The 205982-nt window shown below is 37.2% G+C and overlaps 12 protein-coding genes and 1 long non-coding RNA gene across 17 annotated transcripts in view; 4 read left to right on the top strand and 9 right to left on the bottom strand.

The window, feature by feature from the left end:
• The window catches only part of LOC135470985 (membrane-associated guanylate kinase, WW and PDZ domain-containing protein 1-like), a 77346-nt gene extending 76858 nt beyond the window's left edge, over positions 1-488 (bottom strand). The window contains exon 1 of the mRNA XM_064750034.1: positions 460-488. Coding sequence (XP_064606104.1) covers positions 460-488 — 29 coding nt within the window. The remainder of the gene's footprint in view (positions 1-459) is intronic.
• A 5353-nt stretch (positions 489-5841) lies between these two features.
• LOC135471802 (L-threonine ammonia-lyase-like) lies at positions 5842-11674 on the bottom strand. Of its 2 annotated transcripts, XM_064751153.1 has the most exons (7): positions 11570-11674; positions 10403-10634; positions 8845-9041; positions 8474-8604; positions 7661-7806; positions 6605-6697; positions 5842-6204 (listed from the first exon to the last, which is right to left on the bottom strand). In XM_064751153.1, the coding sequence occupies exons 2-7, from the start codon at positions 10584-10586 to the stop codon at positions 5963-5965; spliced, it is 993 nt and encodes a 330-aa protein (XP_064607223.1). In that variant the 5' UTR covers positions 10587-10634; positions 11570-11674; the 3' UTR covers positions 5842-5962. The 2 variants fall into 2 exon arrangements, with proteins under 2 accessions (XP_064607223.1, XP_064607224.1); XM_064751154.1 differs by lacking the exon at positions 11570-11674 and having other exon boundaries at positions 10403-10675.
• A 2447-nt stretch (positions 11675-14121) lies between these two features.
• Positions 14122-16916, bottom strand: LOC135471465 (phospholipid-transporting ATPase ABCA3-like). Its single transcript, XM_064750711.1, has 4 exons — positions 16785-16916; positions 16068-16255; positions 15518-15688; positions 14122-15029 (listed from the first exon to the last, which is right to left on the bottom strand). The coding sequence occupies exons 2-4, from the start codon at positions 16178-16180 to the stop codon at positions 14597-14599; spliced, it is 717 nt and encodes a 238-aa protein (XP_064606781.1). The 5' UTR covers positions 16181-16255; positions 16785-16916; the 3' UTR covers positions 14122-14596.
• A 1261-nt stretch (positions 16917-18177) lies between these two features.
• Positions 18178-29611, bottom strand: LOC135471464 (phospholipid-transporting ATPase ABCA3-like). Its single transcript, XM_064750710.1, has 16 exons — positions 29163-29611; positions 27906-28261; positions 26529-26780; positions 25938-26191; positions 25538-25778; positions 24991-25164; positions 24582-24763; positions 24083-24223; positions 23593-23722; positions 22789-22943; positions 22448-22603; positions 21872-22082; positions 21156-21405; positions 20365-20585; positions 18557-19574; positions 18178-18311 (listed from the first exon to the last, which is right to left on the bottom strand). Exons 2-15 carry the CDS (start codon positions 28195-28197, stop codon positions 19195-19197), a joined length of 3039 nt encoding a protein of 1012 aa, XP_064606780.1. The 5' UTR covers positions 28198-28261; positions 29163-29611; the 3' UTR covers positions 18178-18311; positions 18557-19194.
• A 4753-nt stretch (positions 29612-34364) lies between these two features.
• Positions 34365-40436, bottom strand: LOC135470984 (kelch-like protein 10). The gene is made up of 5 exons (XM_064750033.1): positions 39179-40436; positions 38350-38541; positions 37125-37244; positions 36796-36869; positions 34365-34391 (listed from the first exon to the last, which is right to left on the bottom strand). The coding sequence occupies exons 1-5, from the start codon at positions 40434-40436 to the stop codon at positions 34365-34367; spliced, it is 1671 nt and encodes a 556-aa protein (XP_064606103.1).
• A 3170-nt stretch (positions 40437-43606) lies between these two features.
• On the bottom strand, positions 43607-49065 carry LOC135470357 (protein CLN8-like). Its single transcript, XM_064749241.1, has 2 exons — positions 48781-49065; positions 43607-47608 (listed from the first exon to the last, which is right to left on the bottom strand). The coding sequence occupies exons 1-2, from the start codon at positions 48877-48879 to the stop codon at positions 46748-46750; spliced, it is 960 nt and encodes a 319-aa protein (XP_064605311.1). The 5' UTR covers positions 48880-49065; the 3' UTR covers positions 43607-46747.
• Positions 49066-49200: 135 nt separating this feature from the next.
• On the top strand, positions 49201-78507 carry LOC135470111 (WASH complex subunit 4-like). Its single transcript, XM_064748868.1, is given in 36 exon segments — positions 49201-49256; positions 51774-51913; positions 52136-52267; positions 52269-52302; positions 53193-53260; positions 54167-54249; positions 54586-54628; positions 55233-55336; positions 55736-55856; positions 56150-56258; positions 56862-56989; positions 57273-57433; positions 59708-59825; positions 60400-60525; positions 60857-60964; positions 61356-61446; positions 61847-61902; positions 62084-62163; positions 62484-62589; positions 63389-63505; positions 65385-65553; positions 67012-67166; positions 67463-67537; positions 67814-67918; positions 68446-68535; positions 68880-68924; positions 69447-69555; positions 69931-70084; positions 70432-70495; positions 71007-71090; positions 71471-71567; positions 71773-71867; positions 72266-72358; positions 72833-72932; positions 73549-73605; positions 76785-78507. Coding segments are annotated over 36 exon segments (3594 nt in total). The 5' UTR covers positions 49201-49204; the 3' UTR covers positions 76910-78507.
• A 4167-nt stretch (positions 78508-82674) lies between these two features.
• On the bottom strand, positions 82675-103584 carry LOC135471227 (phospholipid-transporting ATPase ABCA3-like). The gene is made up of 19 exons (XM_064750354.1): positions 103100-103584; positions 95967-96218; positions 95078-95328; positions 94401-94638; positions 93407-93580; positions 92401-92582; positions 92057-92203; positions 91307-91436; positions 90439-90593; positions 89926-90081; positions 89221-89431; positions 88477-88726; positions 87441-87610; positions 86106-87128; positions 85548-85730; positions 84234-84733; positions 83751-83938; positions 83433-83603; positions 82675-83280 (listed from the first exon to the last, which is right to left on the bottom strand). Exons 1-19 carry the CDS (start codon positions 103395-103397, stop codon positions 82848-82850), a joined length of 5112 nt encoding a protein of 1703 aa, XP_064606424.1. The 5' UTR covers positions 103398-103584; the 3' UTR covers positions 82675-82847.
• A 7918-nt stretch (positions 103585-111502) lies between these two features.
• On the top strand, positions 111503-167193 carry LOC135470983 (sorting nexin-5-like). The gene is made up of 15 exons (XM_064750032.1): positions 111503-111590; positions 113589-113717; positions 115588-115686; positions 116461-116591; positions 116857-116932; positions 117436-117452; positions 118787-118871; positions 120167-120241; positions 120698-120728; positions 121146-121230; positions 125091-125130; positions 125254-125340; positions 131543-131632; positions 161258-161323; positions 162826-167193. The coding sequence occupies exons 1-15, from the start codon at positions 111588-111590 to the stop codon at positions 162964-162966; spliced, it is 1155 nt and encodes a 384-aa protein (XP_064606102.1). The 5' UTR covers positions 111503-111587; the 3' UTR covers positions 162967-167193.
• Positions 167194-168382: 1189 nt separating this feature from the next.
• Positions 168383-177341, bottom strand: LOC135471470 (uncharacterized). Its single transcript, XM_064750716.1, has 10 exons — positions 177267-177341; positions 176970-177025; positions 176496-176729; positions 175219-175452; positions 174223-174456; positions 173219-173452; positions 172223-172456; positions 171210-171443; positions 170225-170458; positions 168383-169238 (listed from the first exon to the last, which is right to left on the bottom strand). Exons 2-10 carry the CDS (start codon positions 177022-177024, stop codon positions 169225-169227), a joined length of 1707 nt encoding a protein of 568 aa, XP_064606786.1. The 5' UTR covers position 177025; positions 177267-177341; the 3' UTR covers positions 168383-169224.
• A 4297-nt stretch (positions 177342-181638) lies between these two features.
• On the top strand, positions 181639-182952 carry LOC135470982 (uncharacterized). Its single transcript, XM_064750030.1, has one exon. The coding sequence runs from the start codon at positions 181639-181641 to the stop codon at positions 182950-182952; it is 1314 nt and encodes a 437-aa protein (XP_064606100.1).
• Positions 182953-183745: 793 nt separating this feature from the next.
• Positions 183746-184930, bottom strand: LOC135471931 (uncharacterized). Its single transcript, XR_010444483.1, has 2 exons — positions 184790-184930; positions 183746-184149 (listed from the first exon to the last, which is right to left on the bottom strand). It is a non-coding gene; the product is annotated as an uncharacterized LOC135471931 (long non-coding RNA).
• Positions 184931-189440: 4510 nt separating this feature from the next.
• Positions 189441-198979, top strand: LOC135470194 (centrosomal protein of 41 kDa-like). 4 transcript variants are annotated; one of them, XM_064749000.1, is made up of 13 exons: positions 189441-189483; positions 189584-189647; positions 191086-191133; positions 191399-191460; positions 191993-192041; positions 192456-192600; positions 192824-192963; positions 193236-193303; positions 193575-193689; positions 194035-194214; positions 194963-194980; positions 196412-196526; positions 196910-198979. In XM_064749000.1, exons 1-12 carry the CDS (start codon positions 189445-189447, stop codon positions 196510-196512), a joined length of 1029 nt encoding a protein of 342 aa, XP_064605070.1. In that variant the 5' UTR covers positions 189441-189444; the 3' UTR covers positions 196513-196526; positions 196910-198979. The 4 variants fall into 4 exon arrangements, with proteins under 4 accessions (XP_064605070.1, XP_064605071.1, XP_064605072.1 ...); XM_064749001.1 differs by having other exon boundaries at positions 196412-196535; XM_064749002.1 differs by lacking the exon at positions 194963-194980.
• Positions 198980-205982: the final 7003 nt, after the last annotated feature.

The following is a 205982-nucleotide window of genomic DNA, read 5'->3' as shown; positions in this document are numbered from 1 at the left end:
AGTGCTGACTTGGTTTTTCCACATCATGATACATATACATTTTCAGCTCAGTTCTCATGTATTTCATCATATATAGGCCTATTGTCCAACAGCAACTGGGTTGAAGATCATCATACTATCACAGAGTTTCAGCCCTTTAAAGTGAACTCTATTCCCATACATTTCTCTATATGAACTCTATTCACATGTACATGTGTCAAATGTACATTTCGAAAAGAGTATCAAAAGAGGATCACATACTGTCCAGTACTTAATTCAAGGTAAATCAGGCGGATAGACATGGTGGTATATTCAACGAGAAGGAGGGATATGAAAGACAGTACATTCCCTGCGCATGAATGAATGGACACCAGACAGTTTTTATGCTGTATTATTTTGGACATTTATCAGTGCTAATAAATATAATATAATAAGTAGGGATAATTTCAGTTATCTCTCTCAATCCACCACATTACCAACCCTTCATCCACCTGGATCTCTAGGTCCATGGAGCAGGGAATTGTCAATAAACATATGGTATTAACTTTTAAGTGAATATATATGTATATAGTGACATATTTGAGCAAGTAAAGCTAGTGTCATTTCCGAAGGTAAGCATGGGTATATATAAACCCACATAAGGAGGACATATGGGCCTAATGCACACATTGTTTGTTCTCAGTGGGCGTTCGATAAATGTAATTGCCCATTCCTTCAACATACAAATATCATGGACCTTTAACTGCAGATCAATTCTTATCTGATCTGAATACACATGGTAATAATTGTATCATCAGTTGTGAATTTGGCAGGTTGTGTTATTAGTAGGCCTATATAGCACCTGTTTCTTATCTTCATATATATATATTCAGTCTAATATATAAGGAATGTAAAATACAATTACATGAGCCACAGGCCAGCCAAGCAGTTCTTCCCACTATAAACTGGATCACCATTATAAGTCAAATATTCTACAGTATATATTATAGCTAAACGCCAATCCTACTAATTGCTTTGCATGTTCTTGGATCCTTGCATGCACTAATTTATAGCCAAAATTTTAAATCATAGTGTCTCATTTCCAACCTTTTGTCCTTTTTTCCCCTGTCTCTCCAATGTTTACTTTGTCATGGCGTCTCCAAGACACAAAGACACCCACCTGGATAAACCTATAAGATCGCATGCAAGGTGGCAAGAAACTGTCGACGTCGCTCCTTGTGAGGTCGGTCTTACAACTGGCTGTAGGTCATCATCCCATTAAGACACTATCCCAGGACCATCATCCCAGCAGGACACTATCCCAGGGCCATTATCCCAGTAGGACACTATCCCAGGGCCATTATCCAGTAGGACACTATCCAGGACCATCATCCCAGTAGGACACTATCCCAGGGCCATTATCCCAGTAGGACACTATCACAAGACCATCATCCCAGTAGGACACTATCCCAGGACCATTATCCCAGTAGGACACTATCCCAGGACAATCATCCCAGTAGGACACTATCCCAGGGCCATCATCCCAGTAGGACACTATCCAGGGCCATTATCCCAGTAGGACACTATCCCAGGGCCATTATCCCAGTAGGACACTATCCCAGGACCATCATCCAGTAGGACACTATCCCAGGACCATCATCCCAGAAGGACACTATCCCAGGACAATCATCCCAGTAGGACACTATCCCAGTACCATCATCCCAGTAGGACACTATCTCAGGGCCATTATCCCAGTAGGACACTATCCCAGGACCATCATCCCAGTAGGACACTATCCCAGGACCATCATCCCAGTAGGACACTATCTCAGGGCCATCATCCCAGTAGGACACTATCCCAGGACCATCATCCCAGTAGGACACTATCCAGGGCCATCATCCCAGTAGGACACTATCCCAGGGCCATCATCCCAGTAGGGACACTATCCCAGGGCCATTATTCCAGTAGGACATAATCTCATGAGGACATTAACCCAGAGGGTCACTATCCCTGTCCAGTGTTCTAACAAACGTACATGTAGGAAATTGTCCTCCTCGGATATCCACATACACCCATATAAACGGATAAAAGAACAAAAATAAGACAAAGATATACAGTTGTTTTACTATTACTCTGGTCTTGTAAAAATCAGTGTGAAGAGAAAATCAGCACATATTTTGATGAATATTATCGTCATGATACATCATAAAAGAAAGCACTGTTAAAAGAAATATCGATAGAATGTCAATGTTTTCATGTCAATACAAATTCCAATCTAAGTCCATCGCCTGTTGTTAGATACAGCATTTAGTGTTTCAGCAATGGTCCACGTCCCATCTCGGTGTTCGGAACAAGTCCGATCATTTTACTCTTTTTCTGAGCAACTGTCCTACAAAGAGTTGCATGGTCGCATAGTCAGAGCCACTTCCTTCCTCAGGGAAAATATTGAATTCCAAATGGCGGGATGGGCATGTCCTACGTGCTGTGAAAATGCAAGATTCCTGACTTCACACAGATTGTTCGTCCGGTACTTTTTATCCAATGTTCTATCACTGACATTCCAAACGTGGGGGAAACATCAGGGAGACGTCCTCTAAATTCATCACAGCCAGGTGCTCAACAATGTTGCATGAGCCAGTTACATATGTGGTATCAAAGCTGGTAACCAATTCTTCAAGACCTGGTGGAACATTATCTCTTAGCTGTTCGATTCATTGTTGAACGTCATTGAGAGGAAGGAAGGCCAGGCCATCCAACTTGCCCCAGAAACACTTCACATCGTTGTCGGTTCCATCGTCGTTCTGTTAGCCCAAGCTGCTGGATCTTCCTCCATAAAATTTGGGTCAGATGAAAGAAACAACCCTGTGTTTGATGTCTTAAGATAGAGATAGTAGTTAGATCGAAGCTTACTCAAAGTCAGTGACTACAGTTGTTGGGTCTGGTGTAAATCCTAGATTTTCTTATCTGTTGACAACAGCTTGGAGCATTTCCTCATAACAGACTCTGATTTTGTGCGATAAAGGAGCACAGGTACAAGAAACTGCATTGTCTCCAAGAGGGGCTTGGATAACATATATCTGCATAAATATGTTAGGGGCCATGGCATAATTGCCATCCATATACCACATATCTGAGAACCCAAGCTGAAAAAGTGCTTCCTGAGGTTTCTGGCTAAGAACACTATAAGAGAATATCATCTGAGAACATATACATATATACATATAAAGCCAAAAGCTCACAAAAGATTGGCAAGATATTTGCACATGCAGGGTATACACTTTTACACATGTTTATACTTAATTCCACATGCACAGATGATATATTCGTCAGACTCTTCAGCAGCAAACGCTATGACACTGTGATTAGCAAGATCTGGCCCACTGTCATGGATGATGAACTAATCGAGTCATACACATTTAACAGACATTTAAATATGAAATATTGAAAAAAAATATATTTATACAAACTATAAAAGTATCCCATTATTATGAAATGTCTAACAATACCTATATTGTTAAATCAGATCAGAAATAAACGATGATTTGAAAAAATTATTTTTAGAAGTATAACCTTGAGCAATATCCAATTATTATGAAATGTCTAAATACACCTACATGTATAAAAATTCATATAGCTAAAATTAAGTTGAAAAGTTGACAATATTTCATTTCCTGTAACTAAGTTTCAATGTGAAATAAAATGAATTTTTATGTTTTATTATAAAATGATGTATTGGGAAGATGTCTGCCTGGTATACTGACCTACTGGAATAATGGCCACTGGGTTAATGGCCACTGGGATAATGGTCACTGGGATAATGGCCTACTGGGATAATGGCCTACTGGGACAATGGTGCTGGGATAATGGACTACTGGGATAATGACAACTGTAATAATGGCCCTGGGATAGTGACCTACTGGGAAACTGTCCTCTGGGATAATGGTCGTACCCCCTAACAGCTATTCATTGGAAGTCTGCTGCACCGAGACTGCTCTGCATTTCATGCAGCATGCAATACGACTTACATTGCGCGTAGGAAAGTTATCCAGTTACCTGCCACAGATCAGTGAATTACTCTAATTTACCCCACCGATAAGACCTATGAAACCATGAATAAAATGAAGCCAATTAAGCAAAACATCCTTGGGTATGTTGACAAGCCATAATCAAATGTAGAAATAAATAAACGCTTCTTTACTTTTATAAGAGGTTAATCAATTTATACCACATCATTCATTACACTATCTCTTTATATATCCTCTGTTTTTTGGAATTAAGAATAAACATGTGTAACAGGGTATGTCTTGCAAATATGCCAATATCTTGCCATTCTTTTGTGAGCTTTTGGCTTTATATATATATATATATATATATATATATATAGGGCTATCTCTGTTTGTAGAGGAATGTGAGGTTCTGGCTACAAACAGAGATAGACCTATATATATATAGGTCTATCTCTGTTTGTAGCCAGAAACCTCACATTCCTGTATATGATATCCAATAATATATCTATCAGGCCCCTACATACAGAAGTCTGAAACTTGCACTGGCATACACACATCGGTACCATTGGTGCATCGGTACCAAATTGGCCAATATACGAATATACCAGTGCATTCTAGTTTCATGCATCATTTTCCAAGACAGAGGTGATCTAAAAATATCACATGCTCTTGGGCCTGATACTTTTCAATTTATAAACTGTACACATTTCTGCAGAAGACATCCATATATAACTGCACTCCATATCATCCATATTCAACGTTTTCAGAATAAATGACTGATTGGACGATTTATGGTGGAAAAGTTGACTATATAGTTTCTACATATTTATTCAAGCCATCTAACTACAAGTGGTTGTACAGTATATACGTGTGCGATTGATTCCATGCAGTCCACACATGAATTTAAGAGACAAGTTTGAAAAAATAAAATAAGATTTGCTCGATGTACTATATCTAAATACATGTATCTTTTTCTGTCGTCACTCTCACTGTTTATCTACAATATAGACATCCGATTTATCTTATATATTTGTTGTTCCACTCCATACTCAAGAATTTTAGACATACACACATCATGACAGTCAGTTTTGTGGGAGGTGGAAACCATGAGTGCCTGGGGTACATATAAAGCACCGTTAAACGTATACTTACTGTACACAGATCACACAAGACACGCTATACATTATAAAACACTATAATGCCACCGGGATCAATCAGTCCTCATTCATCTGTAAATTGTAATAGAAAGTCTGTTGTCTGAGTGATGCTAAATGTATTCTGTTATTATAACACAATATTCTGCCATACTCAAAACAGTATCCTTCTAGTCTAACAGAATCAACATGTTGACTTAATAGAATATGTGTGCTACATTTAACATAACAATCTGCAGTAATAACAGAATGCATTCAAGAATCACTCAGACAACAGACTTTCTGTTACAAGTAACAGATGAATGAGAACTGACTGGCCCTGGCAGCTTTGTAGTGTCTTTAACACACTAATTTTTTGAGACCACACTGTAATTCACTCTTTTGGCATGTATGAGATATTATACAAATCAGACAAATGAAATAATGTATGTCCTGATATTACAAAACCTTACTCGTCAATTTCTTTTATTTTTCAGGACTTTAAGGAAAGGCTAAATAAGCTTTTAAATTTCTGCAATATAAAGCAATTCTCTCAATGACTGTCTTAATATATACATGTTCCATATACATATTTATCTATTTAATCAGCGTTTTACATCCTACTCAAGAGTATTTCACTTATACATTTATATATATATATATATTTACATAAATATATATATATATATATATATATATATATATATATATATATATATATATATATATTCAAACAAGTTCTGTTATTTGGGTGTGTCATACTATTACTGTAATGTGTACATAAATAATAGTTATATGGATTATCACATAAGTTGTCCTGCCATTAGTAGTAATTAGGGGTCAATAGACAACATAAGGCAAATGTCACTCACACAGTTTCACCAATTCATCTGGCGTAACGTTACCACCAGTAATAACTATAACAACGTTTTTGCCGTTGACATCTGGGATTTTATCAAACAACATGGCAGCCATTGCAGCACTACCCGATGCCTCAACCACCAACCCAGCATGGTAGAGTCTTTTAACTGCCGCTCTGATTTCATCATCAGAAACCAGCAAGATGTCATCTACATACTTCCGACAGTGGTTGTAAGTAATTTTTCCTGAAATGATATAAGAACTGTCATCAGCCAAGCACGTTTACTCAAATTAATACATCTATAGATAACATTATACCTTTTGTGCAATATGGATCCCACGCTGGAAGAACTGTTGTGGCCAGCAAGGGTCCTGTACTAATATAACATTCAATAACAGTCTGCATTTTCAATTTACGCCCTAGCTAATAGAAATTTACAGCTTTGAAAGACAGCATTCTATTTTAGAAATCAAAATCAAAGTTCAGTATATTATATAGACATTTCTATTAAGTATAAAGTACGACCTCTTTCAAACATTCATAAATCTGTGTGTATCGTACAAAATAACATATCATATTTAAAATATAGCATATGAAACGTGTGCAACAATTTTTTTTTTTTGTATCACATGTATGATTTATACCTGCAAAAGGTGGAGACAATCCGGAAGCAATGGATTTCACGGATGGCATAGTTACCGCATGGCCCGCCTTAAAACTTTCAAACATTGTTGGCGCTGAAGCAAAATTATATTAATACTTATGATTGTGACATCTCCAGCCGTAAGCGGCAAGGTCTGCCAGCAACCTAAGACACTAATCAAACAAATAAATAAGTAATTGATTGTGACATAACCCTTGACATTTAAAGGTGTAACAAAGGGCCGATATCACAAATGTAGTCACCCTGAAACAATTATTCATGATAAGGCCTTCTAGCAAGATGAATCACTAATCAGGCAAACGTGAACCTCAATCTCTGATCCAGCAGTTGTTAGCCTGAATTATTAATCCATCACTGGTCACCCTGAAACACTGATCTGGCAGACGTCAACCTGTATCACTGATCCAGAAGTAGTCAACCTGAATCACTGATCCAGCAGGCATAATCATGAATCACTGATACAGCACTCATCGCGCTGAATCAATCATCCAATGTTCGTCACCCCGATCACTGACCCAGCAGTGGTCACCCTCAATAACTGATCCAGCAATGTTCGTCACCCTCAATCACTGATCCAGCAGTGGTCACCCTCAATCACTGATCCAGCAGTGGTCACCCTCAATCACTGATCCAGCAGTGGTCACCCTCAATCACTGATCCAGCAGTTGTCACCCTCAATCACTGATCCAGAAGTGGTCACCCTCAATCACTGATCCAGCAATGTTCGTCACCCTCAATCACTGATCCAGCAGTGGTCACCCTCAATCACTGATCCAGCAGTGGTCACCCTCAATCACTGATTCATGATGTGTTTATTCCATAATTTCGCTCAAAAAAGTTCTGTATCTACATGTTCGCATTATCCCTATGGACATGCCAAGTTTCAGCTTCATTCACTTTGTATACATCTTTTTTGCACATATGACAAATTTACAACATCTCCAGTGGTCATCAAATATTTTACGAAATCTGTTTTAGCTTCCTAACATTTTTTGTTAATTTGTTGATCTGAAGTGCGCTTTAGAGAACACATTACCTCTCTCGGGTTCGACGCCATATACCTTACATTCGGGTCGTCTCAGTTTGATTGCGGTGGCCACCCCAGCAAGAACACCCCCTCCACCACAACAGACAACAACAACATCTGGCAGAGGCCTGGATTCCAATATCTCAGATCCGAGGCTGAACAGAAAACACATAATGATCCAGGGCAATGGCGTGCGACAAGGGCGGTACATTATACAAACCCCAAGCTATCGAATTTGACAAAGCTGTTTATACAGGACAGCCAATCCGTTAATAGAGTGGTGGTTAGTAAACTGATTATAACTATGTGTTAGAGTCATCAACTGTAGAGACCTGTTTGAATCAGAGGACTAATGTGACATTTATATGAAAGACAGCATAGCCTGAAGCGTGGGTTTGAAAGTTCATCTTTGCAGTTTCTAATCACATCCTTAAATCAATGTTACATCAATCATCTGTCCAAGTCTATATGCAGACAAGCATGTATATTTAAGATGTAAGAAAAGCAATAAGACCATATTTCCTGAGACAAAATTAAGAGAAACACTTTGAATACATTTAAATGCATTGTTTTCAATGCAAATCATTAAGGTACAGGTACATTACCACTATACAAACAATAGTTATTTATACACACAAATGTTAATTAGAACTGTTGAAATCAATAAATGGATCATGTTACAGAAATACAGAAACAGCCTGCAATGATGCATGGACATATAAGTTAATTGTACTTAATAAAGCCAGTTTCGACAACGTTACAGTGAGCAGATTAGATGGGCCTCTGATCCTGTATCATGGACCTTCTGGCAGATCATCTTACCTGCTGTATCCAGCGATGAGGTGTAAATCATCAAAAGGGTGAGTATACACATATCCCATCTCTTGGACATACCTGTCCACCGTCGGCTGAAGTTCCTCATTAGGGGTGGGTATGATTTCCACGCCATAGCCCTTCCAACACACATTGGCAAAAACTATCACAAATGCAAATAGTGTTTTCCTTCGTTAGACCAAATTAAGAGAGGACAAGTTAAAATGCTAAGAAAGTTTAAAGCTATGTTGTTTGAAAAACCTGAATTGATATACATTCCTCTTGACCATTTGTTTACACATGGGCCTATGTACTATTTCTGAATTGGTTACTACTCAGCTTTACTACAGCAACTGCATCAAAGAAAGAATTAACTATACCTTTATTACATCCACTCTGTTGGCAGGTGCGAATTTGGGGATCAAACACAAACCCTTGAGACCCAATTCCTTGGTCACGTGTCCAAATGCTTTGCCGTAGTTTCCTGCCGACATTGTAATTAGCTTCTTTTCTCCTGACTTTACTTCAGGTGGAATAAAACGAATTTGGTTCATGATTCCCCTAAATTTGAAGGAACCTGCCAATAAATAAAGCCAGAGAATGAGTTGTGACTGAGCTCGGAACTTTGATTAGTCACATCTTCCGTTTCGCTACTAGTTTATTACCAGTATTCAGCCATGTACTATCAAATCATTGTCTGAAAATCTAATAATCATATTATTGCACCTTTCTTTTATTGAACACGTGATAATTCTATATGGAAATTCATAAACTCATTGAGCTTCATTTTTCATTACCAGAACCAACATTGAAAGAAACACAAAACATTTTCAGATGTGATGCACTACATAATAAGGAAGTTTGTTCTGCACTACACAAGAAGTAATTCTCCTAACTATTTTATGTAGTGTAGGACAGTGGCAGCATACATATACAATAAACATAAAGGCTCTTTAGAGATGCACTTGTATGGTGCTGGAGGGCACGTCATTTAGAACGACCATCTTACAGTAAAAGAAATAAGGAAGGAAAACCCTGCCCAGCCATTCAGATCCAACCTTCCCCCAGAGCCCATCATGAGTAAGCTTCCTTGTTTACCACTGGATAGTGAGGTTTTCCTTATGATTGCTTCCAGCCACAATAAGTACACCTGTCCACTGCATAGAAGCTGCAACACTCCACCACTGCATAGGCAACAAGTATGACTTCCACTGCAACATGGCTAGTAGGGGTCATCTTGCAGCCGGAGATGGTGTACTTGTTTCAGACAGCTGTCATCAGTGCCCGTGAGCATACATGTTGCGTCCTGCGGGTGATGGTCATGTTGCAGTTGACTGGCGTCATATTGTTGCTAACAGGAGTATAGTTTTTACAGCCGGCAAGCATCATATTGCGACAGGCGGGCGGGCGTGCATACATGTTGGGTCCTGCGGGTGATGGTCATGTTGCAGTTGACTGGCGTCATATTGTTGCGAACAGGAGTATAGTTTTTACAGCCTGCAAGCATCACATTGCGACTGGCGAGATCCTTGCAGTTGAGAGACCCGGGAACAAACCCACGCTGGGTCATACCAAGGACAAAATTGTACTTGTTACTGCCTGGCTTGACGCTTAACACTGAGAGTTTAGACCAACAAAACAGAACTGGTTTGACTGGTGTCAGTATGATGTGACTGGGTGAGGTGTCATGTTTGGTGTCTTTGGCATGACACTTCATTGGCTGCAGCAATTTGGCATCATGGACTTACCCTGCCACAATAAGAGTCCGCATATGTACACACATCTAATGACTCCTTGTCTTCATATGTTCAGTACAACGTTAAACCCTAAGCATTTGTTCGTTCATTCATTCATTCATTATTTTGAAAAAAAAAAGATTCATGTTTTCTTTATAAATAAATGGTATTTACACTATTTAGAAAGTGATGTAGTGTTTACCTGTGGTTTGCATAGACTCAAGCTTCAGGCTTAAGTTAACATGTTTGTCCTCTACTTCTGGGAACAGTGTCTGGACGTTGGAGAGCAATGGCGTTCGTCTTACTTCCGGACTGCGATGTTCCTCAGCATCTCTTATTTGCTCTTCTGTTATTAGCTCATACACGTCATCTTTTGTGTCAGACATGTTGTTCAGGTATCAGATGGTGTATACTTACACTTTTAAACTTATCACCTGAAAAGGGAACATAAGCCGAATATATGTGACCAATCCATGGGTTCTCTCAGGCTCACTCTATATCCTGCCATCTCGCTATACAATTACATGCTGTATGTGCAAGACAAAGGCCTAGGCAGATTTTCTGCTGTTCCACAGCCTTGAAATCACTGAAGACTTCTCTTCTCTTTCTAAATTTCGCAATTTATATACTTTCTTGTCCGGTGGTTTCTGTTAAATATTTTTGGGGTATTGAACTGTAAACAATACATCTATATCTACGATGTTACTTGACTCCTTTATCTCAATCTATAAGATTGATATATTAATTTTTGTTAAGAAATAATAACTGTGTGAATCTAGAGTTGTCGACGACTGCGCCCTTGCTCTTACAAACTTATAGACACTGCTATAGTGTTATAGATGCCAAATTGCAGAACCAAAAGCACTATGACTATATAAACCAAAGATCCAACGTTTAGTGTCTATAAAGAATTTGGAGATAATTAAAGTGACAAACTTTCTGATGCAAAAGCCAAAGCAAGGCAATGCCTGGATTTGAAAATGCGGTCTTATTGACAAAGAACAAGACTCAACTCTGGCAGACCAGAATGCATGGTTATATCTTTAAGCAGCCTTTGTTATATACATTGAGCACTGTAACATTTATATATACCGGTATAATTTATATATATACATTTTTTTTTTTTTTTTCGGCTCTCGACCACGATTTTATATTTGTAACCCTTATAATTTCTCAAGAGCAGTAAGACGTAAGGGAGTTATCTCCCGTTCACAGGCTGAAGTTGTCCTACATTTTACAGCCGGAAGGATTGTTCATGTGTCTTGTGACAACATACAAAGTGCTGATGACACTACTTTTGCCGGATGAAACTTTTGCTGGATGAAACATTGCACGCATCTTGTAAATCACTTACCAAACAGTACCTTACCTGAAATGCAGTGGGGTTGTAATTTGCCTATAAAACACGCTGTAAAAAGCGTTTGAAATAAGATCCACCCACTGTTCTCCGAACAGGTTCGTCAGTGCATGAAACCGTATGCAGTCTACAATATTCGTATTGAGTTACCTCCCTTTTTGTTGGGAAACACGTGCGCGGCGATGTATTCCTGAGGTGCCTGAGAATATATGTCCATTGCTTTAGTCTATAGGCCTATCTCAAGGTACGAAGGAGACAAGTTTTAGACAAGTGTATAAAATTGCAATTGTATAAAATTTGGAATCTGGCTTAATAAGGCCTGTAGGCCTACATGCCTAATTTAATCATAGACACATGAAATGAACATAGGCCTATGGACTACTGAAATGTGCCGTGAAGCAACGAGCATAAAACTCATTGGCGCAATCTCGGAAGAATGACACGAGAACGTAGACAAAAAATACTGCACTCACAGTTCACCCGTGCACGTGGATTGACACACGAGTGATCTAGAAGGTTGGCACTTTTGCGTAATTGTTTTCGATAAAATATGCCGTTTCCGATATCCGAATTTTATTAAAGACTAGAAGGACTTCGGGTGTTTGTAAAGGATACTCCAACAAACGCCTTTAACTTTCTTAAATCCTGCAGTGAGTTCTGGCTGACAGAGTGTTCGGGATCTCTAGCGAGCTTGGAATATGAATTGGATGCTGTAGGCCTATCCAGAATACCGACTGTTCATCGATAATCATATCCTACATCACTGACAACTGCAACTGATTCTCTCTTACATAAGCGTTAACGGCTTTTTTTATTGTGTATATAATGCTTCTTACATATTCCTTGAAGAACTGGTAGTTATGGTTGTCTGGAAACGAGCCTTGGGATTATTGGCGTGGAACGCCCGTCCATGGTTTTCTACTGGCATATATATAGGCCTGCGAAAGTCAACCTTTCCACTTCCGAGTGAATAAAAGTGTTGGGATTTTGGCGTATGTTTGAAGTGGTTTACATGTATGTACAGTTGCAGCTTTGCGCCAAGAAGTTTGTCAACTACATATATAGGTACTTAGTATGCAGATATCAGCTGTTTTACTGGGGCTCTCTCTGTTCCATTAAATTATGGCGTTAAACAAAAATGAAATAAATAGCATAAATAAATAATGTTTGAACTTATCCTGTGTGCCGAGATATTTGTCCATACTTCATGAATACATTTAATGTTGTTTTAGTTGTACAGGAAGATCAGTTGCCATGCGAGTTATAACAATGTCAGTCCGTGTACGCTCCTACTTTTTATATAAGCATATGTACATACATGGTCAGTCGGAATTAAACCCTGAGTAAATCTAATGTCAATTTACTCCGGTAAATTGAAAAGTGGCGGGATTTTAACGGTGTTACGTGTGGCCATTTACGAACTATTACACTGTCGTCGCTGGGCTGGTTTTACTCTCTACGCTATAGCCTATAATCTTTCATACTATAATATGTTCTAATCCTGGCGTTAGAATCTCGTTGTTCCCAACTGGACCTTTGAATGGCCAATAAATCAAGTGATTATGCAGTCAGTCAAGCAACTTATCACTCACCAAAGAATATTCCATTTGATATCTACTCATGAAGCTTTGTCGCTGAATTCGTTCTATGCTGTATACCTGCAGTTAGATTTATGTGTATACATGAACACGCATAACTATTGCAATAATTCACTTGGCTAGCTATACACAAAACATTTAAGTGAAATCAGAAGTGGTTTAGAAAACAGCAGTTGTTGAAAGCTGCACGTGAATAAATTATAAAACAAAAGAAACTTAGACAGCTACTTGGTACTTGGCAGTTAGATTATTGTAACTTGAATGAATTGACCCACGCCGCTTCAAAAGACTATACATGGAAAAGTCAAGGTTCTAATCGTCAACAACTGAAAAAATACGCGCGAGTTACAAATGCCTCTATAAACAACTAAATAAACACTTCGAGCAACTGATGTAATAGCTGTTGGATCTGATCTCGAATCTATATTGTATAGCAGATATTCCCGTAACTTTGGAAGCACTCAGTCGCATTATCAAGTAGATCCGCTGATAAGTTTTAGTAATACACTGTGGTGTAATTCCGAGAAACGAAAACGAATATTTCAGCATTTTATTTTGCATGATTGGGAGTAAATTCCTGAAAATGGAAAATACAGCATACTGAAATATTGAGTCAAAATAAAATTGTTGTGCTTTTAGCTACACATCCTGTGTAACACGGTCACATGCATGGTTTGAAAGGGTTATGAGGTGTTTTGACGTATTCATACGTTATATGAACTACACACATTTCTGGACTTCCGTGAACAGACCTCAGGAAATAGCAACATTAGTTTCACACAGCTGTAAGTATTCATCCGTGTGTAGTAGAACAGGTTTGCAACGAAACGACTTGTAAACATAGCAAATCATATATTTTAATGAAATTTTGAACATGTATATTGTTTACATTGTAGACTTAGTGAAACATATATGTATACCAGAATATGGATACAGTGAAATACAAAACCTATGAAACAAACAAGATATGACTGGTGTATTTTTATTTAGCAAATAATAGGCCTACACATTTAAATAAGATAGATGAAGATTAAGTTGAAAGTTTGTTTTATTATTAAATTTTACGAATAAATATATTTCTTCAATTTAAATAGACAGAGGGTCTTCGTGGCCGAGCTGCTTAGCGTACCAACGCGGCATAATGACCCACGAGTCTCTCATCAGTGTGGTCGTGTTCAAAAGAAACCAGATCAAATGGATAAAAAAATATATACGAAAGAAAGTATGCACAGACACGTAAAAATAAATTTACAAAGTGATAAAAATAGAAAGGCGAATGGATATAAGCCTATGCAACGTACATGTATAAGCATAACAATAAATGAACAGTACGAAGAATCTATACAAGAGAAAACTCAGACTTATAAATTCGACAAGTAATGCAGCGTGGATCATGAACATAAAACTAGGTTAATGGAACGGTCCATGTCTGTCAGATGTGTTAACTCGAACAGCAACAGCAAACACGTTTACAAAAACCAGACTTGTCTTCCCTTGGTGGAACTTGTTTTCTCGCGAAATCCACAAAAACCTGCTGAAGTGTTGTCTGGCTAACCGAATAATCCTCGATATTGTACTTTGTCCTAACTCTTTCCATTGTTCCAAATATAAAGGCTAATGGTATGGAAGGGTCCTTCAAATGGTAGTTGACGTAACCATTTCCACTGTCCACTTTTTCGTTCTCTGGAAAAGTGGCTTCGACAAACCTTAGAAAGTCTTGCAGAAGGAGATCATTGGTCGAATCCGCTATCCGAGCTATGAGAGAATATCCCTTACCAAACTTGTTTTTAAGATGCTGAGGGCTTCCAAGACACAAGAACCGACCATTGACCATGATGGCGATCCGAGTACACAAAGCGTCACACTCTTCCATGCTGTGAGGAAGGGAATAATAGATAAATATATATCTTTAAAAATTACTCTCTGGGTTGATTCGTCTTTCGTCCATGAAAGACAGATTTATATAATGTATGAAACAGTTATTAAGAAATAATGTAATTGGAATTTGAGAAAAGAAAAAAATATTTAAGTATAATACTAACGATCATAAGTACAGGCACATAATTTCAACAAATGAATTCAATGTATTTTCCTGCTGATCTAATCATCGTCCACACACACTTTACGAATATTTAAATCTAATAAAGTAACTGGATTTCACCGACATACAAGTATACACAGTGTTCGAATGCAACTACTGTTTATATTGAATTAACTATGTGGTTATTTTAGCCAAAGCAAAAATATTTCATGAACTTACGCGGATATACATATATACTCTGTTTGTAAAACTTTAAAATTTAAAAACTTAAACTGTCTTGAATATGGCTTTAAACAGCAAACACGAAATTTATTTACGTACCTGTGTGACGTTAGAACGAGGGTTCTGCCTGACGCCCGTATTTCGGATAAAACGTTCCACAGTTGACGACGAGCAGCCGGGTCAACGCCAGTCGTTGGCTCATCCAGAAAAATGACTGGTGGATCTCCGATCAAAGAAATGGCTGTACTCAGCTTCCGCTTGTTCCCGCCACTGTCGATAACGCAGGTGTTAACAGAGATAAAATATCAGAGGTCGACTGAGCAAAGGAACGAACAGTTCTTAATTCAAATATTAAGATCTAATTTACATTTCTGATCTAATTTACGTGCTTAGACTAACATGAAAATTTCTGAATCTATGAGTCGAAAGAGATATTTGTATACCCGACGTCAACGACAGTGGAGGACTTTCGAGTAGTATAATTAAGAGTGAAACTTTAATCTAAAGCTGTTCAGAGAAATCAACTCCTGGACATTTGTCATGAGGTATAATTCATATTATTATATGTTCTTATGAAACAATTTATTCTGCCATATTTTGTGTTGCATACATGACACATGACGTCAGTCATATAAGCATGCATGTTTACCTGTAATTCCCTACAAGGGTGTCAGCATACTGTTCCAATGTTAGCAATTTCATCAGTTCAGTTATTACAGTTGAGATACGCTTCTCTGTTATTCCCTTGAGTCTTGCGAACATAGAGAGAGTTTCCCGGCCAGTCAGTTGATCGATGAGGGCATCGAACTGTGGGCAGTACCCCAGATTTGCTTGGACCTGAAAATGAAGCAAGATACTTTTGGACTTCGTTTGCTGTAAAAATGATAACAGCGTAAGGTTATATCTGTCAAAATAAACCATGACCACTGAATATCAAAGGAAGTACGACGTTAAACCCAAGCACTCACTCGCTCAATGAATATCAAAGCAATTCTGAGGTCATGCTCAGATTAATAGGGCTTTCAGTTTAATTATATGGAACGGCCAAAACTAAAATCTTCATCATGTGAAGCTTATTTGTCATTTAAAAGAAAAAGACAACACTACAGATCAAATGTACACATGTGTCGATAAAGTATTCCATATTAAGAATAAGAAGCATACGTTTTAAATTTAAAGAAATTGCTTTCAAAGAAAACAAAATCGTGCACGATGTGAAAATCGAAAGCGTCGCCACTTTTTCAATTTTAACAAATCAGACGAGAGATCTTCTACAACCCGAGATAGCAACCAAACCAAAGCACTCCATTACATTGCTATAAAGTTATACCAGTCTACTCAGAACAGATTCACAAACGGATCCTACCGAAGTGACATCTGTTTTAACATCATGTCCATTCAACCGAGCGTTTCCATCGGAATAAATTCGTCTCCTGTTAGCATCTTAAACGTAGATGTCTTCCCAGCACCGTTGACACCCAGAAGGCCGAAGCATTCATTTTGCGGAATTCCCACGCTAATCCTCTCTACAGCGACGTAGCCGTTGTAGGACTTCGTCACATCTTGCAACACCAAACTTTCCTTCCTGGAGAGCTCAACAATGCCGTTGTGACTGACCCTCTCCCTCTCGTCTGCTACATCCGAGTCCTCGGATGTTATTGACGAAAGTTCTGAGGAGAACGCGGTAGGTGGCCGTATGAGGTACCTCACTCTTCGGATAACCCCATATTCTACCAAGAACACCAGTCCCCATACAAAAGTCCTTGTATCCCAAGAAACAGAAGATATCTTCCGATTCCAGGAACGTCCCATGCCAAGTAGTTCTCTTCGAACGGAAAGCAAATTGTTGTACATGTGCCTGCCAAAAAAAAAAGAGAGAGAATATTAAAGATAATACACAAAAATGAATGAAGAGAAGACACTTTGCGATTTATTTTCCAGCTGCTGACTGAGACAAATTGTATTGCAGGTGACAGACGCGTCGTTCACCTATAGTGGCATGACGATACACTGATATTATAATTAGCGATATTAAAGATAATACACAAAAGTGAAAGAAGAGAAGACACTTTTTTCCCAGCTGCCGACTGACTCAAATTGTATTGCAGCTTACAGGCACAATGTTCACCTATAGTAGCATGACGATACACTGATATTATAATTAGGTGCAAGGCCCCTAAGTTATCATCAAACCAAAGTAAATCCAATGAGATATAGGACAGCAAATCAATCAGTTCAACTGAATAAAAATGCAAAAAAGGGCTTCATGCTTATTGTAATATTTATTTAAAGGAAAACATGCATATGAAATTTATTTGCATGGAGCACAAGCTTTACTTCAGTATATTAAATCCAGTAAAATCTCATTCTGTTTACCAATTTCGTATGTATCATAACTGGTTATTGATATCTTGGTGCATAGAGTTATATATGTAACATGTAGTGGCTATTTAAAGAAAAATGTCTCGTGTTTAAGTAATTTTTAGATTTCATTTTTTCTAGATGTCATAAGCAAAATTTACATGCTAGTGATACACCGCTAGTGATACACCGCGTTAAAATACACAATCGTGCTCAAGAATACATATATAGGCCAATTAACAAAACCCACCCTGAGCAAATCTTCAAAATATAGTTGTAAAAGCGAAAAGATATTTAAAACTGTCTCACCTTTGCAACACGGTAACAGTGGGATCAAATAAACAGGTTACTTTGTAGTTGGCCTTCTCGCAAACAGAAATGTACAGATTGTTTATGAAGAGACCCCAGAAGCTCTGGCCCAGGCAGTAATGTGGAAGAAGCACGCTGAAAACCCAGTCGAGTACATCGGCAATGTCTTCGGTTCCAAGTGTTGGAATTTTCATGATAATCACTGCGAGCAATGTGGCAAGACCTACGAGACAAATGAAATATAAAATATTTTAATGAAATTGTACTTCATAAATACATAGATACGAATTAATAACTGCATCCGAATTAGTGTACCTCACAAATGTAGTTATTGAGTCGTTAGTGAGATCTATAGTGTCCGACACTAGTAAATGGTATAATCTATACTTTCAAAAAGTCTGGCTTATAGACCCAGCGATTAATGTGGTCATTACTGAATAGTCCATTACCAAGTGTTACTTAACTTACCTGTTATAATACTCAGCACTGTTAGAGCGACCATTCCGCTTGCAGGTGTCTTAAATAAGAAATGAAAAGCATAGACGAACGGAAGCATTGCCCATCCATGAAGACACAAGGCGAGGAACACATAACCCAACCGCTCTTCCGTATATGCCTCAGTCTTGAAAGCGGCAAAGACGACCAGAATAAAGAGACACGGAATTAGGTAATTCACAAAATCCCAAGCAAAATTACCGAGCCAGAATAAGAAACGCCTCAGTCCGCAGACGATTTGAATGTGTTTGGATTGCGAACTCTTCTCTTTTATGATGAACATAACAAAACTGCTGGACAAGAAAGCCATGCCGAAGAGAATGCAAAAGGCGATGATGAAACCGAGGAAAGAGTTATCTGTGAGAGTCTTTGTGATATTACTGTCATACATTTTAGGTAATGGGTGATTTATTATTTTGACTGAAGATGAGGGATCCGTGTGAAACTTCAGGAGTGTATTCAATATGTAAGTCAGGGAAATAGCTACGGAGTGAAACAGTTGTCCGTTGAAAAACCCGGTCAACTTCATAAACGAAGAAGTATCTGCATCGAACGTGGCCCCAATGATGTATTCTCTGTTGTAAAGCGATACACCTACTTCCTTACCCAAGTCAGTAAAATACAAGTTCATGGATTCGCCATATTCCGATATCTTCACCTTTGAGGTCACTGAGCGTTGTCCCTTTCAATGTTTCGTTAAATAAGAATATCAGCTCATGATTATTCACGGACGTATTAGAGCCTGATGCGTACTGTACGTAGTTGCGTCGAAAATGAGACATGTCAAGAGTTAGTGGAGGGTCTTCTGCAAATATCTTAGATGTCTTGTCCACGACAAGCGCAATGATGGTGAAGATAATGGGCAGAAGTAGTTGAACAATGGTGATAACGCGGTTCCTCCAGGTATGCAACATCTTCTTCACAAAGGCTGCTCTTAACTGTTGAACCCAAAGCACGACTCCAGTATTTTTCTTCAGGTTTTGGTTGAAGTCTGAAACATTAAAAACACTGAATATTCACTTTATTGCAATAACACTTTAAATTAAATCCATTCCTTACCCTATCTGTAGTCCAAGAATGTAGGAAGTCGACATAAAGAAATCAAATTCGGCAAATTATTCTTACAAACCCCACCTTCTCGTCACCAATACTGCCCCTTTCCACACCACAGTGCCGATTCCACAGTGTACGAAATTCGTTTTAATAAGGCATACTGATTGTTTTAAAAGAATGTGCATGTCCTGTCTTAATGACTATATACGTTTTGTCAACACGTGCAGGTATATTAACTGTATGTGTACAATATTGTAGTGCTGCCTTTGTATCAGATGCGAGCCAAATATGCATACTGAAACAATATCATGGTATCACAGTATCCTCCCCGATAATTTTGAAACATAATCATTTGGGTTTATTAATTCCACGCAGGAACTCTCGAAAATAATTTGCTAAGAAAAGAACATGTTTCGAATAGGCAGAAACTGAACAGATTGTTTTTCTTATAAAGAGATTGTCAACTGCAAAAATGTTTTATTACACACTGAAATATAGGCATCAATCCATGCAGTTGTAAAATGAAACATCCGCAAACGTATACCAGTTTACCATGTGTACCATCTGTACAAAATATAAAGTAATAAGCCAATACATGCAACTTTGTTTCTTTATAATAGAATATAATGATAATGTTTATCATCAACTATTCTTCTCATTTCCTAGTACCATCGGAATAAATCATTTAATTAATTATGAACTTGAGTTTTCGTATATGATATACATACTCAGAAGTCCTCTGGGCTGAGTGTACAGGCCGGTTTCTCTTGTTTTCCCGGTCGAAGTTTCGAATTGTTCATAGAAAGCCTCATTTTCGTAGACTGCACCATTGTAGGTTGTACCGTTTCTCTCTGTTGCTTTAGGTCCATTGTCTGAGGCAGTTGCCTTCACAGCGTGATTATTTGGCTTGCAGAACACTTCCGGGTCGTCTGTCGCACCTTCTCCAACTCTTTTATTTGCCCCCAAAAGGAAATTATGAATCAATAATTGACTAATTGTTAACAAAATTGCAAATGGTTAGAGGGGGTCTTTTTTTTTTAAACCTGAAGCACTAATAAAGTTAGCATGATAGCATGATCCATACAGGGTATATACTATGTTGCAAATATCGCAAAAAAAGAAAACTTTAAAGGAAATAATAATCGACGCTATCACAGGTTGAATGTTCCATTTTGGTCAATTTTGAGTGCAATCATATGTGATTTACAGCATGATTCAGCTTACCTTGAACCTGTCTGTCCCACACAGCAGTGAATTCCCTTAGACTATCTTCCTCTTTAATATTGCTTTCCGCAATAATTATGTGTATTCCTTAACAGGCATATAGTTCAGGTAAATGGAAAAGTCCTGGTAAATTCATATAGTCGATTTCATTTTCAGTACACCAGAGAAACATCATCTACATAGCTGTTCTAGACGCTCCAAACTAGTGAAAATATCTTAGAAACATCTTCTCCATAGCTGTACGCCTTCAAACTGGTTGTAAACTCGAATCTTTAATTTCATTTTACAGCCATACCTTAGAAACACCTCTTCCATAGTTGTAACAGACACCCCGAAACTAGTGATACCAAGAGTTTTCATATTGTTCTGTATATCGGTGAAAAGCTGTTCAAACTTGGATGATTCGTCGGTCGGCAGGATATATGTCAGTTCTGCGCCAACATCACAGTCGACAGCCGCGGTTGGAATATGGCTAGTTATTAGTTCTTGTATACCATGGACGTCGCACCCATCCTTCTTTACCAGAGTTAAGTGATATCCACTACCTGTAAGTGCATGGAGGCACGGATATTTAATTTTAAGAATAAGCCAGCTTTAGATATATTGATCGAAATCAAGTGTAATGTACGCTGGTGAAATTGTATGACGACCAAGTTTCAAGTTCTAGATGACAAGGTAATGAAGTACATGTACAACGTGGTTAATACCAATACGGTAATTACTATACACATATATAATACGTATCAGTCATGTATACAGCTCTTTCCGAAGTCGTTGGAAACTTAAAAACTTCTTTGTAACAGTCTTCCGTTAAAATTTTATATACATAATTTATGATATTGTGATACTAATTTTATCAACGAAACTTGTCATTGAGAATTTGATTTCGGATATAGTGTTTCCGGTTGGGTGCCTGAAGGGTTAAACACGGCAACATTCATCAGTGCTATAGTAAATACATTTTGTTCACGTTAACCTGATCATATATTAATAACACGTATATATACTCACCGTATTTGTTCTTTAGAAAGAGTGATGTACCACAGCACTTGATGACACCTTCTGCCATGATAGCTATGCGGTCGCCCAAGATGTCTGCCTCGTCCATAAAGTGGGTGGTCAGAAGAATCGTTCGGTCTTTTTTAAAACGCTGAAGGATAGTCCAAACTTCTCGACGGGCCTGTGGATCCATACCGGATGTCGGCTCGTCAAGGAATATCACCTAGAAAAGAAAAGCCCATCACAAACGAGAAAAACACGATAAAATTCCAGTTCTTGAACAATTATAGGCGCATCCAACGAGAAGGGGCTAAAATCTCATGTTCAGAGTAAATAAGTTGAGTAAGTTGGTCCCATATACTCAATACATGAAACACTCAATTTGGGCAACGGTCCGGGAGATTAAAAGATAAGGGCAACATGACAGAACTTCAGTATGAAAGAGACAAGTGGTTACATCCAGTATTGAGACTGACCTTCTCAATAATAGTATCACCAATCCAGTAACAACTGAGCTCGTTACATATACTAACTTAAGCTTTGCCTGGAATCCTATCTATTCTAAAATGCATTCAATATAAAACTTGCCTTTGACCCTGCCACTAGGGCTATGCCAACTGACAGCTTCCGTTTTTGACCGCCAGAGAGCGTGGATGCATGGGCATTCCCCTTCTCTTGTAGTCCCACAATGCTCATTATATCGTTCACTTCATCTTGTACCAAGTTATCAGGATGGCCTTTTAACTGAGATAAGAAATGTAAAACACGCTTTCTAATATATTTAGGCCATGATATTTGATGGAATTTTAATAAAATTTCATTCTGAAAACGAAATGTTATGTTAAACTTGTACTGAACTGAAGAACAATGGTCTACCTACATGTGTGCCATCTAACAGTAGTATATTTTCACTGTGTATTCCTTCTCACCGTAGCAAAGAACTGCAGGTGTTCCTTAACGGTCAAGGAATCAAAAAGAATATCATGCTGTGGGCACAGTCCCAGTGTTTCTCTCACTTTTGCGATGTCTGTCCTAATATCAAATCCGTTTACAAGTGCAGTCCCACTTGTCGGTGGAACGAATCCTATGCAATGAGAATTAAACATGCATATTTATAACAAAAAATTGTCAGGACATAAACTTCCGATTTGCTAATTGCAAGACTGGTAGAATAAATACACAAACTTCTTTTAAGACTGTTATTATTAATCAAATTCACATATTTTTTCCTTACCCAACTATATTTTTAGAGTTAATAATGTATATAGGCCTAAACCAGGTATCAAGTCTAGCACTGGTCCACACTGTTAAAATTACAACGCAAGGCTGAAGCACAGTGTTAAGCTTTTCCCAATGCATGAACATGGAAGCTAACACGTGTTGCATGTATTCTGAGACTTATATGATGCCTGTAAAACGATAATTATTGCAATTCTTTTTAAAAATATGACAGACATGACATTTATTTCTATATCTGTTTTCTACGACTGTACATATGATAAACATTTGAAATGTTCCAAAAAATCAAGGGACGCAAAGGACATCCATAGAATTCAATATAAAAAGATGACTGGAGTAATTGAACAATTCTTGCAAAATCTATGTTAAGTTGTTATTAGATATAGTGACTGTATGTAAAGTTCAACTTAGTTTTCTTAAGAAATGATGCAGTTATGATTCTTAAAATGTCTTAAGATGACTACATCAACATCTGTAAATCTGGATTTTGATACCTGTTAACATGGACATAGTGGTTGTTTTCCCAGCTCCGTTGTGACCAAGTAAAACGGTGATATGTCCTTGATACATATTCAAGTTCGTGCCCGCTACAGCTATCTTTTTTCCAGTACCAGAGTCAAACACCTTTCAAATAAAATTAAAGCCAATGAAAGCACTGCTATGCCACAGCACTGATATTAGCATCTGGCCTAATGTACACGTTTGCTCTGTCTTTTATACGTTTCTACATAAGAGTAAGATGTTCATTATCATTTTCATTAAGTCCTTTAAGTTAATCAAATTTGATCTTGAGTTTTGGCCAGGCGGTTGACACAAGGATTGTGCCAGCAGTACAATGAGATCCCAGTTTTGTGAATGTGAAACATGACAAGCACACAAAAGTCTTCGCGCAGATTTAAGATGCAAGTTTTAGTGATACATACGCCCCTCAAATTCGCTAAAACAATAGTGAAGAGGTGTTTGAATATTGTTGATAAATCTTACTTTCCGCAAACTCTTTATCTGAACTCCAACCACAAGCCCTGTGGGCTCCTTCTCAAAGAATTCAGATTCGTTGCTTTTATCTTGGCCTATTTCGTGTTCCAAATCCACGGTGTTTGGCCCGGCGCCACACCAGTACGTTTTCTAACAAGACATAAAAAATCAATGAATCAAAATGTTTCATAGAAATTGTACATATATCTAATGGCACTACTTGATGTTAGTATTCCTATTCCGACCTACACTTTCTTGCACGTTATCAATGTCTGTGGAATCGTGGTAACGATCGTTTGGCCATATTCTCAGTCTAACATTCATTGAAGACCACTTTCCTCTTACAAATATGGTGCATGCCTGTAAGTCACACGTGGACAAGTTCATCAGTACCTTGTCAAAGGCCGACAGTTTATCCCGGGCACTCAGGTTGTACAAACAGAAAATCCTTGGTTGACGAACAATAAAATAATAAGAAATTATACGCTGGACTGTATAATGCACTTACAAGCACTGGAAAGTACCAAGGCTGTGGCACACCAAACTCTCCGGGAAATACAGCATCAATGTACCAGGTAATCAGCAAAAGGACTGCAATATCCACCAACAGCATTACCATCACCAGAAGTAGAGAGAAATTGTCATCGACTGTTGCTGGCCGATGGAAGTTTGACCAAAGTGCTCCCTCACCTGCCAACCCGAAGTTATTGTTACGGATGTGGATGTGGCAATATACAACAGGAGCAGTTCCCTTTTTCTACATTATAAATCAGAGTTAAGAAGTTCTAAGAATCAGATTCACGCGTTAATTTTTTTTTCACTAAATTTTATTTCGATAAGGGTTTTTGACATTGGAAGGTCATTCATTTTTTGTAATTGATAGTTGCCTAACATTGGGTTGCTTTCCTTTGGCTTACCTGTCCCTTCATACAGCCCTATGATATTGGATCCAAATGCCATGGCTATATTCGGCAAAATGCACGCTGCAATTTTCTGAGATGTTGTCATGTACTCGTACCGCATTTGCAGGAAGAAGTAAGGAACGTATGTCAAGAAAAACAAAATGCCGGCTGTTGCAGCTCCTGCAATAGCTGGATGCAATACAGACAAAAAACCAGAATCAGTACATACTTATGTTATCTACAATTTTTACTAATAGTTAATGAAGATTAGCTTTACCCTCAAACGTCATTTTCTTTTTAATGAACGTGACAAAATGGTCTTAAACATCTCACTATATACTTCTTACTATTTAAATATTTACTTTCTTAAAAATTGTGTCAATTGTAATTTTCTTAAGATTTAATGGGCACGAACATGTACTTATAATAAGGTATGTTGTCATTCATGAAGTACTGTGAAACTAACTTTCACTCCATGTTTAGACATTGCAAACTGTATTGGCCGCCAGTATGGATTAATATGACGTTATTGTTTTTATATTTGGCTAATTTAGCTCATTACCTTTAGAGAAAAATGTGCTAATGGCGAAGCAAAATGCTACAACAGATAGGGCGTAGATCACAAGGAAGACGAAGAAGAGGGATGGGTCGGTATGTCCGAGAACACTGATATTCAGGGGTCCCACGGGGATCATGCTGAGCAACGTGAACAGGATTGTAGCTGCTAACAGGTATAGGAAACATTTGGCAAACCAAGCACTCCAGTGAGCAAAGTTACTCAAACCCATCATCTTCATAGATTCCTTGGGTGTAAAAAGGGTAAGAGTGAGAAGTTATATACGTATGGTAAGCATTGCATCCTTGAGGACATTTAATACAGAAATGTACTAGTTTTACAATCAAATTTATAGTTTAAGTGGCAAAAAAACCCCAAAACGAACGTATATATAAACATTACTTACTTTCAGTTTTCTTTCCTTTTCATATACAATGTTTTTGGTGTTTTGAAGAGCGTTCAGTATGAAACTAAGCACAAGGAACAGAGGGAAGTAAGTCTGAAGAACGAGGAGGTAAGGATCGTTGTGGTACGGTGGATATGGCATCATGTTTAGGTAGACGTTTGAGTATCTATCTATGTTCACGGATCCATTAAACGCCTCTATCATCGCATATACTAAGGATAACTGCATTGAAAGAAACCCTCGTCTCTCGTAGTCTGGAAAACGTAAACACAGTATAAAAATACTTGATTAGAATATTTGGGCAACGTGAAAATGCATGTATCGATGTCTAGTTCGTTGAACACATAAAGGACTATATGAACTTTAAACATTTAGAAAACTAGCGTGACAAATTATCAGCCTAAATGAATTTACCTAATTCCATGTGATCACCAAAATACACATGTTCAACCAAAAAAGCAACGGCATTGAGATATTATTCACGCCATTGAAAACGACCACTTAAAATTATTTAAATAAATACCTATTTTACCAAATTGCTCCATATGCTTTAATAAACATTAAAGCTTTAATTCGGTTATCACAACTTACACGGGCTCCCTCCATCAAATTCATTCGTTCTGGGGTCATTCGTCGGTAAGAAAGGATACATGAGCCTTGTATCCCATCGGTCGTCGCTGTTGGAGGTTGGTCGAATTCTCAGGCTGAGCTGACGTGGCAAACTTCCATTTTCAGGGAAGTCGCCATCTACGATCACAGCACCAAAAAAACCACTCCCGGTTGATTCTTGACTCATGTTTTGAAAGTATGTCATAAGAGCACTTTCGTCTTCAAACGGTATGGCTGAAAAGGACATATTCGTACACATTTGTATCCCATTAACAGGGTCTTTAACTTTGGATTCCTCTATATTATTACTCTCACTGGAGCTCCATACGACTTTCATATGCATACAACTGTAGCCTACTAAAGAACGTCCTGTCATTAAATACGGCAAGTTTTCGAAGCACGCAGATTGTCGTTCGTTTGGTGTATGACATCACTTTTTTGACCTTGTAACTGGATCTCCTGTTTCCAAGAATTCAGGAAAAACAAAAGTTTTAATTTCAACGTCAATATATACATTAATGGTTTTCAATTCCACATCGGGTTGGGACATTTCAGATCTTGGATATCGTTCTTGCTCTCTTGCCGCCAAGAACTGGGGAATAGTATGTAGTAAAATGTCATTCGTATGTTCTTTGGAAATGCATTCAAGTGAGTCAGCACAACAAAAACGTCGTATCGGTACCAGGATTCTGCTGGTGGACTAAGAATCCCAGAGGCATGATTGTATTGTTATCATGTTATTGTATATTAAATGTGATGACAACACATCACATTGAGTAATTCTAACCGTCCAGTAATATATTGCATTTTTTTTTACCTATATCTGCTTAGGCCATGGTGCTCTACAGGAGGGGTGTACATTGTTCCCTTCTTAGGCATATGCGTGAACCGTTGGGATAAATCCCTGATTTTGGTAAAATAACAGGAGGTCGGATTTCACAGGTACTACCTGTGACCATTGTCGTCCCTGCTCTGGTATTACTCTCCATGCTGTGCGTCTTGCAACGACTTGTTGCAATGCTGCAACTTGTTGATACCGTTGAGATTTAATCGAAATATAATGTCAAAATCCTTGCTGTGTTTATGTAGCCATTTTGGTGAGAGCATCTTCTAATGTACATGCATATCTGCCACGATTAGCATGTGAAAAATTTATAAATCTGGCTGCTCTTCAAGGATATTTTTAAGTGAAATGTTTTTGAGTATGGCGTAAAACACCAATCAAATAAATAAATAAATCAAGGATATTTATGTAAAAAAAATCTCGCAAAAATTTTAAGTACATCAGGCTATAACCAACAATGTATTCAGTAAAGTTTATGCATTGAAGAATTTGTGCATGACGAAAAGTTAACATACCTGTCGCCATTGAAATATCTGACACGTTCCTCATAAAGTTTATAACTGCAGGACTGTTTGGTGCAAAGAGGAAGGACATTTCTTGGGAGAAAGATAGCCGAGGGAATACTAGAAAATTTGGGTATTTGCTTGTATTAGGTACATCCTTCGTTTTAATCACTTCTCGAAGGATCACTAAAAGACCGGCAAATACCACTGGGAGTAAGACCTCAAATACTGTCACACATGGCTTTCTCTTTTGCAAGATGAAATTTTTCCAAAATATTAAACGGAATTGCCTGAAGAAAGACATCGTTGTTCATCTATAAATGACTGGCCATATGAAATAAGACTTGATTACATCTGGTTAGGACGATCTGAAACAGATTTTCATACACAGAAGATATACATGAACTCTGTTCCCATACACATATAAAATATATACTAGTATCTATGATGTCAGTTGAAATTTTCATTTACTATCAACAGGACCATGTATGCACTGACCTTATTTTGTTGTGTATAGGCCTAGATCCATTAGCAAACCAATTGAAAGTACCTAGGATATTATTCAACAGATTGCGAAGTGTATACTCTAAAAATATCTTTTATCTGCTTAAAAGAGAAATTGTTTTCGAATCACGATATATTGAAGTTTTATCTCTTCGACAGTAATACAGATTTCATTTTCGCTACCTTCAACATAAAACTTGACCACTGTCAAGTAAGGTAGGTACAGTAATTCTTATTTTCATACAAACTTATCCACAGCGATTATAAGGGACTACCGGTATTAATCTGCTTGTGGAATCATCAGTTTATCATGCATGGTAAAATAAAACTTGAGAGATTATTTACAGCGACACACAACAACGACGCGCATTTTTTTTCTGCAGTGAGACTGCATATAGGTCAAGTTGACAAGCCTGCTAAATGTCGGATCTATATATCCTCATCTGTATTTGCCAAGCAAAAGCAATGTTCATATTAACTATTGTTCATCAGCTTTCAGACTCCTTTTAGAGCAGTCATTTAACAGTAAGCTGAATAATCTGTTTTCAAATACAGATCTGACATTTACAAGATTATATATATATATATATATATATATATATATATATATATATATATATATATTTCGGCAGATCAAATCAATGTATATATATATATATATATATTGATTTCATCTGCCGATACAATATATATTAAATATATATCGTATTTAATTTCTCCTAATGCACATAGGTGGTGTCAAATTACCCCTGGCTTAATACCTACCTGTAACTCTCCTCATTGCCAGTGGTAGGCTGGGTTTCATATTTTGCAATTAGACAGAACCATGGACGCCGACACACTTGACCTCTGCTTGAAATTACCAAAACATCCTAGGAATACACTTGACGTGTACTACTGCCAGAAGTCTGAAGACGGTGTTGAAATCAGTTTCAATCAGTGACGTATGAATCGGTATGTCGCAATTGCACTGTTGACATATTATATTTAAGATAAGGTACAAGAAGATTTGGTATGGTTGAGGCCAACGACCTACATTAACATAAAACTACAGCCCAAGCCTAGATCCCATGACACATGACACATACTACGGACCTATCAAATATCCTGCTTGAACCGTCATATGCCGTCAGTTTCTCGTGTCATTTTGCATTTGACCCATGCTGTCTATGATAACTTAAATTTTGAAATTTTCAAAAAATTTACGCAAAAGCCGCTATGGCTGAGGCATGTTTGTCATTCGGTCATATCACGTGGTAACCTGATAATCACTATGGATACATAGTTATAAAAAACTGACCCAAATGATAAGAGGCAGTGTACATTGATCTCTAGCAAAGGCTATCTTGAAATTCGCGACAGGTGAGAGCGAGCACAGTTATACTGAACAGGGGCGTTACCAATGTCATTGCAAGATGCTGTTTAGTCTTGAATTTTCATATCATGCATGTAGTCTTAATCTTATACAACGTGGATGACGATTTAGTCTAGACTAAAGTTAACACCTGCCCGAAGGATCACTAAGCTGTCTTAGACTTAAGTCAGATTTAGTCAACATTTTACTGCGATAAAAATGGGACTTCCCTCAGGAGTCATTATTGCAATACTTAGACGTTCATGACAAATTTGAAAATTTGCGTTTATGTTCACATGTAGGGTTCAGGAATAACACTGCAAGTTAAGACTAAGTCGCGCTGAAGTCTAAAACAGCTTCACGATTCCTGATGCTTGATACCCTTTAGAAAAACCAAGCCCAGCTGACAAACATCCCATGTTAATATTTCAACCGCGAGTGAGTGGGAACTGTGAGCGGGACGGGACATCTTTATTAGTATTACTCTTTTAAAGACGTTATATGACAACACAGCACTTGTGTAATTCTAGTCTATGGTCTGTTGTAATTATTGCAATTGTAATCATTGCAGTGATAATGGGGAAGTAAGTTGTCATAGCGTTGCCACTGCTCTGATTTTACTCTCTCTATATAAGCTATATTATTATGAAATAAAATTATATTATTATGAAATTATCCAGAATTATATTCATCATTTAATGCAATTGCTTTTTACACATCATACACATACAAAACACAACAAAAGGTCTTCGAGTTTTGTTTTCTTTCACTCACTTAACCTAAACCACTGCTTTCTAACACATGAACCCCTTTACAGTGGTATAACTTTGCGGGCATGTTATAGGCTTGGGCCGGGGCCTCCGTGGCTCAGTCGGTTAGCGCGCTAGCACAGCGTAATGACCCAGGAGTCTCTCACCAATGCGGTCGCTGTGAGGTCAAGTCCAGCTCATGCTGGCCTCCTCCCCGGCCGTACGTGGGAAGGTCTGCCAGCAACCTGCGGATTTTTAACGTCAAATCCGTTGCTATAACGAGAAGATGAAATTTGTGGCGTGCACCGTTTACCAAGGAACATTGCTCCGAAAAATTCAAACAAACGTATAGTTACCGGTTGTCCATCTTTTGATCGCAATAGGTTGACTACAGTTCAGTTAAACTAAACCTGGAGGTCTGTTTTCAACAATTTCTCATACTCAATTCGTAATGTAGGCACTTGCAAAATGAAGCTGGCCGTGAAATCCACTCCAAAACAGCGGCACACGCCGATTTCTGGTATGGACTGAGAAGAGATGCATCGTTTCGATCACTCCTGTAAGTTTTAATCAATTTCAGACTAGTTATATGCAGAAAAATTGATAAAGTGTTGACTTTTTTTCTTTTCAATACCGCGGTGTGCACGCGCGACGCATAGGGTGCATCCAAAATCCGAATTTTATCTCAGGCCACAGGCCTTCTAAAATAGAGATGTACCTGCTGCCTCCATTAAGATTACATCTCTAATAGACGTGGGCGCCTTACTTTTTAGAACAGCGACGTCGAAAGCGAGGCTCGTACATTACCTGATCTGAGATGGCTAGTTTCGCCTTATGTAAACAACTGCACGCGATGGTCAACGTATCGAACTGTTGAGCAGTGCGCTATTTACAGGCTTCGTGGGTATTATTAACATCGCCGTCCGTGCTCAAATTGAACCATGGCAATTTAAATATATTTACACACTTAATTACCACTTGATATTAATGACACTTCATAAGAGAATTAACAATAGTTATCACGAGTTCTTCACTGTGTTCTCAACTCTGGATGACTCAAGGCTTAAGTTGATATACAAGATGTTTACCATACCCAATCGATTAGACAGCAATGACATCTCTTTTCTCGCATGCTGCAAGAAGAGCAGTGACCTGCTTTACAGAAACGCCACGGCTGGCCTTGGCATACGCGATTTCTTCTTCGAACATTCTTTTCATGCCGTCTATCGTGAGCGCCGTCATGTTGAATAACTTAATATATATTAGCTAATACGTGAGTAAATTGTTCATTACCGTAGGATCACATGGAAAGGCGCGTGATCTCGAATGACGCCACAGGCAGAAAACTTGAATAAAGAAGCAGGTGTGCACATGATGTCCACAAGTCTTGACTGGAACCTTTAGAATCGACACCGCAAATTGTTCTTCCTATTCTACACCCATAATGACCGGTGAAATCATCGCTATGTGTCATTTAGGATTGTGCTTGTGGTCTTGTCTTGTTAGGTTGATTTCGCACGCGTGGTGTGGTAGTAAAGGCCCTATTCTCTTTAATGCACACCAGAAATTGGCGTGTGCTGCCGTTTCAGAGTGGGTTTAAATGCCCACTTCGTTCCGCAGAGTGCCTTGCGGAATGGACCTACCAGGCTTTTTAATTCAATGATTAAACGTTGAGGCAGGTAAATATTAGAAATTGTTGAAGAACTCAGCGTTTAATTTAACTGAACTAGTATGACCATGACAGGAGAATGATCAATTTATATAATATATGTTATGCTTGTGCTTCATTGTGTCATCCATTCCGTCGAAGGCATTTTAGTCGGTTATGTCGAACATTGGCTGTGGGCATGTAGATTAAGGCTATTACCTGCCATGAAGGCAGGCCCTTTTCAGTGAGGGCAGGCTGACTTGAGGTGCAGGCTGCCCTAATGGCAGGCACTAAAATTAGGTTACACCACTGCTTCATGAACTATGAAATTTTTTTCATTTGAAAAATTATAAAAATCTTTTATAATCCCAGTATACCAAGATTGCCACAACTGAAGTTTTGCAGTCATGATCCGATTCAAAACTAACTACAATTTCAACTGACTAGGCAACATTGTCCATAAATATTATCCTCAGAACACCGTGTTAAAGGAACGGTAGAATCAAAAAATGGCTATACCCCGAGGGCGCACTCAACAGATCAACTTCCAGTGTACTCTAAGCTAATATCAATATTGTCAATAAAACAACTCATCATGCAATATTTAGGAACACCGCAGCTTCACACAAGAATGTCCTGCAAAATCAGATGTTACCGAGTATTTCCGAGTTAGGTTTACACGTACACGTATATCATACAACAACGAAGATGCATCATGCTTATTTTGCAACCAGTTGTAAATTTGTTTTCACAATACACACATACACAACGAAAAACCATCATTTTTAGGCTTGATCGGATTTATTGTACATGATAGCACAAATAAATATATAAATAATGCATGCAGTTGTACACAGATATTGTAAGAACTACCTTTGTGGAAACATGCAGTTGGGGCTCAGAATAAATATGACATGTACAGACTTTTCTCACATACACTAATAAAGCCTTTGAACTCTGTAATATTCTATTTTAATTGTAATACAGGGTTCGTACAGGTGTAAGAAAATGAAATTCAAGGGTTATTCCAGGATTTTTTTTTTGTCATTTTCAGGGCTAGTTTAAACATACCATAGTGCAAATTATAGACTATATTTTAAGTCTGAATTATAGATGCTTTAATTTGCGTGCATGTATATTGAATAGTACGTTTGCTTTGGCAAGAAATATCTGCCCTTCACCTCTGTAATGCGACGCATTCTTTGACCCGGCCTTGGCCCAGTAAAAAAAATGAACGCCATATTTCATTATGCAGGGCTTAATTTTTTAGCCAGTCACTTTAGCCACTCATCAGATTTTGCAATAAATACTAGGCCTATTTTCCTTTAGCCAAACTTCCTTGGCGGCCATGGCTCTTGTAGGTCTACTTCTGTAATTCGTTTTTATCTGCCTTGGTGTAGCTGCTAGAATCAGTTTGGTCTCTTCCAGCTATATCTGGAGTTATCAAACGTTACATTTAGAATAATTGCCCTCAAAATAATGGACCAATGCTTGGCAGCAGGTTTTTTTTTTTTTTTTCTTTTTTAAATCAATCCTTTTTTCAACCTATCTGTAGGATCCTAGTAAAATGTAATTTCCTCCATCAGAAAAATTTGTTACGAAATTAATTTGTAAATTCATTATATTTAAATGCAACATTATGATCAGTACATTGGAATAACACAGTCTGAAAGGAGAAATCCAGACGCGTACACATTTATGTAACGGCACCTATTCTGAAACATTTAATTTACTTCGGATCGTTATTTAATGTAAGTCAACTTGCAACAATGCTGACCCTCCTTCGTAGATTTCTGTCAAGTAATCGAAATACAACTGTGTTGTTGTTGTTTCGCCGAGATGAGGCCTTTTGAAATGAAGTGGATCATTTCACAAAAAAATTGCGAAAATCTGCTCCAAAAAACCCAGAAAACTCTAATGGTAGATTTGTATAACGTTTGTATCTTTTTCTTAAGTACATAAATTTGTCGCCAAAAAACATTCGCATTTTTTCAAATTTTATCGCTATTTCAAAAAAACTGTTCTAAATTTGCGACAATGGCGAGTGCCAGCGGAAGCCCTGATTATGGGAGAATTATCAGCGAACTCCCGATATACAGACTGGGGGGTCAGCAGACAACATTTAAGTTCCGGACAAACTCAGACTTTCAAGGAGTTTCCAGGAGTATTTGTCTTTTTTAAGGACTTTCAAGTACTTGAAAATGAAATTGTGTTTTTCAAGGAGTTTCAAGGACAGTGCCACCCTGTAATACAAACAGAGCTATAAAACAGTTATAACAGTTGCAATAAGGCATTTGTAATGAGTAACAAACCGATCCTCTAAAGGTGAATTGCAATGCTTTCATTTTTCGCAAAAAAAAAAACTGTATCAACAGCCTCCTACTGTTATTGCACAATATTATGGAAGTTTTCTCTGCGAAAATATTTCAGTTATCATTCTTAATGATTGTATTAAATATTCAATGTAACGTTGTAGGGAAAATGTGTACGGCATATCTCTCTTCATTTTAATAACGTTGCGACGCCCGTCATTCATGTTCACAAAACCATAAACTCTCAGATAAATGAACCAGACCCCGGGATCACGAGGCAATCTTAAACTTACGTAAAAATTTCAGTCATTAACCTTGGTATGTTCCTTTCTGTTATTTTGTCTGAAATTTGTTCCAATAATCTCACCAGAGATGGGGCTCCCTGCATGGGTTAAACCTAGCAGCCTTGGTCACGCTTGAATAAATGTACCGTATCCAAAATTCAGCATGGACTAGGCATAGCCTGGGCTCGCCTATCTCTGAACCAAGCCAATCAGAATCGATTCTGTATTCCTTTAAGTCTAAGATCGCATCGTTATCCCGAGGCCTGCATGGTGCATCATATTGTACCAAATTCCAAAGGGGACAATTCATGGAGTTTTGAGCAAATGGGTGGCTCGGTTCGGGTTGTCAAAGAGTATTGCACTATGGTGTTGTGGCACGGCCGTACTGGGGAGCCCGGTTCTGTGGCACTGTGCAACACGATAACGGGTGTTACCGTAGTTGACGACAGGCACAGCCAGGCATCGTGGTGCACAATACCGAACGACAGCAAGCTGTGCAGTTCGGTACAGGGCAATGCGCAGATAACATGCAGTACCACAAAAGTTTAAAACTACGTACAGAGTATATGTAGTTAGGCGTAGATCACAGCCGAGGAGTCATCCAGGTTAAAATAGTGGTAGGCCTATGTAAGAACAGCCTAGCGCGGAAAAACTATGCGCTACAAAAATCCATGCAAATCGAACCAATACGTGCATTAACAGGGCAAAACTCCATTGAATTATGTTCACCGAGTCCTCTGTTTCTCTGCCAAGTTTTTCCACATTCTGTAGCCTTTACGACCATTACATCCAAGACAATTCACGGTTGTGACTTGCGCTCACATGTCGTGTCGACATTCTGACTAACTGAACCGTGTTATTGCTCCCCGCGCCTGCGCATCCGTGGTTGACCTTATATTACGTCACTATGTTTTGATCAGCTGGCTGCCAGTTTTGACAAGACAGAAAGCCATGTGACTGCGGAGGCGCGAATTTGACAGAAGGCGTAGGTCATAGCCGAGGAGTCCTCCAGATTAAAACAGTGGTATTTCAAAACAGCTTAGCGCGTAGAAACTCCGCGCTACGAAAATCCGTGCAAAATGAACCAATCCATGCATTTACTGAGCAAAACTCCAATAAATTATTTTCACAAAGACATTCTCTGTTCCTCTGCCAATTTTTGGTACATTCTTTAGCCTTTAAGGCCCGTAAATCCAAGATAATTTACTTGCCGTGTCGACGTCGTGACCGAATAAATCGGGTTGTTGCTTTACGCGCATACGTGGATGACCTTTCACCACGTTTCCTTGTTTTGATCAGCCGGCTGTAAGTTCTGACAGACAGAAGGCCATGTTACTGCGGAGGCGCGAATTTGCAATTGTGTAAGGAATATGGCACAGAATGACAGACCCCACAATTTGTACGAAATGTCATATTAAGTTTGCAGAAAAAAAGGGGCGTTCTCTTCGGCAACCGTTCTATTCTAAATTTTACGGAAAGGTCAACCGCTGCTGCGCATGCGACCCTAGTTGAACCAGCCTTGAAAAGCTAAATACTGCTAAATTTAAATAATACTGTCTAAGATTTACAGGAGAATGGTGATGTAAAGGCAAGTAGCGATTGTGGCAAAATGTGCGTAAATATTTTAGCTGTCAGAATTGCCGTGCTTCATGTGTATTCTGGACGAATCTAACGGGCATGCATAGGCATTGAATGAGGGGGTAGTTCTTTGTAAGCATTATACCGGAATCGTGTCCTCATAACTCTCGGGCTAAGGGTGGCCAGCGGTCCCTGAATTTGAGTATATATAAGCCACCCTTAGACTGATGTATCGGGCTAACGGTACACAATACTGAAAAAAGTTTTGCACTGTGAACTAGATAATACATTCTCTTGAGTCCTATTGATCATGATTTAAGGATGTAAAGATGATTTTGTCAGCCGATTTAGTCTTTAGGGCTGCATTTTAGCTATTTTCGTCTCACTCTGGTTTCGGTTTGGCCATAAAAGCTGTAAGTCCTCTTGTTGGGAAGGTTAGAAACGACACTCGCCCTTGTTGCACTGCGACTTACGTTCAGACAGCTGGCGTCGTACCAAGTCTGGGTTTTGACATCATAACACTCAACTAATGAAGTGATAGAATTACCTGAAAAGATCAAAGTCGTCATCCACAGCTTAATATTGTAGACCCACCAGGTCTGTTGCTTATATTACGCTACAAAACCATGATTTCATTCGGCACCTCAACTGTTCAAAAGTGTATTACTATTGCGACTTACGCCGTTATTTACAGGTATGAAGTCTGGATTAATTTCCTTTGTTTTCGTTTGTAGAATAATATTCAAACTGGTAATAAACTTTCCACATGATGGATGCGGATGTACCGATCCAAACGTCTTACCATCATATCCTCCAATAATAAACATCATGTCGTCGATGACCTCAAACGCAAAGTTGCTTCTGCCTACGGACATTTCTGTCTCAATAGCCCAAGAATTTGTCGACCTGTTGTACTTCTCCACTGAAACATTCATACAAATCAGTCCGCATCGTACATTGACGGCCATTAACAGAAAATAAACTTGCATATTGCAGAATTTCATTCTGTTCTGAATTCAGTCTCATCCTATAGTCTTTGGGAGTTACAGATACTCATATACCAACATTTAAAGCTAAGGAGCCCATATACATTTGTCCAGGTCCCGGTTGTTCGAAAGTGTATCAGCTAATGCTACTATTAAGTCATATTTTATGTTCATGATTTAAGCCAAATTGAGCAGCCAATGCAGTTGTCCGTGGTCAAAGTATATTCAAGAGCAGCAGATTTATTTCATATTTAATACACTGTCATGCAAAATAGGGTCTAAGTACAAAAATGAGTACTTTGCTAAATCTGGTATTAAGTCTATAAACAGTTTTGCCCATGTGCCTCTCAGCAATGTTGTCGCTGTGAGTTCAACTACAGCTGATGCTGGTTTCATCTCCGGCCGTACGTAGGTCTGTCAGCAACCTGCGGATTGTCGTGGGTTTCCATCGGGCTCTGTTCGGCTTCCTTCCACCATAATGCTGGCCGTCATCGCATAAGTGAAATATTCTTGAGTACGGCGTAAAACACAAATCAAGTAAATAAATAAATAGATAAATAAATAAATAAATAAATAAATAAAATAGTTCTGAACAACAGGGCCCAGGCTCCAAGTGGACGTTATATTTACTTCTGGCACTCTACGATGCAAAATGACTGCCGTCATGTAAGCGAAAAATGATCGAGAACGCCGTTAAATCGTTAAAGGTAATGTTTTGCTTATTATAATTTTATACCTCAAAGAGTTTTGGATTTGTTATACTTGGTTCATGTAAATTAGTGGGTGATGGGGTCAGGTATATACGATAAAGAAATGACATCGAAACTATGATAATATGGGAGGAATGCACGCTTCGATGTTGTTAAATAAATTAGCCTCCTGGAATTATTGTTAACCCATGATAAAGGTATTTAACATAGCGTTCAACTAAAGAAACAGAAAATACGGCATGTGAAAAGTCCGCAATAGACACTGAACCTTGTGCAGACAGATTTCTAAGAGTTTCATGAGCATTGGCAAATGACATGTTCATGCATGTACCCGATTCCAAACGGTCTGTGCCGTCATATCCACCGGCTGCATAGACCTCGCCTTTGTATGTGAGAACGCCTAGTCCACTCCGTCGCTTAGACATTGCCTCTATCGTCGTCCATTGGTCCGTTTTGGGGTTATACGTCTCGGCTGTTTCCAAACAGTTGTGACCATCAAACCCACCTACCACGAACAGCAAACCTATCCCAGAGAAAAACAGCCTTACTCATATATTCAACAACTATACAATCGGTATATATAATCTATTGCAAAACATGCATGTTCAGAGGAGTGTACACAACACTGCCTTACCACTCTATCAACCTTATTTAAGCTTTATATGGATTCTTTTCTGCACAGGGGCTAGCCTAATGAATTAAACCTTGTATGCTAGCGAGAACATACAAGGTCTAATTTATTAGGCTACATAGATGCCATAAAAAGTATTTCGTTTTGGATTCTGTTTCTGCATGGTATCTTCAGTGTTTACACTAAATAGCTTACAGATATATCATAAATCAGTATATACGTATGGCTTATAGTTTGTATTGTTGTACAAGGCGTATGGAACAACTTAATTCCACTGAGAGCAATGATACCCAAATCTGTCAAAGCAGAATAATATTGGTACATGGCCACCACAGATATGGTTACATGCTTGATTTCGTGTTAGGTATACTGGAGCGTTTTCATCAAGCATAGTTGGCTCAGAGAGCAGAATATACTGGTGTCGCCAGTTTTTACAAATGCCTATTGGTCTATAGGCCTACATACATTGAGATACAGGTGACGCATATTTTACACTATTATATGTATGTTATTATATGTAATCACTTACCATTCAGAGAGCTACCACTAGCATCGCTTCTTTTGGTTCCCATTGGGGCAATCATCAGCCACTGATTTGAAGTGGGGTCGTATCTCTCTGCGGAATTTTGTCGATGTCGCCCGTCGTATCCCCCGCAGGCGTAGATGTGCCCATCTAACGTCGCAACAGTCACATAGCATCTTGGTATGTACATTGGTGCGGATTCACACCACTGTTCTTGAACACAATCGAAGTACTGCATTCCGTTGTGGTATTTGATACCATCGTATCCACCAATAACGTATATCCTAGAATCAATGGTCACAACGCCGTGGTAAGCCCTCGGCGTTGGCAGACTCTCGCTCACACGGTACCACCTATCAGCTCGCGTGTCGTATGTCTCCACGGATGTCGTCGTGCCATGGGACGACCATCCTCCAACGACAAACAGTATATCATTGGGAACACGTGGCCTGACGTAAGCATTCCCAACTTCGATGAAAGAGATACCGTCAGTTTGAATAACTTGAATGATATCCCAAGCTCCTTTTAAAATACTCTGGCAGTCTTCCCGACCAACTACAAAGGGGTGTTTACTGATGTGTTCAAGAAAAAATTCCATGGGAATGTAACCAAAGCGGATGCACGGAAGAAGACCACATAAATATTGACGCCGAAGCCCGCCATCAAAGGCAACCCATCGAAATATGGCCTTTGCAACATCTTCTTCCTGCCTCACATTTACTTCGTCATCTGAGCATATTCCTTTCAATTCGCTTGCTTGCAAATGCAGAAACTCTGTACTTGATTGAGCTACGTCCACAAAATATTTCAGGATATAGTGTCTTGTATGTGATGCTAGTTTAGTAGAATTATAGAATGTAGCGAATTTATAAATTCCAATGCAGTTTTCTACCGATAAATTAGCCATAAGAAAGTCACTGCAAGCTCTCAGCACACCCATGACATGAAGCATATCTGCTGCCGACAACAACGATTCCACGTTTTGTTCGTCAACCCGAACTTTACCGGTATATGCAAATTCGACGATTTCTTTTAATATCCGATCCGAAATTCCTGGTATCTTGATGATCGTCTTTTTCTCATGAGACTTGGTGTATGTAAAAAGAGCACGAAAATAGGGGCTGCAACCGGCCATGACAGCCCGGTGAATTGGAAACGTCAAACCTTCTTCTTTTATCTCACAACAGAGCTCCACATCACACAATAATCCCTTCCTTCGCAAGTCGTCCAGTTGTTTGCTGTGGTCATCAAAATAGCTGTCCATTTTCGTACACAATACGTTTGATATGCACTTAAAATAATGTGTTCGTTTAAATACACTGTCAGTTACGACCCAAAATATGAAGACGTCGTAGACAACTTGTTCTCGAAAACGCTTCGGAAGCCATACAGAGATGACGTCATTCGCCTAATGTGACGTCAAGTAATCGATACAATGTAGCCGGGTAGTTTTGGCAAATAACGTCATTTTTACACAGCGTATACAGCAAGGTTACTAACTCATAGAGGGTCAGTATTTACACAAAACTCCTCTTCTGTTATGATTATGGTGATATGATTGTGAAAGTTTTCTTAATTCATAAATGTATTTTTCAGATACGAAAAATGTCAATCGCCTTATCTTTCTTATTTTGAAAGTCTGACGTCATAGTAGTCATTCGTATTTTAAAACTGTCTTTGTGACCTCATTAAATTAAACCAAGGTCATTTTGACGTCACGACGTTACAAAAATACCTCTGCACTTTTAAACTCCACCTGATTGCAAACACGAGATGTATATGCACTATAATCAGTATGTGGTACACCTGAATTCGCCCCATATAATGTATCAATAAAGAAATGCGAATAAAGCACAGGGGACACTTGCACAAAACTTCGTGCGGCATATATCGCGCATATATCGCGCAACTATATCGTCATTGGAGAGAAAAGTCACGGAAAATGGCTGATTTACGTAATTTTGTTAATGTTAATCGTGGTGTGGTGTGGGAGAGGATGGTGGAAGGTTTTCTGTAGCCCTAGAGTACTTTTAAAATTTGACTTCAAAATAGTGAATACATATATACCAAGCAAAAAGTCCGTTGAAGGCAATGGCCCTATGACAAATTTGCATCTCGAATAGGTTCAACGGGCCAGAACTAGCTTAGAGTTGTCAATAAAGTTGCTGTGGATAATACAGAACTTCAAGCCAATGCATGGGGCACAAAAATGTCGACAATAAAAAAAATACCATTTTCCTTGTTTGCCTTTTTATTTATTCCACTGATCCCATTGTGGCTTGTTACGTACAAGGAACAGCCCTTGTAGGCCTTTACCAAGGTTACCAAGCAGTGAGTTCATGACAGCGACACGTGATTTAAGGTCTCCACTCAACTTGACCTCACACGATCAGGTGATAGCTGGGGTCGAACCCACGACTGCATACAGTATAGTTAAACGTGTTGCACTTCTTGCCTTTTCTTGTATATCTTATAATCCTATATAATATGACTATATTTATGGCGCCATGATGTAGATCAGAGATTAGTCGTTGCATTTTTTTTTCTGTGGTGGTGATAAAAAATAGTAAAATATGGTAGGGCCAAAACAAGATGCAGGAACCTACGCAAGGTACCCGTACATACATTCAGATTCCTCTGCCGATGAATACACGACCACTAGGATGCATATGCATGGTTATAATTATTATATCAATTCTGACAGCCTGTCGTGAAAAAGTTAATACAAACCTATGTATATACATGACCTTTGTTTTTTCAAATACAAGTATTATTTGTTTCATATTAATTCTGTTTCAGTGCATAAGGTAAAATTGGTGTGCATATGTTTTACACTACATCCTGCCGTTTCTGCACCCAGGCCCAGATTAAACGTATATGTATATATTTTTTATTTTCGATCGAAAGAAATCTGAATTATCTGGTACAACAGTGTGAAACAAAACGGCTCATTTATATCTATAATGGAATCAATAATCGGTTAGTATTGATTGGTGGGGGGGGGGGGGGGGCGCTTTAGGATAGAGGTGCTTGTTCATGCGAACGTAGGTTTATCGGGAATACTATGTGGATGAAAATTGAGTGTCAATTTTAGCATTTTTTTCATCTTTATGTAGGCCTGTTCATTTATATGAGTGTTAAATAGAGCTAAAGTACCGTATGTAGCAAGTAGTAACAGAGCAATTTTAATTCCTGTTATAATGTCCAATTTGGTGAAGTTTAAGCCATTTGAATTACAAGGAATACATCCAATACACGCGTCCGTTAGGGCACAATGAGATACCCAAGGGTCATCCAAATACATTTCAACAACATGTAGTTACAACTGATACCTTATACAATGCTAGATTACATAAGAATGCATGTTCATATGATTGAATAGTGCAGTAGTAGAATCCGACCGAGTTAGGGCGAAATAAATAAAGTTACTTATAAATATTAGTAAAGACCTAATAAAGTAACTTACCTGCTTTGTACATTATAGATTGCTGTCAATATATGTCCCTTGTTTTACATTTACATTATCTTAAGTAAACAAAATTTCAACATGCAGCAGACAGCAGTACAACTTTGCACTGCGGTATGTTTGATCCGGAAGAAAGTCCTATGACGGGATTTCTAAGGTGGTGAAAATTGTCGCCGATTTATCGAAGTAGTTCCATTTTTAGGGTATGCTGTTGCGGTGTGTTTATCGTCTCCGCGAGGTTTCTTCTATTTGGATATGTAAAACTGCCTAGAGAATCGTTATTATGAAGCACAATACTTATTTCATGGTTTTACCATAAAATTTCAGTATTGTCTGTTCACCCTCTTTGGATGCATGATACAAGATGGTCAAATTTCCAGTGATTCGGTTTAATTGATTTGATTTAAATTTAAAAAAAAAAAAAAAAAAAAAAAAAAAAAATGCTAGCATTTCTTTCGACAGGAGACAAACATTGCCGATCACAAACCACTGTACTGTGCCGATTTATCAAAACTCGGTTCAGTATTACAGGTTTGCTTTCGCCGATGTCAGAAGAAAATTCATTTCATCCACTACGTTACAGTACACTCATTTCCATACCATGAATGTAGGTACTAAAAACCCGACAATGACATCGCTTAAAATCCATTGTTTTGCAGCCAATTGTCACTGATTTGTTGGACCTACCATTTAATTCCAGTAGTCAGTGTGGATCAGAACTGCTTGGCGCGTTAGTGCATCGTTGGATCAGTTGATCCACATTCGTGCAGCTATAAATGCCTTATAACCCTGCGATTTCACTGCACAATATCCAGACTTCTTTTAAACTCAGGGTTATATATATATATATATATATATATATATATATATATATCTATATATATATATATATATATATATATATTTACTTACTGCTAAGAAATCCATTAAACAATTAAATTCAATGTTACACAGCAATCAAACTTCTGATAACTGAACTTTATTGTAACGATGATACCAAATTTCTCAAGGGAATAAGGCATATGGAGTTTCCAGCAATTCCATGCAACATGTCACATATACAGTCCATATAGTATTATAGGAACATCACATTAATGAATTATTATGGCTCTGGTAATCAATCAACTGCCAAATCATGTCTAATGCATGACGTACTGAAATGTGTTAAAATTCAGAAATGCACCACCTTTTCAAATAAGCTATAAAACACTGATAAACTTAGGCAAAAAAAAAAAAAAGTTTTTGTGTCTCTCTAAACTGAGAGTGAAGTTCTTTAGTACAACCGTTAATGATCTGTTCATTCTGAATTTCTTTAATCTAAGCTTGCTAATAGCTGATAACTGCACAAATATGAGTATTTATTGGACATGCCAGGCAATGTCAGATTCATCTACATGATCATTTTAGGAACAAAAATCTCTACACAAAATGTAGGTAAAACTGAGTACTTCATCATAATAGCTGAGGAAATCAATAAATTCACAAAAGATGTTTGTATAAGCCTTGGGGCTTTTAAATAAAGCTCTGTGTGTATCCTCTATGCATATAGGGCATTCCACATAATATGTGCAGTTCAACCCCACAAGTAAATCATATGCTTCCATGGTGGAACAAAGATGGTAATGGATATACAACACTACACACCTAGTACATCTATATCCTTCTGAACAAATATGTGCAATCCATGCCTTAGGCACTTGCATGGAATTTGTACAGTTGAGTCACCTGTTCTCAATGTTCGTATATCTGCCTTGGTGTCAATATGCAGTCGCATAGTTTGCACAGAGGCAGTCTTACATTTGTTGAAGACCACGATTTTCACCTACATGAGTGGAGCATCACACATAGGGAAAGTTTATCAGTAACTTGACAAAGGTCTATGGTTTTACACAGGCATTTTGGTGTTCTCTATTCAAACATAAAATATCACATCAGGGAACAATTCTTGAGTGAACTGGTAAAGCACAGTCAAATAAATATACCTACATCCAAGAGATCAATAAATATGCCTTGGATATAATCAGGTTCGCAGACAATAAAGCGTTCTATGAATTAATGTAGCTGACTGATCAACATTCCTACCATTATTATTTAGATGAATAAGTGTCAACAGCAACATTAGAAACCCTTTTTCTGTTCACATTACTAAGTCTGAGAAGGCTGACTGTGTTACTAAGTTTGAGCAGGTAGTCTACATGGTTAAATTAACAAGCATTATACATGGATGATCAATATAAAGGTGTCATGATGATCATCAACAGGGGAACGTAAGTCCTCGTCAAAAATATTCCAGTCAAACCAATGCATTCCCCTTAAAGCATTCATGATTCATTAAATTAAACTTGGGCTTCTATGCACAATGAAATAAAATATTTCCTTAACAAATAAAATGCCCATCACTACATGCCTATTCAAAAATAATTACACTGAGATCTTTAATTCGATCAATTTAAATCAGAACTATGCCTAATACTTCACTTGGAATACTTAGTTGATAAGAAAGCACAATGAAATAAGACATGTTTCTACATATAGATTACACAACATATTGCGGGAAGCATTACTTGTCAATAATACACCTTTAACAATTTGAGTAATGTGGTATGTGTATGTTAAAATAAAGAAAAGAATAAAAATGTAAGAAAACTTACCAAATGTCACTATAGAGATTTCAAAATCTCCTAAGGCAGGTTAGGTGACCCCAATTTCATTTGGCCATGCAGCTGACCATAAAAAAATCCGCAAATGAAATAAGTATAAAACTGATATCCATCTTTTTACTTTGCTTGATCTTGAGGGCTATTTCTAATTTGTTTTTCAAGGCTTCAAAGACTTATTCTGCCCATAAAGCAACAATTTAAATTGGTGTGAACTTAATAGCCTTGTTGTCTAAGGCAAATATTTCCTGCGATACAGTCTACATTAAACTAGCTACATATGAATGTTCTATATACATTTAACACTGTAACACCAAGGAAACCAAAAGCACAACTAAAAATATGTATTTAAATGATACATCTATAATATGAATCTAAAAAAACCTATCTGAAGCAGTGAATCCAACTTCTTCAATACAAAGACATATTAAATTGATACCAAATTAAGAACAGGTTAAGCCTACAGACATAGAAATTGTTCACAATCGGAATTAACTGTAAACTACCAACCAATTCATGTTGTTCAAATTGTATGTGACAAGCTTCGATTAGCATGGATCCACATCAGAACCAGAGAGCCAAATAATTAGGTCTAGGTCCAAACTACACAGATAACAACCTGCCTGGGTGTCAAACCTATTTCAGACAAAAAACTGGGTTAATAAACTGTGACAACGCAAAGCTGCTAGTAGAGAAATTACCATATTAGTTAGATTAGCAGTACATTAATAACACCTCTCACAAGTACACTGATTAGTTTACAGACTGACAGACCATATGCATAACTTATTTTTAAAATACCTTCGAATAAAACTGAATAAAAAGCATGTGCAAATGAATTGGATGATCTTCTACACTGAACATGCTCCATTAGCATCATACCAAAAAGAGTATAGTTCTCGTTCTGCTACTTCTTATGTAACTGTCCATGATTACGTATATCAAAATTACTAACACATATTCATGTTTGACCATAGATGCAAAAGGAAACATTATAAAAAAGTTCTTTGTTTATTCTAGCTTTTCGCTGACAGTGAAAATTATTTTCACATACATATAACAAATGACATTCGATATGTAGATGATCTACATGCTGGTTAAAGCTTAAATGTTTGTGAACTTTAAATACACGCGCAAGAATATCTTTCAACAAAAATATACATTTCTGATCACAGAATGCATTACCATTAATAAATATGCAAATATTACAGAGTATTATCTTTTAGCTTCATGCACAAAAAATAAATTAAAAATAGGCCATGTTGTAAGATTTTCCTCTTATAAACTACATTAGTTTAATCAATACCCTTGCAAATATAGACACACAATTCTATAAAGCAAAAATCTTACATTAGCGCATGGAAGCAATATCAATGGTATTTTGTATCGTTTTCTTAGCATTCATTAAAATGATGTTTGTAAATTCATCAATAGGTTATCCAATTGAAATTATCAAGCTCTCTTCTTTGCTTCTCCATTTTTGGCTTTATTGCTATCAGCATCTTCAAAGTTCCAGTCCACTGGGTTAAACATTTGGGCTGTTTTCTTGTATGTCCAGTACGGCGTCATAAGGAATGTAATAAGGGTCAGTTGAACATATAGAGACAGGAAAACAGACATGGGCATTGCCTCCCAAATTCGCGCCCAGTGTTTATATGTCATGTACCACAGAAAGCACTCCACCACTGAGCGACAATGGAAAGTGTGCACCAGTAAGAATTGGTTCATTTTCCAGATTAGAGTTTTTGCCTGACCACACTTCAACAGCGTCCAGCAGACAGCTGAAAAGGGTGTGCTCATTTCCAGAATCAATCCCTTTGCCCCAAAAAAGTGAGTGCTCTCCATCGTAAGGACAAGGGAATACCCTATTAGAGAAAGCCAGTGGTGAATATTGAGTAGCCAATTGGCTGATCGGAAAACAATATCTGAAATTAAGATGGCACAACATTCAAATAGGAAGAAACCAACCGTCGATGAGAGGGCAAAGTAAGTTGTGGGTGTTGTAGCAAAGACAGGGTCTTTTTCCAGTTCAGTGTCCACAAATATAGAATGAAGCCCAAAGATTGTGGCAAAAATTCCAAAGACTGCCCTAACTACTGCTAAATTCCAGAAAACCTTTTCTTTTGTCCTCAAGTTTCTGTAGGTCCATGTAAAAGATGCTAGTAAGGCCGACAAGGCATAGATGGTTGAAAATATTCCAAAAGAGGCCATAATTACTGCCAGCTTGACATCACGGTTTTTGTAGTCCAGGTCAGCTAGATGAGGGTGGATATACTTGACAAGACCCATGTCTGGAGGTTTGGTCAAATTAACCTGTAACAAATCAGAAATTAACAAATCAGTACGCATACAGTTCCATTCTCTTAGAATGTCATTGTGATTACATTCAAGAAAAAAGAAAATTATGCTCATTATTCACATGAAATCAACTGTATCCTTGTTCTATATTCTTGAGATGATCATATATCGCCTACCGTACTTGGTAACCCTTTAACAATTGACACGAGGATCAAACTATACACATGTATGGTATCTATTAATCTGGGTCAACCACACAATCGCACAAACTACTGATTTCTGTTGAACATTGACACTTGCCATGTGACAGCTCATTCTCATTGTTCAAGACTTATAAATAAACCACAAATAAAATATACACTTGACAAAGTAACTGTATCAAACACACAAATGACACGTCAGTTGCTTTATCTAGAAATCCGACTCATTTTATCCATACTGGAATCTAAAATATCAAAGAACCTAATAAAGCTAGTGGCCTCTTTGGCCCAGATGGTACTTGAACTAAAGCACTGGCTAGTTCCAACCATAACACCCTAGACCAATTTTTGAGACTGAGGCTTTAAATTGGGAGGGTTGTCAGGTACCTGTTAACCAGTGTATGGCAAAGTTTATTACATGCATACATATACAAGTCAAGTACCATGATCAGGCTTAACAGTAGGGGAAACCAGAATACACTGAGAGTTTATGTATTTTATAATTGCATAGACAATTTGATATTTGCCAACTTTACTCTGTGTTAGAAAACATCTATAGTTTAGAAAAGTAGCTACAAATATGTATATCTGTCAGGTACCAATGACTCCAATATATTAGATTTTCATAACAGTAAACTATAAAAAAATTACTGCACCAAACCAACAGCCAATGAAAACCTATACTTCATTGATTATGCAAGACAGACAAATGAGCAGACGGACAGATGGACGGGCAGGCAGACAAACACCATGACAAGGACAAGAATACATGTAGGAAGACCGACGGACCACAATTAATATCCCTCACTATCTCTGAAAAATGGGGTAATAAATCTGCTCGCCAGTCTTACAAACTAATAAGCTGAAACATAGAATAAAAGTCATAAAATCATCATATCTTCAAGTTGCCCTGTTATGCTGATCTTTTTAAAACAGATATTTAGGCTGTCGTTGTTGCAGTTTCATAAGGAAGTTGAAAACACTCACGTATATGGATTCTGTTGACTGCGCTTCTATCCAAACTAACACAAGTTCTGGATCTTTACAGAGTAAAAAATTTGCTATTTGCTGCTGGTCCACATTCATCTAAGCTATCATTTCCGAACTGAAGCAGTCATGAACTTTCGACTTTTCAATATTCGATCACAAATCTCCATGCACTGATGCAGTCCCACCACGTGATTATGAAGCTGATGTCAACAAACTAACTTCCGGTTTCTTTTTGCTGTATATTTCGGCTAAAATAAACCAGAAGCTAATTTTTTGTGGCTTTGGAAGAGGCTATTGCAAGTTTCTTTCACGTTTTTCTCGCTGTCTAAAAATCAAGTAAATCGTCAAGCAGCAGAAGGGATTAGCGTCTGACTGTCGTCTGTCAGTGTCACATGACTGTCACAGATTCAACATGGACTCCATGCCAGACGACCCTGGCTGGGAGTTCGACAAATTTGATGATGGATCGAGAAGTAAGTAACAGAAATCAGCATCGACAGTTTGTGCTGTGCAAAATTTGACAGAAAGTAGCAATGATTCACCAGTTACCGCAAGTCAGATCGTGATAAATAATTTCTAGATCCATTCAGGAATATGATACCGTCCGGCGGCCCTCCCCTTTTTTAACAACAACAACAACGTGATAATAGTAGATGGCATTTCATCCCTTAAGGATGATAATGGCCTTTGTTAAGCAATAATTTAGGGACCCTATTCACGTTTCGTTATGTCATCTACATTCCAGTTTGCGATATCCAACTTCATTTAACTGAATGTATGGCTAAGACATTAAAACTCTCGTTTACTTTGTTGTTCGATCATGTGACATTTATTGAAGTTCTTCTTTATGTTAGCGATTGCCGTGCTGGGTCAGCCACAGTTGTGTTCTTGACTCTGCAATAGCCGCAACTGCCCCCAACGGTTACTAAACTAACGTAAGTACCATCATCGCAAATGCTACACTGTTCAGATCCTGAAGTTCGTCCCCGAACCATTCAGTTTAGTCCAGACCTTGCTACAACTGAGCTCCGTGTGAAGCAGAGAAACTGAGGAAGCCCACCACCTAATCATATTTTCCCCACATTGCCGCTGTACCTCAGTAGAAACAAAATAGCTACCATTCACTCACCTGAACTAGTCACTGGCCACCATGGTGTCACTTACACAAATAAACTTCCCTTCACAGTACAGGATACACCAACTGCAAAAGTGACATGGTACACGTCTACTATCACACGAAATTTGGTGATTCGTGAATTGAGATGATGACAACATGGTGGCTGATGACCTATTCAGGTGAGTGAGAGGGAGGTATTTCGTTTCTACTGAGGTATAGCAACGATGTGGGCGGAATACAGATTAGGTTTAGTCAGTGTTTCTGCTTCACACGGAGCTCAGTTGTAGCGACGTATGGCCCAATCTGAACAGTGCAGGGACGAACTTCAGGCTTTGAACTGGGTAGCATTTGCGACGATGGTACATGCTTTAGTTCAGTAACCGTTGGGGCAGTTGCGGCTAACTCTGCAGCATCCATTAACATGACAAGCAACATGTCGGCCTTAAATAACCTGTACATGTTGAAGTAGCATTTGCTATAAAATGTACAGATTTGTTAAAGAGATGTCAGCCACTAAAGCTGAATAATGTAGTATTCCAGAAATGTTCTAAAAATATTTTAAAAATTCTATACTACTTATCAACAAAATGAATAGCAAACAATAGTCAGTACCTAGTATGTTATGGCTATCTGCAGTGACGTCACAAAGCTTAGAAGGTATTCTGTACCATCAGTATTAAACAATGTGATAATGAGAAAATACAAACAAAAATGCCTGACACCCAACCAAAGAGTATCAGCTCTGTTCTGTGTTCAAGGGGCCAATGCTTTTTTTAGTTTGGTCAGGGTGAGGTTTGTGGACACAAGCAGTGTGTGTTAGTGGTCCGACTCGTCTTCGACCTGCATGGGTGGAAGCATTTTGCCTAGCTGGCTATACCAACTTCAGGGAATTTACCGAACATAGCAGAGCCTTCTGATTGATAACAGACTCTTTCATTCAGACCATCGGCAGATATTTTCGTAATAAATCTGACTTTGCTAAGGTAAAATAATGCAAAGTGACAACATTTTTTCTTCAAGCAATGACTCTCGCAAGGGTTTTTTTTTTTGCCAGCTCACCTTGAGAAGTTATTGCAGTATCCTACCCAGCATATGAGCAGTGTGACACAGGCAGCCGTTCTCTGTTCCCTGCTCATAAATGTGTGGTTCAAAATGCTTAAGATAACTGCAAAATCCAATTTATTGCACAGATTTCTGCCTATCAGCTATAAGAAACCACACTGACAATCGAATGCTAATAGGTTTTTTAATGTGATAGCCAATTACCACGTAATGCTTTCAGCGCTAGTGATTGGCCAAGTTTATAAGGGCTTCTGCAACATGGCTACCCAGATTGAATTGCCTGTCAGTGCTATATCCCCAGTGCTGAATTTCATCTTCTTGGCTTTCAAAACATTATAGACTTTTTTTACATATTTTTCTATGATAACTGTGTCCTTTATCATTTTTTTTATGTTCACTTTAAGGAATTTTTGTTTCTCTCATGGTGTAATGGTCACAGTTTGTGTTCTGAAAGTAACAGTAAAATGCATGGTAGGGCACATGCACATGACTTTCAATTCCACAGTAATTGCAAGGGGAATGTGGAGTTTAATTTCGTTAAATAGCTTCTGGCAATGTGTTTTATCACTATACTTTCTGTAGGCACTTATGATATAAAAAACTCAAAACAGAAAACATTAGGAGTAAAAAGCAGTATGTCTTCCATTAAGCCTGAGACTAATATAACAGATTTAAACCCAGAGTTGGATTTAGATGCAATGCTACAGTAAGCCTGAACATTGAATATTGTGGGGAGCTGACAGCATTGTCTTCAAAAATTTCAGTAGATTGTCAGTCATAACATTTTATGTTTTCACTTCATTATTACCAGAAATTGTGGGTGAGGTTCAGCTTAGGAAGTATGGAACGTTCCTGGAAGAATATGCATCACAACTGAAAGAAATTGAAGATGCTTTGGATGACTCTATTGGGGATTCATGGGACTTAACATTGGATCCTATTGCTTTACAGGTAATATAACTTCAACAGTGATCAAAGTTAATTTAAATTATCATTGACTATTAAATAAAGGTGTTATGAAAAGTAGCACTGTTTAATATTAATAAAACAATAGATTTGTTGTCCTTGCAAAACTCATAGTTGTATGTATATTGCATTTATTTGTAATACACTGTTTGCACATGTGACTTAAATGAATTAGTAATGACGGAAGTCACCTATTTTCATTTCCAGTTTCTACCCTATGAACAAACAACTCTCCTTCAGTTAGTGAAAACTGACAATAAGATCTTCAATAAGGTGATCACAGTTTTGGCTGCCCTTTGCTGTGAGCTGAGAGCACTCAGACATGAGGCTGAGACAAAGTTTTTTCAATGCTTTACTGTTCTATGGAGAAGGAGGTGAGTTTAATTAGGCAGCGAAAGGCTAAAAATGTTCTTATTTGCAATATTATTGACCACTATTACATATAATCCTTAAAATTTATTTATTTGATGTTGTTTAGCACCTTACCAAAGAAGTTTACACTTACACGATGGCAGTCATTTCTTTGGAAAGAGGTATGCAGAATACCCTTAGTAAAACACAATCCTCTGATGGCAATTTTCTGATGAACTTCTCCACTTGTTACACACATGTGTGAACAAGTTATATGAATGCGTGGAAGACAAGTGGTCTTCTGTTAGATCTTAGAGTGACGAAGAAAAAATTTCGCTGTTATTTTAAACATCATCTGGATAAAGTTAAGACTTTCAGATGTCTACTGACATGTATCTGACTTTGAGTGAACAAAGAAATATCCAGTTTTATACAGGGTTTCTCTTCAACCATCCACTCAATCAAGTCACTATAGTTAGAAACATGGGCGATGACTGACTTTTTGTGAGTGGATTACCACACCTTTTTGTCTAGACGACGGGAAATGATCAGCGAACTTTGAAATATAGGACGCAGTATTATGTTGTAATTATGCGGCCAACTATGTAACTTGAGTTCTACTTTATACTATGAATACTTTATAATATATTTTGGGTGGAAAGGAAGATCGTATTTGGTTTACTTGACTTATTATTCACTTTCAAACAAACATTAAGAGTGGGAAAATTTACAGTTCTATGTCTCAAGCAGGGATACCAAGGGATTGGAAGGTAAGAATCACCAACACCATATTAAAGCCTGCAGGAAATCATGTCCATGGTGGTTTTCAGGATTCAATGACCATCATACTTACAAGCCATTTTGTTGAACAAAAATAGGACATGTTGGATCTATGTGTTCCTGAATGTTACAGAACCAGAGAATGGGCTGGAGGAGGGTGAAGCTCAGATACAAATGGGTCGTATGATGCCCCTGTTACAGGTGAGAGAGGGCATGTATGTAGCGGCTTGTAAGGAAACATCATACTTGTATTACGTATTATTATTAAGTATATGTACTTAATGTGCAAACTATAAAACTGAATAGTATGGAGATGGGAAATTTTAGTCGGCTTTATGGCCTTGGTACAAGCCCAGATACAAATGGGTCGTATGATGCCCCTGTTACAGGTAAGAGTGGGCATGTATGTAGCAGCTTGTAAGGAAACATCATACTTGTATTACGTATTATTATTAAGTACATGTACTTAATGTGCAAACTATAAAAATGAATAGTATGGAGATGGGAAATTTTAGTCAGCTTTATGTTCTTGGTGACAATTAAGAGCAGTTTACTTTATTTGCTTTACTTAGCTACAAATAAGCTTAGCAAGATGCATTTAGCTAGCAAGATGTAAACAAACACCTACAGAGCTACGCAGCAAAGTGGCTTAAAATGAAAACCTTTTTATTAAGGTAACATTGTACAACTGTGTGACTGTCATGAAAAGACAACTTCATAAGCACTTTTTGTTTCCTGCAAACCACTTATGACTAAACGACAAGTTAGCCTGAAACTGACATAGGTGTCAAATTTGTTGGAATTTCTCCTCTGTGGTCGGTCTTGTCACATCAGTTTCTTCAAAGAGTCACAAACAAATGAAAAATGCATATAAACTCTCCAACAAAGTAATAACTGTTTTCTCTGTTTTGAATACTCGTAATTGATGTATGCTCAGAATCGGTTTGTTTTTTTACTGTGACACATTGAACTGAAATCACTACTTATTTTTATTTCATGCCACTCACCAAAATTTTCTGGCCTGAATACTTTTTGAAGTAGGTTTGAATTGACAGTGTTTTAATGTGTTGCATACACATGCCATAATCATTCGTATTTTTTTACCAGGACCTATCCTGTTTCATTACTCGGTCTTACGAAGTTGTTAAAAATCTGATGTACCAGTTATCAGCCCTATATTCACCATCCAGGTAAAAATTCTGATGCATAAATCAAATTGTATGACTATAAATACTTTTTTTGCAATAATTTAAGAACATACATGTGCATAATTTTGTTAATTATGCTCAATTATGAAAAAACATTTATAGATTTGAAGTTTTGAGTGTGTTTCATGTTTTTAGTAATAAAGTGTCCCATAATAAAGCTTGAATTAGGTTCTCAGCTGTATGAATTTTATTCAGATAAATTCCAAAGCTGGTTTTAGGTTTTTATACTGAAGATTTTCAATACTTCAACCAGCAGTAATTTTCAAATCTACTAATTTGTGAAATACATGCAACTCATATTCATTACTTGTATTGTAGAAGTGGGCAGAAACTTATTGATGTCACTGATGTTCACTTCCAGGTAGGTACAAAAAACATACAAATGTTTGTTATGATGTGATAAAGTTGTGTCGGTGACAAAGTTCTGTTTGACTTAAGCTTGGGTTGGGTGTGTACTATACATGTGCATGTAAATGTAGTGGATGGTTGTAATTATTGTAATTTGTTGTGTTCATAAGCCTGCTGGTATATCATCAGGGCTAGGATAGCCATTGGCGTTAATCAGCGTCTGAACTGGTTAGTTCTAACCATTGTAAATGGTGAGCAACCCAAAAATTCTGGTAAACTTTGCTGTCTCTTGTGTAAGGTCATGCTTGCTGTTCCATCTGTATGGTTAATTATTAAACTGCACACCACAGTTGTTTTCTTGCTTTCCATAAACTTTTATTTTATCATCCAGCTTTTCTAAATAATCATTGATACCTGGATGTAGTCTTCAAATTGTCTTTTTTTTTTCTCAAAAAATCTGACAGTGCTTATAAATCTGTGCATTTACATTATTTTCAGTTCAAGATTTTTGCAGAACGTTGCACCTATTTTGTATTGTTTGACATTATGAAGACTATATATTTTGTCATTGTTGAATAATGTAATTAATGTGAAGAGTCCAACGTCCTATTTTCCAGACTGTGTATGAACATCTGGGTGATTTGTTAGGGGTCCTGATTACATTGGATGAAATTGTGGACAACCAAGGGACGCTTAAAGATCATTGGACATTATACAAAAGGTATTGAAGTGAGAATTTCTGGTGATTATATAAAAGAATGAGATAACAAATTGTAATTTAGTTACTCTAATTCTTCAAAATTTTCACATGTTTGCAAGGTGTTTATTCAAACATATTTTCTGAACATTATTATGTGTACAGTGATAAAATTATACTTTTTGTGAGGTCTTGAAATAAGTCAAATTAAAAGGTGCATACATGTACATCTCACTGAAATTTGCTCTTTCATATGTAAAAAGGAATTAGGGGAGTGCAAATATATGTAGCTTACCTTATTATAAAACACGCTCTCAGTATTTGACCTCCTTTGTCAGTGGTACCAGTATACATGCTATTTTAAGAATACATTTTGCCTTCATGTGCTTTGTATTCAATTTATGTTTCTCTTAAATTTTTCAGAATGTTGAAGTCTGTGAGGCATAATCCTGGAAAGTTTGGAGTCCCAGAAAACAAGTTGAGGCCTTTTGAGAAGTTGCTGATAACTCTAGAGGGCCAAGCTTTGGACGGAATGATTTTTCAGGTATATATGTATATATATATTGGTGTATGAATATACAACAGAATAAAATTTTTGTTTGTAAGGAATACATATTTACTCTCAAATGCTGTTAATGTATATATTGAAGGAATCTATGTACCTAGTGTGCCTGTTTCTTAAAACTTTTTGATTTTCTATAACTGTATGCTTTTCTTTAAAATCTTGAGTCATGGGATTGTAATTTAATTGAGTGACATTATGCTCATTTTAACCATTTTTACCCAGAAAACTTAACTGAACCATATGTGTAAAGATTTTCTTTTATCAATTTTCAGAATTGTGTTGAACAACCCTTTGAAGTTTTTGTGACAAAAAATCCTGCTTTTGCAGAGGAGTTTGCATTAAATGTGAGAAATTACATACAGGATTTGGATGCAAGAATAGGTAATAATTGATTGTGTGGAAGCAATTCGTTTTGTTGCCTTGTTTTGTGTACAAGGTGAAAAGAAAAGACGACAAATAATATAACCTGAGTTATTTAGGAAGCGGTTTGGAAACAGACCTTAATGGACACAACCATTTTTTTCATATGTACTTGGTAACTCAAAAAATTCAGTTTAATCTGGAATTCTTATGGTGCGCTATGTTAAAGCATCCAGAAACATGACGTCGCATCACTTATTTCCCACTCACATATGGTTAAAAGGCAAACCAGGTTTCAGGAGACTTAAGCAGATATATCAGCGTTCTCGACTTAGAGATAGCTTGCTCCTAATTGATCAAAATTGATAATCAATTATCAGTTTTGATCAATCAGGATTATTTATGTAACATAACTAAGACCAAAAGTTATACTTTTTAAATTCCATGTGAGATATTTGTTGATGCATATACTTTTAATCTGGTGTATATTTTTTTATATTAACTGTGAGAAATATAATTTGATGAAACTACATGTAGGTTTCATATGTACATACTTTGTAACACTACCTGTACAGTTTCATAGTAACATTTGATGAAGTGAATCTTTTCTATTCTTCTGTGAAGGTGACTCAAATGAGATGGAGCAGAGATACAAGTTTGTGGGTGCCTGTGGACTGTATATTCTGCACTTTCAAATGTTCAGAATCATAGACAAGAAAGTTTTCAAAACACTCTGGGATACTCACAAAAAGGTGGGAGAAATTTTAAACATTCATTAATTGCCCAATTTGTTATTGGGGACTAATTGAACATAGATGCACATGTGGATGAATGATATTAAAATGATTGTTATTTATTATGTTTAGCTCTCAGACTGTGTAGTGACAGTATCTCTTAAAATTTTATTGAAAATATACATGTACATATTGCTCAATGATTAAACAAAAGACCTGATTGCTAACAGATGTGCATGTAGTGGCTACAACCTCTCTCCATTGATTTTTTGGAAGTAAAAATTTTATCTGTATTTTATAGGTACCAGCAATTAACCTGGTGGGGAATGTGGTGTGGTTTCCCACAGACTTCCTAATGACCAAACTGCCACACATGGCTAAGGCCCTAGATAAGAAAGCACAAGCCTCTGCCACAGCCTCAAGAGTGGCATGGCTGACTCAGCAAACACAGAGCTTAACAAGGTTGGTACTGAGGGAGGGATTGCTTGTACATGCAATTCTTATATTTAAACCCTAATCTTTAAGACATTCCCGGTTTGTGCATGTCGCTGCTCTGTGATACATCACCAAATTAAATAAGCTGTTTTGGTCTGTCTCTTATACATACATCTGTCCAGTTGGATGATTTCAGTTTTGGCTAGCAAGAAATGCTGATAATTTCTTTCTTTTCTTAAATAGACCTTAAACCTTTCAGAAGCATGTATCTAGATCTGAAGAGGAGAACTATTCAAGTAAATAAAAACAAAAATATGAGATGAATTTTGTGTTCATAGTGATAGTTGATTATACTTTGTTCGTACTTAATATCAAGAGTTTTATTTTGTCATGTGCTGCTTTTGTAATTTACTAGAGATCTTCAGAACATTATTAAACTGAGAGCGAGATTTCTTTTCAAAATAAGATTGTCTGTGGTAGGTTGTAACTTTTTTAAGGAAAGACTGAGATGTTGATAACCCCTGTTTACCTTTTCCTTCCCTTCCTTCATCCCCTTCTGCAGGAAAAGGTATGTTTGCTTCCAGTTGGTAACTTCTCTAAATGGGATTGCAGTGAGCATGGCTGATAAATGTGGATCTATTAATATACCTGTTTTCTTTAGCCTCAGTGAATAGCATGACCTGTATAAGATAGCAACAGGTGCAGAATCCAGAAGATTCAGATTAAAACCTGTCCTGATAACATAGTAAATAATTTGGAATATTGTGTCAAAAAATTACAACCATACATTCATAATAACATTATTGAGGCTCTTGGAAAGTGTGTATATTATTAACTTTCACCTGTACAAAAGGCTTTTAATCTTTTAACTTAGTTTAATTTCTTAAAATTTTTTAGTTTTTTTCTTTGTTTTCTTGGGTGCTGGGCTCTTTTTACTTATGGCTTTGTAACATTTTGTGTGCAATATGGGAGTTTTGAGATTCAGTGTTACAACATCCTGTTGGCGTCCCCTCTTGCGATCCATTATTAGTGACTTTTAATTCCTGAAAAATCTAGATTAGTAAATTTTTTAGTTAATTCAATAAATGACAGTCATCTTTTGTGTATCCTTCTAAGTAATGTATATACCAGCGATGACATCGCAACACAGAGGAATGTTACCAAGATGTTGAAACTCCCATGTTATAGGCAGTCTTTTTTCTGTTTTAATATATAATGCAATCAAGGCACTGACATTTCCTTTTTATTTTGCCTTTTATACTAATAATTTAAACATCCTGTTTTGTGAATTCACCATAGGGCGAAGGAGTCTGAAAGGGTGAAGTTTTCAGTTCTTTACATTTTCTCTGTGTGATTTCAACATCATTTGCATGTCTTTTTTAAATGTTACCATTTTTTGTAGCTTTATACGCTTATAAGGTAGACAAATTAAAAGCACCTTTTGCACTTCATTAAAAGAAAAGACAACAAGTATATGTGGAAGTACGCATCGATAAAGTATTCCACATAAAGTTTAAAAAGCACACATTTGTATTTTTCGTGATGTTGCATGTGCATTGCCAAGATATTGCAGTTCAAAGAAAGCAAAATTGCACACTTTGAGAAAATTAAGTGTGCTACCCTGTTATCAGTTTTAGTCAGTCAGGTTATCCCTGTAACCTGACGACTCAGCACTTCCTACTTACAACACCTGAAAACTTTTGTGCCTTTTAACCTTGTGTGCATGGGTTATTGGTTGTTCCAATATGGAACATCCTATGGCCTCATAAAAATTCGAGATTAGAAGTTGATTTATAGAGTAAGGTCAGAAAAAAATGGCTTGGTAAAAAATGTTTACCGATAAGTCTGTTTTCACGCCTGTTTCTGGCTTATCTTTTGTTTTGATCACATTTTAATACTTACATTTGCATATATAATAGTGAACAATACAGGTGTTAGGGTTTTGTATATTTGTTTTGCTTGTGCTTGTCGTGTCAGTTAATATTATTACCAAACGTACATTCACACATAAAGGTATTATGTAGTTAAACCCCGTGAACTTAATATTAAATCTATGAAGTACATGTGTTTTATAAACATATTTCTCTACTACAATATCATTGAACATTGATAACCCATCCTTCCATATATGCTGGTGAAAATATCTATGACCTAGCATTTTAATTTACATTTTAATTTCACACTTTTATAATTAAAATAATTCTGTGCTGATATATAAAATGTACATGTTGGCAAACAACTGTCTAGTTCACAACCAAGGTTTTTTTCAGTGATGTGATGTCACATTGTAATGTGTTACAGGGAAGTACAGGCATTTTACTTGCAAGTTTGCTCATGGATGGTAAAGATGGAGTCTAATCTGTCCAGAGGCAACACTTTAATGGAGGACCTAAATGCCAGGTGTAACCTTTTTATTCAGGTATGTACAACAGGCCAATGTTTCTGTGCAGTGGACTTTACAATTTCCCTGACTTATCTACAGAACCTTTTGATAATATATGGTTATTTTCTATGAAACCATCTCTAACAAACTGATCATTTTATAACTTACAATGGATTTTTGGCACTCAAAACACTGTGTAAAACTCTCTCTAAACATTGGTCTCAAGAACCCACCTGAGAAAATATTACTTCTGTTTAATTTCTTCCTGAGGAAAAGAACATAATCTCTGGACATACATGTCCATTTACATGTATTTGAAGTACACATTATAATCAACTCTATGTTTAACTTATGTAATATTGTACTGTTAATACCCCAATCTTACACACCTACATATATATTACATACAGGTCTCATATGACAAATCCATATACTATCTATCCATGTATTACCTAGTACCATAGATTTAACCACATTTTGAAATCAGGTTGTCTCCTGTTTTCCCTTTCACTTGTGTGTTACCTTTGTCAAAATAGGGTGTCTAGGCACTGAAACACGGTGTACACTGTATATGTGGAACGTAAGCCTCATTTTTTACATGGCACTGCAGGGTCTTCTGTATGCATACAGCATCAGCCACCTGGTGAGGTCTGTGATGAACCTTCATGTGGCACTGCAGAAGCCGATGACCAAGACGGCGGTGCTCAGTCTTTGTAGACTTATAGAACTCCTTAAGGTGGGTGTATCTGTAATTGGTCGTCATGGGTTAGGTGTTTTGACAAGAGAACCTGTCCCAAACAACTGATGTGGAAATGTACAATGCACATGTATTTTGTAAAGCTTTGGCAGTTGTTAAACAGTTCAAGTTATTTTACTGTGCTTTAAGGATGAATTAAGAAGACTTAAAATTAAGCTGCAGCTGAAAATATGCTTCTGCAACAATTTGTATCATTGCTATGTTGAATGAGTAGTCTGTTACAGATAAAAGTACAGAAATGTAATATGGTATATGTACAGTGTATCATTATTGTTGATAGTTATTGCATTAATTTTTTCCATTATAACAGGCAATAGAGCACACCTTCCACAGACGAACCATGCTCGTGGCTGAGTCTGTCAACCATATTATACAACACCTGAGCTTTCTTGCACTCAGTGCAGTTAGCGTTGCCAAGGTAAGCTGTAAATTATTGCAGGAAACTTGATGGCTCTATTGGCAGGCTAGGGTATGTGACTTGCTACATGTACTTCACTTGCAGCTTAATGTCAGTAAGTTTGTCACTTACCTGGTGAAGGGCAGTGATTTACTCTGGGCACTCCAGTCCACCCAGAAATTTGACAGTCACCAGAAAAGTGAAAGGAGACTTGAATTTGACATTAAAACTCTTTATGTAAGGATAAGTGTATCGTACACCCTATCATCAGTTTAGAATTAAAACCTCTTTATGATATCACAAAATCATGATCAGATCATGACACAGTTTGGTATAGGATAAGACAAAAATTAAACCTTTGATCCCTAAAGATCATTAAAACATTGACAAAACTTTCTTGTATTATTTGTAGAAAAGAATTGTGTCAGAAAAGAGATACAGTGAGAAAAGACTGGATGTTTTATCAGCCTTGGTCCTTGCTGAGACATCTCTTCATGGGCCAGGTGAGTTCTTTGTACTGTACCTGGTTTGTACATGTTATTGTCACATGAGCTGGTCTAGTAATGAAATCCACAATTATCCATTCATCAGTAGATTACAGAATTTTAGCAATTACAGGTATACTTTATGTTTTGTCACTTTACATTGCTGAGTGTACATCAACATGCATTTGTTCTTTTGACACTTCCTTTAATGGTATATGTACCAATAGAAACTCGATTGTTTGTGTGTTTGTGGTATTCTGTACACTTATTTCGAACATATGTGGAACATTAAAAATAATAAATTATCCCCCAAATACTTCTGGCATTTCTTGACCTGTAAATCTGTTCTACAAATGAAAGCCATGTTTAAATAAACATGACAAACTTAGTCTCAAGATGAATATGATATATGTTTTAGGAACCAAAGAACGGCGTCTTGTTGCTCAACTTGCCTTGGCTGTTGGAACAATGATGGCAAGTAGTCTCCTTTCTCTGGATAAAATAACAGAATTTTGCTTCCATGAAAATCATATATAAATCAAGTCATGTTCTGGAAATTATGCATCGTTCATATGGTCTACTTAGAAGTTCAGTGAATGAGAATTGATTTATGTTTTTATACTTTGTCAAATGTAATTCTTTTTCCTGTATACAGGGGTGTTTCAAGGCAGATGAGCTTGCAAACTTCCATGCTACCCTGAGAAAATTAGAAGCAATATGTGATTTTAGGGAAAGGTGTGTATAATAAATCCTCCGAAACACAGTCTACCTTCATACATGTACATGGTCTGATATCAGAATTATAACTGATTCTCAACAAAAATTTTGAGAACCTTGAACCTCAAAACTTGTAGGTGTGCTTTTTTATTGTGTTTAAACTGACATGTTATTTTTATAATTTATTGCATTTCACGTTTAAATGTACATTTACAGTGTACATTGATTCACTTGTAGTAAACATGTCATAGAATATAAATCCTGGTTATGTCTAGTAATTTTTTTTTGTTTTATTGGTTTATTTCTTATATGTACTTTTTAATGTGTTTCTGTCACAGGTTGAGGTCAGCAACAGACTGTGCCTTCATATACTGGCATAGAGTTATTTTTCCTATCTACTTACAAGACTTGTTTGAGAGTATATCCGACTCTCATCGAATACATGTGAGTGAAGCTATCTGTAATGTCAAAGACTAAAAGTTCTTATGCCCTTACTGAAAGCATTAGTCTCTTTTCACTCAAAGAATTTTACAATATAAGTTCAGTTTTCTTAGCACTTGTCTCTGCTCAAACTTTTAAAGTGAATTCATCCAAGTCTTTGAAACACTTGTATTGTGAACTGTTGGAAGGACCAGGTTTCTCAGTAGTGCAGTATGAGACAGGATTTGCTGGAGACTCTTTGTAATACTTGACCATGAAAACATCATGTGTTCATAACCAGCTTTGACTGCCACTCATCTGTAATTTTATAAAAGAATGCTGGTGACATATTACAGGTGTAGTGCAATGTATGCTATCATACATCATGTCATTAAAGTGTTTTTTTATATAGAGATAAACTACATGTACAACTCAAATTTACAAAAATCATCAAATGAATGAATGTTAACATCAAATGCATGCATTAAAGGAGGATATAAGCATAGTGTCATGTAGTTCTACATGTACTGTAATTCTTTAACCTTTTAGCATATTTGCAAGGTGTTTATTCAAGCATATGCTGAGGGCATTATTATGTCCAGACTGATAAAGCCATACTTGTTGTGAAGTCCTGAAATTTGCCAACCCAACCAATGCAGATATGCTTTAAAACTCAAATTGAAAAGGCGCATAAATCACAGTAAAACTTACTCTCTCATATGTGAAAAGTTTAAAAGAAATTCGGGTACTTCATACTTTTCAACAGCTGACGGGTAAGAAGACGTGTCAAACAAACTTTGATTTTCTGGCTTTGTGTTTTCAGTACATGGTGGGGGCACTACGAGACTGTGTCTTGCCTATGCAGGTTGTGGGACATCTTCCCTCACCACAAGTCCTCTTAGACTGTTTCTACAAAGAAGTTATGGGTCAGCTGAAAGAGGTAAAACTAAAGTAGGCCCCAGTTAAAATTAGGGTTTCATTTTTTTTCTTTTTCATATTTTCGGATTTCCAATTATAAATGTACAGTAAATGACCTGAAGTTTTGCCTTGTGAGTTACTGTCACACAATCTGAGCTGGCGGCAAGATGAAGAGAGTGATTATCCCCTCGTCCATTTTATTTCTGTTCATGGCACTTAGCAGCTCTGATTGCTAATCCTCGCCACATGGGATCAAGTCACTGACAGTGAGGTGTGCAGGCCTCCAGACTGGTAGGTCTGCATGTGCATCGCTGCATATACCCATGAATGAAATCGAAGAAAGTATCAAGTCAGGCGATGTCTATTACAAACCTTTAAATTCCAAACACTGTCTCAAAGCATGACAAACAAGGAATTTACATGCACATTGCACACTGCAGACGAACCAATTCTTTGGGTTAGGTCTACGTGGAAGTCATCTCACACCGTTATCTTGTGAACAGTTGTCTGCTGTGAGCCCTCATTATGCAGTAAATATGCGAACTAGTTATGTCAGCTAAAAACAAATTTCGCTGAGAAATATCTGTCATCATCTACCCGTATCCATGTAAATCCAATTTAGTATGTCAGTGTACATGCATATTTTGTTTCTTTACAGTCAGGAATGTCCTCCTATTGCAAAAGATTTCTTTTTTTCTGCCTTTTTATATCATGAACTTCCCATTAAACACAGAAACATATTCCACGCAAGGTTTCCAAAAACTACCACGATTTACTTTTTCCCCTTTTTGGTAGCACTGTGAGACTGGCATATCGGGAGAAAGGATTTGTTTGAGTTGTTATCACATCAGGAGTTTGCACAATACCATCTCTGGCTTTATATCAAAACAAAGTACATGTTTTATGATTTCCTATGTACAGTTTTGCCCACACGTGATTTAAGTGTCGCCAGCAACAGATAAGTTATTGTTTTGCCTTTCGCCAGCAAAAATCATGCGACGGATGGGTAAACACGTGGAAATTTCGAGTCCTGTGATTGTAAATGTAAGTGTAGTATCTACATGTAGATAAAACCAATCTTTAAAATTTCATCCAAGGGGACTGGATTAAGTATTATGCAAATTAAGCATTCATGTTTACGAAATATAGACAGAAATAGCCCAGAATAAACAAGAAATGTTCAGTTGCTGCAGCACAAACACATGTGTAGGTGTCGTTTTAATTGCAGTATGACATCTTCATGTCGTCTTTCCTAGTTTGCAAATATTGATTCGCGGTATGCTAAATTCTGCTACAGCTTTGTATACGGAGAGCCCTGCAGTTCAAAAACTGATATTTGACACAACACTCCACATGCGTAAAGGTACTGGGTAGTCACACTTTTTCTCCCAAATTTCCATTTATCACAAAATAACAATAATAAAACAGTCAACCTGTTGGGAAGTGGATGTACTAAAATCAGTATGATTAAAACTGAGGGAAACATGAACTGTTGGTGGTAGGAGCAAAGACTAACTGCTCTGTGAAGAGTGAGCTTATCGAGTCAGTAACAACCATGATCAATGCAATGAATTCTGGGATACACTTTCCAAGTCCCAAGGAGAAACTTTAGATCATTTAGTGTAGCATTGTTCTGACATTTATCTTGATTATTCATACTCTAATGATTACTTGATTTCTTTGAAAGAAAGGAATTTGTTTGATGGGTTTGTCAGCAGTTATGTAGAATGTCCAAATGAAAATTAAATGCCCGTATGTTATTTCCGTGTATCAAACAAACATTCTTGTAAGCATTACTCTGCTCTTCTATGTAGCTTACAGTAAAACTGAATATTTAATTAACATCTATCACATTTATGTTTAATGTGATTTATCCTAAATTTACCTGTATTTACCTGCAGCACCTTTTGGAGCCGTTGTGCAGGGAGATAGAGACAGACCTCCGTCTCCACATCCACTCTCATCTGCAGTTGGATGACAGAAATCCATTCAAAGTTGGTATGAAAGACCTCTCACACTTCCTCAGGATACGCCCCATTCGATTCTTTGACACATCTGTCAGTATTAAAGGTACTCTCTTTTTTTCATTGTTTATCATGTAAGATTAATTCAAAGGTGGCGCATACACAAAAATTACATAAAGTTCAGATGAAAGAGTATTTTTTATTATTGTTTCAGTATTTTTATGATTTTTCATTAAAGAGAAAAAGACTCATGAAAACAATTTTTGTGTAGTGGGCACTTGTTTTGTGTTGTCTTTGTGTAATACTGTTATAAATGAGGATGTAACACATGTTTAATAGATATGTTTGCGTCAGAATTTAGCCTTTTGAGCCAACAAATGTGTTCATCCTGGATTTTGATTATATTTATATTTTTCATAAATGTTATAATAATTCAGATGTTGTGGTTGAATATAAACAACAAATTTACATTTTAATACACTTACTAGACATCACATCATTATTGGGAGTTCAAGCCTCTGGCTGGAAGCCCTATTGTAATTGTTGTTCTCCCAACATGATTTTGTCGCTGAGTTGTAGAAAAATGGATAAGAGCAAGAAAGCTGAAATTTTATCACGTTATAGGCCTAGGCCTAGGCCTAAATCTGTGGCCTAAATAGGCCTAGTATGCTTCCAGAAGTCACATGACATGGCGGCCATTTTGAAAAACGTCAAAATATTTTAAACATATTGAAGTGAAAATGCGCAAAATAAATGACTCTGAAATTTTGATACAATATAGCCCATAGACAGTGCAATAAAATTTGTTTGAAGGTTTGGTCTGATCATGAATCTGGTCTTATTTCTTTCCTGCGATCTATAGTATTGCTGCAAATTGCGATCAAATCACGAAGAAGAGCAATTCCACCATATGCAATTCCACCATATTTACCAATCACTTGACAGAAAACTGTTACAGCTGTAAGCTAAAAATCACTGAGTGCAAAGTGCTATATATGTAGTCTATGTTTGCTGAAAATTGTTGATCTGTGTTAAACAAACAGGGGACATGTGTGCCTTCAAATATTGCCCAAAGGTCGATTTACTCCATTTGGCATATCTACATATATATGATATACAGCGTACTTACAATGCACTAATGACTACAAAGAATGTAGGCTTTCTAATTAAGTTGGTTATGTATCTATACATGGACACTCTTAAGGTAACCAGAAGTGACACCACATAGGCAGGATAGATCGTCTTGAACCCCGGCATCGCTGCTGTAGCAGTTATATTTCAGAACATTATTGTGCAAAGACGATTTGTGTTAAGAGGTGGTCCCTAATACCCAAAATACAAAAATATTTTCAGTACCCTTTTCTCCTGAAGGAAAAAAAAATCTAAAAACATAACAGATTAAAATATTAAATATTTGGTGCTATTAAAGTATTGCTTAATTTCAGTTCCCATTCTCTCTCCGCAAACCTCTCTACAGACATGGCTTGTAGTTACGTCCTTCGTATGTTCAAGTTTGACTTTCCTGACTTCAACTGTATTTATATAGATAAATAAATGATTTCAGCCTATGTGGAACACTACCTTGACAAGACATTCTACAATCTGACCACTGTGGCCTTACATGACTGGAAAACCTATGGGGAGATGAAAAATGTTGCTCAGCAGAAGTATGGCCTCTCCTTGCTGGAGTCGCATCTTCCTAGTCAGACGTTGGAACAGGTGAACAACGTTTACCTTGTCTCAAAAAGCTTTCAGAACAAAGCTGTAACTTGTTAACAAAAGAAAGTATTAAAGGAATGAACTTTGTAGGGTTTAACAGTTGCTGAACTTTACAGTCATTTGAAATGAGGTTTCAGTCTTGTGTTTTGTGTATACACAGCAGATTATTAACATGACTATCAAAGAACGCCGGAGCAAAATAACTGTCAAAAGCAAACACTTTCCTTGTTTTTTGGTGCATTGACCTACATTCCTGTATATTTGTACAAATGTATATTTCCTTTCTTTTCCACTAGGGTTTGGATGTTTTGGAAATTATGAGAAACATTCATGTGTTTGTGTCCAGATTTTTGTACAACCTCAATAACCAGGTATATTCAGTAGTCTATTTTAATGAAATTCATTGACATATACTCATATAATATTGATTGGATGAAAATGTATGAGAATACTACAGACCTTTTACAGAGATACACTTTATTGTACACTAATGCCCATTTTGTAGTACATGTATTATCTTAAAGTAAAAATTAAAATATTTTTGTCATTTTTTAATTTTATTTTGCACTGTAATGTGAATGGTTTTCAAGTCATAAGTCATTTCAATTTGAATGTGACTTAAGCCAAATCAATCTTCTACATTTCAGATATTTGTAGAACGTTCCAGCAACAACAAGTTCCTGAACACCATCAACATACGGCACATTGCCAATTCCATCAGAACTCATGGCACTGGCATCATGAATACCACAGTAAGTATGCTGAATGTTTTGTTACATTGTAGGGGTTTATTGCTAGAATATAAAGAAGTAGCATGTACTTGCCTTATAGAGGGTATTGTTAGTTACATGGTTACTCATTGATAGGATGTGGAAATATATGGTGTCAATAATCCTCATATTGAAGGTTACTGACACCTTATATTTCTGTATGCTGTCACGGAGTAACCATGTAAGGAATTTATCCTGCAAAAGACCCATTAATTCATTGCACAGTACCCATGTAGGTGAATCGCTTCAGTGATGTGTCCATTATTTTCACAACCTAACACAAGGAGATAGCCTGCTCAGCAGACATGTTTGATGTCGTCTGCAGGATTCGAGAATATACACATCCCGTTGGTGTCCAGTGAAAACTGGAGTTTTTTGTCTGATGTGGGATAATAAAATATACATGAACATTTTTGAATGCTTTTGTGGTAGAAAGTTGTCTCATGGATTCATATTGTTCCCACTGACCTTTTGAAAGATTTTGGTGATATATATTTTTTGTTAAACAGGTCAACTTCACTTACCAGTTTTTGAGGAAGAAGTTCTTCATCTTTTCCCAGTTTATGTATGATGAGCACATAAAGTCAAGGCTTATCAAGGTGAGGGTTACCTGAACAAGAACTATTTATGGGGAACTCGTAAAACTCTTTCCCATTTGTTCTTTCCTTTATTACGTCACAGTTCTCGGTGTACATGTGCTCATAAAACATATATGAACTACACATGCATTGTAATGTGACAGCAGAAAACAATGCGTTCTACTGTCATTCAGACCGTCTGTGGAGTTTTTAATTTATCTAATTAAAATATCAACCAGTCAGTAGTCTCCACTGAAGCAGTTAGGTTTCTTCTGAATGGTATTGGGCAGTGGTAATCCATTCATTGCTCTCAAGGAATGTGACTCACAGACTACAATATAATCTTTCATTTCTTTCCCTCACAGGACTGGAAGTTCTTCAAAGATAACCACATACAGACTGACCAGAAGGTGAGCTTCATAATGTTATATACAGTGTAAGGTGTTCTTTTTATGGTGTGTCGATTTAAACACTGAAACTTTGGAGCTCAGAGTGAATCATTTAGTATGTGTATATTTCACAGAATTTGTTTACTTGGTAAAATAATTTCCCTTGCCTACATGTATATATATTATATTATATATGTGGTAAAAATATACATTTACATACATGTATTTCTGGATATTTTAAGATGATTATTACCCTTGTCACCCATTGTTTTAGATGGTCAAAAGCGCTGGGGCTCTCTTACTATCGGGCCCTTGACCAATGAGGTTGCACTTTTTAATCAAGCTCTCACTGTTTTGGCTGCAACTTTAGTCCAGAGGCTAGTATTCAGGTAAATGAGGAATGTTAATGGTTTATTGTGGTGACTCCAGTTTTGTCCCACAATTATAAATCTGACTTCCATCATATAAGTGCAAAAGTCTTGAGCATGGGATTTGACAACAGTCAAGTAAATAAACAAATAAATATAATCTTTTTCTTTGCAGTATCCATTTGAGAGAGCTGACAAGTTCAACAAGGGCATCAAGAAGCTGGGTGTAACACCTGATGGGCTGAGTTACCTGGATCAGTTTCGCACGCTTATTACACAAATAGGTAAAACCATAAAACAACTTATTCTCAGCTGGGTCTGCTTGTCCATTCAGTCAGATATTTTGTTACCCATTTACTATACATTTGTAACCCATTTACATACATTAAAATTCAGTCAGATGACTGGTATACTTGTACACATAGCAATAACACAATATCAAAAACAATGTACAGTATACATTTTGAGTAGTGAATAAACATTTGTTACTGATTGTCAAACATAAATTGCTGAATAATTCTAGCTCTAACTTAAGTAAAGTTTAGATTAGATTAAACTGGATATTTCATCTTCTGAACTTTTCAAAGGCAGACACTGCTGTATAAGATTGTACATGTAACGATGTATGATCTTCATGTAGATTTACATCTGTTTACTAGGCAATGCCATGGGATACATTCGAATGATCCGCTCAGGAGGCCTCCACTGCTGCAGCAATGCCATTCGCTTTATCCCAGACCTGGAAGACATTGTCAACTTTGAGGAGCTCTGTAAGGAGGAAGGTCTTTCTTTGGAATGTCAAAGAGCTGCCAAGTGAGTTAACTGTTTTGGCAAGAACTTCCTGAACATTTGACCGCTTTAAGAATGGAAATATTTGTTTCTTTTTAATTTTTATTTGTATCTAAACAGTGATATTTATGTCATTGGAGTATCTTGCTGATATTATTTCTATAATTGGAACATCTCAGTATGTGAAAGTGACAGTTACTGAAGTGACACTTATCACACTGTGCTTTTGAGCTGCACTTGCGTGTGAACAAAATGTTGTATCATTTAAGTCAACAATACACATTGTATAAACAGAAGGATTTGCAACATGGGTTGCAAAAAAGAAATGGTTTTGCATGTTCTAGGTGAAAGTTTTTGTTGACCTATTTCAGAAACCTGGACCATGTGATTGGGAATCTTACCAAGAACTTTGCTGAAGGAACAGAATACTTCAAGGTCAGCTTATACATGTACATGTTAATGGCCAAGTATACCTACCTGTACAGTGTTCAGTGCTCAGTGCCCATTTATGTATAAACAGTGCATGCATCATATGTCTTACATTTGATATGTATCTGTGAATTATCTTGTATTTTTTTTATAACCATTTGACATTTATACATTTATTGGGTTTTGGGGTTTTTTTAAATCTGATACTGCCATGTCAGTTTAATGTGCTAATGTGAGTTTATGTTGGATGATATCCTTGATCTGTTTGGCAAGAAGTTTAATGTTCATTATGTCAAAAAAAAAGGTGCATATAGTTTAGGTATTGCAATATTAATTCATGGGAAAAGGGTTTACATTCAGGCTATACTCAGATCAGATTAGACATGTCCATGTAAGCATGTTTGACACTGTAGAGTAATGTTCTACTGAAGAAGTGAGATATTTGCTGGCTGTGGTATTTATGAGAAGACCAGGCAGATGAACAGTGGTTGTAAATCAAACAGGCTTTCTGTTTCAGCTGCTGGTTGATGTGTTCTCACCAGAGTTCAGAAACACCAAAAATATGCATCTGAAGAATTTCTTCGTCATTCTGCCACCATTAGTAAGTGTCAAAATCTGTATATGAAATACAAATACACACTGAGGCTTTGAGGCTCACATAAAATGTTAGGTATTTGAAATACCAATAAGACTATAACATAATGTTTGAAAGGTCAAAGTTAATGTAGAAATGGTACATGATGGAACTGCCTTATGCAGACATGCAGTAGACATAAAAAGGTTTAAGGTTTAATGAAGAGACCTTCACAGAGAAAATTTTTTATCAATTCCACTTGTGCAGACGGAGATGTGTGAAAATGAAAATGCTGACAGCTGAACAATTATAAAGGCAAGCCACACAACATGTATTAGAGATATATAAGAAAGGAAGAAGGCTGAGTATATGGGTATGAATGGATGAATAATGATTTATCTTTGCAGACATTAAACTTTGTGGAACATTCAATTGGATGCAAGGAAAAACTCAATAAGAAGAACAAAATTGGTGCTGCTTTTACAGATGATGGTTTTGCAATGGGTTAGTGGTTGAAGATAATGCAGTTCTGATATTAATATAATTTAAAAGACATATATACTGAATCGAATTACTGGATTTGTCAGATGTAGAATGTAAAATAATGAACTTCTAATGAATGTTTATGTAAAGAATTTAAGTTTTTCTACTATTTTTAAAATTTTCATTTAATATTTCATTTTATACACTTTGCTCTTGTTCTTGTCAGGTGTGGCTTACATCCTGAAGTTGTTGGATCAGTATCACGACTTTGACTCACTGCACTGGTTCCAGTCTGTCAAGGATAAGTACAGAATGGAAAAAGTAAGACACTTATTTTGTCAAACACACCAAGGAACAGAAGAATAGAACAAATGACAACTGCTCAGATTTCAGATCAATTGGTATCAGTGTTTATATTGTGCCATGTGAACTGCAGCTTTTAAAGTATCTTTTGCTTTCATAATTCTTGTGCTTGGGTTTTATATTCTTTCAAGCACTTCACAATATTTTCAAGAGCTTCTTTAAATGTAACCACCCCCACCCCTCCAATCATATTTTGTTGATTCTGTTTGTAACTGTACATACTGATGTTGGGTGACAAGATAGGATGTGAGGGAAAGGGACTACAGGTATGATTGCCATTTTCACTGACCAGTCTTCAAGCATAAATCTGATTGTACCTAGAGTAACGAAAATTTCATGTCTGTATTTTTACTCAGAGTCAAGTGATGAAGCAGCAGCAGGGACGGTCAGATGAGAAACTGCAACAAACAATGACCTTAACAGTCAAGCGGCTTGATGTGTACATGCAGGTAAGCTTTCATCACAAAATGAACACATGCACATGTAATAGCAGAAGCCTTGACATATAGGAACTTGGAATGTTCTGGGATGTTCAGAACTACTTAAATAAAATACATTTTTGATCGCATCATTATATGACCTCCATTCATCATGTTACAAATATGGCGCTTACTAATGTTCTTGAGTATGACATAAAACACCAAGCAAATAAATATATAAATTTTACAGGTACTTGTACCACCTTTTACTCTTAACCATTTGTATAATATAATATGTGAATTTTATTGCTTTGAGTGGTTAAACGCACCACAAACTGAAATACAGTAGGAGGTATGTGGATCTAAGAAAAAGTGAATCTATCATTACTCCCGCCGTTTGTGTCGGGGGGTGGCACCAATCATTGTTATCCCAAAGCTGTAGGAGTGCACCCTGTTTTATTCACTTGCTGATCATGTGACTTTGTCGTTATGATGTGATTTCAGGAGTTTGAGTTGCTGTATTACTCTCTCAGTAGTGCACGGATTTTCTTCCGTGCTGACCAAACAGCTGCTGAGGAGAGGGAAGAGAAGAAAGAGAAACAAGGTGAGCTACCTCACACCTGTAAACAGATGTTCTACTTTAAAATTTATAATTTGCCTTGGGTTTTCAAGCCTATAATTCATGTTGCAAGATGTTTTAATCAGCCTTATTTTGAGAGCATTGTTTTGTGAAGACTAATAAAGTTACACATCTTGTAAAGACTGGAAACTCGCCAACCCAACCTATGTTGTTTAGTTTCCAAAATGAATTTAAAAAGGTGCACAAGACACACTGAAAGTTACCCTTGGATATGTGAAAGATTGGAGAATTGGGGTATGGCCAGTTTGCTGTTTAGATACAGTTTGGTATTGCAGATATTGGAAATTGATCCAAGTGAAAACTTAAATTTTATTTACTGCAAATTGTCATTTGTGGGAATTTCTTGAGGAAAGGGTGAGTTTATGAGATGCTTGATATGCGTAATTTCCACGTAATATATGCCTACAGAATAGGTAGAGTATGTGGGGTAGCTTTTTTGCTGGTTTTGTTTTTTCTTTTTTTTTTTTCCATTCTAGTGTATCATCACTGTTTATAGTACAGCATAGAACAGAGAGGGCAGTTGATTCATGCTGTTCAGATGATTAGATTTGTCATAATTTTTAAAAATTTTTTAACTCAGATGCTGGTGCGGGTGATGTCCCACCCACAGAGAATGCTACTTCAACACCAACAAATGGTAAGACCTTCACTTTATCTTTGACCATTAATCTGCTGCAAACCTAATTCCAATTTCACTGAAAGTGGTTTGTATGTGGATCGTTTCAGTTGGAAACAATCCAACTTTTATATCAAGATGAGTATTCATCTGTGGTCCATGTGCCTGCACATTTATTTCATTCTTTTAACTGTAGTGTACCTGCCCATTATGATGCTCTGTGTAGTTTTGTACATTTATGGGCTGGGCATAGCCTTGAATTTATTTTCTTATTATTCATTTGAATACTTAAATATTTCATTGTGTGATTTTACAATCTAATGTCTGCTGCATCCAAGAACTATTTGCTGAGCAAAATGTTTTTCCAGGCAGTCATGTCATCTGTTTTAACAGTCGGTGTACTATTTTTACTCTGGAGAGGTAATAGCGATGAGAGGATTTTCATTTTGTCTGCTGTTCAAAACATTTTTTGAAGTTGCCTCAGAAAAATTGAAGAACTCTGTAGACATATGCAGCTTTCAGATTCCACTATCAAGTAAAATTTGAAGAATTTAATGTTGAAGGGTGAACTAAAATGGTATCAGTATGAGTCTATATTTGTCTATGATGATGAAGGTTGTTTTATTTTCTGGTGCTTACATCTCTGTACACACATTTCCCATTTGCTAGCTACCTGAGAATCAGCCAGGTAGGGACCTTCGTGCTTATATGCTTGCATCACTTTTTAATGTTTTATTATCATTCCTCTTCAGCTATTTTTCATGGAACTGCATAAATATTTACTGCCAAGTTTCCTTAACATGACAGCTGTAGAATAAATCTGGGGAAGTGTGCTGAAAAGTTACCATTGCTCTTTGACATCATTATGATTTGATTTGTTGTTTGATTTATACTTCAGTGCTGTACTGCAGAATTTTTCACAAATAGTATGGTTGTAACCAGCACCATTTACCTCACTAGGTAATTGACAAAGCTCCTGACATGAAACCATTTTGTTTTGACTGCATCTTTCTGTAATACTGCTGTATCTGCTCAGGAAGTAGTTGTATTCTGCATTGAAAGCTTCTAGATGTTGTCAGTCTTTTAACCAGCGTGTATGTCGAGATTGCCTTTGTGTGATGGAAATGTTATCTAATACAATTATCTGCTAGTAATGAGCCTTAGACTGCGAAATCTTGTGTTGGCCTATATTCACAGTGTCCTGCAATAACCTTTTTATTGCTGTATCAGTTCTGGAGATGATTATAGGATTACACCCAATCATTTCAGCTCAAAAATATTTTCCAGTCTTCTTTTTGACAATGGCTCATCTCATTAAATTTAAATTTGGTACACAGGTTCACTATTAGGACTACATTAGATCAAGCTCAGGTGTTGGGCTGGCTCTTTCATTTTAAATGGAGACAGTTTTTCCGATTTTTCTTCAGAACAGTTTGTTGTGTTGAACTGAAATTTGAAATGTGGCTTCACCATGCCAAATTACAGACAGTTATGCACTGTCAGGGATTTTTTTTTCTACGCAGTACTAGGAGTTTGAATTGAAACTTGCTACATGATTTCCATGGGACTAGTTTCAGATCAGTTCACAACTTTACGAATTTCTTTAGGCTGAGCAGTGCTAATAGAAAGAGCAACAAATGGAATATCTAACCAGAGACATGCAGGATCTAGCCACAGCCCTGTGAGCTCAGTATTTTCAAAAAAGGCCATTTTAAGTCAGTCCCATTTCACAGACTTATTTCAGGATCTGTTAATCCTGATAAAATTTTACAATTAAAAGACCTTTGACCTAGTTTTCAAGATTAAAGAGCACAATTGATTAGCTGTGGCTAGCATTTTGTAGGGTTTGTCCAAAACTTTACCCACTGACAGGGTTCTTGTTTGTAGCCTTGCTGTACACATATATTCTTCTTTTGAAAACCACATTTTACATGCTGTTGGTGGGAGATGGATGCGTGTAGTGGAAATCAGTTATTGTAGTTTGCAAATCACGATTAGCGAAATCATTTTGTTACTCATATTTCTGAACAAAACTTTGTTCAAATTAACATAGATTTTTGTTGTGTAAGTTTTCTCTGTTCCTTCATCTTTAGGCCAAGAATTTAAATATACATGTATATGAGCTACTGTTACTATTGTTAAGGTGCCCTAATATTGGCATAAACATGTAGTTTTTACTCAGACTAACAAATAGGCTGATTCTGACATCTTGCCTGTCGTGTTGTTGTACATCTACGTTTAATCCATTCTCATGCTCACTTTGTGTATGTAAAAGTGTTTATACCTTACAGTTGTCATGGTTTTGAAATGGTCATAAACAGAAACTTTAAGATATAGATTGTCAACAATTGATGATTTGTTTGTGTTTTTTTTTTGGGGGGGGGGGGGGGGAGAGCCCATTGTTTTCTCATTCTATATCTTGCCAATCTGTGTTGTATGTTTTCTGTCTTAGATTTTATCAAACATTTATTCTTAGATTTTATGCACATTATTTCTTGCATTGTTGAGGATTCACTGGTGGTTGTGACAAGAAAAGAGATCTACCCAATGCCTGTAGACTATTTTAGGCTTGTGTTTGTCAGTAGTTTTTGGGATTTTTTACATGTGCAAGTATATATCTAATATAATCTAAAGCAATGATCCAAAAGGCTTACAGACAGGAAAACCTGCAACTTTCTCAAGCAGTAGCAGAATTATACCGCATAATAGGCCAGTTAGGTGTAACTTTCAGATTACTGCATTGAGAAGCAGACTCCAGGGGGATCATTTGTCAAACCTATCACATGCATTAGCCTAATCTCCTTTGTACCATAGCAGTGACCAGTAGATGAATGTCCAGCATATTGTTTGTCATTCATTACCTTCACCTCTTCAAGACAAGTCAGTCTCCTGGAAGATGACATATCACAGATGAAAATGAATTTGTAATTGTTTTTTCAAAGCTCATTTGGGTTGTGAATTTCCCCCAGGTTCTGCAGGGTTTCTTCCCAGTTTCCTCCCACCATAATGGTGCTTGCTATCGTAAAAGTGAAATATTCTTGAGTATGACGTAAAACTCCAATCAAATAAATAAATACATAGGTAACAAAGTTGCTTTGCTAGGGATATTTGCTTGTAGCAAGGCATACTATGATTGTTGTTAGATGCTAGTCCTCATTTATGAGATGCATGTTTGATAAAATCTGTGTCTGTTTTTCCAGATGCTGGTGCCATGCCACAAGGGGATGTTAGACCAAGTGGGACTGATCCACCGCCACCTCCTCCCCCACCACCACCACCTCCCCCACCTCCCCCGCCCCCTCCTCCACCACCACCACCTAGTTAGTGGGGGTGCACCTGATGAGGAGTCATCCTGGGCATTCCAGCGTATCAGTGAAATGTGTCCAGGATAAATGATGATCCAGAGTCATGTGATGTAGATTGTTTTGAATTGAAAAAACAAAACAAAGCAAAACAGGCCCGAACGAGAAAAATAGCTCTTCTGAAAGAATGTATTGAGACATGTTTTTCACTTGAGCAGTTGTCTTCCAGTATGGAAGTCAAAGACGACTCGGTTAAGAAGCATGGTCAAAGATTGACAAACTAATGCAAGCACATTTCTGCTTTACAGTTTTTTTGTGTGTGTGTTTTTATTTTGGTGTGAAATTTCTAATATTCAGGAATTACCTACATGTTTGTTTTAAAATAAAACATGGTCATGTCTGTGCAAAGTTTACCAAATAGGACATCTTACATCTTACAAAGAATGTCAGTACATGTATTATGTTAATGTGTTATCATTAAAGCAGAGGTGCAGCTACCCGTCAAATGTTACCTACTGTGTTGCATAATTCAGAGGTGCATTTTGTTGAATATATCATTTTGTTCTTGTCCTATTAAAATATATTGGCTGTGTTTATGTGCACCCTTAATATCCCTAGTTACTTTTTGGTTTACCCATTATCAAATTATTACTGTTAGACCATTCATTTTTGTTTTGAGTATATAATGTTAAATACCAAGCAGCAAAATTTACGAAATTAGCAAGCATTGAAAAATAATGACTCATAAATGCTGCAAGCGTTACCTATATATGTATGTTACATACATATGTGTGCAAAGTGGGCATTGTCTGATCTTTGTTTATATCTTGATACCAACATGCAAGAAATCAGACCAAAATATTTACTTATTTACTGGGACTAACAAACCTTAGTATATTAATAATTCCAAAATGATGAGTAATGTTCAAATGTAATTATGGCAAGTCATTTTTGTGATGAAATAATGTTGACAGGTTTATATGAAATATGAACAAGTCATTTGATATATATGTACATGTATATATAAAGCACACATTGTAGACGTGTGCAGTTGTGGAGTCAGGTGCATTTTTCTTCAAGCAATGAAATTTCTTTTATTGTATAGTACAGTGTTTATTCCACAGGATTGTATTTATGTACATGTGTATTCCAAGATATATAAGATGAAAATTAGGTAAAATACCACTGTAATGCTCAATAAATTTCCTTATATCTAGAAGCATGTCTTATCTTCTTTTTTTCTCCCATTTATTTCAAGCATGTATGCAGGAAAAAATGTTTTTTGCTTTCAGCTATGACATTAAATCACATTGTGTTGTAAAGGAAGGTCGCATTTTGTGGCTTGATATACCTCTCAACTTCATATCAAACTATTCTCGTTTAGCCAGTCCACTCTGCAGTAATCTATACTATCATAAATGAGACAAAGATTCATCAGATTTTATAAGGAACACAGGAAATGTTGTGAGAAGGCTTGATGTAAGAACGCAAAAAAAGAGTGGGGGAGCGGTGTGTGGTGGTTAAAAAGCGGTACAGGGGTATGTATGCCCTTTCGACCTTCAGGAAAACCTTTAAGACAACGCTGAAAAAGCGGTCGCCTTCAGGAGTTTCTAGAAATGAAACCGGGTCCATGTCCGGAAAACTATGCAAATCAATTTTTTGTAACTTTTTCGTGTAAATGGCATCTCAGTAGGGTGCTTTAACCATCGATGTAACATCTTTTACGACAAAAAGGAATGCATGACGTACATTCATGTTTAATAAAAGTGGCCTCTTGTCCACATATACGCTTTAAGGCCTACCATTTCTCACCATTTGCTGTTTGAAAGCAACTTCATGTGAGACTACCCGAAGTGGCAACACGTGAGAACACCGCATTATGGAGACCAAAGAATCTTGAAAACATTATCCATTAGCCTTGTATGTGTGTCCAAGCTTTTGAAACACAATCACCTTCACCAAACATTTCAACCATTTCACAAAACTTAAACTGTAGAGACCACATCTATGTATATTACGAAAACATCAGGCTAGGTTAGACTTCATAAATACTGGCGCTGTGATCCGACTGAGGGATTGTCACTTTAAAGATTTTAACGCATACATAATTTTAAAACTAAGCCATTGATTTTATAATCCATCTTACAATGTCTGCTTATAAGGTTACTTTTTGCAACAGCTAGTTGATAACCCAGTGAATTTTGTGGTGTGCTTTGCACCTGCTTATGGTTGTATAAGTGAAATATTCTTGACTACGGTCTGAAACAAATTAACGCTTATGGGATCATGCTTGTGATATCGAGATGACATGCACAAATAAAATAACCCGCATCTCAGCTTACAGATGGAAATTTTTTATTTGTTTTGCCTGCAGCTGTATATTTGAGGTCGAACATAAGGTCGGAAACGCATCCGTGAGAGTGCACGTTACGTGAGCGTGGCAGCTGCCAGTAAGTGTAGGTATACGTGATTGCATCAAGGCCCAGTGTACGTGTACGCCATCAGTGCATCGCTTTACAACGTTAATTAGATAGCCGTAACTAATGTGTTCAAGTCTTATAGCTGGTATCTTCATTACTTTGCACTGGTGTCATTATTACGTCGCAAACCATTTGATGTCTCCTGGCCCCTGGCCCAGGGATAACAGAGTGATCTTAGACTAAGCAAAGCTTTAATCATGAAATTTGATATGTTCGTTTTGGTTATTTTAATTGAAATTTGTAGAACAACTTACGCAGAATTTACGTTTTCAAGTAATATTTTGACCTTTTTACATTAGAAATAACAATTTTAAGGTCATTTGAAATTTTGACTTCAGTCTAAGATCACTTCCTGATCTCGGGACCTGGTTTAAACATGTCGTCCATTACACCTGCAGTTAACCGTAACAATTCATTCATTTTTTCTTGACTTAGACAAGCTCACCTATATTTAGACGGACGTTGTGTATGATGACCTGACATGCATGCAGTATGAGGCACGAGATGTCCATCAGTTGCACACTTCACAATACAGCAGCTAATCTATGCAATTCATCGAAATGTTTCCAGATGACTAAACAAAGCGCACTATAGGTACTCATGTACGAAAGCAAATTTTTTTCAAGGATTATCTTCATTTATGTCTTGCACAGAGAATTTTAAAAATTCCCCTGCTCTCATTATTGGTCACTTGAAAAAAGTAAACTGGTGAAAAAGTAAACAGGGAAGGAAGATGGTTAAGAAAGTATCACATTTCTCATCGCATAACGTAAATAACGATATACTAGTATATATTTAGAAGTAGTTCCCATTTTATTACGAAATGTGAAACAGAAATCTAATGACAATGAAGAACTCAATTGTAACAATATATAAATGTACAAACATAGAATATCACAGGGATAGTCACTCGGGACAGGCAGGTTTGACATCCGTCCATATATGAAATAGTCTGACTTCTGTCAAAAGTAAGCCAATTTTTTTTAATAGATTTCTAATTGAAACTTTAAAAGCGGATAAAGGTCCATGAGGAAAGAACAATATATACCCATATACAATGTATCCTGTAAATGTACACACAGGCGTACTGCTTTGTATAATTTCTTAACATAACTGGCCTATGCTACTCTTACATGAATTTACCTGAAAACACCCCGCATCTCCGCTGGCTCACAGTCCTTTGTTCAGAAAAGATAGCGTAGGCAGAGATCACATTTCGCTTACTAACATGCAATCGGGATGTTATGAGGAAAGTATCACGTATAAATATGTCAACATAATGGGTATAAAATAGGCTTATTACAGCTGAGCAATATAATCCCTTACATATACATATATAGTGAACATAAGGTGATGTTTGTGGGCTGTTATAATGGTTATGAAAATTATTCAATTTTACATCAGTATGATGGTAGATCTTGCTCGTTGAAGCTTCTGCGTGGCTACATTTATTTATTGTTTTAGGTATGCCGACAACATTCAGACTTGCGCGTACATGAACGCAGAAGCCATTAATGTGAGTCGCATTATAATGTGCCACATGCATATACAAGGATGTGAAAGACTTCATGGCTTTCAAGGGTATAATACTTACAAGTTTTATATATTTGAGAACGCGCATACAAGTGTGCAAAGGAACAAACAATGATTTTAGTTTTCAACAAACAGGTCTATACAATGGTATAATTAAAAAAAGTTTTCATTTCTTTATTTTTATTTTTTATGACAACCAAGAAGCCGACGATTGTAGTTCTGAAGGACAGTTGTATATATATATATATATATATATATATATATATATATATATATATATATATATATATATATATATATATATATATAATTAGTATAATTTTATACGTAACCCGCCACTTTGGACATTGTTTCAGGGGCCTGTCCATGTTAGGGGGTTCCGCAGCCAGGAATATATGTATATATGTAAAACTACACTTGATCGCTGTTAGACTACATTCTCTCACTATGCATATTTGAAATGATCGTCTCCGTTGCAATGGTTACTCATAGCACAGCAACTATTATCACTATTTCAAACACACAATAATAAAGAATTGCTCTATGCAAGCTATCGTATACAAGTAAGCTTTTATAAAATATAATGGAAATCCATATTGCCAAATACTGTGCGTATAAATGGCATAATGGAATGCATGTTTTATCTCAGCACATATTGATAAAAAGTTGGTATCTAACATCGATACCAATTAAGGCACCATTGTTGTTATATGTCGTACCACTATTAAATGGTAATAATCTGCTTGATTCGTTTATGTTATGCCTTCCTCGAGTTTATAATTCCACTTGTTGGATTAAGGGATATATACTGGAAAAGACATCGTGAAATGACGCAATTCCAATGTACATGCAAGCCTCTAACCTTCTCCTAATAAAGCCAAAAATTTAATGGATATTTTTACTCACAACGGCGTCAAAATGTCAGCCGTGTAGCTCCAACTGAAGTGCCGGCGCCCTGTCATTTGAGTGCTGGCTTCGTAACAGGGAGACCTGGGATCAAATCCCGTGTCTGGTAAAGGCAGACTAAAATTGAGAGGAGAGACCCAGCATTGGTCGGTATATATCGACATGACGTTCCAGTACAGGTAAGACTATCGGGATGGCGTTTCAGTAAATGCGGTACTAACGGCAAGGCGTTCCAGTGAATGAATGCGGTACATTTAATATGTCAGCATAGGGACCTGCATCCTACAAGCAGATGGCGCCCTGAAATCACCGAAATGAGATTGAAAGCAACCATAAAATTAAAAGCTTACAAAACCAAACAATCCTGTATAGCCAGAATGAACGCATATGAATATATAGGCGGTCCTGTAAGTTTAACCGCCTAATGCAATATCAATGTTTACAATGTCTGGGGACTGAAATTTCACGCTGTGATGCACATACAACACACACATTTCGCCCACGTCTGCAAGAATTGCCGCAAAAACCATTACACAAATATCAACGTGGGTATGAACGCCGGTCCGCAGGCTGAATACTTCCTTCGCAGGCTACAAATGCTAATCACTATGACAGACTTGCATTAAACTTGACAGACAGTTGCCTTATATAGACTGCCATAATGAACACAAATACAATACGAACTGCATTAACAGCACGACTCTTATCAATATATTACGCAACATATCAGCAGTTCATAATATGACTTTCTGAATATTCAAATGGTAATGTTAACTACATATAATTAGGCTCTCGTGTATGTTAAAAATTCCACACTGCACACTTTTTTGCTCATGTATCATAAATGCCACGATGACACACTTACTGTCATCCATAGATTTGAGCAGCAAAGCTAACACCGAACCATTAGAATAATTGGAATATAGTTTTATAACAAATTGCAAGCACTATTAACAAGTATATTTTTATTTAATATGGTTCGGGGCCTGTCGACTGATTTCTGTGCAAAAATAAGTTATAATTATATCAATAAATTATAGAATTACGGACAACAACACAGACAGGAACACATTCCTCCCTTGCTTTGTGGCGATTGCTTTTGGTGTTTGGCAAAATTCAGAAACACCTGTTCTAATGTAGTCTGGGCCACTGAATAGTCTTCAATGCTGAACTGGTCCTTTGCCCTCTCCATTGTCCCGAAGATATGAGCTAGCGAAAGACGACAACTGGTCAGCTGATAGCTGACGTAGCCCTGTCTGTCGTCCATAAGCAGGTTCTCCGGAAATTTGGACTCGATGAAAGACTTCAGTGGACCGACCTTAGAATCTTCCCCTTCTTTTGGCATCGCTACCCTACAGATCAGGGTATAGCCTGTTCCGAACTTGCTCTTCAGGTGCTGAGAACTTCCCAGACATGTAAAGGTTCCGTTGACCATGATTGCCAGGCGAGTACACAGAGCATCACATTCTTCCATGCTGTTGAGAACAAACGACATGCTGGCTTATATGTTGCAGTACGAATCCTTTAGCAAATCATACATTGCACCACACTATTTTCATGAAACAGCTTTCCATTAGGATTAACTGATTTGATTCAGTGTTAAGCTGGATTTAAATTTTGCACTTACCTGTGGGAAGTCAGAATGAGCGTCCGTCCACTGGCACGAATATCAGCCAACACATTCCAAAGTTGTCGTCGTGCACCAGGATCCATGCCAGTTGTTGGCTCATCCAGGAATATGATTGGTGGGTCTCCAATCAGAGCTATTGCTGTGCTGAGCTTTCGTTTATTGCCACCACTGAAACATACGTTGTGGAAGTAAGATTTAGATGACTACTTCCATGTATGAAATTGAGAATTTCTAATCACACGGCTCTATGATAATGAGGCATCAGTGTAAAAAGCTTCTTGTTAGCTGCACTCTTGGGCATGTAAACCTACTTACCTGTATTTTGAAGTTTTTTTGTCAGCATGTTTCTCCAACATCAACGCCTTCAGAAGGTTGTCTATAACGCCCTCAATTTGCTTTGATATAATCCCTCGTAGTCTTGCATACATCCTCAATGTTTCACGGCCAGTCATCTGGTCTATTAATGCGTCAAACTGTGGACAGTAGCCAAGGTTTTGCTGAACCTGAAAATTTTCAAAGAATTTCTAACCGATCATAATTGTAACCACTGACATAATAAAGTAACTTCTGATAATCTTTAGTGAACACTGTAGAGGGAATAGCTCGGCACAATAAAGTGGATTTGACCACCTCTATATTGTACACAGGAGCGTATACATATGTGGAATGGAAATGTAGTCCTATATTTTATGGCTCATTTACACTAGAACGACTGAGCAGTGAAAAACTGTCGTCTCGCCTATTTTTGACAACAATAGGACGTAGCCATAAAACGTACATTTCCAGTCTCTATATTACCTTCTTTATATTTCTCCTGACATCATACCCGCTCAGGAAAGCATTTCCTTCAGACACTATGAGTTCCCCTGTCATCATCTTAAAAGTAGTTGTCTTCCCTGCGCCATTCACACCTAAAAGGCCAAAGGTTTCACCTTTAGGTACCCCGAGGCACAGGTGGTCCGTAGCTAAGAAGTTTCCATAGTATTTACTTAAATTCTGCAGAATCAAAGTGTCTGTTTTCTGAAGCATCGGCACACTGGAATTGTTAATTCTTTTCCTTTCTTGAGCCACGTCGCTATCTTCGGGTTGCGTGAGACTGCTGTCCGCGTTGCCAGCAGGGCGCGGGGGCGGTCGGACTCTGTACCAGATTGATTCTATTTTGCGCGATTCAATGAGAAGCACCAGCAGTATAAATACTGTCCCTTGCCCAGCCAAAAACACCAGATAACGACCAATGCCAGGTTCGCCCCATGCCATGTAGTCTTCCTGGTACAGAATGCAGAACGACCCGCAGTTATCTGTAAAATGAAGACCACTTTGAATGCTCAACGCCACTAATTTCATGAGAAAAGACAAGAACTAAAAGAGTATCAACATTTTAAATGATACTACAGACAAAATGTTTATTTTGAGCAATTCTAGACCAGCCACATCCAATAAAATATAAATATCACTCTATTTTTGGTTAGAGGTGTTTTAGGGGGCGTATGAGTTCCTTCGTTTTGTGCATTCTCATGAACAGTTAGAATAGAACCCTAGCTGAGGTAAACTGATCTGAGGCCTTATTTCACCAGTTAAGTGTGTCCATTTGCCAACTAAAATGTCGCTGCTGCCCGGGTTTTACTCCCCATGCAGTAGTCTTTCATGTTATAGATAGACGGCAACAGAGGTCACTATAACGTCATGTTCTATGCTGACTCGATTCCAATTATCATGGAGACGGAAGTTAAAGGTATATGTAACCATGGTAACTTAGGTATATTATTGCTTTGAGGGACACGGCCCGTGTTTGGTCTTGTGTGGGTGCCCACTGTTATTTGCGTCATAGTTATGCATATGGAGTTAAGTCAGCTAATTATCAATAACGGCGAAGAACAACATATACAGTGCGTGAATGGATTTCCGTACTAAATTAATGCCCCGACGGAAACCGTGAAAGCTACCAAAGAATATGGTGCATGGTTATGAATATATTAACATATGCAAAATGTGCCAATGGCGAGTAATTCGATCATTCAGAACACCAAATGGCTTCCCCATTGTAGGTATCCTTATAATCTCTTCAACAGCGCCACAATGAATCAAGACTGGCAGTACTGAGTGCTGAGTTACCTTTATCACAGGGTCCTTGGAAGTTATACTTCGTACACATTGTGAGCGAGTCGAAATTGGTGTAAATGTCGATAAGGCCTTGGCCAAGGCAGTAGTTGGGTAAGATTACCATAAACACCCACTGCAGACTTTCACCGATATCCATTGTCTTCAGAATAAACACTGCCAGTAGGGTCACAAGACCTACAATGGCCAGACACAAGTGTTTACAATGCAATATAAAGCGATCACAAGTTCCTTGTTAATGGCAGTGTAATTATATTCGAGGAAATATGGATATGGAAATATGGATGCCGTATATATTTTGTATTCTAGGTAAAACATTTATTTATTATTTTCCCGAAGGCATGTTTATAAAAGTAGTATTAAAAGTGTACACGAACGAGCCTGATATTTTGTCATGTACTCTACCTACACATACAAGATCAGAGGATTGCATGTATGACAGATATCTGCATGTTAAGACATTTAACTGTCTTTAAAACCGGCCCAATGGAATAAGCGATGAGTTCTTGAGTATTGCGTGGAACAACAATAATGAGATATGAAAGATTTTACCTGTGCCTATGTTAGCCATGGTCAGTGCTGCCATTCCTGATGAAGGTGTTTTGAAAAGGAAATGCAACAAATACATGAAGGGCAATATTGCCCAACCATATGTCAAGAAGAGCAATAAAACCAGACCCAGCCTATTTTCTAAAACGTAGGCGTCTGTCTGGAAAGCAGCGAACACCACGAGCAGAACGCCCACAGGGATCAGAAAGTTGATGAAGTCCCAGACAAAGTTCGCTGCCCAGAACGTAATGACATGTACACCACTGACACTCTGGACATGCTTGGACTGTGTCTCTTTTTCTTTAATCAAGAATATGATGAAGCTTGTGGCCAAGAAGGCCAATCCGAACAAAATATTGAATGCCACAGAGAAGGCGACTCCGCCGTTTGACGCTGCCAGATTATCCGCTGTATCTGGGAGAGGGTAATTACTGGTGACAATGGTCCTGTCGGAGCTAGTGAAGTATCGAAATAGAGCATTCATCACCAAGTCCAGGGAAGCCGGGGCGGCATGGTAGGGTTGGGCACTGAAGTATCCTACCACGGTTGTCTTGTTAATACCTGCAAGCGGTACAGCGGCTTGGAAAACAGCCCCAAAGATGAAGCGCTTGTTGTAAGAATAAACATCCAAACTTTCCCCATCCGTCAAATAGAAGTCGGAGAGATTAGTGTAAGCGCCTCCTGTCACGTTTACTAAGATAGGACTACTTGATGCTCTGTTTGCAAAATCACCATAACTTTTCGCCATTGCCGTAACCTCGGCGTTTCCAGTAGGGCTACTTGTGTAGGGTACAACGTTAGAAGAGTAAGGTTCAGAGTTCAAAACCAGTTCTGGTGAGGGCTCTGTATATTCCGCTATTTTGGCCACTAATAACGCAAGTATTGTGAAGATCACAGGAAGGAGTAGTTGTACCAAAGTCACAACCCTATTTCGGAAAGTGTGAATCACCTTCTTAGCAAACATTCCTTGGAACTGCTGCGCATACAGTGAAAAGCCCGTGTTTTTCCGGATGTCACGATTAAAATCTGAAAAAAATACGGGAGAGAAAAAAGTGAAAAATAGGCACATCCATTACGTTCGTTTAGACGTTGTACATGCAAGGGTCGCCCACAAGGTTCTTCCTTTGGTGATTTGTTCTTAAGTATTAATGATTTATTATTTAAAATCAACAGAGTAGAAAATCGATACATGAACTCATTCAGCAAGGAAAACTATGCCCAGTGCTAATACCCAGATCCCTTATCTGGTTCTATCTACCTCTTAATTAGAAAGGCATCCTGGCATGGTTTATTGGTAATCTATCTCATAAAAGGTCAGCGATGAATGATTTATTTTACCAATATGAGTTGTAGGTGTATCTGTATTCTTTATAGGGCTGTGGCTTGATTCCATTGCCTTTGCTGGGGTTTCATTCTCGACGTAAACCTTGTTTTCGTAACACAATGTAGGTCGTTGATGGTGATGTAAATCTGACATCCCGTCGTCTTTACTACTGGTTTCTCCCACCCTGTCAGAAAATCATCATCAATTGTTTAAAAATCTAATTTACTGCCATTTCTGATATTTCAGTTCATGTAGTGTATATATGATTGTAAATATACTGTTTATGCCCTAAATAGAATTCTCAGAATCAGGCAAAATAAGTTAATCGGGTTCGATTTTAGGTCAAATTCACTATGTTTTATATGTCTCAAAGAATCATCTAATTGCTGGACTCGTCAAAAACAAACGGAAACATAATTTTTGATAACAATTAGGTTTACACCGAGTTCATACGACAAACCTGCTCAAATCTGGACATCACAGGTACCCTGCAAAGATCGGTAGTTTACTCCGGGCAATCCGGTTTCTTACACCCACCAGTAGATCTTACCTCCATTATATAAGTGATAAAGTCTTGAGGACGTCTTTAACAATCCATCAAAAAATAAATAAAACAAATTTTGCAGGTATGCTCGTGTATACCACAACCATGCCGAGCGAGCAGTCTTTGATATTACATTGTAGATGTCAAGAGAAAGCTATACATTGAAACGCCGAACGACACAGCACATTGGCAAATCAACCAGCTTCAATGATTAAATAATTTGTGCGTTTGCAGTTCATTTAAGCCAGTTTATAGGTATTCGTTCGAACCGAAATATTGATCATTATAGGCTGTAATATTTATGTGTATTTATTTTCCCAACCGCGTTTTCTATTAAAATCAGCCAAAAATAACCAGAATTGGGCTGCCTGTTGATCTGCGTGTTCCCAAATTCAGCTTTTTTATGCTGACTGAAAACAATCTAGTCCATTGTGTAATAGATTAGAAAAACAAACAATTAGATTTGAAATTTTAAACGTGTCGGCAGATTTGATCTTTCTATATACCGAAGAAATACTTCTTCCATCGTTGTGACAGAAGCTCCAAAACTTAAGACACCTAGTTCTTCTTTCTTTTCTTCGAGTTCCAAAAACAGGTTTTCAAATTTTGATGACTGTTCATGAGGGAGCCTGTATGACAGCTCGGCACTGATGTCACTCTCAAGGCTTGCCGATGCCACGTGGCTTTGGACCAGTTGTGTGACAGCGGAAACATTGCATTGGTCCGTCTTTACCATTACCATGTGGTAACCAGCACCTGAAATAAAAAAAGGAATCAAGAGATCTCGTGCTACTTTTAACGAAACAGTAACTGGACACCTGTGCACAGGTATTGCCTTAGATAAGCATTATAACGCTGTAGAAAAGGTCATTGTCAAATCCACCGAGGTTTTCCATTATACCTGGTTGAAACTTACATTGTTGGGTATAGGATCTCCCAGAGACTCAGGAGAGGCAAAGTTAGCTACACTTACCATTTCCTTGATAATCGACCATGATAGTCCATTTGATTTCAAGGTATCAAATATGTATGATGCTGTGTTTATTGTCCTGGTCTAGAAGTACTCCCACACCGATTCTCCGCTTTAGGTATAATATGTTTGTCAAGTCTTTGTTTTCAAGGAGTCAAACTTCTGTTATATTGTCGTTGCTTTTCATGTATCAATCCAATGTCATACACATTTCTAATTCCGGGTGTCAAAATACTGTCATACCGTGTTTATGTTTTTAGGTGTCAAATGTCACTCATACCGTATTTGTTTTTCAGGAACAGTGACGATCCGCAGCACTTGACAACTCCCTCTGCCATGATAGCTATGCGGTCGCCCAAGATGTCTGCCTCGTCCATGAAGTGCGTGGTCAACAACAAAGTCCGGCCTTCTCTGTACTTCATCAGGATGTCCCAGATCTGTCGGCGGGCGTCCGGGTCCATACCGGAAGTGGGCTCGTCCAGAATCACTACCTGTAACCATGTACGAAAAAGATGAATGACCCACTAATTAATTGATTGATTGACTGACAATTATGTATATTGCTCTATAGTCGTTTCAATAGATGACTGGATTTCTTCCATCTTTCTTTGATTTCTAACATCTTTAAATGTTGGACATTATAACAAGAAATGTATTTTTTTTTCGATAACGCTTTGTTTCAAGATTGGCTTACCACTGAATTTATTTAGGGCTGAAGACAAATATTTCATTTCCATATATCACTTATCTCACATGATTCATTAAATGATGACTTGAAACACAAAGTTAGATTAGAGCTTTAAAGTCTGTTCAAATATAAGCATTCATTGGCAATGTACGCTGGCTCCGATTACAGTGGTAACTTTTATATTTTTACGCATATATATTCTGGGCTTAGAAGTCTAAGAGATCCTTTCACGCGGACCATTTTCTGACATGACATGTGACTCATTCCTCTAACAGCAATTAGAGTATATCGTGTTACCTTTGAGTCTGCTATTACCGCTATCCCCACTGAGAGCTTCCTCTTCTGTCCACCTGACAATGTACAGGACCGTGCGTTTCGCTTCGCTTCAAGGCCTAAAACCTTAACCATCGAGTTCGCTTCTTCTTTCACTTTCCCACTGGGGCACCCTTTTAACTGGTAAGAAGAAAAAAAGATCAAATGAAATGTGACATCCACTCACCAGACTAAGGAAACTTAGACTCCAACCGAAGCCCAGCACCATACAAATGTAGCTAATTAATCAAAGCCAGCTCCCCATGCAATTACCTGTCAGGTATATTTTACTTCTGAACATTGACCACCATAATATTAGTGAAAACAGCTAAAAATAAACTAACTTAAATGAATGTGCCAGATCTGCGTATAAAACGCCACATATTAGAATTAGCCGGATTAAGAATGGGAAACTACAATTCCAATGAGCTCACTGCTATCCAATGTTTATTGAAATTCAAGGTAAATAATGTCATATGTGATTATTATACGTTATACCTGTGCAAACAGAAATAGATGTTCCTCAACAGTCATATTGTCAAACAAAATGTCGTGTTGCGGACAAAGGCCGAGGCTTGAACGAACGCTGGAGAGGTCTTTGCGGATGTCAAAACCATTAACCACAACGGTTCCACTCGTGGGAGGAAGAAAACCTGTTGATGGAAACCTACTATGTAGATTCAATTTACTCGACATATTGAACAGATATACTATTACATGCACTGCGCCAAAGATCAGGAACAAGACTAAAATACATAGTGAATAGTTCCACCGGATGTAAGCCAACAAGAATCAATATTTGTAGCCGGATTATCTACAACACAACAACATCCCTGTAGTTTCGGGTTGCCGTTGGCCAAGTCCAGGTTGGATCATTTGTAGACATTTTCCAAAAAAAAAAAAACAACAGTTATCCACACGAACATTGTAAAAAACCGAAAATGTCGAGATTTTCCAGCCAAATATAGACAATTTATAACTGGTATACATTTTTGCAAACAATTTCTCTCTTCAGTGATTTACATTAACTTACTTTAGACCTAGAAATGTTTAAAAGGAATTCAAAACATCTAAAACAAAGTAAGTTGCATTTATCGACTGAATCCACTAAACTATCGTTTAAATATAAAATGAAATTGTTTGCGTTGTGCTTCTTTATATGTCAATTAACTTGTTATATGTCAGATTTGTTATAAAATATGATAAATTATCTTGCGTAATAGTCACCCAATAAGAACAGTTGCCAACTTGCTCCACTACGATTTCTCAGTATTCATAATTAATTCATTTTGTGGTTGGTCCCATTGCAAGGTGTTGTATCCGAACTGGAAAAACGATTTTGATTATAATGATATTAGTTTCCTACCTGTAATCATTGACATGGTTGTTGTCTTCCCGGCTCCATTATGCCCCAGCAACGCCGTGATCTGGCCTTCATACAGGTTTAGTGTTGTGCCTGCTACGGCCACTTTTTTTTTACTACCTTTACCAAACGTCTGCAATTAGGAAAAATCGGAATACCATGCTTGTCTTTACACTGATGATATGCATGTGTTTGGTTTTCTCTAAGATATAAAAGACTTACAGCATCATAAGTAAAACCAGAGTATCGACGATCGTGTGGAAGTTGGTAAATTCTAACTGTTCATGTAAATACTTGAATAGTAGCAATTTACACTCTCCCCAGCACCAAGGCTTACGCACAAATAGGTAAAGAAAAACGTGGGGATGATAACTGCAGTTTATTAGACGTCATTGGTATCGATCTGTACATGCTTATCCTAAGAGACCAAATGTTTCAATACGACATTACCCTTCAGTATTGGCCAGGGAGGCTGGCACAACAATTTTCTTGAGCAAGACTACCAGATATAATGGTCGATTTTTAAGTATTTTTCTGTTATACAAGGAACCGGCCTCACTGTTTGCTTCGTTCATTATTTTGGTTTGTTTGTGGTAAGCGTGTAAATTGTTGGTTTTACAAATAGCTCTTGTGCTCCTTGTCTTTTATAGCGAAGATTGGTGAGCACATACCAAAATGCATACAATGTGAAAATACAATAATGCCATCTGTGATTGTTGGGATACATAAAGTTTCTTCGACATACATACTTACTTTGCACAAGTTTCTTATACTAACTCCAGCCACAAGCCCCGTGGGTTCTTTCTCGAAGAATTCCGATCTTTCTGTGCTGACATCTTGGTTTTGTTCTTCTGAATCATACATAGAAAAGCCTTTCTTTGTGCCGCACCAGTACCATTTCTAAAGAAAGTAATGAACATACGGAAAGCATGAGTAAACAATTACGGCAAAACAGAAGATGGCACAACAACACTAAAGTAATATTAGTATATGAATGTTATTTTTTACATGGCTGTTATATAAAAATACTCCGCTATAGGAGTCACAAGCGGGTGTGTCCTTTTAAGAAGGTATAAATTTACTAAACGATGACTTACTGTAAACGGGAAATGGGGAGGTAATGGAAAGCCAAACGCCCCTGGTTTGACAGCGTCCACATACCACGCGATCGCCATGTATAGGATGATATCTATCAGAAGCATCCCGAACACTTCCAGCAAGGTGAGGTCGTCGTCAATTATTGCTACATCCGACAGGTTTGAGAACTGCGCCCCTGCACCTGTAGTCACACATATTTTGTGTCATGGTATAAGAGGTTCGTAGAATTTCTGGTTTATATAATAGTACACGGGGTACACGGTAATGCCTAGGAACACAAAAATTACTTATTTATTTGATTGATGTTTTACGCCGTGCTCAAGAATATTTCACTTATATGACAACGGCCAGCATTATTGTTGGAGGGATCCCGGGGGAAACCCACGACCATATGCTGCCGGAGAGGAAGCCAGCACGAGCTTGACTTGAACTCAAAACGACCGCCTTGGCGAAAGAGTGAGTGAGTGAGTGCTTGGGGTTTAACGTCGTACTCAACAATTTTTCAGTCATATGACGACGAGCCTTGGCGAAAGATGAGAGATAAATAATAACCTTGGATCGGATGTCAAGCCATCCGCCTCATACACTATGGAATCCAGCAAACTTTTCATATACGAACATGCACGTGATACCAGTGTACTTCTCTACCTAGTTTTGGTTAATTACATACCTATTACAGCAGTTACATCTGATTTCAATACCACCTGACATAAGGTGTTCCCCTACCACAATTGCCATATTGGATAATTTTTTTGTGGGCGTTACAATTATGCATGCTTCATGTCTGAATAGCAACTATTTCCAGGTGGGCAAATTTTCTACCAATATTTCATTTACTGAGCTAAGTCAAGTACACAGAACTGGAATTACGCACTACACTGTGGAAATTAAATTATCGTTTTGCTGGTCACGACCAGATGTTTACCAGTGTAGCTTTACACAAGCAGTGCTACTCTAATGTTCACCTGAGAATGATGTAAAGTTAAAACACCTGGCGGGTCTCACCTGTGCCCTCGTGATAACCAATCACAGTAATCCCCATGGCCATTGCCACGTTGGGTAAGAGGCAGGAGGCCAGTTTTAACGATTTCCCCATCGTCTCATAATTGCTCTGGATGAAGAAGTATGGGATGTAACTGACAAAGTAGATGATACCACTGGCGGCCGACGCAGAATTTGCTGCAATACGCAAGACCATGCGGTTATTATTCTACACAGGTATATTCTATGAATAAAAGGGAAGCTGAGTTGAGCTCCATACTCCTTACAGCGCATGCGTCGCTCTCTACAGTAGCTTTACATCACTGCCACCGCTAGGCTGGTTTGACTATTCGAGCCCGCGCGTCGCACTTGGGACTGCTTAGGCTTAGCTTCACCACTGGTGTCTTTTTGCGGAACTATTTAATGAGCATTCGTTAATAAAATTGTTTCAGGTCTTGGTTAGAATCATGTTGTGCATACTTCTGATAGAGAGACTGAACGTATATAAAGTATTGTTAGAAACAAAGATTGTGACAAATTCTTTTGGTTTCACGACATCACTTCCTACCTCATCACTGTGACTCCAGTGGCCTCGACGGGGCCAAGATTTCTGTACAAAATTTACTAGTGGTGGCAATGGTGTATTGCGAATGTAGGGAGCTACGCATGCGCTGTATGGAGTATGGTTGAGCACTAAAACTCCGAAACGTCCATTTAGCTGGACGACTGCTTCCACACACAGATTTCAATACAGCGCGTTTAACTACAACATATAAGACATAATTTTACTAAATATTAAAGCCGAAGTAGGATGAACAAATGTCCAGTTATTTACACAACATATCTATCACACAGTAGATCAATTGAAAACTGACAATTGTACAAATGTTTGTACAGCACATCACTTATAATTCTTCCTATTGGTTATCAATGACCGTATATAAAAATAAACGTTAAATTTAGGAATATACCCATCTAAATCAGATATGAAATATAAACTCATGATACTATCTCATACCTTTATCAAAGAACACGCTGACGGCAAAACTGAACGAAATGATAGAGGACGTGTAGAACATCAAAAACAGGAAGAACAAAACTCCATTTGTTTTTGCCAGTACTCCTTCAGTTTTGCCAATATTAACACAAAGTAGCACCGAATACACCAGACAAGCGATGAGTAAATAGATGAAATTTTTCAAGAACCATGAAGACCAGTAAATAAAATTGTTCAAGCCCATCATCTTCATAGATTCCTGAAAATAAAGATACCACTGATGTCAAAATTGGCTTTAAAATGTGTGTGTCCACATTTAAAAAAAATTAGTTATAACCCATTCTATGGAGATATAAGATCTGTATAATTATATGGGTCGTTGTTGTGTATAAATGGCTTAGTTTAAGTTTTGATTTTACATTTAGTTTTTCCTTTACTAAAAGTTAAATGTACCAGTGATAATTTGACTTCTTAGAAGTAAGATAAATGGTGATATCGACCTTAACTAAACTGTTGAATTTATTGCGCATGCTGATTTTCAGTCTCGGGCTGTTATGGCAATGGTTCATTATTTCGAATATCAGCCAATCTTCGACCATGTGATTACCAAGCCGTGCATAAATTTCTCTTTTCGTTGTAAATGTGTCTACTAGAGTAGCTGTTCAAGTGCATATAATGCCTTCATTCTAGTGGCTTGCCTTTAGTTTTTTCTCCTTCTCATAAGCCATGTTACTGGCAATCTGGATGGCGTTGAGGATAAAGCTGAGCATGACGAACAATGGCAAGTTGAGCTGCACTACGAACACAAATGGATCACTGTAGTATGGCGGGTAGGGTATCCGGTTCAGATAAACATCATAATCCTCCAGGTTGACAGATGTGTTGAAGGCCTCGATGATCCCAGCATCAACAGCGTACTGGAGGGATAAGAACCCCAACAAGTAATAAGCTGCAACAGACGACGGGTTCTTGTACAGCCTTATCCAGCATGGACCGCTATATGAATATCAGTTTCGGCGCTTGGAGTGTGAGTGTCTGAGTTGCTATAAGAGTTTGAAATTTACATGAACAGTTAGTTTAAAATCCAGACTCCCAACTGCCACACTGTCGTCCGTTCTTTGGTTTTACTCTCCATTCTGTTGTCTTTCATATTATGGTCAACTCTTCTTTGACACACCAATACATACACGCTATATACTTAATCACGAAACGTATATCGCATCATCTTATACATGGACTGTCAGAGGTAGAAACAATAGAGTACACAGCTTGGACCTGAGTGGCTTGAAGTGGAGACCACGAAACTATCCCCAATATGAACAAACTGTTATTCTAACATATAATTTTTAAATACTTTTTGAGAACTCGTTTTAGTTTTTTCATATATTGCATTGTAATTGCATTACTGTAAATTGTAAAACCATTTTTGGTTATTAATCCAAACTACTCTTTGGATCCAAACTACTACTATTCAACTAAGTGCCCGTCTCACAAAGCAGTTATAGGAACATGTTATATGATTTCTTTGCAAACCACATATGTTTCTCATCTTAACAGAACATCCGGGGATGAATCCAATCTACTTACATGGGGTTCCTCCTGAATTACTCTTCTCATTGCGCGGATCTGTCGTTTGTCTGAAGGGGTATGTGGTTCTTGTCCTCCAGTTAATACCTTCAGACCTTGGACGAATGCGATAGGAAATGGAGGATGAAGTCCCGAAACTTGCCATGGTATCGTCCTCACTGAATTCGAATACGACGCCTGCCAGTATAGTGTTAGGATTGCTGTCGTATATATACCCACCGAGTAAACTGGCCTCAGAGCTAAACCCTTCAGCTGAGGGAAAATCAGACAAGAAACCAGTCGGTTGAGGAAATATTAAACAGACATGTAACTTAATGCGTCAAGCGTGTACAGAGTCGAGGTTGATAGACTGACAATGGAGATAAGAGTTCCTGTGTTAAAGTGTGTAACTTAGTCACTGTATACAATCAAGGTAATTAATATTTCCAATCAAAGAAACAAAATGTATTGCCCACATGATTTTTCTAAGGTACGGCCAACAAGCATTTCGGAATCGAAATGAACCAAGTAATTAAGGCAATAAAGCATACAGGAAAACTGTATGTATGTATGTATGTATGCTTGGGGTTTTAAATCGCACTTAGCAATTTTTCAGTCATATGACGACGAGAAAAAATAAGTAAGAAATAGTAATATAAATAGTAAATAAAGCAGACAGGCCACAGAAGCAGTTAAACCTGCAAAGCAGCCAGACAAACAGACCAGTCGTTAACAGAACAAATATTGCGGGCTTCATGTTTTCATACTTAGATTGTCACGGGGTTTTGTGGATGTAAACTACGCAACTGTGGTCCTCTGACAATAAACCAAGCCGAGATGAACGCAGTTCGATTGAGGCTGCTTACTTATCGTGCGCAACCATGGAAACCAAAATTTCGAAGCACGGTCTGTGTAATATTTCTGCGAAAACCAGCAGATGGTACCTTTTACGACATAAATACATCCAAAACACAATGTGTCGTGATGAATTTTTGCATGCAAATGTCGTCTAATGTAGAATGTGTACACAAAAAACAGTACATAGGTTGTATGTGTGATAAGATTTACATTCGCAAGCCTAAGGATATTCATTGGTTCCATATACGCATAGCAGTATATCTAATCTGGATAATGTTGTCATATCAAAGGTGGCCGTGAGTTCACGGCAGTTTGTGTGGCTTTAAAACCCCACAAACCCTGTTCGAGTTGAGAATGGGTGTTTAGTGGAAACAAATGACACAGCAGCCAACATTAAAGTATCAAAATATAATGAGGTTTCCTCCATGTTCAAACAGGAAACATATTCAGCCTTCAAAATGTTGTTCTATACACTATGGGCAGTAGGTGAAGAGACTCTTATTAGCTCGGTTAAAAGTGTTTTATATTCGGTACTACTCGTTGCTTAGTGATATGGTTTAAAGCAAATTAACATTGTTTCGATCGATGGCGTGAAATTCGAATTTTCAATACAGCTCATTTCTAATATCGATAACATTGCCATTGTTTTGATCAATGAAATCAAGCTGTTGAACCTCACGTCCTCGTCTAGGACATTGGCACAAAAGTAGTAGGGACTTGGCTTTACGATTATTGACACAGGATGTCCACTTTGGTGGACGACTGTCTGTTTCGACGAATAAATTTATCAAGAAAAAGGTTATTCAGTGTGCGAATTTGTTTGCCACACATTACGACCATTACATCAACTGTAAAGCTGTCACCACATTGCTATCAGTAATTACACAGGCGCTTAAAAAGTAGGATTATTTTGCATAATGTTTTCGAGTTTATTATATACTATTTTATTAGGTGTATGGTTCAATGTGAACAATGACACAGATTATGAAATAACCGTCACTGTAACGAAAAACGCCTTAAGAAAAACGTTTGCTTAAGGAACACGTGTTATTGTCAAAACATCTATGGAAGGTGTCGTAAATTGCTCCTACTCTGAAAAAAAGCAATTGAGGTGTCCACGTACCCCATACAAGGATTTGCTGCTGTGGAGAGCCAGGGAGAATGACGAACGTTACATATTGCCCTCGTATCGATTCGCGCCCTAATTACTGTACTCCATTGCACGTACTCACCTGATTTGTGATCGCCTTAAAATTTCTGCTCAGAACGCGAGAATTCTTATATTGGATATGTTTCCGCTATACATTTATTATGTTTAAAGACAAAAGAATAAAGCGTTTTGCCACAGCTAAACCAGTACATTCTACATTGAATATTTACAGTTTTCAGAAAGATAGCAACAGCCATGGTTCCGTGGACGAGTTATTAACAATTTTTCTTAGAATGCATGTGATGTGTCTCCTTGCTGCAGGACGGAATTCCACCACTCTTTTATCTAATGCTGCTTCACTGAAACGACTTACCGAAGGCAAGTAAGCCGCCCTCACCCGAGCCGTTATACTTATATGGATCAAGTATCAAGACAAGGAGACACATTACACGCACATACACTCAAAGGACTCCCTCGTCGGCATATGGCTGAGAACTTGTTAAGTACGACGTTGAACCCTAAGCCATCACTCACTCACGCACTCCGGCCTGAAAGTGAAATAACACTAGCATGTATACAAAATAACTTTGAAAAAAAGCATAAAGGCTATACGTCATTATAGCTTTTGCATCTATGGGCCGACTCGAGAATGTACATATATTCTCTGTAACCCAAACACTGGCGTAGGTTTTCTGCATGCGGTCAAACGGAAGCAAGTAGAACTGCAACCTTGTCGGTTTACTCAAAGCGCAGCTTTATTCTCAGTCGACCAGTAATTAGTGCTGGAACGCTTAAAGTAAACTAATGCTGCTGCATCAATGATATAAAACAAATGTGAATTTTGGATGAATAGGCCTAAAATTACCTGTTGGCCTGTATACTACGATATAGTATATGGTGCTGAGTGCTCAATACGATAGCTAGTCGCGATGATATTTATAAAGTGTCTACATGGTTCTTCCTTTGACCAATATAATGCCACATATTGACACTTCTGCCATGATGAGTGTATATTAGGACATACTTTATGCTTGCTGAAGTAGGATATCCAAGCGTTAGTAGACCTATAACCTCTGATATATGAGCTCGCGGTTAAACGAGACACAAGCTTGAAATGAAGAGAGAAACATGTAGAACATAAAAGCGTATAACTTTTAAGTTAAAAAGCGTATAAAAGCGTACTACTGTAATATCCAAAGATATGCGATTAAGAGAAGAGAGGGGTTGCTGGCAGATAAATACACTGTAGCATCTAAAATTTTATAAAATAAAATTTATAGCTCCAAGGAAAAGAGAACAAATGTAGAATATGAATATAAGTAGTGGTAGACGAACAATTGCACCATAAAAGTACATATTCTTATAAATCGTGCCCTAAACAACAGCCGGGTTTCCTCACACCATAATGCTGGCCGCGGTTGTATAAGTGCAATATTCATGAATACGGCATAAAATACCAATCAAACAAACAAATAAATAAATCAATAATGTTATACAAGCAACCGTACTGAGCTTCGGTGTGACGTATAGCCAACGCCTAGTCTCATTTTATTTGAACTGTACAATTTTGACACAGCTGGTGGTAGGTAAATGATTTCCTGTTTGAGGCATTGGATAGAGTAAGTCATCCTGGTTGGTTAATATTTAGAATACCATCGAACATGTTGCTGTCGCTTATCGTACGTTCTGTGAACGTAAGACGCCTAGTTCATGTTTAAAAGACACATGAAACGTCAGGCGTTTTGTTTCTTAACATGCAGTTTAAGATGCTTTGTAATATCTGAAAGTAAAAAAGCTGTCAAACCAACTCTGTGAAAGAAGGATTAGTCCGATGCTGATCCCGAGTTTCTTTTAAGTTCACCGATGATGTCATTTCCAGAAATTTTACTAAGAGGTTATTAAGCTATATCAAATACGCCTTCATTTTTCTAGAATAACTTTCCTTACATTCCTTCAAACCACTATCTTCATTTTATAGTTCTTTTTTTTATAAATCCTTTAGTTAAGAAAATGTTATAGCTAGCATTTTTTTAAATTGGCTCCTTAAAGCACGCATGTCTACTCTAGCCACTTTATAATCACTCAATATTCGGTATATTCCATACCAATTCGCTCCAAAAACAAAAGATTTTTCCTGAAAACTGGTGGTTTCCTCGATCTCTTAACCTGACAGCAGACATAAAAGTTTCTCATGGGCTCTACCTGATTTCCTTCATCCAATCACATGACTACATGTAGAAGTTTCACACAAGCTCTGTCTGGTTTCCTCCATTCATCAACCTGACAGTAGATATGACAGATTCTCATGGGCTCTACCCGATTTCCTTCATCCGTTCACATGATTGCCAGTAGAAGTGTCTCAGGAGATATGTCTGGTTTATTCGATGTATGTACAGGCATTTTCCTGGTGAACTTTTCTGGTGTAGATGTTCCTCATGAGTTCTGTCTGGTTTCCACAATGGGCTTTGTCGTTTTTTTCCTTCAAACCACTGAACATGTAGATGTTTCTCATTAGATTGTGTCTGGTTTCCTCCACCTGACCCCAGATGTAGAGGTTTCTCATGGGTTCTGTCTGGTTTCCTCCATGGATTTTGTCTGGTTTCTTACATCAAACCGCGTAACCGCAGATATGGAGGTTTCTCATGAGACTGTCTAGTTTCTCCATCTATCCACGGGTGACGTGATTTCAGTTATATGAATGATCCGGGACTTGAAATAAAACATGCAGCAACCACGTAATAAATGATAAAGGGCTGACGTTTCCGAAGGCACACTTTTGTTGAGTATATATCTCCTGAAAACAAGCTATATACTGTTTTCGTCCCATACACAAATTTCCAATCATTCTTAATTTGAACTACACCGTTGCACATACGAGAAATCACTTTTTGTCCGCATTTTGGTTCATCACCATGGCACCCAAGTTACTGTCCCGCTACGCTTTTAATATTACCCGAGGCTTATTGTCTGACCAAGAGATGATAATATTGGACTACTATAAATCTAAATAAAGCTTTAAAACCGCCTGGGTCTACTTAAGATGGGGTACTTTCAAATCGCCCGTGAAAAAAAAAAAAACAACTTCCAACTGATGAAATATAGTTCTGCCATTTCATTTAGTCGAGTAATTTATTAATCCATTACAGAGCCTGTTCCTGTACTGCAAATCAGTGATCGGTAAAGATCTGTAAAGGTCGATTTACTGGGAGTTACAAAGAGTATATTCACATGCCCATTCCATTAATTTATAGACAGACAGCCTTTACTTTATTTATTTATTTGTTTATTTGAGGATGGAAGGCAGGCCTGTGGGTGATAGTCACATTAGCAGAAAGCAATTAGTCGTCAGCGTATTTCATGCAAGACCGCAGAAGACGACACATCCGACGGCTTATTGTCATCTAAACCATAAAAAACGACAGCAAGGGAACTTTCTGAGAACACCGCACTTGAAAAACCCGGAAGAGTGCACGCATACACATCATATAGAATGCATCCTTAGATAAACCTTCTTCGCTGAGTACTGCTGACTGTCTATAATATCAAAAAATCTGGCTCTAAAAGTCATTGCGGACGTTTAAATTAACAGTACATTATATAAGAAAACTGCAATTGGCTCTATAACACGTATATTGTTTGTTCAGATATCTTGTGTTTTCAGATTATTTAATACTTTTAACTTCCATTATATGGAGTGAGTGAGTGCTTGGGGTTTAACGTCGTACTCAACAATTTTCAGTCATATGACGACGATCCATTATATGGAAGAGCAATATATTCATTTTGGTGTATAGAGAAAATGTCAACGCTGAATTGTCAGTTGAAGCTGTAGCTAACATTGTTGAATGTGCTGGACAGGATCATACATTCAAAGATACATTATACACATTCAAGATATCAATCACTTTTACTCCATTCATTTAATCCAGCTTAACTTTAAAGTAAAACTATCGTTTTTGGCATTAACGTGTCAACATGTGGACATTTATGTAACCATTAACGTGTAACTCCAATGAAGCAGGCTTGACGAGAAATGGTCTAATACAGATTTTGGTAAGAAAATCGATCAGTGCAAATCCAGTTAATTACCTTTCGTAAAATATCAGTCTCGTTTGTGAACATGTTAGGGTTCAAAATCGGCAACAAAGTTCGTAAAATTCATAATGCCTGTCACATTATTCAAACTTTAAAATCATATTACCACTATAAAAATTACAGGTAGGAGTCTGAAATTTCCTGAAAAGCGATAGTTTGAGTTATTCTTGGTTAATAGAGAAAAATTCGATTTGATCAGCGAAAATGGATTGTTTTGCCAAACCTCTGGTAACACAAATTTATTTACTGCGTCATCTTCGCAACGTCAAAGTAGCCAGTTATTCGTATTACGTCTTCAAATCTACTTGACAAAGAATTAAGCAGAGGCGAGCCCCAAGCATTTTGTGTTATTTTAACCCACGCCGTCGCGACGTTCTGTCGACCTCACACAAGTCACTGGATGACTGTGGGCAGGAGTTTTGCGCCTGTCATTATTGATCCATCATTATAAAGTAGCATGGCTGTGGAACTGTCATCATCGCTAATGATTCTGTTGATCAACCCCCCAATGACTTCCCTACAGGTGTTATCATAACAGAACACGGGCCTATTCACAACTGTTAGTATTATCCGCATTGCTCGTACTCGGGAATAACAATATCGTTGCCATGCAATTATACGTTACGCACAGATGTGTATTCATAGTGATCAAACATACAGCTATTCAGTTGATCACAGAGTTGTACATTGTACAGTACTGTCCATGCCTTTTCAGTGTGAAAGGCAACAATTTCACTTGTACATTTGAATGGGAATATACATGACCTTCTGAATCGCCAGGGTAAGCTCATATATATGGCCTACACGTATCGACCAAACGAGACACACCTGATCAGGCCAGTGTTCACGTTTCCATTGTACAGTTCTAGATTAGTAGCCTATTTTCCCAACGCGCCATATACATAACACGTGCACCGTAGTATGCATATGCAAATATATAATAACAAATACGTTCCAAATGTCATAAGCGTAGAGGTGTATCATTGCAAAGATAGATCAATAGTAGGCCTATTATGTAACGTATATGGAAAGTAGAAGTTTGAATACTTACCTGTGATCCCCAGCGTCGTTTCGACTTTCGACATAATGGTTTGAGCCAGGCTTGAGTTTGGTGTGAACAGGACACGGCTAACCCTCAACGCAGTCTGTTCATCCATTTCCACAGGAAACGGTTTCCAGGTCGTCGGGGACGTTTCAGTGGTGGTTTCACTTTGCATTCGGATGACCACCATAATCGCGGCGAACACAATGGGGAGTGAAATTTCAAAGACAGTCACACAAACTTTGCGCTTCTGTAGCACCCAATTCTTCCAGAACATCAACCAAAACTGTCTGCCATAGCTCGCCATTTCGCGCACCCTCCCAACGTCGTTTCGTCGAACCCAGGTACCCTTTGTGTTGCAGTGGCAAGGTGTGCCCGTCCCTTCACCTGTGGTAATCACGGGCTTACCTGAGCATACAGGTGAGGAGGAGCTGCCAGCCTCCCTGAAATACAGACGTGAATAACGGCTCTGACATTTAACAACACTATATACACGGTTAAATCATCCCTCTACACGGCGACAGTCGATACCAAGCTATTATTCCGTATGCCAGGCCGCGTTCGCACGGGCTCCCCGAGTGGGTAGGCCTAATATATAGGGGACATTGATCGGTGCGTGGCCCTAACCATTTGGTTTACCTTTGTGTCTACAGCGGTGCTCACATCAGTAGGCAGTTGAGACACGATAATCTCAAACACCTTTGTAAGCACCAACCCTGTGCTTACGGCAAATATGGAAATATCGACAGACAGGTATACATAAGACTCCATATCCATTAAATTATGAAATATATAATTGGGTTTTAACGCCGCATTTAGAACTACAAGTTATTGCAGTTATGTTTGATAGAATATATATCTATGAGCATGGAAGCTACGGATTTGATCTTCAATTATCTTTTCTTACCAAATGCACTTAAATTATACATGGCTCTTAAACGTTCCATATTAATGGCTTTGAAATATAATCAAAGACGTATACAGTACAGAGAGTAGGCCTAAAACCAGAGCAGTGATGGCAGCGTGATAGCTGGCAAATGGTCACACCTAACCATTGGCGTACTTAAAAAGGTTATTATAGTTATAATTACAGTTTGCATTAAAACCAATGCTCAAAATCTCACTTATTCTCGAGAAAAGGCAGCCATCTGTACAAAATCGTAAATCGTGTTTATATAGCGATATATAGCCCATTAAAAACATCAGCGGTGGTAGAAATTTCCTTTCTGTTCTGAATGTTTATGACAAAGTTTGCAAATAGGCCTATGCCCCTTATGAGTGAAGCCATATTGTAAATGCCGAGACCAGAATACATGTAATGATTAATATAGTATATATGAGATTTTTAGATAAGCAATAGTTAATAAAATCCGAGATATGATTCCAATAGCAATCGGTTGCAAATAATAATAACTGAGATGTATAGAGGATAGGCCTATGTAATGAGTGACCCGAAGATATCAAATTTATCAAACGAGAGTGGTAGTTTTCATTTGTTCCGAGCCTCCGGGGAGCAACAGATGAAAACTACTACTCGAGTTTAATAAATTTGATATCGAGGGTCACGAATGGCACATCCTTACTGGAAATTTATAGCGGAAAAAATCATTACGATTTAACCTTTTTTGAAACTGCGCCGACGTCTAACCGCGTAGTGATAACATCGCGTCATCAGTGAAGCGTCATAAGTAAGTGACAAGTAAATGGCGGAGTATAAGACAGTACAGGCCAAATTTATTTACATTACGACTTTTTTTTTATACCATAGACATATCAAAAGTGTGCTTTATACAATATATCGTTCAATACGTTAATATTTAAAACAAGAATATTACATTTTACTACAAACAGAATTGCTGTCTAAAGACAGACAAATTTCACCTGCGCTGAGTACACGCGATGCAACTTTCAAAAAACAACTGACAGTTTAACTTAATAAAAAATGTTGCCATCACGAACGGTCTTATAAATAAAAAGTAGGCCCTACTGATTTCTAACAGAATTTTACGTGCGGTACATAGGCCTGTTATTGGTTTCATCTGGATAATGTCAAAATTAGAGAAGCACACAGTTTTAGGCCTATAGAATAATGTAGGATAGGCCTACACGGACCTATTAAAATGTCGGAATTTATATTACACGTGGTGCATATCAAAACGATATGTCATGCCTCTATTAACCGGAAAAATGAACATTTATGGGATAAATGATTGAGATCACCGATGGTTAATAGGAATATATCAGGTGAGGTCCAGGGGTCGCCAAAGCCCCGAAACCTGAGGGGTTTCACGTATTAGCCGTGCACACCTTTACACATATCTACTATATCTACCCATCTGCGAAGTTGTGATTAAGTTTTGCATATTCTGGCACAAAATTAGTTATCCTATCATTTCTACAATTCCGTACAATAGAAATATAGCCCAAATATTTCGCACAAACAGCACGTGAGGTTAAAGAAAACAATGTTTATTATACATGCATGCATGTGCATGCCTCTAAATTCAAGCAATCAAAATAAATGCATTTGTGATATCAGAAGGAGACCTGTACGACATGTTAACTGTTAACTGGAAATTATTACTTCTGGGGAAAAGGCCTTCAAAAAGGCTTATTACTAAGTGATGTATAACAAAATGTTTTAACTGTCGATTTTAATAAATTTCATAGCAGTGAGGCGTAGATCCGTGCATGTGGTGTATTTTTTTTAATGGTTGGGTGGAAAATCGTGGGTGTGAGATGGGGCAGAAAATATGTTGCCCCATTCCCATGAACACACACATTTTTGAAGGTGCAAGGGTAACTATGTTGGGAATATGCCGAGCTCTGTATTTAATATGTCAAAACAATGTAGGCTCAGCTTCTTGTCACAGCTGATTCAATGAAAGATACACCATATCTATACCTAGAACTACATCTGTATATGCCATAGGGTTATATACATGTAACTCATTTTAAAACAGCAGGATTTAAGTCTTTCAGAAGGATTATGGTTTTCACATCTACTGTCGAACAATGTTTATAGCATTCAAACGCTACTGCGCTACATGATATATAGCCACCCAGAGCTTAGTTCATTTTTATTATGTACAAATACAATATTTTCAGAAATAATGGACGCCAACAGCACGAACGTCATCTGCAAGGCATCATCGAACCCCAGGGCCCAGTTGTTCAAAACTGTTTGAAGACTTGAAGGCCAAGTCTTCTATTTTGTACTTAGCCCAAGCAAAATTGTATAACAGTGTATTGAATAGTAAATCTGCTGCCTTTATATTTTGACTTTAGACAACTGCAGTAGCTGCTGAGTCCGGCTAAAAATTTAAATATAAAATATGACTTAGTACAAGTATTAACAAATACACCTTCGAACAAATGGGTCATGATTGCCATAGTATGAAATTCCATAGCGAAAGAGCTGACGCTTCGCGTGACGATAAACGGCAACCCTCAGTTAAGCTTGTACAGTGTATAACAATAAGGCACATGCTGTTAGTAGTTATGCTGTATGACGTCATCCAATGTTTTCTTAACTTTCATGACGACAATCGATATGGACTAGTCTCGTGAACGGGTCTGGATAAATCAAGATTTATGGGATGCATAACGTGGTTAACTGGCTAAGATCTGTTAACCACACCAAGAATGCTGTCCATATATGTTTTAGTCTTAGATACATACACACTTGAAATTGTGAAACAGTAAATCTCATATAAAAATGAATTATAATGAGAGAAAATTCAACGTCAAGTTTGAGGAAAACTTGACGAATATGGTTTAAATCCCGCTGTGTTTCATCTCTGGTGCCCTGACGCCCGTCTTTCACCATGTTAGTAGATCTCTTCACTGTATGTTGCCACGGACGTTACGCCAGACGATGCAACTGCATGTTTCGTAAAACGTGTCCCTCTCACTGACGTCTCACTATGTACGCCAGATTGGTGGCTTATTTACACGATTGATTGACGTTTTACGCACCATTAGACAATATTTCAGGTTTAACAACTTATCCCAGTATAATCAATGCGACGTTGTGAAGTCCACGTGAGAAACTGGAAGGAGTGTATGTAAGCGCATGTGAAGCATGCGGCTATGTAGGCCTAGTGTATGGATGTGTATATAGGCGCCTGTATATCACGTATGTGGAAGGAATATGCGCTCTATAATTCACTTCTTCGGCTGCGGCCTGTCAGGTAAATCAGATCCGTTCATTCCAAAATCATGCAGTTCTATATTTGCTTATCGTGAAAATCAAAAAAAAAAAAAAAAAAAAAAAAAATTCACAAACAGTGAAATTCTACACTGAATTTGTATCCGATACACTGTTCAGCCTTGCAACTATATAGCTGAATTAATGTTGATGTTGCCTTAACCCATAATCACTCATTCATTTCTATTCAACCGTTATCGTCACATACATGTCTATAAGGGACGCAAAGCTACACGGATTGACATTACAATTTCTTTTTATGGATATATAGATGAACGGATTAATCTTCTAAGTGTGGTATTCCTGTTACACTGCGAATTAACTGTAATGGCGACTCAGGTCCTTAATTTTCCCTTAATGTACAGGCGTCCTAAACGTTACTAGTTTGCCAACATGGACCAAACCTCATCGCAAAGGCAGCTGTATAGTAATGGACAATATATTATAGGCTGCTTAATTTTAAATTATTTACTGTGCATACACGCATGATGACAACTGGGCGATGCCCTAGGTACCAAGTCAATGTATTTATGCATGGTCGACCCTACACAACACACGTATATACGCCAGAAGCTATATACATTATATATTTACCAGGAATCATCAATATAACAAACACTTGGGATCCAGATCAACCACATACAATCTGCGTTACCTGGAGAGTAATCGAAAAATGTAAATAAGGCCAAGGCTTGATAAATATTTATTTATTTATTTATTTGCACGATGTTCCATTCGTATTATTTCGTCCCTTAATCATTTCCATTCATGCATGTTGCCTACTTCTCCTTTTTATTTATTTCCTGATTTATGCGATTTATAACTATTTATAACTTTTTATTTATAACTATGGATCGCTAAAGGCACTGTATTTTACATTACATATAAGCTTAACCTTTTTCGTTCATGTTTATCTTTCATTGTTATTGGGTATTTTTTTTTACTAATATAATATAATTTATAGGTCTTCATGCAACTTACATTATTGGATCGTTATGAATTCAATCTTGTACCAGTCTAACTCTATATCTGTATATCCTACCTTACGTATGTTACAACCATCATGCCCACATGCATGCAATCCCAGAATATGCACGTATAAGGCAACTGTTAACAATGAATTATTAGAGTTTAATATCTTTATGTGTACGCCAGGTTACACATTACATAGCGTTTTCAGCCAAGTACGCAGTGTTAGTCTTATATACATAGCGATTTACGCACTCATGCCGCAATAATACCTATTGTTCGTAAACCTGTAGTAATCTGATGACCTATGTATACACGTTTGAGAAGTACTGGGACACGGGGAGGGGAGGGAAGGAGGTACTATATACTGTAACAAATAAGGTTCTACTAGAAATGGTGAAATACTAAATACATGTAAATGTATTACATGTCCACATACATGTATTAGTCATTATGATTCCCCCGGGCTCTGTCCTGATTCCTCCTGCCATAGAGCTGGCCGCCGTAAATTCTTGAGTACGGCGATAAACATCGATCAGATAAATTGATTAATAAAATAAATAAAATATTCATTATGACCTTAAATGCTGTATCCAATATAGGACTAAGGGAACTGGATAGAGACATTAAATGAACTCTAAGCACTTTGAATGTTAATCTCGCAATTAACAAGAACTGAACTAACTAGAATGACGGGAGTATATATGTACCCCCATGCTAGAATCAAGCCGCTGAAGTCCTACAACAAATCGATTCTATACACTAACTAGCGAGGTCGCGCGTTCAAATCCCGATCTTGCTGATTCGTCCGTCTTACAGTTGAGGAATTTTGCCCATTGATATATACGATTTTGTTTGATTTTGTACACACGGAAACTGTTTAATTTAACTCTACGTGTGTCCCAAAATGTGGTGAACCTGTAATCATACCGGCATCCTGAGCGCTGAGTGATATATGTATAAGGTATTGAGACACAGAGGAAGGTGATCTCCAAAGAACTTTGTGTAAACATGCAGAACATCATAAACGGCCCTATACATACATGTATGTGAGCCCTGTGAATGGATCGCCGATAATACACATGTAAAAACAAGCTATAACCTATAACCCATGAGATCATTACATGCATGCATGGGGTCAGGGGAATCACTCACTGTCCAATACTTCATTGTGAATGAGCCTTAACCGCGCGTGTCCATGCGATTACATTCTAAAAACATTGAATTCGACGAAGTAACATGAATATCCCACTCTACAACACAATTTTCTTTTGTATTATAAACCACATATAGCCTGTAATCCTCGAGATCATAGCATGCAGGGGAAGGGAATGTAAGACTGAAATCACTTACTGCCCGAGGCTTAATTGGGATTGAACTGAGCGTGTCCATGCGATTACATGCTAAATTCCACGAAATGTGAATCACTATAACGAATTTTAGTAATAAAATGGCTGCTTTTATATCATTTTATTCTCCGGGCATCTCTCCGTTCGATTTTTTTATATGTCAAGTTGCATTTTTATGTGTTCATGGTTTGCTGTATGCCCGCAAAGTTTCATGGTAACTGCTTTGACCAAATTCAATCGAGAGCGCACACATCAATACCTGACCATCCTATGGCGGTAATACATTATTTTGTCTATAGCAGGCACTTCTCTAAGTGTACTTTCATACGATCTGTGATGTCTGATCAGCTTCAGAGCCGCGAGGCTAATTTTATGTTATTTTTTTTCAAAACTTTTTCAATTCTTTTTCACAAAATATATACCCAGTCACCAATAATAGTGCAATAATATTCCGGTTACCTTTTTTTTATTAAAGGGAACGACTAAATCATTAACCCCAAAGAGATTTACTTAAATTCATCAAACATGCCATGACGGAACTACAATGCAACAACACAAATTCGTATTCCCGTCAAGTAGAAGCTTATGACCTGTATACTTAACTACCTGCCAGTTTGAATTATAACTTTAATAATTGGTAACATTTGGAAATAGAAATAATAGCCTGCAGTGAGAAGCTGTAAGTTAATCATCCATAATACGCTAAACAAAAACTTTTTGCGTTAAAATGAGGCCTTAAGGAGTTGCTGCATGTCCACATGTGATATCACATAATCGTTACCGTTTGGGAAAACTAAGCTTAAGCCATGAAAACCCTCCCAAAAAGTTCCCTAAAACGGTCTCCTATCGTCAGAATACTAGCTGCACACATCCTGAGAGCGACTGTTTCATTCAACCAGGTCCAATGAAATGAGATTGAAACAGAAACAGAGCTGAAAGGCATTTCTTAATGAAGGCAACTCAATTTCGCTGGTGAGGCAAATTAAATCACAAACTGGAATCGAAATATCATGAAAAGTTCTCAAGCGACACCTGATGTAGGCGTATACTCTGATGCACACCTGAGGAGTAAATGCTGCGACGTTGTTGATCCAAAACTTAGCGATGACAGGACTTGTTGCCACACGTGCGTGAGATGGTCTCGCCAGTCCAGCGCCGGGAATTATTGCATTATCGATGCATGATGATAAGAAATTTAAGTGTATCGCCCATCCTGTGCGATAACATGACAAGCCTATTCGGTTCTGTGCGCAACATATGTAAATAGGCCTAGGCCTATATGGCCTTTATACCTCGCCCAGAGATATAAAAACGTCGTAGGCCTGGGCCTATATGGCCTTTATACAGGGCCCAGAGGTATAAAAACGTGGTAGGCCTAGGCCTATATGGCCTTTATACCTGGCCCAGAGGTACAAATATAAAAACGTGGTAGGCCTAACTCTAATAGGCCTAACACACTAAAGTAAGTTGTATTTCGAAATCTACAAATTGCAGCCTGGAAATTCAGGCTTCAACAATTTTCCCAACAATATTTAAATTTTGAAATGCAAGATTAGGCCTATGTTATTATTAACATGGATCTTCCTTTGCAAAGGTAAACTCATCATGCAGGGCTATGCTCTTCCAAGCTAGCTTTAGGCCTATTGACCTGTGTGGGCCTATTATCACGTCAATTCCAAACATGTGAAATAATCTGCAACAGCGAAACCTGCTTGTGAACAGTGTTTGTATCTATCTTTTCACGTTTGTCATGCAAAGTTGTACATGAATGTCTTGATGAGACTGACGCTATGTGAAGTTAACGCATTTAAGCCTGTCTCCGGTAAGTCGTGATGAGCGGGAAAGCCACCAAGCTGTGTGTCGGTAGCGCCATCTGCCGGACGTCTTGTAAAGGTCTGTCGTCACATGTGGGACGGACTGGCAGAGGTGTCAACAAGTTTTCCGCAACTTTGATAACACTCAGTGTAGCATGGTTTGTTTTCGTTATTTTGTGCTCAGTGCATGTTACTTTTATTTGTGCACACAGAGTCACTGACGCTGATTCAGCACAGTTTTCGCAATAGCTGAAAGTCTATTCACAAGCCGAGAAAACACTGGTTATGAGTTGTTGTTGCATTGAAAACGCCCCTTCGACAACCTCTCACTATATTGTTTGCTTTTTGTCGTGTCTTTGTAGGAGTGAATTTAAATGACATTTAAGATTGTCGTGATGTTACGAATCACTGCATAAATTTTTGTTTCACCCTCAGTTGCGTTTATTTAAATCGTGAATGGATGAATAGTTTTACAAGAAAGTTTCTGAAGTGGCAATTAGCATATTGTATTTTTACCAGCAGCACTGGTGTAGTAAATGGCTAATGTAGAAGGACATAGAGTGTACCACAGGAATAACTTAAGTCAGAAGATAAATTGTTTTTAGCCGATTTTTTATTTCTATAGATATAGTGTGTAGCATGCTATCTTCATCAGAAGTCCGGTCTTTGAGACTTTTGTACTGCCTGGTAGGCCTGTATAGGTGTAGCTATTCATGAAATACATACAAGCAATTGAAAACAGACCCTAGCTCTGGTGATTTAGCTGTCAGAATCTTAATCAGAATTTTTTTATGTTTATAGTTTTTTTGGTTTTTATTAATATAACCACACAGTTATTTGTCACATCTTATGCTGGGTTCGGTTATCCTCATAAACACCATTCGAGTCATGAAGGAACTATGCAGAACCCTTTGGCCGGTTTCGCCAGTTGTACCTATGAAACAAGATGGTGACTGGGAAGGCAGTTTGTGCTTCTGTCCTGCTGGCAGCAAGTAGCTTGTTGCTGTAGTTTTACCAAGGTGACATCGACAGCATGCTTGGACAGAGGATGAGAAGGGTTATAAATTGTTATCCGACATTATTATATACTTTTCATGTGTTTATTCTTCGTCCGGCATCTTTGCTAAACTTCCCAAGTTGAAGGTCAGAAATTCAATCCTTCAGATATCTTTCAAGTTCACTAGTTGTATTCATGAGTCGTGAGGTCAAAAGAACAGGAGTCACATTGTGGACTCCAAAATATGACTCATAGGCATATGCTTTCGAATGCAGCATTAGTATGAATTAACTACCAAGATAAACCAAAAAAAGAAATACTACATACTGAAGTACGGACAAGTTATAACATGACACAACTACCATCCTTGGGAAACATGAGTATAACTAGTGCCATGTAAACAAGTGGTTTTAAACTGTACAGAGAAGTCAATATTTCTGTGGAATGGACAATTTCTTACATTGTGAGGGAAAAAAAAATGGAAAAGACTAAGCCAAAAATCTTTTTCTGTTTTGACTGGAGCTAGAATTTGAGCTGCAAAATTTTTTCGATGTTCTTACTGTAAGCTATAGTAGCTTCATTATTTAAAGTGTGTAGAATTTATTATTTATAGTACATGTATTTATTTAAGTCCAATGTTTTATGTATTGCTCCCCACCATTTCATCTACAGTGTACTTGTAAGTTTGGTGCTGGTTTGTTATTGCATGGTGTCACGTTGACATTGTTGTGAGATCTTGTAGTGTAATTGTTGGGGTCTGACAGTCAGCAAAAGCAAAGTTCATCTGACTTGAGCACAGGTGGTATGCTGTTAAATGGTTGGCATAAAGCATTGATGTGACAACCATATGAGTATTGGAGTACCTAGAAAGTTAACTCCCTTGAATTCAACAAAATAGTATATTGTTGTACTGTAGTTTGTGTTATGGTGGCTTAAACCCCTTTAGTTTCCAAAATAAAAAAAATCCCCCTGATTCTAGTACAGTAAACCTGATTAACGGTAACTGAAACCTGTAATCTGCCGTAATCCAGGCTACTTCAAGATAACAAACTTCAAGTTTGAAAGTTTTTAGCAAAAGTTTCCTGAAATTGTGACAGTTTTACCAGCATATTACATGGTTACACAGTTGATGTGTTGGATGTATGATTTCTTTGACTAGGACACTGTAGAGGAAAATGGAAGGGACAGTCCAGTGTTAGAAGAACCATTTGCACCGCTCTACAAAATACGAGTCGCAGATGCTGTGAAAAATGGAGAGGCTGTCCAGTTCACCATCAAAGTTCACAAGGTCTCAACTTTTTTTTTCGATTGTTTAGTTCCTGTAAATGCCTTTTTATTGGCGTGGTTCTAACATTCGCGGATTTCGCGGCAAACACATTTTCGCAAAAATAAATGCCATCGAAGATAAAACCCATTGTAAGTAATTTACTAATGTAGCATGTGTTACAGTTATTAATTCGTTAACAAGCACTACAGTTCTAATACTTTTTCAACCACGTTAATCAAAAATACCTAATTAGAATGTATTCCGGCTTTCACAAGTCCAGCTTAACTGATTGTCAGTTAATGTCGCTTTCTTTTAGCTCTTAGCTCCGTCTAAGTATCGTGACAATCGTTGTTGTTGATTTACTGCCGCAGTTATAGACATACAAATTGATAATTTGTACTGGGCGTGTGTACATGATACGATATACATATGATGAGAGAGGCCGTTTTTTGATCGACTGCACTTGCCTTCCAGTCAGATCACCTTTCCAACGCGCCCGATACATCCGGTTTCCGCACTTCAAACTTCCTTTTTATTATGATGATTTCTGAGAAATTTACTCAGATCTGTCACAGTTCACTCAAAGTTTCACTCACACTGCTTACGCATGAGAATTAAACAGTGGGATTTATTTATATCACATTTAATCCTTCGTCGTCTCCCGGAGGGAGTGACATGAATATTTGCTCACACAACAGGTAAGGGCTTCGTCTTATAAAGATTAACAGATTTCAAAAGATTAAAAGCTTGGAGGATTATCTTCCTTTGTCTGATCAAGTTACTGTACTGTATAGAATTTTTGTCACATATTACAGGTACAAACAAGTTTAGATGATAACAGTCACTTGAATGCTTGGGTTCTTGTATTACTTAACGTTTCTGTGTTGAAGTTTGATTTGCATTTATCAGTTGTCCAAAAATTATGCGAATGTGTCGTCTTACCAAATCCATGAAAGTTTATGCCCGCGAATGAAAAGGCATTAACAACATTTTGATTTCTGGTCTGTTTATTTTGTTCCTTTTGCGAGAAATAGTCATGATCTTGTCTGCAAGAAGTATACGTCCTGATTTTTCTAGTATTTTGCATATAAGAGAGCAACTTACAGTGCCATTTATGCACCTTTTCATTTTCTTTTTGGAGACAAAACTACATGTATATCATATAATATTGATTGGGTTGTCCATGGCTAGGGCTTCATAAAAGCTATTAGTTCGTCAGTCTGCAGAATAATACATCAGAGTATGCTTAAATAGACATCTTCTAAGACATGAAAAGGTTGAAGAATTACAGTCTTGCATATTTCATTGAGTATGTTGCATCTGTATGAAATGTATGTAATTTTATAGTATGGATCCTTGTGGAAGTTTACAAAGATTTTCATTATAAGGTACTTATCGAAAGCGTGAGGACAAAAAATTGCATAGTTGTCTCCCTTTGAGACATGACTTAGTATAGGTTTTTATATATTATTAATATTTTATATAACCGGAAGTGTTGTACATGCGGTGAAGTGTACAAGTATGTGTATGTCCATATAGCTGTAGGTATGTCACCATGTTTAATGGGCTTGGCAAAATATTGTTTCGGGGTAATAGTAACCATGATTAAGCTACAAGTATTTTTGAAGTAAGTATTCGGGCTGATGACATAATGCCATTTTTGACTGACAAGTTAGTCAAAATTTGAAGTAGGGTTTTAGGGTGTAATTTTGGGCCCTTTATAAAAAAATTGTGACCACATTAATGTTAAACTCAGATAAAAGTGTCAAAATTTAAACTTCCGGTATAAAAATCTAAGCACTGTGACAAGTTTTTTAATTTTGACTAAAATTATGACAGAAATTTTTTATTAGAATTGGCCATATGAAAGTTGTAATCTTTGCTCCTGCAGGTCAAGGATGATGAAGATGGATTTGTCGTACGTCAGTTCGAGGATGTGGAGTGGCTTGAGCATTGTCTTGTTACCCAGCAAGGCGTCAGTGGGCTAATTGTAAGCTTTGACCTTAATAAATGTAAAAACTGTTCTTGAGTACTGAATGAAAGTGCCAAGAGTTGCTAAGCTGTGTTTGCAGGTGATAATTCACACTAAATCAAGATTTCTCTGTGGTGTTTGCAACACAAGCGAGTTAAAAATATGGGAAACATAGGAGTTTGAGTTTTTTTGCAGCAGAAAGAATTTGGATACTCTTGAAGAGACCTCAAAATATCACTCCTGTGGCCAAATTGAGAGGTAATAGTGTTGATCCATGTTTTAATGTGTTCTAGGGCAAAAAATAGTTTGCAACCATTTTTCAGTTCCTTTTATTTCATCTTTTGTGTAGTCTTTAGTCTGTCTTATTGAGGAAACTTAAGCACAGATTCAAGGTACAGTTTTATGAAGTTAACTGTTAATCCAGTAACTGATACAGTACAGGATACAGGATGCAGTACATGTTGATAAAGTACAGTCTTATTGTAGAAAAAAGCCCTGAAAGAGAATTTAGAATGTATAGCACTCCATATAGCAATCCTATGGTATTGTATATACATACGGTATTCCAGTGCAAAATATGGGTGGCTTATTTTCTGCCAAGAGGTGCAAAAATAGGTTACTGCATTTTACATGTTTGTTATAGCTGAAATTTTACATGCAAAATTGAAAATACATAAGGATGGAAAAAAACATTGTTTTGACTTTATGAAATTAAATAAAATTTGTTTGACCTGCTACAAGAGCTAGTGAAAGCTATGTAATTGTTGTACATGTAATTGATTTAAACTTTAGTTTCCACCATTGCCACCAAGACCTGAGCTTGATGCTAGAAGTGCCGAGGCCAAGTCTAAAAAACAGTTAGGCAGTTCGACGAAGGTTATTGTTGGAGATGAATTCCAGAAAGACTGTCGAAATTTAGAAAAGTAAGTATACTAAATATTATTGTTGAAAGATAAATACACATAGAGCTTCAGTGAGATTTCTAGCAATGAACAGAGACATTAATACTGGTGCATGTTTGTGTTTGGGCAAACATTTTGTACACTAAAATTACTGTTGACATGATAAGGCCATCTGACTTAATAGTTGGTATAATATAATGCATATCTGACTCTGCAGCATAAATTGTCTTGAACACAACTGGATTGGAATAATATTTAGCACAGTTTTGTAATGTGTCTCTTTCAGATATTTACGACTATTAATATCACATGAAGTATTTGGCAAGGAAAGAGCCTTGGAAAATTTTCTCACATTAAAAGAAGTAAGTACAATGTATATGTTCTGCTGAATGTTTCTTGAGCAAATACTTATTCTTAAATCTGTTAAGTGTAATGTGAATTATGTTGATACTTCAAATTGGAGGTTCAAGAAAAATTTGTCAGAGGGGTGCATAGAACTCATTTTTCCACATTCAAAGAAAGAAATTTTGTTATTTTTCTTTTTCAATTGAAATTGAGCCCTTTTGCATTTGTTTTGACTGGCTGGCCAAAAAATTGAATATTTTTGTACTTTACCACCCATCTTTGATTAGGTTCATTATCACTGCCAGTATTACTCAGGCTGGCCTCTTATGTGTGAAATTGCAAATTGATGAACAGTTGAGTAGCGTGCATTTAAATATCATGAAACACCTTGCATGTGTAATAGAAATTGTAATGTATCTAGATAAATACTCTGTTCATTTTCTGATTTTCTTGAAATATTATCCTTACTTGTGACAAAAGTTTGTAAAAACGGTATGCCATATCTGGTTAATGTGAACAGACTTATGGAAACTTAAGGTGTGAGTAATACAAAATTGACTGCAGAAATCACTGATTGAGGACAAAAAACAAGAGACCCACAGTTGCCCAATGGAATATTAACTATGATGATGTGGAGACTACATATTTAGAGTGATGAAGTACACTGCTGCATTATGTATTGTAGCAATGACAGTGGCTTGTCACTTGCTCCAAGACTACTGTTAATCCATCTCAATGGCCACCATGTTCTGTCATTAAACAAACACCATGTCTTCATAACAAATCGATGTTACTAGTAAAATGCTCGTAACTGGCAAAAAAGGTTTGCATTTTGCTGCTGTAAACCATTTATCAAACTTAAGAAATAGAGGAGATTGCACAGTGAAGGTTGATTATCATACATATTTTTCGAGTGAGAGGTGAAAATGATAACACACGAGACATGAAGCCTGGAGTAGGCAATATTCTATTTATTATTTACATTTTGACAATATCATGATTTTTTGTATTTGAGCAAGATTCAGCAATGTTTTTAGCTCTAGGCCTTCACAAGATACAGGTATATAGCATGACATCACACATGACATCTTGGATGACGTCTTGTCTTGTTTGCCTGACATAAGAAATGTTGCAGTTGACCGAACTTGTATTATGACATCATTCTGCTAAGCTCGGATTGGAATGTTGTAAAACAGAATGTTTCTTTGTTACGTCACGGTGTCGGGGTGTGTAATAACAAAAGTGATATCTAACTTTAGTCAGTGAGATATCACTTTTATCAGTGACGGAAATATTTTTATCATTTCACCTATATAAATAATAAAAACAAATAGGAAACCTAGACTTAAAATTGCAACCTGCCTGGAGTCCGGTTCCCTGATGTATTCTGCTTACCTTGAAAGGAGGTGAAGCTAATAGCACCACCTATCTTCAGGGGGAGTGAACGAGCCAAACACTGTGTCTTCTGTCATTCATGCTATGCTAATGTCAGAACTGAACAATCAGGAGCCAAAGTTGGTCAAATTTATTCGAAATTTACTTAGTGTTTGTCTTGTTTGATTTCATACATTCCTTGGCTTCCAAAAATTGTCTTGAATATTTCTGTATAAGTGAGATAACTTGTAAAGTGTACAGGTTGATTTTCAGAACTTCGAAAATGTTCAAATTGAGTATAGGTAAAATTTTGAACATTTCTTTGAAAAAAATTTATTTGAATAAATGTAGCCACAAAACTGATTTTTTTGTTTGTTCAAGCGATGCCGGCCCATCCAGGTGACTTTGAGAACCTCTGCAGTCATTGTGTTCTTCTCAGTACTTAAAAGTGTTTGCACATTTAAAATTCAACCATGTGTATGTTATTTCTTCTTCAGGCGCCAAACAGAATTAAGGTTAAGAAAGGAACTTATGAGTAGGCTGTCAAATGTAGTTGGCGAAGTAAGAAAAGGAGGTCATCGGGTAAGCGAACACAGCCATGAAAAATCTGTTTTTTGAGAGTTTTTTTTTAGCTCGCCTGTGCAAACTACGGGTGTAGATTCTGTCAGTCCATGAATGTTAGCATCATCATCCAATAGCAGCTTCAACAGTGTCAAGGGGAATTTTACCATAAATTACAAATTTGTGTCTTGGATTGAATGAAAAGGTAAATTTTAAGAGTGCTATCTCGAAAAGCACTGCATGCATGGATTCAGTTTGTTAGTACTTGTAGAGCTTAATGTAGAGCTTAAGGGGATGTTCCATTGTGGATTTGTGTAATTGCTGTGAATTACAAAATAAATTACTTTACCCCTTATGTATTAGAATCAATGTTAAACTAAGGATGGTATCTCAAAAAATTCTCCAGATATTTATCTCGGGTTTTGCATACATGTAAAGCACAATAACAAGAGTTTGATGTTTCATCGTAGATGGCTTGCATATGTGACAGTTCCAGGTCTTTTTAATTGACTTCATGTCTTTTTAATGTGTTAGAAGAGAAAAGGACACTGCAAAATAATTTTTGTATTGTGGGTATTTGGGACCACCATGTGGTTGATATTGTCATTCTTTAAGAATTTTTACAAGTGTTGACATAGCAATATGTAAAATATATTTGCACTAGAATTTGGTCTTTTCAGCTAACAAAATTCAGCATGGATTTTGATCATAATTATATTTTTAATATCATCACAAATATTATCATAATTCAGATTAAAGGCAAGTGTTTGGATATAAAACAGCAAATTTACATTCAAATTTATTAGACATGCATCACATCCTTATTTAGAAACGTCATTAAAGCAAAGATGATGTATAACAAATTGGGTCCCAAATACCCATCATACAAAAATTATGTTCAACGATCCTTGTTTCCTGAAAGAATAGAATTGGGAAAAAAATATTAAAGACCATATTGCAATAAGATTTCAGGCTCTTTCATCTTAATTTGGCTACATTTTTATGTGTTATACTCCTGTAAGATAAATGGTAAAGTGCTTTGTGTGTTGAGCTGAAGTTTAGCATTTGTATGTCAGCCGCTGGCAAGCTCTTCAAATTGTAAGTTATAATTTTTTTTTTTGGAAGTTTAGGCAGAGAAAAGAGTTTAAAAGACATAAAAAAGTTGGATAACTTACAAAAAATGTGTACAGGTTGAGAGTTGGTGAAAATACAGTCTGTGATGTAAAATATAATACATATATGATCTTTTGGCAGATGTTCATATTGTGCTATTTTCGTAAAAATTTCTAAAAATTGATCCCATTTTCATGCTTCAGGACATTGATGAAAAGTTTCAGCAGGTGCGTGACTGGTCGTCTGAATACTTATCAGCATTAAAAGAAGACTCTGCAGTAAGTATAATTTGTGACATAATCAGTTCTTGAGAGAAGTGTTAGTGAGTTTGACTTGGCTCTTGATTCTTTGTGTTTCTCAGATGAGATTATTTCCTGTCGTGTTGAGAATTTTAATCGCATTGGAACAAAGAATTACACACAAGCGTTACAGTAAGTGGTATGGAAAAAGTTTTTTAAACATTAATGGGGGATTATGCAGATCTTAGTTTCTTTCCCAGCATTTTTGAAATGTAAAAATGTGAGTGTTGTTCATTAGATGCTCTGGCCTTGTGAGAAAAAAAAATCTAAATATTTATTCCTGCTACATGTACATTTGCTTAAAATAGCAGACTGGCTGTCCCAAAAATTAGAAGATATAGTGTAGCCAATCTTGAAAACCTTTATATTATCTTTATCTATATTTTTATTTATTATGTTGATTGACTACTTGCACTTGATATTTTTTGTTTGCAGAATTTCAAAAAGACAGTATTTGCTCAAAGAAGTAAGTATAACTTTGGATGGATGTTGCCATACGCCAAAAGCACTTTTTCTTCTATAATAGTGCTGTGCTGTATAAACAACATGTACAACATATTGAATCTTAATTCAAAAAAAATTAGTCAGAGAGGTCTTGAATAAGACAGATTTCAGATTTTTATGTTTTGAAGATTCCTTTGTCTGGGGCTGCTATCGATAGTGTGCAGAGGCTTGATACAGCAGTGCCAATATAGGGGAATCCCAGTAGATACTGTACATGTACATTGCTCTGTTGTGTAGTCAGACTCCTCTGACAGTAAAGTAAACTGAGACAGATGTTTTATATGCTGCAATGTGGGCTGAAAATTGTGCTCTACATGAACTCTCATGATTTGATTATAATCATACTTGTGGTTACATGATTAATATTTTTGTATTTTAGGGTTAGCTGGGGCCTATGGTCATTTGGGAACAAGCTTGACATCTACAAGTGTGTACAAGGATGAAAGCTCCGATAAAGTAGACAAGTAGGCATATTTGTTTTTCATATAAAGGTGAAATGCCAAACTTTTACATTTCTCTTGTTTGCAGAACTTTTGACATTTGAAATTCAGTGGTGGTCAATGCTCATATGTTGAACAAAGCAAGATGTCTATCTGAAGTTTGGTCACGTAAGGCATGAATTTGCTTTCACCAATACAGAATAATAGAACGATCAAGCATCATCATTACCAGGTTGTTAAATCGTTAAATATTAATAGCAAATTGGAACCCTGTACATTTCACCTTTAACAATTTACTGTGGAGATGGTTTTCCCAGATGAGGTAGGAATGGGTCTAGCTTAGTAAATAGTGCAGGCCGTAACCATGTTTTGCACAAAGTGGGGTAGTTATCCAGCCTTGGAAAGAGAATTTGTAAATGCCACCGTTCTCACCTGTTGTAAGGGCCTTGGCAACAATCGGTCAGTGGTGCGCAACAGGCCATTTGTACCATCTTGAGTTAGTTTAAAATCAGTTGTCTTTCACCAATGTGGCATTTACCCTCAGCACTCCGGTTTCGTCCACCATAAAACTTGCTGTTATGGTATAAGGCAAAGCTTTTTAGGTATGGCGGTAAACAACAACAATCAATTAATCCTGGATAAAACATTTGTGATATGAGGAAGTATTTGTGTTTTCATGAACTGGTTGTATGATCTTCCATAACTTAAGTGCACACTGCACAGCACTGCACACTGTATTGAAATGACTTCGGATTTATCCAAGTAAAAGATTGCTTTACATAGAATAGGAAGTATCAACTCTCAAATTGGTATTAAATCTCCCTCATCTTAAGGCAAAGTCGATAGACTTGGAGTGAAAGGGATTTGCTGACAGGATGCCTTTTTGATGTACAATTTATGGTTGGCAAATGGGCATGATGGGAGCCATTGATCACAGAGTCAATTAAATCGGGACATTGTTTCAAACAGGATCATAGCTGTAATCTCTGGCAAGTCAGTTCATGGAATTAACTTGCTGAAGGAATGGTTATTGTATTGCAGCACGTATTATACACTTCTTGTAAGGCATGGTTTCTTCTGTATCTAGTTTGTCTGTACAAAATTTGCCAGCAATTTATTGGTCCTATATTGGTGGTCACCATGGGGACTACAGACAAGTTATCACCTTGTCTGTCCATTTATCTGTCTGTATGTCTGACGTTGTATTTCTTGCACAATATTTGCACTTGATTTGCACTGTAACACAGGACATGTTCCAGGTTAATAATTTCTGAAGTTTTTTTTTTTTTGGTTTGTTCCTTTTTTTCACTATTTCCCATAAGAATTATTTCCTGGGTAAATTTTCTACTTTGAAGGCTCTATACATACGTTTGAAAATTTCCTTCATATATTTTAACTTGTGTTAAAGGTACACATATGCTACAATAAGCCATATTCTGTTGCTTGGAAAGTTCCACATTTTACTGTTAAGCCCAGGGACTTGTTTATAACTGTGCGTGGCTGATTGTTTGTCTGACATCTTACATGTAGTACATGTATACAGTTATACGTTAAGAACTCTATACTGTACTGTGATTTGAACCCTGTAGCCACAGGAAATTGGCTGAGGCTAGCAAAAACAAGTTAGTAGATAAGCACGAGTGTAAACAGGCCTATATGTATATGACTAAGGAAAATTTAACTAAGCAAACGTGACGTCAAAGAAACTATGCTGCTAAATGTAAGAAGGTACAGTGAAAGATAAGTGTTTTTGAGTTAGGTCATTATTACATAAAATATCCGGCTGTACATGGGAAGATCTGCTGGCAGTAGTGTACATTTAACCCTTATAGCTGACAAGCTACCTGTACATTTGAGTATGACGGCTGATGGACATGTAGGGGCCAAATGTGATGTCATATATACCTGTAATCTCTTAGTGGGTGTTTAATATGTTTAATATCTATTATTTAAATACGTGTAGCTGTATGTTTATGTGCCTGTATTATTGTTCGTATTTTGGTATGGTGAAGTCTTTCTGTCTGTCTGAAAATGCTATCATCATCACTATATCTACAGAATATCAAGGCTTATAAAATATGTAAAGTTTTTGTCTACAACCAGAGGAGGAGCCTATTGAAAATGGACCATGTCGTCTTAAAATTCCGAGCTATGCTCGTTTTTTGTGATATTGGTTTTTTTTTTTAAGTCAAAGCTGTATTTGAAAAAGAGTATTACTTAACAGTTTGAAGTAGGAAGATAGTGTGTTTTGATCATCAACACCAAGCCTGATGGCATTGCCTGTGATTCACTCTGCCATGGTCATTGCATTTTGGTGTTTACATCATCAACACCAAGCCTGATGGCATTGCTTGTGATTCACTCTGCCATTTTGGTGTTTACATCATCAACACCAAGCCCGATGGCATCGCCTATGATTCACTCTGCCATTTTGGTGTTGTGTTTTGGCATTTACATCATCAACACCAAGACTGATGACATTGTCTATGATTCATTCTGCCGTTTTGGTGTTGTATTTTGGTGTTTACATCATCAACACCAAACCTGATGGCATTGCCTGTGATCACTCTGCTATTTTGGTGTTGTATTTTGGTGTTTACATCATCAGCACCAAGCCTGATGACATTGTCTATGATTCATTCTGCCGTTTTGGTGTTGTATTTTGGTGTTTACATCATCAACACCAAGCCTGATGGCATTGCCTGTGATTCACTCTGCCATGGTCATTGCATTTTGGTGTTTACATCATCAACACCAAGCCTGATGGCATTGCTTGTGATTCACTCTGCCATTTTGGTGTTGTGTTTTGGCATTTACATCATCAACACCAAGCCTGATGACATTGTCTATGATTCATTCTGCCGTTTTGGTGTTGTATTTTGGTGTTTACATCATCAACACCAAGCATGATGGCATTGCCTACTGCCATGGTCGTTGTATTTTGGGGTGCAGTTTTATGCTGCCTTAGTGGCATGGAGGGAACTTTTATTGGATCATTTTATTGAACATCACATAATGATTTAGTGCATTGCAGCAAAATTTTCAGATCTCCAAGCACCGGATTACAATAATATCTAATACATGCACATTGACAGGTGTCTTGGTATCTTTTCACACAAGGTTTAATATTGTCTTAATTGATGCCTGTTAGGTTGATCAAACTAGCAAATGAAAAGGTAGGCCTTATGAACTCACTGACATATTCAAAATTTGTGGAAATCAGATTTATTCTGAATATCCTGTAGGTTAAGGACATTGATCTGTTGTAAGTTCTGTTTCAAGTGAGCGGTGTTTTGTGTCTTTTATACTTTCGTAAATGTCTTAACTGTGGAGTATTGCATGTTGCTAACGAAATCTTGCGATATATTTTTTCTGTGAAAATTGCCACAGTGTAGCCATATAATACAGGAAGTAATACTTAGATTTAAAAAAACGTGATGGATCTTAATTAAAAAAAAAAAAAAAAAAATTACCGGTAGGCTCTCCTGGACCCTCATGTGTTGGGCTGGAATAGTAGTTCATCTGCACCAAAATAGTGATGTTCCACAGAATGGATACAGTTCATCTCTAATACTCCATATCATAATATTAGTCCCTGTCAAAAATTGAGAGCCATAAATTCTGGGGCCTAGGCACTGTTTGGCTGTGAAAGTACATGTAATTCTGTTGTCATCACCTCCTAGATGGAGACATTTCTAAAAATTTCCAGCTGTTATCAGAAAGAATGAATAAAAGAATGAGGAGATGTAATGTATGCCTCAAGAACAGAAGGACCATTTCATTGACGCAGTCTTCATTTTACCGTTCCTTTCATGTATGCTACAAGTGTGTATGTGGAGAAGTAAAATGAAGGGAATTTTCATGTTTATTGTTTTCTTTTTCAGGCTGATGGGCTGTCTGGCTGAAGCCATGAATGATGCCAAGGTAAGGTTGTAATTTCAGCTGATCTGACGCTTGTCAATTACTTTAACAAGGAATTTAATTCCAATTATGTTGAGGGTATTTCATTTCAACACAATGCTGAAGCACTTATTTCTTGATTTGTAGCATGGCTTGGAGGTTCTTAGTACCAATGATGAGAAGACTCTTGGCTTTCAGTTGGAGTTTTATTGCCGTTATATGGATTCTCTTAAGGTGAGTTATTATGTTTGGGTGTTATTGTCTGAAAAGGAAAAAAAAACACAAGCTTAGAATAATGAGCAACCCTGGCCTTAAAAGGGAATTATGCATTCCGGGCATCTGACTGGTTGCGGGACCCTGGTGATGATGAGCACAGGACAACACTGGTGTGACCATTTGTACAGACTTACGACCACTTGTCTTCCAGCTTAATGGTGCGCATATCTGTATATCACATGTTAGAAAGTTTGTAACTTTCTCAGGGTCAGTGGTTTGCACCACGCATTGTGGTTTCCTCCACCCAAAAACTGTTTTAGTTGACCCTACTGTGCTGTAAAGTCACATCACGTCACAGGGGATGTCACTCTGTTATTACACATGTAATGTCAATGCGTGCACATGAGGGTTATATACTTCTTAGTTTAGCAGCTGTTTATCATATCCCTGTCTGTATTGTAATATGTGTACCCCTTTCAGGCAATAAGACATGAATGTCAATCATGAACCAGTAGCACAAGTTGTAGATCTTGGTGACCTTCACCCTGGGCCGCCACAGTTATTTTGATATGTCTGGTACACTGTACAGAACAACCTAAGGCAGAGCAGTCTTAAATCATGTAAGGCAGTGTGGCTGTGGATCAGGTTGGCTTTGGAATCATTCATGAAACAGTCCAGCACATCAAACAGAGACATATAAAATGGGTGATTCTGATCTTTTGAAGTTGAGCAGAACTCATATCTGGAAATGTTCAGCTAATTAAGCAGACTTTGATGGATTGTGCGCAAAATTCATTGAATGTCTAGAACTGCTGAACCAGATTTAACTGACATTTAGGTAAAGATGTTGTGTAATGTTGTCTGAATCACATAAAAACCCTTCACTGTTTTTAGTTGTAGGGTGGTTTGATGGACAGCTGAGATATATCTGTTGTTCTTAAGCAATTACTTAATCAAAATCGTTTCTTGTGTGGCTTAAGCTTTTGTCTTTATGTCTTGCTCATTGTTCAGTTCATGGTTTAAAAGAGTTATTAGCTGTTGCTAACTGGTTACCTGGGGGAGGAAGAAGGGTCTTATGAGGCTGTGAGGTGCACCTGTATGTGATATGTCAAAATGATGAGTGAGTGAAAGAGAGAATGAGTCATAAGATGGACATGGTGTCTGTATAATGTCACTTTGGGGGGTGGGAGGGGGGGGAGGTCTCGTCTTGTGTCTTTGGCATGGTATTTCAGTGGCGGCATGGACTTTACCTGCCACACAAAGACATATGTACATAAACCTACAGTGTAATGTCTCCTCGTCATCCTTGAATTTGTTTCAAGAAGATACTTGTCTTTTAAATAATAGTCCACATTGTGTAGGTTCAGTGCCAGTCTCAGCAAGGAAATCACCTACATTCTCCACGATTCATTGCTCTTTAGTAGAACCTTTCTGTAAATAAGCAGTCAACAAAGCCTTTATTAGGTCATTAGGTGTTACCTGAATTTTGTTGGGGATCACCAGCATGATGAGCACACTTGCTTGTGTCAGTAAAAATGTGTGCATCTAATGCAGGGAAGTTCGCCATTTACTAGCTAAGGATCATGGATGAATAGGAGGACACGATGGGTCAGAGTGTTTAGTCAGTCGTTCATTTTTAAGAGCTCAGTATAGAGATAACTTCAGACCGATCCCAGGTGATCACAGAGATGACTGTTTAATGAAGATATTCATAACCTAAAGGGCATAAGTGCATGTTTGTGGTATGTTATCCTCTTCCATGCTGCTTTACAATGATGTAAATGGAATCTTAAACATTTCACGGCATTAAATCTTATTAAATTGGGATGATGTCAGTTTTTTTGTCCACATCATCACTCTAAAGCACTCAAAATGTCAAACATTTTCACCCCAGATGAGTACAAAACGGCCCTTTTTAGGATTGAATTTCTACTCTCTATGACATATTTTGAATCCATTATTAACTGAACATATCACATGATATTTCCATAGACAGACATACGTGTCTTTAGTTTATGTCCAATATTTATTATTTATTTGATTGATGTTTTATGCTGCATTCAAGAATATTTCATTTATACTATGGGAGCAAGCATTATGGACAAAGGAAACCGGCTAAAGCCACGGCCATCTTCAGGTTGATGGCAGATCTTCCCATGTATGGTCCGAGCGGGACTTGAACTCACAGCAACCGCATTGGTGAGAGCCGCAGCGCTGGAATGCTAACCATATCAGTCATGGAGGCCCCTACTTATCTAATAGATCTTGTTTCTAAATATATGTACATTTGGGTCAAAGCATGTAAACAATTGACTGTGCAAGAAAAGTGCGGTGTAATGAACCTATGGAATTGTGACACTGTCAGTGTTGGCAGGCTATAAAATTGGGGCTTACATGTAACTGTTTAAAACATCCTCTGTGGCCAAGGGTTAGCATGGTAGTGCAGCCCAATGACTCATAAGCCTCTCACCAGGGCAGTTACAAGGAGTTCAAGGACAGCTTATGCTGACTCTCTCTGATCTGCCAGTAAGCTATTGTTGGTCCGTGGCTTCATAAGAGGTTATGCTCGGTTGCTCCCAACATAATGCTGGCACCTTTTAACTGAAACATTCTTGAAAATATGGAATAATACATCAGTGAAATAAATGCTACAAATCCTTGAGCATAGCGGGCCTAGAATTTACAAAGAAGAGTACCTGCGACCTGAATTCTGTGTGGATATCCTGCTCTATTAATGCATCTACTCAAACTTTTTGCTGTAGGAATTATAACAGAATGCATTGTGCTTATCTTTCCCTCTACAACCAGCTTTTAACATACATCTAGGAGACTTTCAATGAAGAATGTCTTCAAGAGCCTTTTGTTGTCCCTGTCTATAGTGAACAGAACCGACTGAGGTAAAAGCTTCTTTGTACACTTGTAGACCTCTGTACATATGTGGATGGGTGAAAGGGATGACTAGCTTCAATGCTAACGTTGCATTGTAAGTTGGTAATGGCATCTGCTTTCATGTCAAGATGCCTTCCCAGACTTAAAACTGCCGTAACGGTGACCCTCACCTGCCACCGTACAGTTATGTAACTGAAAACATGGTGACCATATTGTGCGTGTTCTCCAATCAACCTTTGTTGTATTGTGGACTCAAGAACTTTCTTTCAATTTAGTAACAAAGTCTTATTTTTTTTTTTTGTACTTTCTACCTTCATACTTCAGTCTTTGAAAGTGTTCAGTGCTTCAGACATTGTGCATATGAACGTAAAATTTCCTGGAACTACATTCATGAGATGATGTAAAAAGAAAAAATTGCTTCATTTGCTAAATTTTTCGCTTAATGAAGTTTGTGTTTGATGGTCTTGACAAGGTAATATTTGTACAGTGTGTGTTGTACTGTTGACATTTTATTCTCAGTTTGTTTACTCTTTAAGACATTCTCTGGTACTACCTTCTGCATATATGTGGCAACACATTTTCTCCTTGTGCATGAAGGATCTTCAGAAACTGTACACAAGATTTCTGATTAACTCATGTATGTTTTTCCCAACTGATCAATAATCATTTGATCCCATTGTTTTTTCTGCTGAGGTTTGGCTGATCGATTCCAGTTGAGACACCAAGAAGTCAATATCTGTACACACTGAGTTGGTCATGAACTTTGGGAATTCCCTTCCCCACGCCCACCCCCCTCCCATCACATCGTACCCTCCAATCCATGTCAACATCACTGTCTTCATTTCTGCCTGATACATGTGCTTAGTCATTGTACATGCACACGTATGTATTAAGCGCATGGTAGTGCAGTATTTGAATACTTTTTCAGATGAACATTAATGATGCTAATATATATTGCCTTAAAACATGCAGCTAAACTACTGAATTAGTTAAGTGAAGGAATGCAAATATTAATGTGAATTATGTATTGTATTGGATCATTCATATTTGAAACTTTTTCCGTCCAGCAGAGCACATATTAAGGTTTTTTTATTTCTTCATATGCAGTTTAAAGTGTGACCTAATTAGGGGTACATGCTAGTATTTTAAAACCTAACTTTGGAGTCTCAATGAGGAACATATGAAGCGACTTTTGACGTTTTCTGCTGTTTTTCCTGTCACATGATATAGCAGCCATTTGAATTTTATTGATAAGCTAAAAAAATCTTCTCCAAAACGGCTAAACCTGTTGAGATAAATTTTTGTTCGCAGTTTTTAGGTGGATTGCCCTACCCATATTGTGGAAAAGCTTTTAGTTTGGTCCGCAAACAAGGCCAAAACTGACCAAATCCAGCACAATCCTTTACATTTTTTTTGTGTTTTTTACGATTATCATTAGGTGTGTCCTAACATATATAGGTACAACATAAAAAAAATTCTTAGTTTTCTTCTTGGGGCGTAAAAATGGCTTTAAAGTACAGTTTCCTGAAGGCACCAGTGGTCAGGTTGGAAATTAAGTAGCCTGCAGTTGTGACGTCAACAGAGCTGCTAAAACACCTCTGTGGAATAGTCCGAAGAAGCCACATTCATTTTTCACTCCACCACACCCGTCACCACACACCATCCAAGACAATTAGCATCCAACCATTGACAGTGGTGTTGGATGATGGAGGCTGCAGCTGCTTTCAACTGCTAACAAAATAACACTTCAATGTAACATTTTTCACAAGTTACAGTGTATGAGGACATGATTTACAGTGTAAAGTTTCAGTGAAACTTTATTTAATGTAGGACAGTTGTGCCACAGCTAGATTAAAGCACAGGGCAATGAATGAAAATTAGCCACAGTTTCGTGTGATCCGTAGAATTTTGTGACACTTATACTAAAAAAAAAAAGACGACGGCTGTCTAAAATGTGAATATGGTTGTGGTTGTTCCCTGAGTCAAGTTTCCTCCAATCATAATGCTGGCCGTTGTATAATAATGTGTAATGTTCTTCAGAACCGCATAAAACACCAATCAAATAAATAGATGAAAAAGGGAATGTGGCATATTGGGGGCTGTAAGCCAGCAAGATCATTATTGATGAAATTTCCTACTATTGACGGAAAATATTGACATGTTAAAACATGAGGGTAATTAAGAGAGATAAAATATGCCTTAAATTTTAACAAAAAAATGGGTATAACTTGTTTTGTTTCTCTTAAAACCGTTATATTTAGTTGCTGTTCAAGAATCCTTCGAGGTAAATGTTAGGGGAGGTATCTAAGAAAGTACTGCAGGTATTGAGTTTATAACCTGTTAAGTGTATAACCTGTTATGATTTTAATATCATTTTTTAGTGGATAATTTTATTCAGTATTTTGCAGATTTGACAGATCTTGTTTTTGTTTTTGAGAGCTGCACTGTGGGCAAGTCTGGTCTGTGCAGTATATTTGTGCATTTCTTAATATTCCCTAAAGGGTAGTGAGGGGAGGTATATGTGTTTTTTGTACACATCTATCATCTAGTGTCTCGTAATTCAATAAATAGCAAAAAATGTGGAATTATGTACCGGTATGACATAGAATTCCCTGTGATGGAATTTCAGACAGGCTGTGAATGTACCTGCAAGGCTAATTCATATGATGCATTAGGGATAAATTCTACATCATGTTTGTTGCTTTTAGTTTATTGGGCATAGTTCATCTTCATTAGAATCTCATGTTGGTAGAGATGTTAAAATGCATGTGTAGATACCTGATTTTGGTTTTACTAACAAATTCTGTTATGAAATTGATATCGGTTATTTCTCTACACAATATTGGTTACAGAGGCAGTTGAAAAGTTGAAGAATTAGGGTAGTACATAATACATGGATGTTCATGTAATTATTGTACGTGTATATGGGGCAAACTGCTTTGGTAGCCTGGTCTGCCTCAGTCATGAGACCTAAGATCAAACCCAGACTGTGTCATACCAAAGACTTCAACAAAAAGTAGTTGCTGCCTCACTTGGTACTCAGTGCCAAGGATAGAACAAGGAAACAGGACTTTTTGGCCCAGTGTCAGTATACTGTGATTGGGCATGATATTTCTATGGCATCATGGACCTGCCTGCCATAATAAGACACAGTATATATACATCTAATTATCGATTTTTTAGTGTACATGTCATGCAAAGTTTCAGTGTACCTTGGTGTGTCTGGACAGTGTGTGATATATGATCAAAGTTAATCAATTGTCATGAAAAAAAAAGACTCAGAATGGTACATAGAAGAATGTTACATGTGTGTTGTGATTTGCTGTTTCAGGAGATGTTATACCGAAGAACCTGCTTGCTTGTTCAATATGAAGATGCAAATAAAGCCTTAGAAAAAGCAAAGCCTCAAAAACGACAAGCGGTGAGTACACTTTTTTGACATATCTCTGTTTAAGTGCCGAAATGTTCCTGATTTTTCAGTATAAAAATTTGAGAGGTTTGTTTTATATGTGAATGAATAACATTGAAAGTTATACTCTTTCAGACAACATTTGATTTGCAAATTTAACATCCATTATGTGTCTTGGATAGAAAACATAAAATGCCTATTGGACTGTCATATAGTAAAATTAAGTTTTTTTTTTGGTATCACCTAATGGTTGTTTGCATCAAAACATGGCTGTGAAGTGCATTTTAACCATTGCTTGTTGATGTGGTCATGTGATCCTTGCTTGACAACAAAAGAACATGTACAGGTATGACCAACATGTTGTCATGGCAACTTGCTGGATAATTACATCCTTGTAAAGCTATATACTTCATGAGGCAGCTTAATAATAATATTGGAAATCAACACCTCGAGAACTAGAGAAGATGTGTCCGTAACAAATTCTCTCATCATCAGTTGATGTCAGAGATTTTATTTGATGTGTGATATATATATTTAACAATCCTTTTATAAATGTTCTTAAGTGAAATATTCTTGAGTACGGTGTAAAACACCAGTCAGATAAATGAATGAATATAAATATACTTTACGGTTTGAATGTTACATATATTAAACCATGTTACATTGGTGAGTTGTTATGGTCAGAAGAGTTTATGTCGTGAAGTCAGTGTTCCTTACACTGCTGCCCATATTTTCATCATTCTCTTCGTTTTCTGATCAGCAATGCTCCTAAAAAGGAAATTTATACACTCAGCATATCCATAATAGGATAAACATTGATTATTTGCGAAAAATTTGCCTTCTGTGCATGTGATGTTCACATCTTTGAGAAAAATGATCATGATGTCCTTAATTCCTTATTACAAAAAAGTTTAAAAAGTTACAGTGTGATGGGATATTTTTTATAGAAATTGAGAATTATTGTTTTATCCTAACTGACATAATTAAGCTTTTTCTATTTTGGGTAAGAAATCATGTGAAACTTGTGTTGTAATAAGATGAAGAATATAAGAACTTGTTTTCACATAAGTTTTATCCAATCACCTTTTGTAATTGGAATTTAACCAGTGGTGACTCCAGCACTTTTATTGGTGCAAAACTATTTCTGCAAGAACAAAGCTGTGAGTTTTTGTCCCACTTGTGCAAATGTATGAAAGAAAAAAAAAAAGCTGGTTTATGTACCACTTTGATCTTATCACATGGCACTGGGTAAATTTAGGTGTATGTGGTGCTTACGTCACACATCATATATGCATGTTTTCACACTTACCTCTGGGGTTATTCCCCACCCTGAGTGCTCCTACACCTTCCATTCACTCCCTGACTACCTGGCATAGGATTGGTCATGCCAGAGGGCTTTCTTGTCCCCTGACTAAACAAGAAATACGGTCAGATAATTGATGTAAACTTACCGTCATGGCTTACCCATTCTGGCCCATGTAAACAGTTGCTAGTTGATAGTTATGATGGGTCCCTCGTCACTGGAATCAATACCGTAAATTAATGGTGTGTTGATGTTAGTCCAATGACCATGGCCATGCCGGAGTTAGAGAAATTAGCTCATGACCTTTATCAATAGACATAGGCATCAAAGCTGGTCATTAAGTGGAAACGATGCGGTCAAAGAGACAACATTCACAGTCTTAGGGCTATTCATTTATCCACTTTTTTGCAGGGTTCATAATGTACAAGATGTTTGAATGGGAAATTTCTTTTTGGAAATATCTTTTGGGAATTATAAAATATACCAGATTTTGATATTGGCCATGTAGGCCAGTAAATTTTAATACCTTGATGATCTTCTCATATTTTGACATAATACAATAATACATACATAATAAAGTCAAATGAAAAATCCCAGGCATTATGTAGTGTACCCTTTTATTGGAGGGCAATATTGTTATTTCAGAAGCTGTAAACTGTAATAAAATGACAGATTTTATGAAGTGTATACATATAGACGCCACCATACAACACATGTCAAAGGTTTAGCGGAAATCTCTAAAATGGTATGAAATTAAGATGTTGTTTTTTATGATGACGGCTGTGTTAGTGCTGAACGTGCGTAATGTAATTGTAAATGTGTGCGTATTGACAAACCATTGCTGTATAGCGCACATATTGAGTGCCCTTTGCAGCACAACTGATAAAATTACATTAGTGTTTGGTGCATGATTTCATTGAGAACAGAAACACTGTACATTGTACATATGTAAGTATTTAAGTTACTTAATAATAAAGGGGTACGTGGTAAGGCTTGTTGGATGGTCGTGGGTTTCCACCAGTTTTCCTCCCTCCATGATTCTGGCCACTGTCCTGTAGGTTAAACATTCTTTAGTACAGCGTAAAACACCAGTCAAATAAATAAATAATAAAAACGTGTGAAATTTCTATAGTTTTAAGCCTTAACATGCTCTACCTTCCCATTCCGTGCCCCACCCCGACAACCCTAATAACTGATGGCTGTCTGTCCTTTAGGGCTAGAAACATTTTATAATACCACAGATTTACCTCAATTGTTCTGGGATTGACCATACGAGCACAAATGGACCTGTATTCGTCAAAAGCTAACCCTGGGCTGTAATGCTGCCCCAAAGACAAAGGCCCACACACACCTAGCTGTGAAATTACCTGGCAGAGTGCACCAGATATATACGGTGTCTGTCATTACTACTGGACTGCTAATCAATATTTTACCACTACCTGTGTCGCGGAGCTATTGAGGGTCCGTGAAATAAAGAGGCAGTGGATGAACGAACTCCGACTGAGTGTCTTTGATTCAGCCAGCAGAGTAAACCAGTAAACCCTCCAGATCCAATGATAATTTGTTCCGTCCACCAGTTAGTCAGCCAGGCAGATGGATCTGCTACTGTGTGTACAAGTGAGCACCGGATCTTAGGCTGAAAGCCTCAGATCAACCTGGGACAAGCACAACAACAGCACCATGTATACAGCTAGTCTTCTGCCAGGATTTTACCAGGTGAGTTGATTTGAATTCTTAATGAATGTGCGCCTTTTTTATATGGTAGACCAGCACACCTATAAGGTGTCATCATTCAAATTCAGTTTTGTTGTCACACCTGTCTTTCACTATAGGACATGCTGTTATCAAACATCGTTCATGTATGTACCTGCGCGTGTCTGTGTACATGCAGCTCTGATGGGTTATATACCTGTAAAGATTTAACATAAAGGTAAAAACATGGTACACAGCTAGACTGCTTTATCACTACCTCACGGTAGTGACCTGTGTTGTTAAGGTTTATGTGGCCATGCCAAACGGGAGTGGTCAATATGGAAGTGGGATAGCAACCGTAAAGATAGCTTGCCTAAGCTGAAGGTTAGGCACATTATGTGTACGTGTATACAGCAATGAGGAAGCCAGTGATGTTACCTTTATTGGCCGCTTTAATGAATGGGCTGTGTCGCTCAGTTTGATAGTTGAGCCGTGCACAGGTATCTTGTAAGGCTATCATGTATGCCAAAGGATAAACTCTCACCCCATATTTGTTGGGGTAGGCATAAATGAGCAGAAGTGTTTCATCGGCCATCATCAACAGTGTAACCCTTAATTAGTGTGTCTAGTTACGTACAGATGCACATATGTGCACATCTGAGTTTTTTTCAGTATTAGTTTTAAGGTTTTGTGATTTAATTAGGTCTGGTTTTCTGAACCTTAAACCCAGAACATTGAATGTGCATTTTATGTTCTTTATATTGGTATAACCAAACTAATAACACCCGAGGATCCTTTTTATTATACACACATAAATTTAATTTGCAAAATCTTGGTGCTCATGCACATTTTCCATTATAAAATTTTCCAAGTTTCATAGAAATTAATGTTTGTATGTAGTACATGTATGGCATTGATTACATCATCTCTGTGTTAGGATTATTTTGAAGTACCACCAATCCAGTACGATTGGTCATATTAGGTTGTGTTCTTATAAGGATTTTTAATTATTTACCCTTTGACCAGGAAGCCTTTGGTTATTGTTGATGCCTCTGTAATGGTTGTTTTCCAATATACTTTGGTTTCCATAGCAACAAACTGTCATAGGTTTCCAAGTGCAACATTTTTCAGGTGAAAAGACTGAAGAGTTACAAATAGGTTATATGTAAACACATGAAGACGAGTAATACTTAAACAAGATATTATTGTGCTGATTCAAATAACACGTCTCCTCATTGCTTAGAGGTACCAGTGCCAGGTATGGTATTAAGATAAATTGATAGTTGATTATGACACATAAGAAAGTTTCATGTTATACAGGCAGGAATATGGTCCAAAGTTGTGATAGAAATATCTAATAAAAATAGTGGTTTAAATATGTTTAGGAATTTGACCAAACCAAGAATGTGACTTTGTTTGTTGTTGTACATGTGCTCCATGAGAATATTGTGGGGATTGGATTTTTCCAAATGTCCACTCTGGCCCACTTAGAATTGGATAGTTTCTAATACTTGATTCCTGCATGTTTTTTGACCCTTGTTGTCTAAAGATATTTGATGGGAGCAGGCTGTGGCCCATTTGTTACAGGCATTTGTGTTTCAGTCACTAGGACAGACAAGGTGTGGGCTCTCACCTCGCCTCAGGCCTTGAATTTGTTGATTGTTTCACTCTCACTTCTTGTGGGGCCTTGGTGAACAATTAGCAGTTGATGACGCTGGTGTGGTCATTTGCACTGACTTCAAATAAACAAACAACATAGTCTTACTTTTGTTGAAGACCACTTCTCTCCACCAAAATGATCTGCATGTCTGTATGTCACTTAAAGTTGTGAGTGACACGACAAAGGTTGATGGTTTACACCAGACACTTGATTTCCTCTACCAATGAAACTGACTGCCATCCTCAAAGTGAAAATGTCTTGAGTATGGCAACAATCAGGAAACAATAAGTAAATGTATTAATGTAGGATGACATGTTGACAAGTTATGTGAAAGGTTGTCAGGGAATTCCCCTCTAATGAACAGATGTACAAATTTAACAAATGTTAATTGTTATATCCTTAAGAAAAATAGAAAAAGAAAAAAAATTGAAATGCTCATTTTAGTTCCAAACAGAAATTGGGTAGGATGAGTTCTCATCAGGTATATGAGGTATAGGTTTACCCCAAACAAATAACTTTATTATTTATGCCTTAGTCTTGTATTTAAACTGATAATGGATTTTGACGTATATGGCCTGATTTTAATTATTTTGATGGATTCAGTGGAGCCTGGAGCCAGTTTAGCAAAAAGGTTGAAGTGTTATGTCAGGGCAGCTAGCTACCATGGCTGAACCACTGCCAAAGGTATATACAATCCTGTGTTAGCCTCTATCTCCACAAAACTATGCTCTTGTAGATATTGTTATTTGCTTTGCAATCTGTTAAGATGGCTACACCCTTGGCCACTGGATCCTTTTATAGGTTACGCATCCGCAATTCAAGTGTTTAGGTCCAAACTGAAGAGAGAAGGAGGACTGATTGGTTAATCCTGCCATACAGACTTTTTAGGTTGTTGATGCACTATTTCTGCACTCTTAGTTTGCACCCAGTTAAAACATATTAGAATTTTGTCAGTTTTTGATAGAAGTGAAAAACTGGTTGTTTTAACTGGTTACCAAAGTAACAAAATGCTATTACTTCACTTTCAACAGCCACAGCTAAAAAAAACTGTTAGTCATTCTTGGTGATTATCTGAAAAGTTGCAGAGAAAAGCGCAAGCTGCATGTGGTGGTATGGCATTGTACCACGCGAAAGCTAGGAGATATATATTTTTGAGGTTGAAGCTGACAAATTTAGTACATAAATAGTAAGCTAAATCAGTGTGCTCCTGTAACTTACACTGCGACTTGTGCTGTAGCTTTCTGGAGCAGAATGAACATAGTGTAGCATAATTATCTGTTGAGAAATTCACTAAGAGTTGTAAGTTAATATTTTCTTAGATACATTTGTGTTTACTGAGATTGCAGTTATTGTAATTACATATGTTTGTTTAGCCTGGCAAGATCAGGCCAGACTTGAAGTCATACATGTAATATAAGATGAATCAGAACAGAACAGAGGCAAGCTGCCAGCCTTGCAGGCTCTTTCACCTGGGGCAATTTCAAATATTAAATACCCTATCTCTGATGCATAATATATCAAGCAGCATTGCTTAGCGGTGACCCACAAAAGGTGTTTTACTGCACTGCCAGGCGTACCTGTATAGGGCTGGTAAAACACTGTTGTTATATTTTTTTTGGAGAGGGGCTGGTTATGAATGATGTAGGTGGCCATGAGGCAAGGATGTATAACCCAGCTCAAGGCCAGGCGGAAAAAGAGTAGTGAGTGTCATTGCGAATATCACCTGTCGTTGAGCAGTATAGATGCAGTGTTGTTTTGTTAGTACATGCCGGTACAATGTACATGTTTTATAGTTTATTCTTTATATTTTGTATTTCATTGACGCCAACTGGTACACATTTCATAGTTCATGTTCATACTCTTAGTTTTACTTGGTGATAAAAGTGAACCTACTTTTCTCTTCAGTAAACAGTAGACTTTGCGTAGCATTGTGTTCAAACCCATGAACATACGCAGTATACATATAATGGCAAACCTTTCCTGCCTAATGTAGTATGGGTACTGTATTGTTTGTTACTGCTTTTTCAGTGGTGATTTATGGGATAACTGCTAACTCATGTTTTGAAAGGAAACAATCGTCAATCCGTCTTTGGCCAGAGCCGCCATTGCACAGGAAAAGATTCCCCATAAGGCATAAAAGGTGTGTGTGTGTGTGTGCTATCAATGCTTGTTACATGCTGTTCTGGGATCAGACAAAGCTGGTTTATGTATACATTTTGCGAAAATGCGCTTGTCATTATCATCCTGACACATGTTGCTCACATGTGTGCTCCTTGTAAACATAGCAGTCATTGTTGTGACTGTATGTAGGACAGTGTTACAAATATTCAGGTATTCAATAAGTTTTAGCTGGTGTGGCCTTTAGATAGATAGATAGATAGAGCTTTATTTCAGACTGAATTGTCCATATAAAAAAAAGACAAACACACACACACAAAGAAAAAGAAAGAAAAAAAGAAAAAAAAAAAAAAAAAAAAAAAAGCCCCAGTCATTCATTCCTTCAGTCTAATTCTACATTTTGCTAGCTTCATTTAATTGTCTCTGTGAGTTCCTGTAGTGTTTAAATTGTCGGAGGAGTTAATATGTATATTTAATAGGCTTGAGAGTGCATATTTGTTCAGCTCCAGCTTTATTTAAACAGCATGTAATCTTGAATTAACATGAGGTTTAGATATCTAGGGCATGCTGATCAATTTTTAACTATCTTCAGAAGTCTTAGCGTATAAAATCTTCAGTAGAAGGATTTTTCACAAAACCACTGCACATTATGGTTCAGTATTAGAATGAAGAGATCGGTATTGAGATTTCTGTCTGTTTTTAAGAACTCAATCATGGCTACCTCAGTGCCAAAATGTTATCTCAGAGAAGCTTGGATGCTGCCTAGAATACTGACAATGGAAAATTCAGGTGTCCACACCCACCAATCTACCAAGCTCTCAAGCCAGTTAGGACTGACCTGTCAAAGAGCCCAGTTTGATATGCAGTGATTAATTTTCATGATGATATGCAACATTTTAATGTATCACAATGTATCATAACAAGCATGTTTTCAGTGCTTCTCAGGGGACTATGTTCAATAATCTAAAGTTATTCCCTGTTAGAAATCTTGTATTTGTGCATCCCAGATGATGCTAGCAATAAGCACTGAGTTATGGTGTTATCGTCAGAAATGCCATTTTGTAATCCCAACAGTAAGAGTGGCCCAGGTACACCCATTTCACACAAACAGACAGGTGGTCATTCAAATTGTTATCGAGAATGAAATGGTAGTAGAAAGTTCTACTGGTAACTTAGACCTGGATTGTTTGATGCTTAATTACCAGACATATAGGTATACATACATGAATATATCCATGTACCTATGCACATGTCTGACAGTTGTGGGTGTCACGTATATACAGGTGTATACTCAACACAAAACAGTACATGTGAATGTATTATCTTCTTTTGATTTACATTGTACTGCCTTCCATTTCCCCTCTTGCAAAGGCATTAAGGGCTATATTACTGGATGAAACCAGCCAGAGCTTGAAAGTACGCACCATGAGTGAGGTTGGAACTGCTGGATTTAAACTCTGATCCTCAGTAGTAAAGGGTACTTTGTTAGTGTGTTGTCATAATTTTAATATTGTTTAACTGAAGAAAAAAAAAGATCTTAGTGTTTGTGTTCTGCCCTTGTAGAACTTTACAGTGTTCAACAGTGATAATTAGTGGCTTCTGAATGAAAGCTTTTCTGTATTACACATGGAAATACAGCACCTTGGACAGTAATTCCCAAAGCCTTGAAGTTCAACTGCTGGCTTAGGTTGAGAGCTTTGTCAACTGTCTGGGGAGGCCAGTGGTTTTTTCCTTCAGACACTGTCTGCTTTCATCCATCCATTAACCTGACTGCCATCTGTGAACTGACAAATTGATGAGTGTAGTGTTAAACATCAATCAAAGTTGTGATTATTAGCAGATTGATCTCTCCTTTGGTATTGCATGTCACTTCATTTACTCTTGCTGTCACAGTATTTATTGCCTTGGTGATAATAGGCGGGAGGTGACACCTGTGTGGCTGATTGTGCAGTCTTTAAAACATTTATTGAAAACATGGGAAAGTTCATTAGCAACTTGTCAAAGGTCAGTAGTTCACCCCGAGCACTCCGGTGTCCTCCTCCCCTAAAACTGACTGCAATGTTGTAAGTGAAAAATTCTTGAGGATTGCGTTAAATAGCAGTCTGTCAATTTTAAATTTCTTTCTTGTAGTAAATATAAGCCATACAAGATATTTCTAATTGTGCTACATGTAGCAGTTCAATTTTAAATGTCTGTAATAACATGGTTTGTGCACCAGGACCTATTTTTATAATCAGACCATGCAACAGGAACTGGTGTAATATGCTATTAATAGAACAGATACACATTTACTCTGCCTGCCTTTGGGGAGGAAATTGTTCTACATCCGTTTTAGAAATGATTTTACTCACAATCCGACATTCTGGATCTTAGAGTTTTGTTACAATGATATAAACCATTGTTTCAGAAACAAGTGAAAAATTCTTGAATATTACAATATTGTTACAATATTTCACTAGATGACTGTTGATAAATATCGGCTTGCTTTATTGTCCTTTAGTCTGCCTTATTGTCACTATGATTTGGCAGAAATGTTTCCAAAATTTACTTATTTTGCTCTTGTTTAATTTGCATATCTCATTCCATTGGCGATCATGCTTTGTTAATGGAGTTTAGAGTTTCTACATTGCTCTGTTAGCACATTTTTTATAAACCTAATAAACAACAAGGAACTAATGCAGAGGCATACCCCTACCTCAGGTTGACAAGAAGCCTAGAATACTAATTGGATGACATTTGTAATGGCTATAGATAATTAGATGTGCAATTGGTGGGCTTCCTGAGGAAACGAAACCCATGAAGCAGGGAAAATTTATTTTCCATTGTCAGCCTACAAAGACATTAAGTTGGCCTAACTGATAGTTATTATAAATCTCATTATAGGTTGGATACACTAAATAAAACATTAATCTACATGGAATTAAATTTTTAAGATATATAAGTGGTGTATGCATGCCTATACCTGTAGTGTAGAAGCACTGTAGTGTGTAATATTTTACATCCTTTTCAAGGGTATATCCTCCTTTTAGTAATGTCACAATGTACACACATTCTTGCGTGTTTGAAACTCAGGATATCAACTGTGTTAGATTGTCAAATTAAAATAAATTATTCTCATGCAGTCCTAAATGATAGGTGTAAGGATTTGTGTCACTATCCCAAAAAGAGGTGCCCTTAAAATATGTGAGCTACCGTATCCCTCTGTTCAGTTTTGCAGTACCTGTACATGCACATGTAGTGTATAGGCAGTGCACAGCCTTTCTCCAGTACTGAATGACAGGCAATCTCTTGAAGTAGTACACAAAATCGTATTGATTTTACTTGGGGAGACAATTATTACCAGCACTCGAGTGCTTTTCATTGTTTTAATCACCAGTCACTGGTTGACTTGCTCTCCATTGTTTGCTGGCTAATCTGCACTTCCAGTGGAACAAAAAATGCTTGAAACTGTTATGGGGTAAAACAAGCACAATAACTTTCCCTTTCACCTGAGTATGCTGAGCCTTTCAAATTGATGTAACATGTAGTGATGGAGACTTTGTTACCGTTATGTGTGACCGCTGGATGTGAAATGATTACACGAAACAGTACTGACATGGCTGACACAGGCAACACCATAGCCATGTGTTTGAATACAACAGCAAAACATGGGGTACACTAAAAAAAAAAAAATAAAAGGGAAAAAAAAATCAGAAAAAGGACAATTTAATATTATACACTGAATATATGACTATAAATTAAAAGAATTGACAAAGCTGAACTTCGTGTACATAAGTACAAGGAGAGGATGTCAGTAACATCATTGTGTTGTATGACAGCACCTGCCTTAATTGCACATGACCTGTAGATGAGGCTGATACCAGGTAAGCGGTTCAGGAGAGCTCTGCTCCTGTCCGCTTGTGCTTGGTGCCTCTGCCTCTAGTAGTGGACCTGGCAGATTCAGGAGTGGTCTGACTACTGGTGAGTCAGTGTTACTAGGCAATACAGTGACAAGGATTTCGTGGGAGTTTACAGAAGAACCGCTGTTGTGTCCTGTAACTGTTTTAGAAAGATTTGTAGTTATGTGGTAATGACTTGGGCTGGACAGCACAAAGGTGTGTATTAAAAGGAGTATGTTGAGAAATCACCTAAGCGTGTATGTTGTACATACAGTTCACCACATACATGTATCATCAGACTGCCTTACATTTATTGGTCTCGGCTGTTGGTCATAAGGATACTCTGGTATTCCTCAATACCAACACACACACAGGTAACAAACGACTAACCTCTACAGGTAATTAAAATGGACTCGGATGTCTTGTGTTGTTTTTTTAAAGTCCATGTCCATTTCCTTGCCTATTGGATTTTATAACTTTAACTCTGCTGTATGTACATGTAGACCTTATTAATGTGGGTAGTTGTGGTATTCCCAGTTTGTAGAAGTACTATCTTTTTGATTATAGTCCAATTGACACTGTTAGCAACAATGTAGGTAATTCTTTCCATGAGTAGGAACGTATGGCTGTGTACATGTATGCCGATGGTACAGGTGTTATCACTGGGGATGATTGAATAATAACTGTTTACTGAATGGGCATAATATTGTGTGCCTCCTGAAAGTACTGTATTTAACCTAAAGTCTAGCATTTTTCAAGTGACTCTTTTTGCTTGATTCTCAATAATTAATACACCTAATAGGGCCACTTAAGAGTTTTGTGAAGTTTGATTATGCTCTAATCAGAAAAATCTAAGTGTTGGCATCAAAAGTATCATTTTATGACCTTGATGCACCTCTCAAAGTGCATTTTTACATACAAAACTTTAGGTGAAATACAGTATACAAAGTACTTGGATAATGGGCTATAAAGCACAGGTCAATTTATGTATAATTTACGGCTCATTGTAGGAGTTGTATTGGATTAACTGTTACATGATACACTTGTCAGTTATTGATGTATTCGTATAGTTCTCTACAGAAAAACTCCAGGTAACTGCTGTCCTGTCATATAAGGTTACAAAAGTATTCCATCATCCATTGTAAAAGTTCACAGGGTTAGGAATTTTAGTGTCTGATTCATTAAGATATGGTGGATTAAAAATTAGGTTGTTCGTGTAATACTTGAACTAGCCATATGTGTCATTTGATTAATAATTGCATGAATTACTGTTAACAATTTAAATTAAATAAATTAAAATAAAGTAAGAATTGTTTACAATTTAGTAGTGTGATCATGAGCTAAACAAACATTATGGTACAACTGTGTTTATTTGACCTGTTTATATATCTGGGGTGAACAAACATCATGGTTTTGTTAGATTCTGTTTGTTCAAAAAATGCTACTGAAAAACCCTTCTATTCTGATATACTTGATTTATTAGAGGTCACTGAGTTTGAATAACATGAGGCCTTTGGTGGCCTTGTGAAGGTTGTTATCTTAACACAGCCTGTTGAACTCTTGATGAATTCAGTTCCCCATTTCCTGTCTCTCTATTCACAGGTCTATTTTAAAAGATAAGAGGTTTCATTTTTGTCAAATGACTACAATATTCTCACCTTGTTCCACTAATACGTATAAGATAAGCATCAGCGATATTGAACAGAATTATTTAAGTGAAAATTGGCCTGTCTGATTGAACAGTTACCTGGAGGACATAAGCATATATCAGTGAGACAGTGACAGGTGTGCCGTTCTGCTCCAAAACGAGAACTCTCACCTGTGCACTGCATTGGCATAACAGTGTTAGTTACAGTTATCAAGTCAGGTTGGTGGCATTACATATGAGATGTGCGTATACATTACGGTTTGGATAAGCACAGGATGAAATCATGAAATTCGGATAAATTGTGCAAGGTGACATTTTCATTTTGAATACTCAATTCATTTTCTCGCTGAGTAGACTGAGGATATAGACATACACTACTTCTACAGTAGGAATGAATTATGTCGTGTCCTAGTCATCACCTGGTTTTTGACAGATATAAGTAAAATGACGCTGTTTCAGGAGTGATCTTTGGAAGGTAAATGTTAAAAAATTAACTGTATTTACGCTAGGCAAATCTTTCATGTCTGTTGCCATCCGCTATATTTCAGTGTACCTATTTTTGCATTTGCACTTTTTTTCTGATATAAATGTGACCAGTATTAGTGCCCATTTTTAATAGGCGTGTCCCCCCCCCCCCCCCCCCCCCGTATTTTTTATTGTAATGAAAATAATATCTGCTTACGTAATTTTGGTGCTTGTACACGTATGTGTCATAATAGATTATATAAGGGTGTACATTTATCCATTGATCAGTTGTGCAGGAAAGTCTTAATGAGTTCAGATCATCAGTAGGCAATATAACATACAATATGAATGTTGGAAATGGATATGCTTTGCTTTGATCTTCTACTACAATGATTACAGGTAATGTAAATATGTAGGAGTTTTGTGTTGGTTCATCATAGGTATAAATAATAGTCCACGCATTTTTGGCTCGTATAAAATAGAAAATAGATAAACTTGATGGACATAGAAACCAATCATTCTTTCTCATGCCAAAATGCTCAAGGTACACTGAAATTTCTATACCCACTCTTTGTCCCTTTTCAAATCTTATTCAGAAGCTTTATCATATCAAATTATTATACTATTATTATATTTTATATATTCTGTCTGTCTGTAGACACGATTTTGTCATTGCATCGCCTCCCAAACTACTGATTTTGCTGAAAGTTTCCATACATCTTGTCTACCATCTGAACACGTGCATGCTTATGGCTATAGGGTAATTGTTTTCATAATTATGACCATTTAGGACTTTGCATAACAGTGCTTTCCATGCATTCAGATTTTGTCCTCGCATCTCTCAATCTACTGCGGGGATTTGATGAAACTTTTACCTTATGTTTTGCCTATGAAAATAATTAATCTCTTTCAGGACTGGAACAGTGTTTTCCATATATTCATCTTTTGTTCATGCATCTCCTCACCAAAGCACGGTGCCAATTTTGATGAAATGTGCCATACATCTTGCCTATCATATCTGAACTTGTGTATGCTGAAGTTAATGGTCAATCGGCTCTCTTTAAGTACCGGTACTGAATTTATTCTGTGAACTTGGCATACAACTTCTTTATAGTCTAAACTTGTGCGTGCTCAAGTTTAATTATTGTTGGGAAATTATTTTCATAATTATTCCTTCTGTGTTCCCTTCTGATTGCTACATTTCTCCATTCAAACTGAATGAACCAGTAGTGCAGTCAGTGCTTACCATGAACAGCCCATGAAGCAATCTATATGAAACCAAAACTAAGCAACATGACGTCCTGTCCATTTATTTTTTCTAGTAGTTTTCTTTTGAGATGTTGGGAGATGGAAGGGGGTATTTTCAAACATCCAGATTCTAGTTTTCTGTTTGGGGTAGTCCTTTATTGTACAAGGTAGTTTATGTTCAGTTTTTTTCTATGATATACCCAAACTAGTGTGTTCCTGGAGGTTACAATAAAAAGGCGAATTCTTTTCTGATTGATTCTGATTGGCTGGTGTGAGAGATAGGCAAGTCCTCGCTATGCCTTGCCTAAGCTTAATTTTAGGTACGGTACATATATTCAATTGTAAGGCAGCCTGCAAGACCTAATCGAGGAAACCCTATCTTCACTGTCCGCCAATGAGAAAAATAAAGAAAATTATTTTGATTAAATCCTGATGCATTCAGGTGTATGGAAGAGAACATACAGTGATAGCTTCCGTGGACCATATGGTTAATAGTACAATCCAGGTTGGGTACTACTGAAGATTTTCCGAAACTTGTACGTGTTGGCTGAGTTGGCACTCAGCAGTGAGAGGTTAGAGCAAGATAAGATGGCCGTTGTCAGTATAATGTGACTTTAGTGGGGTATTGACTCGTACAGGCCACAAGAAGACACAATATGTGCATACATACCAAATGATTCCTTTTTGACATATGACTGAAAACTTAAGTACAATGGAAAACCCAGACATACATGCATTCAGAACATGTTCTATTAGAGTACAATTAGATGTGTAGCATGCATCAATTTGTTTACCACAACATGTACTTGTTGATGTACCTCAACATATATAACAAGCATGGCTGTGTTTTGGGCTAGTGGGTGTTGCTCTGTAGAATAGGTTTAAAGTGAATATTTGGTTAGACTTTTTGTGATTGTAACTTGAAATATGGGGATTTTTATCTGTTTGTTCCTGAGGAAGCAGATTATAACCATGAATTCATTAGCCTTAACTTAATCACAGCATGCTGATAATTTTATGTGAAGTTTATTTTTAAGGCAACCAGTGGTATATATGTCATTATTAAAGGCCAAACTATGATTTTTATGATGCATCTTGTCAATGTTTTTTCTTTTTTGTTGGCAGATCCGGTGGAATTGAAACGAAATGGAATTCATGAAATGGAATGTAGTGACACTGAGTATCAGACAGAAGGGTCAATGCCATTATTGTGCTGACAAAGATTTGAGACATCAAAGTCCTGAAATTTGTATATGGAACCTTTCAACATTTTAATGTTGCTCTGAAACAGACTTCGCAAGCAATTAGAGCAATTCAGTACAAACTGCCATTATTCCCCACAGATTTTCCCTTCAGTGATCAACAGTGTTTGTATGCAATGCATTTACTGTACCTTTGATGCTGATTGTGCCTTTCGCTGCAAAGAGATCAGTCACTGCCCCTCTGATGAGATAGCATAGGAGTGAGTTCATCAGTGGGAGAAGGATCAATAGCCTGACTTTAAATAAACTGGCAAGATTAATATCTGATGTTAAGCACTGTGCATTTCAAGCATGAGTCCAGAACTAAGCTTATGTAAAAACAGCATTAAATTCTCGTAAGTGGTGGGAAGTAAAAGAGGAAACCTCGGTTTTACTCCTACATTTATAGAAAGACAGAAATGATGCTTATCTCCTGTTCCATAGATTTGCAAATGTTCATTGCACTTACGGAACAATTCATACTCGTTAGTCCAAGGTCAATCAAAGATTTCAGTATCACTGACGAAAGGGGGCGTCAGTTATTTAAGGCAGTCATGTCTGAGGGTATGGGCACTACGCCCTCAACCAACAACGGTATTACAGAATCTACCGTTCTTGGATTACCTGTGGATACCTTGCCTATATCTTGGTAGGCGTGGGACTTGGCGGTGCTGTACTATTCGTTGTCATTTACTGTGTGCAAAGAGATACTGTAAAAGCCAGTGCTGGTGCTGGAAATGAACATTCACGACACAGAACAAAATTCAAATCTGTGCGTGAGATTTGGGAACAGGATACATTAAAGAGAAAAAAGGACTTGGAAGCAGCAGGTTATATGAATGATGCCTTTGACAACATGGAAGAGCTCAATGTGTTGTCTCTGCATAATATCCATGATAGTCCTCTCAATTCGTCTGGCGGAGCAAGTTCTTCAGACGAGACACAGTTCAAACACATGAATGGAGGTCACAAGTACAAGTCAAAAGTTAAGCAGTCGAAGTCTGCGGACAATCTGTACAAGAAAAAAAGACAAAACGGTGTCCCTGTCCGAGTGAGTGTGTCCAGTCCTGCTGCTATTTCAAAGGATGTTCCTCTTCTTCAGGTGAATGGTGAGGCATGTGGTAGTGTCGACTTTGACCAGATGCCAAGAAACAAACTTGGTAGTAGTCTAGTTCGAATTGAAGAGGAAGTCATCATAGAAGAGGAGCTTGATGTTGAGAAGGATAAATCTAAAAAGAAGTCAAAAAGCAGCAAGAAACAGCACTTGACACCAGAGCTTTCTAGTGATGGGTATGCAGCAGAAGAAGGTGCAGAGCTGGCCTTGAATAATGTGAAGCAAACTGTGCCTTCAGGTTCTGTCTTGATGTCAGAAGTTGTGGTTCATGTAGACAATGACTTTGACCTGAATACATGTAGTGATGAAATCCTGGAACAGAGTGTAAACGATATCTTGCCAAAAAGGAACTCTTTGTCTTCTGTTAAAGACAGTGCTGTGGCTGAACCTTCAAGTTCTGAATTAACTGAAAGTAGCAGTGAAATTCAGAATATGTGTGTTCATCCACAGGATGAAACCTCTCTTGCATCAGATATAAATGCAGATACTGGGCAACATTTTACAGGTACCAAAACTGTAGCTATTGAAACTGAGCCATTAGTGGACTCTACATCTCCGCTGGGCAAACTGATAATGATGGTAATACTGATTGTAGCTTTACCAACCGTGAAATGTTGGAACGACAAATCAGAAAAAGTTCTTTCAAAGAGTACAGACAGTATCAGCAATTTCGGGAGAAAATTATGGCACAGAATTTCATGATCATTCTGAGTCTATCAAGGATGATGTGAACTCAACAGGACCTTCTGCGAATGTGAAATCTCATGTGCAAAACACAAAACACTCTGATGAAATGGTGAATAATTCTGATAATGTGGAGGAACAGACTCAATCCATGTTGAAGGAGAAGATGCTACAGACTCATCTTATTAACAATAATGTGCATTACTCTTTGGACCATCCAATGGATGATGTGTACCCAAAGTCTAATGGAGTGACCTCCAATGGGGGAATAAATGGATTGAAAGTTTCAGGCAAAAATTCACAAAACTTATTTTTCCAGAAATCACCTTTTGTGAATGGCACACCAATTCTGAAGCTGACAAACTTCAGTCGTGGTTGCATGATGTGTACCTTGCCAGATCTGATTCCACAAATGAGCCCTAAATACATGTACAGGCTCTTTATGAATACTAGATGTTTTTGTGTTCATTTCTTTCAAATGTTGACATTTGCAGGTGTTTAACAAGGTGATGACATGGAATAAAACAGATTTTAGATTCGATTGATATTATTTATTGAAAATAATATTTTTAATTTACTTTTTTTTGCTTAGTTATTATGAGCTCTTATAGCTTTTCATTTTTAATATTTGCTGCTTAAAATTGTTCAATTTCATAAGATGTGATTTCAACCATTGCTTTATGTATAAGTAAGTATTATATAACTCATGGGTAATGCCTGTTTCCAAGTTAAAAATCATAAAGGTGTCGGAGCCCTTTGTGAACATTGTGAGCCCTCGAAACTTTGTAGTTTTCTAAATTTGTTTAGAAACACATGGGTAGGTTAGTTTTATACTGCATTCTACTATACACAACACATGGGTAGGTTAGTTTTATACTGCATTCTACTATACACAACAGATGGGTAGGTCAATTTTACATTGCTCTCTGCTGTACAGAAGAGATGGGTAGGTTAATTTTACATTGCTCTCTGCTGTACACAACAGATGGGTGGTTAATTTTACATTGCTCTCTGCTGTACACAACACATAGGTGGGTTAATTTTACATTGCTCTCTGCTGTACACAAGAGATGGGTGGATTAATTTTACATTGCTCTCTGCTATACACAACACATGGGTGGGTTATTTTTACATTGCTCTCTGCTGTACACAACACATGGGTGGGTTAATTTTACATTGCTCACTGCTGTACACAAGAGATGGGTGGGTTAATTTTACATTGCTCTCTGCTATACACAACAGATGGGTGGGTTATTTTTACATTGCTCTCTGCTATACACAACAGATGGGTGGGTTATTTTTACATTGCTCTCTGCTATACACAAGAGATGGGTGGGTTAATTTTACATTGCTCTCTGCTGTACACAAGAGATGGGTGGGTTAATTTTACATTGCTCTCTGCTGTACACAACAGATGGGTAGGTTAATTTTACATTGCTCTCTTCTGTACACAATAAATAGGTAGATAGCATTGAAGACTCTTGGTTAATTATAGCTATTATATGTCATTATAATGATATGTATGTATCAAACGAAATGCTTATAAAATGATGTGTCAATAAGTTGAATTGTCACACAATTTATCCAAGTACTCAATGTAGGTATATATTGATAATTTTCCATGAGCCTTCAGTTTTACCCCGCATACTAGCAACAGAAATAATGTTGATTCACTTGTTTCTAATTTGATAATTTATGGATAATATATGAAGTTTCATACTTACCCTAATTCCTCAACATTTTTGCATATGAAAGAGCAACTTTTAGTGGAATTTATGCACACTTTTAATTTGATTTGGAAGACAAAACATTGGTTAGATTGGCCAATTTCAGGGCTCACAAAAAGTGTGATTTTATCAGTCTACACAGAATATTGATTTTAAAATATGCTTGAATAAACACATTGCAAACATGCAAAAAGGTTGAAGAATTATAGTATTCACATTTATATGTAACTAAATGAATCTAAATTATATATGTATATATATATATATATATATATATGTTAGATCAAAGCACCATTGTAAATACATCCTTGTATATTTTATATCTGAAGTAAGTTATTTGTGTTCAAATGTCATGTTTGCTGTATAAATACCATCCATCGTCAATATGTGTGTTTCATTGATTGAACTATTGTTTAGTTTCTTTGAAAGGGTTAAACTTTTATGTTGTGCCCTATCTAGTATGAAATATTTAGTAGTCACCTATTTGTGATGTATGTAAAAAGATGTGCCTTTGCGTGAAAGAGTAGTAGAATTTATTTTGAATGAAGATTACAAAACCTAAGAGACATTAAAATCTGTTTTTCCTCTCTGAAAAAAGATTAGTTTTGTAAACTGGTAACAATATGTAGCATTTATATTGGGTATTTTAGGCACAGAATAAGCATTAGTAGGTCTTTGAAGCATATCATTGAGTTATATTTGACTCATAAATTAAAGGAAGAAACAATTCTTTTATTTGCCATGGGCACAAAAGAATTTTTACTGTGCCAAAAGTCCTAACTGTGTAAGTGTCTAGATTTCTTTAACAGTCATTCTGTCTGTAAGAGCTAAGATCTGCTTAGTGCGACTGTATCAAGGCCACAACAGTGAAGAATAGAATGGTTACAAATGACCTCAATTAAAAGGACATGTACTTGTAATCAGTGTAAGTTCTGCAGATTTTTGATTTAAAAATGTATATGAAATGATGCTGTACATTTTTGTGAGAATTAGGAGTACTCTTGACTTCTATAGACTAGCGTTCACATGTACTGTGTATAAAAATATATTGTGATATTCCCTGTGATACATTGTTGATTTGTTGAGATTTAGATGGTTCTTGTACACTTCCTTCATAAACGGGTATGGTGTGTTGTGAAATGTTTCATATAGCTCTTTCTAACAAACCTTGAGGTGTCACTGTCATATGTGATATCATAAAATATCATAGAAAGTTATATATTTCAAAACTGTAAAGTCTTTTTATTTAATAAATGTTTTGTGAAAATTGATCAAAATAAACTTAATGGTTAGAAAATTGTGTGTGTTAATGAAACAGATCATTTAAAATGCCATCTTTTGAGATTGCTATGCATTCTGGAATGGAAGAGTTTATTGGAAGATGAACGTGCTCTGTAGAAGAAGCAAGATGTCATACTTCTTTTGCCTATTAAACTATTTTCCTGTATGTGAATTATATCATGGGATGACATTTGCCTGCATTCAAGGCTCCATCAGAGGACCATGGTATCCGTTTCAGTGGTTATGGTGGTTTTTAACTTTGGAAATGCTGAGTTTGCAGTGGTGCCACTTACACCCTTTACTGCAGTGGTTTACATACTTCATTTCTTGCGTCCATATTCCTTGCCTTGTTGTTACTAAAAGTGTGTGAATTTTTTTACTATCGTAACTTCTTTTTTTACCTGCATTGTGAGATAGCTTAATTATGTACTAAGTGCTAGTCTAACAATATATTGATTTTGGCAGTCACATCAAATATGACAGAGGGTCTGTCTGAATTATGTCATTAGTGTACTTCTATGTCAGAACATATTATTTTACTGCATTTAATGATCAGTTTTTCCTTCTCATTTTGTTTATGAATGGTTATCAGATGCTATACATGTAGTACAAATGTCTCTTGCACACAAGAGAAAATGGCACAGAGCCCATTTGTCAGCCCAGTTTTTATGCTACCTGTGTTATTTTCATGGTAATTTAATTAGTTTTCAAGAAAACAAATTGCAAGAAATAATCTAGCTTTACTGTTTTTACCATATATAGAACATAGTTGCTACAAAGTTTTAAGGAACAAGATAGAAGTACAGGTACTTCTTAAAACCAAAGGAGGAAGTTCATATCAGTGATCCATTTATTTTAAATCTAAGTTTGATTTTTGATAACATTAAATAAATTTTTTTTACAGGTTTATGTTGCATAATGTCAGATCAAGTTCAAGGTGGAATTCAAAAGTTTGTTTATTTTTATTAGTTATTTGAAAGTTTCAAACAAGTGTTTGGGGAAAATAAAGAAAATTATTCTTAATTTTATTTTCCATCAAATTTTCTGAAATGACAACACTGAACTTACTTGCTTACTGGGATCAGCTTTAGTGAACCTACTCCCCCCCCACCCCCCACCCCCCCCCCCCAACCTTTCCCTTAACAGAATTGTTTGGACAACTACAAGTATTTCCACTTACTTCACAACTGAAGGCTAAGCTGAATTTCTTGTCAGCCTGCTGAAGGCTTAGGTGGTTTAAAGCCACTTTTATCCTCAAGAACAAGGCTTAGAAGTGCTTTTATACTTTTATATGTTTGAACATATTCAAAGTGCATATTAAGAAATGAAAACCATACCATCAAGACTTTCTTGACTTTATATGGTTGTTGGTCTCTGTGCAGTAACTGCTTCAGCTATTGGCAGTGACTGGTTTGATAAATATGTTTTGCAAATTTATTTTGGTGGGCCCTTCGGGTTTTAAAATAGGCTGTATTTGATTGTTTGTACCCTATTGTTACCCAGGAGGAACTAAAGATTTTAGCCATTGTGTGTCACTCTGTGATTGTATTCCTTGCACCTTTTTTCTAAAAACGCTCTTCATATTAAATTGAAACATCAACCTGACACATCATGTTTTGGGCTGTTATTGGCATATTTAGACTTCAGGGGTTTTCTAGACTTTTTGAAAATTTTCTTTTTCTGAATGGAAAGTTGACTTAAATCCAAATTCTAAATTGTTCTTTTTTTCCACTTTTTCTTCTTTTAGGTTTACAGTATATACAATGGTGACTTTTAAGACTGGATTATAATTCAGTATTTATATAGAATTACTCTACAGCAATACCACAAAACTGAAAAAGGTAATTTTTTTTTTTCTTCTTTAAGTCAATATGCGGTCATTATTCTAATAACATCATTTATTTATATGTACACCAGATAGAAACTGAGCCCGTTCAGCATTTTGCTCACATGCCATAATGTTTTGACCCAACTATGTTCACTTTAGATAGTACTAGTTACTGGGGCAGTATTGATTTTTTTCTGATGAACTATTAGCAGTAATTGTCAAATATTATCAGTGTGCCTTTAAACTGTCCAACAAATAAAGCCTTTATTATCATATGCCTATGTGACGTGTTGGATTCCAGAAGCTTTCATCTGTGGTGTATCAACTGGATCTAAATGTGATAATATACTATTTACATACAGAAAAACATCTGTCTTCAGATTCCCATCCAAGCACCACCCTCCACCGTCTCGGGGGTGCCTCACTAAAGTGAGCAAATGGTAATTTTCTGTGATTTTTAACAAAATTTTTAACTCTGTGTGTGCCTGTGAGAAGAGGTATTCCCTGTTTTGTCCAGGTGGTTGCAGAAAAAACAGCATCAGTATTCTGTGGCCTCTATAGTATTAAAGCTGATCCTTTATTTGCAGTTAAATTAATTTCTAGTCATTGCCATGGGAAGGTCTCAACACAACCTACGGATGGTAGTGGGTTTCCACGAGGCTCTAAGTGGTTTCTTCCGACCATAATGTTGGTTTCTTTCCTATCAATGAAATATTGTTGAGTGCGGTGTAAAACACCAATCAAATAAAAAACTAAAGCAACTAAAACCATTGCAAACCGTTCCACATATTCTATCATTCACACAATGGCAGCTGTGGTAAGCGCTATAATCCCTGTAATACATAATGCATATGAAGTAACTTGAATGACTATTTTGCCTGTAGATGTAAACTCCAGTAACAGGTCTGTCTATTACTAAGAAACATACTTGTAATTATTGGATGCATATAAATTTCCATTTGTGGAAAAATTACAAAAAGGTGAGTTGTTTTGGTTCTATGGCTTGACATAAGTATGTGTATAAAAAGATGTTGATCGAAAGATAATTCTATTGATATAAACTTAAAAATGTGTATACTACATTACTGCAGCTAGGGTAACTCTTCCGACTTGGATGGTTGACTTGGATGGAGAGACAATTAAGCAACTAATGCGTATGCATCTGTCATTTGACCTCTACATTTGTGCTTAAATTTTTTCATCTTTTTTCAAGCTTTTAAAACTTTTCATCTTTCTTTATGTTAATTATTAAAGGTGTTTTGTGATGTATGAAGTGTAACAAGCAGCTACATGTAGCTGCGCGTCACCCTTATAAGTGGTTTGGTTAAGAATGTAGTAATGAGTACGTACAAGGTCACACCATTCAGGTGTAAACAGAACAATAAATAACATGGGAGCATTTAATTCAAATAATCATTTGAACCAACAGTCTGGGAGCTAGTCCATGGTTCTGGTCATTTTGAAATGTGTAAAATAGAATGAAAATGAAAGGCAGATTCCTGGTCCACTCCAACACATACATGTACCCCAGCATCTGTGTGGTGTCACATTTGGTGTCTTTAGCATAGCATTTTACAGTCTTTTTCTTTTCACTTGTTGCCTGTATTCATCTGTCTGTAAAATCAGTCATACTCGGTTCCAGTATTGCCATTAGTCGCTGGACATGTTTGAAGTTAATATTCCTACAGGGAAAATGATAGAACACTCTTTGTAATTCATAATGTTAAAGTCCATAAGCGCGTTTTCGACGGCAAGAACCCAAAATTATTCAAAAACAACTGGCAGGCAATTAAGCAAATTGACACTGGTAATACTTACAACTGAAATTGTGCTGGTTTTTATGATACAGAGAAAAGAAAAATTTAATAGGCTTAAAAATGTAACGTAATACAGACAAAATGTGTACATGTACTGTAGTTGTAAAACAAAGCACTTTTTTTAATTTGGCGATCTGTCACTGCGTGCATCTGGTGGAACGCTCATGGCTATATATAGTAAAAAGATACATCAACATGGTAAAAACGGTTAACATAGTAGAGTTACAGCTTTGACTTCAGCTTTAAAGTATTCATATGTTCACCTGTATAGTAATCCAGTTGCATCTTAAAGTATATGACTTTATAAATCAAATTCTACGAAGTAATCGTTTTACATTTTTTTAGCTGTCTGAAAATACATAAAATAATTCACATCGTCCAAGTTATTATTGGCACTGCTGCTGTTTTGCAATAAGTGTATGGAGCAAAATAAAATGTTGGACTTTAATGATACCTAGTTACAGTTACTGATCAAAATACATGTATAGCATGTACCTGTATTAGGTTAAACATTTGAGTTGTTGATGCTATATTAATGGAAGCATTGAATAAATTGACACACATCAACACACTGAAGAGCATTTGGACAACTTGTCACTGTATATTTATGTTTTTTCACTGAAGTAGTTATTTGTATTCACAAAACAAGGTTATGACGAGGGGAAAACAGCTGGGAATGGGAAACAGTTTACAGACCCTTCCAATGCATGCACACACATTTGCTCCAATGTAGCATCAGTGAGGTTGCTATCTAATGAAAGGTTCAGGGTGACACTTTACCTTCCTGTGTCGTCACCATGCAAATGCATGTCGCATTCGTTTCCATGGAAACAAGCACAACACTTCTGCTATCTGAGTTATTGTGAAGAGTGCTGTCAATCTGATGATTTAGTGGAGCACATCATGCGTTGTGCAAGTGATAGGCTTGCTGAATCGGAAATAAACAGGTAAATATGCATGTGCATACAAAGTCAACTGATTTTACTCTCTCTTTAGTTTCATGCATTAGGGCTTAGCCAGGTTCCAGTCAACTGTTTTTGATGGATGTAATAAAAAATTAGTGCTGTTTGGATTCGCTGTTTTGAGCACATTTAACATGGGAGACTCAGGCAGCTAATGAAACAATAAATCTTACTGAAAATCTGAACAAAAGGAAAGTTGAGGAAAAAGGGCTGTTGCAATGCCTTCTTTCACATTTTTGAGTATAAACCCCTATTAAAATTTGTTTATACCTGGCACCTTCATTGTGATCTCAGTGATGCATAAGACCACATGCAAGCCAGTAGAGAAGGAAAAATATGAACATTATTTAGTAACCATCTTTTGAGATATTACCTTTCATCCTCAAAATAAAAACTTCCTCTCCGGCCCTACACGCGAAGGTTTGCCAGCAACCTGTGGATGGCCGTCGGTTTCCCCTGGGCGCTGCCAGGTTTCCACAAACTGTAATGCTGGCTGCTGTGGTATAAGTGAGTACGGCGTAAAACACGCATCAAATAAATAAACAAACAAAATAAAAACTTGGGCATAAATGAATTAAATTCCTGCTGTAGGTAGTATGGGTATCACGGATATGTGAATTAATTTTATTTAAGAAAATTTGATTTGCTGTGTTAATTTGGTCTGATTTCATTTGAATTTTAAGTACATGAATCTCTTATGTTATGTTTTTTAATATGTCAAAGTAATACATCTTCGTTTTTAAACAAACAGAAATTGAGGAAATACACACCAAGAGATATATGTAAATGTGTAGAGCATACACCATTTGTAAGATTAAGTGCATTTTGATTGAAATACATGTGTAATGTTACAGCATGAAAGCAGTCTGTCCAATAAAATAACAAAAATGTGGATTCATGGAAGTTTTTGACAAGTATGGCTCTGAATTTAATATGCTGTAAATTACAAATAAATGGTGATTAGCAGTACTGAATATTCAGTGATTGTGTTATATACATAATCATAATTTTATTGCTAAAAACATAAAAGAAAAGCATTAGCCACATTGAAGGAACCACTGGGAAAATGAACAGGCACTTAATAAGGGTTAATGTTAATATCGTTCATTTAATCCAGCTAGGAGAATGAGCTATTTTCCTATCTCTATGGTAACCAGCTGTCGAGTTGAAAGCTTGTCTACTATCACATATTTCAACCATTGTTGTATCTGATGAAAGATTGCATTATTAGTATGTCATATTTCTATAGTCTTCATGTTCGTCAATAAGTGCATGGAGGTGGCAGCTGTTAAGGGTAGGAGGGTGGGTATCTTGTACCAGAATATGTATATAATTGAATGCAGGAAATAGTTAGTGAATTCACCCAGTCAAGAGTTATTGATGATTTCACATTCTAGATGGCCGGTTAATTAGAAGAACTGTAATTGTGTGTTAAGTTGGAATGTTGAAATGATATCAGTGCCCACATTCTTTCAACTCTTGTGTAAACTAGACTCATTCTTCTGCAACATATGCATATATATTTGTCGCTATATGCTCCTGTGTCCTAAGACAGGTCATATTATAATGATATTTTAGAATAATTTTATGAACATGTATTCAATCCCGTTCTCGGACCAGGAATTTTGTTATTATGTCATTTTGAGTTTTCTTTGGGCCCTGCTCTTAGTGTCAAGAAGCAAATTACTGTACTCTCTGAAATTTGTTGTTCAGTTACCTTCCAACAATATGAAATACATGTTTATCATGTGGGAGAGTGTGTCAGTAATTTGCCAAAGGCTCAGTGGTTTATTCTGATCATTCTGGCATCTCCACCTTGAAACTGGCCTCTATTGGACAAGTGAAAAAGCCTGCAGAATTGTGTTAAAATTTTTTTTAAAAATGTCAAAGATTGTTTTGATACTTGAGATTTTTTTCACTGATAAAAAGTGAAATATTCTTTAGTGTAACATAACATATAAACAATCAGGTAGCTGAGGTGGTTTGGAGTGTCAGTGCAGTGCATTAAACCCAGGAGTCTCTCACCAGTGCGGTTTCTATCAATGATTTCATCCAGCTCACGGTGGCTTCTTCTGTGGGCTAACATGGGAAGGTCATGGCCGATGGTTGCTGGCTTTCCCCAGGCTCTGCCTGATTTTCTCCCACCATAATGCTGGCTGCTGTTGTATAAGTGAAATATATTCTTCTTGAATACATCGTAAAATACCAATCAAATAAATAACTAAAAGAATTGTTTAGATTTTATTCAATTCTGCATTGCTAAGTGATTTAAACGGGATTGCCTGAGTTAATTTTGTTTAGCCTTCCCTGATGTGGGCACAGCTTTACTGTGGATTTGTACTGGACACATTTTTGTACAGAAATGTGTTTTTTGTCATACAATGTTACAGTTTGTGTTGACCTGTGTGGCAAGTGGTTTTTGCACATATTCTGCTGTTGAATCGTTTTTCTGTTGAATTTATATTTACCTGTTAGTGCACAGGTATGTATTTAAAACTTAAAAAAAATATCTGCATTTTATTCTGGGCTTGCCATTTTCTCATGTCGTAATTCTTTATTTACTATTTCCAGACATGATAATTGGCTGGATTTATGAAATCTGTTGGGTTTATTGATGACCCATGTGTCCATGTTTATAACTGATGTTACCAAGTTTTAGCACGTACAGTACATATTTGCCAGTGGTAGATGTACAACTACCTGTCTATATATACAGAAAGCTGCCCATCTCCAGCTAGGTATAGGTAACAGTATAAGCACATATAACAAAAAGTACAAAAAGAATGCGTTAATGCTTAATTCATTGGACCCTTTAAGCTTTACTAAAAAGAAAGCATTGTACTGTTTGCATGCCAGTAAAAGAATCCCCTGTACAGTTACTGCTTGATGGAGCAGTGTTACTGTGTCTTTGTCAAGTATATTACCTAATATTTGGGAAACACACCATGTTCATTACTAAACAATCTCTCCATCACTATCCCCCCCTTAAAAAAAACCCACAAGACAACAAAAAAGATACATTGTACATGTATGATTGTACATTGTAGTAGAAGGTTACTGATATGTTGAAATTGATGATATACATGTAGGCAATTATTGAGAGTCAGGAAAATATTGGAGATCTTCGATTAAATTCATGATTAAATTAGGTAGAACATACCCATTTGACACAGTTTGCCCAAGGTGTTTGTTTTATCTTGCTAGAAGTTTCCTTTGAGGTTTAGACCTGCTACAAAAAATGCAGAAAAAAAATATTGTTTTCTAGAAACCAGAACATCACCAAGGTATAAAATTTCAAAATCATGAGTTGCAAGCAGATGAGAGGTTGTTCTTTCAGCTCACATCTTTGATACATACCATGAACCTCCGTGGCTCAGATGGTTATGGCAGTGGTTAACTGCAGCTGTTAGACCCTCAACCAATGAGGTTATGTGTTTGAATGCAACTGTTGCTGTTTCGGCTGTGTCTTCAAGCCAGTAAGTTTGTCATGTATATGGACCTATAGAAGGCTTTAATCTTTCTTGACTGCCATCATGTAAGTGAAACATTCTCCAATCAAATATACATGAACAGTCAAATATGATATCTGTCTTGAATGTAGTCTTCATACAGTCGTGCACAATACAAGTTTAACTTATGGCATTTTTAATTTCAAAATTCACCATTAGAGATCTCCAGAGGTCCCATAGCAAGTGACAAAAATATACTTTTAACGATATCTATATGTATTTGATGTAATCGCCGACAATGTTGTGATAGTAACTCTTTAAGCATCACTATTATGTTGTGGATGTATTGTGTTGTCTGCCATTTGCTTTCAGGTTATATCTAACTTTTGATTGCATTTTCGTAGAAGTCTTGAAATATTATATGACATATATATAATTGTTATGATCTATAATTAAGTTTAGAGGGTATCTGGTGGCTTTAGGTTATATGTCAAGGTTAATCCTAGATTTATTACATATGTACATGTTCATCCCCTGTCTTTGTAGCTAACGTCCATAATGAAATCTTTCATGAGGAAAGCATAATTTATAGGTGCATGCTTCTCAGTGTTACATGCATACTTCACGTATGTCACATGCATACTAATTAGCATGCTAGCATGGCACAATGATTCAGAGGCCTCTCACAGATGCAGTCACTGTGCGGTCTGAATACATTTGTCCTGTCTTCCTCTCTGGTCTTGCATGTATGTGGGAAGATCAGACAGCTGCCTATGGGTCGTCAAGGGTTTCCTTGCATATTGTTAAGTGAAATATTATTGAGTGTGGCATGTAAGGTGTAAAACAACGGTCAGAAAAGTAAATAGAAAAACATTTTTGTACTTATTTTGGAAGTATATAACTGCACCAAAGTAAAAGCCTGTCGAAAACAAGTCTAATCATTTTAAAATTGATGTAGTCATCTTTGTGATAAAACCAGACTGTTGGTTTAGTTTATATCAATTTAATTACCAAATGCATGGCTCAGTCTCTTTGTTATACTCCCGCCTCCTCCCCCCCAACTTCCACCCTTTTAACACAGTTCGACAGGTGGTGTGGAGTGAGTGGGTATTTATTTACTGGCATTACCATGTCTGTCGGTCTGCCTATTTGTCTGGTGAAATGGTGAAATATGAAGCTGTCAGTAGACTTCTGGTGTAAGTGTACTTCAATCTGTAGGTGAACGAGGCTTGGTATTTCCTTCTAATACATGTATCTGTGTGGGAAATCAAATAAGACCTCATCTAGCCTGCCACAGTGAATTTATATTGGTGAAGGCTATAGTACATGTTCATACTGTCCATAATGTACCCAGACTTTTCGATCTCTTGCATACATGGCTATTTTGTATTTAAAAGTGAAAGGTACATTTGTTGCCATAGATGCAGGTGTCATATGTTGTCTGATACAGGTACCATTTGTTCTAGAAAATGAACGATTTGTTCTTTTACATGTACCATTTGTTCCCTTTGTATGTTTTCAGGCTGAAGAAGCTCAAGAAGCTGCACAGAAGGCTTATAACAGTTGTACAGATATGGCCAGGCGAGAGGTAAGACCTTTGGATTCCTCTAGTTCTTGCTTCCTCTCCAGCTCTACATGGAAAGGTCTGTCAGCAATCTGCGAATGGTCGTGGGTTTCCTCCCACCATAATTCTGGCCGCTGTGGTATAAGTGAAATATTCTTGTTCGGCATAAAACACCAGTCACATAAAAAAATAAATAAATGCACTGGGGACAGTTTGTGTGACAAAGAGATTGGAAGATTAAAAATTATAAGCTGGCATCACCTTTTCTCTAGGTTATCAACATCTAAGTTTCTAATAGACTGATTGCATAGTGATGTCAGCAATGCATTATGGGATTGTCTGCCTTGAGGAAAGAGTTACAGATTGCAAATTTACAAGATGCCATAAGGCCTGGTATTGTGCAGTCAGGAAGACACAAAGCAGGTCTAAAGTGCAACAGAAATGGGGTATTACAAAAAAGCGTTTCGAAAAAACAGTTTTCACTCCATGGTCTATGGCGTTACAACAATAAGTATTCGATCATTGAAATACTACACTGGAAATCATGTCTCCATTCACAGTAACTTGTGTTAAGAACAGTGGAGAACCTGAAGGTGCCTAGTAGAAAATGTTACATTGAAATTTTGCTGTCTTATTGTCTGTGGAAAGCAGCTACAGCCTCAAACATTGAGGGAGAAGTAAACAAAAAAATGATAATCAAATTAAAGATTGTCAAAACTTATTTGCAGTCATTGATATTTTTTCAGATTTTTTTTTTTTTTTTTGGAAATGATAAAAGGGTGTTTGAAAATATTTTTGTATGGGGGCAATTTGGGAGCGTTTATATTTTTGGTATTGTTGTTCCATGATAATGTTCTAAATAAGGGTGTGGTGCATGTCTAATAAATGTATTTGATAAGTATGTTATTCATATCTGAAAATATGCATTTACTCTGAATTGTGATAATTATGAATATAGTAAAAATACAAATATGATCAAAATCCTGGTTGAACATATTTGCTAGCTGAAAAACACCAAATTCTTGTGCAAATATGTATTTATTAAACATGTGTAACGTCATCATCATAGTCAGTCAAAAACTATACATTCCAAAAGGTGGTCGCAGATACCCACCGTACAACAATTATTTGCAGGTGTCTTTTCTTATTAAAGAAAAACCAAAAAAAAAAATAATGCAGACCACATTTACAACTAACTTTTTGCAGCCTTTAACCTGAACATTAAGTAATTTTATGTTTTTTCCACCTTTAAAGGCCACTGTCTCAGACTAGGTGCTAACTTGACCACAGCTGCTTTATTGTGGCAAGTGTACATATAAAAGTGAAAGTCTCATGTAGATTGTATTGATTTTATTGATTAAATGACAACAGTATTTATAAATGAGTTTAAATACTTCATCAAAACAGTATTCATCAATGTTCATGAAATTTATAGTTAACTTGAGTAGGAAGCCTTTGCTACCAAATCCAAGATTTACCTCAGACTGCCTTCTTGTTATTATTGTTTGAATTGTCTTGATTTGCAGTTGAAAACATTTGAACAAGAACGACTGCGTGCCTTTCAACATGGGTTGTCTGCCTATGCGGAGTCTCAGGTGAAAACAGCCCGTGACACTTATGCCCTCCTGGTTAAATCTCTGGCCACTGTGAAGAAGATGGACATCTGAGTCCGCTGATAAGATCATTAAAAAATTGATAATTGATAAATCATAAACTGTGATGCCTCATTGTGTACATATTACAGTCTGTGTGTAAAAGAAACTTTGTGTTAAATTACACTTTCAGGCACAGGAAAGATTGCCTGGCAAAGTGTTTAGCGTGAACAAGTGTTCTTCTTGTGACGGTAAATTAAAGCAGATTATTTATACATATACAATGAGAAGGATTTTCTTTTTGTAGCTGCAAGAAATCACCTTTTTTTATTTAAATTGGATAGAAAAATTACATTATTTAAGAATCAAACAAACTACTTTATTTTATAATTGGTCAGGGATGTAAGCATTAAGTGGCAAAAAGATTTGTGAAGTCACTTGGGCCATTTGTACACACTATCTATAAAAAAGACTGACTCTAACCTGCATGTACTCCTACACCTCTTTTTGCCAAAATTTTTGTGATTTTTGGCACAAAGTGTGAGCCTTTGTCATGTGGCCTATGGAATATTTTGTTCCACAGGGTGTATAGTTGACCCTAGATGCCAAATGTACCTAAATCACCAATAAGGCCTATTTATGTATCATGATTAGATGAAAAAAGGACACAATGTGCAACGAAGTTTACAAACTCGATAATGGCATTCAGGAAGTGTGTTTGTGGGAAAATCCAAGGTGTAAAACATCCACATTATCAGATGTCACATAGAAGATACCGAGGTGTGTAGAGCGGTGTTCTTAGGGTCAAATACATGTATACATGAAGGCATACATGAATGATAATTGAGACACTAGACAACACAAGTTGTAACAAAATGACTGGCCTGACTTTTTTAAAGATCATATTCAGGACTAGGTTATATCTGCAGGTGGATGCTGTAATGGCGATTAGTCTGTTTCTTAGAAAATGTGACAAGTTTACTTTGTGTCTTCATGATCTATACTGATGATGGTGATACTTCATGATGATTTACTGTACATATTTCTTCTTTTTGTTCATTGATTTTTGTCATATATTTAACATTTTGAAAGTACATGCAAGTTAACCTGTATTTTAAAGCGAGTTGAATGAAATCAATATCCTGTGGTTGTTTTCTTTGTGATTTTCTGAATTTTGTGATACAGCAGCGTGACACTTTTGAATGAGACTTATGCAGCAACTGTGATTGTCCTCATAATGACATAGTGTTACAAACAGGGTTATATTCTAATGATTGTGTGTGGTATTGTCTACACTTCAGTTATGTGAATTTTCAAACAAAATATTTTACGTTGTTAATTTTAGTCTTCCATGTTGGAGATTGATTGTAAGGTCAGGAACATGAAATTTATATGGGTGTCCACATCTTTTGGTTTTTATTGTTGCATCGGTACCAGTAGGAAACATAAGTGAAATCTGTTTCTAGTCTGCAAGACATGCTTCTATCATCATTGTTACACAAGTGTGATATGTACATTTAAAAGAAAACTTGAAAGAAAGCAACAGATGTATATTATAGCACATACATGTACGTTATCAGTATCCATATATCATAATCAGTATGTATATACTAATATACTAATAATAATGTATTCTACGCAAGAAGTACAGTGTATATGTTCTGCTTATCTCCCATTGGATAATGGGGGAGTAGATGTATAGGCTTACTTATATTCATATATGTACACATTATTTACATTATGTTTTCTTTGAAACAGTGTATATAGTTTATTTTTACAAAACTCAATGGTTGCAAATGTTCCCACTGGCAAGGTTAACAGTTATTCTTATAAAGTTTATTCAATTATTATGAAACTCAGTTGTAAAAAATGTAATGCTGGTAATAAAATTGCATTAAATCTGCTAGGTAGAGTTATGCTGGTCACGAATATTATTTATCAAAGTTAATTTTGTAGCCTTTGTTAAGGGGTAGTCCACTCACCACTGAGAAAATCATCTGCGAGAACCTTGACTTTGTTTCACATATTCTTCCCACAAAATGCAAGGCCTGGAAATGTATGAATGTATGTTGTCCAGTACCATGTTATCTGACAGCCTGTTATCTGACAGCGTTAATTTTTAGAATGGCCTGTTATTTTATGGGATGTATTTTGCAGCTTGTCGCCAAATTTATGAATAATTACAAGTATTAAAACTATACTAAAACTAGTCATTTGTCATTGACAGTATTTGGACTGTTCATGCTTGCATTCACGGTAGGTAATTATTATGGTTGATGAATTGAAGTAGATGCAATCCTTGTTTAACTAATTTACTTTTACATGTTACATTTCTCATTTTAATTTACACTCTATATATAGTTGTTTTGACTAGTACTTACAGTACATTTGTTGAAGCATATATTATTTTACGATAATGTCTTAAGGAGAAAAACAGGACAAGAGAGGAAAGTGTTGCTTGTTGTGGACCTCAGAGACGACCATCTCGGCTGTAACAATGTAGAATGACCCACTTCGCTCCTTAGTGAATTATGGAGCCTTTCTGCCTGCTTGTCATCCATATCTGTCATGCCAAGAAGGGCCGTACTAACTGGCATGATACATATTTGTGTCAAACTGTACACTCTATAAACTAATCTGATGGTAGAATACATTGTGTTAATACAACATAATACTGTTACACCAACAAAAGTAAGCTGTTGGAATAAGTCGGTCATATAAAACATAATTATTTGTAGCAATAACACAATCTATTATACCATTACTCAGAAAACATTGTATTTTGTCAGTTGAACAGATTATCTTTAGAGTGTATTACTTAATATAGACAAACTAAAACTGGTGAGCCTGTAGTATAATGTGAAATTTGAGGTTGACCACATGGCTCATGAACTTTCAACAGGTTACCAATCTCTCAAACTGTTCCAGATCTCAACCAAATCGTTAATAAAACCACAAGCAGAGAGCACTCTAACTGGAACAGTGGTCTGTTTTAGTCCCAGGACTTTTCAGAATGCTTGTCATAAATCCAGCGGGATAGAATCCTTATTTAGCAGGGTTTAAATCTAAATAACTGTGTAATACAAAAGCACTCCAAATTAAATTCATTAACTATAATTTAGCCATCCACACTAGTGTGTAGTTGCTGCAAAAGTTGGTGTAAAGCTGCTGTATTTGACTAAAAGAATCATGAAAACATTGTTTATTTAATGAGGCGGTTATAGGACCTGTTTTCATGTTTCCCCAAAATGTCCCAGAGGTGTCCATTGAAGTCTTAATTTTTGTAGGTTTTAAGTGAGTAAAGCCAGATTTCAAGGGCTATAAATATGTTTAAGGGAAGCAGATCTTCACAATAAATGGGAAGGCTTGGCTTTGCTTTTGTTTAGGGCCACTCAATAAAATTGTCTCCACAGTTTGAAATCAGTTTTTTTTTCATAGTGGAGATTTTTTGTTTTTGAAAAACGCCAGTTAGATAAATATAGATGCAGCTTATGTCAAAAGTTAGGTTTTCGTGAAACCCGGCCCTGTATTAAAGAAACATGAAGAAAAGTATAAATGTGAAAAGTTATCAAGGTGAATTCTTTCAGTGCAGGTTCTGCAGATTATGTTATTGTGACTTAATTGTTATTGTACCAGTCACGCTGGTTAAACTATTTGTTTTGAAAGTCGACTTGCTGATGCATACGTTTTATTTATTCTCGAGAACTGCTGTACTCCAGTGTAAATATATTTTGTATATACTCACTGCAAATGTTTTTGCAAAGTGTTTTTTGCACATGCTTTGACGTGGAGTCAAATGTGGTGTGTATTAACTACATTTTGACTCAGATGCTCAGTTTTGTGTTCTGCAGCATTTTTAGCATTAGGGGTAAAATAGTCCCCCAACAGGGGTGTAACGGGTGTTGCACAAGGACCTACTTACAGATTACATAATACAGGAGTGATGAGTGAAAGTATTGCTAGAAGTAAATGTGTTGTCTAGAAGCAAGACACACACTCTTGGTTATAGTTTATTTTCTCTTACCTTTAATTCAGCATCTAAATTATGCTATTATAGGGGTATTGGTATATACTCGTTTAGTTAAGATTGATAAAGTTTCCAGAGGAAATTCATATTCATTTGCGCTGATTCAAAAGGCAGGTAATTATTTTCGGTTTTGAAATATTCCCACATTGCGCTGTTTATCCATCGACTTCAGCGCAAGCCCTTTCCAGCCTAAAGCAGTTACGATAGTATTCCCTTGTTACATACATGCTGGTATTTAAATGTTGTACCATTGTAATGCAGTTCCAGTGTAATGCAATATAAAAACCTTGTATTCTGCACACGTTTACTTGTGATCATTTTATGTGTGTTACATTTAAGACTTTAGATTACCAGGGATTGTCAAACGTGCAGATTGCACGCGACACAAGAACACCTATTGATTTCCAACTGTGATGTAGGTGGTGCCATGTCAAGATCACCCGATACCGCAGGCAGCAGTTGTACCAAGGTCGTCCCGGAGAATGAATACAGATGGTTGGTGTGGCGGCTTGCGCAGTCGTGTTCCACAAATATGTAGTGCATACATACGTACGTCACATGTGGAAAATGTTAATTCGTCAGTAACTTGACAAACGTATGAGGTTAGATCGGGCACTCTGATTTCCTCGGGATACGGTCAAATCGTCCAAGATATGAAGCCATATCTTGCAAGATATAGAATCACTCAGTCCATGATATATAATCATATCGTCTAAGATATGTACATATATTGGAGTCCTTTTTCGCGATAAAGTTCGTGTTTATTAGCAGGTGTTAATGTTGCACGCTATACATATGTATATTGACACGTTCCGTTATATGCAGGTATATAATTTTCGGAGATTATGGTGCTAATTTTGTTAATGAAACCAGTCTTTTGGAATTGTGCTTTCGATTTTTGGTTTACCACTTGACAGCATGAACTGTGATTTGGGTACTTAGCTTACCAAGCCTGGTCGTGAGTTTTCAAGTATCTCTGCCCGGTTTCCCATAGTCTTCGAGTTTTTATTCTTCAACAATGCTTAAGGACACCGGTCACTATACCGGTAGTATAGTGACAAACTTTCATCAGAAGACTTAAAAGAGAAAAACGCTTATAGTTGATGTAGTGTTTCTTAGTGTATTGAAAAAAAAAAAAGCAAAACGAAAATTGACAGTGACCTTAGGTATTGGAGTGATGGCCTCTATATTTGACTGGGACCCCGCTGCGCCATTTGCGCCTTATGTGTCCTCATCTGAATAAATCGTCCTCCGCGGAATTATACACTTCATTCGACAAAGTGTAAAACACATGCAGCTGACTAGCCCAGAATTGTGGTGTGTCGTTTCAGCGTTGTATTGTCCATCATATTTCGGTGTTCCGGGTTCTGAACTTGTGCTTTATTGTTAACGATAATAATCCCGAACAAACACGCCAATCAAATCTCATTGATAAAGAGGTGAAGCCGATGTTGCTTTATTTTTTATTGGCGTGTGTGCGTAAAATACTATGTTGATACACTCCAAAGTACTATGCTGATTTTAATAGAATGTCTGAGTGATGCTACAATGTATTCTGGTAATTGTGCTATATTTAACAGAATAATCTGCTGCATACTATATGAATACAGTCAAGCATTTAACAAAGTATAGCTTCCAACAGAAATTATACGTCTGCTAATATGTGTAGAAGGGAGGGCTTAGCTATGAATTCGCCATGAACGCCAAGATGTGCCTCCGCATCATCAGGTTTCACTAAGGTAAGTAATTCTTTAAATATATACGTAAATATTGAAACTTTCTCTCGACCAAAAGTTGATAATGTCTGTGTGCTCCCAGATATGATCTATCTTCATGGTATGAAACAAGTAAGTATACCAAAAAATCTTGCATCTTAACTCCTTATCGGTATCCAGTGGCGTCTTTTACGGTCCATTTTATTTAGGTCAAGCACATGCAGATGAAAGCATATTGGTAAAATGCAAGACTTCGGCACTGAGAGTAAAACCAGATCAGAGAAGACAGCACATATGATAGTTGGCAAATGGTCATACGTAACCGGTGAATCCGGTCAGTTTACATCAGTGTTTCATTTTAAATGTAAATGCATAAAAAGTAGCAACATCTCTTGCACCACAAATGAAGCAGGATTAGGTAAAATGCAGTGATGTTAACTCCAATTTATTTCAGTCCACCAGCAGAATGCTTGTCATGCAAGCATAATGACCAATTCAGATTTAAAGCTTCTATGAGGACATCTATTTCATCCGTACAATCATGTAAAATGCCTATCCCGGAAGAGATATGCTGTTGATATTCCTTAAGACTTAGAACTTGTTTTCTGTAAGAAAAAAGAAAAATACATGCAAGAGTTCTATATGAAGTTAGAACTACGATATGTATGCATATGCACTAACAATTTTAAGCAAATACATAGAAATAAACCTGGTTACTTGAGATGAAACCTCATTTACTTACTGGTTGGAGTGTTGAACATGGATGTTATGTTAATTTAATTTATATAAAATTTCTAACAAATTCATATTTGATTCAGGTGATTCAGTTTTGTAGGTAAGCATGAGTCAGACTTAACCATCACGGAGTTATAGGGTGTTTTTTAAAAATTGTACCCGGTTCCGTCTAATCCAATTTGTCCTTTCTGGCCTATTCATTTAATCGAATGTGTCGCAGTGCGACAGGTTCTTTACCAAATAAGGCTGCATGCTCGTTAATGGATGGATCAATCACATTCGTTGTCTCACCACCTCTTCACGGGACGGTTTTACTTTTCATCCCATTCCAGGGGAAAGCAATTGAACATTTGTAACCAATGTGTGGGACCTTGCCTAACCTTGCAACAAATATTGAATATGACTGGCTGAATGCGAATTCTTCATTGACAGCTTGGAAACGTTTATTTCTCTGACGGTTTAACAGGGGATCTCTAAGGTTTCCAGCACATATTCAACCTAACCATCTCACTTCTCATGCACGTGAGAGAGATATTCTTATAGGAACTGCCTAAAATTAGAAATAAATAAACCCGTTTCAAAGGAAACTGAAGGCCGTCGTCTAAGTGAAATCATTTTCACTGAGTTTAGCATTAAACATTTATTTATTTATTTGCATGACTTGTGTTTAACGATATACTGAAGAATTTTTCACCCAAAGGACGGCAGACTGGTTTATTGTAAAGCAATTGAGGCGAAATATATAAATATGTCCATACAACGGTATTCATAGAGATTATGAGAGTTTTCTTTATTACTACAGTTTTTACTATTACGTATTAATTATTATTTTGTCAATAATAGGCATGCGTCTTACTGGTTGGAGTTTCGATCTGAGAAGCAAAGTGGTCGACCAAATCATTGAGCGATGAGGAGATTTCAGAGATGCTGCTGTTAAAGGCTTGGTGAACCTCAGGAGCGAGTTGTTTGAGTTGATCAAAGAAACTGCCGACTTTTCCCACAGCGTCAATCACCTTGAAGGCTGTACCGAGTTTTGTCCCCTGTGTCAGTGAGGACAGCGAATCCAGCAGGCCACGAGTCTGTTTACTGGCTGTGTTGAAGAAACAAATCATGACACTTACAAAATGGATACCGGTGATGTTACTTTAATTTGTATAAATTTCTAACAAATGGTGCTTCAGTTTTGCAGGTAAACTGAGTTAGATTTAAATATCATGGAGTTATATATTGTTTTTTTTTTATATACTCGGTTCCGGATACACCAATTTTTCTAAGCGATTGTATCGCAGTACGACAGGTCCTTTACCAAATAAGGCTGCAGGCTCTAATCAAGCTTTCCTTCAATGGTTCTGCTCCGCTTTTAAATCTGAGCGTTAATTCCTCGTACGGTTCAACACGGTTCCCAGCACATATAAAACCTAACCATCTCACTTCTCATGCACTTGGGTGAGATATTGTTAGGAACCGCGTAAAACTCCAACCAAAGAAATAGATAAACCTGTTACGAAGAAAACCGAAGGCCGTCGTTTGTGAAATCATACTGAGTTTAGCATAAAGGATTTATTTATTCATTTGCATGAATATAGCTTTTGTGTTTAAAGCTATATTCAAGAGTCTTTCACTCACACGAAGGCAATCTGGGTTATTGTAAAGCATTGAGGCGAAGTACATATATACGTCAATGTTATAAGCAACGCCATTGATACAGAGTATGACAGTTGGCAAATGGTCGCATGTAACGGGTAAAATCCGGTGTTTTATTTATTACTACAATATTTATTAGTACTTGTTTATTATAACATGTTTATTATTATCTTATCAATAATAGCCATGCGTCTTACTGGTTGGAGTTTCTATCTGGGAAGCAAAGTGGTTGACCAGATCGTTGAGCGATGAGGAGATCTCGGAGATGCTGCTGTTAAAGGCTTGGTGAACCTCAGGAGCGAGTTGTTTGAGTTGATCAAAGAAACTGCCGATTTTTCCCACAGCGTCAATAACCTTGAAGGCTGTGCCGAGTTTTGTCCCCTGTGTCAGTGAGGAAAGCGAATCCAGGAGGCCACGTGCCTGTTTGTTGCCTTTACAGGGTAAATAATTGAATTGTAGTTACTGCTTTAACTGGATGATCTATAGCTAACTGAGAATATATCATATGGGTCCCAGATCTAAGGAACCAGCATTTGCCGATGAAATGCCTGCATTACTTTTAGCTATATGGTAGCTCCGTAAATAAAGCCATGTGATGACTATGTAAAACTGGCTCACAGGTTGTGCTAAGGGGTCGTTATATTGCTTGCTATTTGAATTAAATCAGGGTTTGTAACAGCTTTAACATCTATATCAATCTGTAACAATCCATTGTATTGAGCTCCTTCAGCAACTTGCGGAAGGCCGTGGGTTTTCCCCGGGCTGTGCCCTGTTTCCTCCTACCATAATGATGACTGCCGTCGTATATGTTAAACATTCTTGACTACTGCGTTGAACAGCAATCAAAAGAAAAAAATAAATCCATTTTATTGATATTTAAGGCTGAATACACAGGCATATCTGGCACATGATTCCATGGTTTCCAGTATTCACGCCACACTTTATCTTTGACTAAAGTAGATAAACTCATTATGTATAGGTATTATATCGAGAATATAAACTAAAATGAATAATGTGTGAGAATATATAGTCATTTACTTTATGTCAAGTGCGTTGTGTTCATTGTCCCCTTAGCAACTTCCAGGGGCTTGTGGTATAGTGGAAATTTTCAACCATTACCAATTTGTCAACAAATGCCCCTCAGGTAACAAATTGAGATTATATGTATATATATTTCATGACTATATACTTCTGAAATGTTGAATCTTACTGGCTGGAGTTTCGATCTGAGAAGCAAAGTGGTTGACCAGATCGTTGAGCGATGAGGAGATTTCGGAGATGCTGCTGTTTAAAGCTTGGTGAACCTCAGGAGCGAGTTGTTTGAGTTGATCAAAGAAACTGCCGATTTTTCCCACAGCGTCAATCACCTTGAAGGCTGTACCGAGTTTTGTCCCCTGTGTCAGTGAGGACAGCGAATCCAGCAGGCCACGAGTCTGTTTACTGGCTGTGTTGAAGAAACAAATCATGACACTTACAAAATGGATACCGGTGATGTTACTTTAACTTGTATAAATTTCTAACAAATGGTGATTCAGTTTTGTAGGTAAGCTGAGTTAGATTTAAATATCATGGAGTTATACATTGTTTTTTTTTAATGTACTCGGTTCCGGATACACCAATTTGTCCTTTCTAAGCCATCCATCTAATCGATTGTATCGCAGTACGACAGGTCCTTTACCAAATAAGGCTGCAGGGTCTAATCAAGCTTTCCCTCAATGGTTCTGTTCCTCCTTTAAGTCTAAATGTTAATTCCCGGTACGGTTTAACACGGACTCTGTAAAGTTCCCTGCACATATAAAACTTAACGATCTCATTCGTCATGCACATGGTTGAGATATTCTTAGGAACTCCGACCAAAGAAATAAATAAACCTGTTACGAAGGAAACCGAAGGCCGTCGTTTAAGTGAAATCGTATTGAGTTTAGCATAAAGGATTTATTTATTTATTTGTTTGATTTGTGTTTAAAGCTATACTCTAGAGTTTTTCACTCAAACGACGGCAGTCTGGATTATTGTAAAGCATTGAGGCGAAATATATAAATACGTCAATATAATAGACAACGCCACTGAGAGAGTATGACAGTTGGCAAATGGTCGCATGTAACCGGTGTAATCCGATGTTTTATTTATTACTACAATATTTATTAGTACTTGTTTATTGTAACATGTTTATTATTATCTTATCAATAATAGCCATGCGTCTTACTGGTTGGAGTTTCTATCTGGGAAGCAAAGTGGTTGACCAGATCGTTGAGCGATGAGGAGATCTCGGAGATGCTGCTGTTAAAGGCTTGGTGAACCTCAGGAGCGAGTTGTTTGAGTTGATCAAAGAAACTGCCGATTTTTCCCACAGCGTCAATAACCTTGAAGGCTGTGCCGAGTTTTGTCCCCTGTGTCAGTGAGGATAGCGAATCCAGAAGGCCACGTGCCTGTTTGTTGCCTTTACAGGAAAAATAATTGAATTGCAGTTACCGCTTTAACTGGATGATCTATAGCTATCTGAGAATATATCATATGGGTCCCAGATCAAAGGAACCAGCATTTGCCGATGAAATGCCTGCATTACTTTTAGCTGTATGGTAGCTCCGTAAATAAAGCCATGTGATGACTATGTAAAACTGGCTCACAGGTTGTGCTAAGGCGTTGTTATATTGCTTGCTATTTGAATTAAATCAGGGTTTGTAACAGCTTTAACATCTATATCAATCTGTAACAATCCATTGTATTGAGCTCCTTCAGCAACTTGCGGATGGCCGTGGGTTTTCCCCGGGCTGTGCCCTGTTTCCTCCTACCATAATGATGACTGCCGTCGTATATGTGAAATATTCTTGACTACTGCGTTGAACAGCAATCAAAAAAATAAATAAATCTATTTTATTGATATTTAAGGCTGAATACACAGGCATATCTGGCACATGATTTCCAGTATTCATGCCACACTTTATCTTTGACTAAAGTAGATAAACTCATTATGTATAGCTACTATATCGAGAATATAAACTAAAATGAATAATGTGTGAGAATATATAGTCATTTACTTTATGTCAAGTGCGTTGTGTTCATTGTCCCCTTAGCAACTTCCAGGGGCTTGTGGTATAGTGGAAATTTTCAACCATTACCAATTTGTCAACAAATGCCCCTCAGGTAACAAATTGAGATTATATGTATATATATTTCATGACTATATACTTCTGAAATGTTGAATCTTACTGGCTGGAGTTTCGATCTGAGAAGCAAAGTGGTCGACCAGATCGTTGAGCGATGAGGAGATTTCGGAGATGCTGCTGTTTAAAGCTTGGTGAACCTCAGGAGCGAGTTGTTTGAGTTGATCAAAGAAACTGCCGACTTTTCCCACAGCGTCAATCACCTTGAAGGCTGTACCGAGTTTTGTCCCCTGTGTCAGTGAGGACAGCGAATCCAGCAGGCCACGAGTCTGTTTACTGGCTGTGTTGAAGAAACAAATCATGACACTTACAAAATGGATACCGGTGATGTTACTTTAATGTGTATAAATTTCTAACAAATGGTGATTCAGTTTTGTAGGTAAACTGAGTTAGATTTAAATATCATGGAGTTATAGATTGTTCTTTTTTTATGTACTCGGTTCCGGATACACCAATTTGTCCTTTCTAAGCCATCCATCTAATCGATTGTATCGCAGTACGACAGGTCCTTTACCAAATAAGGCTGCAGGCTCTAATCAAGCTCTCCCTCAATGGTTCTGTTCCTCCTTTAAGTCTAAATGTTAATTCCCGGTACGGTTTAACACGGACTCTGTAAGGTTCCCAGCACATATAAAACTTAACGATCTCATTCGTCATGCACATGGTTGAGATATTCTTAGGAACTCCGACCAAAGACATAAAAAAACCTGTTACGAAGGAAACCGAAGGCCGTCGTTTAAGTGAAATCGTATTGAGTTTAGCATAAAGGATTTATTTATTTATTTGTACGATTTGTGTTTAAAGCTACAGTCAAGAGTTTTTCACTCAAACGACGGCAATCTGGGTTATTGTAAAGCATTGAGGCGAAATATATAAAGACGTCAATATAATAGACAACGCCACTGAGAGAGTATGACAGTTGGCAAATGGTCGCATGTAACCGGTGTAATCCGATGTTTTATTTATTACTACAATATTTATTAGTACTTGTTTATTGTAACATGTTTATTATTATCTTATCAATAATAGCCATGCGTCTTACTGGTTGGAGTTTCTATCTGGGAAGCAAAGTGGTTGACCAGATCGTTGAGCGATGAGGAGATCTCGGAGATGCTGCTGTTAAAGGCTTGGTGAACCTCAGGAGCGAGTTGTTTGAGTTGATCAAAGAAACTGCCGATTTTTCCCACAGCGTCAATAACCTTGAAGGCTGTGCCGAGTTTTGTCCCCTGTGTCAGTGAGGAAAGCGAATCCAGAAGGCCACGTGCCTGTTTGTTGCCTTTACAGGAAAAATAATTGAATTGCAGTTACCGCTTTAATTGGATGATCTATAGCTAACTGAGAATATATCATATGGGTAACAGATCTAAGGAACCAGCATTTGCCGATGAAATGCCTGCATTACTTTTAGCTGTATGGTAGCTCCGTAAATAAAGCCATGTGATGACCATGTAAAACTGGCTTGCAGATTGTGCTAAGGGGTTGTTATATTGCTTGCTACGGATTAAATCAGGGTTTGTAACAGCTTTAACATCTATATCAATCTGTAACAATCCATTGTATTGAGCTCCTTCAGCAACTTGCGGATGGCCGTGGGTTTTCCCCGGGCTGTGCCCTGTTTCCTCCTACCATAATGATGACTGCCGTCGTATATGTGAAATATTCTTGACTACTGCGTTGAACAGCAATCAAAAAAATAAATAAATCTATTTTATTGATATTTAAGGCTGAATACACAGGCATATCTGGCACATGATTTCCAGTATTCATGCCACACTTTATTTTTGACTAAAGTATATAAACTCATTATGTATAGCTACTATATCGAGATAATAAACTAAAATGAACAATGTGTGAGAAAATATAGTCATTTACTTTATGTCAAGTGCGTTATGTTCATTGTCCACTTAACAACTTCCAGGGGCTTGTGGTATAGTGGAAATTTTCAACCATTACCAATTTGTCAACAAATGCCCCTCAGGTAACAAAATGAGATTATATGTATATATATTTCATGACTATATACTTCTGAAATGTTGAATCTTACTGGCTGGAGTTTCGATCTGAGAAGCAAAGTGGTTGACCAGATCGTTGAGCGATGAGGAGATTTCGGAGATGCTGCTGTTTAAAGCTTGGTGAACCTCAGGAGCGAGTTATAATATAAATATAATAGACAACGCCATTGAGAGAGTATGACAGTTGGCAAATGGTCGCATGTAACCGGTGTAATCCGATGTTTTATTTATTACTACAATATTTATTAGTACTTGTTTATTGTAACATGTTTATTATTATCTTATCAATAATAGCCATGCGTCTTACTGGTTGGAGTTTCTATCTGGGAAGCAAAGTGGTTGACCAGATCGTTGAGCGATGAGGAGATCTCGGAGATGCTGCTGTTAAAGGCTTGGTGAACCTCAGGAGCGAGTTGTTTGAGTTGATCAAAGAAACTGCCGACTTTTCCCACAGCGTCAATAACCTTGAAGGCTGTACCGAGTTTTGTCCCCTGTGTCAGTGAGGACAGCGAATCCAGAAGGCCACGTGCCTCTTTCCTTTCTGAAATTTGAAGAATAATCGTTCGTCATTTGATTTTTTGAACGACGGAAATTATCTTTGCATAACGTATCATACCTTTTTCATGATATATTTGTTCAAAATTCTGAAAATTCGAAATTAAAAGCTAAGAGAATATTCATTTGGCGAAGATGGTTTACCAAGACTGATATTTCGACGCCGACACCTAGTATATGCAATAAAATCAATTGGATTCTTTTGGTATGGTTTTCCGCGACTTACGTATCGTGGTCCCGAGTGCCAGGCCGAAAATCGCAAGGAGAAAGAAGAGCTTCATCCTGTGAGAAAGAAAACAGATATTATTGCCTGTAATGATAAATATCATGCACATACTATATGGTTTCAAAACAGAGTAGAGCTAAACTTCATAAAACAGTGTTTTTTTCTCTCTTGCTAAACATGTACATGCTGGATCATCTCCATAAGAAGATGATTTGAAACCATCACTAAAATTTGTGCGATACCACAGATTACTGTAGGTTTGTGATTTAAAAACAGAGAAGCGGCGAGGAATTTAACCTGCACTAGTCCGGATCCTGTGTTAAAAAGAGCGAACTAGTAAAACTTCGTAGAATAATTTGGCGTGACAAAACCGACGTCACGCGATCTCTTGCCCCTAACAGATGCTTCTAGTCTGTTCTGTTCCCAGCTGCTTCAGCGGTGTCCACGTAAAACCTTGTATTCCGTTATCACGTTATCCGTCTGAAAATAGTTTTTCTAACATTACATTATCTATAGATACACAGGAGCATGACCTAATTAAGCTATCGTCGAATGCTACAATCTTGAAGAAAGGTTGACATAAGTCAAGAATTGACCGAAATATAAAGTTCAACATGAGAAAAAGTGAATTCCAATTTCACCTAATATACAGTTTTGATCTTGTTAATATTATTTTGCCACGTAAAAAAGTGACAAGCTGTCAGAAAGTCTATAAGCACACAGGGAGTAAATACTTGTTGCAGTTAAAATAGCCGGAAAATGTTCAACTTGATACATGTCGTGATACACCAAAATCGACCTCTGCATAAATAAAAATGACCTTTAAGATGATGTGTAAGATCTTATATGTTCCAAAGCTGGTATATAGCCATACAACTGGAAATTAAAGAAAACAGAAGTAATGTATTCTGATGTCAAAAGAAAGTAAGAGGAGTATTTGCCGCCTGAAGTAGTTCGAGTCATAGCTATGTAGTCACTTCTCTCATTGTTGTTCATTTCTGCCTTTGTGAGAACGATTTGTGGACAAACTGGTAACGTAGTATTCAGTGCCTGTGTGAGAACGATTTGTGGACAAACTGGTAACGTAGTAGGCCTATTTAGTGCCTGTGTGAGAACGATTTGTTTACAAACTGGTAATTTAGTATTCTGTGCCTGTATGAGAACGATTTGTGGACAAACTGGTATCGTAGTATTCTGTGCCTGTGTGATATCGATTTGTGAACAAACTGGTATCGTAGTATTCTGTGCCTGTGTGATAACGATTTGTGGACAAACTGGTATCGTAGTATTCTGTGCCTGTGTGATAACGATTTGTGAACAAACTGGTAACGTAGTATTCGGTACCTTTGTGAGAACGATTTGTGGACAAACTGGTAACGTAGTATTCAGTGCCTGTGTGATAACGATTTATGGGCAAACTGGTTAGGTAGTATTCAGTGCCTGTGTGATAACGATTTGTGGACAAACTGGTAACGTTGTATTCAGTACCTTTGTGAGAACGAATTGTGGACAAACTGGTAACGTAGTATTCAGTGCCTGTGTGAGAACGATTTGTTTACAAACTGGTAACGTAGTATTCTGTGCCTGTGTGAAAACGATTTGTGGACAAAATGGTAACGTAGTATTCAGTGCCTGTAAATTAATTTATCTAAATCATTCGTACTGATAAAGTGTGCCCCATTTTGCTAAGTGGAAGGCTATCATGAGGCTCTGATGTCTATGCGATTTGCACTCCGCTCCGCAGTTGCATGAATTCGGATCTTTGCGCTCCAAATACAAAATGTGCATGAATTTGTCTTTATAAATACGACAACAGATCGGCCTCACATCTGAGTTTCTTGTTTTAATTTCTACTTTCCTATAATGGATATATGTTGTCTGTTTTCAAGGCGTTTGCCGTGCATTTTTACTGAAGTATATAGCACTTCAACCCAAGCGAAAAGAAAGTGTTAATATTAATGTCATGAAGTGATGTGACTGTTTGCTACACTGGTTGCTCGATCCTACCATATAGCCCAAGGGACAAGTGCGTTCCTAGCTCATTGCCATTGTGGACGCTTGAGACCTACGGTTGGTCTGATGTGCCTTGCCTGTGACAGATTCAGACCTAAGCGGATCAGCAAACACTCAGAACAAAGTAGGTGAGGACATGTTTCTGGTCGCACTTAATGCCTGAAAAAACATTGGGTATGTATATACATATATATACAGTTTACTTACTATTTCTTTCTTGTGACCCCATGTCACAGTCGATTTATTTGTCTTTCTAAAAGAACTATTAAAAGGGCAGAAAATTTGCATCCAAAATCGTATAGTTAGATATCACTGAGATGAAGGATAAATCAAATTCATGCAGTTGAATATTAGACAAAGGAAATTAATCTTTAAAACAATTTTTGACCTAAATTATTAATGTAGGCTACATGATCATCACGTTTAAGGCGTTTCGATTGTTTAAATATTTGAATCTTTTCTTTCCAGCGTCGTGATACCTGACTGTCAAACGCAGCCATAATTTACAATCTACTGTAGATATAAGGTAGGTACTTTCCCACCATATTTCATTAAGTAAGCAGAGAGAGGTTGAACAGTGACAGTTTTTGGATAGAGCTTTAATTGGTTTCGCTCGAGTTACGTCAGAGAGGTTTTCTTGATGCGGTATAGCATCGGGAAAGGAAAATGAGAATTGAGGAGACATTGATTTATAATCACAACTTTGGATGGTGAACTAGAAGTAAGCCTAAGCAATCTCACTAATACCGAAACCCTTGGTATATTTATATGTATGAAGAATCACGACATGTATGGAATGTCATATTGAAATGCTCCCTTGTTGCTGATGCCAACATGACATCATCGTGTCGGAAAAGTACAGATATCTCTTTATTAATTAACACCCTTCGTTGAACTCACACCTGATGGTATGAAATATGAGACACGTAAGAACTCCATTTTGCATGATGAAATATTTAGCTGTTTAGCGTGATATTGAAATGACGAAATAGAGCTCCAAAGAAAATGTTCATATGCGTAACTACGACTGAACTGACGGATACCTTCTGGATATTACTGGCATTGGAGGGGCATTCGATTTGCACACACAATCGCTTTGTTTCATGTTCGAGTGAAAACCTTTATTTTAACTTTCCAGTGGTGTAGTCTTGATATATTCGCTGTATAGATCCACTGCTGAGTTTGCTTTCGACATATTTAGATTAACTCTGTACCTCTATATGGTGAGTAAACTCGTAATTAGATAATTAAGCTTCCAAGCTGACAGCTGGTAACATATTATTTTCGTAAGAACTGCCACTTTTCTTTTCTGAAAATAATTTTGAATCTGAAGCAAAAGTACGTAGTTAGATGTAGTTGGGCCTGTTAAAGGCGAATCTGGTTTTACTTTTCTTACACTCAAAACTTTAATCTGTTAGCTTTAACAGAAAGTCTGCTGTCTGATTGATGTCAGAATGTATTCTTCTGCTGCAGTATATTGATCTGTTAAAAATAACAGAAATATTCTATTCGTTCAATAGAGATTCTATTGTACTAACAGGATATTATGTTGAACATGAACGAATATGGCGTCATAATAACAGAATACATTCTAACATCACTCAGACAACTGTTATCTTTCTGCTAAAATTAACAGATTAATTTTCTTGAGTGTACAATGTATTGTTTTCCTATAAAATGTATTTCAAAAAAGCGTGCGTTTAATATCTTGTTGTAGGTTGTGATAAAAAAAAAACCTTATGCCTATGAAACTGTGGTTTGGTGGTGGTACAGATCTATACATGTAGCCATGCTTTCAGGTGAAAATGGAGCCCCACATGTAACAAACCGAAAATATATGTGGCTCCGAAATCATGTTTGAAAATATTGAGAAGATTTAAGAAACCTCCTTTCCAGAACTGCATGTGCCGTGGCTTAAAATAATACGTATGTACGCATCTTATGTGGCCGTAAAGTTTAGGCATTTTGACTGCTACCACATATATTATGTACATATATGCCCGATGTGTTTAATGTATTTAGCAGTGTACTTAGGCTATAGTGAACGAAGTCAGATGTCTGCAGCAATTGCTAATACAAATATATATTGAGCTCAAAGACAAGGAAGAGTTTTGACTTGATGCTACGAGTTTTAGGATTGCAAAGGTTAAAGTGTTGTTGTTTGTTATATATCTATGGCGGTATGTGTGCCTAAAACACGTATTTAATGTCACATTCATTTTTCCGGGCCCAATCACACTATATCCATGATGTAAATTTTTGCAAGAATTTATGTTCACTTCTGGACAAAAAAACTCTCAAGAAAGAGTTGTCTGACGTCACTGGCGACATACATTACCAATATGGTCTATAGAGCCCACCTTACAATCCAAACATATAACTTCGTTTAATTCTGTGAAAAAAGTTGATAAGACATATCTTTAAGGTCTTTTTCGCGTGCGACTTACTTGCATGTTATTTTTCTCGTTAGGTTTTTACGTCTAACTGAGGCAGATCTATCACCTGTACATGGATATTGATGATAATATTAGAAATGTTTAATTCAAAACCATACTAATATACATTTAGATGATTTGAACTATTAATTTTGTGTCTAACGTGATCCGTCCTTAGATTGTAATATGTGTTTTTATCTTTGCTACAGGCGATCAACAGGATGAACAAAACAAATTTAACCGAGGGACTGGTTTCAATGGACATTGGTTTAGAAGGTTGGAGAGCGTGGAAACAGAACTTCACACCAATCATAATCATCATTGGCCTTCTTGGAAATACGGTGTCTTTCATGGTCTTTGTATTTTCTCATCTCCGGAAAGTATCAATTTCAGCTTATCTTTGCGGTCTAGCTGTTTCAGACTCGGGCTTCCTGATAACAGTTGGAGTAGTTTGGCTTGATGGTTTCACAAAATCTTCCTTGTTCGACACGGATGCTAAATGCAAAGTGCTGGTATTCAGTACATTTGCGTTCAGCTTTTTGTCAGTTTGGTATGTGGTTGCATTTACAGCCTCAATATATTGCTCTGTTTTCTATCCCCTATGGAGCAACAAGATCTGTAAACGAAGGGTTACTCTTATGGTAACATATGCTCTAGTTGGGTTTGCCACCTTAGTTTACCTTTTGTCATTTTGGTTCGTGAAAGCAGTTTCTTACGCTGGGAGGCAAGGCTGTCAACTCGGTGACGGCATTTATGTCAGAGGTATGTCCATCGCTGACACAGCTCTAACCCTTCTCATTCCCTTCAGTCTTCTCATTATAATGAACGTGCAAATCTTTTTAGATATGATAAAATTTTACGGCCCAAGTAAGTCTGCTAATAATTGCGAAGCTCAAGGAGATGGCTTACCATCTAGCTCTGGAGATAACACAGACTATACTTGGGCTGAGTTAAACCCTTCCTCCACACTCACCAATAATGACTCTGTGTGCGACGATGAATCACAGGCAGACCAGCAGAGCATTGGACAAGTTGACCAAGTGCACAGGAAGACAAGGAAGATGCTTTTGGTTGTGGCTTTGGTCTTCTTGCTGCTCAACCTACCGAGCCATTTAATTAGAGTCCAACACAATGTAAGGGCCATGTTTCAGTCCGAGTACCAACCATCTATGTCTGAGATATTCTGGCTTGATGTCTTCAACACTATACACTGGGTGAACTACGCCATCAACTTTGTCCTGTACAGCGCCTGTACTAAGAGCTTTCGTCAAGTTCTGTATGACGTCTTTTGGAATTGTGTGCAGGGAATAAATGTGTTCTGCTACAAACGAAATTGTCTACAACGTGCAAGAAACAAACCAAGTTCACATTGCGTTGTGCCGAAGATGGTATCCGTACCAAATGCTGATAAAGTAGATTGCCATTTATCCGCCATGCAGTTCTCCCAGTTACAGTCACTGGAAAGTAGCTATGTGTTTCAGTCGCCACCTTGTCCACTTATTTACACAGGTAATAACGGCAATAATGATCAGTGAAGGTATCAACTATGATTTAGATGTTGTTATTATTATTATTATAAATACTTTGATTTGCCACTGCAAAGTTTAAAGAAGACAGCCTTTGTTGTCGAATACAAAACTGTTTAGTATGTCAGAGATTCCTTCAACAAGAAAATTATTGGAAAACAAAGTTTATCGACATCGAAGTTTGAAAGGAAGACTTGGTAAAAGTCAAGTGTTTGTTGGACGGATAAGGGCCCAGCATTACAACAGAGCAAAGGGTATGTACAGAAATTGGTCCAGAAAGATATTGTGAATGTTTGGAGGACAGCTGAGCGAAGGATAATCAAACCAGCCTATAGTACATGTATATACTGACCATGTTAGAATGCTTTAAGACAGCATTGGTACAATATTACATTCAAATAGATAACATTGGACTGTTTTTGCTCTATATATGTAATGCGCTATGTACAGTAATGTCCGATTCAATTGTTTTATTGCGCTCATTATGTGTTCTAGAGCTTACGACAGGTAAAAACATCGCTTTGTCCAGTAAGGTTTAATAAATATCTGATATGTGTACAAGTCATCACTATCTGGCCTCACAATTTCTGGTATGTTTAAATAACACAATATATGTAAAATTTAAAATAAATCGAATCAATGATACAGAAATCAGCCTCATTCTGTAGGAAAGTTGATAATTCGAAGGTACCGGTACTACATGACGCAATTTTGGTATGGGCTAAATCAAATCAAAGGTGATCCACAGCTGATTGCAATATAAACTTGTTTATCTACACTATCGCTATAAACAAAGGCTATATTAATGGATCTATGAAGTCAAAGTGTTTTATTCTGATATATTCTAGTAGATTATATCGCTCATTCTTCTGAGAACGCAGATGTCCTCTACACACATTTCCCGAAGAAGGCGTCAAGTCCGCTTGTACCATCGGCTTTGCACGTCAGACCAGGAGAACACGGGCACCACTCCCCAGTGTTGCGCGTCAAACATTTTTCACCTCGTTGTTTCAAAGATTGGCACCTCTTTATCATGCCTTGCCACTGGGATTGTTGTAGCAGGTTGCCGGGGAGAACTTCTCTCTTCCCGCCGTGTATTGGTGCGTAGTAATGAGTACAACATTGCCCCTCTCCGCATACCGGGTCGCAAGTGTACTTATCATGATTCAGCAGCTCCTTTAGACTAGCCAAGTCCGTCAGTGCAGCCTATAAATTAAAACAAAAACATATAGACGACAGCATCTTAAATATGTATAGACCAATGCATACTTATATATTATTACATACTACAAATGGAGAACTAAAATTTTCCACAATTTAATTTTATGTCATAAACTTCAATACACATTTGATGTAACTCTGGACCAAAGATGTCTAATAAATTGCAAGTAACATCATTCAATTTTTACCTAGTTCTGCTTGAACCATGATGCTAGAAGGTGTATAAGTTGCTACTTTTAAGCACTTACAGGAACAGATAGAATAAAACCCGTGTGAGGTAAACTGACCAGAGACCGATTTCACCGGTTACGTGTGCAAGACTATTTGCTACAGTACTGCCGTCGCTGCACTTGTTTTACTCTCCATCCTGTATATTGTCTTTTCTATTCCGACTTGTTGTGTCAAAATGTCCCAAGATCTCTACTGTTGCCGACCGTATACATACCCTTTGCATCGTATATTTCAAAAGAATATGGGTACAATTGTTGACTAAGGATAGATATCTGCTATTTAACAGTACTTAAGTATATGGTGGGGCTAATCAGGCGAGTAGATGGGTATAATATTTTTGCATTTAGAAGCCGTGTCTGTTCATATATCTATACACATGTACATGTATACGTACCTGCGCTACACCTACAGCCAAAATCAGCAGGAACCCGACAGGTGACATCGTGCTGAACAGGTGCTAAGGCGTGAACTTATCGTGACAGAACTTAACACCTCAAGTGTAGCTGATAAGTGAAACGCCTAATGCAAAACAGGGTTTGTTGCCTTTTGAGTAATTGTGAATTGTGCCTGGAAAAGGTGTGTCTATTTAAATACATATGCAAGCCTGTATATGTATGTACGGTGGCCGGTAAGGTACACCTGTACTTCCACATTTTTCTTCTTGTAAACTATGGACTTTCGTATCCGGTTTTTGGTATTATCAGACCACAGCCGTGGCATCCAGAGTTGAATGTAGATTAGGACTTATTGTTTACAGCCAAATAAGCCTTGTATCACTGACACAAATGTAAACCCTGTAAATATTAACGACGCATGATATGTAGTTATAAAAACACACGCATTAATGTACAAACACATTGCTGTTTTTATTTGAACGCAGACGTCTTATCCATAAACGCGTTACATGTATATGGTGGGACAATCCACGAAAACGTTTTTATTAAAACACAGGGTGGCTCCTTTCTATAATGTTGAATTTTTCAGTAAATAATTTCAACGTTTTCTCCAAAACATTGGTATTTTATAGAAAACATGTGACATGTCTACTCTACTAGAGTGGCCAAATAGCCGTTTTTTATACTAGCATGTATATGCCTATCAGTTTTTGTTGTGAACCATTTTTGTTGTACCTTAAATGTAATTTCAGTTAAAATACAAATGATAACCACATTTTAGAATAGTACATGTACTTTTCTACATTTAATGAAGGTTCACTCTTTGTACAATACATTCTGATCCAGCTGGAACAATCTTAACAGCACATTAACTGAAAAATATTTTATCGCTAAAACACGCCGTTATCACCTGAAGAATATTTGTTGAACACAAAGTTTTATTTAAACAATTTGTCCTTATGGCGTAAGCCATGTTTAAATTGACAAACAAAACACTATAAAAGCAGTAAGCCTCCACTGAATCATTATGATACGAATGAATGATTCTATAATATAATTATGGACGTACAGCACAGACAGTACAAGCAGGGCAGCAACGACAGCGTGATAACTGGCAAATAGTCAGAAATACAGCCTCCCACAGTGCAATGTGGTCGTTGTGAGTTCAAGTCCAGTTCAAGTTTCCTCTCCGGCCGTACGTGGGAAGGTCAGCAGCAACCTGTGGATGATCGTGGTTTCCCACGGGTTTGTCCGGTTTCCTCCAATCATTATGCTTACCGAGGTCAAATATTCTTTAGCACGGCGTAAAACACCAATCAAATAAATGAATAAATTATATCTTCAAATGTAGATATACATTGAAATAAATAAGAGAAAGATATGTAAGTGCTAGATACGAATTCCCGCAATAAAAGTGATTTATGTGAATCGGGTTTTGTTCACAAACCTTATACAAGTACACTCAATAAATAATCTGTTGATTTTAACAAAAAAGTATGTTGTCTGAGCGATGCTATAGAATGTATTCTGCTACTAAAACAGATTATTCTGCTGAATATAACACACTTATTCTAATAATTCAACATAAAGATCCTCTCAGACTGACAGGATATTATATTCAATATGACACAGTATAATGTTATACTAGCATCACTCAGACAACAGACTTTCTGTTAAAATTAACAGATTAATTTTTTGAGTGTATTGTTTCCCAGATATATATTTCGCATTTATCTGATGGCACAGTGATTTTTCCTGTTGTATTAAGCAAAAAAGATGTTATACCAAACATAAATGGTATACACGTATAACAAATAATCATTTTATCTCGAATACATTTATACTTTCGAATACCGCTCGTAGACCATGAAGAAACCTTCCATGACCCATTTCCAAAACAATCTAAAGCTCTACTCTGGTTCAAAAATCTAGTTCAAAAAATGTGAAATTACTTAATAAAGCTGTTAACGCATAAGAGAGAAACCGTCATCATGCACTGATGTAGGGAAATGAGAATCGACATCACATACGCTACTAGTTTCAAACTCGCGAACAGTCAGTGGATAATTAAATCCCACGCCGAATATAAATATAGGTATCTCAGTTGCGCTTTGATTGCAACTTTTCATACCAGCACCATGTTGATGTATTTAACATGGGTGCGAAAACAGCCCTATATTTGCCAACACGGGTGTTATAGTCACCGTAAAGTTTCAGAAACTTAGATTGAAACGGTTGGTTGGAGCATCTCAATAGACACATTAGCTTATTAATCAAATTTTACACAGGATCTAACAACTAATGAAAGGCGAGACATGCAGAATCTTTTAGTATATGTTTATTATGTTCCGATGTTCCGAAAATATCCCTTTTGTCCTTAAATGGTACATTAAACTCTTGGGCTTTATTTTTCAGTACGGAATATATAAGGTGGCCCAACATATAAGAGTACAAAAAATCTTTCATGAATAACTTTAAACGACGGTTTTCCTAAGGTCTCAGGAAATAAAGAAGCTTGCTGTGCTGACGTCAATGCCATTTGTTGAGGGGAGGGAGGGATTCTGGCCTCGCGTTCCCAGTATGTTCATCGATGACGTTGTTTCCAAATATTTCCGACCATTGGCGGAAAATATGCATAAAATAGAGGAATTATTAAAAATAAAACTAAAAAAATTGTTGGCATATCTTTCTTCATTTTCCTCAAAAGTACACAATTCGTTTTATAGTGCGTTTTTGTGTGCCATTTAAGGCGGAATGACATGAGACCTTGGTCAATCTTCTTCAGCTATATGTCTAAACTAGATGTGCTCTCAGACCTGTCCTTTGTCTCCTTTAAAATCCAACAAAGGTTAGTAGATTTCTTTCCACTCCATTTTGATGCAATTGAAACCATATTGAAATTATTGCAATTACAATAATAATCTTTTTTCAACAGAGGGGGCGAACGCAACTGTTAAATAGTATTTCAAAAGGGTTACAACTCCTTTTGTCCGACGATGGCAACAAACAGAGGTACCCATTTGGTTCGACGCCAAACTGAACTGTGTTTTTAGTCCACTGTAGGGTAGGTAGACACAGTTACAAGATGGTGCAAGTTAAGAACCTTGAACGGAGGCAAGTGCAAATGTTATATGTTACCCATGAAGTGGAGAAACATACATTTTATTTACACTTAACTTATAGGCCTCTGCCACCGCTTCATTGAGGGTCCAATTATAATTGTAGTTCCCCAATGCCTTTATGAAATAATTTTTGATATAATGAGGACAATTGAATTCAGTTGGAGTTGTCACGGACTTGAACTGCAAAAGACATTAAATGTCACATGGAAGGCACTAAACTTTACGTAAATCTACTAAAACGGCTATACCAGCTATATGGTTTATTTTTTTTATTTCGTCACATACCAACTGATATCTGCCACAATAGTATGTCATATCCAATAACACAAATGATAAGAAAATTAATTCACATATACAATGACAGCAAATAGCAAATAAAACTGAAAGAACAGAGAACATTTTGTTATAACTATATTGTCATAAAACTTTCTCTAAAAGGCCCGTATACCAATTACAGGAGAAATCGACCCCCACCCTCTCCTCACTCCAGTAGCGAGGTGTAGTTGCTTTCGTGCAGAAAAACAGGGGAAACTTACTTGAATCTAAAGTACTTTACAAGATGCCTGTGAAAAATTGGAGAGAATCATATAGGTTTTGTTTTATCGAAATACAAAAGTAAGGTCTAATGCAAATTCACCAACTTGAGACCTTTATTCCCATGGGAATTTCCATTATGATAAAAATATGACTACGTGTGTAAATTAACCATTAGACAAAACTTGTTTCGAAAACCAACTTCCTAGTCAGACGGGAGGAGATATTGGTCTATAGGCCAATACATTTTTAAAAAAGGTAGGCCTAGGCCCAACTAGATTAGGCCTAGCTCACATGAAATCCTATATCTATATGGGACTATGTATGGTACCTTTCTCCCTTTAATGAGTTATATTAAAATCAAGTGTTTCTGGCCAGCCGAACTTGAACAAACGTTCAATACGCTCTGTAAGTTTTTATTTATTTATTTTTTTTATGCAGCAACATAAGGCCTGTACTATAACCGGTTGGCCTATATAAAAAAATAAATAAATAAATAAAAAAGCCACGTTATCAAGTTAAACTATAGGCCCCTGTGCTTCAAATAGATACCTTTAAACAGATATATACTTTAAATATCAGCAATTTCACTTATTTTTTTTGTTTAATTTCTAGTCAAAAAGAAATGGTCCGAGCCATTAATTTGTGATTAGAAACCAAGACGTAGATAATCAAAGACCCAAGTTTGCATGGTGAAGCTATTCAACTGACAGGTCTACCCCTCTACATATATATGAATGAACACAGTGTGATAAAGTCTTAAGATCCCTTTGTTACCAAAATTTCAAACAATTAGTTAAATAGCAGCGGTGGTCATAGAAACGAGCTCTGTTTCGACAGGCACTGCCAGCGGCAGTCCGTATCTACGTATCCGTCTGACAGCTCCAAACAAACTGCGACACAAGCCACACAGGTATAAAGTCGATCGAATAGCGCGCGAATCAACAGTACGCACGCGCACTTGCTCCATCTCGATTGGTAACGAACACGAAAACAAGATGTCCGCCATGAGCACGTCCAGAGCAAGAAAAGTTGATGTAAGTTCCTAATTTTACTATGACCGTGTTGAATTTTACGCACTCAGCGTGATATGTGATTGCCCTGGAGTAAACTATGTACTTTGTTTTGTTTCTGCAGCCGATGGGCAAGAAAATACACGCAAACCCAAAATATAAACATGTGAAGGCGACAGTTGACACTGGTAAGTGTTTTTACGCGTTCTGGCGTTAGCCATCCGGTGCCTTATGTAGCTCCGTTGTGAATACCAGTATTCAATAGTGATAGCTGTCGTGATTCAAGGTGATCGAGTGTTTACGCAATGCACCGTAAAACGAATGGTATTGTCATTCAGTAATGTAAATATTGGTGATTTTGGCCATTTGATTATAGCTCCGAGTTCGAACATTGAAATGGCCTAAGTTACCGGTACAAATCCAAGGAAAGGGAACATGCAAGCCTGGAAATAAGCATTAGGGTAATAGTGCTGAATTTCTTCCATTAAATTGACAATTATGTCTTAAACAGTGAGAAATATAGTGCCATACTGTTTGTAGTAGTTTTATATTGTTATATTCCATGAGAGTGCACATGAAGTCGGAAGACCTCAGGATCAAACCTGGGTTAAGTCATACTGAAGACTTTAAAAATGGGACTTGCTGCTACGTCGCTTAGCGCTGAGAGGTTAGACCAAGGGAGCATGCCAGGTTGGCCTGATGTCAGTATAATGTGACTGGGTGGGATGCCATGTTTGGTGTCTTTGGCAGGATACTTCACTGGCTGCAGCATTTTGGCGGCATGGTCTCGCTCTGCCACAAGAAGAGACAATATATGTGCACACATCTAATGACTTGTCATCATATGACTGAAAAATTCTTAAGTACGATGTTAATCCCCACGCATACATGCAAACATTCCATGAGATTATACAAGATATGTAGGCCTACACAGAATTAATGGGACTTGTAAAATATTGGCTGCTGTAACATGGTAGACCCAGCTTTTCACTTTTGAAAAATCTGCTTGTTGAAGTAAATGGACTTCTGAGAAGCTACTTAACAACAAACACAGGCATCGCTCGATTCTTTACAACTCCCCAAATAAATGCTGTGAAGACTAGATCATCAGATACACTCTCCAACATTCATTGAAGACCACTCGTCAACACGCGCATCTGTACATCACATGTGGGAAAGTTTTGTAATAAAAGTCAGTGGTATACCCTGGGAACTCCAGCTTTCTACATCCATAAAACTGTCATAAATCTTACATAAGTGAAAAATTCTTAAGTGCAGCTTCAAACAATAATGAAATGAATATATAAACCTATGGTGTTCAACAGTTGAATAATATCGATGTGGGAAACCTCAGGTTTTGATTTTCATTGTGTTATGTTCTTCAATTAAAACAACATACTTGTCTTCCGGCAAACAAGAATTTTCATCGTTCCAAAAAAATTTCTGTTGAGGACCACTGTGTAAAGAGGCACACATAGTCCAGTAAAAACATCCCAATTATTAAATTTTATTGTAAATTATTACTATTAAATATATATGGATGGACCTGCAACTGCGAGTCTGCTGTGTTATTGTTGAATGAATAATGTTATTTCAAGAGACCTACACTTTACTTTTCTTTTCAAGGTGCCAGTTTGTCGAAATATTTGGACAAGATCGACGAGATTCGAAGAAGTGAGTATAAGGGTTGTGATTGGAAATCATACTGATGTGTGGCTTACTTGTATAGGTTTTTTTTTGTATTTACACCTGTCTATATGATTAATATCGTCTTATATTTCAACTGTTATCCTCAAATGTCGTAGGTATTGTTACTATGTTATACTATGAATGAAGAATATTTCATACATGTACCAGAAATATGTGATTTATATTACATAGCTAGAGCTGTTAAATATCAGGTACTGATGCCTGTAGCCTCTACCTCTGTATTTTTCAGACTATCGCTACAGAAATGATGAACTTTTCAAACGCATGAAGGTCTCAACATTTGTACAATTGGTAAGGTTCTTTAACTGCATGTATATAAACTGATCTTTTTATTCAAAATGCAGGGGACCTAGGTGGTTAGCATGTCAATGCGGTGCAATGACCCAGGAGCCTCTGACCAATGCAATCGCTATGAGTCCAGCCTGAGAAGGTCTGGCAACAACCTGTGGATGGTCTTTGGTTTCCCCTAGGCTCTGCCTGATTTTCTCCCACCATAATGTTGGCTGCCGTCATATTGCTTAAAACACCAAGCAAATAAATAAATATTTGAAATGCATGTATCATTTACAGATTTAATGGAATCTATGATTTGAGGACAATTTTGAATAAGATTTATAGGCAGATGGCAGTATACATGTGTAGCAGCAGTACATACATATACAGACAGATGTTTTAAATATACTGTACATCATGCTGCTTTCATGGGATATTCGTAATTCAAAGTTCATGTCAGTTGACTCAGTTTTAAACAACAGATGCACAAAGCTGTGTGCACTAAATATGTGATGGAAAGTGGATTTTACCTTTTCTAATTACATTTCAGGTTATTCAGGTAGCTAACTACGAGTCTATGCAGTCAGAACCATTTCCAGGTATGTATATCTACCGGTATTATAATTAAGATGTTGGACACTGCTCCTAAGTTCCATTTGATGTAGAGGGGCCTCTGTGTGCAGCATGCTATTGCAGCACAAGGACCCAGGAGCCTCTCATCAATGCGATCTGTTGAAGCTCACTTAAACTTGGAACTCTTCAAGAATAATATTTTATCCTTTACTGAAATGTAAATTTTACGACCAATAGCTTAATTGGATAAAATTTTTTAGAGTTTTTAGATTTAAAACAATACAATTTTTAGAGTTTTTGTTGAAAAGTATCCACTTATGTGACCATGGCAAAAAAGGTGCTTGTGGGCTCTTGTTTATGCTTTATCATGTTGTTGGTGGAAAACAAGTACTAAATAATATGGCAAAGAAATTAAACCTGTTTTTGTCCTTTGTTTGTAGATAATATTAGTGAAAGGCCAGATACAGCAGACAGTGAGGTTAAAAAAATCCAGGCAGGTGGAGACAGTCCTACGCCTTCCCTGGCACTCACAGAAAATGATTATGGACCAGTTCCTCCTGAAACAGCAAGGTCAACTTTTGAAAGGTAAATTCTCAAAATCTCTGAATCCGCGAAAACCACCAGTGCCATTCCATCCCATTCCCCCCTTATTGTTCATGTACGCGTAGCAGTTAGTAAGTGATTAAAGGCTTGAATTTTGTGCTTGTATATCAAAAGTTATATGAACAGAAAGTAAAGTGAAGGGCAGATTTTGGAGAAATAGACCCTTATCTAAATGCCTTGTAGCAAGTGTGATCTATGTTTCCAGCATTGCCCGTGGTGTGGGAGAACTTGATATCGAGAAGCCTGTTCCTCCCCCTGTAAATCGGTTTGTTGACCACTCCTCGCCTTACCTTCTTCTTGACGTCCGTGACGCTGATGCATATAATCAGTGCCATCTGATTTCAGGTAAGTGTACTCACAGCAGGAGATTGATTCCAGGATCTGTTAAGTCAACTGTCATGCTGTTCAAATAATTGTAACACAATTTGTTTATTTGTTTTGTATTAGCCATCATCAGGATAGCTTGTCACCATCGCTATTTTTTTCTTATTTAATTGTTTTGCATTTTGAACTGAATGAACACTTACTAAATTTGCAGTCTAATTTTGATATTAATCATTTGTTTATGTGCTCTTTACAAAACTCTATATTATGGCTGAATTGTTTTTATTCCACAGCAAAGAGTTTTCCCTCAGCTATGTTGTCACGGTCTGTGAATGGAGAAATCAAAGAACTGCTTGTATATGTATCCTTTTTGAACTGAGAGGTGAAAGTGTCCATAGGTGTGTTGTTTAGTTTGTCAGAAATTCACCTCTCTATCATATGATTTCAGTGAATAGCGTATGTGAATTCCTAACTTATGTACATGTATTGCACTTTGACCACGCCTCTAGTTATCTCCCCTTGTAGAACTTGGATCTTGGACACCCACACACATATATATATTACATACAATAACTTATAATCTATGTGTGGACTGTGGAGTTCATTGAAAGTTTCCTTGACTCTTCATTCAGAAAAACCAGCCAGGTAAAATAATTGTGCTGTATGACGAGGATGAGAGAATAGCCCCAAAGGCAGCATCGACTTTGGTGGAAAGAGGCTATGACAACTTATTTCTCTTGTCAGGAGGTATGTGTTTCAGCCATTAGGCCTGCTTTTTTTTTTATGAAAATTAATAATTTTCTTTGGATAACATTGGTGTACATTGAAAATATGTATTGTTTCACCATCAAGCTGTTTCCCAGGTTCGATGACTTTAGGACTGTTGAAGACAAAGGGAGTTTCAAATTGTCCTATTTCTGAGGCTATATGGTAACGTTAACCGATTTTTAACACTATGATTCACAATCTGATTCTACCATTGGTGATAAAATATGAACCCTCTGTACCTGTTGTCAAATCTTCAGACTCTGCTAAGGTTTTGGCAGGTTTATGATTCTTTGACCAGTGTTTAATGATATGTAATTTCTGCAGGTTTGAGAATAGCTGCAAAGCTGTTTCCGGAAGGATTAATTACTGGCACACTTCCCCAGTCACTGACCCAGCAAAAGCCCAAGCAAATTACCACTGCAGAAAGGAAGATATTTTCCAGGATGGACCTGGACAAACTGCAGATCTACCTGGATGGAGCCCTTCAAGACAACAGCATAGGAAGTAAGTAAATTGTCCATGGAGACTTTTCATCGTGAAGTTTTCAAGTTGCATTTCTCTCTTTAATGTTGACTTTTCAAATTGTTTTATTTTATTTTTTTATCTTTTTTTTGTTTTGTTGTTGTGATTCTGTTGCATTTTTATCTCATCTTTATTTGTTCATACATGTATGCTCAGTATTGGTATGTTAAACAAATTGAAACATCTAAGGATCAGCATGTGATTCACTAGCCATGATGTGTGTTTCAGAGATTTTCTGGTCTATAGATTTTTCTTCTTGAGTATTTGCATCCATTGACAGTCAGGAATAACATATTGGTATTTACTGCATGTACTGTATGTCAAATCCAGCCATTCAGAGATATGTAAAGTTGAAGAAGTATAACATATTTTAACCAGATTTAGAACATATTTCTTCCCACAGTAACGCTGGCCTCTGCTGTATAAGCGAAATGCTCTTGAGTCTTACCATTTACCCCATTGTTACTACAAAATGTTGAAGTGAAAGCTACAAAAAATTCAAATTTCTCTTGGCATATGCTCTAATTCACAATATATTTTATTAAAATATGTAATAATATAAATGTGAAAAAAAAATTATAGGATATGTGTTAAACAACAGTCAAATAAATAATAATAAAAAAAAATTATAATATTTGGCTACAAATCACTAAGATAGTTTTGATATCATCTAAATCTTATTCATTGTGGGAATGTTGGAATTAGTGGTAAAAGTGAATTTTTTGTTCAGGTTCAGCTAGCAGATCAGGTGAGACTGCATGAGTGTTGACGACAAGGTCTGTCTCAGCTGTGTTCCACTACACATACAATTTCAGAAGCTTTGCTAGACTTCATTTGTATTACATGAATTTCACCAAGTGTTCCACTAATATTACCCTTTAATAATCATTTCTGAGAAGCTTGTCAGAATATTTTATGGCAATTTGTTTTACAAAGTTGACAAAAGACCTGATTGTAATTGTTATATTTAGCATGGTGTTTTAATAGTTTGTGAAATTCGAGTCAGATGGGTGTGTCCTTGAAGTGCATGGATTCAATACCCTGATGCATGTAAAAGCATTTTGCCTGTATGGATTGGTGCTCTGAAGCTTTGTAGTTATCATTTTTCAGCATGTGCGTGTATTAGTAATAGTAAGCATGGAAATACTCAAACCATAATCAATATGATACATGTACTTTCCTTTTGCTGGGTGCATGCTTTGTGCAAGCTTCAGTTGAGTTATGAATGCTAGTAATGTAATATTAACAAGATACAGTTGTTTGCTTCTCACAAACCTATCACCATACATGTACATCTATATGAATGTTTTGCTTTATGTTCAGCTACATGTACGATGAGACATGCATGAGCCTTGCTCTTAATGCTATATTTTTGGTGTATCTGTTGTTGATTCTTATGTTCTCATGTGATCTATAACATCATTTATAATGCTGCTTTCTGTAAAAATTAATTTGTGAGTGATAATATCTTTCACATTAACATGAAGGATTAAAGTTTCAAAATTATGTTAATACGGTCATAAAACAATATGGATATTTGGAGTTACGTATATGTTTTTGTATCTCCTGCCATATTTCCTGCCTTCCTGCGTGCAAAGAGGTGTTCACTTCCTTACTATTACATACTAGAACCAGAGTAATTCTTCCATGGTTACATGTATAATCATGTACAGTGTTATTGTCACCTCACTGGTAAAATGGTAATCATTTTGGGGCATTGCCATGTATATGTACATACGACACTGATATGTAGATACATGTGTATATGTAGGTAGTTGCACACTCGGTGCAATACTTGCAGTCTTGTTTTGAAGGCTAGCATCGCAACACAGCCAAAGTTCAGTTTGTTTGACCTACTACTGCTGCACTATAAGCTCCGAATAGAATTAGTTTTGCAAAAACTTTCAGCTATTGAATTGGGACAAGCCTCAAAACAGTTTTGTTTTTAAACTGAGTCTCAGTTTGATAAGCCACTTCAAATGTGTATTATTTTAGGTACCAGTAATTATTGGCTGTATAGCTTTACCCTGTGCTCTTTACCTGGGAAACTTTTACCAAAACTTTAAGGTTATGATGTGTTCTGTGTGACTTGCACAGAATTTGAAATTTTTGGTGAGTCAGATTGTGAGGTTCTTCATCTTTCAAAGTTTTTTAAACCAGTTTATATCCTTATGAACAGGTCGACTAAGCAAAGCGGGAACAGCATCAAGTCGCATGAGCAGTACATGTCCTTCTTACATGTCACAAGATACTCTTGGAAGAAAGCCATTCAGACCCTAGCAACTCCTAGTATAGTAAGTGAGGTATATTAATTTTTGTTTGTTTGTGTTGTTGTTGTTTTTTGTTTTGTTTTGTTTTTTTTGTTACCTTATTTTTTCTGTGGGTAAACCTCTGATTAGTGAGGATGGCTACTACATCATATTCAATGCAGTCTGGGCTGTCATGTAATACCATCCAGTTTCCTGGATCATATACGTGAAAAATTGTGGAGTATTGAATCCTTTTCTAATTCAAACCTTTACCTATGAAGAGACCGTGTTTTTTTTCTTTCTACATGTGTCTTCTTTCTTTTTCCTTCTGTGGTCTTGTCCATTTTTGTATTCTGTTTGAACTTTGGAACACAAGACATTATGTTTTCTCCTATTGACTACATGATATGTGATTTCTTTTGTTACAGATTCACTGTCTGGCCTTGAAGCACAAAGATGGGATGCAGCTGCTCTGATCTGATCTCCAGGCTACAGATCTAATAATATGATATATGTGTACACCTTTCTCGTAGTTTGAAAGTGGTCTAAAAATTAGGATCAGGTGTAACTGTTACCCTCATAAAGTGTACAGCATTTTGAATAGGTGTACTGATATTTTTCATGGGGAAACATTTTCATTTAACTGATTGTTTTGGAATGATACTTCCATTACAAAGAGAAAAGGTAGAAAGTTATTTCATAAGCATCAAAATGAGGAAAGAAAACACAATACATATCTTTAATACCATGGTTTGTTTATGTTTATAGTACTAATGAATGCTATGTAGTCTGAATTTATCATTGGTCGCTGATAAGTCTTATTAAAGTCTTGCTTAATGATGTCATGCTCTTTATCACAGACTTGATATAAAGAGCATTTAGAGCGTACATGGTGTATGTTTGCCCTGTTACTTTGTATCAAGACAACATTTTCTTGAAATTTTTAAGGGGGGGGGGGGCGAAAAGTATAAGTTATATATGGAGCAGATTCAACATATGTCTGTATATGTGCCCTTTCATGCATTCCATGGATAGTGGGGAACACAGGAAAATTTAAGTTTTACCACTCTGCATTTTAAATGCTTGTATTTTAGAGTGGCTTTTGTTTCCTTTTGTAGTATGTGTGTGTGTAGAAAGTTTAATTCAGTTCTTACCACTTACACAGGCTGTTATCTTTTGCATGTGAAAATTTAATATTTTGATATAAATCCACACAATCTCACAAAATGATGTAGCATAGCAGACCATGTTTGTCTCCTAGAAGGCTAGAATTCGTAGGATTTCAGACTGTGCGAAACTTAACAGCAAATGGTATTTAACATCATTACCTGTAATCCAGTCTTAACAAAAAAATGGTTTTGAAATGGTTGATAATTTTTACAATGCATGTGCTGTGAAAATAATTCAGAATCAGTATTGAATTTGTTTTTGTATTCCTCACTAGCAACATTCCTTTTAGATTAGTTTACATTAAGACTGAAGGTAGTAATGGCTGCACTAAGATCTGATGTGTTGGAAGAGGTTTATTGAGTCTTTCGCTTTTTAGATGATATAATAACATTTATATTCAGAATTACCGTTGACATCTTGCGAAATAAAATTCCTGTTATCTGTTACATAGGAAAGTAGAGTAAGTAAGGCAAAATACAAATTTGCTGAAACTGACAACTGTGTAATGAGAAATAGCCATTTTACCTTTGATCTGAAACTGAATGCTTGATTTTTATACTCTAATGGTGAAATTTTTCATTGCGTTGACGCAAATCTTTTTAGGGCAAAGTATTGAATTTTCTTGTCTAACAGTACCACTCTACCTTAACTTTTGGAGTGACATATTTGGTGTATAGTTCTATATTTACCTGAGCATATATACTTAAGCGTTCTTAAGACATTTTCTCCGAAGCCTTAATTAAAGGCTGTAAGCTATAATATGAACTGAATGGGTATGCATTGTGGCGCCTAGGGTATACGAAGTCGTTTTTGACTGGAGTGCATAGCTTTGGGGAGCTCAAAAGGAAGTCACAAATTTCTTCTGCAGATGCAATGCATTTCTTTCTTTCTAAAATTGCCATGGTTTTTAGTTGTACAGTATACACTATTGACGCAATTCTTATGGACAAGTTCAGCCATATTTTATCAACCTCTTGTACGCATGTATTTTTATCGGTAGCGTGGTACAACATATACGCGTTACCATCTATGTTCAGTCGATAATTCATACAAGCGCATTGTTGCACTCTCATAAAACCCTTAAACAGTATGCCTCTTATGGCACACCTACATCCGTCCTGCTTTTGTGTAGTATTTTATTACGCTGATGTACATGTTCTTAAATTCTTGCCATGCTGTTGAACGACTCAATCAAAAGGTCGCGTGTAGTTATGTGTCACTCCTTGACCACCATGTATTTAATGTTAACTTATTATGAACGTATTGCCATTGTAAATATTTGCATTATTTAAACCACGACGATTCCTTTGGCCATTGACGAAATAAATACAAACTAAATTGTAATAGTCGTTCCTTCCTTTTGAGGACTTCTTTCTTTCACTACATGGGTAAAATAGTCTCTTTCCGTATGAAGATATTATTGTTTTACGCGTCTGCAATTGGATGCCGTGGCCAGATTGACTGGGCGTGGAAGAAATGAATGAAATGAATCGTGTGATTAATGCGTTTGTAATTATCTGGCACCTTGGTTCTCAAAGAACCACGCATGTGGTTTAAGTGAAGAGGTCTTACAGTTTGGTGATGTTGAATGGAGGGTTTAGTTTACACAGGGATGTTCCACAGAGCGTCTTGGTATCTGTGCCATTGGCTACCTACTATTTATATATTGTACATGTAATTTATTTGTTCGGAAATATCTCCTATAAAGCTCTACAGAAATAAAAAGATGATACAAATCCAACGAATACACTATCGCTGACAGCCATTCAACAATAAGTATTTTCTTATGTTATAACTTTAGGAGGGACATCTTGTTTTTCACTAAAGAGATCACGTGGTCTCCATCTTCAGCCGTCTTTCAGCCGGATATTGCATTTAGGCGTTACGATCGCAACTTGCTATTAGTTACGCTCTCACAGTGAGTGTTAAAAAAGTTTTCTTAAACCCACCCCTTGTGCAGATTCCGCAAAGCTGTTTCTGACTTAAGTCAAAATTTAAAAAAACAAAAAACTCTACGATGCTTAGCTTTTGATACTGGAAGTCAAAATTCAGACATATTTGTCATAAGATAACACCGATGTAAGGAGCAAAATTTCAACATCCAAAGCCCCAAAAATAAGCTTAAAGAGTGTATTTCAAATTTTGACTTACGTAAGTCAGAAATGGTTTGGTGGAATCGGGCCATGTTTCATAACGCTTTTGTCCAGCGTTACTCCTTTGTTTAAATACTATGATGACGCCATGCCTGCATCTCTGGGAAAGGTGCGATCTATATGAAAATTTCTTCATGGTAACACACGTGGCTTGCTCTTTCCCGTATAACAGCTGATCAGGACCACTTTCAAAACTTTGTAAATCGATTTTCCATTACCGGTACAGTTATCTTAGACCACGTTGGCTGATGGCGCTGCGACCTTGACAACGTCTTATACGAAAAAGTTACGATCTATAAGCTTAAGCTTGTCACATCCATTCTATCTGTTAAATACTAGGATGTTTTAATTTGGTATATGTGTTACCTTCCTGCTCAAGCATTTTTTTTAGGTTTATTGGTATTTTTTGTGTTTTTTTTTGCCACGTACTTGACAAACCTCCTGACTTAACGCCCCACCCAAGCCTAGCGCTGGAATCGAACGTGTGACTTCACTGGTCAAAGGCCTGACAATGGCAGCGAGGCCAGTAGTGTTAATATTACCTCAGCCAGTGACGAACATGGCAGTGATGCACTCTGACCTACACGTATACCTAACCTGTATGAAGACCGAGATCTGCTTATATGTATACTCCTATGTGGGCCACAGGCTATATACATATGATTTCTTAATTCTGAATTAACACTGTGATTGTTTGATCATTTATTCTACTGTTGGTTCCGACTCCCATTGTAATATTGAAGCGCATCGCTGATTCCTTACGACACCTTGGAATTCGATACCTGGACATAGGATTCCTAACTGTTTTGTGCAGCACATCAGTAATATTCCAGCGCAGTAATATTGAAGCGCATCGCTGATTCCTTACGACACCTTGGAATTCGATACCTGGACATAGGATTCCTAACTGTTTTGTGCAGCACATCAGTAATATTCCAGCGCTCCCTCATGCATCGTCTACGAATAGTGTTTGTATGCCCGACCGTAAATAGGTTAGAGCATCTAGATAAACTGTAATATGTAGTCAGGTTTAGCCAAGGAGGTCTCTCAGTGTCACTGTCACAGGACAGATACGGAAAATAGGAGAAAATTAGAAAGGAAACGGCCTAATTTCAAATTCTAGCTAAATGTACAGTATATTTGTTCAAAAAAAGTAATGTCTACTTTTTCTTGAATGCTATTTGTATTATGAGAAAACAGTGTACCATAATGCAGCTATGAAGCTATGTGTCAAAGCAGACATTCGTACACCAGGCGTCAGCTCAACTGAACGTTCATCGTCAATAATCGCAAGAGCAATTTCTAAATAACCTTCAAGACATACCACCTAATAGAACTAACAAGGCATATAATGTGCGAAATAAGGAAGGATTCGTGCAACGAGAAGCAGTCAACAGTTTCCTCTGACCGACACAGATGGCCAGCTATTCTGAACGCTTTGTCAATATTTGCCAACAAGTGTATATCATGTTCAGGTTGAGACAAATTGGTCACAACTTCCTGTGCCGCAAAATCAATCTGTAACAGTATTATTTATTTTGTAGGTGTTTAACGTCATGCTGAAGAATTTTTCACACGCCTGAAGGCGCTCGGTTTTGTAGGTAGAGGAAACCAGATTGAATGGAGTAAATCACCGACCTGAGCCAGGCACTTTGCAAACCGCCTGACTTAAGGCCGCAGTCGGTACATTAAAAGCTAGTGTTTTAGCCGTCGGAGTAAGCGTGATGAATGAATGACACCGGTATTATAAACCGGCCCGCCTGGAAGGTGGTAGACCCAGGATCAAAAGACTTTAATATGGGTACTTATTGCTGCCCTACTTGGCCGCTCCGCACTAAGAGGTTAGAGGAAGGAAACAGGGCTGGCTCTCTCGGTGTCAATGTAATGTGTCTAGGTGGGGTGTCATGTCTGGTGTCTTCGATATGATACTTCAGTCGAGGCAGCACTTTGCCGGCATGGACTCACTCTGCCACAAGAAAACATTGAATATGTACGCGGGCCTAACGACTCCTCGACCTCATATGAGTGAAAGTTGTTAAGTACGACTTTAGACCCCAAGCATACATTCAATATCACATCATAAAGCGTTTATGTCTGAACCATTCACTGAATTACAAGTATGACAGTGCACACGTGAGACTTATTTTTCAAAACAGACTGGTAAGAATACGACGGCGTTTTTTCTACTTAATTAAAAATAGGTGGATTGTTGGAGTACGGATTAAAATCTCGTATCACTAGGGAGCGTGATGCGGAGGGATTTTCAGTGGGAATGTTGATATATTTGACTATATAGGAAGTGGATATATGATGATACAAGCCTACACATACACATCAGGGTGTGGTGTTCCGCTAAGTTTATTAGGTCTAGTGGCGTCGCTGGGCAAACTACACTACCAGGACTGTATCTCGAGTATTCGTCTCCTATCTGACACGATGTGATTGATTGGTTATAGCGATTGCCTGTATATCTTTTTTACTTCGAAACGACCTCTCTGTCTGGAATTGTCAGCCAGCGCGACGATAAAGGTGCAGCGTTTGGCAAACTTCACCTGTTTAGCTAAAGGTTCTTTTGACTGTGTGTTATAAACTGAAACATTGCAATAACCGGTCCGTATTAAACATATTGAAATGTCGGACGGGTGTGAATGGTATCTTTATACACCTGAAAACGGCGGGACATTGTGTCCCTTTGACAAAATGTAAAGCGGGATGAATAAGTTGACGCTCCAATTCATTCTGTATAGGTGAACTCTGGGTGGATTTGCCACCGTGAACAACTAGGACTGTAGGAATTCAGGCGTTGGTGAATCTGGGATTTTTCATGTGCATCGTCCTGTATATATTTGTGCTCCTTATAGAGTCAGTGCAGGCCCGACGCCACTTGACTGTATATTGCTACTGCCTCGGAATTCTGAGAATCATTCACCGCCACTTTCGCAGGTAAGATTCGTCAAAGGTATACCTGCAATCAAGGTACATGCGAAACACAACTCATAATTAACTTTAACTGAGCTTAATCAACTTATATAGGTAATTTAGCAAACGGACTGGTAAGACGCGTCTAGCTCTTAACATGCACCAGTCATGTTCTGGTCCTAGTTAAGGTGGGAGAACATACTCGATACCTGCGACTATACAGATGTATGATTTTAGAGGTACCGTATATGTTAGCTAAGCTTATTTACATATCTAGCTATATATCCCAAACTGAAGTTTTCTCTGAATTAGTTATTACACGTTCCATATAGCACAAGTTCGTTTGTAGGTGCTTCTATATGAAAGATACCCTTAATTTTAGCTTGACGCACGTTTTAGCAAAGATGAAATTTGCACTACACCTGACTGGATATTTCGCTGCAAAAAACCACTTCTTAATACTGATGACATGTTACGATAAATTAGTGTGCACAAATGAACACATGTGCATTTATTTGCATATTGACAATTATAGATGCGCAGCATAGAAACAACACTATGACAATAGCATACATCACCGGTACCCTTGCATCTGCTGAGCGTCTCTGGCATCCATAGCACTGAGTAACTTGACTCTGTGCAGCATGTACTCCAGAATATGCACAGCGACTTCGCACGTGGTGGACAACATCTGTTAGCAGAGGCGTGGGGACCGTGGCATCTTTAGTGATGTGCTTGCCACAGTTGCCATCACAGCCTATACCGTCACAGATGCCGCTTACCTGGAACGTGAACAACTTGTTATCTTTAAGAGCTAAAGCAGATCAATTGTCGAATGCCAACAGATGGCCCAACCTCCTTTCCTTTTCTGATATCAGTCAATTTTCTTTTCTTCTCGCGATATATACAAGACGTGTAGGCTACACTTTACGATGCTGTTATATTAATGGCTTTGTATAAACTGTATTCATTCCACCACTCCTAGCTCTTACGCTGCAATGGGTCCTGCATGAACTTGCTGTATTGTTCTGTGCTATCGTTTGAAATGCGTTTGTTCACATATATAATAAATATTCTATAATTTTTTGTTATTTAAACCTTCAACACAAGTGGAGTTGGGTTTGGCGAAATACGGCGTACTGGTTATTGCAAACATATGATTTGTCCCCAAATTCAGACTTTTTAAGCTGTTTTGTAAGTATTTATGGTTTTTCTCAAGAATCTGTCAGTCATGTAAGTCTGTAATGCACGCACTACAATTCCTACAGGCTTACATGGCACATTGCCTGTTGTCTCATCCCTAACTTCATGAAGTTCAAATACCTAACTGAGTTTTAAGGCCATGTACGTAGCTGTTGGCGTAAACGTCTGTAATTTACTGGTGTAAGCAGCAGTTACACACAGTTTTCGTTTTTACGAAAGACATGAATTTTTAATGAAAGACGTTAAACTTCTGCGTATTTTTATTGCTCATGCGATTATACACCAGCTGATTTAGTAATTATACACACGGTTAAAACCAGCTGAGCATAGCAATAAACTTGCAATAATTGTCTTTCTTAGATTGTGTCTTTGTCAAAAGAATTAAATTTCATAATATACAGCTGACCAGTTTTGATTAACGTCAACAAATGGTGACAGTAACACTACCAGACCCATAGACCCACAGGTTCAGACCTTTAACCATTGAAGTTGGGGGTTCTCCTTAACTTGTTCACAGTTTTAGCCGTCTTGATTTGTTGGTTTCTGTCTCGTCCTAGAAAATGTGTGTGCAGTAGATGCGCTAGGTCGCTGACCATGCATGGTTGTAACATATGGCCGGATAATCCGACCACACTGAGCTATAGCCGTAATTCCTTTTCATCTTAATCTTGCCGTCGAGAGTCAAATCCAATTTTATACGCAATCGGCCCTGGCTTTAATCCCTAAAGCATCAGCAGAAACTAATAAATCACTGTAACAATGACCACAAAATCTTCGAGTTCAACGTCCCGTTTTATAGTTTGCCTTCCCCTTCACGCACATACATGCGTGCACATGTACCTAAATATAACTACTTGTGTATTATATTATTCAAAACTCACTTTGAATGGAATTCAAGATTCTAGTGAAAACTCCATTTAACTGAACCTAAGTTAAAATAACTGATTTATGAAAAGAGGCAGCAATGTTGAGTTGCTAGCAATTCCGTTCTGTTTAAAATTCCTTAGCGCATGCTTTTGAACAATATGCAACAGATTATATGAACAAACTCACTTTAAATGAAACTCAACTTTCCAGTGAATCTCCATTTAACTCAACTTCAGTTAAAATAACTGGATTGCTTATCTTGAAAAGAATTAACAAAACAATCTTATAAAAGAGACTGAGAGTTGAACTATAAGGCCAATGTCTGCCTTGTAGGCTTTGTAGGGCATGTGTACCTAGAGGAAAGTTCACTATGAATTGAAGAACCAAGACTTGGAAAGAGGCCATGTGTACATACAATGTATAGCCTACGTGTAGTTCAGAGTTCCTGAACTTTCTGTTATAGTTAAGGTAGTTGTGAAAGTTTGTTTTACTCAAATATGCATGCACTATTCAGTTTCCAACTATAAAGGCTATCATAATAAATGTAAATGTCACATTTTAGTGTGGTTAAGACGAAGTTGAAATGGGTTATTACACAACATGAATTTTTGTGAAGTCTCTCTTACGTACTGGGTTTGAACTGGGACTTACATACATGTATATATCCATGTACGTATGACACCCAGGCAAGAATTACGTGAGATTTAGTGTCATTCTTGACAATTCCAATTACGTCGCTTTAAAGTTAGAGGTTCAGAGCATAGCGTTACTATTCGATGTGATTGTAAGGATCTACACGAGATGCAGGTGCAGGATGGTCCCCCAGCTGATGAGTTTATCGATGTGGCTTACACAACTAAGAAAGTGTATATTGAGGAGGGTACCCACAGTGTAGCGTACCCACGGGAGCTGAAATTCGCATTAGTGATTCCCCGAAGTGACTCGACTGTTGTTTGACGCTGTCACAGCCTGTGTGCATGCCTGTTGCAAAGTTCATTAGAGTAAACATTGCCTCAAAAAAGTATATTGATTTTTGGATTGACTCGCACCATATGTGATCACGATTGTATGCACCCAGTGATTGACTACTGTGGCTGACATACTATTCCCGTGCGGTGACAGGCCAGTGGACCAACAACCGGGGAGATTCTTCGCTCCCCGGCCATGCGAACCCCATCAACTGCCTATT

The sequence above is a fragment of the Liolophura sinensis genome, chromosome 7 (genome assembly GCF_032854445.1).
Source record: "Liolophura sinensis isolate JHLJ2023 chromosome 7, CUHK_Ljap_v2, whole genome shotgun sequence".
Lineage (NCBI taxonomy): Eukaryota > Metazoa > Mollusca > Polyplacophora > Chitonida > Chitonidae > Liolophura > Liolophura sinensis.
This window is presented reverse-complemented; position numbering and strand designations above follow the sequence as displayed.

What these genes read in the sequence shown, in the direction of transcription:
- LOC135470984 (XM_064750033.1), bottom strand. Translation starts at nt 40,436, where the DNA reads ATGGACAGCTATTTTGATGACCACAGCAAACAACTGGACGACTTGCGA. An exon ending in TATTATTGGAGGATATGATG is followed by an intron (nt 36,870 to 37,124) that starts GTAAGACGTTTG and finishes TGATCTTTTCAG; the next exon opens with GTAATTCTATCACTTCATTA. An exon ending in ACGACGCCAGCTGTCTGAAC is followed by an intron (nt 34,392 to 36,795) that starts GTAAGTCGCAGT and finishes TTTGTATTACAG; the next exon opens with GGTGGCACTGTCCTTGAAAC.
- LOC135471464 (XM_064750710.1), bottom strand. Translation starts at nt 28,197, where the DNA reads ATGTCTTTCTTCAGGCAATTCCGTTTAATATTTTGGAAAAATTTCATC. An exon ending in ACCTGCAGTTCTTTGCTACG is followed by an intron (nt 22,604 to 22,788) that starts GTGAGAAGGAAT and finishes TTCTTATCTCAG; the next exon opens with TTAAAAGGCCATCCTGATAA. An exon ending in CTTTCTAAAGAACAAATACG is followed by an intron (nt 21,406 to 21,871) that starts GTGAGTATATAT and finishes ATGCACTTACAG; the next exon opens with GTAGTGGATATCACTTAACT.
- LOC135471470 (XM_064750716.1), bottom strand. Translation starts at nt 177,024, where the DNA reads ATGAAGCTCTTCTTTCTCCTTGCGATTTTCGGCCTGGCACTCGGGACC. An exon ending in CCAGATAGAAACTCCAACCA is followed by an intron (nt 175,453 to 176,495) that starts GTAAGACGCATG and finishes TTTCCTGTAAAG; the next exon opens with GCAACAAACAGGCACGTGGC. An exon ending in CCAGATAGAAACTCCAACCA is followed by an intron (nt 172,457 to 173,218) that starts GTAAGACGCATG and finishes TCTTCAACACAG; the next exon opens with CCAGTAAACAGACTCGTGGC.
- LOC135470982 (XM_064750030.1), top strand. Translation starts at nt 181,639, where the DNA reads ATGAACAAAACAAATTTAACCGAGGGACTGGTTTCAATGGACATTGGT.
- LOC135471227 (XM_064750354.1), bottom strand. Translation starts at nt 103,397, where the DNA reads ATGGCGAGCTATGGCAGACAGTTTTGGTTGATGTTCTGGAAGAATTGG. An exon ending in CCAAGGACCCTGTGATAAAG is followed by an intron (nt 84,734 to 85,547) that starts GTAACTCAGCAC and finishes TTCATTTTACAG; the next exon opens with ATAACTGCGGGTCGTTCTGC. An exon ending in CTCATTCTGACTTCCCACAG is followed by an intron (nt 83,281 to 83,432) that starts GTAAGTGCAAAA and finishes TGTTCTCAACAG; the next exon opens with CATGGAAGAATGTGATGCTC.
- LOC135470194 (XM_064749000.1), top strand. Translation starts at nt 189,445, where the DNA reads ATGTCCGCCATGAGCACGTCCAGAGCAAGAAAAGTTGAT. An exon ending in GATCGACGAGATTCGAAGAA is followed by an intron (nt 191,134 to 191,398) that starts GTGAGTATAAGG and finishes TGTATTTTTCAG; the next exon opens with ACTATCGCTACAGAAATGAT. An exon ending in CTTATTTCTCTTGTCAGGAG is followed by an intron (nt 193,690 to 194,034) that starts GTATGTGTTTCA and finishes TAATTTCTGCAG; the next exon opens with GTTTGAGAATAGCTGCAAAG.
- LOC135471802 (XM_064751153.1), bottom strand. Translation starts at nt 10,586, where the DNA reads ATGTCTGACACAAAAGATGACGTGTATGAGCTAATAACAGAAGAGCAA. An exon ending in ACAGAGTGGATGTAATAAAG is followed by an intron (nt 8,605 to 8,844) that starts GTATAGTTAATT and finishes GTGTGTTGGAAG; the next exon opens with GGCTATGGCGTGGAAATCAT. An exon ending in TGGCGTCGAACCCGAGAGAG is followed by an intron (nt 6,698 to 7,660) that starts GTAATGTGTTCT and finishes ATTTTGCTTCAG; the next exon opens with CGCCAACAATGTTTGAAAGT.
- LOC135470357 (XM_064749241.1), bottom strand. Translation starts at nt 48,879, where the DNA reads ATGAATGTGGACCAGCAGCAAATAGCAAATTTTTTACTCTGTAAAGAT. An exon ending in AGTCAACAGAATCCATATAC is followed by an intron (nt 47,609 to 48,780) that starts GTGAGTGTTTTC and finishes GATTTGTTACAG; the next exon opens with GTTAATTTGACCAAACCTCC.
- LOC135471465 (XM_064750711.1), bottom strand. Translation starts at nt 16,180, where the DNA reads ATGTTCGCAAGACTCAAGGGAATAACAGAGAAGCGTATCTCAACTGTA. An exon ending in ACCCTTGTAGGGAATTACAG is followed by an intron (nt 15,689 to 16,067) that starts GTAAACATGCAT and finishes CGTTATCGACAG; the next exon opens with TGGCGGGAACAAGCGGAAGC. An exon ending in CTCGTTCTAACGTCACACAG is followed by an intron (nt 15,030 to 15,517) that starts GTACGTAAATAA and finishes CCTTCCTCACAG; the next exon opens with CATGGAAGAGTGTGACGCTT.
- LOC135470983 (XM_064750032.1), top strand. An exon ending in TCACCATCAAAGTTCACAAG is followed by an intron (nt 113,718 to 115,587) that starts GTCTCAACTTTT and finishes TTGCTCCTGCAG; the next exon opens with GTCAAGGATGATGAAGATGG. An exon ending in AAGGCGTCAGTGGGCTAATT is followed by an intron (nt 115,687 to 116,460) that starts GTAAGCTTTGAC and finishes TTTAAACTTTAG; the next exon opens with TTTCCACCATTGCCACCAAG.